Source organism: Mastigoproctus giganteus, chromosome 10 (genome assembly GCF_048544385.1).
Source record: "Mastigoproctus giganteus isolate SK-2022 chromosome 10, ASM4854438v1, whole genome shotgun sequence".
Lineage (NCBI taxonomy): Eukaryota > Metazoa > Arthropoda > Arachnida > Uropygi > Thelyphonidae > Mastigoproctus > Mastigoproctus giganteus.
In genome coordinates, this window is record NC_143584.1 from 62,829,773 (window position 1) to 63,118,130 (window position 288,358).

Below are 288,358 nucleotides of genomic sequence, written 5' to 3' on the forward strand. Positions count from 1 at the left end.
TCGTTTTAACATGATGTACTTACACGGATACAATAAAAAAAATAATAACTCAGAGAGTACCATTAAAACCGTAGATTGTAAAGGAACTTTACAATATAAACGAACGCCACTTGTACGGAATTGAACATACTTCTTTTTGTATTTTTATTTTTTTTTTTGAGAAATTACTCCCACAGTACTTTTTCTTTTTTCTGACTGAATTGAAATGAAAGCGTTTTGACATGATAGAACGAGGACATCACCGCTACTCTAAATGAAACATTTACATATTATGAAGAATTTAATTTCAACGATAATTCTTCCAAAGTTGAGCCGATGAGAATCAAAATGGTGTAAGTCATCAATTAAAAAAAAAACGTACATGTTCTTTAATCTTATTTCCTTTTATTATGCATGACAATTAAGTCGTTTGTTCCATGAGTACAGAGAGCAGAGTGGCTATCCCTGTAAGGTTTTCTTTACATTATGAAAACGATACTCCTTCTGATTGTTTGAGGAAATTATGTATGTTTAGGCATTAATGTACTTATTTTCAGAGGCAATTTTAAAACTTTTAAACTTTAATGAACCAACCAGTTTACATCATATTTAAATTACTAAGGAAACAAAAATTATTTAATTTTCTGTATAGAACAACATCAGTTCGTCAAAAGTTTGTTATCTGTAGAATGCAGTCTGAAGAGATTTTCTACAACACCCTCAGAAAAGAGTATCACTAGTCGGAAGAAAAACTCCTGAAAAATATGCCAGTCAACTTGTTAAAGATCAGTGGCGAAACTATAAACTGAGCTCTCTCACCAGATTGCTGAAGGGCCCACCACGTGATCTATAACCACCATACCAAACCAGTCGTTGGCACCCCCCCCCCCCGTTTCCTTGTGGCGGACCTGGCAGTATGGTGGGTTTACCACTGTTAAAGATGCAATGGATTCGGTATGGAAAAAAAAAAGGCTTTCTTTGGAAATTCTGTTAAAGGAGACCCATTAAAATTTTATAGATTATCAAATTTTGAATTTTAAAACAAAATTGAGTTAGCATTTGAATAAATTCAAATTATTCGGTTATTTTCAGTTGACTTTTAAAAAAAAGTTAATTTTAGTTAACTTTTAAAACAGTTAACTGAAATTCTTGTCCATTTTCGCAAACGAGAAATTACGTCCAACAGATTGTTCTGTTGGACGTAAAATCTTTAGACTTACATGAAGAACAATAGGTTAAAAGTCATTAGGCAAAATTTGGTTATGTTATATATTCCTTTACATCTTATTCAAACATATTTTTCACAATTAAAGTGTCAATATTTTCTAATTTGTCTGCTTATCTTCCTATTTCATATAAAAATTAAGATAGTGTTATGTTTTCTTAATTCATTTCCTGTTAACCTTAAATATGATAGCGGATTATGTCATTCAGAAAGCATTTTTTTTTTTCAAATTTTTAAGTTTTCGTAAACCTCTACGATATTTCAACTCTTTCAACTCATTATAATGATTATGATGATACTAAGCGATTTTATCCATGTTTCTTGATTTTTCGGTGATGTGAAAATCACTAAAATATTCGAAAGAGTATGTAAATTAACTTACACCACTCTGATTCTCTCCTGCTGAATTGCTACAAATCACAAAGTAATTCTGTATTTTTTAGGGTGTGTAATGTGCATTGAATTGACAACTCCAGCATCTAAATACGAAGGTATTTATTTACCTATACAGGTGAGCTGAGTACAGTGCTCTAGGAAACTCACTCCAGTGCACGGAAAATAATTTGGGAGACTCCGCAGATGAACTTTACTAACGGATACTGTAGATGGTGTGCGATTCAGTGGTTTCCTTGGAGAACTAATTTTTACGGAATTTGCTATTAATATCTATTCAAAAACACTAAACTTGAGCACTGACATTCTTGAAAGGAGGAAAGGAGAAAAGAGCTGCTTGGAAGTGACATTTTTCTCATTGATGGAAGGTAACCGATGCTTTGACAACTGTTCACATATTCAGAAGTATAAATTTCTCTATCAGCACAGAAGTCTGTGATGGAGTCCGAAGTGAAAAGTAATAACTTAAATATGATACATGATAACAGTTCCTAACTCGAACCACTCTCAGATCAAATGACTAAATTTACACACTAGCGTAAGGAACTTCTGTTTGGAAAATGTTTTCTGTCTAGAATTCTATGTGAAGATTTCCCCCCTCCCCATTTTTAATTTGTTAAGCTGGATATCCATCTCTGCCAGACTTGTACTTTTTTCTTTTAAAGTAGAAATTTGAAAGTTTGCACCACTGGAACGACCGAAGAAATATTTGAGCTGTCCGAAAATTGAGTCCAAATGATTTATAAAGTATCGACTCTAAACAGTTCTTCTGGTTTATTCGTTTATCTAAACGAATTTCTCTGTTTCCTTCATTTATTTTAGAAGTAATTTTTGTCTTCCTGTTTCGTCATTCTGCATTAATCAGGTACGACTCTGTTTCATATTTCGAACATTATTCTTACAGAAATTCAGGGAATGTTGACAAAAAACTGACTTCTTTCTTTTCTTACACTCTTTTTTTTCTGGAACCATTTTAACATAGAAAGCATCCGCGAACAGGACTTCTACCAGACCATTGTGAAAATCTGGGTGTAGGAACAAGGAATCAGAAAGAGATTATTACTTCGAAGTAAATCTCCTTATCTGTGTCGTTTTATTTTCGGAACACGGATGTTGCAGATGGTGTCGTCTTATCCTGCAGCATAACACATAGCTCTAGACTTGCGGAGCGATGGGATCACAGTCGTTGTCTAGCGAGCTTTTAGCGGTGGGAGGCTGCACTAATCGAGGATGGAAGTAAGGGTGGAACTTTAGACCTGAATAAAGACCAGCCAGGTGGAGGCGAGACGAGTAAAGGCTAGAGGAGCCAGGATGAACGGCGCCCGCAGAGGAGACTTCTGATAGCGGCGGTAAGGGCATAGTTGTCGTTCTAGAGCAGGAAGGAGATGGCTGAAGGTGACCAGACCCGTTTGTCAACCCTGAGGCTCCTGCAACTATAGCTGCGGCTGCTGTCAGTCCCGTCGGCATCGCTCCACTAGACGTCGTTGGCTGCGTTACCATAGACAGGGGTGGAAATGCTGCACGAGGAAGACCAAAGTACAGACTGGCTAGATTGTTTTGTTGGTGCGATCCCACAAGAGAAGAAATTTCGGCCATAGTTAGTGGAACAGAAGGAAATTTCCACGGCGATGCTGCTTGACTGGCCATAAACAGCAAATCGGAGCTCGATGGTATCCCTCCAAGTCCTGAAAATGAGAGAGTAAAAATTACTTCTTTATCTCTTTTTCACGCACACAACGTTGGCGTAACTAAACTACATTATCAAGAAAGAATGAGACAGCGCTAATACTATTGATTTCCTACAAGAAATTTATAGCCACGACTTCCTTGAGTGTGTTAACATAATATAAAAACTAAACTAACTGCCCTAATCTCTTTCTCTCATATGCGAATAATTTTTTAGACATGACCATGAGTTGCTGTGCTAGTGGCGACGTAGCAAGCCTACCAAAAATATTCGTTTAGTAGGCCTATCGAAAAATTCGTTTATTTTATTTAATTTCTTAGACATTTATTTTTCAAACAGAACATACAAATTCCTTATTAAGTTAACATAGGTTTAAAGTTATTATTAAGGCTTCAAGTTATTATATGATAAAAGTGGTGGCAAGAATGATGTACAACATACTATATTTAGATTATATAAATATAAACATTACACGATATAAAATTTTATATGAATAAATAAAAATACATATCTCGGTGGTAGTGGTGATGTATGTGTTAAGTGCCAAAGCAACTAAGGTTAAGAGGCGCCAGTATATTGGGTGTGTAAATTACATACATTCGGTGGTCGATTTGCCTGATTGATGGACAAAATACCTGAGCGCCCTGGATTAAAAACCATGGCTACTCGCTCTTGAGACTGACTAACCCAGCTACATTTTGAAAAAGACATTAAAAATTCTTCGCGTCATTAACGGAATTCGAATCCAGGCCTTTTCTACCTGGTGTTGGATGATTATATCAATTGTGCTACTGCGAAGGTCACATATTTCAGTATAAATAAAGAGCAAAAATAAATAGCATTTACATACATAGATTTTATATATATATATGCAAATATTTATACAACTATATATATATAAAATAAATATAAATAAATATACAAATATAATAAAGAATATATAAAACATGATATAATGTATAACATCGAAAACCACAATGCAGTCGCTTTCTGGAAAGCACTGGGATTTTCATAATCCATTAAAAAACAGAAAAACTAACTGTAATATTTTTATTACCGCATTTAATAAACTCCGTTTAAATTTGTAATTGTCACAAAATAAATATAGATTTCAAGATGGATAGAAGTAGGAACAATGTTATCAAAGAAAAAAATATGACAAATTGATGTTACAATTAGAGTTATACTTGGTAAGATACGACTCTGCCCCGAATTAAAAATTATTTAGAAAGAATAATAAAAAATAAAAATGAAATCTTAAAAGCAAGAAAAAGGAAGCAACAGTGACCTTCAGCACGACTCCCTGTTCAAGGAGCACACTCACCGAAGTATAGGTATAGAAGAAGTTTATAATTCAGAGTAATTTAATTATAGACTTCTTCTATAATTCTTTTTTAGACTTTATATATAATTTTTGTTCGACGCATATTAGAAGGAATCCATATCTGAGCGGCGTACTGCAATATGGAAATAAAAGATTTGTTATAGACATGCAATGTGAACGCAATGTCAGTGAATTCCTAACACTTCATTTTATTAAGCCTAATATTTTTGATGTTGCTTTTATTATCACGATAATATTTGGACCGTAAGTATGCGTTCGATAAACTTAATACAGTATCAAGATCTTTTACATTTTTACTTCTGTTACGTATTTTTTAAATTTTATTATCAATTTTGTAATCTCCTATATGAAATTTTTATGGAAAAATATTGCATAAAATTTAACATAATTTAACCGTAAGTAGTTTAATGTGGTTCAAATATATATTTTCTTACACAGAAATTCTCTTGGTAATACAATAACGATTTTGTGGTCAAATGAATTTTCATGTCTACCTACTGCCACAGGAGGTGTCCGTTCAAGAAGTGAGTTCTTAAGCCATCCCAGAACGATTTAGAACTGTTAACCATTTAAATCTTAAAAATCATTTATCTCATTACCCTTAAGATTAAATATTTATGTAAAAGGATACTGTCACAATCCATCTCTTGATCAAGGGCTTGGTGAACACTGGCAGCTAAAAAGGACTTTAACCGACCCGAAATCACAATAGATAATTCATACTGCCTGGTTCCGAGCAACTATATTGTTTGTTTGTTAATACATTCACTGGCTAAAAAATTAAAAACTTTAATCAATATCTAGTAGGGCCATCTTTAGCCGAACTATAGCTCGTACACATGGATTCCACTAGGTGTCTGAGGGAGTCTGGCTACCGATTTTTTTTATTATTTATCCATTAGGATATTTGTCAGCTGCTGTATTGTGGTCGGTAGAGAACTGCAAGGAGAACTGCCCTTTCCAGCATATACTATACATTTTCAACTGAATTCGGATCTGGAGAATTAGGCTGTTGGAAATATTGGGAAATCAGGCAATTGTAAGACCACGCTTAGAGTACTGTGTTCGAGTATGGATACCTATGGAGAACTAGGAGACTTAAATTCAAATTAAGAGGAGGAGAAGTTTAGACCGGATTGCAGAAAGTTTACTTTTAGACAGCGAGCTGTTATTTATTGGAATAAGTTGCCTCCATGGGTGGTGGAGGCTGACAGCTTAGAGAAATTTGGAGTTCATCTGGATAGATGAACTCTGAATACATGAAGATACATGAGGAGGAAGTCATATGGGTCGTTTATTAATTAAGTATTATTTATTTTTTTGCGTTGTTGTTATTATTATTATTATTTATTTTTTTTTTTTTTTTGCTGGCAAAGCAAAAGCTCAGCGCTTTCTTGCACTTGCATTATACAAATAATACCACTGTTAATACTAATCCGGTTGAAAAGGCTTGGAAAGCCAAAACGTTCTTCTGTTTATCAACTAGAATCGTCTCGCAGCCTTCTACTATAAGATTGAGATTACTCACCCGAGATACCAATTCAATTCGTAGATCGCTGTACTCCTCACAGTTGTACATAATATGTTCCCATGATTCCCTTTCTCCACAATGGCAACTAGGGGTAGCTACCCACTTACCGATGATGGGCCGTTTGGTGGTGGTGCTCACCGGGAATAAGTAACAATAATCCTCGCTACTGGGGAAGCGTTACTTATTCGATGTATAATGAGATAAGCAACTGTGTGAAGGTTGTTGTAGTAGGGTTTTAGTAGCATCGGCAACTAAGGCTATATTGCTCCGTGTATACTATCTGTAAATTGCATGTGTTCGATGGTCCATTTTCTGTTTGCTGGATGAAAAATCCGAGTTTCAGGAAGGAAAACCATGCTACCCACTTCTGAGACCGACTAACTGAGCCACATTGTGAAAAGGCCCATAAAATTTTCTCACGTCATCTATGAGACTCGAACTCAGGTCTTTTGCACCCGGTGTTGGGAGAACGGCGATTCTACCAACTTTGCTACCCACGAAGGCCGCTGGGAAGGAATTCATAATACGAGATGTTAGGTAATGACGCCACTCCATAACTTCGCTTGGTCTACTGTGTATGAAAATGATGTTAATGCAATAACTTATGTGTCAGTAAACTCTTCCTGCAATCTGAGCCTTTTGAGCCCTAAATCTACACGTAGTGAATCAGTAGCGTAAAGAATGAGAGAATTTAATGTGTATGTTTTTAGGCCTGAAGTATCCGAGTGGTAAAACATTAGCATTAGTAGAGGCATATGATGCAAGAAAGCAAGCTTATTCAGCATCAGTCAAAAAAAAAAAAAAAAAACACACCACTCCCATTTCACCCCTCCGTTCGTTCTAAATACCTGTACAGTTGAGCCTTAAATTTGTTTAGGCTATCAACTTCAACAACAAATGATGGAAGTCGGTTCCACCAACCAACCACCCGCTGGCCAAAGGCAAATTTCCGCACATCTATCCGACATCCGTCCCTCCTCAATTTGAATTTATGCCCTCTGAGCTGATTATTCTGAGCAAGAGGAAGAATCCCATTGGCATTGAGCATGCTCAAACCATTCAAAGCCTTATACACCTCTATCAGATCACCTCGCCGGTGCCTAGTCTCCAGACTCTGTAATTTGCAAAACTTAAGCCTTTCTTCGTAAGAGCAACCCTTTGTTCCATTCACTAATCTTGTTGCCCTTCTCTGTACCCGTTCCAGCAGCTCTGAAATGAGGCTTCCAGACCTGTATACAGTACTCAAGATGTGGCCTAACCATTGCCTTATACAAGGGAATAATCACCTCCTTATCCCTGCTAGAAAAATTCCTGTATATCATTGACAAGACACCATGAGCTACTCTTGCAGCTCGTCTGCACTGCTCAGAGAACTTCATATCTGCCTGCACAATTACCCCCAGGTCCTTTTCATTCTCCACCACTGTCAGTGTAGTACTGCAGAATTGATACGTTGCTCTGGGGTTACTATTTCCCATATGTAGTACTTTACATTTGTCAATGTTAAACTTCATTTGCCACATCTCAGCCCATCTGTTCAACCTTTCCAGATCCTGTTGCAGCAGCATAGCGTCAGTAGTGTCCTTTACAACCCTGCCAACCTTTGTATCATCTGCAAACTTGGACAATAAACTTGATATGCCATCATCAATATCATTCATAAACACCGAAAACAACAACGGACCCAACACTGAACCCTGAGGAACTCCACTAATAACATTAGTTCACGTTGAGCAGTGTCCATTGATTACCACTCTGTCTTCTGCCACTCAACCATCCCTTTATCCATAGCAGCAATTTGCCTCCAATGCCACACTGCTCCAATTTGTGCAGCAGTCTTCCATGTGCAACAGTATCAAAAGCCTTTCTGAGATCCAAATATATAATATCAAAGTTATTCCCTGCATCCAGTTCTTTTGTGACTACATCATAGTATCCAATCAAATTGGTCAGGCAAGACCTGCCCTTAACAAAACCATGCTGCGTCTGAGCTATAACTGAATTCTTGTCTAGATGATCCTGCAGTGCTTCTTTAACCAATGCCTCCATTAATTTTCCTGGAACAGAAGTTAAACTAACAGGTCTATAATTACTTGTGTCAGCCTTTGATCCTCCTTTGTGAATTGGGGTTACATCTGCACATCTCCAGTCTATGGGTACCTCCCCTGAGTCTAAAGAAGCTCTCATAATTATGGATAGGGGTTTGCTTACTTCCTTTGGTGCCTCCTTTAATATAACTGGATAGATCCCATCCACCCCAGGTGCCTTTTTTATGTTTATCCTCAACAATCTCTCCTCCACTTTCCGCTCAGTTATTACAAAATCATCTAGCTCACTGCCAATGTCTACTTTACCTGCGTCATTCTCCTTCATGAATAACTCCTCATGCGTGAATGTAGATGCAAAATACTCGTTTAGATTGTTAGCCACCTGAGCAGGATCCTCAACTGTAGAACCATCAATATCCAGTGGACCAATCTGATTCATCCCTTTCCTTCTTGAGTTTAAATAGTTAAAGAACTCTTTTCTGTTTTTCTTTGCATCCTTTACCAAAGATTTTTCGTAGTCTGCCTCTACCTGCCTAATCTCCTTTGTGACTTGGTTACAGACCAACTTATATAAATCATAGGCTTCCATGTCGCCCATTAATTTGTATGTATTCCATGCATTTTTCTTCTCTGCCACATGTCTCATTAGTTCATCTGACAACCATTTAGGCCTAAACGTTGAACAATATTTCTTAGTTGGTATGTAAAGCCTGTTAGCTTCCAAGATTAGTTCCTTGAATGCTTACCATTTTGAGTTTTCTGTTGGTAACATCATCAGTTTGTCCCACTGTATAGAATTTAAATACTGTCTCAGACCATCATAGTCGCCTTTACGAAAACAAAAACCCTTCCTTTACCTCTGATGGTAGTTACCTCCTTGAGTAAATCCCACTTCAACACACTGTGATCACTGCCACCTAGTAGTTCATTTATCTGCAGATTCTTAATGCATGAAGAATCACTACTGATAATCAGATCAAGAGTATTGCTCCCTCTTGTTGCCTCACAAACATGCTGATGTAGAAAACAATCATCCAATAAATCCACAAAAGCCTGGCTAGTGTGTGAGTGACCAACCCACAAATTCCAGTCAATATCTGGGAAATTAAAATCCCCCATTATAAACTCTCTGATTTACTGGCCCACTTCATTTCCCTGTACATTATCTTATTATACTCATCAGAGTCATTAGGCCTATAGCACACTCCTACTCTCAATTTTGATTTCCCTATGCTTATGTCACACCAAACTGACTCGACACTGCAATGTCCATCGATGTCGACTGGCTTCACTTCCTTGGATTTTATGTGTTTCTTAACTAATAGCATAACCCCTCCTCCCCTCCTGTCCTGTCTATCCTTTCTATACACATTGTATTCCCCAAATTCCAGTTCCGCATTCCTTATATCTGTGTGACACCACGTCTCTTATATCCCAACAATATCTGCCTTTGATGTTTTGAGCAAAACCTCAAATTCATCAAATTTATTTACCAAACTCCTAGCATTGGTGTACACGCAAGTATGCATGGACCTGTTTCTATTCTTAGCTACCCTAACACAACCCATGTGTTTACTTGTACCGCAATGACTCCCAGCAGTCTCTGAAATATCCTGCATCTTGTTTTTCAGGCTTCTGGTCATTTCAATAGAAGCAGTGCAAGAATCACTTCAACCTCTGCCAGTGGCTACTGTTAATCTGTTAGTCCTTGTATCCCCCCCCCAACTAGCAGTTTTCCGACCCACCTAACACTGCCTCGATAGCATCAGCAAAAATTCTTGCACCCTTTCTATTTAAGTGTATCCCATCCCTGTAGAAGCAGTCTCTCCTGTTAACAAGTACAGACCAGGCTGAAAAAAATTCTACCCCTTGAGCCTTGCACAGTCCCTCCAGGGCCGAATTGATCGACAAGGCTCTCATCATATACTCCCTCCTATCGTGTCTGGGCAGTATTGCAGACACTTTCAAATTCAACCCTAATTCACGGCTTTTTTTCAACAGTGACCTGTACTTGCTAAGTAATTCTGCCAGTCTCCTACTCTTAATATCATTAGTGCCAACGTGTACAACTATATCACCTTTTGTGCCCTTAAAAGATGATATCCGCTCTACAACATCATCAACCTTTGCCCCTGGCAGACATACCCTGGTCCTATTCCACCTATCCTTTTTTACAAAGCATGTTCCCCGTTTCCCTGACAATCGAGTCAACAACAACTACTAGTTCCTGTGGGACCAGCGCATTCTGCCTAGGGGGCTGCCTCTGTGTTGCATGATGACCAAGTGCAAGCTCTGGTGTTGTTGTGGGCAGCTGCGAGCTTGATGGGCCCCTCAATTTATTTCCTTCGAGGGCATCCACCCTGTCCTTCAAGCTCTCATAAAGGCCCATAACAACGCTGAGTTGTCTCCTGATTTCCTTGCACTCCTTACATCCTGCACACACAAGGACATCCCCCACGGCAGTATCATGTCCCGTACCCGACTGCTCCGCAAACATCAAGCAAATAGTGCATTTTAAAAGACTGTGATTCAGAGGGCAACTGCCCCCTTCAGTTCTCCCCTGAGCCACAGCACACCCATTAGCTTGAGCCTTTTACTTTGCTGCTCTGGTCTGAGTCATGATTCCGATTTAATTCAATAAAATTTCAATTTCAGAACAAAATTAAATCCTAAACTTGTATCCCAACACAGTTATAACGCTATATTTATTTTTTCGGTATCGAGTGTTTTCTACGAGTTCCCTTTATACAACTTCCGTATCACGTGTACCACTATAGTTATGTATTAATTATTTGTTACGGTTAAGTCGTTATATATATATATATATATATATATATATAGAGAGAGAGAGAGAGAGAGTGTTAAAAGTACAATTTAATTGACAATAAGGTTTATCAAGATTAATAGATTTACGGATTAATTGACAATATTATATTATGCACTATACTACACTAAGCTTATGCTATCGTGTAAAAATGGCGGGAATTCTCGAACGGTACTTCTACGGACTCGTAAGTATTGATTAGCTTCCAAATCTCGCTATCTCAATTTAGAATAAACTAAGGATCCTGACTAGGTCTATAATCTACTTATAGAAGATAATTTGATATAACAATTGGTTAATAAATCGACTAAATTTGGTTAAAAAAAAACCTCTCGTTCAACGGAGCTGCAATTTGTAACACGTGGATTTGATACCGTTACCGATACTATGTAATACCTTCAAAATCTGTCTAAGTTAAACTTTAAACTAAGTATCGTAACTAGGAATATAAAGCTACTTTAGAAAATAAGTTAATATGCCAATTTAAGCTAATAAATCAGGAAAAACGTCTGTTCCAAGAGCGTCAAAGAGCTTCGTCCGCACAGGCTAGCTTCGTTCCCGGAGTTGATACGTTACTCCAACTCTTCTACAGTAAATCTCTTCCTGCAATCTGAGCCGTTTGAGTCCTAAATCTACACGTAGTGAGTCAGTAGTGTAAAGGATGAGAAAATTTAATGTGATGTTTTTAAGCCTGAAGTATCCGAGTGGTAAAACGTGGGGGATGCAGTAGCGAAAAATAAAAGATTAACCGAAAAATCGGTTATCAGAAGCGAATCGTTTTTGATAACCGTTTTTGATCGAAGGTCAGTACGTGGTTTCTGTTAAATAAGACGAGTAAGTCCTTTAGTCAACTTTCAATAATAATGAAAAATCGAACTTATTTACACACATTGTATTTGCCGAATATTACAATAATTTCAATGGATTCTTTGAACAACAGTGCACGCTTATCATTTTTTCATTTTTCGTCCTGTCCTGAAGTTTAATGAGTGTCATACTCATACACACGACCGACAATACGGTGTGATACCCAGTACGTAAGGAAAATGAGATTTCAGAAAGAGCAGATGGTTAAAATGACAAACCATCGGTATCATGTGCCTCCACCTTCCCCCCCCCCCCCCCCCCCCCCCCCCCCACGTCCAAACACACACACAAGATATCGACAAAGCGTATGAATCTAACCCCCATTTTTCTATATTCATTGAAATTGGAATATCTTAAGGTAGAATTCTTCTTCCCATTATGTACGTGCGCACAATAAAATGTATAAGGAAGCAACGATGATATCATTGTTTGATAGCTAACTTTGTCAAGGGCTGCTCATTGTATAATGAAGAACTTACCTGATGTTGAAGAAAACCCATACTGATCGGTTGGTAACTCTCCAGGTCCTAGCGTTCGAAAGGGTGAGTAGCGAAATGCGTGTTCTCGAAGCAATGTTTCTACAGATTCTCTATAAGAAAGAAAGAAAGCATATTTTTTGATATTCATTATATGCATATTCTAAATAAAGTACTGTGAAAGATATTAATGGCTGAATGGATTTAGATGATATGATAAAGATGATATGATATGATTTAGATGATATGAATAAAATTGCAACAAGAAAATCTTACTTCAAAAACCATTAAAGTAATTTCGGATAGGAAGATGTACTTGTTTTTAGAAAGCAGGTAGATTTATAATTGTCAAAGTAAATAAAGGGACAGTTGTTAATCGGTACCAAAACGGTATGTGGTGATTCGAAGGCGTGTTTCAGAAGATATCAGTGCTCTTAACTGATGTGACAACATAGTTTCTGTTTTCATGATTATCTATTAGCGTCCAGTTGGTAGCAATTTCACCTTATCAACTGAAACATGCGAGATAACAGAACACAAATATACATAGAGTATATTTGTGTTCTGTTATCTCTCACAAATATACATAGAGACAAGAAATATCAAAATAATACAAAGGTAGCTTTTTTTGAATCAAATAACATGATTTGAAAGTAGAATAACAAACAAGTATTCGAGAGCTGAATACTTGAATCGTTTCATACAGACCAAGATAACCCTAACAGTTTTAGACAATACGTTTTACATGCATAGAGACAGAACAGCATGGGAATGACTGAAACAGTTGGTGGGTAATACAGATAATGTAGACTGCACATTAGTGGCTGTCTGTGAGCTAAATGCAAAGGATCAAAAATGTGATGGGGTCATCCATGTATCTATCTATGTCCATACATGAAGAAAGCCGCACGGTAGGCCTCCCAGGGAACCATTGTTACGTGGCCCTCTCGCAACCTCACATAATTAGTGTAACGAGTCACGCCTGCCTGTGGGGGCTTATTCAATTAATACAGCTGCAATCATAGCAGACTTCATTGACGAGCCGACTGATGCAGCAGAAGGCAATTCTAGCAAGAATCCGGTCTAAAAGCCGGTCTCAAGAGATGTTGCGTGCGAAAATAAAAGTAGAAGTACATTACCGTCATCTTTTCATAAGACGTTTGCGATTCAGTCACCTCCATTCAGGGCGCCTCCGTAGCCAGGTGGGAAGGAGCAGCAGTGTGCAGCACACGCTTCTTGATTAGACCGGGGTTCGAGCCCGTCACCACCAAATACGGAGGATGCGGAAAGGTCAGGGACTGACCACCGCATATCCCGGAGCAATATGGCCTTAGTTGCTAATGCTCCTAAAAACCAAACAACAACAACAACCTCCATTCAGAATCGATGTGTAACACTCACATTGGGAGGATATTGTTGTTATTTGGTTTTTAGGAGCATTAGCAACTAAGGCTATATTGCTCCGGGGATATGCGGTGGTCATTCCCTGACCTTTCCGCATCCTCCGTATTTGGTGGTCACGGGCTCGAACCCCGGTCTAATCAAGAAGCGTGTATTATCTACTGCTGCTCCTGCCCACGTGGCTACGGAGGCGATGTTAGGAGGCGACGGATCAATATCCCGTATATTGTATTAAAATACAAATGATATATTATTTATATCAAAACAGCATTAAAATACAAATGATATATTATGTATATATCATTTGTATTTTAATAAATTTATTTTAACCAGTTAGTCGGTCGTCGCAAGAAACTTTAATGATATAAAGCAACCCGACGCACAAGGCCTGTTTTCTAAAGTATACAGAATGTCTGTAAGTGTATTCCAAGGTTTTTCTGGCTGTGGGATACAAACTATGGAAAAAATTCTGAAATGGGGGGGGGACACTTCCTGAAACCTGAACACTTTTAACTCATCCTCACTTGTTGAACCCTCAGTAAATTTATCGTGAAATTGACGCCATTCAAACGGACCTTTTTCAAACGATTGGGAAGCAGCATCTGATAATTAAAACTGCCAGGACCCAGCTGAGAAATATTCCCAGCTTGGTCTTAGCAAGATGGGTTTGTTAAGGAGATTTTGTCTGACCAATTTGATTGGGTATCATTATGCAGTGACAAAGGAACTGGGTGCAAAAAATAATTTTGATATCTTATACTTGGATTTCCGGAAAAAAAAAAGCTTTTGATACTGTTGTACACACAAGACTGCTGTACCAAATTGGTGCAGTTTGGTATTAAGGACAAGTTGATGCTATGGATAAAGGGATGGTTGACTGGGAGAAAACAGAGAGTGGTATTCAATGGACACTACTGTTTTTGGACTAATGCTATTAATGAAGTTTCCCAGGGTTCGGTGTTAGACCCATTGTTTTCTGTATTTAACAAAGATATTGATGAAGGCATATCAAGCTCAATGTCCAATTTTGCAGAGATGCAAAGGTTGGCAAGGTGGTTAATGACAGTTATTGTTGTTAATTTTGGCGCAAGGGCTGCTCAGGCCATATAGCGCCGTTAATGACAGTAACGACGGTATGCTACTGAAACAGGATCTATAAAAGTTTGGCAGATGGGCTGAATAATGGCAACTGAAGGTTAACGTTGACAAACGCAAAATACTGTACATGGGTAGGAATAACCTGCCAACTGTGTGTTTAATTTTCCACTGTCCTGCCAACTCAGGTAACAGTAGAAAATGAAAAAGATCGGGGTATAATTGTGAAATCAGATATGAAGTTCTCTGACAGTGCAGACAGGCTGCCAGGATAGCTCATGGGATTTTGACAATGATATACAGGAATTTTGCTATCAGAGATAAGGAGTTGATTGTCCCATTGCATAAGGCAATGGTCAGGCCACATCTTGAGTACTCCATAGAGGTCTGAAGATCTCATTTTAGGAAGGATGTAAAGCTGCTTGGAACGAGTACAGAGAAGGGTAACGAGACTGGTAAGAGGGAAAAAAGAGTGTTCTTATCAAGAAAGACGTTGCAAATTGCAACGTCTGTAGACTAGGCACCTGCGAGGTGACCTGATTGACGTGTTTAAGGCTTTGAATGGATTGAGCAAGCTCAATGCTGATGGGTTCTTCCTTTTGCTCAAACCACACACACACACATGAGACAGGCTGCAAATTTTGAAATTGTCCAAGATGTGCGGAAGTTTGCCTTTAGCCAGAGGGTGGTTGATTGCTGAAACAAACTTCCATATGTTGTTGTGGAAGTTGACAGCTGAAATAATTCAAAGAAGAACTATACAAACTATTGGAGGGAGTGGATAGGTGAAATGAGAATTTTTAATAATTTTTTGGCTGACTGTGTGTAAGCTTGCTTTCTTGCATCTTTGCTACTACTAATTCTAATGCTAAAAAAGATATACCAGAATTTCTCTTTCCAGAAGGCGGAATAGAAATAACAAAGGAGATGGAGAGGAGAAATACTTTACTATGGAAGAATTAAAGTTTAGCATTAGATAAAACAAGAGCTCGGAAGGCACCTGGAAAGAATGTAATCTTGTCCAAAGAGATTTCGACTGCAGTATGGACGAGAAACGTTGGAGGTATATAATGCTTGTTTAAAAGAGGAAGTTTTTCTGGTGCATTGGAAAGAAGCTAACGTAAAGATATTTTAAAGTCCTGGCAAGATGTTGACAAATTCTTCATCATATAGACCCGTGATTTTGTTGTCAGTTTTAGCCAAAGTTTTTGAAAGACTTTTATACTAGATTCTAGAACATCTATGAAGAAAGAGGAAAGTGCAGCCCCAGGCAATTCGGCTGTCGAAGAGGCAGGTCTACTGCGAATGTGGTTCAGCAGATTGTACAGAATATGCGGAAGACTCTGGAGAATTATGCTCTGGGTATCTTTGTTGACTCTAAGGGGCATTTAATCGGTTATGGTGGCTAGAGTTTTTTTGGCTCGATTAAGATAAATAGGATGTTCAAAGCAGCTACAGATATCTTGACTAATTATTTTCATGAGAGATATGTAACAATAACTACTACTAATTATACTAAGGTTAGGAAAGAAGTGACTATAGAGGCCCAAGGCTCAATAATAGGTCCATATAGTTGGAATGTTGTTATGGACAAATTGCTGGAACATGAATTGCTGAAACGCTGTAGAACATGAATAGCAATTTATACAAAAATCACGTATGCCAATGACTTGTTGTTGTCGGTGTATGGACGATCGCGGAAGCAGCTAGAGGAAAGATCCCGTTTAGCCTTGTAGAAAGTGGAGCATTCTTGGAGAAAAGGCGCCTCGTAGCCAGGTGGGAAGGAGCAGCAATGCGTAGCACATGCTTCTTGATTAGACCGGGGTTCGAGCCCGTCACCACCAAATACGGAGGATGCAGAAAGGTCAGGGAATGGCCACCGCATATTCCCGGAGGAATATGGCCTTAGTTGCTAATGCTCCTAAAAAAACACATAATAACATAATAACTTGGAGAAAGTGGAGCATACATAAGACTGACACATCTCGGACATATGGTAATGCTAAAAGGGAAATTAAGTGGAAGCAGAATACCAACTGCAAGGATGTTTGGTAGTCCTGTTGTGCATTCCCTCTTAGTCAGATTGTTGATGAGTTGTCCTTTTGGCCCAAGTTAAAAATTTAAAAGAAAATATAAGAGTGGTATACTCAGAGGTTAAAAGGATTGTAAGATAGAATAGGGAATCAAAGGAAAGTCCCTAGACCTACTATATAAGTGCATATTTCTATCTATAAGCATGTGGGGCTTGGGGCCATAGGTTCAGCAACAGCCATGTTCAAAGGACTCTCTTATCTGCTCAGAAAATAGCCCTTCTTGCGGTGACGAGAGCCTGTAGAACTGTCTAAAATGGTGCATTACGAGTGGTGACTGGAAAAGAATCAGGGGATTTAGTTGTGTCTAGAAGACAATTAAAACATGTCACTAAGAATAACATTTGTCAAGAAATATTAGGCATGAGATCTTGTTCATATGTGGATAGACAATATAATAGAAGTAATTTATAAACAGAAAAGAAAAGATTACAGTCTGAGGCAAACGTTATAAGGCAAAGAACGGTTCTGCATTGGGCCATGTTACCTATGTTATTTTCTGGAATGTGCACAATTCAGGCGAATATTACTTGGCCAAGTTTACGACTATTTGTGACAATGTAGGTAAAACAGGACATGGTTTGGAGAAAAGATTGGTAGAATTGGGTGTGATGAATAATTCGCTTTGTCTTTGCAGACAAGTGGAAGATTCGGAGCACATTTTGCGTCATTGCTCCCAGTATGAAGGTTTCAGAAATAGATTTATACAAAATATTGACACTGACATATGACTATTGTAAGCTTTTTTCAGGATATAGGGAAGTACAGAGCCTTCTTGAACTTGCGAATGCTGTTTATTTGCGAAGGAAGGGATGGATGCTGTAGAGATGTAAAAGTGTATATAGAATGTGACTTGTTTGGAGTTTTCAAGTTTATACAATGAGTTCTATGATTTACTTAGAGTTTCATGTTGTTTAGAGCTTAATTATAAATATATAAAGGATGTCCCAGAAGGAAAGGTCAATATTCCAGAAGCTGAAAGGATAGGTCATTTTAAGCAAAAAAGTTCATATAAACAAGTGCCCTATCCCGAATGGTTTCCGAAATAGCCTTACTTTAATGTACATTTGTTTTGAAATTGGCGCGCAATATTTTACTTTCCTCTCATCAGACTGTTCCATTTGATTGTCAGTTGATTGCTGTGACTGTAGAAGTAAACCAGACCGAGTGAATCAGTGAGTAGCGTCAGTTGTCAGTTCTAATGGTAGAAGTGTTTGCTAAAAATACCTCACATTTTTATTAATGCTGAATATGCAGACATGCTGTATGTTTACGGCTTCTGCGATGGTAGTGCCCCTGCTGCTGTCGAAGAATACCGTCGGCGCTTTCCTACACGTCGAATTCGAGATCGTAGAGTGTTTTCCAAAGTTTTCAACACATTGTGTGAAAGTGGTATGCTTCCCAGTGCTCATGTTTCATATGGACGAGGACATCAAGAAAATGTGCAGGAATGAGAACACATTCTGAACATGGTTCAGCGTAGTCCTACAATTAGCTGTAGGACTGCAAGTGACACGGGAACAGTGACACGGGGACATAGGGAACAGTGACACGCGTCTTGAATTTTGTCGTTGGTTAAATGCCAATCGCGAAGTGCTTCTATCAGTACTATTTACTGATGAAGCCGCGTTTACCCGGAATGGAATCGACAATACACGTAACACTCGTCGTTATTTTAGAACATCATTCGATGTTATAAAATAACTGGACCTAAGTTCGTTTCTCAATCAATGTAAATAACGGGACCTATCAATAACCTGTTGATAGGTCCCGTTATTTTAGAACATCGAATGACACAATTACCTTAAATGTTTGCAAAATATATTAGATGAACAACTAGAGGACGTTCCATTGGCCACTCGGTGTGCTATGTATTTTCAGCAAGACGGGGCCCCTTCCCATTCTACCAGACGTGTGAAGCAACATCTGGACCGGATTTTTCCTAATTGGTGGTGGTGGTGGATTGGTCATGGTGGTGCCATTAACTGGCCACCAAGGTCTCCAGACCTAACCCTATTAGATTTTTGTTTATGGGGTTGGATGAAGAGTGAAGTGTACAGAAGAAAGGTGGATACAAGAGATAATCTAGTAGCTCGCATAATGGATGCTGTTGTCCATATAAAGGAATGTGAAGATACACTTAGACAAGCAACACGCCATGTTCTCATGAGAGTAGAAAAGTGCATTGAAGTTGAGGGTGACATTTTTGAAAATGTATTATAAACTGTTCTAAATTTGTCACTTGAAAAATAAAATATTCAAATGCCTATATCTCGGAAACCATTCGGGACAGGGCACATGTTTATATGAACTTTTTTGCTTAAAATGACCTATCCTTTCACCTCCTGGAATATTGACCTTTCCTCCTGGGACACCCTGTATATATATATATAAAGTTAAAAGTTTATTTTTACTTGAGTTTTAAATTTTGTATTATAGTTGTGAGATTGCAAAGAACCACAATGTATATATTGTATAAATGCTTTAATGATGTATATATTCCGAAGTTTGCAATTGTTAGATAGTAGAGATCCGACTCCTAGGGGCAGGGGGGGTAATATTTCCCTCTAGAACTCACTTGTCAAATGGAGGGATATGGCTAAGGATCAAAAAAGAATTAAAATTAAGTATTATTGATATTAAACGCAGATGAGCGTATGGCTCTGGAAGTGTGTAGGTTAGTATGTCATGAGAAAATGATGATACTCCATAACTTGTCTGCGCGGTAGCACAGTGGCATCACCTCCTTCCCACACCAGTCAATAACGCGGGGAACTTTAATGGGCCTTTTTCACTTTGTGGCTGAATTAGTCGATCTCAAGCATAGATAGCAAGGTCTTCCTCCAGAAACTGGTTTTTCGTCTAGCAAAACAGGCAAATCGACCCGACAAGATTCACAAACATAATACATTTGGGTAGTTGAATTAATATTCCAGGGGACTGTGATATTTTTATACTCCATACCTCCAATAAAAACTTCCACTTTTTAGGGACCCCTTCCTGGAAGGTTCAGAGGACGCCAGCGTTACCCAGCCTTATACTCTCTTTCCTGGCCCACCTCCTCGTGGTAAAGTGTAAAATGTTTTGATGTCTAGCGGCACCAGAGGTTCCCCCATCTTTGCGTTGTTTACATTGTGGGTGTGCCAGTTTGCTGGAAAAGCCGGCGCCTCCGTAGCTAGATGGGAAGGAGAAGCAGTGCGTAGCACACGCTTCTTGATTAGACCGGGGTTCGAGCCCGTCACCACCAAATACGCAGGATGCGGAAAGGTCAGGGAATGACCACCGCATATCCCGGAGCAATATGGCCTTAGTTGCTAATGCTTCTAAAAACCAAATAACAAACAAAACAGCTGGAAAGGCCAGAGATTTAAGTGTGTGGGTATTGAATTTGTGTTATGTCGTTTAGCTGCTGGACCCCTGCTAAGGCCCGACGTTGCTTCACTTATGCCCCGTGGAGGCAGACCAGGAACCCAGTAGACTAATTTTACTCTGGCAGGTCCTGCCGCCTAATTTACTGAGATTTCAGCGGATAGGACCTAAAAAAAAGTGTGTGTATATATATATATATATATATAAAATATGTAGATATATGTGTATCTTCAATCGTTGGATAATATCGCTTAGATGTGAAAAGGTCGAAAGTGGGCGTAGTTAATTTGGAGTTGTTTAAAGTTTTGGTATGGGGGATACTCTCACTTGCGTAAAGATAGAGGGGGAGAGACTGTACACTGGGGAGAGTAAGGTAGAAGTATTGGGATGATAGAGTAGGCGACCCCAGTAAATCAGCGAGGCATGCCCATGCCTCACCAGAAGGAAAGGAAGGGTGGAGCCCTCCCCACCAGGATTTAAAGAGAGTCGGGCTAGGTTGCCCGGCTCAGATCGCCACGTAGCGTCGGCAGTGGGCTGCGTGTCACACACGTCAACTCTGTCCGAGTTGTCGGTCCGGCATTTGTCCTGGAACAGGGGCAAGGATCCATTTATTCCAGCTACGTGAATGTCCTCAGGTTCTGCTTGTGATTGTAGGCAACTAGATCGTCTATCTCCTGGGGGAAAGAGACGTATAGACAATAGATGATACCGTTTTGCCAACCTGTTTTGCTTCTTTGAGTTTACTGCGTGTTAAAATGGTGCCTTAACGCACTACTCCTGGTAGTGGAGATGGGCAACGGGAAGATCTTGGTTTTCAAAGGGCCCACGGCTAAGAGGACAGATGAACAACAGACCAACACAAACAGCGCGCAGACCACACAAAATAACACACACTATCTGTCTTTGACAGAATTTGTTTCCAGCGGCACTTCGGACCCCTAACATTAAACACTAAACCAAACCCTTCATATGGATATTGGTTTTAGTATTCCTATTGTACTGGGTGGTTAGCTGGGCCATTTTTGCGCCACAAAAATCAAATCAAATCAAATAGCTGGGCCACTGCGCTGTGTCGCTGCTATGTGAGGTGACGAGACACACGATAATCACCACGGGCGTCGTCCGCAGTGGCTGTCCCATGTGTGACCTTTGACTGTTTGTTCGACTGCCGTTCAGCCAGTCCGTCGCCACCGTAATAATATTATTACTACGGTGGCGACGGCCAGTCACGGTAGACTCGTGATGTCACAGAAAGGGAGTACTGCATTTAACCATTGTCGCTGTTGTCGAGATATTGCACCTGCACATCTTTCCCCCAGAATCACTCTTCTTCCAAAGTCGGGAAAGATCTTGACGCCGACCCATTCTTCCTCGCAGATGTTCAAAAACTGATCGCCATATGTGCGAACTACAATCCTATATTAGCCGTTCCAGACCTTGAGCCTTCACCAGCGTCACAGATCAGTCCATTCCTACACAAAGGGGGTGTTGCTAATGCAACTCCAACTCAGTTTATAAACTGTATTATTTCTGGAGGTTATGTTATGTTTTGCCATATAACTTTATAATTCTGGCGGTTTTTTCATTATTTTTTATAAATTTATTTAATTTGTATCATGTACAGCCTGTTTAAAATAAAATTTATTTTTTGCTACTGAAGCATTACTTGCAATTTAAACTACATAAAAATATATACATTAGCTAAGTCTGAATGAGCAACAGCATCATTGGAGTCAAATTCTTTTCACATATCGAATGGAATACTATTCTAGTATGTCAAAAATTATAATTTTCCTATTTAAAATTGTTAAATTTTAAATAGGAAAATTATAACTTTTGTTAAAATTTTCCTATTTAACTCTTTTTTTTCTCAAATAAGGGAAGTGGTTGAAGATATCGAATATATGCCACTTCTCCCCCGCTTTGGATGGTTCATTCAGTTGGAATGTTAGCTGCGGAGTTCTCACTAAATTCCCTGTGTCACAAGCTGGTCAAGTCGCATGAGGAGCCAGTTGATTGAAGTTTTCACAAAATTACGGCTGAAGATGGAAAACGGAAGGTGCGAAATCCAATACAGCAATTTAAAAGCCCGGGGCCTTTTCAGAGGATACTTGTGGAGTAACTGATGCATCACATTTGGCTAATCCTGCTCACTAGTCAATAAATAATACCTTTTGCGTACAATTACTTCATATATTTTCCTAAATATTTATTAAACTAATATTTATTAAAATTAAAATAAAATGGGTATATTTGGAGATATTTATTTTTCATCGTTTGGACACCACTATAAATATACAAGCTCGCATTACATTCTGTTAACTTCAATGACGAAAGGACCACTTTCTTACTGACTTTCTTAACTGTAATTTCGTAACTGTAGACGACATTTCCAGAATAACAAATGAACATGGAGGAATGTCCGTTGTTGCTTATTCTGTTACGTCTTCTTCCTCTCATCAGGAAAGTCTTTAATGATCAAAGATTCAGCCAAGCAAAGCACTCATTATAGTTTCGGCGCATAAGAGTGATAAGAATCGTTAATATGTGCGTAAATTGTCAGCAACCATTATTCTGGCTATTGTTAAAATCCAGCTTTTGTCAGCGGTTTTATTATACGCAATCAGTGAGCCCTGCTTATCTCAGGACGCAGGCAATTTCTTATGCAAATACATCAGTATTAGGAGCTAAGAGTTTATCTGCTTAGAAATCCATTCAAGTCTAAGCAATTCCTCTGCTCCCAAAATTTATGTTTAAGATTGTATCTTGTTTGCCTTCAGCTAAAAAATAAGCTGTTTAGCTTGTATGTTTAACCAATGTACATAATATTCCCATACCTTGTCGTAATGAATTTCTTGTCGACGTTTCGAGCTAAACAAGGCCAATGGACCGTTTTTTTTTTTTATAAAGAAAGAAAGCTATCTTAGTTGAGTTAGGAGCCGGCTGAAGATTTTGTGAATTATGACAGTGCTTACCACAGTTGACCGCCGTTGTTTGTGAGGCAGGTAATACGAAAATCACTGGATTACTCGTATTTCTTTTTGTCAGTTTGAATTTAAATAATAATGTTTTTCAGATTTTATTAATTTTAATTTTTATAAATGAAATGGTACATTAGCTCAACTAATTTATACGCATTGGTAAATTATTGCACTCATAATTTGCCCATTCGATTTGCCCATTGTTCACTCAAGGTACCCGCACCCAAAGAAGAGAGACCAACTATTCACGAAACGATGCCGTCTGGGTTGTGGCGCTCTACTGAGAATAAGCAGCAATCGTCTTCTTCATTTGGGGAACGTTGTTTGTTCGAAAGAGCCATACTCGTTGTATAGGATTTCACAATATGGGATGGTATAGATGATGTCGTTTTGCAAACCTGTTTTGAGTTTACTGCGTGTTAAACTGATGCCTAAGGACACTACTCAATACGCAGTAATAAATTCTCGCAAAGAGATCATGCAACTTAAAGGCTGTGAGTTGCATGATCTTTTGAGAAATTATTCAATATTTAAAGATACTTGAATTCATAATTATTCATTTTTAATAATTATAAATGGTTATTACTGGATGAGGAGTAAGCAAATAGTTGCTGTTAAAAAAGATATTGTATGCTAAGAGAAGATATCATACTGCCAAGGCCGATGGTTTACACTACTTGTGTAAAATTTTTTTGTTACGGAAAATGCAGAGCATCACTGTCATCTAGCTGTTTATACCTTGCAATTATTTAATGCTACTTTTTAGTTATAAGAAGATTTAGTCGATGTTCACAATAAAGATGCTTTCTATAAGACTGCAGCTACATGCTAGAAATGTGCTCCATGAGTAACAAAATCAATTAACTGCTCAAATTTTCTTAATTTTTTCTTGTTAGTTTTTTAATATTATTTTTAAAGTTATTTATATAGAATTTGCACTTGTGATTTTTGAACATTCATAAATATATATATTTTACTCAGCTTGAGCGTTACCTGTTGCATTTCTTGTTGTCCAAAAAACATTCACGCTGTAAAAATTATTACCACTAACATTTAAGTATACGAAATCTTATTTCTCTAGACGTCAATTTGTTACAAAGCAATCATTTACTATTAATCGATGCCGTCAATATATGCAAGGTGCCAGTATATTGTTTACTATTTTCGATATTAATTTCTTACCGGATCACTTATATTTTAGTCTGTAGAATCAATATAAACAATAGCCAGAGAACAACCAACAACATTGAAGGGTGGGTCTAGAAATCAACAAAAAAAGCTGCCGAGCATATGAACACGTTTTTACTCGTGGAGTTACTGGAGCAGGGGCAAGCGGAGGATGAAAACTTCAAATGGTATTTGAAATTTCAAATACCATCATTGCATCTTGAAATTTCAAAATTTCAAGAAACACCATTCACGTCATTTGGCAATGCTTGGCTGCAGAATGATATCGCATATTGATATCATTGTTAACATAAGTAGAAGCAATATCCTAATGCACACATTTTGAAAATTAACGTGTACATATTTGTGTTTACAAAATTTATATAGGTCCTTACAATGAGGGCCGAAGCAGCCCTTAATTTTAATAAAAAAAGAACCTCTCAAGAATCACAAAATTCTTTGTGGGTAATTTCATATTACTGAAAATTCACACGATTTTTTTCCAAAATTCGTTCATTTTAGGCGGAAGTTTTCATCCCTATTCCTAATATATGGTTCAAAAAGAGAATTGGGTAAATAGGGATAGGTCAATCTGACTTCAGCGGTAGGAAAAGTCAGATAGGCAATTGTGAAGAATGTAATATGGGGGTCACCTAGATGAGAATCGTTTTCTAAGAGAAGTCAGCATGGCTTTGTAAAAGTAAAATATAGTTTAATTAAGCAAAGGGCTATTTTTGTATAAAAATAAGCAGCTGAACGTACCCCCACCCATTCTCTCCCCAACCTCTCTTCATTGCAATTAGACTTCCACTTTCCTTAATTGTTTAAATGTAAATTGTTATATATTCGAGATCTCATTTAAAAAGAAAATGCAATGAATAAATTAGAATCTTAATGAAGAACACCATTGATGTGCATTAAAGGAAAGTCAAAATATTATACGATTTAATTTTTGAACAACGCAATATGTTTCCTTAAAAAACAGAAATTTAAACGAGGTTCTGCAACACTGCTTCAGCTCGTTTCCTTACAAAAATATTGTCTGATAAAAAATATATTGACAATGAGTTGGATTCAGGAAATAACTTTAACATTGTTTATTTGGTTTTACTGAATCCCCCACTAGAGATTTCTATACACGCTGGAACAAATTGGAATCACAGGTAAGATTCTTACATAGATTACCGGATGGCTAACCGAGGAATGCTAAGGGTTGTAATTAATGGTTGCTGTTCAGAATGATCTAAGGTTAGAAGTGGGGTCCTTCCGAGGTAGGTGCTTGTACGTCTTCTATTTCTATATTCTGATTTTCTTAAATAACATTAACAAAGGAGACAGCGCAGGATATTAGAATTTTCAGAAGATGTGAAGAATAGTAGAGTTGTTAATAACAATCGTCAAGCTGACTCCTTCAGGAAAAGTCGGCTAGACTTTGAAGGGTCAAAAAAGCAACTACGCTGCTCGACAAAATTAACAGAACAAAATGATTTTCGTGAATAGTAGCCAAAGGTAAATATTTGATATAATAGTCATCCTGGCATGCAAATTCCGAGTATCCAATAGAAATCAATCTACCAGGTTACAGAGCCGCACATTATGCAAATTATTCGTGCCTATAAAAACACGGGTTGCGACCATTTCACTTCAATCCCATTTTTTGGCTTACTCAATGGATAATCGTGTCTCCAATACTTAGGATGGGAAATCATCGTCGTTTAAATGATTTTTTTGAGATGGCAGGCCGTTGGACGACTTGAAGCCGGACAGTCGCAGGCGGAGGTGGCACGTTGGCTTAAATATGTCACGCATTGTCGTCTCGACAATATGGAAGCAGTTTCAGGAGACGGGAACAATTACAAGCAGAGCTGGTCAAGGTCACCAGAGCACACAGCTATCGTGCTCTAACAGCAACACGGAATCCTACAATGTCCTGTCATCGCCAGGGTCGCCAGAGCTTCCTGAACGGAGACAAAATAAAAAAATAAATAAAAAAAAAAAAGGTAGAGTCGGGGAAGTACAGAGTGTACGCAAGAAAGGAGGGTATAGCTAGAAATATGGAAGATGTAGCCGAAGGCATCCTCCAGGTTATCAATGGAGCAATAAGCACCATCAGGTGAAAGGGGAACCCGGGAAGGAGGATAAATAAGACACAGCAAGAGAGCTGCGTGTAAGTTGCCACTGAGGAATCAGGTGGCCCGTACGCCAGTTGATCCTATCCAGGTTAAGATCGGTTGGCCAGTTAGGTAAGGATCAGATGTTTTGAGTGTTCCTATTTTGCGTTGGCAATAGGGTGCTCCGTCTTGTGAAGAGGGCTTGTGCAACTTGGTAAACTCATAGTAGTAGTTTTATTCTGTGATGAATAAGTGTTCATTTCCTTGAAGGTTATCTTGTATACGAGTAAACAGGATGCTGCGGAGGTCCTCATAGTGTTGACAGGTATATACTAAATGGTTCCAGTCTTCTATTTCACCACATGCACAGTAGGGTGGTCAATGATTCCCATGGATGTTAGTTTGTGGTTTATTGATCCGTGTGCGGTAATGAGGTAGGTGGTATAAAGACCAGGAGAGAACCAATTTGGAGACTTGGGAAATACGGCATTCACATAAGGTATAAATTTCTTGGTGATCGGGCCCTTGTCGGTACCAGTCCATCTGTCTTGCCAAGTCTGAAGTAGTAGGATGGCAATTTGTTTTTTTTCCTGCCTGATTTCATTCAGGTTATTGATGGAGTGTCCAAGGATAGTTGCTGGTATGCCCCTGGAAAGACAGTAGTGGAGGCCCCTTCGAGTAACCTCCAGATCAAGCGGAAGGACGCTCGCAAGAACCTGAAAGGCTGGGTTGCTAACTGTACAGCATGCCCTTGTAATAGTAAGAAGGATGGTGCGCTTGATGGTTCCCAGTTTACGTTTGTATGCGGTACCGTCCTTCCAACATCAGAGAAAGGGACACTTAGGGGTGAAGGTGGTGTTTTCGTGTGGGGCGGAATAATGGTCAATAGCCACACCCCACTTCCTGGTTTTCATAGGTACCGTAACTGTGCAGTGGTACCGAAAGCAGATCCTCGAACCCTGTGTGCGACTTTTTAGGGGTGCGGTTGGCCCAGATTTTCTTTTCATATACAACAACGTAACTGCACATAGAGTTAAATTGGAGGAGGAATATCTTGAGGAATATCCAAGTCACATGTTCATGATACCATGCCCAGCATGATCATCAGACTTAAATCCGATCTAACTTATATGGGACCCTTGGATGTTTAATTGCACGCTGACAGCTAACATCTTGGTCACTTGGTGGCTAAGTTCTGCGCTGGTGGAAGAATGAGAATCTTATAGACACCCTTATATCGATCGTGGTTCACCGGTGTCAGCTCGTTTCCTCGTTTGTTATTTTGAGCTTTAGCAACTAAGGCCATATTGCTCCGGGATATGCGGTGGTCATTCCCTGACCTTTCCGCATCCTCCGTATTTGGTGGGCACGGGCTCGAACCCGGGTCTAATCAAGAAGCCTGGTGTCAGCTAGTTTATCCATTGGAGGGGATCATATGTGGTACTGATATCATGTGACCATATTTTTTAGCATCTTGTATCGACTGTTGTAATGTGACCTTTTTGGTAATTTTTATACAACCCCTATAAATGCCCCTTATACCTGTCCGAAGTTTCGGGTTGTCTCCTCATTTAATTGATATTTTATGGTACACTACCATGCCAAATTTTTTCCCGCTTCATTGCAAGCTGCAAGCTTCAAGAGTCACACCTCGTTTTCTAGGTGTTTTGTTAATTTTGTCGAGCAGTGTATTTTAATGCTACAAATGTAAGGCTTACACTTGAAAAATAATAATTCCGAAATAATGATGCCACAAATTAAACGTAAGAAGAGTGCTGCTATGCAACAAGTGATACTTGAGAAGTGTGTTAACTGCAACCTGCAACCAAGCAATTAAAATTAACAAATTAACAGCTATGAAACCAGTGGCCATCTGGCAATTCTGGAAAAGTGTATCAGCCCTTCCAGTGCGTTGATAACAGTGGCCCAAACTAATGAACACGTCCCCTTTCAAAATCTGTTAAATGATGGTGCTCACCAAGGTTATTGCCTGTCAGACTGTACAGTGAGGCTACGTCTACCAATAAATGTCACTCCTCATTTGACAAGACTGGCTTTCCTGTTACAGTCAGCATTCATAGCAACCCTATGGCGTTGCTATGAATATCCAAAAATAATTCATAGCAACAGGCGTTAATACAAGAACAAGTTAGTGCAAAGCATCATTTTTGTTCATAGTAAATCACCGAAGTAGGTGAAAAGGCCCATAGTCTGAAGTTTTCAGCTCTAAATCCCTTTTTGAGTCTTTACTATCGCACACCGGCTGGCATCTCTCATATTGTGTAGTTATACTTCATAACTGGGTTATCACTGATGGTAATACCAGGGTACCCATCCGCCCACCGATGTTTCGGTGGGCGGATGGGTACCCTGGTATTACCATCAGTGACCAAGTTGCGAAACAATGCCGTCTGTGTGGTGGTATCCGCCAAGAATGAGTAATACACGTATTAGTCTTCTTCACTGGTGAAACGTTGCTTATTCGAGGTAGTGCCATATCACAGCAACTCGTTGTGAAAACGTTTACAATATAAGAGGTAACAAATACGATGCCATTTCACCTACTTCAGCAGTTTACTACGAACTAAAATGATGCTTTGCACTAACTTGTTCGTCTAGTAAATTTCCTCGTAGTGGCTTTCAGACCTAAGCCCTTTTTTCCACAGGTGTTAATATGTAAAATTAGGTGTTAATATGGTGCAGAATATGCATAGCCATTGAGAAACTTAAAAACGAAAGATATTAATCTCTCTCTCTCAAGAATCGTTCTTTTCTGGCGAAGGGAATTGGTCGCATGTCAAGTAGCAGTATCAGGGAACAAATTTGTGAAAGCCATAATTTCTATGAAAACGAAGAAAGTAAATCTGTACACAGTAGGCAAATAAAAACAAAATAAAATAATCAGTGATCAGCACTGTGGGGAACTGTTGTTACCTCTTTTATGAAGAAGAGATGGTTCTGATTCCCTGAGACGGGAGGAACTTTTTTCTTCTTCTTTTTTTTTTTTTTTTTTTTTTCCATAGCGTGTCCAAGCTAGTAAATACGGTACGAAGCTTGTGTTTTATTAGCTCCCGGAAACTAAGGCTAAGGCGGAAACATTGCGCAAAACAGCAAGCCCCTCAGTTTACAGACCTGATTTAATGAAAACTCATGCCTTTCAGCTGTTTTCGCGCTTAGTCGTAAACAACTGAACTCAAGGTGCATAACCTTTGAAAGAAAATAATCTGTTAAAAAGAGAAAAAAAAAAAAACCACAAATATATTGCTTTATTGCGAAAATACTGATAAAATGAATGTTGATGATGTGGCTAATGATGAAAAATAATTGAAATTGTTATTCATAGTAGGGAAATCTGTTCATTCCTAAAAGTGTCACTTTTTTGTTTTCTTTCTCTCTTTTTTTTTTTTTTTTTTTGAGATCAGTGTCATTAAGGTTTGCTCATTGTGTCTGTAAATTTTGTGTGAAGAAATGCGACTTTCGAAAAACAAGACAATGTTATATCAATTTTAGAATGTCACTAAGTACCGCTAAATTTAATCGAATTAACTTTACCTTTCGAGGTCTGTAAGTCGAGATGAATCCCGGAAGCCTTTTGCAAAAGGATTACTGTCAATCTTTAATTTGGTGATCTGAAAGTAATGCAACTTGCTTAAACATTGGCACTATTTTGCACAATCAATCACAAAATAAATAATTAAAAAAAAAAAAAAAGAAAACAGTTCAATAAATTTTGATACTGCAATATATTTTATGTTCTCCCAGATAACACCATCAATTCTGAATTTCAACAAAAGTTCATACGAGTGCCAGGAGATGGCGCTACGATGTTGTTCAAATTCGAAATTTATTTATTAATATTTTTCATTTGTAATAGGAGTCTTGATAACAGAAGCTTTATGGAATTCAACACTATAAATATTTTTGAGTCTCCCATGACAAAGTGCAGTGGTAGTCTCCTCTTATATATATATATAATTAATAATAAATAAATAAATCTATGTAATTATTTATTACATATATTTAAAAAATAAATAAATACATGAAATATGTTTATTTATATTTCATTTATATAATATCGGTGGAAAAACGCCATAAACAAACCTTAAAGGAAAAAACTACGATAGTAGTGTAAAGGGCATCATTTCAACTGTATCTCATATTGTGCTCATCCTTCGCAACTAACCTCGACTAAGTAACGCTTCTCTAATAGAGAAGACTATTGTTACTTATTCTCAATGGGCACCGTCACCCAGACGGCACTGTTTCAAGGCTTGTTTGTATATGTGTGGGATAATAGCTCTACTATCCACTTGTTCCTATTGGACTCAGAAAAGCAAAAAGTAGAGAGAAAGTTATAGTAGGAGTGGAAGAAGAAAAGAAACAGTGTAGAAGAATGAAGGGGACAGTACTCCTCAACTTACACCACTCAAAAACTCATAAATTCCTCGAATAGACAACGCTTCCCCAGTAGAGAAGACTGTTTTTACCTATTCTCGGAAACTCCGTGAATATCAGGATCCTACTGGTGACCGTTTTGAAATATGGTATGGGATAAAGTTCTCGGTTATCTTCATACTATTCCTATTAGACTTAGAAAAGAGATAAAGGTGTAGGAAAGTGATAGTAGAAGGAAGAAAGAGATAGTTGCTCCTTCAACTCACACTCAAAGCCCATATATTCCTTGAATAGGCAACGCTTCCCCAGTAGAGAAGACTGTTGTTACCTATTCGAGGAAACTTATTTTGAGTCTAGCTTGGAAACGGTCTGAGTTTAGTCTAGCTTGGAAACAAGCTTGTTGGCTTCTCTTCGGTGGGTGGGCAGGTACCCTGGTATTTCAAACATGCCAACCCAGTTGTGAAGATAATCCCACAATATGAGAAACGCCAAAAGGTGTGCGTGATAATATTTAAGTAAGACTAAATGCAACAAGGCATAATATACTACATAACTCTTAAAAATATTATACCATTTGGTCTTATTTAAATATTATATTTCATGTATCTGAGATAAAATAATTATATGTAATATCACTAACTTCGGTTGGCAGCATAAAAAGTTATTAGCAAAATGCATCTCAGTTTTAATAATAATAACAATTTTTTCTGTGTGGTGAATGGAGTATAAACTCCACCATTAGTTACAGCGGTTTTTTTTTTTTCTTTTTTTGCTGCAAGATATATATGAGAGATTAGCAAGCAATTCCAAAATTCAGATGTAACATGCAGTTATAGATATTATTATTCTTTTTTCCTGGAGGTAGATAAAGTTTTTTTTTTTTATTGTTATTTTTGCGCTACTACTACTTCTCATAACTGAGAGCATTAGCATTCGCTGTTCTTAATTTAATTTTCAGTGTACATTCAAGTTCCAAAACTTGTGACTTGATAAAACTTCGTATCTGTTATTTCTTCTGGTTTAGTTCTCCCTCCTCTTGAAGGAGGAGGGGGATGACTCGTGCACGTCGTGCATTTTATCTCATTGAAACAGCAAAATGTGTTTATTTGAATGTTCTATGTACTTATTCTTTTATCACTCTCCTTATTCCGATTTGAGTTTTTTTTTTTTTTTTTCTTTCAAACTCTCAACCCTCACCTGATCTTTAGTTTTGGTCTTCAAAAGCAGAAGATCGTCCCAGTAATAAACTATAAAGAATTAATTTGATGAATGTTAAATGCTGGTCAAGCCATCAAAGGCGGATATTGTTGGGATATCAGAGATGTGGTGTCACACAAATATAAGGACTGCAGAATTGGAATTTGGGGAGTACAATGTGTACAGAAAGGAAAGGATAGGCAGGATAGGAAGGGAGGACGGGTTATGCTGTTAGTTAAGAAACACATAAAATCTAAGGAAGTGCATCCAATTGATATAGATGGTGCAAAGTTGAGTCAGTTTGGTGTGATATAAGCACTGGGAAAACAAAAATGAGGATAGGAGTTTGTTATAGACCTAATGACTCTGATGTACAATGAACAATTATACAGAGAAATAGAGTGGGCCAGTAAATCAGAGTGTCTTATAATGGTGGATTTTAACTTCCCAGATATAGACTGGAACTTGTGGTTAGTCACTCGCACACTAGCAAGGCTTCTGTGGATTTCTTGGATGATTACTTTCTACCGCAGAATTTTAGAGAGGCAACAAGAGGGAATAATACTCTTGATCTGATTATTAGCAGTGATTATTCATGCATTAAGAATTTACAGATAAAGGAACCACTAGGGGGCAGTGGTTCCTTTATCTGTAAATTCTTAATGCATGAAGAGCCTAGTAGCTTCCAAGTAATCTTGGAAGCTATTAGGCTTTTTGTTCCAACTAAGAAATACTGTTCAAAGTTTAGGTCCAAATGGATGTCAGGTGAACCAATGAGACTTGTGGCAGAGAATAAAAAATGCATGAGATGCATATAAATTATCAGGCGACAGAGAAGCCTATGGTAGATATAAGCTAGTCTGTAATCAGGTCACAAATGAGGTTAGGCAAGCGAAGGCAGATTATGAGGAATCTTTGCAAAGGATTCAAAGAAAAACAGCAAAGACTTCTTTGCTTATATAAACTCTAAAAGAAAGGGGATGAGTCAGATTGGTTCCCTTGATATCGATGGTTTCACTGTAGATGATCTATCCAATTATATTAAAGGAGGCGGCAAAGGAAGTAAGCAAACCCTTAACCATAATTATGAGAGAATCCTTGGACTCAGGGGAAGTCACCATGGACTGGAGAAGTGCAAATATATCTCCAATTCACAAAGGGGATCAATGATATACAGGAATTTTGCGAGCAGGGATAAGGATGTGATTATCCCCTTGTATAAGGCAATGGTCAGGCCACACCTTGAGTACTGCGTACAGGTCTGGAAGCTTCATTTTAGGAAGGATGTAGAGTTGCTAGAACGAGTACAAAGAAGGGAAATAAGGCTGGTGTGGGGAACAAAGGGGCACATTACGAAGAGGCTTAAGTTCTGTAAATTGCAGCTTCTGGAGACTAGGCACCTGCGAGGCGATCTGATTGAGGTGCATAAAGGCCTCTCAATACTGATGGGATTCTTCTTCTTGCTCAGATTACAAACCTGAGGGGGCATAGATTCAAACTAAGGAAAGACAGTTGAAGAACAGATGTGCGGAAATTTGCCTCGAAATTTGGGTTGATTGCTGGAACAAACTTCCATCTGTTGTTGTGGAAGTTGATAGCTTAAATAAATTCAAGGCAGAACTAGACAAACATTTGGAACGAATGGATCAGTGAAGTGGGAATGTTTTCTTCTTTTTATTCTTTTTTTTTTTTTTGCTGGCGCTGTATAAGCTTTCTTTCTTGCATCGTGTGCCTTTACTAATGCTAAAGTTTTCATTTGATTTCTTCATCATATTCAGTCAACTTTTCATTGTCTTCAATATATTCAAAACGTTTGCAGAAATTTATTTACATAACAACGATTTATTCTTGGTTAAATTTTGTTGATCCAAAGGAACAAGAGCAATATTTGTTGTCTCTTTGTTTTTGTCGAAAAAGAAAAAAAAGTAAAAAAGCTATAGACCATAGTCAACTTCTTGATAGCCATGCAGTTAAAAAAAAAAAAAAAGGGGGGAATACAGAAAAATAACTAACTGACAAAAACAGACGGAGGTGGAATAAAAAGCGAATCATTAAAAAAAGAAAACATCAAGAAAATAGAGAGAGAAGCTGACTGTATTGGCTACACCTGCATCCAAATAATGTGAGAAATGTAATTTTAATGTCCACGAATTTATTAATGAAAAACAGGAGTTTCTCTTTAGATTTTTAATTTAGGTTTGGCATGAGCTATGTGCGGAGCTGCAGAAAGTGTAATTAACTCGAGAAAGAGTCTGGGGTGAACAGGAAAAAAAAAGTTTATGCTCATTGCAAGCACCTTATCTGTACTCTTATGTAAACAAAGTCGGAAAAACTCTTATTAACGAAGGGCGATAAATGAATTTTTTTTTGGAAAACTAAGTTAATTTTTATCTCATTAAAGAAACTTTACAAGTAAGCCGGGTAGGGGAGGAAGTTACTTTTACCGAGATTTATTTTCGTGTTTTGAAAGAAAAACACTTGATGGAGAAATGTTACTCAAAACTCAATAAATCTCAAGTAAAAGGGAAGCGTTTATTGATTAATTTGCGTTTAAATTAATACCCAGAAAAGATTTCAGGGAAGTAGTTGTGGCGATAAGCAAATACGTGTTATCATCTACACGCAACACTTTGAAGTCGCCGCCACGTGTCAAAGAACGAACCTTATTAATAACACCGGCAGTGGCTGAATGGAAATCCAAATTCCCAGCTAGGTCGTCTCTCCCAACACCCCATTGTCGCCTATCGCCAGGAAGTTTGTGTCAACATTGGCGATCAACCACGCAATCAGCAACCATAGTGAGGACAGGTACGTAACACCAGTCTCTATGACAACGGCTTTCTGCGTGCAGTGGTGTCGTGCTGGCAACAATTTGTCTTTTTTTTTTTTTTGCTGTTGTTTTTATCATAATCATGGTCACGTGAAAGCTCTACAAACTCCAAATTCGAGTCCATTCTGATTCCTTTTGTTATTAAGATTCGATCACCATTTATATCATATCTGCTCCTAAGCTGATGCAAAATTTACTGTAGCGCTAACAAGAGAGCGTCCGATAAAGAGTTAATAATTCTACAAAATCTTCGCATTACTAGTTTTTTTTCCCTAAGTTCACAATTATTAATATTGTAGCTAATTATAGAAATACGATAAAGCAATATTGAAAAAAAATAATTAATTAGCATTTTTTTTTTTATTTACTAGCAAGTGATTACTATTAATTTATTATTTACTATTAGTAAGCCACAGAAGTACCAGTACATATATTCTAAATGCAATTTTTTAAAGCGTTGCACTTACTAGCTGATTTTGGTATGCGGTGACTGCTGTGAAAACTGTTTCGGGAAAAATATACGTTCGGTAGAGTTCGGATTCCAGATCGTTAATTACAGGCTGACCTTGATGATGATGATGTAGCTGAAGCTTGACAAGATGAATCCTCGGTTGATATCTGTGCATTGAGTTCAGTACAATCTGTAAATATATCATATTGTTTTAGAAATCCTTTTAAGGATCTCTAAAAATACTTACAAAAATAATTAAAAATTAATACTTTGCAAATTTAAATTAGTGAGAACGATTTACGGGATTTATTATAATTATTTTTGTGCACTTGTATCCAGCTTCGTCAATTTAATACTGCAGTTGCACTGTTCCACTTATTATTCAACTCATAAACCATCTGCTTACTACTTCATATATTATTCAGAGGTTTCAAAGAGCCGAAAGATCATTATAATTGCCTTTTGTCCTTCCCTGAAGAATCAAGGGGTGGCAAATTATTTAAAGATTAACCCCCGGCGTCAAACCCTTGAGATTACAAATTGGCCACACTCATTTACAATATTTAATCGCAAAAAGTTTTACATCAAAATGCTTTAATAGTAAAGGGAAGCTCAAGTAACGAAATCTTGCTAGGTATAGCTCTGCCTTCTGTGGAGGGAGCGGGGTTTTTCCCTGTGGATTGTAATGGACATTTCGGAACGCACAACATGCAATATGCCATTTGAACACACATATACGCATGCAGCGCAATATGACTCTACTCTAGATGCAAATGATAATTGCTTCTTCTGCGTGGTTTATGTTACAGCCCTCGTACTGATAAAATTGATTGGGAAATACCTTAACTATCGTTGCAATAAGACCGATAATTGAGGCAGTATAAATTCATGGGCCAAAAATTCTCATAGCAATCAATCAATCCAACAAAAAAAAAAAAAAAAATATATATATATAATAATAATAAATAAATAACTGATGCTCTTTCAGAAAGAAACAACGTGCTTTGAGAGGGTTGATTGAACAACTTATCAGTAAAATGTTACTGTATATATATCCAGTTTAAATGTTTTGTTTGTCTACACCATTATTCGTAATTAGAAATTCTAAAAAATAATCCCTTCTATTCCTAGCAAACGGTGTGAAGTCAATTTTGCATAATAGATCAGAACAATGTTGACCGATTTAAACAGATCGTGTCTGTTTATGTAATTTCTGCCTTCCTACGTTAGAGAAACCAATTAGAGAAAAACACAAACACTTACGTGGCCTTGTTTGTCCATCTCGTTGTTGGTCAGTTTCACTTTCTCGAAAGACACAACCTGTTTCTTGAGTTGCTCTCCTGTGAACGGAGAGTCTGGGTGGAGGTACAAACGAGCTGGGGAAGGAGGATCAGCTTTGCCGGCTACTAGCCATGACGAACGATGATAAGCGTAGCGATACCGCTTGTTGTCCACCGGTACGATATCCATCAGAACGGCGTATTTAGTTTGGAGATCGGCTCCTGAAAATGATGCCCTCACCGTTGGAAACATCCGCCTGAAACAGAGAGACAAACTTAAATTTGTTTGACAAAAAAACAGTACATAAATGTGTATAACATCATTTACGTACTTTTTTCTTTATCCTAATGATTCTGTTTTGCTTGACATTTAACTCAGACTGAATTCTACCGTGTTTTCTTGTGATGTAGGATAATTTCAACTGACCCGATTCACCTGATCTATTCTCGCCAGTGTCTTTTCCGGTATAAACAAGCTGGTAGTGAAATTTTGAAGACAGAAACAGATTGAAATATACGTGCAGTCAGATATTTTTGAATCTGTCCTAATTTCTTCAGTCTTAAATAAAAGGAAGTAGCTCATCGTGCAAGATTGTTTCATTAGGCTTCGCTGCAAACAACGTCCATTTCAACTCGAATTAGGAAGGTACAGCGAAGAAACAAAATAATATACAATTTATAGAACTCATCTGTATGTTTCTTTCATAATCGAAGAGAGTATGTCAAGAAATCCTCTCACTCATGTTAGATAGGCCGCCGTAGCCTAGTGGTCAGGCGCGCGGGTGCATAAGTACACGTGCCTTGAGTGACCGGGGTTCAAGCCCGTGACTGCTGAATACGGTGCTGTTTCTTGTATTCTGTCTATGTTGTTAACTCCTCTGACTGTTTGGTCGTCCCGGAGTATAAACTGAAAATTTATTTATTTTTATATTATTTAAATCATGTTATACCAAATCAGAGCAGACCTTTGTGTAATTGGGGTACGGAAATGTCTTAGATAACCCAGCTGATGTTGCAGATGAAGTGAACAGGCATTTTGCATGATATTTACAGAAGAACGACCCTTCATGGTGAGATAAAACTGTACGAGTGAAGCTGGAAACATGAAATTAGCAATATTTATATTTCGGATTATTTATTTCAAAAATTTTCGGGCCTAAAGACGAGTATGAGTTTCGATGGAATGTACGCTGAAATTCTGAGAGATAGCGCTGAACCATTAATGTTAATTGTGAGAGGGTCGCTCGGCTTAAGAAAGATTCCCTTGGACTGAAAAAGTACCAGTGTATCGCTAATACGTAAAGATGGTCCTAAGGATGAAGTGGATAACTACCAACCGGCGGTCTAATTTCAGAGGTAGGGAAAATCATGTAGGTAATGATCAAAACTGCAATACAGAATCATTTAGATATAAATGGAATTTTGAAGGAAAAACAGTTTTGTAAAGGTAAAATCATGTTTAATTAACCTCGTAAGCTGTTTTGATAAAGTCACTCATGTAGAAAATGATTTCGATATTGTTTACTTGGATTTCAGAAAAGTACTGGACTCAGTCCCACATGAAGGTTACTGTAAGGCTATTGACAATTGTAGGACCACACTTGGATTATTGTGTTCAAGTACCGAGAGGGAAAAAAAAAAAAAAAAAAAAAACCATCGAGCTCTTTGAAAAGGCACGAAGACGGTCAATTCGCAAAGTGAGATCGGCAAAAGAGCGTCTATGTGTGCTACAGAGCTTGAAAATCTTAGGAGACGTGATTGAAATGTATAAAGCTCTGAGAGGCGAAAGTAAAAATGAATGAGGAGGAAATTTTCACTGTTATAAATGATTCCAGAACTAGAGGCTATAAATTCAAATTACAAGGGAAGAAGTTTAGATTGGATTGCAGTTTTCTTTTAGCCATTGAGTTATTAATTACTGGTATACGTTATCCATGGGTGATTGAGAATGACACCTTGGGGAAAATCAAAGGTCAGCACGTGAGGAGGTAGTTAATTTTTCTATTTGTTTATTTATTTATTATTTTTAAAATTAATTATTTATTTATTTAGTTTTTGGCTGGTGCAGCAAAAGCCTATGGCATCCTTTCACCATATGGATAATACCAATGTTCATGTATTGTATTTTTATTTATTTATTTATCGATCAAACTAAGTGCAGAAAACACTTGGACTTATTTCATTATTAGAAGTAATTTATATACAAACAAGCAGAAGTAAGTGATAAAGACTCTTTCCATTTACTTCAAATCATTAAAAATGGATGAAAATTGTTTCTAGTAATTCCAAACAGGTAAATTTGGTCCAGACACTGACGGAATTTGCTATTACAGTATTTAAATAGTGGTAATACTGAAGGACTCGAGATCGATTATAATATTCAGTTGAATATTAAATTTAATATTCAGCTGAATTCTGGTCTGCTAGTTCTTTCGGAAACGTCTGTTAAAAAAGGTAAAGTGCAGCCATTATCAACCCACTACAGGATGGAAGCCTCCTCAACAATTCATGCTGAGGGAAATGGACCATAATCTGCCACGCTGGTCCAGTGCGGGTTGGCAGATCGACCGTATTTACCAGCTTGAACCACGGTCTACTCAAAGAGCGTGTGCTACTGCACACCCGCCCCTGACCACTCGGCTACGGAGGCCTGCTAGTAAGGATCAAAAATTCTGATTATAATTTTTATCATATATATACTTTGATAGTATGATCCAGAGCTATAATGCTCAATACGTTCTACGTTGATATCAATATTTGTAAAAGAATAAGAGAAGTTTACCTCAATATGATACGTAGAATACTTCCATATGATACTCTCCAGAAATTAAAACTAAAACAATTAAACAATCGAAAATCTTACAGTAAGATTACAGTAAGAAATAATTAAAAAGCAATTGAATACAATTAAAAAACAATTTAATGCAATTAAAATTAAGAAAATTAATTTTAACGAAAACTTACTCCCTCAATTCGATATAGAGCACAACTGCCCACATTTTGTCTCTTATACGAAATGGCAATATGCGCATCTGTTTTTCTCTCAAAAGAGTAGGTTGGAATGGTTCGTAAACGCTCAACTAAAACTAATGCCATGTCACTGTATGGTCAATGTAAATTGCTCGTATTTGGTGTTAGTTTTATCTCTTTTGCGGGAGAAAACATCTGACTGGCTAACTAACTAAATCTAATCTTTTAAAAATCTTTAAGGAATTCTTGCTGTTACCGACTGGAAATAATCATTTCGGTCTGTAGACGGAAATCGAACCCAGACATTTCAAATGAGAGACAATTGACTTGGACACTGCCATGGACGGATTAATAAATGAAATGGACTAAGTTTACTACACTTTAGAGTCACTGGAAATTTCTGGATGTGGTTGAAAAGCCCCATCAAACTTTTCAAATGCCCGTTGACCACCGATTTGTAATTTTAGATTTTTTTTTTTATTGAACAGTTAAATTAAGCCACGTGAATTGACCATATTCATAAACGGACCTCAGAAAGATACAATGAAATCAGCCACTGCGTAGGTACCATACATTCCAGATTTTTAGGTTGTCATACGAGTTATAGGTACAAAACGAGTGACAAAGTTGGCTCTGTGTAGCCTTGTGACTTATTTAACAGAAATGTTTAGTGCTTCGCTGAAAGAATGTGCAAAATTCGTAATGTATTGTTGAGGTCATTTTGAATGGATTATTATTAGTGTCTATTTCGCCAATGATGTCTTTTTTCTTTATTAACAAAAACAACAAGCGGCCCTAGCCAGAAACTGGCAAATCCGCTATGTACATACATAGATATATATATACAATGATATATATATATGATACATATAATGATATATACATATAATCGTGTTAATTACAATGCTATAAGTGTAATGAACATGTAACATGTTCACACAGCCAATCACATCACGCAACTAATCAGAAGTATAAATTATGGCACAGGAACCACAAAACAGCAGTCTTTTTCTGTCCTAGGAAGAATGAAAACCGCACCCACTGGAGGTAGTGCTATACCAATGTGTGTTAGCTAATCCTGTATCCACAGCTGCCCCAAACTGGGGTACCAGCTTAAATAAAAAAAAAAAAAAAAGTAGATGGCAGGCGATATCAGTTTTAAGAAATATCGATAGACATTGCAGATGTTGGGTTGGTTCCTTTTGTTGATACGTTGATAAACTTGAGAAGAGTTGCTTTCTTTTGGTGAAAACAGCAGAGCAGAACTGTTGTAGAGCTGAGAACGATTGAGAATTTTCAGTCAGCGCCACTTCATTTCCTTCAGAGAAGTTGCTGACAGCAGCTTGTAGTGTAGATCTGTCATCGTGGTACAGGCTGCAGCGATACAGAATGTGCGTCGAGGTTTCCTCAGCACCACACAAGCAGAGATTGGTGTCAGACAAGCCAAATTGAAATAGTTTGGAGTTGATGGAGCCGTGCCCAGTAAGTATATACGTTGTTAGGCTGGAAGAAAACCATTGGCGAACGTTCTTGTTGAGAGGGAAGGTAACTGCAGGAACAAAAGAGCGGGTGACTTGACCAGTAGTACTGGAATCCCATCGTGATTGCCACACACTCATAAGTTCATTCCAGATTCTCCGTTTCTCGTGTTTGATGTTAGCAGTTAAGTTGCATGAGATGCCGAGAATCTCGCCGGGAACTCCTTACTTTAGACGATAGCATAGTCCTTTGAAGATTACATGCAGGTCTAGTGGTAAGACTCCAGCAAGGAACTGCAGAGCAGCAGAGGACACTGTCCTGCAGGCCCGGAGCATGGCAAGCAGCATAATCCGTTGAATGGAGATGAGCTTGGAACGGAGTTTAACATTGACTGCTCTATGAAACCAGACTCCCGAAGCATATGTTGTTATTGGTACGAATACTGCTGTATAATATAGTAAGAGAGTCTTCCAGTTTAGTCCCCAGTCCAATTTGTAAATTCGGATAATTGCTGCAGTGAACTTCTTAATCTTCGAGGCGAGGTGATTAATATGAGAGGAGAAGGTTAATCTGTCATCTAAAATTACACCAAGATGTTTTAATTCAGAAACAAAAGGGATAAGGGATTTGCTGTCAGTCTATCTTTATATTTGGAGGTTTTCTGTTATCTAACTTGCCCTTAAAAACCATCAGTTTTGTTTTTGTGGCAGATATTCGCAGTTTACGTATACTTGACCACTTGATTAGCTCAGAAAGAGTTATATTGGCTGATTGTTCTAGTTGAAGATGCGATCGACCTGGAATTAGAAGAACCAAATCATCGGCGTAGGCGAAGGCAGAGATATTGTCAGGTTTTTGCATGAGCCAGCTGTCCAAAACTACGTTCCAGAAGAGGGGTCCCAGAACTGATCCCTGGGGGCATCCTCTTGAGATGGTCCTTGAGAAAGACTGCTGTTTCGAGATTACTTGGATGAGTCTATTTTGGAGGTAGATTCTAATAACTTGGAACAGTTGCTCAGAGCACTTGGCTTTAGTAAGACGATTGAGAGCGCTCTCCCACCAGAGCACGAAGTAAAGCAGCCTGTACATAGAATGCATATTCTGGGGCATTGAACTGGTTCAAAGACCGGCGAGTGTCAACGTTAAAATCCTGGTGAATTGAAGACATAAATAAAGGCCATTCTATGGTTTTGATAGAAAATCTTCAAAGATCTTTTGGAGGAGGAGAAGGAGGGGGACCTGTAGTATTTGGAAGGAGAGATACCTTAAAAGTGATTGCTCGGTGGTCACTATTTGGGTAGTCAGTATGTATGGTCCAATCAGAGATCCTCGAGGACATGGCGGACGTTGAAATGGTTAAATCAATGTTTGATTCTTCGTGGACGTTTGAGAAGGTGTGCGGTTGGTTGGATAAGTTGTGCAGATTTAAATTGTAGGTGAATAAAACTTCCTCGAAAATCCTACCTCTGTTGTCCAAGACACTACTGAACCATAAGAAAGATTTTGAGTTTGAATCAGTTGTAACTATTAAATATGTGGGATTTAAAATAGCAAACACCTGTTCTAGATATCTTTGTGATAAATTAATATCTGCTGATGGTGGACAATATAGTGACAGTAAGTAGAACGAGAAAGTTTATGTAGAGACTAAAATACATGTGGAATTTTGATTACACAAGCCAGAGATAACAGCGATATCCAGCTTGTCGTTGAATACGATGATGGCAGATTTAGGATCTGTTGCAGAGGACAGGATGATTCTTGTAGTCATGGGATATCCCATAACTTTGGAAGATTGCCCATAAATGTGCTTAGAGACATAAGGTTCCTGAATGCATATAATATCTAATAAATTTTCTGTTGCAATGAGCCTAATCTCATCAGCAACGCATCTAGAGTGTTGTGCATTGATATGCATGGTTGTAAGTTGGAAGGGATAGTCTGGTTCGCTGCCTAGCAATGCCTCTGCATACTGCCCGTGTCTGGTTTCGAGATCGCTTGTACCGCTGGTTGTTCATTATGATTGCCAAACGATGGCATTACCAAGAGACCTGCGGGCCAGATATCTGTGTTTAGATATCTTTCTATATTGGGACTTTTGATCTTAATCCGGAAAGAGTAATAGGATGGATGCCTGGTGTGGACCTTTATTGGGGTATCGGGTCTTGCCTAGGCTACGCGTTCCTCTTTTGAGAGGTTTTTTTTTTTTTTTAATTTAAACTGATAACGTGACAAAAAAAACAATTAAATTCACTACGCTAACAATTAAACACAACATACACTATCCTCCAAAAAGTATCCGGACACACGTTTTCAGAGTTCATTATACCTTCCCGAATGAACAGGAGATATAGACCGGAGTCTTTTTGGACCTCAATATTAGGATGCATGAGCAACGCAAGTTAGTTATTTTCGTCATGGCAGATAGAACCGAGTTGACTGATTTCTACAGGGGTGCTATTTCGGATGTCACATTGCAAACTTGTAGATTCGTTCAATTGTCGGCAGCTTATACCCTTCAGTCGACTGTCGGTTATGTTATCTTGAAAGGAAAGCGTGGCTGTATTGCCGCCGTCTAGCAACACACAGGAAAGAGCATGGAAGCTCATTCCTCGTGACCAGAGGATGCTTATAAGGGTAGTGCGATAATCTTGTTAGACATTCCCGCAGAATATCACAAGAAGGTTAAGGGGGGGGGGGGTTGAGATATGTATGAGCACACTACGTACAGATCTCAACAACAAATTAAAAAAGTAAAAGTAATTTGGCGAATTTTATAAAATTTTCATATAATCTTGGCCCTAGGAAGATTAACTAAGGGTTCTAGGATTTAGTCTTTATATCTCACAACAATTACGGGTCCTTTTTAGAGGAGCCGTAACGTACACTGAGATTAAGTTAACACAAACAGAATTTAACTGTTATCGCTTTGGATTAAAAAAAAAAAATCATATCTTCGAAAACTTACAGACCACTTTCTCCGAAGTGGCTCCTTTTGCTGATCTTTGTAGGTTGGTTTTAAGGATGCCATTCATTAATAATCAAATGCAGCTGCATATTCAGGGATGCGTACGATATTAAAGTCAGTGTAATATGCAATACTTCGTTATCTTCTTTAAAAAAAAAAAAAAACATACTCATAAAAATTAATTTCAAATTATATTTTACCCAAAAATGTATTTTTCTCGTACAATTTCAATTTTTTTTTACATATATATAAAAGTTCTAAACTGTTCAGTGTAGTGGCAGTAACTGGAACAAAGAGTTAAACTCCACCAGTTAACATCGTATTGTTTACAGAATGCTGTAGTTATGCCAAATATAGATCTCATGTGGTTTGTATGTGCCACATTAACCGGGCGGGCAGCAGCAAATTGGTATCCATCCTCAGCACGAGGAGTGGGCCTGTATTAACTTAATTGGCCAAAAAGGGGCATATCCCGCTCCCACCGAAGGCAGCGCTAAATCGGTGGGTGCCAACAGATTTCTCTAGTTGCCCCTACTACAGAAAAAACAGGAAAAAAAAAATAATAAAGAAATAAATAAGTTACAGAAGGCTTCGAGAATTTCAGTATTACTAAGGATAATCCTATTTTTCTCGTACATAATGATATTTATTACTTAAAGCGGTCCCAGCCAACCAATGGCAACCCCGCTGTCAGTTACACATAATTTAGCAGTACTCTTATATACTCCCTGTCCTGTTCGCCGAAGTACAGGGAGGGAAAAAATCTGCCATGGCCAAAAAAGATTGATATGAACAAATTGAAAAATATTCAAATTACGTAAAAAATAAAATATACATATAATTAAATTTCAGACAAAGTCCAAACTTCATTGGAAAGATCTGCATCTGTTCACAGTCTGTTGGAAAGCCAGCAGCGCCAGGAGCAGCCGAGAAGAGAAATACCAGCTCCAGGAGCTGCTGAGAGCAGAAATTCCAGCACAAGGAGCTAGAGTTACAGTGGATAGCAGACTCAAGCCTCCACGATTTCACAGAATTCTAGGTAATTCGGCACACACCATACAGCATTACAAATCCTAGGCTTCCGGATGCGGAAGAATCTTCCGCCTAAGAAATATTGCAGTTGCAAAGGCTTGGAAAGCCAAGAAGTTCTCCTGTTTATCAACTAGAATTGTCTCGCAGCCTTCTGCCATAAGATTGAGATTACTAACCCGAGATACCAATTCAATTCGTAGATCGCAGTACTCCTCGCAGTTGTACATAATATGTTCCCATGATTTTCTTTCGCCACAATACAGAAAGTAAAATAATATACACTTGTGGACAAAATTCGAGAGACCGTAGCCGAACAGTCTGGATAAAAATAAAAAATTACACACACCGCAGTGTTCGAATCAACGTGATAAAACAAATAACTATAAAAATTTCTTTAAAGATAAGATAAATTCCAATCTTATTTTTTGTTGTTATTATTATTGTATTAATGCCCACTGATGATTTCATTTATCTTAACGTGTTCCCATTGGGAGAGAGAGAGAGAGAGAGAGAGAGAGAGAGAGAGAGCAGTCCGAAATTAATCTGTAAAAATCAAAAACATCGGTTTTTGGTGATAAGGTGACATTTTCGCCAATGTGCAAAGTAGGTACTGTTGTTGTAGTGTTTTTTAGCCGCATCAATGACTTAGGCCATAGTGAACCCTATATAATATGTCTGTAAGTTTCGCGTGGTCGACTTGCTTGTTTGTTTGTTTTGTTGGTTTTTAGGAGCATTAGCAACTAAGGCCATATTGCTCGGGGATATGCGGTGGTCATTCCTTGACCTTTCCGCATCCTCCGTATTTGGTGGTGACGGGCTCGAACCCCGGTCTAATCAAGAAGCGTGTGCTGCGCATTGCTGCTCCTTCCCACCTGGCTACGGAGGCGCCTGACTTGCTTGTTTATATACGAAAATTCCGTCTTTCCTGGAGATAAAAAATACAAACAAAAACGTGCTACTCTTGTCTGAGCCACGTTGTGAAAAAAGCCCTTAAAAATCCTCAAGTCATCGACGGGTTCGACCTCAGGTCATAATCGCCGGCCAGTGTGGAATGGACGGCGATTATAATTGTGCTACCCACGAGGGCAAAAATGCAGCTAAGTGTTCGTGAAATTACGGAACTGCACATCTTCGAAAAAAGAACTGCGACTGCTGTGAGGAATAGACACGAAATTGATTCCTGCGTGAGATTTTTATAATTGAAGAATTTATAATTATAAGCGATAAAAGTATCACTTTCTTCAGAGAATATTTCGCGAATAGGCTAGATACTGAGTCTTTTAACCTGTATCTCATTGAACATGTATGAACGAGATGCTCTGGGAGACGGATTTCGAGTCGTCATCCCCACCGTCCATCCATGAAGAACCTTATGCGTTAAAAAGCGCTTTCGTGGAGAGCTTCAGTACCACGGTGACTCTTGAACAACCTCATTAAGAGCATTGAAGTACGCATGAGGATATTTCATATTCCAGAAATGGCATGCGTCACCCATACATTCTCAAATGGTACTGTTTCTCATTTTGTATAGCGCAATTGTTATTCAGTCTGTAAATTTTTATTCGCCAGTACATGTGTTAACTGATTTATCCTTTTTATCAATTACAAATTCTTGTTTTTAAAGTGTTTGGAGCGTCAACTACTTTGGTCATAGTGCGCCAATTCATATGGCCTCGTTTCGTGTATTATGTCTGTACAACTATCTTTCTACGAACTGATCTGCATGCTGTGCGTGCTGGAAAACGATGCATCAAAGTGATTATTTACTTACTTAACTCCCAAAAGTGGAGGGAAAGTTAGTTATTAAACGCTCATTCTGTTAAAGGAGAAACTTCAGAAATCGTTACAAATGCCGTTAAATACTTTCTTGAGAAATACAGACTAGAGCAATGATGCGCAACACTTTCGAGAGAACGCTATAAAATTTATTCGCTGGCACAGTTGTAAATAAAATCTTTGTGAAAAGAGAAAAGTGGTGTGCAGCACCAAATTGTGAAAAAAAGCTAAAATACCTCTTGAGATTAGAAAGGAAAAGTAATTACTTATTTTTAATTAAATGGGTTTTAATTATTTAAAGATTCCACTGCGCTTAACCAAATAAACATTCGCGCATTCTCACTAAAAATAATGACAGAAAATTCGAAGTGGAATGGTGACGAATATTCCACTTAATTTCGGGATCTCAAAAGTGTGCCAGTTATTGTGGGTTACTGCACAAAACAAAAGAGCTTTTGATTGTTTTGATTGGATTATAGATCAAAGTTGTTGGCCTCAGCGATGATGAGGCCAACAACGATATTTTTTCGATAGTTGGTACGTACTAGCTAAAGTTAAAAAAAAAAAGTTTTGTATAACCACTGAACTATCCAACTTTGGAAGAATTCTTTTTATGGTACTTCTGGTGGATCTTGATGTCGAGTGGAGTAGTTTTGAGATGTACATAAATACTAGGATTTATCTGTATAATTTTCAGAATTGATCTGGTTTTGAATTTTGTTTCACGGTCGAATTTGTAACCCTGTAACATTTGAAAGTGGGGGGAGGGGAAGAAGCTACATGGTTTTTGCCTTCGGAAACTCGGGTTTGTCATTCTGCAAACAACCATATAATACACGCAGTTTACACATAATGCGCTGATACGTTAGCTGCCTCTGTGCTTAATATAAAACAAACCAACAAGACAAACCTACGGGCATCGTTTCAAATGCTGATTTAGACAAAAGATACAAGAGCTCATAAAAGTTCCTCTCAGCTAGTCCGAAGGAACTTCTATGGTTTTTTGCAATACTGTGGCCGAATTAGTCACGCTGAGGGAGGAGGTTGAATACCTATCCCCCCCCTAAAAATTTTCTTATCCTTCAAATCAAAAATCTGACCATAGAATACGCAATTTACAGACAATATATCTGACCACTTGTGGGCTTAGTTGGCTTGCTGCAAAGCCTTACTCGCAGCCATCCCAGGCAACCATTCTAAAAATCAGTAATAAATTATTTCATTTCTCTGGTGCTAACGATTTTTTTTTTCTTTTCTTTTTGTGGTAATAATTAAAAGAACCCCGACCATTATTGCTATGCTGAATATTTTCTGGAAAAACTGGAAATGTTCAACAGATTTTCACATAGTCTTGAGTCTTAACATAAGCGTTTTAACCGACGATTATGAAAACATACTTTAATAACTCCGTTGGATACCCAACAGGGCACCTTTGAAACATCAAGAAGTTATTAATATTTTTGCTGATTTAAAGGTTTTTCTCTCTCATCATTTCCAGTTGACGGTGCGTGCCGCAAGATCGTGATTGTCTGCAGCCTCTCCATGCGCAAATAGCTAGGAGCCAAATTAATTTCCTCTAATAAACGTGCTTCAGGCCTACACGACCCAACAGGAGGCAAGCCACACAGGGTTTCTCTCTCTCTCTCTCTCTCTCTCTCTCTGCCGTTAGTAATTCTGGAAGCTGCATCGAACAAAAGGTGTTTAGTTCGGGTCGTGTCACGCGATGTGTCAACTTCCCGCTTTTCCACAGGAAATGACCATGTTGTCACCTATGGTAAACGAGAGGGGGACCTCACGAAAAGGTGCGTAGTTAGAGGAAGAAAGAAGCTGCTTTCTTTGTTAGAATTTTTGTCCATTTTAATGAAAAATATATTACTTATGGAAGGCCACGATTTTTATTTACCGAAATGCGGAATCAGCAGCCTTTATATTAGGCCGTGGATCTCGTGAATGGATATGGGCATGAATACTTTGTATGAGAACAGTTAGATGCTTCGGATCTGAATTTGAGACGCTTCACTATTTAAGATATGTTTTTATTGCATAAATCTTATAGAAATAATGGTCTTTAGTTTTATAAGTTTCTACACTAGGAAGGATGGCGGTTTGTAGCGACGTGTAAAACATGCAAAGGTAGGGAAGGACAAATGGAAGTAGATTAACAGATAGTTTGAAAATTCACTGGTACAATGGAAAGGCCTGGATGCTAAGTTTCCAGATACTGGATAATTCTACCAACATTCTTTCCAGGAGATATTCTTGCTTCTCGAAAACAGCTATGCAAATTAATTTTTATAGTGTAGTGTTAATATATATATAGCTATATTGTATTAATCCCTTTTTTTTTTTTTTTTTTTGTTAGTTGTTGGCGCATCAGCTTCTGTGGCCGTAATGCACCTCCCAAGGTTTTTGCATTTTATTGTGATCCAAGCCCGCCCGAGGCGGGATTCGAACCCGCGACCTTTGGGTTGCCAGGCAGGCACTTCACCCACCTGGCTAGCCCGGTCTTGTTGTTGTGAAAAGACTCATTCTACTAATTACAGGGGAAAAAAAATATCAACCTGTGTTTCATAACTAACATACTAAACGCTTCTATTTATTTTAGGGGCCGTTTAATCTGAATGGAAAAGACCTCCTTCAGAGCCAAAAGATGCAAATTGGATATCTGAAACACCAAACCAGACAGATCTACAGATCAAAACTAAACTGGACACAATCTGAAGAACCATACTAAAACAGTGAAAAAAAATAATAACAAAGATAATGTAATATAACGCCTGATTCCTTGTATTACACTCGATTCAATATCAGCTGATTGGAAAATTATCATCTTTAAACTACTGAAAGCATAATAAGCCCTCCAAAGACGATTGGATGTTAATGATCAGGTGATATCGTGAAGTGCATAAATAAAACCAGCTCCTCAGAAGCACACTTTTTAGAGAAATTTCATCATCCTCTTGCCTCATTGAACACTTCATCAGTTTCGTACTTAAGTGTGACCTTAACAATCTATCAGAAGAAAAACTGTAGGTCGAATTGAGAGAACAATATATCATTCCAAGTTAAATGCCTGCCTGTCTATTGAAAAAAAGAGACAATAGCCAAGTGCCAACTTGGACCGTGATACTCACTTTTGACTCAAAAACTTTCCACAAGCTATAAATGCCAGATACTTAAACTTATACAACCTTCCACTTGCTGTTACAAGTGCCAGAAATACGGACATATTGAAATAGCATTTTTTAACACAAATGCCATTCTTCACTACGGCGCTTTTTTCACCTCATCAGTGAAGAGCTAAGTGTAACAGAAAGACATGAAGTTAAGCCTGTATTAAACAAGTGTACAAAATAGATACACTTGTTAAACACAGTCTTATGTCTTGTACTATACTATACTTATGTATTGTAATGTAATGTACTTATGTATCCATTGATATTTCAATATACTATTTATCTATTCACATTTCGAGATAACAGCACATAAGTGCTGTTATCTCGAAACGTGAATAGATAAATAGTATATTAGATAGATAGTAATGTGAGCTTGTTCTAATGGTAGCAATTTTTGGAACTCGAATACAAACCGCTAATGTATCGTTTATCAATAGCTATGTCGGTTTCAGGAATTGATAATTTTTTTCGGATTTATTTGATATTGTTAGGATTTATTAGTTGTATTAATTCGTGTGGTTTATAGTACTTTTCAGTAAGGATGGTTTCTGATTATTTTCTGTAGTATGGGGTTTTTATGTTTCATGGTGGAGTCCCGGCCCCCTTCATTCAATTATTCGACATTTTCGTTTTACCTAGAATCGAATGGTTGTGTCCACCAGGTTTAAAAAGGGGTTGTTTAACAGTCTTTACTTCGTCTTTCTGTTATGTCTAGCTCATCGCTGATGACGTGACAAAAGGTGTTGAAACGGCCATATGAAAAATGACATTTAAGTTCATAAGCTGGTCAATAATCCAGCCATAGTCCATTTTAACTGGGTTCATTTTTGTATTAGTGGATCTTGTACTTGGTATTTCAATATACTATTTGTGTTCATACAGGTGATATAAATCAGGTAGGTGGTATGTAGGGATTCTGCACGAGTGCAATTCAGTAGAAGAATTCAGTTAAATTAAATCAGAAAAAAGATTTAAGTGTTTCGGAACGATGCATGGTAGTCGGCGCCAGCCGTGTCATATCAGTATCTTGGAAATTGCAACCCAGCTGTGGTTTTTACTTACAATTGTGTCTCGAGTGTATCGAAATTGGTTCCAATAAGCAAATAATATAATTGGAAACAGCTCGTTGAACGTAGGCTGGCAAGAGCAGGGTAACAAAAAGGCTACAATCAAAAAAATCTTACAACAGTGGTAACCAAATGGACATTTCAGAACGCACAATTCGTTATGCTCTATTACGGATGGGGGTATTGAAACTAACGACTGAACCAACTCCACTGAATCTACTCCAACCAACTGAATCTACTCCAACAAAAAAAAAAAAAAAAGGTACGGAACGACAGTAGATAATTAAAAATATTTCCCTGGTATGACGAATCTAGGCTGTTACTGTTTTACGCTGATAAGAGAGTCATAATATGGCGAAAGCAGCTAGAGTTCTTGGACTTATCCTGCCGGGTGCCAACAACAATGCGGATGTAATGGTGTGAGAAGTGCTTTCGTGGTGCCCATTGGACCCCTTGATACAAGTGTAGCAAAATTTGGATGCCGCAGCTTATCTGAAAATTGTTTCTGACCACGCACATCCCTTCAGTGTATCCATTTACGAATGGGCATTTTCCAACAGAATAATGCATTATATCAAAGGTTCGAATTGCTGGTTCTAGGAACAGGAGTGAAATCAGCCTACTGCTGTTGCCCCACCACCGTCACCAGATCTCAGTCCATTTCAGCATTTGTAGGCTGAGGTAGAATGAGTTCTTCAGAGTAGAGATCTGCAACCATTCAACTTGCAGCGACTGTGGGAAGCAGTTGTCAACGTGGACCAGCATCCCTGTGGTACGAAGGTTCCCTGGAATCACGAAGAATCCAGGCTGTGTTGAGGGCTAAAGGGGTACCTACTCGCTGTTAGGTAAGCTCACTGTATTTATGTTCTAATACCTATCTAAGTAATTATCATACAAGGGAATGTTTTATTTGAGTGTTTTTGTATCTAAATTATCATATTTGTTACGTCCATGTCGTATGATCCGATGTGCAGTTTATCACTTTTAAAAACTACAATAAAAGAAACATTGCTTCTTCATCCTTAAGCGTTTTTTGGAAGATGCAGTTCTATCCATTATTACTGATTTATAACACAGCAGTGGCTATGCAGTTAAATCTGAAATGGCATCTACGCAAATTTTTGCAAGTCTGCTTATTGTGTTACCTACCAGTTTATAAATTTACATCTCGGAAGTTTTTATTTTGTCTAGCTGACTTAGTCCAGTTTCCTTTTATTTTTTTGATAGTATCATAAAGTGGATAGTAATAAAACTAATAGTAAGACGTTTGTAACAATTTGTAATGATAATACATCAGTAAAATGTTGAATTCTTGGGGAGGGGCGCAAATACTCTCTTGTGCTTCACCACCCCTTCCCCGGGTGTGGTGCTCGCGAGGTCACAATATTACATGGATAAATTTGGAGCATATTCCTCCCGAAACGGAACTTTACTATACTAGTAACGGTGCGAAAAAATAAGCTTCAAGAGCTCAAACTTCAGCAGCAAGCGTCTTCAGAAAATAAGTGTTTTCTTCTACTTCTTAAGTTCACCATTAGCATTAATTCTTAATAATTACATTCCCAAGAGAAGCGGAACTATGTAAAATATATGAGTAGAACCTGTAACGGAATTATTATTATAAATCTGTTCATTGAAATAAAATATCCACCCCTCGAAGAGTCTGTGTGTGTATCAGTGGGGCACCCAAAAATTTTGCTTTTTGGGAAGGGGGGATTTGTTCGTGCCTGCCACATTTTTAGCTTTTAGAAATGTAAACACTTGAACAGCATATTTATACAAATAAAATGTTCTTCGGGGTCTTTATCACACTTTCCCGTATGCACCTATGTCAACAACATTTTAACTTTGTTTTACAGCAAAATTTGTATCGAAAGCGAAATTATTAAAAGTTTAATTTATTGATTAGTCGCTGTTGAAATAAACTGATATTAGTAAATTATTCATTTTTGTTACAATAAAATGACTAAATCGATTATTGAAATTGAGTTGACTGATCAGGATAGTGAAATTCAATTGAATTGAAGAAGATATATAAATGGTATCTGAAAATTCGGATATTTATCCGAAGATCCTGTTCCTCCAATGCAATGTTTCATCTGTTGACATGAAAAATGCTAATTGAATCATTTCCTCGGCAAATATAATCAAAAATGTTTTAGATGCTGCTCCAAGGATTTGCGATATTTATTCATTTCGCAAAAGCAGGTAATGAATAACATCGAAATTTGAAAATAGTTTTGGAAATGACGAATATGGAAAGTGAGAGAGCCTACTACTAAACAGCGTTACTTTAATAAACAGCAGTTAGTTGGAGTTTTCAAATCTTTCGGAGGATCGCTGAAAAATTTTTGAAAGCTGGAATTTCAGTGTCTCGAACAATTTTGCAGGCTCTCACGATTTCTGTACTATGATAATAAAATTCTCTGTCAAAAGAGAAAGAAAGAATGATAAATTGTCCACAATCAGTTACATTTGGCTTTTCTGCAACTACAAATCTCCATTAGTCTTTAATTGAGGGAGGGGATGGATCTGGCAGTTGATCCAAGGAGTATGCGATGGTCCACGAGAAATATGTCTAGTACTGCTACTAAAGGTGTGCAGCTCGCTAAGCACACGTTGAATAATCTATGGAGTGAAGTCTTGCTTATATGAAACATTCCATTCACAGTGTGAAATTGAGGGAAGCTTGCCATATTTCTGGATTCGCATTTTTCCTTTCTTCTAATGTACTTCGGCACTGCACTGTTATGCAGCGACAGCAGTACCTTTTGAACGTGTATGGGAGGGATTAAAGCTTCCGCTCAAGGTGCAGTTCTATCCCATTTGCAATACTGCGTATTTTGTTTCAGCACTGAAGTAGCATGTTCAGAAAGAGTACATCGTGACATATCCCCCACTCTTAATGACCTCTCAATTAATCAGTTGCCTACAAATGATTCTGTGATGCAGAGTACGGCGAGAGTGGCTCCGGCCACTATGGCCGGGGTCATTCTCGCCGATTCACCGTAAGCGCCGAATGGAGCTAAATATATTCGAATAACTGAATTTATAATTTGTTTCAAAAAAGACAGTTGTTATCTGTGTCAATTATAATAAAAACCTTTTTTATTATTCATGAAATGATATTTTTATATAAAAATAAAATAAATAAATTCTGTTTATACTCCAGGACAACCACACGGTCAGAGGAGTTCAAAAGATGAAGAGAAATATATGAAACCGCGCGGATTAATATTATAATTAATTTTTTAAAAAAATAATTTATATTGTAATTTAATCATTTTTAGAAAACAAAGGCGCATTTCTGATATTTGGCTATTGATGTCGAAATTCCTGATTACTCTTCTGCTGGGACCAATTGTTCCATTATCAAGCAGTCATTTGATTCTTTTTCTAGTTTCTCCTGAGGCGTGTGTATGACAACGCCTTTATGCACTTTTCACTGTATATTATCCGTTGGCCAGTGTTTCAAAACATTTATTGGTTTCTGTTTACTCTGGAGGGGTGTTTTCTTGTTTCTTCTAATATTAAAACGCTCTCATTGCATTTCGAAAACATTGCAATGCCGCCCTTTGAAATTTACTACCTGAGGCTGTTGCTTCACTAACTCACCTCTGGCTGCTGCCCTGCAAAGAACCACTATGAAAAGTATACTAGAAACGGAAGTAACAAAAACATTTGATTTCCTCAAATTAAGAGTTACAACACAGTGGCGGTAGCACAGTGGTTAGTCTACCCAGCATTGGGTGGAATAAGCTCGCCTTCGGAATCCCCTCAGTGATGTGCGCAACTTTTATGTGTTTGTTTTTTTTTTTTTTTTTTTTTTTTTTTTTTTTTTTTTCACTCCATAGCAGAGTTAGTTGGTCTCATGCGAGGATAGGTTTTTTTTTTTTTTTTTAGCAACACAGACAAACCTACCATGAAGAACGCACGCAATTTATGGAGGTGGATAGATGAGGTTGCTCTTGGGTAATTCTATTTTATGGCAGTATTACAGAAAACTACCTCTATTAAATGATGTATTGGGACAAATTGATTAATAATCTCGCTCTCAAAATCATAAGTTAAGCGCAATATAACCAATATTGCGCTATAATCCTCAGAAAAATAAGTGGAATGTAAAGGAGGAATATAGCGAATTTGTGTTAGCATTGCAGATTCAAATTGAAATATATTTTTTTTTTCATTGGGCATAAGAGAAAACAGGACGCCAGGTAAATTTTGTACTCTTTGCTGTGCTTGAATTTTGACAGTAAGGTCGAATGATCAGTGCTAAAATTTGTATTTGATTGAGGAAACTAAATAGCTCATTTAGGTTCTCATTATTTTCAATAATATAGAGGAGTGATTATTTCCAATAATATAGACGAGTTCTTGCAGACTTGACATTGAAATGAAAGCACTTTTTCTGATATGATCATAATGCGTACAATCTAGGAGTATGTCTGACTGTGAATGTGAACTCACAGTCAGACATACTCCTAGGTGATGAACAGTGCGTGTATAGATGTGGGTCATCCCCCAATGAGCAGGTACATATGGATTGGGTGTGTATGCCCTATTAGTAATCTCGCTAGTACAACCTCTTCCTTTTTTTTTTGCCTGTAGCTAGAATTCCATAATTCTGGTTTCTTTGATTTAGAGCAATTTGTTTATTTGTGACTTCCAGGTCCTACGTTTTAAATAATCTATATAATGCACTTGGTATTTTGCTGGCGTTGTGCTGTTTGTTTGTTTGGCTGCCTGATCTGCTCTCTTATTACCTGTGATGCCAGAATGGCCTGGGATCCAGAAAAATTTCACTGAATGATTTTTACTTCGTAGATGATGATTTAAACGGAATAAGATTTGTTTTATGATGGGATGCAATATTGAAGACATTGTTCAATGCAGAGACGACACTCATGGAAATCGGTATATATTACACTGCTAGCATTGTGGAAAGTGTTAATATTCTCTAAGTCTAATTTTATTGCGTATAATTCTGCGGTATAACTGATACCTTCAACTGGTAGTGATATGGAAACTGTAAAAGAAGAAAAGACAGCTGCGGCACCAACGGCCGAGTCTTGTTTTCGAACAATCTGTGTACAAGGTGTTTCAAAAATGATGGTCAATAATTTAAAGGTGAAAAGTACAAATTAAAATAAGCAAAAAAGCCCCACTGGACATTGGGCAGCAAATGAACCGTTTTCGAGATAATGCACATTTTCTGTTAAGATCCGCCACTGACTATGGGAGCACTCTGGGAGGTAGTCTGTATTGCTGATACCTTGTACACGTTGGGTATGGTAGGGGCACAGTAATTAGAGATGTAAAATTCGCCACACACTGCTATGAATCAGTACACGCTTTTGCAGAGCAACCATCCTTGACGAAATTCCTGGAATAGCTTTAATAAAACTGGTTGGGAAGCCCAACAAACCGACCCAACATCCAAAGTCATACCGACCTATAGCACTTCTGGCTAATCTGGGAAAAAATATTAGAACGTTTAATTGTCCTACGAACAACACAATTGTTAATAGATAAAAACAAGATTTCTGATAAACAATATGGGTTCATTGCTGGCAGATCACGTGGGGATGCTCTTCCTGATTTTGTCTCTCATATACAGAATTCTAGTGCCAAGTATGAATTGGCAATATATGTGGATTTTGAGGGGCCTTTGACTCCCTCTGGTGGGAGGGAGTCTTTGACCACCTAAGGAAACTGGATTGCCCTTATCAATTATATTTATTATACAGGAACTATTTTTCGGACAGATACTTAATACACTAGTGAAGTCACAACATCATAATCTAAAAAGACAGGTTATGCGCGGGTTCCTTTAGGGATCCGTTTTAGGCCCGTTACTATGGAACATGATACTAAATGAATGGCTTGAAAGAGATTTTGATTGTTGTAGAACTATAACTTTCGCAGATGACCCCGCTCTCATCGTTCGCGGTAGATTAAGGGCAGACATTGAGCAATCTGCTAACCATCCTTAGTGATCTCTACCAGTGGTCTAATGATAACAAATTAATAATAAATCCTAGTAAAACAAAAATTATGATTTTTAAAACTCAACTAGACCACAGAAGACCACCACAAATTAAAATTAATCAAGTACAGCTACCATTAATAAAAGAAAATAAATATCTAGGAATTCTGCTAGAAAATAAGTTAAGCTTTCTCTCTCATTTGATACCTCTTGCACAGAAAATTAAATTCTCGGGAACGATAATTAGAATTTCAAGAGCAGACTGAAGTCTTTCTAGAAAAACTTTACTTTTGTATTACAAAGCAGTGTTCTTACCTATTGTCACATACGCAGCAGGAGCCTGGTTTTATAGAGCTAGAGTAGTAAGATTTGCAAACAAGTTACAGACGATACAAAGATCAATATTAGTTGTCGTCAATCGTGCTTGCAGGACAGTATCAACTGCAGCATTGCAAGTATGAGCTGGAACCATGCCACTGGATTTATGTTATTTTCCGAGGATTATGCTACAGAATTAAAATGGAGATACCAACTATATATCTTAATATACACCTCAATTTAGAGGCCAATCCAAAGATAGAGAAGAAAAAATGTTGGAACGAACTGATTAAACTATGGCAGACCAAATGGGATAATTCCTCAACAGAAGTTGTAACAAGAAGTTTTATTCCACAAGTAACATATTTACGAAATAAGTCGACAAGAACATGGTTTTCCATGGGAAGGGAAACTTCATATATTATAACAGGACATGGGTCCCTCAATGCAAAATTATTCCAACTCGGACTACATTATAGAGATTTACGTGCTTGTGGAGCTGTCGAAAACAGGAAGCATGTGCTTTATGACTGTCCATATTATGATGATTTACGATTACAAATGCAGGGCTGTCTCTAATTCCCATCCTGGGGAAGAAGAGAATCTTCTCTCCAACCAAGCAACTTTTCAGGAATTGCAAGAATTTGCTAAGAAAGTTTTTAAAAGAAGACGAAGGGTGGTTCGTTGAGACTCTGAGAGTAATAATTAGTACTGAAGTGGAGTCGGCAGAAGACTCTTCCCCCCCCCCTTTTTTTGTAATTTTTTATTTCTTTATTTATTATTTTTTATATTATTTTATTATTATTATTATTATTATTATTATTATTATTATTATTATTATATGTGTTGGAAATAAAGATGCTCCTGATGCACAGTGCGTCGTATGTAATAAAATATTACAAACAGTTCTTTGGCTCCTGCTAAACTTGTGTTTCGTCAATGTACTGTAAGATGAAAAGTGTTCCGTGAATAAAAAAGTTTGTGAAACGCTGCTCTACCTAAAGACTTTGGACAGGGGCTGTTCTAAACGCTCCTAGAGCAGTTCGGAGGGCACTGTGTTGAATGGTATTGAGTCTAATCAGCGCACTTTTCCGAGTCATAGACAACAGCACCATAATCTAGACGAGACCTGATAAGTGCACGATACAGATGTAGAAGAGAGTATCTACCGGCACCTCATTTCATAGCAGAAATGGATCTCAGCAAGTTAAGTTTTTTTCAGGCAAGACAGTTTGAAGATATGTTATGTGAGAAACAAAATTAAGTTTGGTGTCCAACATTAAACCTAAGAAACGAGGGTTCAGGTGATTCTTTAGCCGAGGTTCTGTATGCAGCTTGCGTTTTTTGTAAAAGTGAATTGCAACTGTTTTTTTGTTCAGACATATGATATCCATTTTGCATTGTCCATATTTCTAACTTATTTAGAGATAGTTGTAGCTGTGTTTAAATGGTATGAATGTGTGTTTTTTTTTTTTTTTTTTGAACTGCAAGATATAGTGAGATCATCGGCGTACATACATATACAGTTCTACAGTATTGGGAATGTTCTGAGTTAGGGTGTTCAGCCTAAGTGAAAAAAAGAGTATCACTAAGTATTGATCCTTGTGGGACCCCTTCTTCCTGAGTAAAGATACGAGAGAGCACTGTTTGGTAACGTACTTGAAAGGTTCTGTGTTGAAGAAAGTTTGGAATGAATTTTGTTAAATGTCCTTGTAATCCTGGGGAGTAAAGTTCTCTCAATATACCATACCTCCTGGTTGTATCAAAAGCTTTTTCAATATTCAAACTTACCATTACAAGACGTTCATTTTTTACATCCAAAGTGGATCTATTTTGTTGGAATCCAAACTGGTTGTTGTTTAACAGCTTGTCAGTTTCAAGAACCCAAGTAAGTCGTCTGTGTATCATCCTTTCTAGAGTCCTGCCTAGACAACTGTTGAGGGAGATTGGTTGGTATTGTGGGAGTGATTGATCTTTTCCTGGTTTGGGAAAGGCTAAAATAACGGAATGATGCCAAGTAGAGGGATGTGGATCTTCAAGAAAGATCCGGTTAAAGAATGTTATTAGTAAATTCAAATCTGCATTGTTTAGATGTTTTAGCATTACATAAAAGATTCCATCAGCTACAGCGCTATTATGTGATCTATTTATTGCTGTTTGAAGTTCAAGTGGACAAAAAGGTTGATTGTAGACAAGAGCTGAGTAGTTTGGAAATTTATCTTGTATCTTTCTGCTTTAATTTGTAAAAAAAGGAAGCAGCATAAGTTGTAATGGCAAACGTTTCGGAGAAAGTCTCTGCAAGTGCATTAGCTATTTCTTGTGGTGAATATATTTATTGTCCATTCTTGGTTAAGATTGGAACAGAAACCGGTAGATATTTACCATTTAGTTGTCGAATTTTAATTAGACTGCTAGTATCCTTTGTGGTAGAGGAGGCAAACTGTATCCATGAATCTTTTTTTGGCTTTTCTTCTGATTTGTCGTGCTTTTGCCTTAAGCCTTTTAAATTGAATAAGGTTGCTGGTGGTTGGAACCTTACGGAACAGATTCCAGGCTTTATTTCTTTCTCTTGTTTGAAAGCAGAAGACTGTCGTATTACTTCAGATACTGCTGCCAGTATTTGCTTAGTAATCTGCTCAGTTACATCGTCAATGGACGCTAGTCGTATCAATTGGCTATCAAAGGAGATAAAGGTAGAATACTTTTTCCAATCTGCTTTAGAGAATTTCCTTTTATCCCATGATCAGGGAACGGCGTCTGCATTGTTTGAATTCTGCATATAATTGGGAAATGATCACTGTTGTGCAGATCATTTAAAATTGTCCAATCTATAATGGGAAATAATTGCGGGAACAAATAGTTAAGTCAATTGATGACATAGATCCCGTGGAGAGATGAGTGTAGATGGTATGACCAGTGTTCGGCAATGTTAGGTTCAGTTGGTCTATGAATTTTTCTATCAAGTGACCTCTATTATCCATGTGATCAGATCCCCATAGTGGTGATGTGCATTTAAGTCATCAAGAAGACTTATTTGTTTTATAAGATCTTCTAAATTCTTTCAATCTGTAGATATTGTTAGGTGGAAGGTATAATGAGACTAGAGTCTCATTTTGTCGTACTGCAGCAGCTTCTAAGTGGGTCTGAAGTGGAATGTTTCTAGCTGGTATTTTACAATCTACTATAATTGCTACGCCTCCGTGTGCACGGCTTGAAGAATTTCTCTTTTCTATAGGCTGTATAATTTTTAATCGTATAAGTTACCTGAGGATTTAAGTTAGTCTCTTGTAAGCAAATGGCTATAAGGTTATATCGTGAAATCAAATCGTAGATATCATCAGTATTACTGCGTAAACCTCTTCAATTCATTATACAATGTGCTGCATTATTTGGTTTTAGAGAGGGAAGATGAGTCTGTCAGTTTCTTGTGAGAGGGAGAAGTTTGCTTTTGATGATCATATTTAGTCTTTTCCTTTCTAAGAAAGGAAGAGCTAGGGAGTCCGTAATCTGTACTCTCTTCTACATCATCGGTTCCAATAGGTGAACATCCGGTCTCCATGTCATCTTCTGCATGAAGATCAAGGACTGCTTCTTCTTGCGCATTTACATCTTCGTTGTCCATGTTCTTTGAATTTAATTGTGACGATTCAGTGGCGGGCTGCCTTTGCGGTTTCTTTTGTATTTTATCACTTGATGTAATTTTAGATGGAATTGAGATTGGGGTGTTATTTGTTTCATCAACTGACAAAGGTTTGTTAGTAGGCTGATTTGTCAACAGTACAGATCGTGCCCGTTCTGCAATGGATGTGTTAGGAAACGAAAAAAAAAAGTAACATGGAGGTATATTTGAAATACAGGAGTTTCTTGACTAGAGCAATTCCATATTTGACAAAAAAAATTCTATAACGAGTAGCGACGGTGAATTATAGTGCTGAAGCAAATAGCCCTTGGAGTTCTACTTTTCTGATCTTTTTATTCGCCATTTTCCAAACCTGGTCATTTCGTGCAAAAAGTTCCCACCCGCTTGAGACACGATTTCATAATTTTTTGAACTTCAGAGCCGTTGAGATCGCGGATCACTTTCGACAGACTCCTTTCCCTCTTTCAAATGGCACTGCAAGGTCAAGTCAGCTAAGCATGCGAAGCCTTACTCAAACAGTTACAGAGCTAAGCTATAGCAATTGTGACCCCAACCGTAAATAACGTATGGAATTAAAAAAAAAAAAAAATACCGAATTTAAAAATACCACTATAATTGTTATTACTTAAATCAATTAATTATTAAAAGCTAATTGCTAAAGGCACACAACAATCTTTGGGAATCCTCATTGCCAGTGCCTTTTTTTTTTTTTTTTTGGGCTCTAGTCAGATCACAGCTTTACAGTTGTTTGTTATTTGGTTTTTAGGAGCATTAGCAACTAAGGCCATATTGCTCCGAGGATATGCGGTGGTCATTCCCTGACCTTCCCACATCCTCCGTATTTGGTAGTCACGGGCTCGAACCCCGGTCTAATCAAGAAGCGTGTGCTATGCACTGCTGCTCCTGCCCACGGAGGCGCCCAGCTTTACAATGCACACGAAGAGAGAGAGAGAGAGAGAGAGAGAGAGAGAGAGAGAGAGCGCTTACTTTCATGGCACTAATAAAATTACCAGTGTACTTCGACCCTTCATTAATTTAAAGCTGCATAATTTTCCAAACAATCAATAGTATGAACAGTGTAAAATCGACTTTCAGGGGTTGATTGGTATCGAAGTTATCCATTCTGTTAACAGAATCCAAACAGTATTAATGATACGCTTGAACTCGTCTCAAATGTAGTGACATACTTGAGCCTTTGTTATAATATTCTAACTCTTATATATAAACATTTATTTATATACATATATATATTCAAAAATTTATTTTAAATCTTTGGATATCAAAATTAAAGGTACTAAATTTCGGAAAGAAAACCCAAGGTCGAGTATGTTGCTATAACACCAAGTACCAGTCATCTGCATAAAAACGATATTTAAGACAGAATGGGACTACTAATTTGTGAAGGATTCTCTCCATTCGGATTTGTGGAGGGAATTCAACTTTTCCAAACGGTTAAAGAACGGCTAACCCTCGACCAGTACGTTGATTATGACCGTATCCGCCCATTCCGTGTGGAAAAGGCCGGGGATAGAGGCCTGTACCGGAGAATTTTGGGGTTTTCACCTCGTGGTCCTATTATGGCTGTAATTATATATGATTTCTGTTGTATCTTCTCCTACCAGTCTGGCAGTGTTATAGGATTATAGCTTTATACGAAAGATTTAAGGAATTCTCCACATGAAAACATCCATCCGAGGAAATCTGGAAAGAGGTCTCGATGCAGAAGGATATTCATGGACGATACCTCGACAACTCCTCCACTGTTAAGGAAATTCAGCATCTAGGTTTTTTTTTTTTTTTTTTATTGGGAAACTGCATTTGGTATTTAAAAATAACTTTGCTCTATACATTATCATTGAACCTCTAAGAGTCGCCTTAGAAAATTTTACCTCGGCTGGTTAACGTCTCTTCAAAGAGAAACATGGGGGTTTCATATACCCAATACAGTTTGATCATTCACAACGATAATCTCAAAAGCACAGCCTTCTTTCCTATGGCAGTATCATACGCAGAACTGCTACATCGATTTAGACTGTCTACCTGAATTGCATGCAATAGTCGAGATATGTGTGATTTCCACTTTATATCCTTTAAAATTCAAAGAACACTGGAATGATTTATGAACTGTTCTCAAGAACACTCCTGTTGCTTTTCAGGTAGGCAACATTTCTTTTGCTTCTCGATATCCGAACTGGACAGCTTGAACATTTTCGACACTCCTTGACGACCTTTTTCCTACACATGTATTTATAGATACTGCTAACGGTTCCGTACTCTTGAAATTTATCACTCAAATGGGTTAGATGTGCCAGTGATGATTTTGTCCTACATAGACATTACCGTGCGTGTTAGGCTCCTCTAGCATTTTTACACTTCCAGCTCTTTTGCTCTGTTCAACTGTCATTTTCCGTTTAGATCAGATTTATTTGCTTGGAACACAGGAATCTTAAGTACATGTCTTAGGCATAAAACAATATTTTTATGCAAATTAATCATGGCATCTAATATGCACAGCAGTGGGAAGTATTGATACATAATTATGAAGCAGTGCCCATATCTACATGGGAAGGCAACTCGTATTAATTATATCGAAATATGAGAGAGCGTAATAACGTAGTGTGAACTGGCCATATACGCTCGAAAGTTTATTTCAGTTCCTCTAGTACTCTTTTATCAAATTATATCCTGTTTTGTTTGAACATCTATTTATTCTTAATAAGGTTAATTCATTTAAATTCTCTGTTTCTGAATATGTTAATTAAAACATTTAAGCACATTTGCGATACCTAGCGGTTACTTTCATAGAACGGTAAATTTTCCCTAAGTGTAGTGTAATGTCTTCACCGTTATAAAAATACGTTAACACAAAACCTGGCAGATAAACTTTTTTAAATGGCAAATATGATAATCCTGACGCCAGCTAACATCGTTATGTGGTGATGTCTTAATGTATATCAGCAATGTACTTTTCCATAAGGCTATAAAGTACCTAATAGCATTGTAGACAAGCACGTGTTACTTGTTGTCAGATTACTCGGTATGTCAGCCATGTTCAGTGGAAAGTGTAACCGGAAAACTTCAAATATAGCACAAGATAACATCGGCATGATGGCCGTTGAAGGAGATGGATGGAGCAGACCGTCATTAATTATATCGTCTGAGTTTCAGGGTGAATGCCCTGGCACATCACTGATTGGGGAACATCCAATCACTCACGTGTGCTTCTTACAGACACTAATGAGCACAAATAATGCATTATTGCAAGGGAAAATATTAAGTTTTGATGGCATGCGGTGTGTTGTTTAGCGGGAAAGCTCTTTACTAAAAGGTCGCATTGATTGGGAGAAAATGAATTGCACGTTTCAAAAGACGGCTGTTAACCGATCATTGTTTGGGAAGTAAGATAATCTATAACAGGAATATTTGCATATTGTCTCCTTTCATTCGCGAAATTTTAGTTTTTCTGGTATGAATAGTTCCAACGATATGTCTTAGTGCAGGCTACAATTTTGCGACCATCCTTGAGCGAACTAACTATTACTAGAATGGTGTAGGTCAGTGGTTTCCAAACTATTGAAATCCATGGACCCTTTCAAAAATCAAAAAAAAATTTCGGACATATATATGTTTCTGTGTGTGTGTGTGTGTGTTGAATAAATGTATGACCAACTCAACTTGATTCTTATTTTTACATAAATATATAATAGTAACTTTATTTATCATCAATTTGCTGTACATAGAACGAATAATTTGACCAGTTCCAGAGGGTCTACGAAACGGGCCCTCTGGAACTGGTCTACAGACTCCCAGGGGTTCCCGGACCCCAGTTTGGGAAACACTGGTATAGGTAATTAAGTGACTGTCATGATAACGAAGAGAAAAAATTGCTGCTCTAGAATATGCGAGAGTAAATCAAACAAGTTAGTTCATGTACGCCTGAAATGTACATGGGTACATTTCAGGCGCATTCGAAATTTTTTTTTTTACCTTTTTCTGTCATTAATAGAAATGAAAAGTAAATATAGTTATCTCCTTATTAATTAGTTACTAAGATGATAACTTTATAGAACACTTAATAAACTGTATAATTTTAAGTTCTCTAAACTTAGCCGTTAAGTTGAATAACGTTTATTACCCTCTTTCTGTATACTTTTTTGTTTGAAGTCTCTTTTCTCTAAAAATACATATGTATCTTCACAAGCGATACGGCATTCACGAGTCTTACAGTACAATACATTCGAAGGGTGTAGGGACAGTCTTAAGCTACCAATGCTGCATTAAAACCTACATTTGGTCTGTGAATTCCTCTTTTGCGTACAATTTCTGTATTAATGAAGAAAAGTCTTGAGAACTGCGGCCCTGCCACTGATGAATATATTCTTTGTAGAATGTATATATTAAACACCCTAAAGCGAGGGAGGGTACGCCTACGCGAGTAAGGTGGCCACCTCTAGCAGATTGTTGTTTTTAATAAAATTTTGTATTATTTTTGAATTATTTCAAACTGTATTGCATGTTAATTGGATTATTGGGTATTTCGTTAACTCTTGCATCCATTTATATCTCACCGAATTATCCTTGCTCCCAGACTGAACTTGACAATCTAATCACACAGCTACCACATTCTGATTTCAACAATCACCATTCACTGTGAGGATTTTCCACCATGGATAGAACAGGCCAATTAATCGAAACATTCCTGGATAACCATAATCTGACTCTGTTGAATTCTGGCTTCAACTGCCTACAGGTACTACATCAGCCATAGACTTATCCATCTATTCAGCATCTTTTTCCAAGCATGGAATGGTTAGTACAGAATGATCCATTCCACAGTGACCATTTTCCTATCATCAGTTCAATTCAAACACAGGTCATGTAATGTCCTAAAGGTTGTACTTCTTGGAATTTCCGCAAAGCAGACTGGAAAAACTATTCCACTTTGTGTCCTCCTCAACAATCAATATATTCAGCAAAATCACCTTGATGACGTAAATGATTACATTACGAGCCATATATTTTCTGCAGCAGAAATTTTCATCCTAAAATCCGACCAGCGCAAGATTGTACAGCAAAATCAGTGGTGGAATGCAAATTGTTCCAAGGCGAAAGTAGGGAAAAAAACGTGCTTGGAGCAAATTCCCAACTACCGGCAATCTAATTGTTTACAAAAAAAAAAAAAAAAACTCGGGACAAAAGCAAGACAAATTAGGAAAAAGGAAAACTCGAATCGTGGATTAACTTCGCCTCAACTATTAACAAAAATACTGACATTCGAATTATCTAGACAAAAATAAAATGGGAAATTTGTACCAGGGCAATCTCCAATAATACAATGGAATGGGAAGGACCTATTTTTCCCTACTGATATCGAAAATGCGTTAGCAGAGTCTTTTTATATTTCCGCCTCTTCCTCTTATGTGACCTCCTTTCAACGAATTAAAACTAAAGAACGTCAAAAATTGAATTTTTCAAATAGTCTCTCACTTCCATATAACCAGCCGTCTAGCTGAGCTCAAAATTCTTGAGCAAATCTCCAAATAGTGCAGCAGGACCAAACGGCATTCACTACAGTATGCTGAAACATTTGGCTCTAGGCGTATTATTACTCTTTTATAACCGTATCTTTTCAGAAAATGCATATCCTCTGTCATGGCGGCATTCCTATATTTGTGCTATACCAAAACTAGGCAAAGATCTCTGTCTAGTTCAGAATTACAAACCGATATCATTGACAAGCCGTTTTGGGCAAAATCTTTGAAAGGATGGTGTATAAGAGGCTCGTCTGGATTCTAGACTCCCAAAATCTTCTTTCTAATCACCAATATGGCTTTGTAAAAACAGGTCTACCCTAGATTTACTTGTAAAACTTGATCCAACATGAGAAATGCCTTCGTCATGAAACAGCTTCTAGTGATAGTCAACCTAGATATTCAGAGAAAGCATTCGATACCACTTGGAGTCATGGTATTATTAAAGATATGCATCAGTTGGAGCTTAGAGGCTAGCTTCCTCAAATAATTCAGAACTTTTTACGATTACATACCTTTTTTAAAGTCCGATATCGATACATGCTGTCAGAAGAGGGTATCCCGCAGGGTTCCATACTGAGTGCTACCCTATTTGAGATTTGGGTAAACAACATATTGGAAGATCTTCCAAAACCATTCAAATATACATGTATGTAGATTACCTCACCATATCCTGTCAGTCACAAAGTATGAATACTGTTGAAAGACAAGTTGCTCTCGCCAGACTAGAATCCTGCCATCTTGCTGAGCAAAAATTCACCACTACTCACTTCTGCAAATTACAGTCACTTCATTCTGATCCTGAGCTAAAGATCAATAACATTATAATCCATCCCCCTTGCTCACACTTTCCGTTTTCTTGGCCTCGTACTAGAGAGGAAACTGAACTTTGAAGCATATGTGGCCTATCTTCGAACCATCTGTTTGAAGAAGTTGAATATTCTCCGGTGTGTATCATCCATGTCATGAGCCGCTGATAGAAATACCCTGATCCATCCATCTTTATAGAGCTCTCATCAGGTCTCGCTTGGACTATGGCTCTCCATGTATGACTCTGCAAGGAAACGTACTTTAGGGTGGTTAAACACCATCCAGCACAGTGCTCTGAGAATTTCTCTAGGGCTTTCAGAACCTCCCCAGTTTAGAGCCTTTACATTGAAGCCATGAACCTCCATTACATCTCCTCAGGAAAGCATTACTTCTTCTGTATGCCACAAAAATCCGCAGTCTTCCTCCTTATCGTAGTTAGAGATACCTGTACAGTACCGAATGGGAGTCATTTTACAACAGTAAACCAAATGAAAACTTACCTACTCCATTTAGACTTGCAGAACTAGCTCAATCATGGAATATAGAAATCGGTAATATATTTCAAGACATGACACCATCGGATCCACCTTGGAAAAATATCTCTGCAATTTATGATGACTATTTTCAACAGTGGGGAAAGAACACCTTTTCTCCTTCCAATATTGCACAGTTACATGCAACTTACTCTCTTTCTAACTCAAAGGTATGTGAAATCCATACAGATGGATCAAAAACTGAGACCCAAGTAGGTTCTGCGGCGATCTTCCTTTCAATCCACCACTTCTGTCTCATTATCAGTAGAATGCAGTATCTTCACTGCTGAGCTTTATGCTATAATCTTAGCTCTGGATCACATTAGAGGACTTCTAATTTCGTCTGCTTTAATATACACTGACTCACTCAGTGCCGTCTCTGATATAAGTAATAATACCAACTCCTCTCACACTGTAATAAAAACAAATGCATTCTAAATTACTTTCTTGTAACGAGTTTAACAAAACTGTGACACTCTGCTGGATCCTAGGGCATTCTGGGATAACAGGAAATGAAAGAGCAGATCTTGCAGCCAAACAACCAGGTATTACTATTTCGCAGACTTTTCAAATTCCATATACCGATTACAAACGTATTATCCGTAAAGCATGTTACAATAGCTGGTCAATATGGAAAGGTTATCCAGGAAACAAATTATATCAAATAAAACCAGAACCAAAGCTTTTCCAGCTTCCGGGAAAGCAGACGAGAAGAAACAATTTCAGGAAGGGTAAGAATTGGGCATACTCGTATCACTTACCTGTATCTATTAACGAATGACAGATCTCCCCAGTGCACACCATATCATGTACAACTGGCTGTTCATCATTTATTAGTGGGATGTACCCACTTTCAAAATATCCGCTCAAACGCCTTTACATCATTTGCTATTGAATGCACAGTCATCACTAACGTTATTACAGATTCTTGGAGATGACCCTAATAAGAAAGAGCTGTTTACTTTCCTAAATCATATAGGAATATATCAAAAAATATAGTTAATACAATGAAGTTAATATTTCATATTCACCATTAGAAAGACACGATATGGCCCTAGCAGCCTATGTGCATTAAACTCCACCACAACAACAACAATGGTTTTAATCATAGTCTTCCCACAAATTAGTCGATCTCGGGCGAGAGCTGCATGGTTTTCTTCAGGAAACTCGGGTATATCGTCAGCAAAAAAGCAAACCGACCGAATGAAGCACGCAATCACAGACACAATATATTGATGTACATTTCATGGCCTTAGTTCGCGTTGGCACTTAACACACACCTCACCAATATAACCTGACGGTCTCTCGATAATTACATTACAGAACTCCCCGACTTACGTAGGGGTTGCGTTCCGCGGAACGCTACGTAAGTCAGATTTTACCCCCATGCTTGTGCAGCACTCGCAACTGTGCTCGCTGAATTGATTGAATCAAAAAGTAATCTTCGACGAACGTGTAAATTTTATTGTATTTATTCAATTTTTTATCTCATGCATAGGAAAAATTACAAAAGCGTGCAATTTAAAAAAAATTTCAAAATTATAAAAAAAAGAGAGGAGACAGGCATAACGTCAATAAGTTTTATCTTGCGAGAATTGTTGCCAGAATCGACGTCTTCAGCTGATAAGTACGCCGCTGCGGAGGTTGATGAGGGCCGTGGAGATTTAGAAGGGTTCGGCCGCTCAACCTTACGAAATAACATATTAACTTTACTTTTTTAACTTTTAAGAATCGTTCGCTGCCAGGATCCATCTTGTCAAACCTTACCATTGCCATCTTTCTGGTGATTAAGGGTCTCGGCTCCTCATTTTGTTCATCTTGAGCTTCCTCAGAATTTTCTTCTTTTACTATCGTTGCCTGCAAGTCAATAAGTTCTTTGTTAGATAATTCCTTCACCTCTTCCTCTATTAATTCCTCCACGTCTTTGGCAACAACCTCCAACTGAAGTAACTCTGCAACCTTTACAATCTTATCTATAACCTCCTCATATGATTCGTCTTTTTCAACCCCTTCGAAGCCTTTTACGTGGCGGGGCATATTTTCTTCCATGCCCCATTTAAACAACTTTTAGTAATTCCGCCCAGACCTTATTAATGTTTAAGATGGCATGGTAAATATTGTAAGATTTCCAAAAGTCTCTTAACGTAAAATTTTTCTTACCGTCTTGCAGTAGACAATACCTGAGCAAATGTTGTGCATAAATAGTATGCTTTTAATTCGAAATAACACCCTGATCTCGATCGTGCTTAGCGGTAGAAATATGACTCTCACTTCGAATTGAAATCATTTAGATGCGTAGGATGTCCATGAGCATTATTTAATAGAAGCAAAATCTTGAAAGGAACGTCGTGTCTTTACAATGTTCAAACTCGGGAATGAAGCAGCATTTAGACTAATCCTCAAAGAGAGATATTCTTTTCATGCTCTTTGTTTCGATCGGAAATGCACGTGTATGGTGATTTTATTTGATGCCCTTAAATGCACGAGGGTTTCCAGAATGTTACACAAGCAGAATTTTAATCTGTAATCGCCCGCTACTAGTTAGGTTCAAGCAAGAGCGTGGCCCTATCTTTTGACGCCTTGAAACGTGGCATTGTATTTTCCTCTTTGGCAATGTATGTTCGATCCGGCATTTTTTTTTCCAGTACAGAGCAGTCTCGTCAACGTTAAAAATTTGCTGTGTTGAATAGCACCCTTCATCAATATTTTTTTTTTTCGAACACATCACAACATTTCTCTGCAGCTGCAGAATCGACACTGGAGACTTCACCGCATACTTTAACGTTGTGTAAACCAGCGCGATGCTTGAACGTATTAAACCACCCGTTGCTTGGCACGAACTCGGGTTGGGTTCGCCATACTTATCTTTATAAATACTTCTTGCTTTTGCTTGAATGGCCATTGGACTCAGGGGCACTCGCTTCTGAATATGATTTTCCATCCATATTATTAACAGCTTTTCCATCTTCGATATGCACCTGAACGCTGTTTTGTGATCACCGTTGATCTTAAGTGCGTTGATCCTTTGACATGTTCTTTTATACGCACACTGTCCTTTAAAATAGTATTCACTGTTGAAGCAGCGAGACCTAATTCCGTGCAATAGATGACAAACTTTGTCCTGCTTCGTACTTCTTAGTCATTTTCATCTTCTTTTTTTTTTTTTGGTAGTTGTTGGCGCATCGGCTTCTGTGGCCATAATGCACCTCTCAAGGTTTATTTTGTAGTACTTTGATCCAAGCCTGAGGCGGGATTCGAATCCGCGACCTTTGGGTTGCCAGGCAGGCACTTTACCCACCTGGTTAGCCAGGTCGGCATTTTCATCTTCATTTCTAAATCAATTTTGTTTCGTTTCCTGGCACTACCACCACTTGCACTTTCCGTTGCTCCCTTTCCCTTCATCATTGTAATACGTAAATAAGAATGAAGAGAAGTTTCTGAAAATTTGTTTTTTTTTTATGATTGAAGATTTCAGTGAAGGGGAACACATACCACCATAATAGCGTAAAAACTCACACAATTGCAGTTCTCGGGATTATCGCAAATGCTGTAAGATCGAGTTTGCTACCCGTTTATAATTAGATGCACTAACAGAAAAGCCCAAAAAACCGCAAAGTGCAAATTGTTTGTGTTTTGGTCGTGACCTTCAGAAAAATAAATAAATACATACCGAATACCAAATAAATACCTTTTTTTAGAAAAATATCACAAAGGCGTTCAAAATTAATTCTTATAACAGAACGATGAAAGGGTAGTGCAATTCAACCAACACTGCTTCAGCCATAGACCACCACATTTGCACTCAGTCATTTCGGGGAGATCAACAATATCAAACTTACTGGAAACCCTATTTTGCGTGCAGAAAGCACTAAATGAGAAGAAACAAATTGATATTATTATTTTTGGATATCTCTGCAGCCTACGAAAACATCTCAATTCCAGCCCTCATTGGGATTTTAAAGAATCATTTTAATATAAGAGGAAATCTGTTAACTATAATAAGCAGCCTGCTAGAACAAAGAAAACTTATTGTTTCTTCGCGGCCGCCCTGAAGCCGTTTCTTGCACGGTATTGCAATTTTATAACATATGCTGACGATGTAAAATTCATCACTTCCAAAGACCATGAATCAGCAGAAGGTATTTGCCAGATGGCAAAATAGCACAATCCGAGAATTTGAGAGCTATCTGGATTGCATCGGGCTCCGTATTAATGCACAGAAGTCTGCCCAAATGACAATAACTCACAAACAGAATAAAAACGACATCTCGATCTCTGTGAACGGGATGAAAAAAGTGCACACCCACCTGGACCTGGGGCTTAAGTGGGATGACAAGACTCACCTTTGCTCAACACTTCGCCCATATGAAGACAAAAATATTCGCTGCTTTATGGGCTACCAGACAAGAACTGGTAGGAATTAGGGATCCTCAGCTAGCGACCAAGTACATTTTAATGCGTGTCCTGCCAATTGCAATGTATGCCTCACAAATCTGGTCCTCAGCTCCCGATTCACATTATAAGTCCGTCCTTGGGATCGAGTACTGGTTCTTGAGATGGCGTAACAGAGTTGCTGGCCACCCTTTTACTATCTCAAGGGCCATTCTCTACTCGAACCTTAACACCACACCCTGGATGCAGCGGACAATTAACAGGAACATACACACTCTCGCACAAATGCTCACAGGCAGAGTGGATGCTCCAGTCCTGGATAATATTCTGGTCAAACCGCGTGGCACTGCTAGACGTTGCAGAGAAGTAAATAATCCACTGCGTCCAGTCCTGAACAATCTTAGTAGCCTGCAAAGATTCTTCCCATCAAATGCAGCAAAAATATTTAACTCTCTGCACATAGAGGCCGAAAACTCTGTGAGGATGCAACATACCGGAAAGAGATCTTACAGACTTACTGAAATATGAAGCGGCTGCCAAGTGACAACTTCCAAAGAATTGAGTAAAAGTGAAACTTTCCACTTTAAGAATAATAATAATTTGGTAAGCTATTGACTGGAAAAATACCTTCCCTAACAGTTGTGTAAATATATATGGAATTATTGAATTCTAAATATATAATGTATGTACAGAATTATTAATGTGTAAATACTGTATTAAATATAAAATGTGTATATAATATTTGGGGACGAGACTACGGGTTCAATATCTTAACCCACTGCCCGTAGTATCTCGCACTCTGATATGTAATTTTCACCCTCCTGGCACTTTGCCGTCACGGGGTTGGGTTCCTTATGGTAATAAACTGATGATAATAATAATTTCCATTATAAAAATGATGACCTTTTAGAAAGATAAATAGCTTAGTAATAAGCGAAATTTTCAACTTCCAAGGACTTGGAACGAATTACAAAAGGCAAAACAAAACAATGTGTTATTGGATTCAACATTATGATATTTTCACGATACCTCCATTTATTCCTACGAGATGCAAAATGTTTCCACGATTTTTTTTTTCTAAGTTTGCACCGGCCGGAAAAACCTTACGTAAAGTCGAATTTCCGTAAGTTAAGTATTACGTAAGTCGGGGAGTTCCTGTATTCGGTTGGAATCCTGTCGAGATGGGAGAAACTTTTCGATTTTTTTTAAGTTGAAACTTCTTTAGGCGCGCTCTGGGTGGGGAACACCCGTTATAGTTGGTTTTTTGCCTTTTTTTTTTTAATGTTAATTTGTAGAAAATATTTTTCACGTATCATTAATTGATAAGACATGTATAGTATCTTATGTAAGATGGCTACCAAACCCCAGTTCAACTCCACCGTGGTACACTGTGACGTTGCAGAAAGGCCAGAAATGTGTGTAAATGCTATGTTTTTTTTCTGTGTACTTGTTAAGTTTTCTGGCCGCTTTGCTATCAGGAAGCAACAAGACCAGGGATGTGCATCCTGATACCCGTCTATCAGGATGCACATCCCTGAAAACCTCGAACCGCAGAAAACCTCGAGTGTCACCTACTGAATGTCCAAACCATTCAAAATATGAACAAATAAAATAAAACAGTAAAGAAATAAAAGGAATTAAAAGTTAAAGAAATTAAAAATTTAAAGTAAAAATAAATTTTTGAAGGAAAAAAATAATAAATAAACAAATAGTCAGAAAAATTAAAAATAAATAAATAAAATAAAAATTCAAAATAATCCTTAATTTGTAAGGTAATAAAGTGTATAACGGTAATAAAGTGCTTTTTATCTTTACATTTACAGCCTGTGGATAATGTTTCCCAAATTGTCGCTTATTAGAATCACCATTAATAGTTTGAAAATTCAATTCGTAAACGTGATCACAATGACCGGCGCTTATTACATATCGTATAATGAACGATATTTTGTTATGGAGTGTCCATCGTAAAGTGATTTGATCGTACAATGAACCAATCGTAAAGCGGGGTCCACTGTAGTGCGCGTTGTAATTAGCGCACGTGCTGATTGCGTCATGCTATTTCTTTCGTCATTCTCCACCTTATTTAATAAAATTTTTCAATGGAAAATAATTTATAATTCAACATGCTGAAAATTAATAGCGAGCGTTGCAAGGCGTATAGAGCACATATACGTACAACACAACCACCGAACCCATCTCCATTGAGCACAAAGTAGAGATATAAGCTATTTCGAAAAAGGAAGAAATTACAGTGTGCGATGAAGTTGAACAAAGAAGCCGGAGAAGATTCATCCACATATTCAGAGCCTTACATCTCCCCAGAAATGTCCGAAGTGAATTCGGAAGAAGGAGCCATGGAAGTTGATACTGCAAATGGAAATGATGAGTCCTCGAAGCCCAGTCGTAAACGAAAAGCGAAGAAGCCAAAACTGACTGCCAGAAGTACTCCATCAACACGTAGCGGGCGTAAGCAACAGGATTTTAAGAAACACAGAAGCGTCCACGCCCAGTTTAAACGTACATTCCTGGATAATGATTTTGGTTTAGTCTGTTTCGTGTGTGATCGGCTTTGGTGTAGAACGATGTGAAGATTTTAGCAGCTCGTGATCTTCAAACAGCATTTCCACATGAGATGTAAGTCAAATGTCAGCCTGTAACAGCTGTGTGGTTCTCTCAAGAACAAAGTGATTACAGCTCTATCGAAGTCAAATGGTTTTATATATCATCCGATGCCACAGCACATGCCGAAACTAGATTTGGTAACGGGACGTCTCATATTTCCGAGGTTCCCATTCATGCAAATTCGTCGCCTGCGGCATTTATACAGTCAATACGGGATCCTCTTCAAGTGATAAATGAATTTACCGACGCACAAACTTACTCCTCATAGCTTTAGCATATTTGGCTCAAAACGAAAACAACTTCTGCAACATTTTAATCGAATTATTGCAAACTGTATCATAATTTAATTGGACGACTATGTATGACCTTGCTAAAAATAAGCAGCGAATATAATATGAGGAAGATAATTTAATATCTGATAGCTACTATGAGTTTAATGATCACATTGATGATCATGGCACATAACAACAGGATATAACACGGGAAACTTGCGCCGCTGATCCCGAGGCAGTGGCTAGTTCATTCATAAAGGTTGGACGTCCCAGTTTGGTATTCAGTTGTTGCTCAAAACATTCCAGAAATTTTTACTTATACTAATACTGCTCGCCGTGTCTTAAGAAAACTATCTCATGATATTGTCCTCGGACTACGTCATTATTTTACTGTCTAAACTGTTTAAATATGGGTACTTTCGTTGTGATACGTGTAAGAACTTTCCTCCCTAGAATTTCTGCATTGTAAGTTGCAGAATTACAGACATCACAACATTTCAGACTCCAAGCACAAGAAAATTTGGCCTGGGCCAAATTATGATACGGCCCAACACATGTTTCCAACGCCGGATTTCATCGGCTGTACAATGCAGTGTGCATGAAGTTATTAATCGGCATACCCCACACCTAGATGCTCTCATGTGATGTGTGGACTGAGTAGCGGATTCATCATACCAGATTACTCTCTGCGACTGCTGGAAGGTACAGTTCTCCCTTTCCACACACACACACACACCACAGCAGACATTGGCATCAACTGTAAGGCAACAGCTTGGACTCGGCTAACAGCTAGTTTGTTAACAGGTATCCTCTTCCGATGGGCGAGTATAGTTTGCAATTTCCTGTTACAATAGGTTTTACCAGCCGTATACAGTGTGGAAATTATTGATAATCACCTGATAGGCAATCTGTTGATACTTAACTCTGTCTTTCACTGCTATGCAATGATTCCAATAACTATCGCGGAGTGAGCCACTATCTCTGTTATCTGGCTGATGATGCATGCACGATGTGACGTCCTGCTGTAATGCCTCTTCGAAGTAATGTAATATGGGTGTTTTCCTTGTCTGATACTATTTCTAACGGTGTTTTTTGTTTGAGTGTTGCCCATGCGGGTAGGATATAAGTCCAGTGTCCTTCTCACAACCGGGAGGAAAATGCTGGAGGTTTGAATTCCGTCAATTAGACGAGCAATGTTTATGGGCTTTTTTCACAACGTGCTGAGTTTAGTCAAACGAGGGATGTACAGCTTTTCCCCCGAAAACTGTTTTATTTATTATTATTATTATTTTTTTTTTTTTTTTCGTCGAGAAAAACAAGCAGATCAACCAAAGAATCCATTTAATTTACAGAGATCAGATATACTGGCGTGTTTTTATAAGCGATTCAAACCAGTGGTTCAAGTCACCAATGTACCTAAACCCAAACAGTAACAACCAGCTGGAGTGTTTTTATAAGCGATTCAAACCAGTGTTGCAATATACTTGCCTTGTGACTTCTGGAATGGGCCATTGTTTTCCGAATGAAATGTATCCTATTACATACTGGAATGAAATGTATCCTATTACATACTGGAATGTAATGTGTTTTGGAATAAGCCCGTATAATTATGACGAGCAACGAAGCACTCGTAACTAAATATCTGATCTGGAAACGAGTCATTGTTCTTTCTGTGGTATAATTCATAATGATTCAAACGTAAACCGTCAGTGCTGTTGATTCCTTCGGCTACTGAAAATCTTAAAGCCGAGAATCGTCATCTTGATAATTTTCCTGAATGAAAGTTTCATACGCTATATTCTGACAATAATAAGCCACGGTCTCTTCATCATTTATTTATTTATTCATTAGATGTTTCTAGACTCGCCTTCCCTTTACGCTGACACTCAAATTTTCCTTCGATTGAAATTGTTTCAAATAGTATGAGAGATTATACTATGAAATTTTGGTTTATTTTTTAAATTTTATACTTTAAATTAATAAAATTAATTTATTGGTTCCATTAATCGCTGCTTTCCATACTATATTAAAAACTATTAATCGCCGTTTTCTTGATATCTGCAATACATAAGTTTGTGCTGCCAAACTGTAGTCCACGATGAGGCGGATTTTCGTGGGATCAGTGCGAAGCGGGGACGTGAGGTAACGTACATTCATTCAACTCACCTTCAGCAAGTCCACCTCCTAAGCCTAGGCTTATATGTGGATTATGCTACTTCAGTGATATTATCTTAAGCTGTTCTTAAAAATATATTATAATAATAAAAAATACTATTTAAAATTCAACATCACAAATCTTAGGAGAATACTAATCCTCTTAGCCGCAGCCAAGAAGGATATAGTGTTAGCTATCGTCGTCTTACATATCCTAATTGGCTGTGTTACTATCCCCAGCCACGAAGAGGCGGGAACTACTATCTAGCCTTGCTCTCCGTTTAAAAACTAAACTCACAGACTTATTAAAATACCATAGGAGAGCCCTATCCATGAACATGATCCAAAAATCTTGTTGTTCAAGTTTACCTAGACTTATCTCCAATTCATGTCTTAGATCAACATATTGATCACAATGGAGCATAATATGGACACTAGTTTCTTGTAACCCACAAGAACATAAATCATTTTCCACAAGTCCCAACTCATGGAGCCTTTTTGCCATACGTACAGTTGAATTAATCCCGAAGACAACCCATGTCTCTTCTTGCATGCGCCCTTTAACTTTTCCAGTGATCTCGTATGATCATCTAATGAGCCGTTCCAAGGACGCATTATATGTCCACCCACGGTTTATATACTCTAGAATCCATTGTAACTATTATCACTCGTGTCATTATCCTATTAAACGAATTGTTGTTTGTTACTCATGTTCTATTGATGTATTGTCCTCTTAATTAAATTGTTATTTGTTGTTTATGACTTGATAAGAAGCACACTTTGAATCTCTTCCCGCATACACACTGTTAGTGGTGCCATTTATAAAAAAAAAAAAAGTAAATACGACCTGAAATTACCTTCAGTACTGCCACCTAGTGATCGATGTATATACGATAGACTTTAAGAATAACGGCACCTTCGGGGATTCAAGGTGACGTTATTTAGATTTTTTTTCAGCTATCTAGAAAGTTTTTTATTTTTAATATATTTGATGCAGGAATAATGAGCTAAATAAGAAATAGAAAAATTAAGAATGCAATTTTATTAACTGCACATAAAAAAAACATAAACATGTTGACGATCCAATGTTCTGCCATTAATACACTCTTACTTACGCCCCGTTCTATTTTCTTTATTATAGCAAGTTTAGTCTGCGCGTGTAGCACAGTGGTATCGTCACCGTCCTTCCCACACCCGGCTAGAAAAGGATCGGGTGCGGATGACGTGAGGAACTTTTATGGATTTTTTTTTTTTTTACTCCGTGGCCAAGTTAGTCAGTATCGGGCGTAGATAGCAAGGTTCTCCCCCCCCAGGAACTGGGGGTTTTTCGTCCAGCAAAACAGACAAATCGAGCAGAGAACACACACAATTTACAGACACAATACACATGGGTATATGGATTAACTTTCGGGTGACCCTAATTTTTGGATTATATCCAGTTTGTCACTAAGCTTTAATGTTGTTCTTCTCTGTATGAGGTGTATTAACTTTAAGAGCCACAGTGAGGGGTTTTTAATTCAAAATAAATGTAAAACAGCGGTGTAATCCATGGTATCAGTAGAGTACAGAATTCACTTTCAAAAAGGGCGAACGTAAACAAATACATGTACAGTAATCACGTGACTTGCGGTTTTCTTTTTTTTCGGCACTGAAAGACACCTTCACCGTATGTAAACATCCGATATCAATGTGCCGTTAGCTCGAACGTTCCGTTATTTGGAGCGCTTTTATTTCGACAGTCTACTGTACATAACCAATATGCAATTATTTCGCTCAGCTAATCTTTTCAGCAATGAGGGAAGGATAAAAAACATGTGGCCGTATGATTAATTTGGTTACACTTGTTTCAATAAAATAATTTAAAACAGTTTAAATAAAATATGATCTGAATTTGAAATACTTTTGTTAGAGATTCTTGTAATCCTCATTTATTGACTTGAGTGTTGCTTGCTGCACTTTTTTTTTTTCCCCACACCTCTCTATCTTTATTTGTAGTCAAATGATGAAGAAAATAAAAAAGGGTACGTACTTTCTGATATAATTTAACTTTAATTTTGCGAAGTATGTCGCAGAGTGTTTTAATGTGCTACAAAAATAAATAAATAAATAAAATTAAACAAAAATAAAAAAGTGGGGGCTGGAATAAAGTACGAAATAGAGATTAAAAAAGCTGGCACGGGTATAATGACCAAAGCAGAGCCGAATACATGAAGCAAGTGTTAGTCGTTTGCCGGCTTCTGTTGCTGTGAACACTTTATAAATGGAAATGATGACAAAGAATGAAGTGGCTGATAGCATCAGGCGTCGTTCCTTTTGCATGGCCGGCTAATGTCTGTCTGGATTATGATTGCCGGTATTGACACCTCCCCAGAGCTAATTACATTAAGGGGGCTCAGCAGGTTGCTGTATTTCCACATTAGGCTTAATAGCAAAAGAAGTTGAGTTGATAAGTACATGTGGTTTTTGTTGAAGAAACACGAATGGTTTTTGTTAAGATACGAGATAAATAGAGGTGAACAGCGGGGGAAGGAGTTCATCTTCAACATTTCCTGTACAGTTCTCCTCAGATGTTAGGGGCGAGGATAATGTGGCAGTCTATCACTGTTAGTTTGACTTTTATAGCTTCCCCCCCCCCTTCCGTACTTCCCATAGGCATTAGGGCTGCAGAAATCCATTCTGTTAAAAATGATTTAAGAATGGGAGTCAGATACCAAATAAAGCTGTCAGCAAGAGAGGCAAATGGCTTAGAAGATTTTCCCCTACTGCTGTCACTTATTTAATACTGTTATTTACAGCAAAGAGTGGCAAGATTCAATTTAAAAAGGCCATCTTGGTGGATGTTGAAAGGTAGGTTGAACCCCGTGGCTGCAGAAATAACAATGAAGTAAATTGCGCTTTTCACACCGTAAAGAGGAATAAAAACGGATGTGTTTAAAGTAATAGACATCTTAAAACTGCTGAAATCGTTTCAAATTTATCATTCAGATGCGCATAATTGCAGCATGAATTTTATCTCGAAGCGCGTACCATCCTGACATTTTGGAAAATTTGGAACTATTAATAACAGCAAACTAGCAGTTCGCCTTTCCCCTGAACGTATTTAAATTAGGTTGGAATAGAAATGTTCTTTAAATAATTAGTGTTGTTAAGCATGTTGGTAATGAAAATTGTCATTTGAGAATGAATCTTACTATTTCTGATATAATATTGATCACTGGCTAAAGATAAACAAGTCAGCGACATTTTCTTCCTTTTAGTCCCTGGCTAAGCGTGATGAACGATGACTTGGGAACGTAACTGGCTGTTTACGTGCAATTTTCTAAAATTTCCACTACCGAGATTTTTTTTAACAGATAGCCTGATTTGTGTATACTAAATTTATGTATATTATAAGACCAAATTGAAATTAATGCGTTCGACTTTGAATAGATTTAAGATGAAATAGATGGTAAGATATTTATCATGGATTTTCTACATAAGGAGGGAGTTCGGCCGAATTGTTTCAGATAAGAACCAAACAGGCTGAATCTGAGGGATTGCTATATCGCATCTATAAATGTAATGTGTTCTGTGGTCTGTTTCTCTGTTCAGCTGAAGGAAAAAATCGCTGCGCTTCCTCCTTCTTCAAAACCGTCCAGTTTGGTCATCGCTTGGAAAAGCCTTTTAGAGTCTCCTATCATTATCAATGGAACATATCACTGCGGTTTGACAAATGGAATCGAACTAAGACCTTTAAAAGTTGGAGTAAAGAGGGAAAAAACCTGCCATCACCAAAAAAGTTTGATATGAACAAATTGAAAAATAATCAAATTACATAAAAAATAAAATATACATAATTAAATTTCAGACAAAGTCCAAACTTTATTGGAAAGATCTGCATCTGTTCACAGTCTGTTGGAAAGCCAGCAGCGCCAGGAGCTGCCGAGAACAGAAGTGCCAGCGCAAGGAGCTGGAGTTGCAGTGGATATAGCAGACTCAAGCCTCCACGATTTCACCGAATTCTAGGTAATTCGGCACACACCATACCGCATTACAAATCCAAGGCTTCCAGATGGAGAAGAGTCTTCCGCCTAAGAAATATTGCAGTTGCAAAGGCTTGGAAAGCCAAAAAGTTCTCCTGTTTATCAACTAGAATTGTCTCGCAGCCTCCTGCCATAAGATTGAGATTACTAACCCGAGATACCAATTCAATTCATAGATCGCAGTACTCCTCACAGTTGTGCATAATATGTTCCCATGATTCTCTTTCGCCACAATGTCAACTAGAGCTTTCATTAGTTCCTAAATCATACAACTTTGCATTAATCGAACCATGACCAGTTAATAAGAATATAGCTTGTAAGTTTGGGGCAAACCGTTTGAATTTTATCGAGGCTACATTTCTTAAATCTGGGAAAAAATTGTAATCTGCCCTTTATCACAAACACTCCAACGCTCTTGCCAGACTTTTACCAAAGCATCCCAGATTCTTGTCCTTTCCTTCCTGGGATCTGCCAAAATGTCCACCTGTATATTGAGAAAAGAACAGGGAATGCCACGGCGGATGAAGTAAGCCAATGCATAATACCATAAATGCAGATCAATATTCCAGTCACAGTTTTCCAGTCACAATCTGCAAAGCTGGGGTCGACACAGTTCTGCATGCCATGCACTTCCTAAGGAGCATTACTCTTTGAATGGAACTGAGCTTTCTAGTAAATACTTTTCCACTTACACGTTCAAACCAAATTGGTGCACCATACGTTACCATGGGGATAAATACACATTCATATAGCAAGTTCAGCGACTTACCTTTTTATTCCCAGCCAACTGTAGTGATTCGAGTAATCATCCCAATAAATTTCCTCACCTTTTCTGATAGATAAGTAACATGTGAGTTGAAAGTCAAAGATCCGTCAGACATAATGCCTAGATATTTTAATTGCCCTGCCGATTTTAGGCTCGACCCATTCATTCTAACACCGGGGGTCTCTTCTACTCGAAAATTGATCCTTAAAGACCATTGTCCTTGTTTTCGTTCCTAATACAGTCAGTTTATGTAACCTACACCAGTTATTAAGTTCAAACAAAACCTGCTGTGACCTGGTTTCTAGTTGCATTCGTGTATTTCCTTCAATAAGCAACACAAGATCATAGGCATATGCCACCATCTCTGTATGCTCGAAGTCCCTACGCAACCAGTCCTCCAAAACTAGGTTCCACATTAGTGGTCAAAAAACCGATCTTTGTGGGCATCCCCTGGTCACCTCTCGTAAAATAGAATCAACCGACGACTTAACGATCACTGTACGGTGCGTGAAGTAGTCCTTTACCACGCTAATCTTAGTTGAACAGCCTGCAAGTCTCAACATCATAAGAACGCTGCTCCATTGAATGGAGTCAAAAGCTCCCTCAAAGTCAATAAAGATTCCAAGGACATACTTACTGTTCGAGCCTAATATATAGTTTCGCTATGCCCGAAGCGCATCTTCTGTTCCACGACCTGGAGTAAAACCATATTGTCTGCCAGACCAGCCTAAATTTTTTGTAGTATAGTCAGTAATCCTTCTCGCTAGCATCCTTTCAAACACCTTTCCTAATCCAAGGAGGAGGGCAATAGGTCGATAAGATCGTGGATCATTCTTTGGCCTAGATGGTTCCTTCAGTATCAGCTTTAATAGGGCATCGTTCCATGGTGATGGAAAGGCCCCATCACGCAGGCAGCTATTAAAAGCTTCAAGAAGGATCCTTGTTACCAGTCGATGAGCCAGTTTAATGACCTCTCCTTCAATGAAGTCCATCCCTAGGCATTTATTTTTTACAGATTTATTGTACTGCCTCACAGAGTTCAATCAGGCTAAAGAGATCCTCGTCGTGTACCCCAGAGTAAGCATGATTAAGCCTTTTCATCAACATCTGTCCCTCATCGTCTTGCTTAGAGATAGTATGTTATGATAGTATCTCCAATCAGATGATCCAAAATCGCAGACATAGTTTCTCTCCAACTCGTATTTTCCTGGTCAACACCTCCAGTAGAGTATGCTGTATCTCCAGTATATATTTTAGTCTTCTTGCCAGTACATAGCTTATATACAATTCCCCATGGGTTCTCATTGCTCACTGTTCTAACCAACGTTCTTCAGGCAGTTAATTTTGATATAGATATCATACACACGTATGCACTTCGTATCCTCTGATACTCTACTTTACCGGTAAGTACATTAACTTCCTCCTCCCCATTGTTACTCTTACTTCTTTGGTATCTTTTCCGCTCTTTATGAACCTGCTTCCGAAGTTGGCTTAACTCACCAGACCACCATTTAACTGGAATCCTATTGTAGTTCTTTTGCTTCATAGATGTGCTGGAAGCCTCAAAGAAAGCGCTGAAGTAACTCCACTGCATTCTCTCCAAACATCTGACTGAATGCCCAGATTCCCAAGTCGGACATGAATATATTCGTCAAACCTATTCCACTTTGCATTTTCGATAGCAAATCGTCGTAACTGTTCCTGAGACGGAGCTAGTTTTGTTATGTCCCTGACAGAAATTACAATGGCCCGATGATCAGAGCAGACCCAGTATGCTCTTAATCGCCAATCGTCCACGTTACCAGCTGCCCTTACGTTACAGATTGTCAAGTCAATATTTGATTCTCCATTAACAGTGAAGAAAGTAAGCACTATCTGAACTTGGTAGATTTTTGTATAAACAATCCACAACAGGCCAAGAATTCATCTAGTTGACGACCACGATGCTGATCTTGCGTTAGAATCCATCGCAAATATTACTGAATTACTACCCAAGCGATTTTGAATCAGTTCCATGTACCTGATGTAGAAATTAAATTTAGACGTTCATCATCCCGAAATCCAGTCGTATCTCTTTAGCTGTTTTTAACTCCACTAATTTCTCCAAGATTATTCAATTTGCCTGAACAGATTGCATCTAGAACAACCTTGTCATTTGAAGATCCTAAGCAATCGTTACTTCCCTTCACTATGTCTTAATTATTCCCTGCTGTGAGAGAGCAAAACTCATTCACCAATGTCCCATTGACATCAAAATCACGCTCTTTTCCACCCAACAATATTTTATTGTCCTTTGTTTCCATATCTTCAACTAAACCCATACATCTGTCCCCTAACTTATCATCCAAATGTCTTTCTCTAATCTTACCTTTGTCCTCTGCGCCTCCTGAACCCTTAGCCATTATCCTTTGGTGAGAATCCGCAAATGTAAACTTTGAGCAAAGTAAACGGTAGTACAGCTTATGCTACCTAAAGCTTATTGGATCCTCCTTTACAGTTTACATTTATGACTGATTTAAGAGATGGCGCAACAGTTCTTCTTTCACGACTAACGTAGATTATTGTTAACGGCTATCTGACTTAAAACCGTTGGGCCTGGAATACTATAAGTAATTTAAATACTAGCCACCTCTACAAATCTTTAAATCTACACATGTAATCTCGAGCTAGAGGTTTAATACCGTGACCTAAGATAAGACTGTCAGTAAGAAACAGTCCCAGCATTTTGAATCATATTAGTTCTCATTTCAAAACCCGTGTAAAGCATAGGAAGCCATTAAAAGGTAGTTACGCTCTGAGAACGTTCAACGACCTAAATTTGTATCTATATTCTATATACTGTATTTACCAATTCTTGACTAAAAATATTCAAGCCAGAAAGCCAAAAGTTTCCTCTACCAAATCCACATATTTCTTTAACCTAGACTTGCTAATATTACTGTTCATTTAAATAAAATATTAGAGCAGTTAAAAAAAAAAAAAAAAAAACCAGAAGTGTACAATATACAGCAGCGCCCAGTGTCAGAGGTGTTTACAACTACAACGATTTACAAAAAGTTTTTTCAGTATTTTGTGGCATCTTGCGGATTTCAATAGCGCTACGCTGTTATCTCCAGAATGCGTTGGTGGCCTTTTTCTGTGATGGGGGTTCTAAATTGATTTGTACTTCTGCGAAGTCGTTGTTTCCGCATGAAACAGAGACCACGTGAATATGAATAAGCAGAGAAGGGGGTTCTATGCCGCTTTTTCTCATCTACTTTGGAAACTCCTTCCAGATGAATTCTATCTAGGAGCGGAGGTGGCAATATGTCTGCAACTGTATTCAAGACACTGGAAGGCACATCCAAAGAGAGGCTACGGACTGATAACTCATTTATATGGTAATCTGGTGTCAATAGAAACGTTCTTTAGATTTGTAAACCTGTCGATTGGCTGAGTCTCCCGATTCACGGCGGTATCTTATTCTTACGACAGTGTGTGTGTGTAAGTAATTCATTCCCGTCTGTTTGCTCTAATAACTGAATTCCTCAGTGCAGTATATCTAAAGTGCAAACCGAACTAGCAGGAGCCAAGATCCTTGTATCCGCCGACTTAAACTGCCGCTCACCTTTGTGGCACAGTGAGACCCCAGAGCGTAGAGGCTCTAGAAATGGGCAACACATGGAGGAGTTCCTGGCCAATAGCAGCTTTGTTGTCATAAATCGCTCTAATAATCTACCAACATTCAGTTCAACTCTCTGGGAGGCCACACTGGATGCCACCATGGCAACTAGATCCCTAGCCGGTCACCTCAATGACTGGAAAGTGCAGGAGGATTGGACCTCCTCCGACCACAGGGCTATCACCTTTACTATGCATAGATCACTCCACCGTACTCAGACAAACTGTTACAAACAGAATAGATATGCTGTCAACAAAGCAGACTGGGGAAAATTCAAAGAAGCCATCACTAGAAATGCACAAAACTTGCCATCCAACCAGCTCCACAAACAAACTCCGGACCAACACCAACGCGCTGTCACCAATGCCATTGTAAATGCGGCTAATCAAGCAATCAGGAAAAGGACCCCTCGGCCAGGAGCCGTTCCGTGGTGGTCGCAAGAACTTGATATTTTAAGAAGAGAAATGAACCAGAAGAGACGCGCCTTCCAAAGAGCCAGACGGACCTGGCTGGCCCCTGAGGTGGAACCACTCAGGCAACAGTACAGGGAGGCCAGGAACACCTATACTGCGACGATCAGGCAGCGGAAAAAGCTGTCCTGGGAGCATCTGGTCTCTACTGTCGGCAACTCTGACCCCTGGAGTATCATCTATCGGATAGTCACAAATAAGCTGCCAAGGGGGGAGGTAACCCCTTCCACCATCACTCCCCAGGGTGCTATGACCAACAACTGGCACGATACTGTAAACAATATACTAGACGCCACTTTTAAATCCATTGAAGGAGACAACACTCCTGAACAGCAACTGCTATGCCAAGCCAACGATGCATACAAATCCCCCAGGACGGAGGAGCCCTTCACCCAAGCAGAACTACAAATTGCTATTAACAAGATAAGAAACAGGAAAACCCCAGGATTAGATATGCTCGAGCCGGAAATAGTAAGGAAAGTGGCTGAGTACACCCCGAATCTGCTCCTGGACCTTTACAACCACTGTCTCCACTCAGGCTGGTTCCCTACGGACTGGAAGGTGGCAAACATTAAATTGATCCTTAAAAACCCTTCAAAACCACAGCACAAGCCGGACTCCTATCGGCCAATAGCACTCCTGACTGTGCTCAGCAAAGTGTTGGAGCAGCTGCTCAGACATAGGATTGAATCACACTACCTCACAGCTAGCTTAACAGCAAACAAACAGTTTGGCTTTAAACCGGGAAACTCAACCCTCGACGCACTGGAATGTATCCTTAACATGGCGGAGAGCTGCCGACAAAAATACTTTCTCCTCATCTCTATTGACTTTGCAGGGGCGTTCGACGCCCTCTGGTGGCCGAGCGTCCTCGCAAGACTCAGGGCAGCCCAACTGCCATCAAATCTATTCAGCTGCATAAGAAGCTACCTAACAAACAGACGGATCCTGGTACAGGCCCCTTACTGCAAGGTAGATCGACAGATACACCGAGGATGCCCCCAGGGCTCAGTATTAGGCCCCCTCCTGTGGAACTATGTATTGGACGAGTTCCTCTCCCTCGACTTAGGGGGTGTACAGGCATTGGCCTATGCAGACGACCTATCCCTAGCCCTTACTGCAGATTCAAGAGCCCAATTAGAAACTCTCGCGAATGCAGCAGTAACCACACTGCAAGAATGGACGGAAAGGCATCGGCTCACCATTTCGGCCACCAAGACTAAATCCATCTTACTTAAGGGCTACCTAACCCCAACTAGACCGCCGCAAATAAGAATCAACAATAGGACAATTAAGCTAGTCACAGAACTAAAGTACCTGGGAGTTATCCTGGACCGTAATCGGTCTTTCACCCCACACCTAAAATATATACAGGCTAAGATGAAAAAATACGCTGGCATGCTTGCCAGAGTCACACGTTGCGAATGGGGCCTGAAAAGGCGCACACTTGCGATCCTTTATAAAGCAGCCATTATCCCGGCAATCGCATACGCCTCCGGCGTCTGGTTCCACAAAGCCTCAACAGCGGTAAACCGCAGACGACTGGATATCATACATAGACCCATCCTATTGACCCTCACCCGAGCATGCAAGACAGTCTCTACTCATGCACTACAAGTGATCACGGGCGCTCTCCCTCTTGATCTTGAGGTGATTCGCAATGGCATGCTTCAGCAACTCAGACGTGGCAAAGTCACAACCTTCCAGGACCACACTACGGACCCGGCTAATAACTGTGAAGTTGAGAAATACAGGCTGCAAACGTACTTGACATCGATATGGCAACAACGCTGGACGATTTCTGACAAAGGAGACATCACGCGAAGGTTCTTTCCGAACTTGCAAAAGGTGTACCCAAAATATCCGACATGGCTCTGCCCTGGTCTCCACGTCACCTACCTTCTCACAGGACATGGAGCTATCCGCCACAAGCTACACCTCTTTGGACTGACAGATAACCCAGCCTGCGCATGTGGTTCCCTCGAGACCTGGGACCACCTGCTACACGAGTGTGAACTGTACGAAGATCTGCGTGGACACCTCATCACACGAGTCCAGTTCAACCCCAAAAATCAGGAGCACTACCTACTGGAGGACGAGGGAACCTACAATGCCCTAACCAACTTTGCTCAGTGCCTCTTTGTAAGACGCCAGACTCTTCCTTTGCCGGAAAATCTAGGACAACTAGGATAAATACAACAACAATCACAACAAATGATGAACCAAGATAAAACTGGACTGTGCCTGAACTGCACTCTCCCAAATACTGACCGATGGAGGACACCGATTCCATTTGAGAACTGTTAACCAAATGCATTGACTACAATCGGACCTTCGGGAGTCCTCCCTGACTGTGACTGAAGCCTATCCTACTGAATATCCACTAGTGGATGGACCTGGATCCCACGAGTAACTACTTAATAAAAGACGAAGCATGATCTGCACAAATGTCATACAGACCTGGACTGAAAACCTGGACAGAGATATCTTCACTCCACTCCTGGGAATACCAAATGGGGCAGCCCTGACGCCTTGGCGCCCGACTGAAGCCACCCCACATGTATGCCCTGTGGGCAAATAGGCCAGCTCCCTTGCCTGGCCTACTTTCTACCCGTCCCTGGTGGGGGATGAGGGGACAGCCCTGCTGTCACCTCCCCTTCTCGCCACCCCTTCTTTTCCTTCTGGTGGGGCATGGGCATGCCCCACTGTAAACTGGAGTTGTCTTCCCTATCGGCTCCATACTTCTATCTATCTCCCCCCCAGTCTTCAGTCTCCCTCCCCACTCTACCTGCACGCTAGTGAACGCCCCACACAACCTAAATTCCACAAGTGAAAATCAATTTCGCCCACCATTTCTTTTGACCTCCTAGCACTTCCTCCTCAACGTGATCACATTTTTATTTATTTATTTTTATTTATTTTTATTTTATTTTATTTATTTATTTTATTTTATTTTATTTTTTTTTTTTTTTTATTTTATTTTTATTTTTATTTTATTTATTTTATTTTTATTTTTTATTTTATTTATTTTATTTTTATTTTTTTTTTAGGTCCTAGCCACTGAAATCTCAGGAAATTAGGTGGCAGGACCTGCCAGAGTGAACTATATTCAAGTGGATACCTGGTCTGCCTCCACGGGGCGAAAGTGGGGCAACGTCGGGCCTCAGTAGAGGTCTGGCGGCTAAATGACCAGATGAACAACGGTACAAGGCATCACACATATACAAAGTCCATACACTTTTAAATCTCTGGCTTTTCCAGTAAACTGGTTCACATACAATGTAACCTACGCGGAGATGGGGGAAACCCCTGGTGCCGCTTGACCCTAAACACACTTTACACTTTACACTTTACACTTTATCTAAAAACATACTGAATCAATTCTATAATTATTTTGTGCTAGACAGTGGTGTTTGTATCCTTCCTCTTTAGGTTACAACAATAAAGTAAACATTATTGTGGCGTACTTACCGTGAGTTGCCTTGGTATTGCATTACTCTAAATAAAAAGTGGATAAATATATATATATACACACACACACATACTCGTTTTTGAGCCCTGTCGGTCAATAAGTAGGCTCGACGAAGGTCTGGACAAACCCAGCTATGAAATTTACCACAATATGCCAGATGCGATGTGGTATAGCAGATAAAGAAAACTGAGACTTACAACGGAAGCGTTATGCTACAGTCCTAAATTTGAGTTTCATTTGTCTTCTATACCAGGAGTGGCCTACTTAATTTGTGATGTGATCTACTGTTTTCCTTCAAAATGTGCCGCGATCTACCATCTCAAAAATTACATTGCACAAGCTCACATATTGTATAAATTCATGCTTTAAATAAATAGCAATATTCTGTTCCTTTGGAGCAGTGCTTTATTATTTAGAGTAGTGCAATATCAAGGCAATTTGTAGTGAAATACCTCCACAATATGAGATAAATGTACTGTCTCAATCCTAGTTTACTCATTCTGTGCACAAAGTGAATCAAGCAGTACATGACAATAATTTTTTTACAGCTCTCATAAAACGAGGCTTTCACCCTAAATTTACTTAATTTTCTTTTAACCAATAGGCTAAAGTTAATTCTATTCACGTGTATTGAGTGTTTTCCTTCACTAAAATGTGTTTCTATAAGCATTTTACGTAGTGTCATTCCCATATCTTTTTTAGAACCTTTTTTTTTTTTGTAATTTTGCATCAATGAACCCATTACCACGACAAACAGATTTTACCGTGTAATACCGCGCTGAAACTTCCCTGATAAATCAAGGTGTTGAATAATCCTAATGTGTTTTGTTTGCGTTTATGGGAGGCACAGATTACATTTACTCAATGAAACTTATTTTAAATTTTATACTGCTCAAAGTGAGTATACCACTATAATGAGTTTGGTTTTAGTTGTATACTGACTCAAAGTCGGTATACCAATAGAATTAAACGGTATTTTTGCTACAAAAGTGAAGGTTTGATAGGAAATATGAATTCTCAAGCACGTAATGTGTTTCTCCTCCTCTTCCACCCAAGAAATGTTAATACCTTCTTTGCGCCTAATTACGAATGAGCATGGAGAGGCCTTGAGATTTCGTACATTTGGCTCTTTTTCTCTCGGTATTTAATTCATTTATTATATTTGAGATTGTTCAGATAATATCAGTTTTGATAATATGAACTGATATTAAGTTCAGTACGTGCAAAATAATGATTTATGGCACTCTACTGTTTCCGTTTGCTAAGAACATTTTGAATAAGAAGTCTTCAAATCAGGAGCTAAATAAGTACGCAAATATAAATTTGGTGACAACACTAAATTCATATTATGAGTTGATGCCATTTTTTCGCAAATATGTGACTTAAAAAGGTGCTTCAATTTGATCAGCTTAGAAAACTAACATCAAAGAACGCAATTTTTTTTTGTAATAAACTTATATTAACTTAATTACTTTGTTATAACAGGGTGATCCAAAAGACAGGAAACCCACTGTTTTATTTATTGACACGTACTATGATTCAAAGTACACTGAAAGGACAGAATTCATGGGATACCTGGTTCCTGGGCAACACGACGCTGTTACCCCTCTCGATAGTGGACGAAATCACCGATTGGCAGGTATATAGATTCACTGCATTCACGTAGACGGTAATTCGATGTCAGTCTGGATAAACGTCGTGAGTTAACCGACTTTGAAAGAGGATGATAGTGGGTGTCTGACGCATGGGTCACTGTATCGCGGAGGTAGTACAAAAATTGTAGTATCTCCGTTCGACAGTATTAAGAGTGTATCGGGAATGCGCCATTTCCGGAATAACACTTCACCGTGGACAGCGCTGTGGGCTGAGAAAGGTGGTGGATGAACGTGGTCGTCGACGTCTGTCTCGCATTGTTTTAGCCAACCGGAGAGCGACAGTGGCACAAATCACCGCCAATTTCAACTGGGCGTCGGCACTGGACCTTGGATGATTGGAGACGGGTCTCCTTGTCCGATGAGCCTCGTTTCCAGTTATTTAGAGCGGATGGGAGGGTGTGTACTAACGCAAACCGCACAAAGGTACTCGCCCATCATGTCAACGAGGAACTGTTCAGGCAGTTTGACGGTCGGTAATAGTCCAGAGCGTATTCAACTGGCACACGTTGGGACTTCTGGTACGTCTAGATGCATCTCTGAACGGTCCAGGTTAATTGTCCTTCCTTGCAGACCATCTGCATCCCTTCATGGTCATCATGCACCCACAAGGCAATGGATTCTTCCAGCAGGACAATGCGCCTCCCAACAGAGCCGTGATGAATAGAACACAGTTTGAAGAGCATTCCGCGGATTTTACCACCATGGAATGGCCTCCCCGTTCACCGGACATTAATCCTGTGGAGCATATTTGGGATGCTGTGGAAAGGTCCGTTCGAGCTTTGGATCCTCCACTCAGGAATGCGACGGAATTATGGACAGCGGTGCAGCAAGCATGGATGGAAGTATCTTGAATTAGTGGACTGAATGTCTCGCCGTGTGACTATCCTTATCCGGGAGAAAGGGGGGTCAACCCGTTACTAGGTAGATATCTCATGATTTCTGTCCACTCAGTCTATAAAACTGACGCAAGTTTTTTTTTTTTTTTTTTCACAGTTAGTGTGCCACGTGTTCTATAAAAAACCGAATCTGAGTTCTCAGGTTCGTTTTTACCTACCTACAATAGTTATATTTCCTTTACAATTAGAAATCTTGTTTTGTTTTGTTTTTCTTCTAGTAGTTTTCGAAATTTTACATGTGAAAATGGATGAATGTGAACTGGATGAAAATGCTTAAATCTCTTGAAATTTAATCTTTGTGAATACAATTTAAGACCAAGTACTTTAGAATTAACTAAAAAGTCAGAATTTACAATCGAGAATTGGAAATTCCGCTATTAATATTGCTAACCAAAATCCCCAAATTACTCAAAATTTGATGGGCGTTTTGGGGAGCCGAATTTCCGCCATTCTAAACAGATAAATGAAAAAAACAAAGCGCAAAATATCGAAAAGAATACATTGGATTGCCAAATTCCAGTTCTTAATATTGTATGAAAGTTAACTTTCTTGACCTGTAAAGCTCAACTTATGCACTCAATTTTAAAAAGCTCATTTCTCATATTTTAACTGAAGACACGCGGGAAGGTACAGAGTTTCCTCGGATTTTTTGTCATCTCGCAAATCGTATGACAATAAAAGTAGAAGAAACAAGGAACTTTCAGAATTTGCAACTTGAGGAGAATGCAGCAAATCTGTAACGACAAGGGTTAAAAAAAAGTTCTTTTTTTTTTTTTCAAATTTACAAGATTATATATAGCAGAATAAAAAGGAAAAAATTAAGAATTAATTGTGAAAAAAGATTTTATTTTTTTTTATAAGAGTTGAATGAAAGCTTAGTTGATAATTATTTTTTACCTTCTTCCGGGAAAAATAACATTTTCTTAGATTATTACATTTTCTACATCAGGAGTGTTATACTAGCAGCTTTCATGAGTTTGTTGTAGTGCCTACGTGTCTTTTTACAGCTTCATAGCGTTACAGTAAGGAGATAAAGTGAATGTTCAGTTGATTTGAAAGAACATTACGTGGTAATAATACTAAGTTTGTTATAAAAAAACAGTTCTCTACACGATAAATTTTAAATTAGACTTATTAGTAAGTCTAAATAAACTGTACAAATTTTTGACGCAGTTAGTACTTAGTACTGTATATGTGTTTATATGCAATAGGCCATTACGCGAAAACATTTAAGGTATTTCTTTCAATGGCCCCCAGTGGCGTATATCAGGGATGATCATCGGTGGACCACTGACCTCAACCGAACCGCCAACGGTTTTTATTTTTTTGTGGACAGCGAATGATCTGAACTTACGTCATTGATACATAAAATTAATATAAAGTTAAGGATTGCACATTTGTAAGTTCCCTTAATTATATGTATGTTGTTAAAAAAAAAAACAGGCTGTATATTATACTGAAACATTTTTTTGTACTACTTATGCCATAAAACTTGCGAAATACACGGAATTTTTTTTATAATACACTTTAATAATTAAGCGAACGACAATCAGAGTGAATGTACAGCGTCTACTGTTGTTCACTACTTAGCAAGCTGTACGTATTAATTACGTTGAGAGAACGTTTTGTAGACTTGCAACGGTTCTGAGCATGTCATATCATGCTCAGAACCGTTAAATTAAGCAAATTAAGCAAAAGTTATTTGATTTTTATCATTAATATATTTATTTGCGATCTAATTATAAATATTATCTATAAGCGTTTTTGGTAGTAAATAAAATGTTATTATAATATTTATTTGGCGTTTCATTGGTCTTATGCCAATAAGGGAGAAAAAATACCGCGAGTTGCATTTTTTTAATACAATCCCCCCCAAAAGTTATTTGATGACCATATTGACGCATAGTTTGTACTATGCGCATGTTAGTGACAGCGTTGCTGAGCCCCAGGAACATTTTCAAGTTTGACATTCTGTTCTACGTTATGTAAGAAAGTTTGAACGCTAACTGTTCCCACTTAATTACTAAAGCAATTTAGTATTTAAGTGCCAAATTACTTTTAGATTGAAAAATATTATAGTTATCGAAATAATTAAAAGAAGGAATTCGTAATCTCAGATAATAATTATAAATACGCTTGAATTGTTCTTCGAAGTGAAAAAATTACCAGTTTTCACGAAAGAACTGGATAAAACTAATTAAAATAAACCTATTATTTTAATAGTTTTAAAAATCCATTCTTTTTTAGTAAGAAAATAAAGCTACGCAGTCGAACCATGGATGAACAAGTGTAAGGATGAGATGAAATAAGTCATTTTAGTAAAATGAATGAACTGACAAAGCACACTGACTTAACTAGTCACCCCCCACCCCATTTCTGCATACATTCAAAGGTAACACAATAGTGAAGAAAGTTCTGATGTACATTTCCGGTTATTTAAAAATTTTGGCGAGATTTCGAATGCCCTTTCAAAAGTTGAAGGACAGGTCACTGCTAACGTATTCCGTTTGCTCGCGATCTTTTTTTGTGCCTTCATTATTGAACAATGCGTTTAGATTTCGTTCACGCGGGTAATTGGCTGCTGGGTCTGAGGGGGACTGTCACAAAATAATAACTAATGTAGATTATAATTAAACCACTTGTTTTATCAGCCATAACAAGTGAACGCTTTTATTCGATGTGGCATAATCCTTCCCAACGAGACATTGTAATTACCAAAATCATCTGCCCTGTTATTAGAGGAGAGAGAATTCGAAACCCAAAGTCCGGGGGTCGATGAATGAACCGTAATTATTTCGTCTAGCTAATTTAATTCACTGTTATTATACTATCAGACTGATATTTAGCGGTACTGCCTTAGTGAGCATGATGCAGCAGCATAAACCTTAAACATGGTCCGAAGGTGTCAAATAAGGATTTAATTGCTTAAGGTGAAATCTGCGGTTACCGGAGTGCTGATCAGATATGAATATATTTGATGGGTTCGTTGTTTCAACGAAGTGATATGAACTTGTCGGTTCACGAAAAAATAGCGCTCGCCCCGCTTTTTTAATATAATTAATTTGAAACAACCTAATCTACTGTTTGAGTTTCTACGATGAAATTTTTTTGCAAACGATCACCTGACTGCCTACCTGAGAGAGTGGCATTAATCGGAAGATGGAGTACTGCATTTCTTTATTCTGAAGTGGGAATTTTTAGGCCAAATGTTCTAAGAAGTTCCCGTCGTGTATTATTGTGGGTTAAAAAAATAACTTACCATTTCACCCATCCATTCGCTCCAAAAGTTTGTCCAGTTCTTCCTTGAATTTATTTAAGCTATCAACTTCCACAACAACAGAAGTTTGTTCCAGCAATCAACTACCCGCTGGCTAAAGGCAAAATTTCCGGGCATCTATTCTACAACTGTCTTTCCTCAATTTGAGTTTATGCCCCCTTGGTTTTGTAATCTGAGAGTACGAATAATGCCATCAGCACTGCAAGCACTTTCAGGAAATAAAGGCATCATCATACTTTGCGCAAACTACAAAGTCAAATTATTTGCCCAGCTAGAGCAGAACACTGGCCTTTGGAGGTTGCTACAAATCAATGGATTGATTTTGTAGAAAGGTTCTGGAGACCCAGGGAAATAGCTACTCTTCTCCTTTCCAACCTTGTGCTTGCTGACAAACTCTTCACAGTGGTTATTACAAAACAGCAAGGCCATCACTGCGATGGAAATTTTTCCTGCGAAGTCCATTATGAAATAATATGAATTCCACCGGTTCACCTCGTCCACTTATTGAACATAATCCCATATTTTTCACCTTCCTGGAGCACATTATGTACGACCACTTCCCATAAAACTCAAGCCTACAAGCATCGTAGGTAGCACATTAGTTGGTTGCCATTGCTGTCCTTAACCGTATGGAAAAGGACTGCGTCCGAATCCCGTTAAGGATGGAGGAATATTTATTGGCATTTTTCACAGTGGCCCAGTTAAACGTTTCGGAGGAGTGCCGCAGATCATAGAATACAAGCAATTTTCAGACGGAAGAAGCTGACACTTTATTGCAGTCTGCACTTTTATTTTTATGAAAATGCAAACACGAGAGGTATTAGAACCTTTAATATTGTGCGTGGATTGAACGTTGAGAAAATGAAAGAAGATACATGTTGATATTATACTTCAGTTCTGTAGATTTCAATTTTCAGGAAATACATGTGAAGGATTTTTTTAATGAAGTAGCAGAAAAATTGGTTCTATGAGCTTGGAGTTCGATAGTTGAAGAGGGGGAATTATAGAAGCCATTTCAGAAGAACAGTGCTCATGGAAGAATCTATAGAAAAGACATGCAGCAAAAACAGAACGTCTGTGAGACAGAAAGGAGAGGCTTCGTAAGCGATTGGTCATTAGTTAACCTAACTGTGCTCTTTTTGAATGGAGTCTAGAAGTCTAAGAGAGATTGTATAGATCTCAAATCCACAGAATAATATGGAATATTGTTCCCACATTTGTGTTGGTGCCTCCACCACATTTCTAGTTGTTTAGAAGAAACTACCACCAAGAGCGAAACAGAAAACTCAGTTTTTTAGATGCAGAGGAAGCAATATTTGTGATGTACTTATGCAAAGAGAGAGAGATGAGAAGTCAAGATAATCTCAAATATAGATGTGATCTTGCTAGAAACCCGAGTGTCGTCGAAGATAACTAATTACCTTCTTTTAGCATAAGCACAACAGCAAAAGAATCCTTTTTTGCGAGATATAAGACAGGACTGAGTTTTAGAAGGATTGAAATTAACTAAGTTATCATTGCGCCACGGATATTTGAGAAGTTGAAAGTGTTTGTGGGGGCAAGGTTTCTCAAGATGGAACGCAATGTGCTGTCATTAGCAAAACTATGAATAGTATTTCAAGTTAATGGAAGAAGGTCATTAACATACAAGAGGAAAAGATGGGAGAAAGAACTAAACCTTTGGGGAACACTAGCATTAGTGGAGAAGTTAGAAGACAGAACTGTCTACCAAACCCTGCAAGCAATTATAAAGAAAATTAGAGAGCCAATTACAAAAAAAAGTTCGAAATCTACAAGATGGAAGCTTATTTAGAAGTCCTTTATGCCAAACAAAATCAAAATAATTTGAAATGTATGTAAGTGCAACTATTTAAGTTTCACTAAATTTTTCCTTTTTAAATTGAATTTGTCCATAGATGGGTAACATAAGCCAGAATATCACCAGTGGATCGACACTGACGGAATCCATACTGGCGATCATTGATCAGATGGATTTCTAGAAAGTTTATCAGTTGGTAGTTATTGGATTTCTCTATAATTGTAGACAGAATAGAAGTAAGTGAATGGGCAATAATTGGGTGGGAGGGATTTGTCACCATTTTAGGAACTGGTATAATATGGGTAAATTTCCAAGCAGAAGGAAAAATATCAGTGAAAAAAAGTATAAAAAGGCGACACAGTAAAGAAACAAGCTCAGCAGCACAGGTTTCGAGAAACAGTGGAGAAATACTAGCAGAATCTGGAGCATTCTTTCCGTCAAGATTGTTCAAAATCTTTCTGACATTTTTGGACCGAAGACCAACCACAGCAGACATTGAATGGAGAGTACTGGGAATGGTAAGAGTGGTTTACCATCAATACAAGAATTAGAAGAAAGGTAGAATGCTAAGAAGTCAGCTTTATCTTTGGTAGAAGTGACAGTAGAACCATCTGGTTTTGGCAAAGGTGGGAATAGAGATGAGCAAAAGTTACGGCCAATAGCTTTGGCAAGACACCAGAACGCTCGAATACCATTTGGACAAAAAGCAAGTTTTTTTTACTCTTAGCCTGTTCAAAATCTTGTTGAAGTTGATTAATAATTGCTTTACAATTGTTGTGAGCTTTGTAAGCGGAAAATGAACCTGGATATTTGGAAATAAGCCAATTGCGTGTAACAATTTCATCTTGAACAGCCTTAGCACATTTATTGGAAAACCAAGGTTTAGTAAAATGAATACATTTAAAGATGGAGTGTGAAATTTCATCTCTGCAAGAATGACACTCACTGACAAGACCTGAGCAAATATTGACATCAGCAGATTTATAGCAGTAATCGAATAAAGGAAGGGAAGAATAGAAATCTCGCAGATTTCTATTGTCCGATATTTGCATTCTTTTAATGCCAAGCAGTACAGGGCTGAGAATGGACAGGAGAGAAAGTCTCTATTGGAGAAGAAACCATCACTAAGTTGTGTTCTGAGGACCACTCACTTTGCACTTGGAAGAGTTGTTTGTGAGAAAAAAAATCAATAATGTTGGCTGTGTGGTTAGGATTATCTCATATATTCCCATTGGTTAAAGAACAATCTGTGGAGGTTATTAGTAATTGCAAAAGCCTCAGCATTTCGACCAGCAGAGTCTGTGTGACTAGAAAACGGAAACCAACTGGAGTTGTGAACATTAAAATCATGAAGGAAATTACCTCACTGTCAGGAAAGTTGAACTGAAGAAAGTTAAATTTCAGAGAAAGTAAGTTAAAGAGTTCCAAGTGAATAGCGGCGCTGGGAGAACGATAAAGAAGATCAATTTGACAGAATGGGGTAGAGACATTAAGCAAGAGAAGATCGAAAAGATTCCAAATTACTAAGTCGCTGACATTTGTGAAATGAACGAGTAATTGTTTGGGGGAGGAGGTTTAGATCTTTTCTAAGACAAGTTCTTTTTTATCTTACTTTGGCTATTCATTGTGTTTTCAGAAATTGTTGTAGTAGGGTTTTAGGAGCATCAACAACTAAGGCCACATTGCTCATTATATGCTGTTTGTAAATTGCATTGCGTGTGTTCTGTGGTCGATTTTCCGTTTGGTGGATAAAAAATCGCGTTTCAGGGGAAAAAAAAAACCATGCTACCCTCGCCTGAAACAGACTAAATTGGCCACGGTGTGAAAGAGGCCAGTAAAAATTCCTCACGTTATCGGAGGGACTCGAACTCAAGTCTTTTCCACCCGGTGTAGGGAGGACGGTGATTCTACCAACAATACTATCACGAAGGCTGCATTCAGTAATAAGAAAAGGTTGGAAGGACATGTTGTGCGAAGTAATGAAGTTTTTGGATCTGGCGTACACACGGCGAAAATATACCGAGCTCCTTGAGATAACATCGCCTCGACAATGTTCCTCGGAATACAGACTAGTGAGACTTACTGCAGTCACTATCTGGCTTGCTTGCCAGTAAGCCAGATAGTGACTCGCTGCTTCTACTCTAGAAGAATAGAGGCAGCGAGATCATACACTAGCTGATCTGGATGTCTCTTGGAGAGTTACCAATAGGTTCACTCTGGTTGCCGAATCTTTGTACTGGAGACTAAACATGAGTTTCACCGTTTCAGGCCTCCAATAAGCAAAGTGGCGGTACTGCACTGGCTGATGAGAGTCGTCTACCACCTAGTATTGTCTGGTAACAAGGAGGGACGGTACTCTTCTGTGGTGTGCACGCCACACCTCGATCCTGCCTACGTTAGTACGCACTTCGGTGGTCCTGTCTAGTATACTAGGTACCGTGTTTCAGGACATGGGAGTTATACTCATGATTAGTAACAGTCCCACGATCGTTATTGTTCAAGCAGAGGATTTGGTTATAGTAGAGCGACCGAACTTGGCCGGAATTTGGTCCGCTTGACTCAAAACGTCACCTGAATATTAGTTCCATCAGCCTTTTTAGACTGCCAGGTAGCAAACCCAGCTTGTCACACCTTATATAATGCCTGTAACAACTCAAGTCGTGCCACAAAAGTCTCTGAAGAAACATTTGCTTCCTACTCCAACTCAGCAACTTCTACCTGATCTGCCTACTCAGATGCACTGTGCTTTACCAAAACAAGTCGATTGTCAGTAAGTGGCAAAGAAGCCACCTTCGAATGTATTAGTGTATCTGCACTATTTAAGCTCCTCCAGAATTCTTACGAAATTCATGACAACTTGCTTAGTTTTCATCTCGTCACTATTACGCAACCAGATAATTCAATACATGACCCAGCAACAAACCGACCATCAGGGCGCCCCTCGCCCTGATGGTCGGTGGAAGATGCCACGTGGAAGAATCTTTTCGAAGTCTGCTCTTTCCCGTTGCGATTACTCCTATTGTTAATGCCAGAGAAAATATATAACATTTTTCTCTGACCGCTTCGAGTTTTTCAGCCGATTAACATATCTGACAGACTGTAGTGATGTTATAGGAGCCATCAAAGATAATGCTACCTATCTCCAAGAGTTGAAGCAAAGAATTTAACAGAGCTAAATCTACAATCATGGTTTCCTTCAAGCAGCGATGACTTGAATAAAACTGCGACTAACAAAAGTGAAAACAGCACTATATATATATATATATTTTTTTTTTTTTTTTTTTATTAAATTTTTATTTATCTTTTCGCTACAGCGAAAATCGCAGAAATAATTCTATCCTTTGTCTTCCACGTGGCCACTAAATAACTTTTCATTGGACGAAATCGCGAAGATCTATTTATTATATTATATTTCTTTCAATTCCTAATATCTAATATACTCCTATAGGTTGATTATCAAATCTCATTTCAAGGCATTTTGTGTTTTACGTAATCTGATAAAATTTTTGATCGTATTTCTTGATGGTAGAGCAAAGTCTGATCCGATTATGGCAAAACTGCAGTTGAAGCGCTCTGTATGGTGCGTCTTTCAGTTTTAGTGTGAGTGTGCACTCACACGCACCCACATTTCACAAGTTAAAGTTTTGGTGGAGTTTCTTATCTTACGTTTTGGAATTTCGCTTCAAATTTTAAGGTTTCCCTAAAGTCTCCATCAGCTATACTGTTATTTATGAAATACGCCCCTTTATCGGAATTTTTAGACTGAAAATCAGCCCTTTGTTTCGTATAAAGAACAAAGGAAAGCTGACGTATTCGCTGAGCCATGAATATATTAACAAATACGGTAGCCACAGTCTCGATCTACTCCCTTGATGTCACGTGAGCACTTTTAAAATACTTTCTTCCAGGTGCAGTGTGGAGAAAGTCTTGCTGACTTTCTCCATAGAGCTTACATGACACTGATTGAGAGCTCGCCGTGTTGTTATTAATGCCCATTCCTATCCAATAAGCGTACTCAGGTTCGCCAGCCCTATATGTATATACAAGTCTACGGTAACTTCATCGATCACCCGGCGAAGTTGCGCGTTTCGAACTACCACGGGTGTGGCTAAAGGGACATTTTCTTTTTGGCTGAAAAAAACTTTTCATATTAAAGAAGTATGAATAAGCCTATATACCAACAGGTAACCGGAGAGGGGGACCTGGGGAAAAAAGAAGCCGAAAAATTATCTTTTTTGGGGGGGTATAAATTTGCCAAATCAGTTCAGTATGCTTATTTCATTTAGGAGTAGAAATACACGTTTCTCTTGATAAAACAGATCCTACCATGGAGCGAATATGAAGTGGTATCCTCTGATTATTGAAATTCAGATTTTAACAAAATTCTCATCAAGGAATCTGTTTATAACTACGGTTTAATTTATTAGGAATAACAGTATTACTATTTCATGGATCTTTCTTAGCTGAAGCAAAAAAGCTGGTATCACGATGACATTTTTTTTCTTCAACAATGACTGTATCAGGTGAAATGACATAACTTTACACAACACAACTGTTTTAAGCTTAGACGTATATAAATATTCGGACATTAATGGCGTTAAAATAACAAAAGAATAAATTTCTGCATACATACATAAATTTCATCCTCTATTCTTAAGATGGGCCTATTGTTTATAAAAGTGGAGGGAAATATACGGCTGTGGATACAACATTGCTTAGAGCAAACTTCACAGTATCTATATTGTTAACAAAGATGGTAAAGATGGTATTAAACTTCATGACCGTTGGCGAAGATTAAGAACGTGCTGTGAGCCTCGGTAATGCGTCCTTAACGGACGATGAAGAGGAACCTTCAACTCGACATCTGTATTAATTACACACACACACACACACCAGGGTTCTCGAAGCCAGGCTGAAACACTTAAAAGGTAGATTGCTTTCATCGAGTCGGTCGTTATGCAGCTCGACTCTAAGCTACTTTGCGGCAACCGACGCCACGGTGTCGTAAATCAAGATACGAGGAAGCAGCAAAGTGGCGAGAGGTCACATTAAATCTCATAGGGGCAACGGGTCGAGTTCGTCGTTTTCGCTGGTGTCCAAACACTCAGAAAGAAAGGGAGGTAGAAAGAAGAAGAAGACAGGAAGAAGAAGAAAGCACTAAGCTTTTGAAAGTTGGTCATCATCGTCATTCAGTCCACCTATTTCGGCTGTCCTGGCTGGTCGTTTCATATTCTTAGAAAAAGGTGATTTACAATTGACTGCAATTTGGTGCCTTGTGTATAGCTCTGCAATATCTAGTGTATTTTGAAGGCTGATGGGGAGGAGGGGTGAGGAATTGGGGTTTGTATATCCCAGTAGCTGGAACGAGAGTTTTATGGGTCGTGACATGGGGATGATCACTTGAGATACGTGACACTCGTCCAGTGTGATCACAGAGAAGTCCTGTGTTCCAAGGGGGTAGACAAAACATTGCGTCCCGCAGGGTTAAAGATTTATGGAACACGATGGTATGTAGGGAGAATGAAGTGCAAATGTGTTAAGAAGCAATTGGAAAGAGGAGAGATGGGGGTGGTAATAGTGGTTAGGGTTAATAAAGCCATATCAAATACCATATAGCTTCTTTAAGGCATGTTCAAAGTATTATTTCTTCATAACAGCCAGATTTTACACGGAAAAGTTGTCTGAAAATATGCCTAAGGGTTTTTAAGAATGAAAATTACCAAATGGCTAAAATTTATATTATGTAGAATATGGGAAATTAGGAAAGCGTTTTTCAAATGCATATTTATGGTGCTTCTATGGTATTACAAAACATTTTGTTTCAAGAAAATACCGATACACTTATAAATTTCTTAATTTTTTTTTTTTTTTTTTTTTTTGGTTTCTGCAATCTTTCATATTTAACGTACTTAACCATTTACAGATAGACAGAAGTCAATAATTTTGTTTCCCTCTGTTAACTGCCAGATATGAGTTAAAAAATACTTGAAAAAAACATTAAAAGATGTAATTAAAGATACCAATGCGGGGTGATTTGTCAATAAAGCCAAGAACATAATGACAGACTCTTACACCCCGTGAATAATTCAAAGTTAGTTTATGAGGGCCTGTGATCTAATTACTCTACATTTTATAAAAAGTTGACGTTTCAGGGCCGTTGATGGATTTGGGAGAATTATACTCAACCACCCCAGGTGGTAGGAATAAAAAAACACAGGGAAAGAGATTCCTATGGTGGAGCGTGCTTTTTGCAGCTCTGGCCTGTGGGTTACCATAATGGCCAGTGTAAGTATCACACACCATCCAGCTAGGAAAAGCTACAGCATGGTGTCAGCTTAGATAACCATTAGGGCCTGCATAGCCATCAGTCTGTCCAGTGAAGAGTCTAAGATAGAACATGCAATTAATAATAACTTTCATTCACTCAACATTCACACAATTTTACTTTTTATAGATTTTTTCTTACACTTTCTATTTTATTTTATATATTAGATTAGATATTGATCAGTGCGTTTCGACAGGTGTCTTTTACGTAGAAAAGATTTGACTTACTCCGTCATACCTCTACATATTACGTAGAAAAGCGTGCGTGGGGGTTAGCGAGCAGGGGGCGAAGCTCCATAGTTGTTATTAATAAAATAAAAACATTGTTGTGTTATTATCCATGAATTTTATTAATATCTGAAAATTAAAACGTTTTTAACGCCTGCCGATGACTCTTAAATGTAGAACACGTTAAATATGCTAGCGGCAGGACATTATGTACCTGGTACAGAATTTTTTTTTTCTTATATTTATTCTTTAAAAGGAAAAACGGATAAGGAAAGAATTTTGAAGAAAAATATTGGTTATTTCATGTTATGGTATTATTAATTACGACGAACATTTTAGCTTATACCTTTGATAATCAAGAGGTCTGTCCTCCTGGTTGTCATGTGTATAAACTAAAATAATCAAATGAAGGGAAAATGATGGAATTGGTTACAAATTAAACACTAATAAATAATAAGAAGAGCATTTATACGTAAGCCTTTCCCCCCTTCATTCGTTAAGATTTTTAAACATTTTATCACACCAGCCCCTCCCTCCCCATCCAGAGCGAGCATCTACACGTTTACTTTAAGCTAATTAGCTTTAGTTGATCTAGGTTCATTTCCTAATAGCAGGTTTGTAATGCAGATTTAAAAGAGTGGTTAGAACTTTACATAGTCAAAATGCAAATAGAAACCCATGCTTTATTTCGAACCACTATTGCACAGTGACACATTTTGATTTAGAAGGACGCTTTTCGAATCACTACGTCTACACCAATTCAAACACTGTTAATATCCTGGAAAGTAACGGTTCCAGAGATGTTCCCTTTTGAACATACTCTTAAATTCAGAAAGAACATTATCGTTCTTGGAACTGCAGAACTTTTTACATTTTTATTTTCAATGTTTCCATGATTAAAAATATCCAAAAGCAATATACCAAATCTATTGCAGCCTGATTATTTTGCCACTCTGTGGATAGTAGCGCCATTATAATTATTTTATTGGAGCATCATGTCGTTAGAAATCAATACATGTTGGTTCTACTAATTGTGCGTTTTTGCAACTGTACGACTTGCCATGTGGACTCTTAAGACCGCGCCATTAACAAAACAGAGTTCTTTGCCTTGAGAACGATAATTTTGATTCTTCTTTCTTAAGGGTTTATAGTATATTTCATTTTTAAAGTAGACTAGTGGAGTGGAATATCCATGAAGATCGTCTGTTTCTCTTTCACAATCGGTGGTAAGTGAGTTCCAACACTTCGATTCATATGGATGAGCCTAATAATTGAAGACAGCGTCTGTTTTCTTTCTTTCTTTCTTTTGGCTCGAATATGCTATTTTTTCTTTTTTTTTACGAACTTTACTTCAAACTGTTCATTACTAAGACACCGCTGTAGTAGGACTGCCTGAAGAAATTAATTTTAACTATTTTTGATCTTATAATCGTGTGCTGTTCATCTGAAGCAGGAAGTCAAACTACAGTACTTTGAAAATCTAAAATAAATAGAAACAGGGCGCTGATACTTAAGCACATGCATAATGAAAGTAAAATCTCAAGGCACACCTTGTCTCACAAAAGACGTTATAGGGCATCGTACTGGCTTACCATGGGCAACAACAGCTCTGAATACAGGCGTGGTTTTATAGCTTTACTCGAACGCTCATATACTGTGTCGCTATGGAGGAATGCCGGAACAGCGGTTCACAGCTCTTTTCAGTCTTGCCATTTATTTATATACCGGGAAAAAATAGCTCGAGAAGTTAGCTATATATGGTTGTTTGTGCAGTTCTAGGCAGTTCATGAAGTGATAAAGAAATATCAAAACCAATATTCTGTTATTGAAAAACTTTGATTCATAAGCTAAGTGGTTAAGTTAAAGTACAGTGTACAGCGTTCTGCACCACGTGTTCGATTCCATATATTTCAAACGTGCGTTTGAAATATATGAAAAGTCCTTGCAAAGCGCTGTACTGTAGTCGCTCTGAGTACACACACAAAAAATATTGCTATCGCTTGGATGGGCTAGAAAAATAACCGAACGGTGTCCAGTTCTGTATGATGGCAGGACAACTCTAGAGGTACTGCACATCAACATTTGAACGCTATTCCACCTCCTTGAGCATCATTTTAATATTAAGGTTAACATCATTAAATTCATTACTTCGTGAGGTGTGATGTCAGGTTTACCGTTATGCTGTTTGCTGCTACTGTTCCATGAGAACCCGAACTTCATAAGCTATGCTGGTGTTATTAAGTTACTGACATCCATTTGGGCGCCTGATGATCCCTAACACTGCTACAGGCCAGCTGATTAACCAGGAACTCAGCCAGTATTAAAATATAACGCCACTTATGACATGCAAAATGGAGGTAAATCTACAACTCATTTTAATCGAACTGAGATCTATCCGGGGGATCGGAATGCACCGGAACGTCGTTTCGGTTCGTCATTAGTAATGTCACGCACGTATTTAATTATTAAAAATAAGATATTTTATTAACAAGAGCGTTCCATTTCGTAACGTTTGCCACTTCGATCCCCGGATTACTGGATGGCATGCCGTTCTTTCTAGCTTAGCAGATAGAATGTACTCGCATTAACAATGTTATAATAATTTTTCGACGCATCATAGTCTTAGTTTCTTTTGTGCTTGCACCAAAGCAACTAACTAACTTAACCTACACCTACTCAGATATGAAAATAGTACGTAATGTAATATGTAAGTAGTTTTTTCTGTAAACTGAAAGTTACAAAAGGAAAATACTCATTGTTTAGACAATTTAGGAAAGAAGTTTAGCATCAGCGTAACAGATAATCCATCTGTTGCCTTGGTGCTAAAGAACTTGTTGGATGTTCAGGCAAGAACGTCTCCTTTTTCAATAATTTCTTGTTTCATGTTATAAATTCGTTCCAAATGGGCATACATAGACTATTACTCTATCACTTTTTATTGTTATTTATGTTTCTATTGTTACTTAAGTTAATTTTTAGTTATTTTATTATAAGAACTCCTGGTTACAATTATTCGGGCAGTGATAGTTAGTTTTCTTCCCTGACCTTTCATAAAAAATAATTCAAAAATAATGCCCGGTTGCACAGCAAATTAAATCCAATATGAAAATTGTATTAATATACAATAAAAGATTCTGTATCAGATACATGTGTCCTGCCGCTAGCAAATTTAACGTGTTTTACATTTAAGAGTCATTGGAGGACGTTAAAAATGTTTTTTAATTTTCAGATATTAATAAAATTCATGGATAATAATATAACAGTGTTTTTATTTTATTAATAATTAAATATCGGTTATTGAAAGTATTGGTCTGTGATTACTAAAGTAGGATATGTAAATTTTACATTGAAGAGATTTTAATTCAAGACTAAATACACCATCTATAGTAGTATAAAAATTCCATTCATTACGTGTAGTATTTATCGAAAGATCTGATGACATGTCCAAGTTAAGAATGTTTTCATAAATGTGCAGAAGAGTCTCAGAGTTTAACTGTAAAGAAAAAAATTTCATTCAATCTGAAAACATCAGTTGACTTGAAACCAGATGTTTTTTCGAATTAACGCATTTCCCAGTTTCCGAAAGTTTTTTTTTTTTTTTTTTTTTTGTTATCTTAAAACCTTAATACTTCTGTTTTTAAATTCCTTAGCTTTTCAACGATATGCTATACGTCCACATTATCCCGTTTATTACGTGAGAAATTCCTTGATCCACTTGAGTTCATATTTTCCACTATCCTGGAAAAATTTTCAGATTTTTCCAGGATAGTGGAAAAGATGTTTGAAAGTTTTTCGTCTAGTACAAAGCTAAGATGAAGATCCGTACAAAATTTCATTAAATTTGGTCCAGTAGGAAGATAAATTAAACTGGAATAAATTTTCGTAAAGCTTTTCGCATGATAGTTTTTCGTTACAAAATTTTCGGAATAACGCCAGTAAAAACTGTTTTTTAACGTCAAAAAAAAAAACAAAACATAACTGATATTGACTTAACGAGTACAGTTAGGTTAAAACTTGTGCGGTCTTCAAAGGGTTTTAAAAATTGCTCAATGCAGCTGATATAGGTCAATTATTTTCATAAAGAGTTTTTAACAAATATTACCTTTTCTTCCTTGTATCAAGGAGGATGCATTGTATAACATGCTTAGGAAGAGTTCCTTAAAGAAATATCCAGCAGGCGATTTTTGAATTCCTTTAAAGGTAAGATTACATTTTAAGTAAAAAAAAAAAAAAAAAAAAATGGATATAATCGTGTTCTTTAACGAATTTCTCCTTCAGCTTTAAAATATGTCTGATTGCATTCTTCTGTATGCGTTGGTATATTTTCGATGATACTTGAATGGCAAAATCCAAATATAAGTATAATAAAAGATGAATGCAACTGATTAAAGAAAAATAAATTTCTTCAAAATGTGAGTTTATTTTTAATGTGAGTTTATTTTTAATAAAATCTCCTTTTATAACTACATACATAAATCAGTTTAAGCTAAAATAACTTCAAGGTCTCAAGTAGAATATTGTCTTTAGATTTAAAAAAATATTGTTAGTTTTAATGCCTACACGCTGCTACTGACTTTTGCTGGTCGGAAAAAATTGTTGCTTCGATGTCGAATTACCGATAAAGCATTATCGATAAAGCGATAAGTCCAAAGGATTTGAACTACTTGTACCAAATAATCTCAATAAAGCTAAAATACCGAAAAACGTTCATAATCAGTGCTGTGAGAATATATATATTTTTTTTTTTAATTTTATTTCTCCATGGTACATGAAGGGGATGTGTAGGTGATTATCCCATTGTACAAGGCAATGGTTAGGCTGCACCTTGAGTTCTGCATACAGGTCTGGAAGCCTCATTTTAGAAAGGATGTGGTTCAGCCAGAACGGGCGCAGAGAATAGCAAGAAGATCGTTGAAGGAACAACAGGGTAGTCTTACCAAGAACAGCTTCGGATCTGAAAATTGCAATGCCTGGAGACTAGGCACCTACGAGGTTATCTGATTTAGGTGTTTAAGGCTTTGAACGGATTGAGCAAGCTTAATGCTGATGGGATTCTTCCTATTGCTCAGACTACGCACATGAGGGGGCATAAATTCAAATTGAGAAAGGATGGTTGTAAGATAGCCAGCTGGTGAGTGATTGTTGGAAACAAACATCTATCTGTTGTTGGAAGTGGGGAAACTGAAAAAATCAACGAAGAACTAGACAAATTATTGAAAGGGACGGGCAGGTGATATGGGAACTTTTTTTTTTTTTTTTGGCTAATGCTTTGTAAGCTTGCTGTCTTGTATAATTGGCAATACTACTACTAATAATAATAGGATGTCATGCTTAGTTATTTTGCCGTTCGTCACCAAGCGTTATAATGATTTTGAATGGTTTTAAATCATCACGAAAAACGTCGACATCCAATTTCTTGGTTATTTTTTCAGGGACCAAAAGGTTCTTTCGCAGGGAGAGTAGCAGCGCCCAACATTTGGGACACCGTGTGCTGGTGGATCCCCCAATCAGCTCTCCGCTCCACTCCCAAGCTTCTTGGCTCTTCCTTCGAGGCTACATTTTAAAGATCGGTTCCTCCCTTATCAGAAGCTCCATCTAGTTCAATTCCTGGATGCTGACTTGTTTAAAATCATAGATGATAAAAAGTATAGACGGCTGATCTACACGTGGTCTCCACAACTACCAACTGATTTCAGATAGTTACAGCTGGGCAAGAATCTCACAGAAAACCGGACTCATGGAAACGATCTTTTGTTATCGTAATTTGTATTATTTTAATTTGTATAATTTAATCTTTATACTTCCGGCGAGGTTATTTCTGCCACTTGTTAACCCCTGGCAATGGTGCCGGGAAGGGTATTGTAGAGTCGTGGTACCTGCGTGTACCGGTGAACTTTACAATAAAGGTCTTATTTATTTATGTTTTAAGTGTTACACTTTTCGCCATCAAAATAAATTCCATCACGGAACAATTTCCTTAAATAGCGCCTTCTGTGTTGATGATTTTTGCCTATTTTCTCCATCATGCAACATGAGGGTTATTGAAAGACAACTGTAACAAGCAATTAATCACTTTATCTTCTGGACACTGACTAATCCATTAAGGTTCTCACCGCAAAAGACCCTTTGCATATATTTGTTTCGTAAGCATAATCTTCATCCTGACCCCGAAGTGAGGCTTGGACAAAATGCTATTCTAGTAGTGCTAGACACAAAATTCTCGGCACACGAATTTGATAAAAAGTTGACCTTTCTCGAACATATCCCTCAACTCCGTACAAAGTGCAGTCTTATAGTCTTATATTCTCCATGCTCTCACCTCAAATCTTTGGATGTGGATCGATGCATCTTACTAGGCATCTACCGTGCGATCTAAAGTAGATTGCGGATCCTAAGTATACGCATCAGCCAGAAACAGTGTACTTGCGTACTAACGGCTGGACCCCATCCTTTATTAGGCCATCCGTATTGTTACTGGAGCATTTCGAACATCTCCTGTCTGAGTGGATACGTGGAAGCAAATAAACCACCGTTATCGCTTCGGCATAAATAGTTGTTTCTAAAGTATGCTTAAGAACTTAAATGCCAAACTATCCTACATGGACATCCATTTTTGAGTCACGATGGGACAATTTGTACAAAGGCCGTCAGATTGCCAATTGTCCTTACGATATATGCGTCCAAGCGCTACTACAAGAACTGCAAATCATGGTAGACAGAGTTGCCCAAACACCAAAGGAAACTCTTTCACAATGAATCCAGCATGCTACTTTTCCTTAAGAACTGTAAAGTTTGACACTCCAGCTATCTGCAGCTCTATTCAGCACACCGAGCTGAACTTTCTGACTTATTGTCAGTTTAAACGGACGGCTCGAAGCCAGAATCATGTGTAGGATCTGATACTGTCTTCCTAGGCACTATTATATCCCAGAAGATTCTCCTTGAATGCAGCATATACTGCAGAGCTGCACGATAAAGAGTTAGCTTTGGATAACATGAGAACTTGTCAATACCAATGGTTTGTTATATATTCCGATTCGTTGAGCGTATTAAAGGCTTTATTATCTTTAAGATGCAGTTCTCATCCAGTCCTGTCTCTTGTTCGGCAGAAGATGCGTTCTTCCCATAAACATAAATTGATATCCGCTTCTGCTGAATTCCAAACCACATTAGAATTACGGGAAATGGTTTGGCTGATACTGCAACTAAATCAGTAGTTCCCACTAATAATCATGGCCCATCACTCCCCTATACAGGCAATAATACACGACGAAATGCACTCCCAATGGCAGGATTCGTGGAATAGACAGACATGTAAATTACATCAAATAAAGTCTGTAATTGAACCATGGCAGTCTATTCTGCTCAGGAATCTTAAAGAGCGATTTGTTCTTGCTCGGCTCCGCATAGAGCACATTCCTTTTTGCTGAGGGCTGATGACCGTCCTATAACTCTCCTTTTATCACTGTTTTAGCTCTTAGACATACTTTAATTGAAATGTATAGATTTTAATTGATATATTTTTTACCACTTTTAAACAGCTGACTGAGACTTGTACACTCGAGCAGATTTTGTCTGACAATGACAAGTGTCAGCTGTTTTTAATTTTACAAGTTATTAATTTATATACAAATATATAAAACACCGCATTTATTTTAATCTGTATACCACCCTTTACCGTTATAGATAACCGTTTGATGCGGTAACCTCTTTCAAAGTTTACCAGAACTCACTTTTAACATTTTACAATCTTATCTTGGCGCATAGCCTTTGTGCGCCAATTAGGTTACCGTACACTTAACCTAATATTGGTAAATCACGATTGTTAACTTTATTGAAATATCCTTATAGATTAATATTTAAAAATTTTCTTTATCCTGAAGATGGAATTCCATAGTCAAACCGAAACACCCCCAACCTTCTCTTTTGATATGCCTGAAAAGTTCGTAAAAGAGAGGACTGAGGCTTTGTGCCTTTTCAAGAAAATTAAACTAAATTTATCACTTGGGTAATGTTTCTTAACGGGGAAGCTTATTTAAACTCCAATCTTTTAGTAATTACACTAGTATTTCACTGTATTGTTAATAGCAGTAACACACATTACGTCTTGACTGTGTCGGCAGAGGTACTTGAAATGCGCAATGATAATTGCGCATTTCAAGTACCTCTTTCAAGTGCCAGAAAAATTAAAAAATAAATTCCAAAGAACTGTCGTGAGCCAAACAAAGTCATCCCGGGGATTTCCTCTTAGACAACCCACTGTTGCTTGTGTAAGGTAATTGAATAATCTTTATTTGAATTTTGCAAAACATCGAGATGGCTGGGGCATTCAATTTGCCCTTGAGAAAAACCATTGCTTACTAAACAGCACTCAAGTCGGTAGCATTCAGATGGTTGATGCCAGAACACACTTTTTTCTTTGTAACGCCTGGAACAATACGAACAACGAATATTCATCAACTCATGTTCCTCTCCAGGACGGAATGAGTTCTTACTGTCGGTGACTGAAAAGACTTTTCAACTAGTGAATGAGTTAGTTTATTTCTCGGCGGAAGTGGAATTTATATTCTCCTGCTGCTTAAGTTTTCAGCCCTCAAATCATGTAAAGCATCAATAGAATTCGCACATTTTACAATCTAAATTAATAATCTTTATTTCCAGGAGTTTCATATATATATATATATAAGACATATAAAATTCACGTAATATTTAAAAATATGTACACAGAAACTAAAGAAAGGTTACCACATAAACAGACTCCTTGCGAATCACTCCTCATACTTCAGATTAAAGGTTTCGTGATTGTCAGATAGACAAGAGTCTATCTGACAATCATAAGTGCGATTCCCATTGATTATACGATTATAACAGATTGATACAAATACACAGAAATCATGAGCACAGAAACATATTAACATGATTTGATATAATAAATATCTGAGCATCACAATTAGGTAACGTGTCATATTTAGAACTGCAGCCGAAAGACAGACAGGTCTTAACAAAATTACCCCACATTACATTGAAAAGTCTTTCCACATATGCATTCCGCTGATCACACTTTTGGGTAGAGGGGAATTACGTGCTTCCTTAGGATTCTTTGCCTATACCGCTTATCATGGGGCAACTGGTTCAGGCCCGTGTCCAATAATAATACCATAGTCCGCATTTAGGAAGGCAGAAATCTCTGAAAAATGCAGTCTCCCGTCACTCGAACATAGCTATGGCATCTCTCTCAGCGCAGGATAGAATTAAAATCTCTAGCTGACCACGTTGGAGATGTTAGGGAGAGAGATCTTTCCCGCTAGCATTTTCGCAGAAAAAGTCAAACGGCTGCCTTCAATTATCACTGGCAATCGTTCCAAACTACATCTAGGGTCAAAAGCAATGGCCATATCTGTAGTTTGCTGTTGAGGGAAGGGGATTTAGAGAGTAATTTATAGCAGTCTTAAGGGCATTATTGTTAAAGACAAAACAAACCTAAGTATGGACAACACATACCTATTAAAAATTACTTAAAAGAGTTTACATTGATTCCAGACTTTATAGATTTTTTTTTTTTTTTTTTAATCTGTAGATTCAGAAGTCAACTTCGTTACATCATTTGGCCTTACTAATACTATTCTGTAAGAAAGCGCATAAAAAGCTTTTTTGTCATTGTATAACATAATACTGCACTACAGATGTAGAGTATGTTTAGTCTCAAACGGCACCAGGGGTTCCCCCCATCTCCGCATGCTATATATTGTGGGTGTGAAACAGAATACTGTCAATGCCAGAGGTTTAAAAGTATATTGATTTTGTGTAGTGTCGTGTACCCGTTGTTCATCTGGTCATTTAGCCGCTGGGCCCCTAATGGGACGCAACGTTGCCCCACTCCGCCCTGTGGAGGCAGACCAGGTACACCACTATTACTCTGGCAGGTCCTGCCACCTAATTTCCTGAGATTTCAGTAGCAAGGACCTAAAAAAAAAAAAAAAAAAACGCTATAGATAGGAGTCAGCCAAAACAAAGGGAGTACTAGTTGGTCGATTTGATGTTATTAAGTGTTTGGGTGTAGGGCTCAAGCAATTTGGAGTTGATTCGGACGCTAGTTGTAAGTTAGAGAATGGGAGGGAGACTGAAGACTGGGGAGAAAAGATAGAGATACGGAGTCCATGGAGAAGATAACTCCAGGTCAGTGGAGCAGGCTCATGCCCCACCAGAGTGAAAAAGAGGGGTGGCGAGGGGGGATGACACCAGGGGTAATCTCCCCCTCCCGCCGAGGAGTGGAGGCAAAGGACCGCGCAAGGGAGCGTGGCTAGGGAGGCCTAATGGCAGCAGCTGAGCTGTGCTGGTGGGTTCTGTCGCCCCTGGGATGAAGGAAGGAAGGAGGGTTTTTTTTTTTTCTCCTGAGAGGACTGTGATATCCAGGAAGTTTCTTACTTTGATCTTCAATGGGTGATATTTGGGTGCCTAACCTGTCTAGCAGTGAAGACAGACTGCACGAACTCGGTAAAGGCAGGGTAGCGCTGCTCGTCCATTATAATCAGGTGCTCACAACGCTGGGGATTTTCTTGGATTTTATTGGCAAACCTTAGCCGGAACTCGTCATAGTCATGGCAATCATACATTACGCGATCCCACGTTTCTTCAGCCCTGCAGTGACACAGTGGATCATCTTCAATACCTAGGGGTGTTAGCTTCGCTTTAAAGGTTCCGTGGCCTGTCAATAGAAATGTAGTATGGAGGCCTGGTGAGTACCAGGGAGGAGGCTTTGGATTGATGAGGTTCACAGAGGGAATGAACTTTTTGGTTATTAATCCTTTGTTGGTGGTGTCCCATGTCTCTTGCCAGGTCCTGTACATAATTTCAGAGATTCTCTTCCTTTCCTGTTTGGGGTTGTTATCAAGGTTAAGAGTGATGCCTGCTGTTTCGATGGGAATACTCTTCTTCAACCGTTGACACAATCCTCTTCGTAGTTACCTCTAGGTGTAGGGGTATACATCCAGCTAGAACCTGTAGAGCTGGGGTGCTTACTGTACGGCACCCTTGTTACGGCAAGGAGCATAGAACGCTGTATGGAGTCTAGTAAACTAGGGAGGCCCTAGCACACCATACTGAGGCTCCATAGCAAGCTATTGGGACAAATATGGCATTATAGATGAGGGCCAGAGCCCGGCGTTTAAGGCCCCTGTCTGCACCGGCTTATACGGATGATCATGACCGAGTATTTTTTTTTTATTTTCTGTGGCATATATTTCAAGTGAGGATGGAAATTAAGCTTCATATCTAAGACGATTCCTAAATACTTAATTTCTGGGTATAATCTTATGGAGGTGTTGCCAATTTTGATAACCGGGGGGTCTTCGTAGTTGGAGCGTTCCCTTGAGCACTACAGTCGTTTTTTACTGTGTTTCATTTATTGTACAGAGTATAGAAAATAAAGCGAGATGTATAAATTAAATAAACCATGCGTCGTGACGCTGGAAAAAAAATTTTTGGCACCCACCGTCCATTGTATCGTTTATGTGTACGGTATAATCGCTCCTGACCACTTTTAAGGAACGCATAGTGTTCATAAATTGGGAGATTACTACATTATTAATGGTGATAGCAGCAGCAGTGGTATTTAGGCTGCTTTCTTTCTCTCTCCTGTGTACAATTTACACTTTCTTACGCTGTATTAAATGTACAAGTTAGTGCAATTTCATCATTTCAATACATAGCCAACTACTTAAGTAGTTATAAATTGGCATCATTAAGTATATCTCATATTGGGAATACCTTCGCAACGAGTTGCCATTGCAACACCAGGTTACCTGCCCACCCAGTGATGAGGAGCCAATAAGCTCCGAAACAGTGCCCTGTGGGTGATGGTATACGCTGAGAATAAGTAACAATAGTCTTCTGCTATGGTGAAGCGTTACTTATTCGAGATAGTGTAATATCATGGCTTCTTTGTGTATCCTGAGGCTGTTGCCCTAAACTATACCGTAAGCCGTATTAAATGATAACTGAATAGAAGTGTAACGTAACGAAATGCAGCACAAAGCACGTAAATCGCTAATTTTAAGGCCAGCACCGCCCATTGTATTCTGTAAAAATATTTGTGTGAAGGGACGTTTCAGAAACACTGCTGATCGACCGACTTCGTCGTACAAAGTTGAGGTTCAGCATTTGCACCTTACAAAGTTACTTAGTAGCATGTTTTATTTTGTTGGGAGTCGTGTACTAGGTTGGCCTCGTCATTATTATCTCTGCACTCCTTGTTAACGCCTGCCACATTTCCTGTAGAATCAGCACTTTCCACTAACACTTATTGATCATGACATCGCACGGTTGCCCTGGTGACAGCTACTCTCGACTACCGAACGCAAGTTGGCGGCTACCATTTGTCAGCGGTTGTTTCAACGGCAGGCACCGAATGCTTCCCTGTGGCAGGTCCCACTTTGGGACATAGGCGCCTTTATTATTTGGTGTTCAGAGAAGCCTTCAAAACAAGATCACTTTTCTAGACTAGATTTATTACTGGGCTCGAGCTAATGTGAAGATTGGTCGTCGCAGAAAGCGAGGCTATCCGTCAAAAACGAGAACGCAATTGAATTAGCTTTCTCTCCCCTTCTTCGCGGTATGCGCTCTAAATGAAATTAAAGAGCCGCTTATCCCAAGCCACCCTTATTTGGGGGGCAACAGTTGCGGTTAGATTGACTTCATCTTCAACCCAAGAGACTGTAGATCGGAGCGAGAGAACCGGAGAGAGAGAAGTCCACAGAGAATTAAACCATTATATAAGGGGAAGTGGTGGGATAAATGTAGCACTCCAAACCCTGATTTTGATGTTAACAAATTCCGGGGAAGTGGAAAAAATAATAATAAAAAAACATTAAAGAATTAAAATAAATACAAAAAAATAAATCTCACCCAAAATATTCTACACTGCCTGACACAACTTCCACGCAGTTTCAAAAAGAGGTGTGTATTGCTGAATCACACTTGCGTAGTTTTAGAGAAGCCTTGTTTATCTTCCATAAATAAATACTCCAATAAATACATTTTAACTATTACCAGTTCGAAGTGGGCGGAACGCCGTTCAGCTAATAATTTTACTTTTAAAATTAAGTTTCGGTTAATGTCCCAAAAAATTCCAAATTGCTAAACTGAATAGCCGGAATAGCTAAAGAGTTATTCCCGACATTTGTAATTAATCATTGCGTCCGAATGTTAAAGCTAATGAAAAGTTGGTTGCGTATAATGTTTGTGTGCGCTGGATTTTAATCTTATTTTCGTTGCAAGTATTCTGGTTGTTAATATTTTTCAATTTAAGAACCAACTAGTACCGAATTTCCATTTAAATAAAATACGAAAAGTACTTCGAGGTGTACTTTTCTCAGCAAGGGGATTATCAGCAGATGCTCCCTTCACACAGTCAATTAATGTTTTCGTTATGAGAGAACCAGAAACTGAACATACAGGGGGAGTGGACAAAATAAATTGCCCATCTTTGATAAGTCATATCACAGGTGTTTCCGTTGGCCACTTGTGATAACAGTTACAGATACGGACTAATATGGTGTCGGCCACCCTTTGCTTTTAAAACAACTTGGATTCTAGGTGGAATAGATTTAAATAAATCTTGGACTGTGTTAATTAAGAAAATATTGGAGGATTCACAAAGGAACTTTTCAAGCTCCTTTAGTAATTAAGGTGCAGGAAATCTGCTTGTCGCTTTCCTCTCTAAATATGCTCACAGTAGCTCAATAACTGAGTGATTGTGCAGCCCAAGTTCATATTCCTCTCGTTATATGTAGTGGAGCATTATCATGGCATCGTTTGTGGGAAACAGTGTTTGCACCATGGGACGAACCTGGTCACACAGAATATCAAGATAATCAGTGGCATCTAAAGAATGCCAAGATATTTCAGTCCAAATCCTTGTTGATCTTATTCCATGTTTGATGATTGGCACATGACAGTCAGGTGATGCGCTTCTTTTGGCATTTACCAAACGTAAACTATCCTTGATGTTGGAAAAAGTATGAATTCGTCTGAAAATGTGATATGTTTGCAATCATCAAGTGTCCAGCTTTTGCTCTCCTTACACAACTGCATACTGCTTCTAATATTACCATCAGTAACGAATAGCTTGGCAATAGCGGTTCTATAATAAATTTAAGCTTTAAGAAGTTTTCGCCGAATTGTTTTGCTAGAAACTGGATTGATGAAGTCATTAAGTTCTGCAGTTATTTTTGAGGCAGTTATGTTTTTATGTTACAAATCCTATTCAGTGTCAGGCGGTCCCTTTCAGCCAGCTTTGATTTTTTTTCTGCCGCAATTCGTCCTATCAGGTTTGTTTTTTCTAGCTCGGTGAATGTAGACGTTACTTTCAATATAGTTGTTAAAGATACATTAAAGAAATCAGCTGTTTTAGTTACCGTTGCACCTGCTAAACGTGCAGTAACAATTTAACCACTTTAGAATTCAGACAGGTCGGTCATTTTACTACTACTTTTCAGGTGTTTCCATTATTTTGTCCACCCACTATATTATCTAGAAATTAAAGTTCGTGAGTCACAAAGGAATATTTTTAGAGGCTTAGTGAGCGTTATTTTAGTCTTTCAATGATTTTGCGTTATCTCTTATAGGGCGGACTGAATTCTCAGCCGTCATAAAAACAGAACTTGCTCTTGACAAACATAAAACGGCTATTGAACCAAGCTATCGGCACTTTACTTCCCACATACTTTAGACATCTTTGTTTACTTATACTGTTGCCACTGCAACTGCGCCCTCTAGAAGCAAACAAGTGATGACAACGAAGAAATGATTAGATTTAATAAAGAGTTTCAGTTGAGTAAAAAAGGCGCATTGTGATGGGTGAAACGCACACAGGCGTATCCTTGTGGTGTAATCTGGGTGTTATGTTCGTGTGTTGACAGCATCTCTGATCAAGAATTTGCGAGCACATTAATATCGTTGTTAATGGAATCTTCATGTTGTTTATGTCGTTAAATATACAGTTTTTCGCACATAAGCGGAGGCCATAAATTACAATATAATCAGAAACTGAGCTCAGATTTACGGTGTGAAATACCGAAGAACTTGAGAATAATGATAAAAATCAGCACTTGTTTATGAACGTAACAGCAGAACGAATAAATTTAAGCGGAGAAGCGCCAGTATCAAGTTGATTGGCGATTAGTATCTGATTGTCCACGGGGAATTTGTTGCGCAAAGCTTAAGATGGCACTAGAAATGTTCTAAACGTACGTATAGGAAAGATTTCTGATGACACGTAATAACGTGACCTTCGTTAATTAAGAGTAAATTCCTGTAATATTAGCAGCGCTATCCCAGCTTTTTAATAACTGGTTCGCTTCGATTATTTTGAATCAAATATTTAAAAAAGCATTAGTTTTATTAAAATATAATAGCAACGTTTTGCGGAAACAGTAAGAACCAGTTAGCTGATATCGCTTCATTTCAATTCAAGCCTATAATTGGCAGTCTAACAATTTTTGGGACCTGAAGGAGAAAGCCATTGAGGGACCTCTCCTTGTTTAATGCATTCGACTATGGGTATTACGAGATAGGTTCAAATAGATTAATGGATGCCTTCCCACTCCTGTTGTGAATAGCAGTCTTAGAATACGCAGTCACAAAATTCATAATTGGAGGCGACATGCTTTGTTTTGTTAGGAACATACTTTTATTAGTTATGATATTGTTTATTCGATTGTGCGCCTGACTACTCTTTAATCTTTATTGTATACAAACATGGTATATATACAATAGACCCTTCACAGCAACAATGCCAGGGGTTTTACATTGGTTGGTGGACAATAGCCTTGGGGGAACGGGGCCCACATCGAAGTTCGGGCTCATCCCCCAGAGCCAACAATAAAATGGAATCAGTGTCAGATTATTTACAGGACATTTTATGTTTTTGAGAGTATTTACCATGAAATAATAAAGATATTCATATTTACATTATGTTATATTAATATTTATATTCATAAAGATATTCTTGACTTTATTTACAACACATTCATAAAGACATCGTGCTTTGAACATTATTATGCTGCCCTTATTAATGTACACTTTGCCTGGCCAAGGTCAGGCTCTTAAGGATCTGTCTTCGGTACCTCCGATCCTTCACAAACCTACAGAGGTCGCCGTCAATTGAAACAATTGTGGGGAGCATCTCCCTGGGGAGAAAGCGGTCTCTAAGCGATAGTCTGTTATAGTGAGCTGTGAGCGTGGGAGCTGACCTCAGTCCGGGTAGAGGGATCCTCCAGCCACACAGTTCCCAGATGCTTGGCTCCGAGACCATTCCGGTTGTCATCTTGACAGTGAGAACAAGGCGTTTTTCAAATACAAGATCTGGAAGTCGGGCAAAATGAAGTGACGTCGCCATCGCAGTTGTCCTCTGCTGGGGTGGATGACGATGTTTTTGCGTGATCCAACGAAGGAGCCAGTATTCGGCGGAGTACACGCGCTTGATGTTAGTAGGGGCCGCGGACCCCCAAATTTCCGAGGCATACAGTACGACGGAGTATACTGAGGTGTATACGTATCGACGAGTCACATCCAGATCCCTAACGTGGAGCAGTTGTTGTTTTGTGGTCCAGCGCATTTGACAGAATTTTGCTGTGAGCTTGTCAATGTGGGGGGTTGAAGCTCAGTTTATAGTCGAAGACGACTCCCAAGTCTGTATGCATCTTGACCACTGGGAAGGGAATGCCGTCTAGAGAGGCTTGGATTTCAGTGGGTTGGCGCTTCAGAGAAAAGACAATTTGTGCTGATTTGGCAGGGTTAATGAGGAGGCCAAATTGATGGAGATAGGATCCTAAGTTATGTAATTTTTCACAGATCTTTTTATTGATGTTTGAGAGATGTTCGCCGGGGTTAATCTGAGTATATATCTTAATATCATCGGCATAGCAGAGTATGTCTTCTCTCTGTTGCACAAACGGAAGAATAACTGCGGTGAATAATGCTCCGGAGAGAACTCCGCCTTGGGGAACTCCTGCAGTGATCTTTCTCCGGATTGTGTGTTGATCCGCTTTAAGAAGAATGGTTCTCTCAGAGAGCAGGGCTGTGATAAACCATAACATGTCACCTTTTATGTAGAAGTAGTTTTCTAGGAGGTGAACAAGTGAGGGGATACTGATGGAGTCGAAAGCAGCTTCCAGGTCGATGTAAGTGACAGAAAGCTCTGCTTTAGCTTCTAGTGCACTGAGAATGGTGTTGGTTATCGATGTTAAATTGGTGACTGTGGATCTACCTGGAATGCCATAGTGAATCTGTGGGGGTTTGTGAGGCATGATTTGATTGGTGATGGTGGAAAGTAATGTCTTCTCCATGAGCTTCAAGAGGCTGGAAGAATGAGAGATTGGCCTGAACTGTTTAATGAGGGTTGCAGATTGGCATTTAGGGTGTGGCCTCACAGCATATCTGTTCCAGAGAGGGGGAAAGTAGTGCTGCGTTAATATACGGTTAAAAATTGATAGTAGCGGATCGATGATAAACGAGCTAAGACATTTAATCATGAATTGTGGCACAAGATCGGGGCCTGCAGTTGCAGTGGGTGGCAATCCATTTATAGCAGTTATAAGCTGCTTCCTGGTGATGCGAACGGTGGCGAGCATATCAGTAGGGACGTTGTTGATGGGTAAGTTGCCTAGATGCATCGGGGCCACAGTGTTTGAGAACCGTGCAACGTGGTCTATCCACAGTTCAAGGTCCAGTGTCTTAGGAATTCCTGTGTGCTGAGAGTCATAAAACGATTTGCCTTTTCGTAGGGTTGAATTTAAATGCTTTTTAATTGCAAATATTTTCTGACGGTTGAAAACTGCTCGGGCTCTGGAAAAGGCAATACGATCTTGTATAGCGCCTGATTGTTTCCATCTCTTATGCAGATTTTGTTTTTCTTGAAAGCTGTTGTTCAGTGCTGGTGTCCACCAAGCTCTCGAACGGGGAGTGATGCTGACAGTCTTTGTAGCACCATAACTTGCAATGGTTCGAATCCATCTAGTCATGAGGTCCACAGCTAGCTCGAGATCACAATTATTGAGAGCCTCCCAAGGTATCGAGGATGCAGCTTCGAGACATCGTGGTGGATCAATGAATTTGGGTGCTATGATGTCTTTTTTCTTTTTTGGGCCTTGGATATCAAAGTTAGGTGCGGCTAAGTGCAGGAGTAAGGCAATGGGTTCGTGATCGGATTGAAATAGGTTTTGAGGACTGTCTTCGAGGTCGCATGGTGCTGAGGAGAATATCAGATCTAAGAGATTAGATCCTCTCGTGGGGTGGCAATTAAGTAGGGCGATACCCAATGAATTCATACTTCTAATGAGTTTACTACTAAGATGTGTGAGAGTAGGTGGAAGATTGAAGTCTCCACAAATAATGCGCTTAGCAGAGGCATGAAGGTGATTTACCAGCCAGTGGATCACATCTTCAATGATGTCACTGTTTGGGCCTGGTGGAATGTATACTGTTGCTATGTCTATCAGGTTGGCAATGAGCTTGAGGGATACCATAGCAGCTTCAAATGCAAGGGATTTGGTTACCACAGAATGTGCCAATGAGAAGATAGTGGTATTATAGAATATTGCGACTCCCCCCCCCCCTCTACGATCCTCTCCAGAGGAACTGAGCATCTGGTACCCAGCCTGAGGAGCACAGGCCTGGGTTTTGTTCAACAGAAAGTGTCTTGTATGTTTATGCTGCATGTGGGAAACTACTAATACCAGTAAGGAACCTTTAATTTGTATATAGTAAATGGGTTTGGTTGTGAAGGATTTGCTGGGGCAACTAAGGCGTCAGCATATCGTGGCTATAAATTGTCTGTATCTCTAGTCAGTATGTTTTGCTTGATGAAAATCCTGCATATCCGGGAGAAAATCAGTGCATTCCCCTCCTGAGATCGACTATACATGTATCGACTACGGCGTGAATTCGAAATGAATATAAACAAAATATATCAGTTTCTAAACTTCTCATGGAACACGTAATGACGAGGGAATTAATCGTTTTAAAGCAAGCTGTCATAAGTTTGGAATTCCATACAGAAACTCAGAAGACGACTAGAAAGTTTGTGATGTTAAAGACTAGCGATATTGCTCGTGTCCCTAATTTTGTTCCCCTGCCAAATGAAGAAGAACACAACAACTCTGGTGTAACAAAACAGAACTGACGAGACAAGAAATCGTTTACAGAAAACCACTCCTTCTGAACAAAAATCTGGCAGCTCACAGCATCCGAACCAAAGCAAATGAGAACAGTAATGAGAAAAACGACAGATAGCAAAAGGAAGTATAATATGACAAAAAATGGTCAGCAGGTAGACCGGATTAAATTCATGATTTGCAAAATGTGGCTGCACGAAATTTGGATTAATGCTACAGAACTGTATGAAACTTGTGCGCTGTCCCAATGTTAAGATGGAAACAGAAAATGGTTCAGTATTACTCTGTATATATAGTTCAGTGCCATTCAGTAGTTATGCTGTTTTGTCAGTAGAGTTGGGATAAGGGAAATATCCTTATCCCAACTCTACTGACTTCTTAACCCGAGGATTAGGAAATATGGCTGAAATATATTTTGTTGTATATTATATATACAATATTTGTTGGCGTGAAAACAACTTATACTGTACGTTGGCATACAGATCAGATCTTCAATGTTATCGGGATCGTCAGCACGTTGTCAAAAACAAACAAGCCTCTGTTGTTGAGATTTTTTTCGCACAATACTTCTTGATGGGGGAGAGGGAAGAGAAGAGAAACTTTTTATATTTAGAATTTTAAATTGTGAATTAATGAAAACACTAACTCCTCCACACGATAAACAGACCAAGTGAGTTTATTGGTTCCAACGTTTAGTACAATTCCTTCGAATTCCAAATAGCCAGATAAACTTGCCCTAAACCGATGACATTTTGGAATCTTTTCGGGCTCTGTTATCAAGCCAGAACACACATTAAAATCTGTTCTACTCTGAACTATGGCAAAACTAATACTAAAACGCTGTTTGGAACTTATTTTACAGTAACCGTACTACACTTAATACAGTTATAGTATGGTACTGTATAATTAAACAATCATATAAATATGCAATTTATAGTCATTAAAATAGTGTATTATATTAAAATTAATAGCTTAAAATAGTCCTGAGTATTGTAATGCCATTGAATAATTATTTACTTTAAACTATTGGAGCTGAGATAGAAGAAAACTAGTTTATTCTTACTTTTGTGTATTGGTATCATTCTAGTACAGTCGAATTAATAAACAAATGTGAGTTTGTAATATTTCCTTCATATGGATAACTATTTTAAATATTTGTTTTGGAATTAATCTTATCATTAATTCCAAATTCCAGGATTATTATTGATTTTCTGCAGTTTCCCCTCTATAAAATCTCCTCACGGCGAAAAAAATGGAACCGAAATAGGCAGTAGTATCGTAGTGCAGCCGAAAACTCCAAGAATGATATCGGCTGAAGAAGAGGAAACGAATTGTTTGTGTATTTGTGGAGAGAAAACCATCTGCAAGAGGATGAGGCTCTCTAATTCAATTAGATTGCACTCCTCAGATTACAAGTTAAACCAATTTATAATCGTGTCTATCTCAAGATGCACACTTTCTTATCAACGCTAAGGTAGTTTCCACTAAGAGAAAGGTGTAGAAAGAAACTCTGAACATAGGAAGACTTAATTTGAGAATGGTACTAGTTTGATGCCCTATCTATCCTCGCCGCCAATATCGGCTTGGCAAGTTCCTTTTTAGCTGAAAGGATCAGACAAAAGCCAAAACATATTGTTATAGTTTAACGTTATTGTTGCATTATTAAGGCATTAACCACTCAGACAGAAACAAGTTAAGATATCCTTTGGCTAGCTTGTGTACAATTTCAGTTTCGTAAAAAATAGTCAGAAATGTAGGAAACGGTTAAAATTGGTTTTTTTAACGGTTATTTATTTAGCAATTCAGATACTAAGTGTCAAGGCTAACAATAGCCTTGGCATCGAGGAAGTATCTAGGATTGAACTAAGTTAATGGAATTTATATTTTTTAATACAGATCAATTAGTCGTTTTACTTGTGTTTTGTTATGTGATGTCAGTATTAAAAAAGTGGTTTCGTTTTTTTTTTTTTTCCCTCTACCATTGAAACTGTTTATGTTAAACAGTTTCAACGATGCTGTTTAACATAACAATCATATTGGCAACCAAATTTAAAGACCTCTTCTTCGAGGCTGTAGTTAGCGATCCCAGGCGGAGGAAGTAGAGTTAACCTCCCCCCCCCCCCCCATGAAGTTAATTCCTTCCTGGATTTTTCAGCATGCGTAACATTCAAATCGGCCACGAAAACACGCTTCTAGAGAGTAATAAATAAATATTGTCTGTTTATACTCCAGGACGACTACACGATCAGAGCAGTTCACAAGATAGAGAGAATATAAGAAACAGCACCTTATTTAATCAGGCTCGAATCACGGTCACTCAAAACACGTGTAATCGCCCTCGTACCTGACCACTCTACACAATATGGGTGATTCACCATAAAACCAACAATAACGACCTGAGACAGGGTTACTCGTGCGGGGTGCAAAAAAAAAAAAAAAAAAAAAAAAACAGGACGAAAGGCATCCTATGAAAGTTCTTCTCGTACCGACGAAAATCGAACTCAGATCTTTTCTACACAATGGGAAAGAACGGTAATCGTAGTCGATGTGCTTGTAGCAAGGACATACCGACATCACCTTTATATGTGTGAAATATTAGTCACCTGTATAATTTTTGAATTAATAATCTGTAAACCCTCTTTCAGCATGAATCACTTCATGAATTCTCCCTTAAATAGTCTACATCACTAGTAGGCCATTTTGAAAACATTTGAGCCCATATTCAGTCAGGTTTCGCGGATGATGTTGTATTTTCACATATCTTTCAATATAGTCACATGCGTTCTCTATAGGATTTAAATCTATTGACTTCGCTAGTCAATTTAAATGGGTTACAGTTTCCTAGTGCCATTTTAAAATAGAACAGGCTTTGTGAACCGTAAAGTTGTTATCCTGGAATACAGTAGTGTTGAAATAATGAGTACCTCTTAAATGTTCAGCAAAAGTACAACCTGATCATGAAGAATATTTGCATAGCAGCCTGATTCGTTGTTGGTTGGTATTCAAGCAGGGGATCCAGTTCAGATTAGTTAAAACATCCCCAAAGTAACACTGATCTATCACCATCTTGTACGACACCTTGCACATGGTCTGGATGAAGTTCTTCATTGCTTCTCCTGTGAACTTGATACCCGGCATCATTAGAGCATAGGCAAAATTGGATTCATTAGACCAATCACTAAAACTTCAGTTTTTATGCTTTTTCGCCGATATTAGTTTAGGATTTTTATATGTAGCTGTTATCTCTCCTTTTTCGAGGAAATCTGCTCCAGATATCCATGTTATTCAATTCTCTTCGTGGTACCTCTCAGAAGTCGGCTGACCATGTCCTTGGTTGAGGATAGGGCTGCTGGCAACTTCAGTGTTCTCATATTATTTTCTTCAAAGTATGTGTTCGCAATCATTGCTTTGGGCATGGTCCTCGCGTGTAGCACATGGTGATTATAATAATTGTGCTACCGCGAGGACTAATCACCGTCCTTCCACACTGTGTGGGAAAAGTCTGTGTTTGAAACCTATCAATGACCTTTTATGGAATTTTATGGGCTGAGATGGTTGGTCTCAGTCTAGGATTGCAAGTTTCTCCCCTGGTTTTTCATCCTCAGTGAAAGATGGAAAATCACAAGTTTTTTTTCATCCAGCGAACCTTCCCAACAGAACGCACAATTTTCTGATATAATACTCATGGGTGGTTTTTTATTGCTTTGTGACGTGGAGCGGTTTCGTATTGGACGGTGTAAGGTCCGCCCTTTATAAAATTGCCACAATGTAATGTACGCAGAATTGTCAAGAACATCAATATAGGACGCAGCATTCATGGTTAGATGTACTGTCCATATTTCCTATGGTATGGACCTAGTCCATACCACAGGAAAACACCCCCAGGGCCATGACCCCTCTCCTTCTCCCAACTTTACAGATGGGACAGTATCATCAGGTTGTTCCAACTGTGTTCAGTGTTTATTAAACAAGAATAACTTGTAGCGTTACTCGTTGCTCCCCAAGTTCAATTTCCACAGGTTTATCAATGACCACTGATGGTTCCAAACTACGATTCTGTAGGGTCTGATGGCCAGATATAGTAAGAACCTCATCGAGGCGCTGTACTCCTAACAATCAGTATTTTATGCCAACTTGGACATTTTTGAGCTCATTGTCACCGCTGGACTTCCGTTTCTTCATGACATTGCCAGTTCTAGATTTGTGAATGTTTAATTCTTGAGATGCTTAGACATTTTTTTTTCAACGTTGAATCAAATGGCCACTCTCTTCTGAAACTCTGTTAACTCTATATGGTCGTGATTTCATTAGCGTAAGGCACGCCTGATGGTATTAAATAAAGTACACGAAGAATATCTTGTGGGGATAGAGTTATAATTCAGGTTCTATATAAGACAACATGACTGCACTTAGAATACCAAATGGAGTCTACGTCTACAAAAAAAAAAAAAAAAAAAAAACAACTCATTTAGGGTCATGCTCCTGGTGAAATTAGTAAAAAGGGTTTTAAGTTTCGAAACAAGTTAATAAGATGAATAAATTTAATTTTTATGGAAAATTTCATGAAATCTTTAAGCATAATTTAAATGTCGTGTGAAGTTATTTTAGCTATTAAGTTGTTAATCATTTCAATAAGTTACCTCTATGGGTAATTGAGGCTGACAACTTAGAAAAATGCAGAAGCTTGCTGGGTGGAGGGAGGAGGGCAGCAAAGGTCCCTTTTTTTTATTTGTTTTTTCTCTTGCAGCAAACCCCCGACTACTTGCACTCCGTGACCAATATAATATTTTTCCGAAGAATATCTGTAGCACAGATTCACCGTAAAAGAAATATTGAAAAACTTACCAGTGCAGTATAATACTAATTAATTAATTATTGAAATGAATTAATCAAAACAGTATTAGTTGAACTAAATTATATATAATATTAATTAATTATTTATACTAATTGAATAAAATAATTTCATTAAGGAAAGGTACATTTCTTATACAAAGTATTTAGTCACAGGTATCAAAATCATAGTTAGGCCTCTAATTTTCATTATGCAAAGGCATGGCCTCTAAACTAAAGGCTATTTTGATGAGTGCGTAGAAAGGCCTCTTCAGGGTTTTGTTTGACTTCGAGGAGACTCTGCTCTAGGTCAGAAACAATGATTTATGGATCAAAAACGTACAGATGGCATTAATGGAAGCTGTAGGTCCTAAAGCCTCATTAAGCCATCAGTATCACTGCAGAAATTGATCTACTTCATAGAGATAATCTGTATTAAATCCTTTGACGGCTGCCGATATCCAGATATGGTTGTGCATTGCGCGAGCCAGTTCTATCCCTATAATCTGTAACCCAAGTGGTCAACCTGACTTTTAGAAAGATTTAAGTCTCAAAGGTTCTATATACAGTTCACTCATTTACAGCATAATTTATGAATTTTGGGAATTAACAATTCCTAGATTACTAATAAAGAGGAGTAATCACTGAATATCTTTAGCAGATACGAAAGATAGAAGCTGCTTATTTAAAAATTAAACGAGGAGAATAAAATTGAATTTTTAGATATCAGAATTTGCTGTGTATTGTTTCTATTCTTACCGATTTCTATTCACACTCTTCGCATTTGTCCGAAGAATGTCCATCAGTATAAGTTCAACGATAAAAGTTCACTGGCACTTTAAGATGTTGCAAAACTTTTCAACTGCAATTATTTTTTTTAGTTATTTTTATTTTTTGCCAATATTTCGGTGCGCAAATTTTTTGTGCATCAAACAATATGCGGATTAAAATACATGTTGGCAAATCATTGGCTACTTTGTTCCTCCAGTAGCACAGTATTCCACAACTATTTAAAAGAAAGAAGAGAATGATACAAGAGCAATCAACATAAATACTTTCCCCGTAGGCAATGGCTGGAAGATGCTATTACGTTAATTGTTTCCAGTATGATGGTTCCCTAACCACTCTGACACTGACAGTGACACTCAGTTATGAGTGTCACTGTTGCCATAACTTTCTAATAGTCTCTCTCTCTCTCTCTCTCTCTCTCTCTCTCTCTCTCTCTCTCTCTCTCTCTCTCTCTCTCATTTACTAATCAAACTATGTAAGATAATCATAGACAGTTTATTTTAACCGGTGCCACTATCAGTGTAGGAATCTCATCGTGGCATCCACCAGAACAATAAAACTTTTTTTTTGTTTTTGTTTTAGTAACTTCTCTTAATGAAATGGGGTCTCTGTTGCATATAGCAGGTACGCACTGCTTTTTTTTTTAATGAAAATCCCAAACACGAGAGGTATTAGAATCTATAGTACTTAGTATCATAGGCGCAATATAGCCGAAGTTGCTTTTGCGCCATTAAACCCCAAACAACAACAACAACAACAACAACTTAGTATCATGCATGGGCTGAAGGTTGAGAAAATGAAAGAAGATACTTGTTGGCATTAGACTTAAATTTCTGTAGATTATAATTACTAGGAAATACGTAGGAAGGGAGGTTGTTCCAGAAAACGGAGTTGAAGGAATAAACGAGGAAGAAGAAAATTCGTTCTCTGAGTTTGAAGTTAGACAGTAAGCGGGTGTTGACTGATTGCAGAACGTACTGTATAGAGAGCGGAATTATAGAAGCCAATTCAGAAGAACAGTGCCCATGGGAGTATCTATAGGAAATGCACGCATCAGAAACAGGACGTCTATAAGGCAGACAGTAGAGTGAGAGAGACTTTGTTAGATATATGGGTCATTAATTAACCCTACTTCCCTCTTTTGAATGGAATCTAGACCACTGGGAGAGGTTTTGGGGACACCACCCCAGTTGTGGGAACAATATTCCATGGTAGGACGGATTTGAGATTTGTACAGAATGAACAGTTGTTTGGAAGAAAACTAACGCCGAGAGCGAAAGAGAAAACCAAGTTTTTTAGATGCAGAGGAAGAAATATTTGTTACGTGCTTATGCCAAGAGAGATTAGAAGTCAGGGTAATCTCCAATAGAGATATATGATGTTATTTAAGAATTCTGAAGTCATTGAAGATAAGCATAGGCGCAGAAGAATCCTTTTTTGAGATATAAGACAGGACCCAGTTTTAAAGCATTTTAAATCAACTACTTTACCCCACTGAAGAATAGGCTGAAGATCAGCATTTAAAGACCTGGTAGTAAATATTCGAGAAGTTGAAACTGTTTGTCCAGGGGAAGGATTCTAAAATTGGAAGGTGGAATGCAATTTGCTATCATCAGCAAAACTATGGATTTACGGTCAATGGAAGAAGGTCATTAATATACAGGAGGAAAATAATGGGAAAACGAACTGAAACCTGGGAACACCAGCATTAGCGGAGAAGTTAGAAGACAGAGAGAGCCATCTACCATCATCTGCAGTGAGCGATCAGAGAGAAAACTGGATACCCAATTACAAAAAACAGTTGGCAAACCATAAGATGGAAGCTTATTTAGAAGACCTTTATGCAAAAGACGATTAAAATCCTTTGAAATGCCAAGAGCAACCACTTGAGTTTCATCAAACTTTTCTATTGAATTTGTCCATAGATGGGTAGCATAAGCCAGTATATCAGCAGTGGATCGACACTGCCGGTGACCTACTGCAAGAATATTTAGGAAAATTGGGTCGATGGACTAAGAAATGGCATTTGAAGTTTAGCATTGACAAATGCAAGGTACTATATATATGTGGCAGTAACCCCAGAGTAACTTATCAACTCTCAGGATAGTGGAGAATGAAAAATGAATGAAAATACTTAGACTCTCTCCAGTCACTATCTGGCAGCGAGATTATACACTCTGATCCGGAAGCCTCTTAGAAAAACACATAGGGGTCTATCTAGCGGCTGGATAGTCAGATATCAAATTCTCTGATCAGTGCAGATATGCTGCTAGGACAGCTCATCGGGTTTTGTCGGTGATATACAGAAACTTTGCTAGCAGGGATAAGGAGGTGATTATCCCTTTGTATGAGGGTATGGTTAGGCCGCGTCTTGAGTACTGTATACAGGTCTGTCTGGAGGCCTCACTTTAGGAAGAATGTCGATCTGCTGGAACGGGTGCAGAGAAGGGCAACCAGGCTGGTGAAGGGAATAAAAGAGTGCTCTTACTTAGAAAGATAAGAGAAGCCAGCATTTCGAGACTAGGCACCTGAGGGGAGATCTGATTGAGGTGTTTAAAGCCTTGAATGGGTGGAGTAAACTGAATATTGATGGCATTCTTCCACTTGCTGAGACTACACACATGAATGGACATAAATTTAGTTTGTAGGATAGATGTGCGGAAGTTTTCCTTCAGCCAGCGGGTGGTCGATTGTTGGAACAGGCTTCCATCTGTTGTTGTGGAAATGAATGGATTCAATAAAATAAAGGAAGAACTAGACAAATTCATGGATGGATGAATTGTGTAGGTTTTTTTTTTTTTACGGATGCTTTATTGAATCATTTTGCCATTACTACTACTGCTGCTACTATTCATGATGTATTCGGTAGTGAGAAAAGGTGGGGAGGACATACAAGAAGTAAAGAAATTTTTGGATATGGTGTACATGGCAAGAATAAACCCAGCTCGTTACGTAACGTGGCCTTGACAATGTCCCCCCCCCCCAAGCATACACACTACTTAGACTCTCTCCAGTCACTATCTGGCAGCGAGATTATACACTCTGATCCGGAAGCCTCTTAGAAAAACACATAGGGGTCTATCTAGCGGCTGGACCGGCCTGTGAATATCGTTTTAGAGCTGTACCCTCTACATGTACGAAAGATTGGATCTCGCTATGATGTTCATCATAACATCAAAAGACATCGATCATATTGCATGATGGAAGAGATGTGTGGGTGGAGTTGCCAGAGCTTTGCTCAGAAGACTAAATATTGGCTCCCCCCACTTCAAGCCGCCAATTAGCAAAGTGGTAGTATTGCTCCGGTTGATGAGAGTCAACCAGTGAAATACCACCTAGTATTGTCTGGTAACGTAGAGGGGTGCATTTCTCTACGTGGTGGTGTTGGCACCACACTTCGATCCCTCCTTACGTTGGTTTGCGCCTGGGTGGTTACCTCCAGTATACTGGGTGCCGTATTTCAGGACTTGCACATTAGGTTATACCTAGGGTTGCTAACAGTTCCACCATCATGAAAGCGCAAGCAAAGGATTTGGCTGCCACAGGACGACCGAAATTCGGTCAATTGGCTTGAGTGTATAGCCCCATCAGTGGTTTTAGACGCCCAGGTAACAAGTCCAACTTGACATAGTTGAGAGAATGTTTGTGATAGCCTCAAATGTCAATAAATTTGGAGAGAGAGAGAGAGTGTACCCTGTATTATTACAATGAGGCTTCCCACCGTCAGCAGACCAGGGATTCTTTGAAATACTATAGATTGAATAAAGATTTTAAAAAAAAAATGAATTTCCTGGATAGCAAGATAAAATGTGTCGATATTAAGAGGTAGAATTAATAATTTTACATATGGTTAAATAAAGCTGACTGTATTAAGCTGAATAGCTAGATTGTGTACTCATACAGAACCTTTAGTTAACAAAAAGAGGCTGATTTTTTGTTGTAATAAAAAAAAAAAATCTGTTTATATTTCAGCTCGACCGTGAATTAGGTGGTTCGACAGACATTTCACGAATATTATCTTGAACCTTGTTTTGCCGTCACGTCGATTCGACCATGGTCAACCAAAACGTGTATACTACTGCACTTACGTATGACTACATGCTACCGCAGGCCGCAAAATTTAGGAAAAAGTTCTGATTAAGAAGAAAGAACCAAAGATTAGAATGGAACTAATTTACAGGAGTGCGGGTTCTCATCGGGGCAGCATATTATTAATCCTCAAACTCAAGGGCCGTTGATAGGCGTTTTTCGCACCTACTCACGTGAAAATGACTCCCTTTTTTTTTTTTTTTTTTGAAAGGAAACAGGTAGCTTGTAGCGAATCGTTCAAATATCACTTTATTCATATAATGTGACTGCAATGTGATGCTTACAGTAGACAGTTTGCATGTGATGCTTACAGTAGACAAACTTCAAAACACTGCCAAATATTAAAAGGCAAAACGTTTCCATAAGAATATAGAAACTGGCCGGTGTAATTTTTTATTGGTGATTTTAAGAATATCCGGAAACAAAACCATAAATGGATCTTCTATCAATCTTCTGGCGATGTGGCAATTGCTGTTCCTCCCACCTAAGTGGAAGGATTTTTATGTATAACTGCTTTGGTGACCGTCATCTGTTCACAAAACTACTAGAAATTATTTTTATGATTTTATTTTGTATAAATTTTTGATCTGTTAATGTAAGCTTTTCTTCTCTTAACTTTTGATGTTTTGACTATTTATAGTTTCTTATTCGCCGTCATCGCGGCAGTGTCGATCGTACCTATGTTGCCTACCCCTTCGCGACCTGCCTGCCCAACGCGATCCCAAAGTTTGGTAGCAAACTCTGAATCCCCTGGTATGATTCAGAGTCCTACTACCAAACAGATTCGTTGAATTCATAAGACTTCGAGAAGGATCACTTTTATGGACAATTATAAATAATGAAAGATAATTTCTTTATAACAACTTTTTTTTTCTTTTAACTTTTATTTTAGTAAGGATAAATCTGCTTTTAGTACAAATAAATTCTGGGCATCAGTAGGAGCTCCTAAACTTGTAGGGCTCCTTGGGATTATCCTGTCTAGGGACAACGACTTGATTCGTTAAAAAGTTTGTATCTAAGACTCACAAAAACCTGAACTTATTTATACTTTTTAACTATCTTAATTGTATTGCTTTTGAACAAAATTAAATACTATTTCATTTTAAGCACATAATTTAAAACAAAAATTTTGAAACATTTAAAATTCTATACCATTTTTAAACTAGAATATAGTAGTAGTACTAAAGTGGCTAAATGATGCAACGAAAAGGTCTTTTTAATAAAAGACTATATAAATAAAATGAAATGAAATATCTGGATAATTTTGAACTGCTTAAAAACTGTTAAGCAACCCAAAATATATTTTTAATTCTTTGTTTATGGCGACGACTTATTGTTGAATTAAGTAAATATTTAATTCGTTTAAAAAAAATAAATAAGTCCACAAAGCTGTTCGAAAATTTTATGAAAGGAAACCAAATTATTAAACAGAATTAACAGTATTTATTAAATTAAGTTATCAGGTAAATACAGTTCATGTGCCCATTAATGTAAATCATACGCAATGGCAAAATTTTAAAATATATTAAAATCTGAAAATTTTAATATATTTTGCGAGTTCAAAAGTTTAACATGGGTTTGATAACCTTCGAGTGAAATTAATTAGAGATAAAATAATTAGACAGTTATTTGATTTGATCTTTAAACACAGAAATATTCTCTACCTAATATGGCATACCAGCTATACGGTGTTCAATATAACCCAACTTTCATTGAGGATTTACGTATTCTTCTCATTAAGTACTAATCATTCTTTAGAGTTCTTTACACCTGAACTTGTAGTCTTCTATCTAGAGCTGTACTGTCTATTTATATCTAAAACAGTTTCATCTCTTTATTGTACTACTTAGGATGATTTGAAAATGGGTGTGGGAATCTGGACCTATAAAAAGGTAGAACTGTTTATCCATTAGCGGCACAACCATCTCCTTAGATAACAGTATCCACGTAACGGGGGGACATTGCTGCGACTGTATTGGTCAGCAACCTTTGTACACATCCCTAAATGCATATCGACCATCTTTCTACACACTCCAGTGCGTTTTTCAATAACACATTACCCCTAGACGACGGACGACGTGTCCATTAACAGTAGAGGAAGGGAGCTTTGTCATAAATTTTAATGAGATCCTAACTCAGTGCTACCATCTCTCTCTCTCTCTCACACGACACGTTCCACGTCTTTGATAGAAGTACTAAGTGAAGGAATTTCCGCCATTCTTTCATAGTTAAATTGTTTGTATTGTTTAAAAAAATAAGTTAAAAGAATTTTAAAAATAAAATTATTCTCAATTTTGATACTAAAAAGTTTAAATAAAACTTTTAGCGCAAAAATGAAAAACATTAAATTTTGCTTTTTAGTGAATTAGAAAATTTTATTGTATTTTATCTCTACTTTTTACTTAACTAAAAAAAGGAAAAATCCTTGATAACCTAGTTAACATCAAAAAATATGTTATGATTAAAAAGTAATATAACAAATTATAATATATATATTAAGTTACCATAAGTATTGAACAAGATTTTAATAAGGGGAAGAGCATATGTTGCCTCTAACATAGCACATAACCTTCAGAGTACACTTTCTACCAAATTATAACGAGTGTCAACAGAAATATTTCCTTATTTCTCCAGCAGAACAGCCTTTAATTGATTGGGTGAGTAATGTTTGCCTCAGTTGGCAAGTCCTCAACTTCTTTCCAATTTCTTACATAATCCGATTCCAGCTCAATGGTGCTTTTGGGTAGGAATCGGGGACGTGAGCGAAATGGTCCATCAATGTTACGTATTCGTCCCACATCAGGCACCCGCGCAACGAGCTTTGTGAAGGCGATGGAAGGGGGGGGGTGCATTATTCTGTTGAAAATCGTAAGGTCCTGTGTCATTAAACTGTGTCCATGTTGACGAACGGTGTTATTGAAGATATCGCAATGTCTCTCTTGCTGTAAGGTGCTACGACACAAATTTCGATTTGCAAAATTGACGACTGAATAATTATGATTCAAATTTATTTGAAATGGTTTCAGTTTTTGAATGTTCTTTAAGAACGTAGTGTAGTAAAACAATACGGTATTTATTCCGTTTTTAATTTCTATAGTAACTGCTAACAATTATAATGATGACGAAGCAGCGATTAGGAAATTAAAAATACACAAAAAAAATTCTGCGACGTAATCTAAGAGTGCAAAAGAAGAAGAAAAAAAAACTGATAATAAATTCTGAAACGGTTCGGAGCTATGACTATTTGAATTTAAAAAAAAATGGTTATTGGGCTAATAAAAGATAAATAGGAATAATTAGACAAGTACTTGGTAAAAATGCTTTTTCATAATAAGTACAGTCTGCTTAAGTAAAACGGCATTAAACTTTCTCTTCAATTACAAAGACAAAACCGTCGATCAACTCGTTTAACCTGTTATTGATTTGTAAAATGAATACTGTATATGGACATGACATTGTACAGTTGTTACGTTCAAGTTTTTATTAATTGGTAGGTCTCCAAATCATATTTTATTTTCCATCTGAATGAGGTATGATATTTATATTTCAGAAGGCGTTTGTGATAATTAAAAAGTTGAAAGAACATTCGAAATCACCATTAAGCATTGTACCAAAATAAATGATTGGAAATTGCCTGAAAATGTGAGGGAGGAAAACGGTATTAAGAATTTTTTTGCAGATTGTATAAGAAAATTTCTTGAACTAAAATTAAGGAAAAATATTTGATATTCCCAGTTTTTGTTTTAAGCACCAAGGCCAATTCTATAATGCGTGTTTTGTATTATGTCGGTTCTTTAAAGATTGGTTGCGGTCCTTTATTTGCATAAATGAAAACAGAAATCTCTCTACTATGTTCTCCATTTGAGATTGAAAACTTTAGTATCGAGCGGAAAACTCTAGATCAAACCTCATATATGTATGCACTGTATTATGTAATTTATTTAATTCGATTTCATTAAAGTCAAAGAATGGCATCTGGATGCATACACTTAACATGCAGTTTTTCTTACTCACCTTCCAGTCTTCGTAATAATCATCTCAGTGCCCAGACCGTGAAATTTGTCCCATAAGTCTTTTGTCTCCAAATGGGCTTCTATGCGAAGCAATTCGTCACAGTTGCACTTTCCAGTCATTTGAGCCTTGCTCGATTTCGTTTTGCCCTTTCCACCATCACTGTCTCCATTATTTGAGTCTTTCTCTGCATTGCCTTCCGCTAAATCAGCTCCACAACTAGAAGTCTTGCTTTCTCTTTCTTCGTTTTCTGAGTGGGTGTCTGTTAGGAGTTGCACTTCAGATGTAGTGTCCGTGTCGAGGATCTGGATGGGGCTTGGTGTTCTTTCTTGAAGGATGTTATCTGAAAATATATTGAAGTAAACTATCAACTGAATTAAAATAAAAATATAAAAATAAATGCAGAGAAGGTGCATCATAGCCATAATATTAATATAAATAAATGTAAAGAATAATTGTGCAAAAATTGCGTATACGATAGCTTTTTTCACATTTATTATTCTGGATAGTGGCAAACGAACTAACTCTTTTTTCTTTGAATAAATCTTTCATCTCTTCTTTTCTTTTATTATTATTATTTTCTTTTTTATACGAATGCATTTTAAGATTTTCCGAGCTAAAATAAATTCAGTTTGAAAATAAAATATACATTTTTTTCTTCATTTTATGCGAATGCAAGTAATATTTAACTAACTCTTCACTTCTGTAGTTAGAATCTACACTAGTAAGGTCAAACATCTCGAACTAATTCATCTTACCTTTTATGAGCTTACCCTTACATTTTATAACATTTTGTTAATATTTTGAAATACAAAATTTCACTACAAATGAGCAACTTTATCCGCCAAAAGCTGGAGCTTAGGATCTCGTGCTATAACAGCCCTCAAAAACGTTCAAAATTCAGGTTTTACATAGTGTTACACACACACACACATCATATATTGGAAAAATGACTCTTGGGGTTCTTTGGAAACTTTGTCCGTCCCTCAGGCTGAATTGTTGACTTCGAGGTCAGACGCTGAGATTCTAGGTATTTCTCGCATCCGTCTGCAGAACCAGAGAGAGGCGCCAGGATTCCCGGAAATCAGTTTATTGGTCAAATCATAGACAGAGCCTCTTAAGCTTGATATTCAGTATAGTTTAGTCTGATCATATCTAAATCGGAACCTGCTCTGTCCATGTTTCAGGTCATGCTGCTATTTCAGTAACGGACCGCTTCAAGTATTTGATTATGTAAATGGAAATTCGGAAGGCACACAACGTCAACTATACTTTTTTTTGGATCATGTGATACTTCTGTCTTGTTTTAATACCATTCGTTGGTCGTTCACGTATTAGAAGGTACTGTGTACCTTGGTCTGGAGTTTTTTTTATTTCGGTCCGTCGTCATGAAACAAGGCTGTCACTATATTTTAACAGTAGCAGCATTTTAAAAGTCAGACCCTGCCATTATGAAGTGTACAAACAATAAGTATTACCGCAGAATGGAAAAAAAAGTTTCGTGGGCGCTGGGCGAACATTGCGAGGCCTTTGAATGGTCTGAAGGCCGATTTTTTATTTTTTTTTAAACAATTTTTCGTCAGTAAACGTATTAACCATATATTAATCGGATAACTCAGGTAATATATGGACACCCTCGCGATATTCAGCCATTTCCGTTAAAATGTGTAATTTCTGTATTAGATGACGCACGAACCAACGATTCATCTAACTTACTCCAGTATGAAAATAGAGATATAATGAAATATAAATAATTTAGTTGCGTTTCATATATAAAAATAATTATTATCATTTTAGACAGACTTCCAGTTTATCTGCGCTGGTCGGTCAAAGTGAATCCTATTCGCTGTTGAAACTAACCGTTGATATTTACACTATTTCCTAAGAACAAAGTATCGCAGTTGAATCGTAACTTATTTTCTGTTTATACTCTGGGATGGTCACACAATGTCAGAAGAGTTTACACCGCAGAGAATTGTGTATTAGTTTACTAGTATAGTAGTGACAAATGATGCAAGCAAGCTTATAAGACAGCATCACTTGTTCAACCCCTCTAATAATTTATCTAGTTCTAAATTTAAACTATCCACTTCAACAACACCAGATGGATGTTTGTTCCAACAATCGACTACCATCTGGCTGAAAGCAAATTTCTGCACGTCTGTCCTGCAATCATCTTTGCACATTTAAAATGTATGCCCCCTCATGTGTATTGCGTGAACAAGAGGAAGGAAGCCATCAGGGTTTAGCTCACTCAATCCATTCAAATTGTTAAACACAAACACAGCCCACTCAAAGCTTTAAATACAAGAGGAGCATTACCATATTTATCAGTCACGTCGGCTCAAACTATCATATAAAACGCATGTAAAATAAATATAATTTAATGCAGCCGAGTGGTACTCCAGAGTACCACTCGGCTACATTATATTATATTTATTTTCCAATTGGATGAAAATGAAAGCGCAGCTGCTAATTTTTAGTCTATTGTTTAACAGGAACGAAATATTCACAATTGCATTTAATTCTTGCTGTTTACTCTCGTTTTTTTCATAGTTATTCAGTAAAAATATCACAAACAAAATGAACTTTATTTTCGGCTGTAGCTGAATCTTCATGACACTAACCATTGCAGGTTAAATATCGCTTCCACTTTAAAGGCGCTTCGCGTCTTCATCAGTAGATCTGTTTTCTTGAAATGTAGCTTATCTTAAATGTTATGGTCGCCGTTTAAAGATTAATTCACATCAAATGAAGAAATGCGCATAGCATGTCTTCATTTGTCATGTGCATGTCTTCAAATGAAGACATGCGCATGACAAATATCATGGATGGGCTGTAACATTGTTTGCGTTTTGGAAATCAACTTAAAAAATAGAGAACTAAAACTTTTAGATTTTTTCTAGCTTTGTATAGAGACGGAACACGCGAACGGATAAAGGTCACCTGGTCCGCTTTATCCGTCATATGGCGGGTCCACACTGGCCGATATTTTTGGGCTTGTTTTCGTCCTTTTACCGTTTCCACAACATATTGCAAATTATACTCATACTGAGCTTGAAGCTCAGTATGAGTATAATTCACGTGTGAAACTCAGTATGAGTTTCACACGTGAATTATCGGTACTCGGATTCGGCTCTTTTTCTACTTCACTCAGAGAACTGACCTTCTTCTCATAGAGAAGGATGTTCAAAATATGTTACAAGATTTGCCTGTGGGGAACAGCGTTATAAAGGAACGATATTAACAGGCTCCACGTTACTTTATATAGTAGTGACAAATGATGCAAGAAAGCAAGCTTATATAGCATCAGCCAAAAAAAAAAAAAAAAAAATGGTCCGTGTGCTGAGCACGCACGGTAGATGGTTTTATGTGAAGGATCCTTCGCGTTTCGTTTAGGTATTTTGATCTGTATATATTGATTACGAAATAAAAGAGCTTTGATTCAGAAATTTCCATAATTTCAGCTGGAAGACAAGATACTGTACAATGGATTTATGATAGCTAAAGTAAAGATAGTATATTTGTGATTGCAAATTACTTGAACAGCGGCCTTCCTAAGGACAATATGCGCATTCTTATGTAAATAGGAGTCGGCGTGAAGAAAAGGAGTTGATCATTTAAGGTCATCTGCTCCGAAATATGAGAAATGTTCCATTGTACATAATTAATAGTCACTTCGGCGGGTACATCGCTGTTAGATGGAGCGGCATTGCTGGTTGAGGCCACTGCTAAATCCAACGCTTGATTTTTTTTTTTTTTTTTTTTTGTTTGTTTTTTACGCAATCTTGACAGTCATTTTCGTTCTCGCGCACTGATTGGTATCATCGTCTTTATTTTCTTAGGTCTTGTCGCTTTCTTTCTTGTTCGATACTCTCGAGAACGCTCTGAGTTTTGACTTCAGCATGGTTGAACACTCAAATTTTATTTTCGAAAATAATTTGTTTTATTGTGTTTTTCTAATGCAGTTCAACGAAATTCAAACGAATGACGTTTGATTGTAAATCGCACACTACCGCTGCGTCGAGTCCTCGACGCAGACTAAAGGTGGGTGCGTAGGAAACACCTCTGGGGGAGGGGGATCCCGGATGGCGTAATCACTTCAGTGAAGCATGTGGCCAATCAGATTTACTCGGTTGAAATATTTGTAGCTGCTTGCAAGGATATTTCACGTTAAAAAAAAAAAAAAAAAACAGTTCACCCGTACCCTCCAAGAATTTGTCTAGTTCTCTCTTGAATATATTCAACCCATCTACTTCCATAACAACAGATGGAAGCCTGTTCTAACAATCAACGACCCGCTGGCTGAAGGCAAACTTCCACACATCTATCCTGCAGTCATCGTTCCTCAACTTGAATTTATGCCCCCTCATGTGTGCAGTCTCAGCAGGTGGAAGAATACCATTAGCTTAATCAATCCATTCAAGACTTTTTAAACACAATCAGATCTACCAGCAGGTGCTTAGTCTCGAGACGCTGCAATTTGCAGAACTAGGTGAGAGCACCCTTTTGTGTCCTTCATCAATCTGGTTGACCTTCTCTACATCTGTTCCAGCAGTTCTACATCCCTCCTAAACTGAGGATTCTAGACCTGTATGCACTGCTCAAAATGCGGCCTAACCATAGCCTTATACAAAGGGGTAATCACCTCCTTATCCCTGCTAGCAAAGTAGGGATAAGGAGGTGATTACCGTATATCATTGACAAAACCCCATGAACTGCCCTAGCAGCATGTTTGCACTGTTCAGAGAACTTCATATCTGAATGCACTTAATCCCCAGGTCTTTTTCATTTTCCATTACCCTGAGCACCACACAATTAAGTTGCTCTGGCATTACTGCTACCCATGTGCACTACCTTGCATTTGTCAATATTAAACTCTAACTGCCATTTCTCAGCACATCGACCTAGATTTCCTAGATCTTATTACAGTAGCTCACCCTGATGACTATTGCTAACCGTTCTGCTATCATCTGCAAACTTAGAAATTAAGCCTGATATACCTACGTCAATATCATTGATAAATATTGAAAATAAACAATGGACCCTGGGGAACACTGGACCCTGGGGAACAACACTGAACCCTGGGGAACTCTACTAGGAACATTAGTCAACGAAGAGCAGTGCCCATTGATAACTGCTCTCTGTCTTCTTCCACTTAACTATCCCCTTATCCATAGCAGTAACTTGCCCTTAATGCCACAATGCTCCAGTTTATAAAGCAGTATTTTATGTGCAACAGTATCAATAGCCTTCCTGAAATCCAAGTATATGATATCAAAATTATTTTTTCCATCCAGTTCCGTGGTCACTGCATTATAGTAACCCATCAGATTGGCTAGACAAAGTCACCCTTGACATATCCATGATGTGATTGCAGTATAGTTGCATGCTTGTCAAAATTGTCATGCATTACTTCTTTAACCAGTGATTCCATTATTTTCCTTGGAACAGACGTTAAGCTAATAGGTCTGTAATTTCTCATGTCGCCTTTTGAAACACTCTTTATGAACTGGGGATATATTCGCACATCTCCAGTTCATAGGGACTTCTCCTAAATCCAAGGATGGTCTCATAATTATGGCTAAGGGTTTGCTTACCTCCTTTGATGTCTCCCTTAATATAATTGGATAGATTCCATCCGCCCCAGATTCCTTTTTAATGTCCGTCCTCAACAATTTCTCCCCGACTTTCCTTCCAGTTGTCACAGAGTCATTTTAGCTCCTCGTTAGAGAGTTTGAACTTCTGGCATCTCCTTCCCTAAAGAATTCCTCATGTGTGAATATAGATGCAAAATACCTGTTCAATTTATCAGCACCCTGTGCAAGGGCAAGGTTATCAACAGTTAACCCACTGACACAAGTGGCCCAATGTGATTCAACCCCTTCCTTCTACTGCTAATATAAACTTAGAAGTCTTTGCTGTTTCTCTTTCCGTTCTTTGCGAGAGATTTCTCATAATCTGCTTTAGCTTGCCTAACCTTTTTTGTCACTTGATTACGGACTAATTTATATCTACCATAGGTTTCTGTATCACCTGATAATTTATATGCATCCTATGCACTTTTCTTCTCTGCCACGTGTCTGAATAGTTCATCTCACATCCATTTAGGTCTAAGCCTTGAACAGTATTTCTTTGTTTATGTGAATATTTTTGGATACACCAAGATAAAAATGAACAAGTTGTTACACGAAACCTCAAAACTTATAAAATAGCTAACCATATTTAGCTTAATTGATACTTGTAAAAAAAGAGACTACTTTATCCTTTTGCGTTTTTTTCGGGGCCTGCAGAGTTTAAACTTCAAAGATAAACGCAGCAGAACGAACTCAGACTTTTTTGGCTGTTTTGTCCAGGAATTGTCACTTGTGATCACTGGCTACCTGATGGACCATAAGTTGTGAAACTGGCTGCCATAACAGTGTTTCGTATTTTAAACAAATGACAGAATAACCTTTTGGTTTTTGAAATGCCATTTGTTTGAAAGCAATGCAATACCAAGCCAACTCGTCAAAAGGCGGAATTCCTACTGCTGAGAGACACAGGATTATAGCCTTTTCCTGTGCAGTTTAAAAACTGTGTAGGCTGAAATGAATACATAATAAAAAAAACTAGATAGTCCTCTGCTTTTGCAGAAAAAGTCCCGAACGCAATGTCACGAGTTGTATTAATGATACATGCAATGCCAGATGGTATTGCATATAAGGTAAGTATTATGATTTCTCAAAACGTAATTAGAGATAGTGATAACATTTTTATACTCGTACGCGACATGACAGCTGAAAATTTCCTTATTTTTAGTAATGGAAATACTACGAATACATTAATATTCAATGTTCATAAGATAAAATAAATATCGGTTATTTATTGCTGCGTTAATATCATATTCGATGTTGTTATCTGATGTAAAATCCGGCCGTTATACTATATAAGTGGTATATATACTGGATTAAATCTAGACCCTGATTATCCTTCTGACATGTTCCCGGTCAGAAATATAATCATGACTCAAATCATTGTATGCAATGTACAACTGATGAATTTCTGGAGATTTTTTCACCTTGGTATTTATTGCAAAAGAAACTAGTATTCATTATGCATTAGATTTAGTATGCCTCTTTTCAATTCTTAATGATCTCTCCCACGTGGTCCCTCCAACCGTTTTCTATAACTTAGTTCATTCTTACTGATTCACCTTTTAAAAAAAAAATCGCATTTGAGTGTTATTGCCTAGGCATAATATTCCATCCACTGAAATTTTAAACATTCTTTTTGTCATTCTGATTAATTGCTCTGGGATCCCCTCATATTATTTTCTAGAATGATGAGTAATAGTAATGATATCTTTGTTTCTAAAACTGTCTTTGAAAAGAGGTTGGGGGGACTTCAGCAGAAGATCATTCAGTTTTAATTAATTCCAGTCATGTGTAATAATTTATTTTTCTTCACCTGTGTATCTTGGGTTGTCTTTTTTTCAGTGAACGCTGCGTGTAATTAAATCATCTCCTTGATCTTCACTTCAGCGTTTCAAGTATTTTAATAAAACACAGCGTATTTTATTAAAATACGCTGTGTTTTATTAAAAGCACTAATTAATAACTAGTGCTTCCATCTGTTTATGTAATATGTTAGTGACACGTAGACTGATAATATTGCACAGCCAACCTATACTATCCTTTAGTATAATTATATAATATGAAAATTAATTTAGAATTACATACCGTTACATGCTGTATCTGGTTGTGATTACGCGTTCATTTTACGAGTAACTGGAGATTTTCTGTATTTTGTATGTTAGGTTTTTGATATATATACATATAAAATACTTACGCTAACTAATGGCAACATTAATAGCATAATTAAAATAATAAATTCATTCACTGTCTTAGAAATCCACCTTGGGAATTGAGGCAAAGCCTCTTTTTAGTCTCAAATTTGTTTGTTATTTCAGCAGCAAAGCGCGCACTCTTCTCTACTATAAAGTAATCCAACATCACAGGTGCCTTCAAACTGGTTTACTTGTTGAGTAGTGGCGGTATCAAAAGAGCCTAATCCGAAATCGTCTGCGGATTTCCGGTCAACATCCTCTGGGTGAAGACGGCTCGAAAATTGCATCTATAATATAGTGGGTTAATAATTTTTGCCCATAGGCTAAGCACACCCATCAAGCCATGGGAAACAGATTTACAGTATCTATCACAGAAAATACTTCACTCCTGCAATTGCCAGTGAAGATCTTCAAACGATATTTCTTGACCTAAAACCTGCATTTGACTCGGTCCAGATCACACCGCAACTCGTCTTACTCAAGAGTTTCTATGGGTTATCAGGCACCTTATTTGAGCTCCTCAAAAATCGTTTATCTCTAGATAAAAGTAGTACAGTATTCTAAAGACTACCTTCACTTTACAAGTAATAACGTATTATATGTAAAATGATGGATGTTGAAGAGCCACAAGGCGTTTCTCTGACCGCTGCTCTCTGATGCATATTCATTCCATGAAGTTCCAGCGTTCATATCATTGGTGATATTGTGCGCTACATCCTATGTAAGGGAGGGCCATGCGGGTGATTCGCTAGCTAGATAGACCTCATTAGAAATTCTGAACAGTTATTTAAACACTTTCAGTGATTATGCCAATTCTTCGGTCTCTCTCTATTCCGAGAAATCAAATTATCTCGTCTTCACCCAGACTCGTATGGCTTCTGCCAATAATTCGTCATCCCTATTTCCAGCCTTAGCAGAAAAAGTACTGACTCCCACAAACAGTGTAAAATTCTTAAGAGTAATCCTCGATGTGAACTTGAAGTTCAAACATATCCAATCTCAATGCTCCAAAGCCTTAAGAGCGTTTTGAAATATAAAAACAGATTTGTGCAAAATTCATAATAAAGGAATTATCAGGAAATACATCGCATACTTATTTCAGTAGTACACTCTCCTATGCCGTGGAAGTTTGGTCTGCTACTCCTACCAGCATACACAAGAAACTGTGGGGTCTGGAATTCTGGGTGTGCTGAAGTGGGCCAAGGGGGTGGTCTCACCAGACCTAGTCTATATCCAAGACTGAAGTTTGCTCCAACCTTGAGTATACGCCCAGAGGACACATGTGCTGAAAATATAGGCATTCCTTCATCTGTGCTCGTCCAAACAAGATCACATAAACATTTGGAACACGGTGTGACGGAGGTAGCCGGGAAGATTCCTCCGCAGCACTTCCTCCTTGTGTTCTAAGTATCTATTGAAACCAAGTTACTTAGTTTCGATAGATACTACCGAAATTTGACTTGCTATCCTGGAACAAGATTGAAATAAGGCTCCATTATTTCTACTCGCAATTTCTCTTTTCTTCTTCTTTTTCTAAACCATTTTTTGGAAAGAAAAAGGAAAAAGAGAAACGAGGTAGAAATTCAAGGTTTCCTGTATAATGATAATAAGTAATAGCAGTAACATTAATGAAATTACAGGAATTAATTTCATTAATGTTACAGTTACTTAAATATAAACACTTAAATGTTACAGTTCAACTATAAACAAATAAATTTATAATTTTATGAAAATACACAGTGATCGAAATTTCGGATAACCCATAATGGTTTCTGTAACATTTTTTTTTTTTCTCTGTCGCATGGTAATGCGCACATTTACAAAAGTTGTTCAAAGTGAACCTTCCTTCTGCGCAGTACAAATTTGCTATTTTCAGCCCTAGTCTGTTTCAAATACACACCTCAATATTTGGTTGAAATTTCTCTGGTGTGGGCGGATTTTTTTTATCTATTTTCTCCTTATTGCTTATAATTACAGTATAAGCAATAAAGATCATTAAAATAAAAAAAATAATAAAATAAAATAAATAAATAACGAAAATTCACTAAGTTAACAAATTCCCGTTACGGCCAAACAAACCCGGCGTGCGATAGTGTTGGGGAACAGTAAAACGAGCGAAATTAAATTAAGATTATTAGTAATACGAAACTACTGGTGGAAGAATATTTACAATGGTCAATTTACGTCATTTCAATATGTCCAAACCAGTGCAAAATGAGCAGAATTCTGTACTAGACGAGATCTCTAGACCAGCTTTGCATATTAGTGAAGGATTGGTGCATTGATCAGAAACCGTAGGGAAAGTACGTGGACTAGAACGGAATCTGTTGCACATGATGGCGATGTGTGACTACATAAGTACCATCAGATTTGGAATGAATCCACTCAGGCGACTTCGCACAACTCTTGATCTTGTTCCTGTGAGCCCGATCATCAATGAAGAACCTGAAATAAAAATCGATCATTTTTCGTCCAATGGCAGTCGGAAAAAATGGTCGATCGCGGTGCGCAGAAATAAAAATATAATTTTATGGAGAACACTAATACAAGAAATCTCCTTAATTACTTGTCAGATTTAATTTTTTTTAAGTTTATAAATTTTATATACTTGTATAATGTGTTTTTAAAATTACATAATATGTCATTGGTTTTTTTTTAGAGGTTACCTCAGAATCGTTTTTTGAGAGACTTGTGAGGCTACACCATTATATTTCACGTCTATTTTTTACTTAAAAAAAACAAAAAAAAAAAAAAGCGGACGAAATTCATCTTATAGATCTATTGTAAACTTATAGACATGCTTAGCGCATTTGTTAGCTCATCGTTGGCAAAAATAAAATATATATAATTCTACAAGCAGTGTTATATTTAAGACAGAGATACACTTTAATAAAATGGCGATAGGTCGATCTCGAGATCTTATTTTTAAGTAGCTAATATGGTGAATAAGGTTGCCGGCTCCGGGTTTACACTCTGGATGTTGCACTGCGCCCAACATCTAGACCAGTGGTTCTCAAACTTTTTAATGTGAAGACACCCTAAATCCATTATGAAAAATGCCCAGGACCGGGTGCAATGGGCGCTGGCAGAATATATTGTCAGGTGGTGCTGTTTCAAATACAGTGTACGCAACGGACATATCTGGATTCTGTCGTCCACAGAATCCAGATATGTCCAAACGAGTAACAGACGGTGACATATCGCGCCGACTAACCTGCCATGGAAGACACTGAATAATGAACGTATGAATAATCGGTTAATGGTTAATTAGAGTTACATAACTACTATTTGTCCAAATTCCTTATTGGCATACCATCCATCAGGGAAAAACAGGCCGCCTACGTAAGATAGGTTTACGCAGAAAATTAATGCTATGTAATAAAAAATAACAAAATAATGCGCTATCAAGGTACACCCTTCTTTGTCTTTCCTGGATTTTCATACAAACGCAACTGGTAGTGTTCAATCTTTTTTATACTGTATTACTATTCCTTATTTTATCTTAATTTCTCCTTTTTTATTAGTTTCAAAACTTTCCATGCTCAAAAATTAATTAATTAATTTTTGAACATGGAAAATTAATTTTATGGAATGTTTTGGATATTTTTTGTTTTGTGAAGCTGCCCGGGATCAAAAACATATCGATTTATCAATTTTGCAGTCTGATTTATGATTTCAGAATAATTACGGACAGTAGGAGTTAACTGTGTGAACTAAAAACTGTATCAGAATTACAAGTTAAGAGCGAAAGCGTAAATTCACTGCAGAACTCCATAGTAGCAGCTTTTACTACAATGAATTAATACCTATACCATAAATAAAATAAAATAAAATAAAATGCATATTCAGGGTGTTTCATAAGTGATGGTCAATAATTTAAAGGTGAACTGTACAGACTACAATATGCAAAAAAAGCCTAATTGTTTTCGAGATATCGCACATTTCTAGTTGGAATCCACCACTGACAAGGTGAACTGTACAGAGTTGGGATCCACCGCTGACTTGTTTGTTTAGGTTAGGTTGGGTTATGCTCATTCTCTCCCTTTCCCCTTTCTCAATGCTCTGAGACGTAGCAGACATACTAGTACTTGTCAAAGGACAGTCAACATGAAAAGAGGTTACAGCAACAAAGAGTAGGCGGACATGCACTTCATGTATGGTAAAGCCAACGGCAGTGCACTCGAGGCTGCACGTTCGTACCAAGAAGCATTTCCCTGCCGAAGGCAGCCCAACAGGAGCACATTCATCAGGGTACATCAACACCTTAGAGAACATGGGCGCTTCGCACATCGAGTATGAGCAGGTAGGCCCAGAAGCATAACACCTGATGTTGAGGAAAGGGTGTTAGAAAGAACATCCTGTAACATGTAACATCTGTAAAAAATCCTGTGGTGTTGAATCCAAAAATTAAAAATGTATTATTATCTTATGTTTAATAAAACCACCCTTAGCAAAGGAAGGATTCACAGCTTTTTGCTAAACTAGTGCTCCCATAGTCAGTGGCGGATCTTAACAGAAAATATGCATTATATCTCGAAAACGGTTCATTTGCGGCCCGATGTTCACTGGGACTTTTTTGCTTATTTTAGTTTGTACCTTTAAATTATTGACCATCATTTTTGAAACACCCTGTATAGTTATCAAGATTGACATGTTTCTTTTTTTAAGGAGATGTTATCTTATTTGACAATAATAGGCCACAATCCCCTCATTATTTATTTATATTTTTAAAATTACCTTTGTATTATACTGACAATTCATACTTACGCGCGATTCAGAAGCATAGCTACCATGGTGCTGGAGTTAGCAAAACATAGGACCATGAATGGCCTATGGGTCTGTCCCGCTAAAATTTTTGATGTGAAACTTCTCCAGGCAGTTTTCAAATAGGCGTAATTGCGTTTGTGGATCGACAAAAAACGCAACGAAAATGCGACCGTTACCATAAGTAAACGCATTACAACCTAACCATCGTACTAGGCTAAATTCCCCGGTTTTTGCGCGATCATAGAAGTTAAGCAGCGTGAGGCCCGGTTAGTAATTGTGAGGGTGACCACCTCAGAATACCCGTTGTAGTTCATTTTTGTCTTCCTTTTTTCCTTTTGTTAACATGTGGAAAATATTCTTCCAATTTTCACGGAACATTTAATTTTTTAATTGGTAAGGTAATAAAGTGTAAATCTGTGCTTTATATCTTTACTTTCATAGCCTGTGGATAACATTCCTCCTATTTTCGCTTATTAGAATTGCCATTAATAGAATTAAAATTCAATTCGTAAACGTGATCACAATGACTGGCGCTTGCTACATCGTATAGTGAATGGTGTTTTGTTATGGAGTGTCCATCGTAAAGTGATTTGATCGTACAAAGAACCAATCGTAAAGCGGAGGTCCATTGTAGTAAGTGTTGTAAGGCGTATAGCACACGTAATACATGCAATGCGTTCGTGGATTGAGAAAAATCGCCAAGGAAATGCGACACGAAATGATTCACCCCTCACTACCACCATTGTACCACACCGTACTAGGCACGAGCGACACATGACACAGTCAGTACCCCTACTGACTGCGTGATGCTATTTCTTTCGTCATTCTCCGCCGTGTTTAAAAATACGGTGGAGAATGACGTAATAAAATAAGATGTCTTAAAAAATTTCGACGGAAAAAAATTATAATTCAACATGCCGAAGACGAATAGTGAGCGTTATAAGGCGAATAGAGCACGTATACGTGCAATGCAATCACCGAAACCACCTTCACCGAGTACAAAGGAGAGAGAGATCTCAGCTAATTCAATAGTGGAAGAAATTACCGCGTGTGATAGAGTCTGATAAAGAAGCCGGAGAAAGGTCCATCCACATCTACCGAGCCTTACATCTCCCCAAAAATGTTAGAAGTGAATTTGGAAGGTATCACGGAAGTTGATACTGCAAATGAAATCGATGAAGAGTCCTCGAAGCCCAGTCGTAAACGAAAAGCGAAGAAGCCAAAACCGACTTCCAGAAGTACTGTACTCCATCAAATCGTTCAACACGTAATACACAGCCAGAGCAGCAACAGGATTTTAAGAAACATCGAAACATCCACGCACAGTTTAACGTATATTCCTGGATAATGATTTCGGTTCAGTCTGTTCCGTATGTGATCGGTTTTGGTTCAAGAATGCGGTGAACATTGTAGCAGCTGGAGATGACATTCTTCTTCAAACAGCATTTCCAAATGAGGATGTAAGTCAAATGTCGGCCTGTAACAGCTGTCGTGGCTCTCTCAAGAACAAAGTAATTCCGGATCTATCGAAGTCAAATGATTTTAAATATCATCCGATGCCACAGCACTTGCCGAAACTAGATTTGGTAACGGAACGTCTGATATCTCTGAGGCTCCCATTGATGAAGATTCGTCGCCTGCGGCATTCATATGGTCAATATGGGATCTTCGGTCAAGTGATAAATGTTCGCCTAAAAAAAGTTTCACTTAACTTCCGGTATGCGTGCTCGGCACACAATTTTTTTTTTATAAATATTAGAAAAAGGAAACTATATCAAATAATAATATTGTTATAATTATATAGCTGAAAAGAGGCACCATGTGTTATTTTTTGCGTTTCCAGTAACAATGGCTAGTGTTTTAAACATAATTTAGTAAATTAAAACTAATTAAGGACTACAGAAGTAATTCTGTAGTCCTTAATTAGTCCGAAATCATTTAATCTTATTTTCTGTAGTGAAAATAAGATTAAATGATTTCGCTATGTCAGCCATTGAACACAAAAAAGCATCCAAAATGGACCTTAAAAAACTAAACAGTGATTTTGCAAACATGAAGGCAAGGAAGATGAATTTTTAAATAAGAACCAAATTTATAAATTAACCTGATTACTGTATAACGTTATAGATTATTTTATTACTTATTTTGATGTATGAATTTTTTAACACAGATTTTATAAGTTCAGCTTTGTTGAATGTTACTTAAAACGCACATTATAGATAATATTTTTACAAGTAAGGTATTGGCATTTCGTGTTAAAAAAAAAAAAAAAATGGATAAGGAGGAGGGGGGAGGATCCTTCAGTGGTCTTTGCATTGGGGTCAAAAAATTCCAGCTGCCATGCCATGTTGTTGCAGATAGCATCACATGTTAAACTATGATAATTTATTTCTCTACATGTTTTTTTTTTTTAATTTTAGAACTAATGCCACTTTAATAACATATTTGAAATTAATAAAATAGATAAAATTAATTTATTAAGGCTTTCTATTATATCTGCAATACATCAAGTGGTGCCGATCATCCTTTGCAATACAAGCGGCCATTTTAAACTTTGTTCTATTTCAAACAATTTTCTTAGTTTGCCACCTTTTGCAGTAGAGTCCTTACAGATTTGTTTTTTCCCAGATAAAGTCATCTTAATGACTCTTTATTGTTCGGCCGTTATTTTTGCGTACTGATCTCATCACTAATGCGTTAAGGACAACCTCTGATGACCGGTATTAAAGACTAGGAACCAGTGACAGAGACGATTTGTTTTAACCAAATTAATGAACAGTAATTCCATTTTTTCAATTAGGCGTATCATATGCAAGGTAGTTGTCATTTGTACATTGACAGAAATGCTGGACGAGGTGTTTTTACTTGTATTTTGTCTTCCTTGTTCTATAGAAGTCAGTGCACATTTAAGTTGCAGATCTCAAAAACACACTGCACACAAGGAAGCTTTTGAGATACTGTATTCTTAAAAATCTTGGAGTTTAAGTATTCTTGGGATTTAAGACCTCAGCCAACTCCTAAAATGTAAGACATTAACATTAGGCTATGTTTTGATTTAAAACAGATGCGGTTTAAAGAAAAGTAGGTTAGGGTCTACTGGCATGGTATCTTTCAACAAAAATCCAACTTAATCCAGGAATTAAAACTAGACAGAATAATCCAGCCCTATAAATGTGGCCTGGAAAGATTCAGGAAATTCTAAGGGGAAAAAATGCTGTTTCGCTCGAAATCTCTATTTCCCCTGTTATAGTAGAATTAAAATAAGACTTCCGTCCGCTATAAAGTTTTGGTTAGGAAAAATCCTTTATCCAGGCAATTAAGGGATGCCGACCAATGGAGGTTTGTCTGTACAAGCACAAGAAGAAATATGTAAGACAGCTGCCAAGGTCCGGGAGTGAGGAGATAGATATTTCTGATTTATGTTTCGGCATCGTTTCTGTTTTTGATAGAACTAATGCCACTTTAATAACAAGTCCGCCATTATATATTCATTACATTTTCCATTTTTCCGATTTTTCAGACAAACAGACAAACCTCCAGAAAAGAAAATAACTCAGGAAGACGTAATTACGCTGTGCGTGTTCTCTGATACATCGAATCTCGTTTTGTTCAGGTTAAGAAAAGTTTGTAGTGGTGGAAGAAAAGGATGAAAAGAAATACGAACATGTAGAAAAATGCATTTCAAATAGCGTTCGAAAATCTTTGTTATGTATTCCGTTCCAAGGTCTCAGTGATTTCGGAGAAACTATTGGGAAAATAATGACATTCAACAACTTTGGGGTACGTGAATGGCCAATGAGCTGATCTCAGATGGTAAAAGCAGTGCTGCCTCTAATTTTAGTAATCAGAAATCTGCGAGAGTGATGCTTGCGCTACTTAAATTATATGTATATGTTAGCCATCCAAAATAATGAGTCTTTATGAAGTGGATTCTAGATTAGGAACATCGCAAATTAGGGACATCCTATCGTTTATTGCATTGTTTATAGTTCCGCGGGATCATTATTCTTTTGAAAATCGATTACGATTTAAAGTTATGATTAGTCAGGAGCCTCCAGGATTTTATGATTTAGTCCTTAGCTTTTTGTTGCGTGGCAGGTTCAAATACGTGGTCTGTATACTATTTCTGCAGGTAGTCGAAAATCCGTCTTGCACGTATTGAAAAAAATCTCGATAAACTGCAACCCTCTGCACATAAGAATTATGGAGTTCTAATAATAAACATATCGAGCATTTATAAACAAAAAAGAAACTTTAGTTTTCCTTTTTATGAGGATAATTTCATCGCTGTTATATACAATTTTATCGCAATGAAATACCTTGATGGTAAAGCCATTTATGGTAACCACGTAGAAAGCGCATAAATTACGAAATATAATTGCATTAAAATAAAACATTTAAAAAGTTTACACAAAAATATATAGGAGCAACAACAAACTCAAAATATTATAATGTGCTTATATTATGTGTGATCTCCCTGAAACTATATTTATTTGGAATGAGTTCTGGGTTAAAGCTATGGCAAAATGTTGAGGTACAGATATATTCACATTTCGCAGAAATGAGGTAAAATTGAAGTAAATAAAGGCTGTAACTACATTTGTAAGGACAGAATACATAAGAGTAGTAAGAATATTACAGTAAACATTAATGTAAAATAGCGTAGTAAGCATCGCAAATCAATCTCGCTATTCTCGTGGATTGCTGATGTAAATAAATTTGTCCTTGAATGGTCTAAAACTTTTCTTCCATCTTTCAATTATGTTTTGACTTTAAAAAAAAAAAAACTCTAGGTTTCACTGAAGTGTGTTTCCGACTACGAAATAAAAGATATAACAGTTCACGTTTCTTCCAAGATAGGCGTCAAAAAACGGAGGGAGAAAAATAGTGTTAAGCAACGTCGTGCAATTCATCATCATCGTGAACTTGGTCCGGCTTAGGTCTTTTAAGACCTGTTCCGTTGTAGCTCTTGGTAGTAGTCTTGATCTCTCCATTGTTGTCTTGGTCGACCAACATCTCTCTTGCCTGTAGATTTGTAGTTAAAGGCTAATTTTGGGATCCGATCTGGGTTCATTCTTTCTATGTCGCTGATCCATTTTTCCTGATACCGTTTTATGTCATTTACTATGTTATCTACTTTTAATTTCTCGCGGATATCTAAATTTCTTTGATAGTCTAGTCTTGTAAAGCTTAATAATGGTCTTAAAAATCTCATTTGTGCTGCTTCTAGTTTGTGTGCATCTTTCTTATTTATGACCCAAGTCTCACAGCTGTAGAAGAGGGCTGGTTTTGAAGTGATGCTGTGCAGTCGTAATTTTGTTTCAGTTGTCATTTGTTTTCCAAAGTGGCGTTTAATCGTCCCATTCATTTTATTATATTTTTGTAGCTTAGTGTGGATGTCTTTCCTTTCATTTGATATTAAATTTCCCAAAGAGGTGAAGTCAGATATTTTTTCTATTATTTTATCATCAATAACAATTTTGACTCTTTATATGTTTTTCCACATAATCCCATTGATTTTGTTTTTGATGTGGAGATTTTCATCTCGTACTTTTTATCTATTTTATTAAGTTCATTTGTTGCTATCTGTAGTTCATCTTCGGATTTTGCAATTATAACCTGATCATCAGCATATAATATAGTTTGGATTTTATTCCCGTTGTTAATTGTTTGTTTTCATTCTTTAAGAATTTTATTGATGTAGATATTAAATAAATTGATCTATTGCACAAATTAGTAAAGTGAGAAAAGTTTTAAGCAGAAATGAAAACTGGAGAAATTGCATAAAAAAAAAAAATATGAAATCTCCACTGGGATTCAAGCCCCTGACTTGTGATCATACTTCAGTGATCACTTTTTCAGTGCCTTAACCAAGAAATACGAATAGTTTTAAAACAATAGCTAAGTTATGAACTTATGTATAGCATTAGTCAAGAATACAAAAAGGCTAAAATTAAAAAAAATATATTAATGGTGCACAACTGTGAAGCAAAACTCAAGAACGCAAAATTCCCCTTTATAATAATCAAAACATTCGTATGGCTCGTTATTAGATGAGATATAAATTATTCCGAAGTGCATGTTGACCGAATCAAATAACCAAAGGGAAATGTACAGACATTATGATTAATATTAAAAAGGTGTGGTAGCAAAAAGTTCTAAGAAGCTCATGGGAGAAGCGAAGAAGGGGAAGAGGAGAATAAGGAAGCAATTTCTTTTTACTCGATGCGAAGCGAAGCGAAGAGGATGGTGTAATACGTCAATACGAAGTGGCCAAATTCATTTGCGGCGGAACAGGACATACGCCGAATGTAATATTAAGCAGTAGATGTAGCCTGTTAGAACCATTAAGGAAAAACTGAATATTACAGAGCTGAAATATTCCGACATATTAAGGCAAACTTGTTAAGAGAAAAAAAAGCGTAAAAAATTTGCATTAATAATGACAGATGGTATCATTGAAACAAGGAATGAACATGAAATAGATGGAAATGGCAAAATTACCTCGGTTGGAAACTAAAGGCAACATAACTCTTTCGAGATCTTCATGGGTGAAATATTTAGGAAAATATTAGAGGTCCCCTAAAGATACTTTGTCTTAAGAAGACATTAATGCCTACTAATTGTTATGCTACAGTGATCAATTTCACTCATCGAGGTACGTAGAAGTTTGTTAAAATTTCATATGGTTGTTAAATTTATTTAAAAATTAGAAATTGTCTTTAGTTATTTTTTTATAAAAACTCTAAATAGACCAGGCTTTTGTAAACGATTACTGTGGTTCCCAGATCTGTATCTGCGAAATCCCTAAAGTCCATTATGTCATCCGTTTGGCTCATAATTGCTTTTAGTTTCTGTTATGACGTACGGCCTCCAATAACAACATTATGATCACGAATTGGTTCTAGAGAAAGAAGTTGTACATAATAAAGAAGCCTCTGAATGTATTTATTTTTTCGTAAAAATAGGAAATATTGGCAAATTTTATTCGTGCCATTGATCTGTTTGTCACTAGAATGTAACTTGTCAGCAGCTAGATAGAAACTGAGAGCTGGAGGATAGAAATCTTTGAGAACTATTTTTTTTTAAATAAAACGAGAAATTCTGCATTCAAGAATCCGATTAATTGTACAGAAGCGTGTATCTAATATAACGTAATATTCGGCGAATGAAAATAGGAAAAAATGTTGAACATTTAGACCTAGAACAATTGAGTAAGCACCAGAATTGAGAGCCGACCGGGCTAGCCGGGTGGGTAAAGTGCCTGCCTAGCAACCCAAAAGTCGCGGGTTCGAATCCCGCCTCGGGCTTGGATCAAATTACTGCAAAAAACCTTGGGAGGTGTGCATTATGGCCACAGAAGCCGATGCGCCAACAACTACTAAAAAAAAAAAAAACAGAATTGCGTATTCAGAACATAGTGATCTGTATTCAGGACATAGTCATCTATCTGTATTCATAACTTGTAGCTAATCCATCTTCATTTGCGAGAGCATTGTTCGAAAATAAAAGGCCAATTTCCATATTAATTTAATTAAGTTCTCAAAATGAATTAACAGATGTAGCTCATTGTTATTTAAATGTGGTATTTATTCATATTTTAGGTAACATACAGGTTCAAACCTTATGATATCAATTATATTAAACACACGATTTTTACTGTAATCCTATTTTATTTGTATTTAATTAAAATATAATTACATAATAATTTGTATTTAATTAGAAAAAAAATGTAACATCGTATGCCACATTTTTTCTAATTATAATGCTTGACGTTCGACATGTAATGTTCTGGACAACTTACTCTACATTATATAATAAAGATTATTTATGGCGCAGCAGTATAAGTTTGTTAATTCATAGATATACAGATTGACGCTTTGGAATTTTTCTCGATAGATAATATACGAGTAGAGCTACTCTAAATCACACGTCCGCTGACACATGAGAAATGTGCAAAGTAGCAGCTCTTCTGGCCTTCTCTTAAATCTCGCTGTTTTAGATTCTGTTTTCATTATACGAAAACGGGGCTATGTAATGCCTGTCATATGAGTGTCTTTGAGGGATGTACGAGGGGGGTTGGAGCAAGTAGAAAAAGAAGAGAAACAATTACAGTCAGTTTGTAAGATGGGGAGGTGTGCAGTGTAGCAGGGACAGTATAACAATAACAATAAATCAGGAGGACGGGAAACAGTCAACTGAATACAGTAGACGACTACGGGTTGTCTTCATACAAATTTGTGGGAATTGGTGTCAGAGGTTAAGCCCTTTTACAGGTATCTATCAAATTTATGTGACACTTGTAACTGTCCGCTAGGTGTCCCTAATACAGGGGGTAACGGTAAACATAGGAATGTTAAATCATGTTTGTCACGTCACTGAACATTATTCACATTCTCTCCACTTTCTAATACAGTATAGTTAAATCCCTGCCTCCTGCCAACGTCGATGTTCTTTAGGAAGTTGATACAAATATGTTTACGAAGTTGATACAAATATGTAAGCTTTTGTAAGTGTTAGACGAGTGGTCCTCAAATTTATTCCCACACCAAAGAAAGGACTCGCAGCCCCATGGGAATCAAGATGATCACTCATTTAGAGAAAGCAGGTGATAAACATGCCCTCTTGGCCAACGTTCAGCTATATAGCTTGGATGATACTAAGTTGTATGGAATAGCACCTACGTGTCTTGCGCTGTTTGGAAACAGATCGGCCATACTGCAAATAGCATTGCAGTAAACTTTACCTACAGCCCTAATTAAAAAGGGTTGGGACATTAGTGCAAGTTTGCACATACCATCGAGGTAATTTGTATGCTGATGCGATCCAGCAAATTATGTAGCAGGTACTTAATCATGCAGGTGTTGAAAACTTCTTTAGATCGTGACACCATGATTGTTATAATAAATAAAAATACACATATTTTTGAAAGAATGGTTTATTCATTAGACTATATTGCAGTTACAGAAATGATTGGTCTGTGATAACTAAAATAAGATACATAATTTTTTGATTCAATAGATTTGAGTTCAAGACTGAATACACCATCAGTAGTGGTTTCATTGCGTGTAGTATATTGATAATTTGTAAATTGTATATTGAAATCCCCAGCAAGTGATTTCAATGTACAATTGAATTCCATACTACATCCATATTCGTTTGACAGTTTAATTTCTTCGTACTCGATACATGCTAATATACCAATCACACCATTTACTATTCCTTCTACAACGTCTACATTTGTGGTAATCATATATGGTTTTTCCTTTAACAACGAACGTATATATGACAGATCCGCTGTTTTCATCACTGCCATTTAATTTCTCATACTCAAATATTCTTCAGAATTATATCCCAGGGAAAAAAAACGATTCGATAATTTTTAGTTCAGAAGTTCATGCTTCTCCATTCTTCTATTATCGCAATGCCGAGATTATACTGTCAACTTTTACAGGTTCGTGAAACTCTGAGTACCATAATTAGGGACCAACCAACGAATTCTTTAAATGTTTATATATATAGCTGTCGCACGCACAGAAGGTAATTAGCATAAATATCCAATATAATAAATGTTCATACCTCCGAGTGTTCATGTATTCCTGTTATCTGCTTTAGACATTAATCGATAACAATTCTGCACTTATCGTACTAATTTCATCAATTATAATTTTTCCTACATGTCGAAAGGCAGTTCTGTATTGGTGGAGGGGTTTTTATTAGCAAATGTCCGTTTATTCGACTCACTGAACCGTTTACTATTGTTTTCATATATACAGTTACAGTCGGACCTCTCTTTAACGAACTTCCATATAGCGAAATTTTCTATTTAACGATTTTTTTTCTTTTTTTGATTTCCCCTTGGTTGAAAATAGTTTTCGTACAACAAAGAAAATTTCCAATATAACGAACTGATTTCGAGAGACCTGGGTACGCATTGTTCGCAACTCTGGCCTTTAGGTATTAGAGTTGATTCTGTAGGAAGCAGGAATTAAGAACTAAAAGGATTAAGAATTAATCGCTTTAGCTTTTAAGAGTAAAAGGTTTAATAAGATTATACTAAGAGTAAGAATTTTAGTAAGAGTTTAATTCTTAAGAGCTAAAACATCTATAATTTAGTGGTGCCCGTAAAACCTATACAACTGCCTTTACTGTTCCGAGAATTCGCGCTGGTTAACTGATATCTGTGTGTCCACAATCATTGGCAAAGATCAAGGCATATTCCCGACATTGGCTCTGGTCAACCTGTTTTCTACTGTAAGCACCTTATCAGAGAATTAGGAGAGAGTGATTTTCCCTTATCCCCGAAATTCATCTGTTGTTTCGCTGAAATGAGTCATCCACTCTCTCACTAAATTTCACCTGTTTATGTGGTAGGTACAAGTGGTCCCTAAATCAGTTTTGTTTCAGTTGCTGTGTAAATAACCTTACAATGTCTAAGAGGAAATCCTTGAGTGTAGTGGAAAAAGTGAAAGTACTTAATAGTGTAGATCGAGGCGTAAAGAAAAGAAAGAACTCGCTTTAAAATTTGGTATCCTTGCCAGTAGTGTGTCAACCATTCGGAAAAACCATGTTTCGATTCTAAAACTGTTTGAGGAAACGGGATCCACAGTAAGAGTGAGAAATTATATGCCTGTATGAAGATGTAAATGAAGCCGTTTTTAAGTGGGCGAAATTGATTCGAGACCAAAACATGCCGATATCAGGGCCATTAATAAAAGAAAAGGCTATGGAGTACGCATCTTTTCTGGGGCATAAAACATTTCAAGGCAGTTCTGGTTGGTTGGACAAATTTAAAGAGCGTCATGGCTTACCCGAAAAAGTTATTTCTGGTGAAAGTGGGATTGTAATCGAAGAAGGCTGTACCCATGGAAAAGAAACAGTTTTTGAAAAAAATTATGGGGAGGACTACGAGCCCAAAGACACATTCAACGTTGATGAAACAGGTCTATTTTTTAAATGTTTGCCGAAGAAGACACTGACTTTTAAAAGTGATAAATGTTCAGATGGTAAAAATAGTAAAGAGAGAATTACAGTCCTGGTTGGTACAAATATGGCTGTTAATGAAAAACTGAAGCTTTTGGTAATAAGAAAAAGTAAACAACCTCTATATTTCAAAGGAGTAAAGTCGTTAGAGTTGGGCTACAACTAGAACGAAAAAGCTTGGATGACAAGTAAAATTTTTGAACGGTAGATTTTAAATTTCGATAGAAAGATGACGAAAGAAAGCAGAAAAATCGCGTTGATTGTCAACAACTGCCCTGCCCACCTTCACTCGGTAATTTCGAAACTTACAAGTGTGAAGCTTGTTTTCTTCCCTCCGAATGCGTCGTCTGAACTGCAGCCAATGGACCAAGGGGTTATCAAGAATTTGAAAATGCGCTATCTGAATGTACTGTATTTTAAACAGAAAAACATTTTTCCATAACGATGGAACTCACGCTAAATCTGTTTCTTACATTATTCACTTTTTATACTATTACAACACATACCGCATATTGTATCCCCCATTTCGTTACTGTATCGCAGATGTTTCAACTGAATTCATTTTACCATCCCTGTAACTTGAATGTTACGTTATTCCACTTTTTTTTTTCATAACGCAAAAATTCAATAAACCCACTAAAGACGTTTTCAACTTCAAAAATTGCGAGTTTTTGAAAATCAGCTGAATTGATTAAAGACAACAGAGTAAACAGCTAAAATTATATGATACCCTGAAATACACACTGAAACGCAAGTTAAATATTTTAAGTGGACCTAGACGGCTTGTATCGGAGGTTGCATCCAGCTGAATTGCGGTTTTTCTGTAACAAATCTGTTGTAGTCGGATATCCGAAGTCCATCTACCATTGAGAGATGGAGGCTTGTTGCCTGGGGAACAGAAACCTATTTCAAGAAAGGAACAACCCAGTAACTATGTTGTTGATTCACAATTCACATTTACTGCTTAATAGTTAACCATTGACTAACTGAGCCGTTATTAGTATCTAAGTTACTATAAGTCTAAGCTATTATAATCTATTATAAATAGTAGTAGTAGTAGTGGCATGTGATGCAAGAAAGCAAATGTATGAGCTTATGCAGCATCAGCCAAAAAAAAAAAAAAAAAAAATCACACCATTCCCTCCAAATGCCTGTCCAGGTCCTCCTTAAATTTATTCACAACCTATCAACTTCCACAACGACAGATGGAAGTTTGTTCCAGCAATTAACCACCCGCTGGCTAAAGGCAAATTTCCGCACATCTAATCTACATCTGTCTTTTTTAATTTGAATTTATGCCCCCTTAGGTTGGTAATCTGAACAAGTGGAAGGATCCCATCAGAATTCAGCGTGCTGAACCCATTCAAGGCCTTATAGACCTCAATCAGATCACCGCGCAGGTGCCTAGTCTCCAGCCACTGCAATTTGCAGAACTTAAGCCTCTCTTGATAAGAGGATCCCTTCATTCCCCTCACCAATCTTGTTGCCCTTCTCTGTACACGCTCAAGTAAATCTACATCCTTCCTAAAATGAGGCCTCCAGACCTGTACGCAGTACTCAAGGCGTGGCCTGACCATTGCCTTATACAGAGGGATAATCACCTCCTTTTCCCTGCTAGCAAAATTCCTATATATCATTGACAAAACCCCATGACCTGCCCTGTCAGCCTGTCTGTCTGCATTGCTCAGAAAACTTCATATCTGCCTGCACAATTACTCCCAGGTCTTTTTCATTTTCTACCACCTTAAGTGTAGTACCACACAGTTGGTACGTTTCTCTGGGGTTACTTCTACCCATATGCAGTACTTTGCATTTGTCAAGGTTAAACTTCAGTTGCCACTTCTTAGCCCATCTGCCCAAATTATCCAGATCCTGTTGCAGTAGCACACTGCCATTACTGTCATTAACAACCCTGCCAACCTTTGTATCATCTGCAAACTTCGACACTAAGCCTGATATACCTTCATCAATATCATTGATAAATATACAAAACAAAAGTGGACCCAACACCGAACCATTTGACAATATGTAAGTTGTTATAAATATCTAAGCCGTTACTATTCCATTGTGCAATACATTGATTCTGTAGGACCATTTGGTTAAGTTTAGTAAAGTGCATGAGTTATAAACTCCTTTCCTTGGGACGGACATTTCACTAAAAATGAAATATGGTGATGATGAAGATGTGATTTATCTCTCCTTGACAGGACGATGCGTAAATTTAATAACAATACCATCTGTGTGTGGCCTACAGTACAGCGATGGATAGATTTTGATCTCTAATTAAGACCCTAAGAATACATGAGAACGTATTATTCATAAGTACAGTAGCACCGGAAACAGGATATTATCGTATAACCAGCGGCAGAGTAGAGAAGATTTATGTGTAAAAGTTAAGACGGTTCATTGCTTTGCATTTCGTGCTATCTTCAGTTCGTTCTCTCTAGTGGCTCTACATTTTACTGCCATATTTCCGGGAAATAAAACTTGCTTTCCCTTGGCAGAGAAGAACATAAATTTGCATTAGTTTTCAAAAATGATGCTGGAAATCAGTGACTCAACCAACGTTGATTTTCAAATACAATACAACTGCTGATGGTGTTACCCAGCAATGGTTTCTCCTGTTCGGTGAGGCAAAGAGCCACAAGGAAGGGCTCTAAGATGATTTTGATATGTTTTGGGCGAACGCTTGTTCATGAGTGATGCTCTCAGTACTAAATTTAGTTTATGAAATACACGAAATATATAAATACAACGAATGTCGATAGCCATCCTAGGCTGAAAATCTGCAAGGAATTTTCAAATTTTTGCTCATCGACACAGACTCATACAATACTAATGTCTTCTTGAAACCAACGAGTTTTACAATGCAGTCAATAACTGAACTGTAATTACGTTTGTTAATAAACAAGGTGTTGGAAAACAATGAGTACATCACAGTTACACAATTATTCTCAAAAAAGTGGAAAACATTGATTGTTATTACGCCATGTTGTTTTGTTCGCTAATAATACATCAGTTTTGCAAACATTGCATCGAGACAGTACAGTGTCTCATTTGTCGTAACAGTCATGTACAAAATTGCATGGGTGCCTTTTGCTTTTTACAGCGGGTGAGTGTAAATGCACTTCAACTCAAAACTGAATGTATTTTTTACTTTGCTCATATAATATTATGTCAAATTGCATGTTACTTATGTGATATTAATGTCCATATCAACGTATCGTGTCACAGTCACAAAAAAGGTTCAAAAGGAACTACGGATTGTTTGTGAAATTTACTCATTTCGCCATGTTTACCAAAACACGACGAAGAGTTCCGGGAGTCACGTTAGATATGCACGTTCAGTGTTCTGTTGCAGTTTTGGCGTGTAGAGGTCGTTTCGCAAAGACACCCTGTTTCAAAAATTACGAATGAGTCAGGTGAGGAAAAGTCCGAGGTTGGAGGTGGCTGCAAATGATTCACATAACATCGTCATTGACGCATTACCAGTATGGGCTGCTGTTCCATCTTCTTGGAATGAACAGTCTCGTTCAGTCTCTGCAAGCAATAAAATAAACCGCGACAAGTTCTTGTTAGCGCTGCAGCGAGTTTTCTTGAACAAAAGTAAACATGGTATGACTATGGAGAAACGGCTCATTACACAAGAATTCCAATTTCTGCAACCAAGACAGGACAGTTGTGGGCTATCCGAGTGCCCTTCTCTACTATGACATGGTAACTGTTTGGACACTGCCAGCAGATGGGGTGGCATGCATTTATATATATTATAATCTGTTATATATTATCAAAACCGTATTGGATATATGTTTTTTCATGATATTGAAAAATCTCGATTTTAAAATAAAAATCATATATCATTTGAAAAGTCTCAACCAGAAATCGAGTTTACGATAAGGACGAATTTAATGAGTAAATTAAAATTGTAAATACTAAATTAGTCGCGTTTCCGCAAATGGTTGACTAACATCAGTCAATACGTGTTGTATACTAAACATGTAATCATGGTGTTAACTTTTATAATGCGTATTCTCAAGAATATTTTCGGAAAATACAGTCAGTTTTTCAAAAAAAATTATCATGACAAGGCACACATAATTACCAATGCTGTTTAAGCATTGGTAATGCATCTCCATAGACATATATTCACTAAACCAAAACAGAACCATTTCTGAATCTGATTAAAGTGATGATTTGCAGGACAAAACGGAACACGCAGAATGTCAAGTAGTAGATTCCTAAAAGAAATACCATAGTAAAAACTAGAGAGAAAGAATGGCCGCTTTAATAATGCAGTTAGTAAAAGTGACGCACACACACACACCCCATTTATAGCTGGCATTTTACTACTCTCCATTGCCATAATGAACGTTGTTGCGTGTTTACAAACTGTATTTGAATGGTTGTTATTCCTAGTTGGTCAACGTACTAGATTGCAGATTTCTTTTATAGTAAGTATATCTACTATATAATAACACGCACACTTTCAAGCGCGCACACATTTTTGTTTGACAAGTTTACCATTGACGTTTTGTCTTGCGCTATGCACAGTCCATGTTATTTCAAATTTCTTAAATATTCTTTTGGCTTTCTTGAATTATGCAATTTATTGATATTAAACACTGCGTGTGCGTGCTGCTCGCTGTTTCATTCTGCAAATCATGTATAGGAATATTTAAAGTGTTAACAAAAACTAAAACAAAAGTTGAGAAATATTAAAAGAAAAATCAACGCATTTTTTATATTTTGCAAAGCCAATAAGATTTATTAAAAGAGCGATCAACGCATTCTCGATATTTTGTTGCAAGATTTTGTGATCGAATATAAGAACGTCGATCTTCCTTGTGCAATATATTGAACTATATTTGGCTAGATAAGCTGACTACTAGACAGTTGTTACCCATTCTGTGAAGATGTTGTGCTTGATAGAATCTTTTTGAATCTAAATTAGCTTTGATTGAGGAATAGAATTTTACACCAGATAAAGTATGTTTTATGTTGCTGCTACAGCTGATTAGCCAGGAATGAAGGGAATCGAGTATTCCACAGTACATTAACTTTTTGGCAAGTACTTCATGTGAGATTGTCGAGTGCATTTGCGAGAGTCATTACAACAACATCTACCTTGTTCGCCTTTGCCTGCGGTGTTCGTTATAAACTGCCAAAAGGCTACTAGTTTTGAAATGAGATTTGCCTCCAGTAAAGCTGTAGTGAACAGATGAGGTGAGAGGGACTGAAGAAACCAGCTATTCTGCACCATTATGTCAAAAACCCTACAAGAATTAATGAGACTTTTTTTTTTTTTTGGTTTTATTTAGAATTACGTGAATTACCTTAAAGTACTCTGGACATATATTCCAATTTGAACTTAAGAGATTAAATAGATTAGAAAACAAGCTGCCAAATTGACATAACGCATTTTTCTTACAAATAAAAAAAAAATAAATAAAAAAAGTGGAATTTTATCGAGTCCAGCGAGTATCGAAGTTATCAATTACAAATATGTTATTCAAGTTGTGAACTAGCTACTCAATGTCCATTAGAGAGAGAGAACGTAAGTTTCTCTAAGAGATGATTGCCAGTGGAAACTGAAGATTAAAACTGATTGCGAGACTTACTTCATGATCTGACAGTATGATTTAAAACAGAAGTCCTGGACGCGTTTTAATATTCATGAGGACAACTGCGCACGTATTTCCTTATGAATATTTTTATGTCTTTATTATTGCCTGTATTTATTTATTTAAATTTTGTAATAATGTACACCAAACGATTGTTATAACGTCAACTCAAAAGAATGCGGAATCATAGGTCTTATATAGCAAGATATTTAAACAATATGCTTTGTATTGCTAATAATTTTGAATTCCTTCCTCGTTGTGTTTCCAACAATAAACAATAACTCATCAAAACCAGTTTCTTCGACAAACGATGCAGTTGAGCAATAGACCGCCAGTGAGTATTGTTGGCAAAATAGATAAAGCATATTCCTTCAGATCATGGTAAATGTACTTGTCGCATGCTAAATGGCCTTTAATTCTAAGAATTGCGCACTTTTAAGGAAATAATTCTGTGTCTTTATGCAAACCATGTATGTTAGAAACAAAAAGACAACCATGTAAAGGTAAGTCAATGAGACTAAAGTCGTGGACCGCAAATTACGCAGAGCAGTTTTCTTCTGAATTAAGTTCGCATTTCTGTTAAAATAAATTAAATATGATCAATTACTATGTATTTACGTGCAGGAATAGTCACAATAACAGAACTCATTTATTTATTTATACATAAACTTATTTTACAGAGTCATCAAAGGTATTCAAAATAAACCGAAATCACACAAAAATTGCATTTTTTTGTTGTTATGCGTACACAGTGCAATTACGTTGTTATCAAGAATTTGCCCATATATTTTTGTTTCTAGTTTAGTGTTTTCCTTTTTCCGATTAAGTACGTTTTTAGGTTCTTAAGTGAAAATATATTCGTATTGTTTCTCATGCAGTTGTATTTTCACAGAAACGCTCACTATTACAATTGTACCACTTACAGGGGTTGGTTGTAACCAAATGGAAACGATGTGAAGATTAGCATACAATAGGGATTTTGCTAATAGCGCTCTTATTCCCAAAAGATTGTCCTCGTGGGTTGCACAGTTGGTAGAATCGCCGTCCCCCCCCCCCACCGGGTGGAAAAGACGGGAGTTTCAACGTGGCTGACTTAGTCGGTCTCAGACGAGGATAGCATGGTTTTTTCTCCCGGAAACTCGGGTTTTTTGTCCAGCAAACCTCAGAACGACCTCAGAACACACGCAATTTACAGACAGTATACACAGAGCAATATGAACTTAGTCGCCGATGCTCCTAAAAACCAACCGTAAATTTATTCTTGTGATTTCACAAGAATAAATTTACTCATATTAAGCATAAATTTACTCATAAATTCATTTACTCATAAAAAAGTCAGCATAAATTTACTCATATATCGCAATGAGGCTGTATGGAATCTGATGATCTGCCTACTTTTTTTTTTTTAAGAAAAGTTTTCCTTATTTAGTCAACATGCTAACATAATTACAAATGACGAAAAAGTCAGATATAACTGTTGGTCCAGGGGACCCCTGGAACCTTACTTTTAGGAGCTTTAAAAATATGTTCCCCAGAACAATTAAATATGGCATTTCTTAGATTCCATTTAAATCTCAGGAAAAGACGTGGAAAAGGTCTCTTAAGACGCCATCGAAATATGTTTTAGAAATATCTGCCCTTCCAAAGATGCCAAAGAAAGCGTCAGCGTCTATTTTTACTCGAATGAAGCTAATATTAAGCAAGGGAAAGAAAAGAAAAGAAAAACGATTCATACAGTAGATTCTCATAAATATGTTGAATAAGAAGAGAATTATTTTGCAACACAATGAAGGAAGGGTTGATTGGGAAAAGTTTATTACCTGCGTGAAATGGCAGCATAAAACGATCCCACGAATGGAAAATGCACTTTTTGAAGAGGGGTGCAATTACATCAGAAATAAAAAGTAATGCATATTATATTGTAAATGAATTGCTAATTTTACCATCATTTTTAATATTGACTCATTTGTGTATAATTTAAATAAATGTTTTCTAAAAAGGATAAAAAAATGCATTTATTCCCTAGCGATGGGAACGGATACCCTTATGATACGCTTTCATTTTATATTAATTATTTCTTATTAAGCTTATAGATTAATAAAAGAATGCAATTCTCTGGACCGAGCTATATATTTCGTTATTTAAATTGATAAAAATTGTTACTTTTTAAATATATTCTGTTTTTTAAGATGCCGGGCAGTTGTACAAGAATTACTATACGTGTTAAATTTGCTTAAACAGTTGCTTGTGAATCGTTATTTATGGATTATTGCTGATATGAGGCCTCAATTATTTTAAGTCCCACAAAGTTCTCCTTTAGACTCTTATCTGTTTATACTATATCTAAACGATTTCTCATCTATGCTCAAGTCAGCATAACTTTACTCATATATCGCGATGAGGCTCAACTCTGAATGGTAATTGTTCAGATGATTTTAAACCTTACAAAATTTAGTTCTCCTCTCACAGCTCAGAATCTCTACCTCGAGTTGATTTTCTCTCTCTCTCTCGTCAAGCAAGAAATATGCTTCTAAATCATTCAAAGTTTTCTTTAAAATTAAGATGCTGAAGTCAGACAGGGTACAGCAGTGCATAGTAGTCCTCCCGGGTATCAAGGTTGATATAATCACCGTCCTCCCCACACCGGGCGGAAAATACCTGAGTTCGAATCCGGTTTTATGGGCCTTTTTTACGATTTGGCTAAGTTAGTCGCTCTCAGGCGAGGTATGCGTGGTTTTATTTCCGGAAACTCAGATTTTTTGTCCAGCAAAACAGTCAAATCGACCACAGAAGACATGCAGTTTACAGGTACATTATATATGGTACAATATGGTCTAAATCGCCGATACGTCTAAAACCCTACAAGCAAGCAACAACTATGCATTCGGGTTCACAGTATTTCTAGCATGATAAACACGATGATGTTCTTGTATTCGCTCTCTGTTATTATTTCCTGTGATCCTATGTGTCCGTCCCTGAGTATAAGCGGAAAATATATTCCTTCACAAAAATCTTAAATGCTTCGACGTATCCAATATATCTTTACCAGAGTCACTTGTAATGTGTTAGAATAATCCCCATTTTAAATAATCCCTCACAGAGCTATTACTGGAATAACACGTCATATGAAAATCACAAAAATGGAACCAATTTAAATTGATAACTATTGAAAGGGGAATAAAACCAACGTGTTTAATGAAGTAATAACATAATAGACCTCTATCGGGTGTACATCAATAATAATAAAAGGCCAAGAAAACCTTATTGTTGGCAAAAACCACGCTATAACCTGCAGCATAACATAACCGCAAATGAAGCAGAATCCTTCCGATCCATAGTCACAAACACGATGTTTTACTGCTCGGCCATCACTTCGGCTGCTTTAGAAACAAAGCAGACGATACATGAGTTTGACTACGCAGTCATTATCAAAATATTTATGAGCCAAAGAGTTCGTAAAGAATAGCTCAAAAATAAATTTGGAGAAAGCGAAGAGAGTTTTGAAAGAGAAAAACCGTATGTATTGGTAAGCTTAGATCCATAGATGCGAGATTTGGAATCTCGCATCTATGGAACGGTGCTGTTTCTTGTATTCTATCTATCTTGTGAACTCCTCTGACCGTTTGGTCGTCCCGGAGTATAAACAGAAAATTTATTTTTATTTATTCAGTGCTTAAAATAAAATTTAATTTTTAATAGTGTGTTAAATTTTTCTGTTCCTAAATATGGGACAGGGATCGGTACAGAAAAAAAAAAATAATAATAAATAAATAAATAAAACGTGGATCTATCTACAAAAGTTGATCCAAGGCCCTATAAGTGGTCAGAGCAGACCAACTTTGACCACTTATAGGCCTTTCCTGTTCTCTCCATGGTAGCTTAGTCGACACGATACATCGCTGTCTGCCATTTGTTTAGAGAGGTCTGGATTTGAAGACTGGACCAATTACACAAGTCTTCTCCAATCAATCTCTTTCAATGGAAGGAGTATGGTTCTTTCGTCACTAATACGGAATTTTTCAGCCTTTACAACATGCAAATCAGAACGTGAATACACACATCTATAGACAAATATATATTCTGTATATGAACGACAAGTCACGGTTCAATTGAATAATAATTATTTAAGTTAAAATTTCATTTCATAAATAGAAATTCACCAAAATATACAAAAAAGCAGAATCCTTTTATTATAAATATTTTGGGAGTTTGCGTTTGACTCGTTTGATATTTTATATTTTGATTTTGGGAATAATTTTATTTTGAAAATTTTCGCTCTTAGATTGCGCGTGGTTCGCAAGAGACACAGGGTGGTATCCAGAGATATAAAAGAACTGCGTTGGTGTTTTCCTGAACTTCTTTCAAACAGCATTTAAAAGAAAGAACAATGATATTTCGTGTTTTAGTTAACAACAAAGAAAAAAAAATTGGGTTATTAATAAGAATTTATTAATAAAAGATTGCGTGTACATTACAATGCAAAGCTGCCCTCTTTTGCTCTTTGAATCTTTCCATACCTTTTTTAGTACTTTCTTATGAAATTATACATTCTAGAGAGCCACATCTGTGACAAAAATGTAAAGGTGAGGAATACCATTAGATCCCAATTTTCCCATTTTGTTTACAGATTTATTGGTTTGCAGCAATTCAATCAAAACGAAAGCATAGTTTTTCTCAGAATGAGAAATAGTGCATACCTCCGCTTTTGATTAATTACCGCTGGAGTTGTTTTCTTTTTAACCTTTATCTACAGTATATCCTCTGCTTTTTTAAAATTTTTTAGGACTGCAGCACTGTAATAGGAGAGGGGCACGTATATTCATGTTATAACAGAAGTTTTGACGTTGAGTGTAAGCGATGTGATGTAAATCGCGAATCAGTTACGTATAAATAATGGATAACGTGCCGAGAAGATCGCTATAATAAAGTGTATTGACAAGAAAAAGAGATTGTGGAAAAATAACAATAAACTGATCTCCCACGCACTCTTTGCCGTGAAAAAAAAAAAAAAAAAAAATATATATATATATATATATATATTATGTTATCCCCTTCAATTATGTTATAATATAATTGATATTATGTAATATGTTATAACAGATCATGAGTGAAAGTGCCTGTAGGTTTGTCACAGACGTTCTCTCAGATAAGACAAGCTAAGGTTTACTCCCTGAGGATCTAAAACGCTGATGAAACTGATATTCAGGCAACACTTGTGAGACAAGTGAACCGAATTTCGGTGAAGTTCTATCGTTCTGCGACAACCAGATCCTCTGCCTTCCATTCTACGATCGTGGAACTATTAATAATCCTGGATGTAATCTCCGTGTGTATGTCAAATACTGCACCTAACATATTGAATATAACTACCCAGAGGTGATTGGGGGGAGTGTAGGTGTGATGCCTACACCACAGAAGTGCCGCCTCTATGTTACCAGGCAACACTAAGTGATAGACGACACTCATCAACCGGTGCAATACCACCACTTTGCTAATTGGAGACCCGAAGTGGTGAAACCCATACTCTAGAACAAAAATCCGGCAAACTCTCCCAATTCTTCCATCATGCAGAATGATTCATGTCTTTTGAGATTATGATGGGCATCATGGCGATCGAATTTTACTTGCATTCGAGCGACATTTCTAAATCGGCGTTCGCAGGCCAACCGCTAGATAGTCCACTGGAAGGAACCTATTGATAACTCTCTAGGAGGCATCCAGATCAGCTAGTGTATAATCTTGCTACCTCTGTTCTCACAGACAGTGATTTATGGCAGTCCGATTAGTGTAGTGCAAGGAGGAACATTGTCGAGGACACGTTATGTCAAGGCGCTGGGTATATATTCTTGCTCTGTGTGTACGCCATATCCAAAAATTTTATTACTTCATACAACATGTCACCCCTCTATTTTTTACTTTACTAAGTAGCATCATGCATAGCCAAACTAATCGAACAAACTGTGAAAATATCGAAACCTCCAAAATACTTCCTAACGCACCTCGCTTATTTTTTCTCGAAGAATCACAGTTATCAGTTGCCTCAACAACTGCCAATATTAGTTTTCCTAATAATTCGCTGTACGAATTATTCGAATTTGACACAATTATTCACTTTACGAATAATTAGGACAAAGTCTATCGAAATTCGTCTGCTGCTTCTTTCGTTCGGCCATCTTCACTAATCGCTTGGAATTCTTTGAATTCATTTCTTTGAAATTAGACTTTCTCCAGTCCAACTTTCCTCACGGTGAGGTAATTTTTCTTGGCTATGTTAATGTTCATAACTCCATCTGGTCAAGTGCTGAGGCTTTGTACAGATTGTTCATTTACCTACCAGAATATCAGACAATCCTAACCACACACCAAACGCTCTTCCATTCACGGTCAAGGTTAGTGGTCCTCAAGGCACTTCAGTTCAGAACTTGTGATGGTTTCTTCTCCAGTGGAGCCTTTCTCTAGTGACCGTTCTAAGTCTCGTGCTGTTTGGCATTATAGAAATCTCTCAAATCATCCGAAATAGGATGATCTGAGAGATTTCTATTCTTCTTTTCCTTGATCAGATTACTGTTTCAAATCGTCTGATGCCAATGTTTGCTCAGATCGTGTAATTGAAATTATTCTTGTAGGGATGAATACTACGTTCTACTTTAGTGTTTTTAGTCTGCTTAAAATTTCGACCTTTATTTAAATGTTGTTTTCTAATAAATGTGCTAAGGCTGTTCAAGATAAGAATGTTACATGTCGCCATTGGCTTACATCCAAATCTCCAGGTTCATTTTCTCCCTACACAAAGGCTCGGAATAGTTGTAAAGCAGTTATTAATCCGTCCAAACTAGATTTTTAACAGGCTAAGAGTAGAAAAATTGCTTCTTGCTCAAACAACAGTCAAGCATTCTGGTCTCTTACCAAAAATATTGGCCACAACTTTTGCCCATCTATATTCCGACCTCTGTCAAAACCACATGGTTCTATTTCCACTTCGGCCAAAGATAAAGCTGACCTGCTAGCATCCTATTTATTACAACTCGTGTATTAATGATCTTGGTAAACCACCTCCCACCATTTCCAGTACGTTCCATTTAATGCCTCTTGTGGTTTTTGTAAAAAGGATGTGAGAAGGATTTTGAACAATCTTGATGCTAAGAAAGCTCGAAGTCCTGATGGTATATCTCCTCTTGTTCTCTAAACCCGTGCTCCTGTTCTGTGTCGCCTTTTTTCACTTCTTATTCCAAAGCTGTTTTCCTTTCTGTCTGTAAATTTGCTCATATCCAGCTAGTTCCTAAAAAGGGTGATAAATCCCTCCCATCCAATTATCGTCCCATTGCACTCACTTCTGTTCTTTCTAGAGTAATAGAGAAATCAATTAACCTCCAACTCAAACTGTCTAGAAACCTTCCATCTGATCACCGATCACCAGTATGGATTTCGTCATGTTGATCCAATGGTGATATTCTGACTTATATTATCCATCTATGGGCAAATTCAATGGAAACGTTTGGTGAAACTAAAGCAGTTGCTCCTGACATTTCGAAGGCTTTTAATCGTGTTTAGCATAAACATCTTCTAAATAAGTTTCCATCTTATGGTTTGTCAACTGTTTTTTGTAAATGGCTATCCAGTTTCCTCTCTGATCCCTCGATGCAGGTGATGGTAGATGGCTCCCTGAAGTCTAGCTTCTCCAATAATGCTGGTTCAGCTCTTTTCCTTTTGTGTATACCTTCTTTCATTGAACGGAAAACCTATTCATAGTTTAGCACATTGCATTTCCACCTCCCAGTCTTAGAAATCTTGACTTGCGGAAATAGCTTCTACTTTTCAAATATCCACTACCAGTTCCTTAAATGGTGATCTCCAAGTAACTCTCCAGTTGGCAAAGACACCTTAGTTGATTTCAATCCTTCTAAAACTCAGTCTTGTGTTATATCTCGCAATGGCGCATAATGGCCTTTAGCTGCCGTTGCGCCCTAAAACCTCTAACAACAACAACAACAACAACAACAATATCTCGCAAAGAGGATTCTTCTGCTCTTATGCTTATCTTCGATGACACTCTGATTTCTAGGCAAGATCATATATCTCTATTGAGGATTACCCTGACTTCTAATCTCTCTTAGCATAAACACATTAAAAATATTTCTCTCTGCATGTTAAAAAAAAAGGGGGTTTTTTTTTTCTTTAGTTCTTGGCGTTACTTTTCTTCCAAACAGTTGTTCACTCTGTACAAATCGCAAACCCACCCTACCATGGAATTTTGTTCCCACATCTGGAGTGGTGCCTCCAAAATCTCTCTCAGGCTTCTAGATTCCATTCAAAAGAAGGCAGTTAGGTTAATTAATGATCCATCTATAACAAAGTCTCTCCACTCTGTCTTACACACTTTATTTTTTGCTGCATGCCTTTTCTATGGTGCTTCCATGGACACTGTTCATCGGAATTGGCTTCTGTAATTCCTGCTCTTTGCCCTCATCTGTAGCACAGTTGGTAGGATCGCCGTTCCTTACGCCGGGTGGAAAAGATTCGTCATCGACTCGACCGGGTGGTTTGAGTCCTGTCGATGACGGGAAGAATTTTTATTGGCCATTTTCAGAACGTGGCTGAGTTAAGTCCCGAGTTTCCGGGAGTTTTTCCTCCCTTTTTATGAGGAACTCATAAAAATTCCTCCCATTGAGGCAGATTTTGAATCCAAGCCTTCTCTACACAGCTCGGAAGACGCGAGGGTGTAGTCATGCTATTAGCTATTATATACACTAACCTTCACAATCTTTCGATCCTCTTCAACCTGAATATTGAGAATACACACGTGCTCGTATAATTAAAAGGCAATAGTCACTAAAGCATTGCAAGGAAAATGATATTTTTCCATACATTACTCTTTTTCTTGCTCTAAATTAGCCTCTAACACGTTAATAATTTTTGGCATAAGTTCATATTCTTCTACTGATTGCATGTACTGATAATTTTCTGCATAAACTACTGATTATGGACACATTTTTGCTGCATGCCTTTTCTGTGGTGCTGTACAAAAGGGGAAGCCTCCTGTACACAATGAGCTAATTTCATTTTAAAAACTATAACAAATCACTATATTAAATTACGAATCACAGATTAACTTGATCTATTTCCCCTCGTCCTGCTCTAATTAGTACTCTTTTCTGCCACTTTCTTCCATAGGTTAGGCCACAAATTAAGTTGTGGTACAAGCAGGTGTTTAAGGGTTAAAGCGTTGGTTTCACGCGTTCCTGTATGCTTATAACAACGTTAAAAATACTCCTGATTACGATAGTGCGTTCCAATCACGATGAAAAAACGTCGACCGAAATCTACTATGCTGGAACATGTACTTGAACCGATGTCAGAGCAACCAAAGCTTAAACCAACTTTAGCGTGTGAAAAACTCCATTAAGTGGATTAGTTCCTGTGTCCCACCACTCTTTGTTTTCTCTACTTTTCTACACCAAGGGGAGTTTATGAGATAGATGCGTGATGGTGCAGGTTCGCCAATGAGATATATATGTTTTCAATATGTTTTTTACTCGCAAGACAAAGATCTATTTCACATTCTGCGAAGATAAATAGAGATTTAGATGTGTGGCGGGGGGGGGAAGTGTTAATGATTCTGGTAATAATGGCATGGGCTCACTTAACTTTTTGCAAGAATTTGATAAGCGCAAATCGAAAAATATGAAGCAAAAATGGCAACGTGAAACTTTGCATTATAGAAATAAGATATAATAGAATAGCATAGTTAATTTCAATAAGATGTATGCAATTAACCCCATCACGACATTGTTGTGCCAAAAATATTTATCCAATATATACACACACACAAATATGTAAATAATTATAGTAAAGTAATAAATAAACACCTAAACTGGTATTCAGATATTGTATCTTTAGAAGTATGTGTCCTTATAGAGTAACTGTGACATTGTATACTCCTAATATAACAGTTAGAGCCGGAGCTGTGTGTTGTAACAGTCCGGAATCTAGGACAGAGCTGGACAAGCATTCTGAGTCCTGGTGGTGTCCTAAACATAGTCGACCAGTGTCACAGGTACAGGCGTTATTTGGCATGTCGGGGACATGTCTGGGGCAGTCACGGATGTCACTAGGCAAGAAAAACCGCAATTAGCAGAGAAATAGAGTTGTTATTAACAATCTAGATTTTAAACCACGAAATGGTTTCAGATCCAGACTTCAAGTCGGTTTAACATGTCTTTTTCAATAATCATTTTTTATTGAATATAAAAAGTCGAAGGCTTCAACCTTTTTTTATAAAACTAAGCCCTAACCCATTCAGAATTATTCCATAAAATTATTTTACTAACTTTTCTGTTTGGTCGGAATTTTTGTGATATTTTAATTTAGGAAACGTACAAATTGGTAATTGGTAAGTTTACTTTTCTGCTTGTTAGATGACCAAGTTATTCGCTGAGCCAGAAAATGATATCCAAAAGGAGCGCAGTCTCAGAAAAAAAGAATTTTTTAAAAAAAGTGAATGTTTTTTAAAAAAAATAATTTGGTAATTTAAATTTTGGAAACTCTCGTGAAAAATTCAAATAATTTAAACATAGGAATAGTCATTATATCAAGACAGAAGAGAGGGAAAAAAATCCATATTCAAGAAATAACATTTTATACGATGACTGCGAAAGGACACCTAGAGAAGCTATTTAAAATTGCGTCACAATCCAGTGCTTAGAAAAACGAGGACGGGAGGGACATGAAGAACGACAGAGAGAGAGAGAGAGAGAGAGAGAGAGAGAGAGAGAGAGAGAGACTAAATTGAAAAAAGGAACAAGGAAATTGCTTAACCATAATAAGTTGCGGGAGACGATGAAGGTCAGAAGACTTGAACTGCTAAACAAAGTCAAGTATAGGAAGCAAGCAAAAAGGAATTTTTTACAAATAAAAATACTGACATTAATTGTAGCTCAATGGCTGCTAGTCACTGTGTCTTACTGATTTTATATGTTTTTAATATCGTATTAGTACGACGTATTGCGCTTGTTAATTTGACTATCAGACTTAAGGCTATTGTCGTTGGGTTTCAGGCCATATTGCAACGCATATAATATATCTGTAAAATTTTGTGTATTCTGTGGTCGATTTTCTGTTTGCTGGACGAAAAACTGAGTTCCCGGAAGCAAAAACCATGCTGCTCTCGCCTGAAATCGATTAACTTAGCCACATTGTGAAAAAGAACCATAAAAATTCTTTATGTGATTGACGAGATTCGAACTCAGATCTTTTCCACCCGATCTGGGGGGGGACGGTGATTATAACAACTGTGCTACCAGGTTGCATCAGACACAAATAGATACTAATTATTTCTATGTATTCATATTTTACTCCGTATTTACTCCATTACTGAGTCTGATCGAAAACTTCAGATAGAATTGAAGTGTCTTCCAACACTATGATCAGGAGTTGGTGTAAACTCCTTGCCTCATCGATTACTTTGGTCATAGTGCTCCAATTCATGTAATGCTAGATGTGATTTTCATCGTGTATTTTGCCTATACAATCTTGTGTTTACGAGTCGATTTGCGTGTTCTGCAGGATTGGTTTGTTGTTGGGTTTTAGGAGCATCGGCGACTAAGGCCAGGTTGCTCCGTGTATATTGTCTGTAAATTGCGTGTGGTCTGAGATCGATTTTCTGTTTTGCTGGACGAAAAACCCGAGTTTCCGGGAGAAAAACCATGCTATCCTCGCCTGAGACCGACTAACTCAGGCACGTTGTGAAAAAACCCCTAAAAATTCCTCCCATCATCAACGGAATTCAAACTCAGGTTTTTTCCATCCCGTGTGGGGAGAATGGCAATCCTATCAACTGTGCTACCCTCGAGGACGTTTTGCAGGATGAAAAGTGTGAATAACAGAGGGAAGAAAACTCTACCCCTCCTTCGCTTGAGATCAGCTAATTGCAATCGAACAGGTACAGTTAACTGAAGAGGACTGAGAGACTGATCTTCAATTTATGAGTCTATCAGTTGAAGATCAGTCTATTCAGTTAATAGTAAGATTCAATTGATCAGTCTATCAACAGAAGAGGCCTTTAAGAATCCTAAATTCTCGAACTGATACTTCTCCAAATGAGGAAGGAACTGATGAACCACCATGAGTATTCTCTCACTGAGAACAATCTGCCCACCAGGGCATATAATTAATTGGCACAGTATATTTGTGCCTCGTGGTCTAAGATGGCCCTTAATCTAAGGGACTAGGAAGAAGGTTATAAGGAATTTTATATCGAAAAATAAATATTAAAAATAAAAATTAATAATAAAGCAAAATAAATAAACAAAGTCAAAAATGATTGCTGATTTTCGGGAATTACATCTCATTTGGGTATTTCTTATTTAGAATGTTTTGGTTATTTTTATTAATTGTTATTAATTTATTTTTTGGCGGAGATTTGAAATTTTAAACTTTTAAAATTTAAAACAGTAAAGCATTAATAATTCTCTATACATTACGTTAAAGTAAATTTGCATAAAGTTAAACATAATTATAATCTGTGATATGGACACCCTACTAAAAAAAATGCTTTAAATCGTTTTCAGTTAAAAAAGGAGGTAACAACTTAGATCATAATAAAGATTATGAAATAGGGAGTAGCCGTAATGTGACATGTATTTATTATGGATAATATTAAAGCCTTTTAATTTATCACAGCTGGGACAAACCAGCATTTGTTGAAAGCGGAGTAAAAATTGCACTTTTTTTTCAGTCTGGCTTTATACGCGCACACAGTAAAACCTCGATTGTCCATTAAACTCGAAAGAAATATGTATAGCAGCAGTGGTTGCTAGTACTGTATCCTATTAAAAAGTGCTGCAGTATGAAATAGAAAAAAACAAAGCATTAAATGTTGTAATACTGCGCCTTGTGAGGGAAGTAGAAAAGCTTTAAATTATAAGAGTAGCAGAACTTTCTGCTACTCAGAACTTATATGTAGACTGCGCAGTTCGTAAAATCAACACAGCTTTAGTTGAAAATTATTTTATTTTTATTTATTATATTTTTTTGTCCAGTCGCTGTACATAATATTCTCATATTACTGAATATTCTCATTTGCAAAGCAGTGTTAAAACATTAAAAAAAAATTAAAGTAAAAGCATTCCTTATAATTGAAAAATGCTTTTCATTTAAGAATTCATTTATTATAGGCCCTTCTTTCGATATTTTTATTGTTTATAAAAGAATTAAAAGTTAAAAAAGTTAGATTATAAGAAAATTAAGAAGAACAAATGCCGAGAAGATTAATAACCTAGAAAGGAAGGGTAACTAAGAGCAAAATGGCAAATAAATCGGAAGATAAGTTTTAGGCATTAACTTAAAACATTAACTGAAAGTTTACATTTTAACGTGGTACAACAAAAATAATAAAATAAATCTGAAATGCTCAGCTCTTTATACACGAGTTTACCCTGCATACTCTACAAGTATCAAAATGGTACTGCAAATATCTCGTGAATGCTACTTATCTTTTCGGTGAACTGTTTGGTATCAGGGGTCGCATTTGGGTGAAAGACAAAAGACAAGGCCCATTCGATCGGAATTACAACCATAATAGTTCTTTTTATTTTAAAATTTACGACCCGGTCAATAAAACAATAAAAATCATACGATTATTGTTGAAACAGAACTGGTCATAATGCTTGATAACTTTCCTTAACGTGTGTCCTCTAAGTTCCCATTGGAAGGAAAATGAATAAACGCATCACCTGGGGTTAATTCTGAAAACTAATTACTTCTTTTATTTTTTGGGAATAAATGTCACCATAAATTTCCTACATCTGCTCCCGCCGGGTGAATCAGTTTGGCAGATCTGGTTGGGTAACTCTATATGAGCTGTATCACTGGGAACACACCTGCTTCAGATAGTAGATGAATCCAGGTGAGTATGTGCATTTATTTTCTTTATGATTCTCAACTATGTCGTGTTCGGATTTTTGTGTTTTTTTTCAATGCCAAGGAATTGAATGGATGTCTAGCTTCAGCACATTGTTTGCCATGCACAAATAGATGACTGTCGTAATTAACTAATGATTTACCAGGCTGACGTGTTTAGTGAAGCAGAAATGTAAACAAAGAGATGTAGATATTTTGTTGTTGTTGCTAAATCAACACGTAAGTAGATTGGCTAGTGTTATGAATCTACATGATCAATACCTCCGACTGTTCCGTTGACCTGTATTCACAGACAGATCGAAAGAGAATCCGATGAGCGGCTGACCTTAACGCATAAAGAATGCAAAAAAGTAAAAACACTCTACTGTTCGGGAAACACCTCAAGGCATTTTTATCTTTATGAAGGGTCCGTCCATAAAAGCTATCCATAAATATAGCTCTGGGTAACGAATGACTTGTTATTTTGGGTCTTTCTCGTTTTTTTAATGACCTACTGAAGTGGTCTTGACCGTAGCAACTTGTATAGATCACATGTTTTTATTTTATTTTATTTTATAAATGATTTCCTCTAAACTGTAAACTCCTTATAATTTTAGATTTAATATTATTTCCTCAACAATTTAGCCTGCGGTGGTTAAATTATTACGAGAGAAAAGATTCCGTGAAAATTGAAATGTCTGCTAAGATAACGTGTTGAGAAACACGTCATCTATTGAGAATTATTAGATGTCCAATCATTAAACATACTTGCTATTATTGTTCTCTACGTTTTTTTTTTTTTTTCTTCAATTATATGGATTTTAGTTTTGAATGAAATAAGAATTATAGGGGATGAAGTCCGTAAAGGAAATTCATTTCAAGGACATTTCTTACATCATTGCATGACGTTTAGGAGCCTTCGAAGGAAATAAATAAATATAATCTTTATCAGAAATCCGTTCACGGCACTGGAATGCCAGGGGCTTACAATCCGAGTGGGGTATATTAAGTATAAAATAACAATTAATAGGATAATACACAATGGTACAATACGTTAATATGATATTAATGACAAATAAACATTATAAGATAAGACTAATTGCAGACAGTCATTACTTTGACTATGGTGGAGAGGTCTCTAAGGAATGGAGAATGCTCTGTCTACACGTTTTCTCTCTCACAAATTTGAGCATGTCGCCACCTATTTTGTTGAATGTGTCGAGTATTTGGTTGGAAAGCATCCGTCATCCAAGGCAAGTCTACTGGTGTGATTGACAAGCATCGGAGTGGATCTGGGCCGTGGTTGTATCTTCCAAGAGTATAAAGTCCCAGTGGTAGGTTGGGAGATAGAACCTATTTTCATTTTCGCTGTGAATATGATCCTCCTTTCATTAACAAAGTGTGACATTCTTCTAATTGGCAAGGCAGCTGCCAGTTCAGTGGAGTGATCACAGGATTTTGATGGACTTTTGCATTGGTCCACTTTAGTAGCCAGTACTCTCCGGAATAATTCTCTTCATGGTGGTGAGAACTGCTGAGGCCCAAATTTCAGAACGTCATGTTTGAAAATAAGAAATATCACAAGGAAGTTCCAACTATCCTCTGTTCTTTGGATCTTCAACACAGAGACCAATAGAACAGCAGGTCTTGTTTCTAGTGTAATCCCTTTCTATAATTTAAAAAAAATTTATATTCAAATTCGATCTTTGATTTTATTTTCCGGTTTGGTTCTATTTATGTTTTTTGAGAGTAGTATTAAGGTAGCCGACCGGGCTAGCCTGGTGGGTAAAGTGCCTGCCTGGCAACCCAAAGGTCGCGGGTTCGAATGCCGCCTCGGACTTGGATAAAAAAAAAACTGCAAAAAAAAAAAAAAACCTTGTGAGGCGCATCATGGCCACAGAAGCCGATGCGTCAACAACTAACAAAAAAAAAAGTATTAGGGTATTAAGATAATAAGATTACGATAATATGATTACGATAATAAGATTACAATAAGATAAGAGTTTCACAATAATAGTAATGCACATAATAAGCCTAATTATTGTCATTGTTTTAGTCACTCTTGAATTAGCAATCCGCCACTTGATTCCTTAATTTTATCATTAAAGGATGTCTCATTCCCATCATCTTTCGATTTTCCATTTTTAATGGAGGGACATGAGAACAGAAGCTTAGCATTTTCAATTCCAAAGTACAGCTTCTCTATACTTTAGTTCGACGAATGTTATATCAGTTTTCGTCAACTGTAAATCATATAATTTGATAAAAGCTGTTTTTGAGTTAGTAGAATAGTGATAAGAAGTCTCAATTGTAATATTATTATTACTCAACAAGTTTATGCTGTTTATGGCCTCGAGCTTGTAAAGATAACAGCCTAAATTTTAATTTTTTTTTAATTTGTAAATTTTAAAAAGTAATAATAACAAACCATGGCAATAAATCAGCCATCTGACTCAATAATGAGCGAATATAGAAGTGAACTGAAAGAGTTACAGACGTGATACTACCAAAATATTAGATAATCATACCCCAGTTTCCTTGGTACAAACGAGATAGACCCACATTAGAGAGCTACGTGGTATGGGCTTGTGTCAACCCTGATACTTTAAATTTTGTCAGCATAGCCAAAAATCGAAATACAACATCCACTGGAAAAGCATGTGATATAAGACAGTAGAGGAACACGATGCAAGAAAGCAAGCTTATCAGCATCAGCCAAAAAAAAAAAAAAAAGGAAAAAACCTTCCAGCTTCACTGATCCATTTGTGATTCGTTCCAAATGTTAGTTCTGCCTTGAATCCATTTAAGCCATCAACTTTCATAACAACAGATAGAAGTATATTCCAGCAATTAACTACTCGCTGGCTAAGTTCAAATTTCCGCACATCTGTTCTACAATTGTCTTTCCTCAGTTTGTATCTATGCCCCCTTAGGTTTATAATCTGAGCGAGATGAAGAATCCCATCAGCATTGACCCTGCTCAATCCATTCAAGGTCTTATACACATCAATCAGATCGCTTCGCAGCTGCCTAGTCTCCAGAAGCTGCAATTTACAGAACTTAAGCCTTTCTTCGTAAGTGTTGGCATTTGTTCCCCTCGCCACCCTTGTTGCCCTTCTCTATACTCGTTCTAGCAACTCTACACTCTTTCTAAAATGAGGCCTCTAGACCTGTATGCAGTACTCAAGGTGTGACCTGACCATTGCCTTTTACAAGGAGATAATCAACTCCTTATCCCTGCTCGCAAAATTCCTGTCAGTCATTGACAAAACCCATAACCTACTCTGGCAGCCTGTCCGTACTGCTCAAAAACCTTCATATCTGACTGCTCAATTTTACCCCCAGGTCTCTTTCTCCACTACCCTAAGTGTAACACCACCCAGTTGGTACAATTCTTTGGGATTACCGCTATCCATATGCAGTACTTTGCATTTGTCAATGTTAAACTTCAGTTGCCACTTCTCAGCCCATCTGCCCAGCTATTCTGGATCCTGTTGCAGTAGCATACTGTAATTAACAACCCTTCCGACCTTTGTTTCATCTGCAAACTTGGATATTAAGTGTGATATACCTTCATCGATATCATTGATAAATATACAAGACAACAATGGGCCCAACACCGAACCCTGAGGGACACCGCTAATATCATTAGTCCACGAAGAGCAGTATCTGTTGATTACAACTCTGTCTTCTCCCACTCAACCATCCTTTTATCCATTGTAGCAAACTTGCCCTTAATGCCATACTGCTCTAATATGTACAGTCTTCCATGTGCAACAGTATCAAAAGCTTTCCTGAAATACAGGTATATGATATCAAAATTATTTTTTGCATCCAGTTCCTTTGTGATCTCATTGTAGTATCCAATCAAATGGTCAGACAAGACTTCCCCTTAACAAACCCATGCTGTGTCTGAATTATTACTGCTGCCTTGTCTAGATGATCCTGCAATGTTTCTTTAACCAGTGATTCCATTATTTTTCCAGGAACAGAAGTCAAACTAACAGGTCTGTAATTACTCGTACAACCCTTAGATCTCCTTTGTGAATTGGGGAAACATTTGCACATCTCCATTTTATGGGGACCTCTTCTGAGTCCAAAGAAGCTCTCATAATTATGGATAAGGATTTGCTTACATCCTTTTTTGCCTCCTTTAATATAACTGGATAGATCACATCCACCCCAGGTGCCTTTCTTATGTTCAACTTCAACAATTTCTCCTCCACTTTGTTCTGTTATTACAAAATCATTTAACTCCCTGTTGGAATTTGATAAACATGGCCTTCTCCTCCTTGAACAAATCCTCATGTGTGCCTGTAGATGCAAAATACTTATTTAGTTTGGCAGCTATCTGAGAATGGTCATCTACAGTCAAACCATTGATATCAGGTGGACCAATCTGATTCCCTACCTTCTAGACCTTACGTAAGTAAAGAAATCTTTGCTGTTTTTCTTTGCATCCTTTGCCAAAGGTTTCTCATAATCTGCCTTAGCTTGCCTAACCTCCTTTGTGACTTGATTACAGACTACCTTATATCTAACATAGGCTTCTGTGTCGGCTGCTAATTTATGTGCATCCCATGCATTTTTTTTTCTCTGTCACAGGTCTCATTTGTTCACCAGACGTCCATTTGGGCCTAAATCTAGAACAGTATTTCTTAGTTGGAACAAAAAACCTAGTAGCTTCCAATATTACTTCCTTGAATGCTTCCCATTTAGAATTTGCTGTTGATAACATCATCAGTTTATCCCACTATATAGAACTTAAAAAATCCCTGAGACCACTGCAGTCACATTTACGAAAGCAAAACTCTTCCTTTTACTCCTGATGGTAGTTACATCTTTAAGTAAATCCCATATCAGTACACTGTGATCACTGCCACCTAGTGCTCCTTTATCTGCAGATTCTTAATGCATGTATAATCACTGCTGATAATCAGATTAAGAGCATTACTCCATCTTGTTGCCTCTCTAACATGCTGCTGCTGCTGTAGAAAGCAATCCTCTAATAAATCCACAAAAGCCTTGCTAGTGTGCAAGTGACCAATTCACAAGTTCCACTGAGTTGGCCACTATATCTGGGAAGTTAAAATCCCCCATTATAAGACACTCTGATTTACTAGCCCACTCTATTTCTCTGTATAATTGTTCATTGTACTTATGAGAATACAATGAACAATTTGGTCCCTGAGGTTGTCGCAGACATTCTCTCAGATATGCCAGACAAGCTGTACCTGAGAGTCTAAAACGCTGATGGAGCTGATATTCGGGTGACACTCAATTCAAGTGGACCCAATTTCGGCGAAGTCCGGACGGCCTATGAGAGACTAATCCTCTGCTTGCACCTTCACGACGGTGGGACTGTTAGTAATCTTTAGTATAACCCCCGTGCGCAAGCACACTGTGGGTGACCACCCAGGTGTGAACCAACGTAAGCAGGGGTCGAGGTGTGGTGCTCACATCGTATGGAGGAATGTCGTCCCTATGTGTTACCAGGCAATACTAGGTGGCAGACGACTCTCATCAACCGGTACAATATCAGCACTTTGATTATTGGAGGCTTGAAGTGGTGGAATCCATGTTTAGTCTCCACAGCTAAGTTCCGGTCAACCCTTCCCCATCTCTTCCATCATGCGGTATGACTGATAACTTTTGAGGTACTGATGGACATCATGGCGAGATCCAATCTTCCTTACATTTCAAGGTTACAGCTCTAAAACGGTGTCCGTAGGCCGGCCGCTAGTTAGTACACCGGACCGAACCTATTGGTAACTTTCTAGGAGGCTTCCGGATCACCTAGTATATCTTGCTACTTTTACTCTGCCAGATAGGAACTGGAGGGAGTGCGAGTAGTGTGTGTGCGGAGAGCATTGTCGAGGGGCCACGTTATATCAAGGATCTGGGTATATTCTTACCACGTGTACGCCATATCCAAAAATTTCATTACCTCATGCAGCATGTCGCCACACTTTTTCTTACTATTGAATACACCATGAATTGTCAAACTAACAGAGTAAGCTTATCTGCGAAAAGATCTAGATCTCCCAAACACTTCCTAGTTCATTTCACAAATATATGTGGTCTCAGTTCTAAACTCAACGATGCCCATTTCCACTTGCAGTATGCCAAATCCCGTGTACTTCTTTTTCTGACAGAACCTCAGTTACCGGTTGATTCAACTACCGCTCATCTCAGTTGTCCAAATTATTCACTGTATGATTCCTTTCGCCTCAAAGGTGGTACTTGTGCATATGTCCGTTTTGATATTCCCTGTCAGAGACTTGGCAATTTGGAATCTCCTCTCTTTGATCTTCTCTGGCTTAAAATCTCTCTACCTCATTGTGTCAAATTCATCTGTTGTCTCTACCGTTCTCCCAACTCCACTAATCACTTGGAGCTCTTTGACTTCCTCTCTTTACAACTTGACTTTCTCCAGTCCAACTTTCCTAACAGTGAGATAATTTTCCTTGGTGATTTTAATGTTCACAACTCCAGCTGGCTTACGTTTTCTAGTCACACCGATCCAGCTGGTCGAGATGCTGAGGTTTTTGTATTTACTAATGACCTCGCACAGATTTTTCATTTACGTATCAGAATACCGGACAATCCTAACCATACAGCTAACACGCTTGATCTTTTTCTCACAAACAACCCTTCTAAGTACACGATCGAAATGAGTGGTCCTATAGGCACCTCAGATCACAACTTGGTGATTGTCTCTTCACCAATAGAGCGTTTATCTCATGGCTATTCCCAACCTTGTATTAATTGGCATTACAAGAATGCAAAATGGGATGACCAGCGAGGTTTATTTTCTTCTTTTCCTTGGTCAGATTACTGTTTCAAAACTTCTGTCAACGTTTGCTCCGATCGTGTCAGTGAAATTATTCTTGAAGGAACAGAATCCTTTATTCCACACTCCAATTTAAAATCTCATCGTTTATCTAAACCTTTGTTTTCCAATAAATGTGCTAAGGCTGTTCAAGAGAAGAATGTTGAATATCGTAATTGGCTTGTTTCCAATTCTTCAGTTTCATTTTCTGCCTACACTAAAGCTCGCAACAATTGTCTAACAGTTAATAATCAATCCAAACTAGATTTTGAACATGCGAAGAGTAGAAAACTTGATTCTTGCCCTAATGGTAGCCGAGCATTCTGATCTCTTGCCCAAACTATTGGCCGCAACTTTTGCCCATCTCTGTCAAAACCATCAAACACCTCCCACTATTCCCAACACATTCAATTTAATTCCTCCTGTGGTCTTCAGTCAATAGGATGTCAGAAGGATTTTGACGAAACTTGATGCCCAGAAAGCTCCAGGTCCTGATGATATTTCTCCACTTGTTCTCAAAACCTGTGCTGCTGAACTTACGCCTGTTCTTTGCCGCCTTTTTTCACTTTCTTGTTCCAAAGATGTTTTTCCTTCTGCTTGGAAATTTGCTCATATCCAGCCAGTTCCTAAAAAGGGTGACAAATCCCTCCCATCCAATTATCGTCCCATTGCACTTACCTCTACTCTTTCTAAAGTAATGGAGAAATCAATTACCCACCAACTCTTAAACTACGTAGAAACCTTCCGTCTGATCAACGATCGCCAGTATGGATTCCGTCAGTGTCGATCCACTGGTGATATTCTGGCTTATTGTTATTTATGGACAAATTCAATGAAAAAGTTCGGTGAAACACAAGCAGTTGCACTTGACGTCTCAAAGGCTTTCGATCGTGTTTAGCATAAAGGTCTTCTAAACCAGCTTCCATTTTATGGTTTGCCACTGTTCTTTGTAATTGGGTATCCAGTTTTCTCTCTGATCTCTCACTGAGGGTGATGTTAGATGGCTCTCTGTCTTCTAAGTTCTCCACTAATGCTGGTGTCACCCAAGGTCTTTTCCCCCATTCTTTTCCTCCTGTATGTTAATGACCTTCTTCCATTGACCAGAAATCCTATCCATAGTTTTGCTGATGATAGCACAATGCATTTCACTTTCCACCTTGAGAAACCTTGCCCTGCTCAATTAGCTTCAACTTCTTGAATATCCGCTGCCAATTCCTTAAATGCCGATCGCCAGGTAATTCTCCAGTTGGGCAAAGACAATTTAGTTGATTTCAATCCTTCTGAAACTCAGTCTTGTGTTATAACTCGCGAAAAGGATTCTTCTGCTCCTATTCTTATCTTTGGTGACACTCCGATTTCTAAGCAAGATGATATATCTTTTGGGGATTACCCTGACTTCTAATCTCTCTTGGCATAAGCACATTACAAATATTGCTTCCTCTGCATCTAAAAAACTTGGTTTTCTCTTTCGCTCTCGACGTTACTTTTCTTCCAAACAGTTGTTCACTCTGTAAAAATCGCAAATCCGCCCTACCATGGAATATTGTTCCCACATCTGGGGGGGTGCTCCCAAAACCTCTCTCAGGCTTTCTAGATTCTATTCAGAAGAGGGCAATTAGGTTAATTAATGACTCCTCTCTAACAGAGTCTCTCCACTCTCTCGCTCTACTGTTTGCCTTATAGACATACTGTTTCTGCTGCATGCCTCTTCTACAGATACTTCCATGGGCACTGTTCTTCTGAATTGGCTTCTATAATTCCCGCTCTCTCTTTCAAAACAGTCCGAACACGTGCCGCCACCAGCCAACATCCATTTACTGTCCAACTTCAAACTCACGGAACCAACTTTTCAACTTCCTCGTTTATTCATTCAACTGCCGTTTTCTGGAACAACCTTCCTTCATACGTATTTCCTGAAAATTACAGTCTATAGAAGTTCAAGTCTAATGTCAACAAATATCCTCGTCTTCTCAACCTCCAACCCAAGCACGGTACTAAGTACTGTAGGTTCTAAAACCTCTCGTGTTTGGTGTTTTCATAAAAAAAAAAAAAAAGTCATTAAGGCGTATAACGAATTTCTACTCTCATTTTATTATTGATGTACGATTGACTTATAATTGATGTACGAGAAGCCGGGAGCTGCAAAAGCAACAACTGTGGAAATCACGATTGTCTTATCCGGATTTTGGAAGGGGGGGTAGAGAGAGAGAGAGAGAGAGAGAGAGAGAGAGAGAGAGAGATTTACGCAGCATTGCTTAATAGTTGTCTTTGACTTTGAGATGATTTTATCAACCGGCTACATAAACTTATGAAAAGGTTTATGTAGCCGGTTGATAAAACTGTCTGTCTTCATTTCAGTCTATAAATAAATGTCTGAATGAGGAAATTTTCCTAACTTTGGAAATGGCATTTTTAAAATTTATCCTCAAACCTGGTGATTCTGCTTCTGAAAAGACCCATCGGTCTATTTGTTGTTATCAAATTTGGGTAAAAATTCCTAAGCTACTTATTACTGCCCGTCTGCACTGTCTTTTTAATGAATGGACTTTAAAGTCCTCTGACGAGTTGATTTTCCTTCAGGACGTGGAACTGAGGAATCCTTAGTTGCACTTCTTTCTAAGAGTAACAGCTAAAGTTTTAAATATGAAGTTTGCCATTTTTGTTGGTTTTTCTGGGTTCTTTAACTTCCTTTTGTAGGGCATCTTTTTCATCCATTTCAGGATTGATCAGTGCTCCACACTGCTCTACAACTTAACCTGCAACTATTTTCTCCACAGTTTTGTCCAAGTAATTTCTGGTAATCGGCAACTAAGTTGATTTGTATATAGTGTTTGTATTTAGTGCTCGGTCCAATTAGTATTTATTAGTATGCATGTATTTAGTTGATTTGAATCTAGTGTATGTATTTACTCACAATATTTAGTGCTCGGTCCAATTAGTCTGGGCCTCTGTTCTTGATGAGTGGCTTCTCCATTCCTGGTCCCATATACTTTCTATTATTTCTTCATTTGTTTGTTCTTGTTCGCACCGGTATTGTACTGGTGGCTTTACTATTTTTTTTTTTTTAATTGGTCCCAAACTCGCGTTTTGAGCATTCCCACTCGAGGCAGCTGCAATTCGCATTTGCCTTCCTCCATGTGGCGTTGACAGCTACCAGGACCCACCTTTCTAGTGCTGGTTGCTTCCTGATAGCTAAGTGACCAGAAACAACTGAACAACACACACATCCACACACCAAAAAACATAGCACTACATACTGTTGTGGCCCTTCTACAGAGTTCTAAATCATCGCATTCTTCGCTGGTAACACTGCTTATATCAGCGTTCTCCCACACTGGGTGGAAAAGGTCCGGGCTCGATTCCCTTGAATGATGCGAAAAACTTTCATGAGCTTTGAGTTAGTCGGTCTCAGGAGAGGATAGCGAGGATCTATACCTAGAAATTCGGGCTTTTCATCCGGCTAAGCAGGCAAACCGACCAGCGAACATATCCACAATTTACAGACGATTAAGACGAACACATTCACAATTTACAGACGACTCAACATGGCATGGCGTGTTACCTTGCTGATACAAGTATGGGTCTGCGTGGTAGCACAGTGGTATCGTCACCGTCCTCCCCACACCGGGTGGAAAAGGCCCGGGGTCGAATCCCGTCGATGACGCGAGGAACTTTAGTGGGCTTTTTTCACTCCGTGGCTGAGTTAGTCGGTCTCAGGCGTAGATAGCAAGGTTTTTTTCCCTCAGAAACTGGGGTTTTTTCGTCCAGCAAAACAGGCAAATCGACCAGAGAACACACGCAATTTACAGACACGAATACGAATTAATGTAATCATTTACGGGTAACCCTAATATAGTAATTTTTTTGATAGAAGTATGGGCCTTTCCCGAAGTATTACTATAATATTGGAAGTGCATAATTGTCTAGGTTGTCGTGGTATTGCACAACATTCATGGTTTGTCGATAACGACTAATGGGCCCAAGCCAAACCATGAAAGGAGCCCCATATCATGACATTTCATTGTTGGGAGGATACAATCAGGAAGGAACTGTTCCCCTGGCATTCGGCACACCCAAGAACGGCCATCAGACTGGTAGAGTACGAACCTCGACTCGTCTGTCCATAGGACTGTTTTCAACTGCTCTACAGTCCAGGATTCGCTCTCCTAACACCATGTTAATCGGCGTCTAACATTTGTTGAGGTGATCAATTCTTTTGAACTGTTTAGGTAATAAATTCTTTTATTTCAATTCTTCCTAATTCTTACCTAAACAGTTCAATTCTTTTGAACTGTTTAGGTAAGCCACACAGTAAAGAGTGTTGCACCAGGTATTTGAACTCATTCAACAGCACTCTTTTCCAGTCCTCCCCTGTCTAACCAACATTTTGTTGCCACCACAGCATTTGGCCTCGACGCTGAGGAGAGGGTGTCTCTGGGTCATCTGCAGAGAAACTCCATACGTCTGAGTATGCGGCACGTCATTTGGGATATTGTTATTGCTTTTCTGAATTGTATTTCAATGTCAACTGCCGTACAGTGACCTGCCGTTGAGCCCTGCAACGCGCTGCACCTTTCGTTTACCACGAACATCCACCTTGCATAATCCTTTACAGTTCTGTCAACGGTGGTTTTGACTCATTCGAAACCATTTTTGCGCACCTTAACTACAGTGCGCCGTAAGCGACCGAAAAAACATGCCATTTTCGATAAGGAAATGTATGACACGTGAGCTCCCGTAATCATACAATTTTGAAACTCCATGATGTCTCCACTACGCCCCATGCCTGCTTAGTTTGACTTGCACGATCAAATGTAAATTACTACTGCTCTAGCGTAGGAAGCTGTTCGGCTTTTTATGCTGCGGTATAGTTTTATTAGTTTACTGTAATCGTTTAATTAACTGTATCTGAACCTTATCAAACTTTACCCATCCTCAGAGTGTGGAAGAAATGCGCTAGGTTCTTTCCCACCTCATTTTCTGATGTGCTATCATAGCTTCTTGCGTGTTCAAAGAATTTTAGGTGCGTTTAGGAGGGTTATTTTTAATGAACAACATTTCAGAATCGCCTAATAGTCGCTTTGTCCATCTATATGCTTGTCTGCGTGACTTTGATCAGAGACAGGCATGCAGCTTCCTTCTGACTAACTAAACAGAATTTGCTGAAACTCGGTGTCTTTAATAAAATGTATCGATCGAATTAAAGTTGATGCCGTCACTGCATAAATTATGAGTATAATGTAATATGTAGGTAACGCTGCAAATGGCGAGTTACTGCGCGTTTCTCGTTTTCTAGTAGGCCAATAGACATGCGAAACGAATCTGTCGGTTTACTCTTTTTAAGTGCATGAGAATTAGCTGATAGAATCGAATACCAGAAAGTTGCGAAATTTGTCGCAACTTCCTTCTGTTCACTTCCATTTGGAAGTTCATAAGACGTACTTTAGGATACATAAGAAATCACCCTAATAACTTCTATAGCTGCTACACTTAAATGGAAAGTGTTTGGGGTGGGCATGGATAGAGACTAATTGTGACTACTCTTTAGAAGTCTCAGTAATTCTAGATGAAAATAAAGGGATATTACTTTTTATTTATATCACATTTTTACTTAAGTATACTTCAAGTGATTGTTTAAGCCCTCAGTTACTATACGTAATTGTATGTGGTGTAGCCTCGGGAGTAATTCATGCTGTAATGTTTATGTCACGATTTGCACAATGGCAGAAATCACAGATATAAGATATTCTGCACCGATTTTATAAACTTGTAATTCTCATTGGAGCACATCAACTGAACGTCATGATTTGAGGTTGAGTTAAAGAGTAAGCTTATTTTTCTGTGCGCATTTTCATGCAGATGATAAAGTATTTGCATTAAACATGCTGTGTGGGATTATAATGAGATCTAATGTGGCTTTCAACCTTTGCGGGCCACGGGCTGCTATCTCTTTCTAAACTTTTTTGTGCAGTGTACCAAGTACCACTAACTATTGAAAATTTGAATTGGAGGTATCACATTTAAGACAGATTTTCTTTTTAATCAAGGACTTCGTGCCGTCAGGAATACCTGCACCACCGGTGAGAAACATTAGGTTAAACGAGATTGAGAATGAAAGCATGCGCTATGTTGTTTAACTGGTAATATCTAAGTGGTTTCTAATATTTTGTCACATATTAAATAACATGTAACAAAATATTGCTAACATGTATAATATAATTTCATTTGCTGAATGGCGTGTGGCCCTACAAAGCATTGATTATATGTTTTCTTTTTATCTGCGTTTACTCTGCGTTTTAGTGAAATAAATTTTAGTATTTAAAATGGATGAAAAAAATCCAGTATGTTTAGCACTAGTTGCCCGTGTAATTTTAATTTATAATGTTCCAATATTTAACTCTGTTAATTAAAAGAAGAAGAAAAACTTTTTATATTCATTACAACCTCAAGGTGGCTAGAGTAGTTTATACCTTACTCTAGCTGTATTTGGCTGTGGTATATTCGTATCAGCGCCATAGTTGACAATGGGCAAGGTTGAGTGAGCTCCTGTTTCCTCCCTGAAGTAACGTTCGCGTTCCCAAAAGCCCCAAACTGGTTTTCCCCTGGCCTGTACATAACGTACCTCCTCACAGGCCACGGGTCGATACAAGAAAAATTAACGTCTCTGGGCATCACAGATGATCCGCGCTGCCACTGTGGCACTGACGAATCTTGGCACCATATAATGTATGACTATCCTGACTATGAAGACTTGAGATCTATACTGATCACAAAGATTATTAATTTGCCAAAGGACCAGAAACAGTACTAATTCATACTCATGACAATTATAAATACTTCACCACTTTTGCACAGGATGTCTTCAACAGACGAAAAACATTAAGGGGCCTTTTAAACCACCAAGACCAATAACTTGAGACAGATTTTGGGCACCCCTCTCCAGTAACATCGACCGCCAACCTCATCGAAGCTCAATTGAACTGAAATTCACTTCTTCATCCAACTTCCATCGGGCTGATATCTGCAACTGAATCGGCAGGCAAGATCAACCGGGACCTGATCCCACAAAAGACTCCAAACCCAGACGTTGGAGACACCAGCAGCTTCTCTGCCACAAGCCACATTGGCAATCAAACCGAGCACTCTAGCCTGGTTTTCTTTTACTCTCCTCCCTGGCCGGGGGGAGGAGACAGATTCCTGTCTCATCTCCCTGCCTCCCCTTTCTTCCGGCCTTTTATATTCTAGCGTTACCCATTTTTTTTTTTTTTTTTTTTTTTTTTTTTCACATAGGCACTTGCCACTGAAATCTTCGGAAACTAGGTGGCAGGGCCTGCCAAAGTACAGAAAATCTACTGGGTACCTGACCTGCCTCCCCGGGGCCAAGTGCGGTAACGGTGGGTCCCAACAAGGGCCCAACGGCTAAATGATCAGAAGAACAACGGTACACAACACTACACATCCGTCCACTCCCCACACACTTTTTAAATCTCTGGCCTTCACAGAGTACACAACGCGGAGATGGGGGAAACCCCTGGTGCCCTCAGACAACTAACACACTTTGCAGCTGAGCTCCTGTTTCCAAGCATCCGATTTTCAAACTTTCGATCTTACGAATAAAAACTTTTGATACCAGACTTTTGATTTAAGAAATTGATCATACGAGCTTTTCCGCGACTTGATAAAGCATAACCTTTTGAAAGTAAATTTGGTAAAAATGAAATACTTTCAGAATTTAGGTAGTGTGTTTAACACATTTAATATATGCTTTACTGCAGCCGAACCATTAAATGCATATTTTTGGTGAAACGTTCTGTTTTAGCAGACATGATGAAAGTACAAATTATCAACTCCTGTTAGATATACGAGTAAGTGATTCCTGTTTGGAATAGTTTAGTTAATTTATTACTGGGACGTAGCTGTTCTTTGCGAAGTCTTCCATATTTTCCATCGATAAATCAGATGCGTCAGATGCAATGAGTTTCCAATAGGTTATTCATACTGAAATTTGACTTGTAGAAAGGGATATAACCAATTGTAAGATATGAGCCTAATATCTTTATATTAGGTTCATATCTTACATAACTATTATATCTTATATAACATAAACATTATATGGAGGAGAGACCGGGGTCATACGAAAAGCGGAAGTCAGGAAACTGGAAGCCTTCGAGATGTGGCCGCTCAGAAGAAGGCTCAAAATTCCATGGACAGATCGGGTCACCAATGAGCGGATCCTTAAGAGGGCAAGGACCACAAGAACACTACTAACTACAATTGCAAGAAAGAAGACTGCCTACCTCGGGAATATTATAAGAGGCCCTCAATATGACCTGCAGAGACTAATCCTGCAAGGAAAGATTAAGGGCCAAAGAGCAAAAGGAAGACGAAGAAAAAAGTGGCTTGACAACATCAAAAATGGACAAGGAGCCTTTCGACACAAGACCAATTTCACAAAGCAAGGGATAATAATAAATTTGAACGTCGAACCAACGTTCAAATTGAACACGGAACCTGAAGAAGAAGAAGAAAAAGATATGAGCTAGAAAAATGTTACTTCTGCGTTCATTTATTTCTGTTTAAATTATATTACTGTAAACGTTCTCTTTGCACTACTTTGAAACTCTTATGCCAAATTGGAGTGTTGAGTGATTTTGTATACTCAAACTTTATTAGATAATAAGTATGGCTCCTGAAATGTAATCAAACCTACTGTGTGTGTATTCCCAGATAGCATACGTTTTTGAGGGCGAACCCGCTTATCTTTTGGAAACATCTCGTTACACTGCACATCGGTAGTAAAATCGCAGCCGATTTATGAACGTTTACTTTAAGAATTACGTTTTCAGGAACTCATGGTATTCATAAATTGGGACTTTAATGTACTGGCTCGATCTCGCAACATGCGTATTAGTGGCTGCATACAGGTTACCTATAAACCACAGCTCGCCCTGAATTTGCTATCTTATCAGTAATAATTGCGCTACATAGGGTAAGGGTAATTGCAGTGTTAAATCACATTTTATCCACACTCTGCACAGTATCTTTATCCGGACCCTTGGATATTTAATATACGTTACAACTTACTAAAACGCTGAATTTGGAAGAGACCCAGTTATGCTTAAACTTATAGGAAGGTTAATAGTGAATTATTTGTCGACAAGCACCATCGAGTTCCATCTCAATAATAAATTTGATAAATACATCTGTTAACGTAATGTTGCTTTGTTTGCCCATTTTTTGCACCCTTCCCATTTTCATTTGAAGTTTATATTAACGTAATATGTTAATTCCTAATGTGTTAATTCCTATATGTTAATATTCTTATAAGACTAAGTAACAATATTTTGTTTTTAACCATACAGGAATTTTTCTCGCTGTCATCATGCTAGTCCCACAAATAAGTTTAATTTCATTCATTCATAAACGTAGTAAGATTATATATATCTTTTTGAAATTAAATAATCATATCGTCTTTTGTATATCATTAACAAGTTGGTTAACTAAGTTGGTATGACTGCGATACTTGTCAGGAACTTGAGATTTTTATTTCTGAAATTAATCGAATTTTTTCTTTTTCTGTGATTAATAGAGGCGAAAAGTAAATAAGTAACTCTCCTGTTACCAATTAATTACTAATTAATTATCTAATATCATATAAAACTTCTCACTGCGCTGCACATAACTCGCAACATAATATACGCTCAACCTTTTGTAATACTTTAATTATTTTCTCCAGGATAGGAGGAAATAACTAAAATTATTTCCATTTCCACACGCATTTCACGGCAACACGTACGTTAAACTGTAGTATGCAGTCAACATTTTTGTAATGTACTTTACTCATTTCCTCCTGGATTTTAACAAGAGTTGAAAGATAATATATATTTCTGCTGTGATTAAATAATAAAAAAAAATAATTATAATTCATGATTTGTGTTGAGTAAACTGATAACAAAAGAACAAGTTCCGTTTCATATACGCGAACTTTCTGCGCATCCACAATGTTTCAGTAAATGGATAGCTTATGTTGATACGCATAGAAAAAAAAAAAATAAATAAAAATAATTGCTGAATAATAATAATTGGTCCGATTTTAATGAAATTTGTAATGGCTCGATAAATTTTCTAAAAAGTTAAATTGAAAATTTTATGAAATCCGCCTACTGGGAATTGAAATTACTACATATGGATAGAAAGGACTGACATCATCAAGACCATACTCTCTTTATGCGTATATGCTAATGAGCCGATGATGCTTTAATAGAAAAGATAATAGGGACGTGATTTCTGGTATTCACGTCCTGGACGTTTTAATAGGGACGCATTTCTGGTATGCATTTGTAGGTCATTCTAATTATGAATTCACTGTCACTCACTTCAGTAACGTGTTGGTCCCCCTCCCCCACTTTGAACTCCTTGAAAGGGGTAAAATGGGGCCACCCCGTTCTCCTGAGTAGCCTTTCTACCAACGAACGGTGGACTGTAGCGGGTATAGGTCTCCATTCCTCCTCCAGAACAGTAAACAGTATCACAGAGCTCACTCCATCGTCCGAGGATGTAGTTGGTTTAGTCATCTCATCTGATGTTCCCTCGATACATCACATTAGGCGTTCGACAGCTGATTCAAGTCGACACTTTAGCAATGGCCATTATACCTTTTGTACATTCATGATCCATGAACCAATTCGCAACAGTCACGGTCGGCAGAGCATATGGCAATTATCACTGTTGAAGCAATGAGTCTTTAACAAAGAATTGGAACAATTCGTAGGGAAAATGGAACTGTTCCAAAAGCAGGTAGGTGTTCGTGGTTCCTCGCACGATCTCCAAAGGCAACAAAATCATTTTTGGCACAATGTATTGCACAGCAGACGTTCTGGAATTGGGCGTAATTATTCCACTTACGTCGTAATTGTTCCACTTCTCTATGGAACAATTACAGTGTTCATTGCATCATGCAAGGCGAGACCGCTGACTGCTATTGCTGTTGGTATTGCTTATGCATCCCTATTCTCCCATGGAAATCAAGGCTATATGGCTTCGTATATAGTGTGCTCATACAGACATCAAGCCTTGTTGACACCTTAAACTACTGATTGATGTTTTGTAGGGACATCAGATGAGATTGTCCTACTACCCGTCCTAGTACTGTACACTCTGGTCGCATGGAGTGAGCTTCTGTGATCTCTCTCTGCGTACGGCGGAGTCGATTTATGGCAGCCTTGATATAGGCTGTCAGAAATTGCATAAATGGACAAGCTAGAAATGTAACATCCAACAATAAACGCCCTTCTCAAATTCAGTCAGCTCAGTTCAACGTCCCACGAAAAGAACAACTGGCTTGCCTACCTTATACACCGGTCTGTGTCACTTGTTAATCCGGAGGGTCCAATAGACTATGAAAATAGTTATTTTAGAATTTTTGGAGGGTAGTGTGTATAACAGTAGACAGCAGTCTAATTGCCCACATCTGGGTGGCTTAATTGGAAAGTATGGATTCGCTGAAGGTTATATTGCTGGCATATTTTGTTATGTCTGTTTTCGTGCCGAAATTCCTGTTATTATACATAAGTTACAAAGCAAGAAATACCATATATAAGTGCGTGCGTGTATATATATATATATATAATATATATATATATATATATATATATATATTTGCAGTCAGAAAACTGTTTTGCCAAATTTCACCTAAAATTTTGAATTTGATGTTATAATTGGACTAAGTACAAAATAAAGAGCCAACATCTGATTTAAATGTGGAGGTTGTTTGTTTCAGCGTTCCATGACTTGGCAAGTTCTTTCGGGTCCACTGGGAATGACAAATGCTTTACCGTACAGAATTTTATCAAATATGGACACGAATGACCCTTCAGTTGACACAACAAAACTCAGAATACGCATTTTGTGCGGCCGAAGGATGTAATTTACGTACTACAGTGGTGCTCGAGCTGCGTAAACTGAAGGAAGACTGCAGCGAAATTCATTTCAAGGACAAGTTCTTGGTGTTTATTCACAAGCATATTTGTAAAATTGCGTGAAAGTATGTTTCCAGAAACGACTTATGTGAGATGGTATTACTGTATGGATATGCGTCCGAAATGCTAGAGTACCAGCACGCTTATTTTCGGAGAGACATCCTCAGAGGCTGCAAATATCACATACCACAATTATGCGTGCTGTGAATCGCTTTGTGCTAACTAGAAGCGTGATGCACACACACAAAAAAAAAAAAAAAAAAAAGGATGCAAATGTGCACAGCAATTGGAACACTTTCACGAAGAAGAAATAAAATAGCCCGTTGTGTCCTTCTTCTTGTCACATCCAACCAGCAGGGTCCCGAATGCTTCTTTCACATGGGATCAAGCGCACGCAAATTTGAAAGATCCTTCGAAATTTCAAACTGTGTCTCTGTCAATTTTTGCAATGAACGTGTTGATACAAAACGATTGGAGATTTGCAATTTTCTGTTAACCAAAGCGAAAGAAAATCCCATTTTTCACAGCAATATCCTGTGGACTGACGAGACTACCTTCACTCGTGATGTCTTGAACAACATGCACAATTCCTGCAATTGGAAATGCCACTTCATCTGCAGATATCACTTCTTTAAGATAATTATTGGGGTTGAATAAACTCAGAATATAAATTTGACTACATAATCCTATCCGTCAAAACTTATACTTTGTAGAAAAACTCGCCATCAGATGGATGGTCCATCAATGTGTGATATGGCATATGGGGAGATTAAGTTTTCGGCCCAGTTTTTCTTGATGGCACTTTGACTGGGGCGAAACATTACGAATTACTTTTCATTAATGTATTTGATTAGTTAAAAAATTCCATAAACATCGAATTCCGACAACATCTTTGGGCACAGCAGAATGGCGCCCCAAACGCAAAAAAATTGTAGCAGTGCAAAAGTGGGTACGACGTGTACTTAAAGGCCATTGTATAGAATATGGCAGTGATGCGTCTCGGCCACCACGTTCTTCCGATCTCACTCACCCCTTTAGATTTGTTCTTTATGGGTTTCGTTAGATAAATAAAAAATAAAAATCTGTACCAAGTACATAATGTGTCCTGCCGCTAGCATATTTAACGTGCTTTACATTTTAAGAGTCATCAGCAGGCGTTAAAAACGTTTTAATTTTCAGATGTTAATAAAATTCATGGCTAATAATACTGCATAACAATGTTTTTATTTTATTAATAATAATTACATATCGGTTACTGAAAGTATTGGTCTGTGATGACTAAAGTAGGATATATAATTTTTACATTGAAGAGTTCACGACTAAATACACCATCTCTAGTTGTCCCATTACGTGTAGTATTTATCGAAAGATTTGATGACATGTCCAAGTTGAAGAATGTTTTCATAAATGTGCAGAACTCTTTTCCAGCCTCAGAGTTTAATTGCAAAGAAAAAAAAAATACATTCAATCTGACACCAGGTGACTTGAAACCAGATGCGTTTTCGAATTAACGCATTTTGCAGTTTCCAAAAGTTTTTTGTATCTTAAAACCTTAATATTTCTGTTTCTAAATTCCTTAGCTTTGCAAAGGTTTTGTTATACGTACTGAAATATTTCGATGCTTAATTTTGCGATTTTAAAAAAGAAAGAAGATAAATTTAAAAGGATAAATTAAGAAAAGGACAACTGGAATGGATATTCATTCGCGTTTCGTTTATCTTATTTATTTATTTCCTGACAATGAACGTACTATTGCGCATTTATTCTTTTTTCCCGTAAACTCCTGTTTCAGGAAATTTCTGCTTTATCATTTATCATTATTTTTTAAATAATTGTTTTGAATGTTATTTAATTTATCATTTATCGAAAAGCGAACACCACGTACAACCGTTATGTTCGTTTGTTATTTGCTTCAAAAAAAAAAAATCGGTTACCGTTCGCTTTAGAAGTACGCCGATGTTGTTTTTTAGACTAAAACGAGGACGGGAAACAACTTTCCCATTGAGAGAAAAAAAAGCAGCAGTTGAATAGACAACATTTTAAATTAGAAATCGTAAAATGTAAACAGTAATACTTAGTCCAATTTTAACATCAAATTCAAATATTTCAGTCCAAATATGACATAAAAGTTCTGGATGAGAATTAGCCTAAACCTAAAAATAAGGGAGATAGATTCTGGTGCGTTTTAATTGAAACACCCTGTATATATGATCCCTTCTAAAAGTTTGGAATCACAGCATATAACAAAAGTTTTCGTTAATTTTATTTTTATTTATTTATTTATTATTATTTTTTATTTTTTTGAAATCAGCAATGACAATATAAGATTTAATATAAAAAACACACTAAAAGTATTTTAAGATTTTTTATTAAGCATTAAAAAATTTACAGCAAAAAATATTAATGATTAATACTAATACGTAACTATACTGATTTTTCATCAAAATATCCTCCACGAGATTTTATCACTACTTTACACAGACGTGGAATTCTGACGATTAATTTTATAATAGTGTCTTGACTAACATTATTCCGAGCGATCTGCAAGGTTGCCCTTACATTTTGTGAAGATGGGCACAATTCACAAACTTAGAGGGCTCTTGCAGATCGGGGACAAAATGTAATGGTCTAGCGACCTCTAAGTCTGTGAATTGTGAATGTCAGGCGATTGGGGTGGCCACATCATGATTTGCTAGAAAATCCCTGTACAGCTTCGAGCTGTACTTCGGTCATTGTCTTGTTGTCATATAAAATTTCTTCAACAAAGTGGAAGTATAGAGGAATGTTTTCAAGATGTTTTTATAGCTTCTTTTCTTAAAATTCCTTCAATTCTGACGATGTCACCTATTCCCTGAAAAACAGAAACCACCCCGATCATGATGGAACCCCCATCGTGCTTGACTGTAGGCAGTAAACAATGGGGATCCATTTTTTTCCCTCCAGTTGATCGTCTCACATAAGCGGTATGCTTGGGTCCAGAAATTTAAAATTTGGATTCATCCGACCATAGTAAGTTTTTCCACTCTTCAGTTATTCAATGTTGATGGATCTTATCACAGGCCAACCGTTTCTTTCGATTTTTCGGTTTTAATACGGGTTTTAGGACCGCTACACGACCATGAATTCCTGCTTGTTTAAAACGAAGTTATATAGTGGATAAACACTTGAGTTTCTCTGTTCCTATTGAACTAAGCTTGGATTTCGGGTGCAGTAAGTCGCCAACTGGGTTTAGAAATCAGTGATATGGTCTGGTGCTTCCGTTGTTACATGCGGTTGTCCTAATCGTGGTTTGTCCTTTAAACTGCCAGTCTCCTTGAATCGTCGAATAGTTTGTACTCCTTTAAATGAAACACGTAGTTTTTTGCCAGTACTTTTCATGGAATAAATTTCTTTGTACAGTTATACACGCCCTTCTTTTTTCAACACTCAGTTCCTTATTTCTTGCCATGTTTATCACGAAACACTCAAAAATTGCACACCAGTCATTCTTTCTGAATAACAGGTGTTCGATTTTATAAGTTATAGCTCTTACTGCTCAATTTATATTACTCCAAGACACTCTAGAATCATCTACAGTCTTCTATAATATTGAAACAATACTACCACGTTCTAGCATATTCTAGAATCATCTACAACGTTCAGTAATATTCTATCACATTCAGGAGTCTTCTAAACATTTCTGGAATATTCTCGAATGTTCTAGAAATTTCTTAAATATTCTTTAATTTTTTTGATTTTTATACATAATAGAAAATGTTTTAAAAATTAGTAAAAAATTGGTCCTATTTTAATAAAAACTTTTAAAATTAAGAAAAATGAAACGTGATTCCAAACTTTAAGGTGGGGGTGTATAAATGCATAATTAGTGGTAAGGAACTGTTCTTGTAGCTCACAAGATCCTATATAGCAGGGGTGGCCAACGAGTCGATCGCGGATTTAATTTCGGTCGATCACGACGAATTTTAAAAAATATACAGTCATCCCTCGATTTGTGCACCTCAGAACACAAGCAATTTACAGACAGTATACAAGGAGCAATACGGCCTTAGTGGCTGCTCCTAAAACCCTACTACAGGGGTCGACAACCTGCGGCTCTTTGAGCATGTAACTGCGGCTCTTTAACTTTTGAAGCCCACATGAAGCACAATTTGAAGTGAAGTTAGAGGACTTAAAAATCAAGGACATGTGGAGTGCAAGACTAAAATGTTTTAAAACTGAAATTGAGGATTTAGAGGGGCAAAAAGGCTGCCCTTGCACTTCTACAGAAATGGGCGGCGATAGATGAGTTGAAAAAGCAAGACCAAATTGTGTTCGATGCGTGGAGTAGCTTACCGGACAGTATATAAATTTGAAAATATTTTCATTTGGACTTCTCTCAGTTTTTCGTTCGACGAATTTCTGTGGGCAAATATTTTCGAACATGAACTATATTAAAAATAATTCAAGGAACCGTCTGAATAATGCGAGTCTCTCAGCATGCTTAAAGATCAAAATTAGGGCATACTCACCTGATGTTGAGACACTCGCTCAAGAAGTTCAGCAGTAAAAGTCACATTAATTCGTACCTAATTGGTTGTTTGTTACGTTTTTGCAGTATTGATAAATAATATTTCAAAAAATATATATTTTTAATAAAACACCTTCCCACTCTATTCCATTTCTTAATTCACTCCTCCTCCCAGCTTGAGATGAGTTCCGGCTCTTCGGATTCTCTCTCTTTTTTTAATTATATCAAAAATGGCTCTTCACTCAAAAAAGGTTGCCAACCTCTGCCCTACTACAACAACATATAACATTTAGCCGATCTGATTACGCGAGTTGCCTGTCTTTGGTCCCTTTCGAGCAGCTCAATGTCTTTTTTTCAGATGAGGTCTCGGTACTTGGACACAGTATTCCAAATGCAGTCTTACAATTTCCTGGAGAGAAAACCATGCTACCCTTGCATGAGACCAACTGACTCAGCCACCTTGTGAAAAGGTCCATAAAAATTCCTTTCGTCATTGACAGGACTCGAATTCAGGTCTTTCCACCCGGTGTGGGGAGGACGGCGATCTTACCAACTGCGCTACCCACGCGACCAGATCGTCAAAAAGGCGTCCGTACGAAGAAAGACTGATTATGTGGGCTACAGAGCTTAGCAACTAAGCACCTCAGAGATGACCTGATTGAAGTTTATAAGGCTCTGAGAGGAGTTAGTAAAATAAATGAAGGTGGGGTTTTCACTGTTATAAAGAATTCCATAACTAGAAACCATAATTACAAATTACAGGGGAAAAGATTTAGATTAGATTGTAGGAAGTTTTCTTTTAGCCAGCTAGTTTTTGATTACTGGAACAAGTTGCCTCTTCAAATAGTTGAAGCTGACAATTTGAATGAGTTCAGAGATCAACTGGATACTTACCTGTGCGAGAAGGGAAGCACATAATTTGTATTTTCTCATCTACTTTTTTTTGGGACAGTGCAGCAAAAGCCTGTGGCTTCTTTGCATTATATCGCGAATTCTATTACTATTGCCCTGTGTGGCCATTCCGGAGTATAAATAGAAAATTAATTTTTATTTAAATTTTTTACACTTAGCTTAGTCCCCGATAATATTAATTTTAAGTCGTCTCTTTTTAATTAATACAGTTAGTAAAAACACATTTGTTGAAGTTTAATTTGTTAGTTTGTTTCAAATTAATTAATTGATAATTCTTCATTTTCATTCTCCTAACTAATATGCAGTTGGGGAATGAAGGAGGTAGAATTCTCCATTATGGTAATATGGGTGAAACTACAGCCATTTACTGACATTTTTTTTTCCAAAACCGAGACGCACCGCGTCGAAGCGTCTATCTTATCTAGTTTTTATCAAAGAAAGAACACAATTTCTTTCTTTTCTTTTCGGCTGGTAAAGATGAAAGAAGTGAAGTCGCTTTACAGAAGGAGAATGACCCTTCAGTTAAGTTCAACTGTTATTTTGTAGACGCCATCGGGGTATTCCCCCTTCCCTTTCAACAGACTCTTGAGGCTATTATTTGAAGAAGCAGTAAAAGGAGTACCACGAGCTGTATGGAAGTATACATAAAATGGGAGCACCAGCACCACGCCTGCAACGTGACAGAACTCTATCTAAAGCCTGCAGTGAGCACGTTAACATGCAAATAGTGTGGGATCTAGCAGTCTAACAGCTTGCTTGCTCTTGTACTAGACTGGATACGTGCTCGTAGATCACCCTGCTGCACGTAAAACTCTCCAAACAGCCAATAGGAGAAAGAATGGTAATGTAAGTGGACGATCGAATTTGTCATGCTCAACACCGTCTACAAATCATTTTATGCGTGTGGAGAGGTTTAGTAGTTTATTTACCCCGGTGTCAGAATCACGTGACGGTCCTAGGCAAGATGAAATAAAGATGAAGGAACGTTATGTTATTGTGACTTCACCTCATACTCACTCTTGTATTTGCTGGATGGAAATATGCGATTTTCTACATTATTTATCTTCGCGGTGCTTTTGTTATTTATATTCGCATAATATAATGCTGTTAACAGCATCCTTTACAGTACTACTTTATAGGGCGCTTACAGGTATCGGATATAGAACGTTCCATTATTAAATAACTTCTTTCTTTTAGATTCTTTTATTACATTCTTCCTTTTATTTATATAAAATCCAGCAATGTTTTATAGCGCATGTGACATCTCGTATCTCAGAAACTTCGAAAATGTTCTTTCAGTTTTTTTTTTATACTATTTGTTTGTTATACCTTAGTTTTCCTATTGAAATCGTAAGTAACCAGTCCGGCACGAAGTACTAAATTATAGATGCCATTCATAACGCAGTTATTCTCTTGTAATGGATTAAGGAATGGACACAATCAGAAATTTTTCGATTGGTAAATATCAATAGTAAGCAGAGTACAAAACTTCCATTATTTTTATATGCGGTGTTATATTTAAATAATGTTCAGATTACAATTTATCTAACAGTAATTAAAACTTTTAGCATTTTAAATTCGAATCTATAATTACTTCGCAGATATAACGTATAAAACATTAAATAAAAAATAACAGTGTAATTTATAATGGTATATTATATCTCCTTTATATGAAATAAGAATGTTAAAATAGTCTCGGTATTCTTAGCCACTGCACTTCTTGATTATTGATGTATTTCTAGAGGAAGAAATTTGGAAAAGAAAACTGAAAATATCCGAGATTTAAATTTAGTAGGAAACCGATAAAACCTGGAAAATTTCTCGAATATAAGCCATGAGAGCAATGAAATCAATTGCAATTCTCACCGTGAGTTCCCGACTCTGACTAATTGAAATCTTCTGGCCTTGGATCCACTGATTTCTGAACAGATTATTTTTTTTCGTTCAATAACCGAATAGCAATGTATCGTTTATATTAACGGTGTAGTAATATAATTAATAATTTACTAAAGCAGAGTATTAAAAGTAATATACATGTATCTGTTTAATTTTTACAACGAAGAGGGACTTCCATATCGAATGCTCACATTACTCCATGCCAGTACTTGAACTGGAACATATCAACAACCAAAACTCTTGCCAATATTTGACAACTAAAACAAGATCGAAATATTTTTTGTCAAAAGTTTTATCTAAAATATGCGAACATTATACATCCGTTCTCATCGGTTCTGACAGTCGGATGCTATGATTAATTATAGATGTGCTCGAACATGTAATCATAATGACCATCTTAACATTTTAGAAAACTGTTTTTGGAACTTTAACAACTGCAACGCTTTGAGCTTAATTTAAAAAGGCAGGGCTTGTCAACTGGAACGGTGTTCCGGGGCAATCTGAGTAAGAGAACACCACGTCACGTAAATTTTCAGGATTTTTTATATTTTTATTCTTCAGACATCACGAATTCTCATATTTCCATATTTTTTTTTTTTTTTTTTTTTTTTTTTTTTTAAGAAAAGTTTCCCGCCACAATTGACAAGGCCAGGGACAAGATTACGTTACAAATTAAAGTCTCTCTTTTTCTTTATCTTTCTCCTACTATTCCGAACTATACGAAAATCATTGAAACAGATGATGTATTATTTGTTTAAAATAACATGTGTTTTGGTTTATGAATTCGCATTATCGATGTATAATTTCTTTATTTCTTTATCTCATTATCAAAATTTAAAAAAAATAATAAAATGGATAAATTTTTTTTTTAAAAAATTCAGATTTTAAAATTAGAATTCGAAACCCTACAAGTTCTTGCAAAGATAATCTAAAAAAAAAAAAAAAAAAAAAATGCAAGATACACAAATATGTAGATAAACAAATCAAGCTCTAATCCTGTTCTCATTTCTTTATTTCAAATTCAAGCAAAATATCATTGTCTGAAAATCTCGTTTAAGATTTTTAATTGATACGAATACGCTGATTGAACGGCCAATGATTAAATCTTCTGTGCTCATTGGAGGAAAATGCATATCAGATTTGAGCTCTCTATGATCTTTCTCGGGAATTAAGAAAAATGCCACGTGTCGTCTGGTGCCGAACCTTAACTTGTAATAATTACAATTATCCATTTATTTTATTAAAGATAATTCATTAACTATAATTGTAAATTATAATTAATTTATAATGAAGAATTATAAATTATAATATAAAAATAAAGCCTTTGCTTCGGCTGTTTTTCTTATCGTGGACACTCTTCATTTATCCAGAGCCACTGAGCAACAGAACAATCTCTCTCTCTCTCTCTCTCTCTCTATATATATATATATATATATATATATATATATATATATTCTTTATTTATTTATACTGAATATTAGAATTACTGCAATACCTCTTCAGTACTTGCCAGAAAGCTTGTGTTTTAAAACAGTATAATCTTTGAGAATTGATTTTCACACAGAAATATTATTATTTTTTTTTGTATGTCACTATTTAAATGGGAATGACTCTCCAATTAGTGCTTTTTTTTTTTTTTTTTTCAATTTGCTTCCATGTAGACCTGGAACTCCTTATCAAAAAACATGCAAACAATCCCCAATTGTCCTAGTGGCATTTCTAAATACATACCATATATGAAAATGGTTTATATAACGACATAGCCCCTTGTCTTATGCGGTGTATAAACAGAATATTTTTATACGGTCTTTCTGGAAACATATTTTTTCAAGTGTCATCTGTCTCTTCCGTTTCATATCAGCAAAAAGCATACATAAACGCTCATCCACCATTCCTCTATACTGTTTCTGTGTTACTTCAGTGACTATAAAATTTATTCACTCACAAAGTTCGTTTTTGTCAACTTGCACATTTTTAGCTGCACACTTCAATCGCAGATCATAATTAAACTTGTAAGATTCAATATTGCTGTTTCTGTAACGATGTTGCTGTTACAATATGATCTTATAATCTAAAACTTTATTTCAGCATTTAATAAAATCCCACTCTTTGGCATCTTATACATTATCTGACATACAATTACGTGCCAAAAAAAAAAAAAAAGAATACTTTTGTATTCTTTTCAGCTGTAATTTCAGCTGTAATGTCACAGTTTTTTAAACACGTCCCTGCACCCGGCCATAAATAGTAACAGTATCTGAAATTCCTTCTCCATAAGCGAGGTGCAATGTGCAGATTACCTAAGGTTTTCTATACGTTAAGGTTTACCACGATTAATCTCACCACACTTTCGAAATAACACCCAAAAATCAGTCGTCGAAGTTCAGAGAACAAATAATAACATGACAGTAGCGGATTTGGCAATTTAGGACCCCTAAGCAAAATAGTCTTCTGTGGCATATACGGTATACAATACCATAAATACATTGTATTTTATGGCATAGGCCCATGTACACCAACTTGAATCAAACATAGAGAAATTGTATTGTTAAAATAATTACTTAATTTGAAATAAGCAAATGAATTTCTTAACGTTAAGAGCATTCTGAGGCCATAAGCGGCCGCTTACTGTGATTATCGCTTAAATTTGCCACGAAATATCGAATATTGAAGTAAATACTAAATGTTCGTATTGAGGGTAAGTTAGTGCTGGAATGAGTTTTGTGGAAATAACTTAAAAACCAAATTTATAGAAAACCGCTTTCGAATTGTTTTTAAAAAACAAAAAATTTAGACTTAGCTCAAAGGACAGCTTTATGTTTTATATAATGCAGCGAGGCCTCGGAAAGAAGGTTACCGAGGGTCTACGAACGTTTTGAACCTCAAACTGCACATTTTCTCTGGTGTATTTTGAATAAACTTGAAATTTTATTGAGGTTCAAAATTTAAGTAATTTGGTATTGCAAGGTTCGATTTTTATTTAGTTATGTCAGTTTGTGAAGACGCAAATAAGTGCATTTGCGTCCTCACCAGTTAATATAACCCCAGCGAATCTTTATGACAAGATTCGCTGGATCTCAATTTATCAGATAACTAACGCAATTTTCATTGCATCTTGATCTTAGATGTGTGAACACTGGTAATTTATACTTTGCAATTGTTTTTCATGAAATTCCATAGTTTTGTGCCACTTTCACATTGAGGGAAAAGAATTGAAATTCCGATACAGAAACTGAATTTCCGGCTGTGTATATCCGCAGTATCCACGTAGAAAAGGGCAAATAACATTCATGTTATTTCATGTTAGTTCATGTTATTCATGTTGCCTCTGATTTCAAGAATTTTTGTCGTAAACAAAGGGCACTTTCCAAAAAACTGTGGGGCTAAAAATAAATAAAATTAAATAAAATCACAACCGTGTGAGATTTGTTCAGTAATCTGAGAAAGCTGAGAATTACTGAGAAACAGAATACCCATCCCCTTCTTTTCATCACTGGATTAATGTGATGTAATATATTTAGAGGTTAATAGAACCTCATCCGTCAGATTGGACTTTTGGCAGAGCCATTGTTTGAGAAAGTCCTGTTATTAGTACTTTGTGTAATACTGTATTTTCGTCGAAGGTGTAGAAAGATGGCAGTTGCAATGATTTTCATTAGATCTCAGACCTTCCGCTTTATAGAAAATCATAAATTGTAGCTGTATTTCTTCATGCAATTGATCTCATTAACAGTACAGATGAATGAATATAACGAAGAACACAGATGCCTAATTTTTCCTAAAAGATAACTCAACCGCTTTGTAGGTATGTGCGCTTGTAAACACACACACACACACACACACACACATTTTGCATTCGCTTAAACGTAAGTAACAAGGTGAAGAGAAATACTGTCAGAAATAAGTTATTTTTGGAATTTAAAAACAGTTTTATTTTTCACCTATAAAAGTATTGTGAAAAGTAACGTCTGGTGATATAGACATTGAACAGAATTACCAACGAGAAAATCAATATGAGGCTCCTCCACCCAATCTTTCTGCGAATATCGTAACAATTTTAAGCAAGCATACAAAAATCAAAAGAGCGGATTGAAATCGAACAAATTTTGCTTAATGTATCGTTTCGTAAAAACTTAACTGTTCAACAGAAAGCTACGATTCTTCTGCTGTACTGGGAAAAAACAAAACCGAGTCCAGTAATAATGTATCTCACAATTTCGTCTTATGGAAAGCCATCACTCATCTCGTTGCCGAACTTGTCCTGTCCAGCGTAGTCGGCATCGCTCTACCATTCGTTTAGAAGTCTGGATTTGATTCCCATCGAAACCCACGGAAATTCTTTCTTCAATCGTGGTTGAAGTTAGCCGATCTCAGGCGGAAGGTATAGCGTTTTGCAGTCAGATATTTTGGTTTATATATATATACACTGTGCTGCCACTTTATTAGGTACACCCCTGTTGTGCACACAAATGATTTGTCCCACAACGTTGCAAGTCACATGACCACAGTTGTGGATATAAATGCAGCAGAACAACTTTTCTAGTATCAGTTAAGCGTACAAACTGTAGCACCAATGGGGTAAAAGAGTGATCTAACGGACTTCGAACGTGGCATGGAAGTAGGTGCAAGACGTGCTGGACAAAGCATGTCTGAAACGGCAGTTCTCCTGAACTTTTCACACACCACAGTTTCAAGGGTGTATCGAGAATGGTGCAACGAACAGAAAACATCCTCTCAACGGCACTCCTGTGGAAGACAATCGCTTGCTGATGAGAGAGGTCAGAGGAGGATGGCTAGAATTGTGCAAGCAAACAGACGGGCCACAATATCGCACATTACGCCGAAATACAACCTTGATGCGCAGAAGAAAATATCGCAATGAAACCACTAGTCGCACTTTGTCACGAATGGGCTACAACAGCCGAAGGCCACATCGCCTACCTTTGTTATCAATGAAGAACAAGAGAGCACGCCTCCTGTGGGCACAGCAACACCAGCTCTGGACTATCGAGGATTGGAAAACAGTTGCTTGGTCTGACGAGTCGACGTTCCTGGTGCATCATGTTGGTGGAAGGCTTAGAATTTGACGATAACAACATGAATCCATGGACCTGTCATGTCTGACGACTACTGTGCAAGGTGATGGGGGCAGTGTTATGGTGTGGGGAATGTTTTCTTGGCACGTGTTGGATCCATTCATACCCATAGATTCGCGTCTGAATGCCACATCGTACCTAAATATCGTTGCTGACCAGGTGCATCCGTTCATGTTGACAGTTTATCCTCAGTCAGATGGTTACTTCCAGCAGAATAATGTGCCGGTGCACAAATCTCGAATCACTATGGAATGGCAATGACTTTTCTTTGTTGCAGTGGCCCGCTCAGTCTGCGGATCTCAATCCTATTGAACATCTTTGGGATGAGCTGGAAAGGGCTGTTCGCTGCAGGCCTACACCTCCGTCGAATATCAAGGAACTGCGTGACACACTCATGTCTGCATGGTACTCCATTCCTGCACAACGTTTTCAGCATCTTGTTCAATCCATGCCTTGACGAATTCAGGCTATTTTGAAGGCTAAAGGAGGCTCAACACGCCACTAGGTAGGTGTACCTAATAAAGTGGCAGCACAGCGTGTGTGTGTATGTATATATATAAGATAAATGAACCAATTTATTCAGTGCAGATACAATATATGATAAAAGGTAGAAGCAAAGAAAGTACAGTGCACCCCGGTAGCGAAAGGCTGTGTGAACGAAGTAGGGGGGGGGGGTAAAGAATTCAGCAAGGGTAATAATTGAAAGAATATGTACCAAGTTATATCTATTTTGGTCAGAAACCGCTTTTCCACAGGACCTAATACTATACAGATACATCGATGATCTCATTGTGATCAACTGCCCGAACTTCATCATGGAGTATGGACACTTGTACCCAGCAGAACTTATATTGGAAAAAACAAACGTCTCGGATACAGCAGCCCATTTCTTGGATCTGGATATCAATGTAACGAATGATATAGCCACTATAAACTTGTACAACAAACGTGAAGCTTTCAATTTCAACATAGTCAGCCTTACACAATGGAATTCTAACATATCCAAAAGAATTCATGCCAACGTTATTCTAGCTCAATGCATTCGTATAGCTACTATTTGCAGCAATACAGAAACCACAATCCATAACATAAGGATATTATGTAATAAACTTTTGAACAACCTCTTTCCAAAAGCTTATTTACGCCATCACATCCGCAAAGCCCTCAACATATTGAGGTATAATAAAATAAAGGATATCGATATCACCAGTGTTATTGACATATAATTATCCCTAATTAACATCAAGTATGTATATAGTGTATATACAATACACGAGGCCTCTGTGGTGTCTTACAGTCTGAAAAACTTGTACCCACCAATTGGCCTACTTCCGTGTATTTATCTTGTAAATATAATTTAATAATTTAATATTCATCTTATTATTATTATGTTCTAACATATCTTTATGTATTTATTTAACACAACTGACTTTAAATACATGATGCACGCACTCCCAGACATTCGTTCAGGGTCCTATCTAAAGGAACGGGCTAGCAACCCCGAACTACCCGAGCACCTCTACAAATCTCTACCTCAATCATCTTTCCACTTTACTAGCTTCTACCTTTTTATGCCCTGTGCGCCATTAGTTTATCGACCGCAACACCAGGGCTCTATTTTTCTATCTTTACCCATACTTTTTTCGCCTTAAACAAAGTTTAGCTTCCCTCAACAGCTACTTTGTCAGTTATCATATTTCTTACCTATCCTGGGCAGTTTGGACATCATGTATTTAACCCACCGTAACCCTCCGCCCACTTATTTACGTACACCAAAAATTCGTATACGCTAGGCGCCGCTAGCGTACCCGCACATAAATACTAGCGTATCACACCGACACACACTTTTCGGTCAGTCCTGCCAACAGCGGTAAGTCAGTCTTTCATATACTACTTAACTGTCGTCGTGCTTTCCCTTTGTTCTCAACTTTCATATGGTTGTACTTACTTCTGTAAGGTCATCCATGTTCTGTATGCATTTCCTTAATTTTAACTTTTTACCTATCATAATTACTTTTTACCTATCATAATTAATTTTAACTTTTTACCTATCAAAATTATTTTACCACGTGTTCCCTTACACGTGCTTTGGCATACAGAACATGTCGGAAACAGAAGTAAGAGCATTGCTATATATTTTTTCATAATTTTGGTGGATGACCTCTGACGAAGACACAAAAATTATGAAAGACTTGGCAATGTATTTCCTCCTTGGTCGTTTGTTCAAATTTTCACTTGGTACATATTCTTTCAATTATTTTTCACTTGGTACATATTCTTTCAATTATTACCCTTGCTGAATTCTTTACCCCCCCCTACTTCGTTCACACAGCCTTTCGCTACCGGGGTGCACTGTACTTTCTTTGCTTCTGCCTTTTATCATATATTGTATCTGCACTGAATAAATTGGTTCATTTATCTTATAGACATTATGGCTGTAGGGTACTTTTTGCGATAGCAGTGTCCCTGAGCCATAACTTATTCTATTATAACTCTGTCTTATCTCTTTCTGCTTTCCTACATCTTTTCTATTACTTTATTATTATTATTATGTATATATATATATATACACACACACACACACACACACACTATTATATACACACTGCCACTTTATTAGGGGCGCCCCCGTAGCCAGGTGGAAAGGAGCAGCAGTGCGTAGCACACGCTTCTTGATTAGACCGGGGTTCGAGCCCGTCACCACCGAATACGGAGGATGCGGAAAGGTCAGGGAATGACCACCGCATATTCCTGGAGCAATATGGCCTTAGTTGCTAATGCTCCGAAAAACCAAATAACAACAACAACAACTTTATTAGGTATATATATCTGATAAAGTGGCAGCACAGCGTGTGTGTGTGTATATATATATATATATATATATATATATATATATACACACACACTTGTAGAAAAGCAGTATTATTTCGGTTTGTTAGGGTCTCCCAGCAGAATACTGTTTATGCCACCTGCTACCTGTTTGGAAATGTTCGGATTCGTTTCCACTGCAAACGTGAGGAATTTAAGATATTTGCAGATGAAGATAAAGATATTGTCCCCGTTTGGGAATTTTCACCTTTGCTCCTCCTAACAAAGAGAAAAACTAGCTTTATAATATACGTAACTTGTAACTTACAGACAGTTTATATCCCAGCTATCTTGGGGTTGATTCAAAACAAACTTAACTTTCTCTTTGTCATAAAATTTATATTTTTTGCTGTCGTCCTCTCTCAGTAAAATATTCCATTTACGCTTTGCGAATTAATTCATTATTCTATTATTCCTGTCCATATTTTTATTTCTCTACCGATTTCTCATATTTATTTTGAGCCTTACTTTACTCTCTCTCTCTCTCTCTCTCTCTCTATATATATATATATATATATATATATATATAATGCGTCATATTTATATTTATATTGTAATTGGCGTGATCTGCTACGCAACGTTGAAAAAATGGTAACAAGACGATCGTACCTTTCGTTGATGTGTGAATGTGTGACGTAATTCTAGCGATTCGTTCCCGGAAATACCCCGCAGCGAAAACTTTTTATTAAAGTTTTCAATTGTGCAAGTCTTATTTCGAATGTGATGAGTTCAGCCAGTTTAAATTTAGGAGACTTCCGATGGGAGTATCCGTTAGAAATCTATGGCACCATATACAATACTGTAGTTTACATATTTTCAGTCCTACTTCCCCTGCCTCGCTATTACTAGCAATCGTACTTCATGCGATGTTTGGATTCATCCTTTATCAGGGGATCTATTTTGTATTTCACTTATTTGATGAAAGGAGGAAGTAGGCTGTTTGTCCATATTTTTTTCTCTTTTTGTTTCTGGATAGACCTATAGTTCTATCTGCAGTTCCTCCATGTGGTTATTTGTTGAAAGAAACTTCCGATATTCATCCTACTAATGGACAAACCGACCGTAGAATGCATTACAGACACCATATACTGATGCCTCATAGCCTTTACTCTCTTGGTGCTTATTCTAAAATAACCTGCCCCTTAGGGAAGATTCTGGCGAGTCCAGCCACCCTTTTGCACTTTACCCCTCACGTGTACGTGAGTGAGTGAACTGCTTTCGTTCGTTCGCAACATATTAGAAGCTAAATCAAGTAAATTATATAATTTTAGCGTTCTCAATCATTTTGTACCTAATTATTTTGTTATTATAGTTCCAAAGTTTTCTTCTTTATCCATCCGGCGCATTTAAATGATCAAGTGGAAACAATTTATAACGTTTAATGGAGACGAACAGAATAGCCAAGTTCATAGTCCATTCGTAGTCAGTGTTAAATCAGATGAGAATTAATGTCTGCCCACGAATTACTGTGAGTAGTGAAAGGTCGGGTAGGTAATTATGTTTCTTGCTTTGTTAGCACTCGGCAATGGTGTCATATTCTCTAATGTGAATCGTACTTTTCACGTATCTTATTTCACCCCTTATACATTGTGCACAGTCAGTTGCAAATATTTCTTCTCTCCAAACGTTTTTATTCACTGTTAGAACTTTCACGCTTTATATAAAGACGGTCTCGGGTGTCTGACGCGATTTGTAGTTAATATATACGTTAATATATGGCCAAAACATTAGAAACATTCTCCCATAGCGTGGGTGCTATGGCAGATGCAAAAAGATGCACCATATGCAAAACTATTTTTCATACAGCTATACATGTTGCAGCTACAGGTAGCTTGATAAATTCCAAGATGGGAGGGATGAAAGGTAAATCGGGTTCTAGAGGGGATGGAGTGAAAGGTTAACCACTGGCGCAAGTATTTTGAATACCATCGCAATTTCCCCAGTGTCAAAAGCGATTTGAAAGAGATTACCATCATGCAACAACAAGATTACCACCTGATTACCATCATGCAACAAACGCAAAGCGCAAACTTCCAACAAAACTTGCAGCACAGGGACTACTCACAACGGTTGCATAATGCTTCTAGTATCTCGTATGAGTAGGGCGGACATTCTTGAACAACGTTGTCAGTGGTGTGTAATTTTTTATTGTGTGTACATTTTCTGTTTGTGCTTGTATATCATAAAGATATATACTTCTTTATGTACACTGCTATGTCACAAAGTAACACAAAACATGCATCGTGCGTAATTCTATGCGTAACTGACATTTACTGTATAAGCCTAAATGCTTATTATTTGCCTTATTACTTTTGGTTTCTGCATTTGTATCGATTGCTCGCTTTATTTATGGAATATAAATACTTTTCTGTAGCTAATGTAGCTAAAGATTGTTGCATAAAACATTTATTTCTCGCGAACCGTAACTGTTTAGCAAAGAGAAATTCGATACTACTGACCAGTGTGCCTAACAATATGAATCAAATGTTTCATTTTAACAACATTTACACACCCTCTCGTTCCCTTGTTAGAAACAGGAATTCTGCATTACTACGCAACAGGCATTCAAGCGTACTGCAACTGCATTTTGAACTACAGTACAGACATATATTCCATTACTGGCCAAAAACTGTGCGGAGAGAAATGTGATCTGAGTTTCGCTTCATCCTCAAACCTCTCATCACAGTGATAAATTGATGAAAAAGAGAACGGTGCAAAGCTGCAGACTGAATCCAAAATTCGCTGTGATTTGAAGAATCCTTCACATTTATTTATTTATATGGCTCCAGTTCACTATACACAATTTAAACAGTATAGTGGTCTTTATCTCGGTTTTCAGATTGACTCCTATCAAGAGAAGCAAAACTTATTGTTTCAGCGGCATTTTAATCAAACTTTAACCCCGCGATCATATGACTCCACCCTGTGCGAGAGATATTACATTAACCGTATAGCGCAGTTCCCGTGCAATTTACAGGTAAAGAAAGGTAAGATATCTCATATATCTATGCAAGCACGACTTCTAATCCACCCACTGTCAGCAGAGATCCCCTGATTATATCATACGCACGTTCTAAATATAGACATAGCAGTTATTACAAAGATTGATTAAAAAAACAACAGCAATTTATATTTGATATTTTATGTCATTTCAGCAAATTAAGCAACTAGTAACAATGCTGTATACTCAATTTCAAAATTCTCTGCATGTGGCCCAAGTATTTTTTCATTAAAAAAAAAAAAGCAGCCTTTTCCTTTCAAGACTGCACCAAGATCGAGCAGCGCTCAGTAATTCTTTTTTTTAAATGCCGAAGGAACAAAACCTTTGGAAATCGATAGAAGCGTGAAGAGTGTATTGCCGAAAGCAAAGTTTACAGATGGATACAAATGTTTAAAATTGGGCAAACAAGTGCAAAAGATTTGCAGCATATCGATAACCGTAGCAAACCTCCATTACCGACAATAATATTTCCAGTATAAAGTTCTTTTCTTTCTGTTTTTTTAAGAAAATATAAAAATCGCTGTCAACAAAATTGCTGATATATCGAATACCAAAGTCCTAAGTGCACAATTTCTAACGACTACTTGAAGAAAGTTTGTTCTCAATGGGCTCTAAAATTTTTGGCTAATGAACAGCAAAGGGAAAAAAAACGCTTTAATAATTGCGAAAGTCTATCGGAGCGCTTTACGCCAAAGGATGGTGAATTTCTACATCATAGACTCACTGCGAGTGAAAGCTGGGTTCATCATTATTACCCGGATACAAAGAAATAATTGGTGGAATGGACACACACACACACACACAGGAAACCATCTCAGCCCAATGGATCTCAGCGCTCTGAAGGTACTCATGATTTGGAAGGGGGTGAAAGAATGATTGAGAATGATTGGGTATATATTGAAGAAAAGGGAGAGAATGATATTATATATATATAAAGACACGGGATGGTGAGTAAAGGTTTTATTGCAACGTGACTACCACACTCCAGGTTTGTCATAAACTACCGATTGCACCACAAAAACCTGCAGAAAGGTTCCAATATTTCAGTTATTTTCGGAAGCCTCACTGTATTAAAACATGAAGTAATGAATGATTGCTATCATATAACTTTTAAGTACCACTGCGGTTGACTAAGGGACTAAATAAATTGCATCAGCTATCAATTTATCTGATAAGATTAGCGCTATCATATACACGAGTGTAAGTGAGTAGCCATATTGATAATGACATTTACTGATATGGGTACGTAATACATATTTTACTAATACGTGTGGTGCCCAAGTACTTAAACGTTTCTAGTCGTTTCGTTATCGAAAATATCACAAGGTGACATAAGCTGGAGTTTATAGGAAACTATATCTTTAAAGAATTTAAGAAATAATATTCTAATTAGTGTGTTATTTCTTAATTTATGTATGACTACAGAAATTTATGATAAAGTTGGATACATCCTCGTGAGACCGGACTTTTGGGACACGCAGCGATTTAAAATAAAAGAACGCGTAAAAATTTTCACCAAAATTAAATTCATATTACTCTTTAAGAAGATGCACATCAAAAGATGTTTTAATAAATTTCTCTGGCATTGTATGGCCGTCCCTGAGTGCATTTCTTATTTATTTTAAACCGACATCGAAAATTTACCAAATCGAAATTTACCACACACACCCACCGCAGACCTGTATGCAAAACATTTACGCCATTTCAACAGAATTAGATCTAGTCTGAATTGACTATGTATTCTTGAAGAGTAGCTGTAATGGGATCATGATCTCTCTGCCTGGCTTTGAATGATGGGTTATGTGTGTGCGATCAGTGTTTATTTTATAACCTAGTTCGCCACTTCCATTTAGTTAATGCATTTATATTTCTCCACGATATCTCTCCAGCTCTATGCGGTGATGGTTAGTTCGAACCAAAATAAGACTGGTTTGCATCTAGAAAATTGTTGTAATCTGCATAATAAACGCTCGTCGCCTTCTCACTCGCATTCCGTCCCTGAAAATACAACATATTTGCCGATTGCATACAGATCAGATATGGATTATGCCATTTAAAAGAAAAATGTATTGCACGCAAATCGAAACGGTTGTTAAAAATAGTTACTTCATAACTGAAGTCTCCACAGTTTGACTTCAGACAATTAGAAGAGGAGACCGATGCACGAATAAGCGCGTGACAACTGAGAACAAGGTGTTTTTAAAGAAAATAATTCTTATTGTAATTATCTCAATTTAGGAGGAAATGTTTTAATTAGGAAGGAATTAGCGCGAGTGCGGATAACGGGAAATTATTAGAAAGATGGCGAATAGCGGGATTATGGATGCATCGATATTTAAGGTGAGGAGCGTTTCTAATAATATTGAAGGCATTTTAACAACTCTTTGTAACGGTAAGGCGTGGATTTTAAAGAATTGTGAGGAGTTTAGTATTGCCACGACTGTGTCTGATTCCTAATGAGCGACAGCGGAACGATATCGCGGAAGCCAAGAGCGAGCGCGGAGAAGGATGCCACCATAGACGCTACCGCAGTGTTCGCATTACTACCTCGTTATGGACGGGAATATCGGCAGCGTCCTTTTATTTCGATGGGCGGATCTTCGTATCGTTTACAAAATTAGAAAAAAAACATTTAACATATTTTCTTATTTGCTTTAATTTTTTAAAAATTTATGAACAGTTTATAAACTAGTTCTTGTTATAGTGAATTATTTTATAACCTACGATTCTCACTTTATTTACCAGCCGTTGAGACTTTCACGTATTACTGATTTTGATTATCTCAAATTGAACAGCCCGTGTTCTTTCTCTCTATCACATACTTATTATTTATCCTTGAAAATGTCGGAATTTGCTCTTGAACCAAGGCAGTGTGAGAAACTACAGCCATTTCGTAACTTAGTTGATAGTCTGATCTTTCACTACCTACTCGAGAGTTGTCTGACGGATTATTTTAAATTGGTGAAACCATCGTTCCACTCATCGGCCTATTTCAATATTATTAATGTGCAGGGAGTTCAATGTCTTGATCTTTAGTTCATATTATGCAATGACCCAATCACATGAATGTTATAAAAAAAAAAAACGGTAATATCACTCTTAGGAGTAAGTTATGAACATGTGGACCAGAAAACCATGAAGTTTTTATGGTTTGGCATTCCATGATGCACTAGACTCAAGCGAAACTGTAAATAGACAGATGAGAATGGTATTTCGAATATACAAAGCTAAATAAATGTTTGATTAATGTTATCTAATGATAGAATTTTAGTATTAGACAAAACATATGAAATATCCTAACAAAACAGAAACAAGCTTAGGGTTCCAAGAACAAAGTTAGCACTTATGAGAATAAAAGGTTAAGTTATCAGTTCGATCAGTTGAAAATGTAATAACTCCTTAAAATCCATTTGAGATTTCATAATTTTTGTATAGGGTAAAAGGAAATTTCTTCCTATATTACACAATTAAATGATAAATGCTTGACCCACATTGTGCTTAAGCATAGTTTTTTTTATTGCATTCAGTATAGCTACAGATTCCACTTAAATAGAAAACATTGCCCATCTAATGACGAAATTTCCAATTCCTTTTGGAATTCCTTGTCAATGGGGTTCTAAGAGAAGTTTGCTTGAATCTTATTCGCAGCTAAATGTGTGCGGAATTATTTCCTCCATCAAAAAAAAAAAAAAAAAGCAATGAATTAAGAAATTAAAATAGCAGATATCCATTTTTATATCCTGATAATATTATTTCCCAGTATTCTTTCATTTATTCTTACGTGCTCTTTGTGATGATCTTCTGATGATCATCTGATGCACTTTGTGGTTATACTGTGGCCACAAAGAAAATATTTCAAAGAAGTGATTACTCCTTTGAAATATTTTCTTTTGCTTACAAAATTCAAGAAGTTCTCAGTTTCTCTTAAGGTATATTCATAAGGCAAAAAAAATTTATATAGCACACATACGGCGTCTAACATCTTACCGAAATGTGCGCCGTGAGATTTATACTGGTCGAAATCAACGAAAGTATGATGGAATTTATTTTTTCCCTTTTTGACGCAAGCGTTTTGATTGCTGCAATTAATCTATGCAGATTTTGGCGGAATCATTTCTGAATTTTGATGTGTCAAAATTCGCACAAGAACAAACAAAAAAGTCTACTTCTTTGGTTACTATTCAAAGAATCCTTTTGAGTCATTAAATTCTCATTTTACAGTTGTTGCTAGCGAATAGGCCTATTTCATTGAATGCAGGACAAAGCAAACAATTGTATATAGGAGAACGCAAGAAATATAAGTTTATTTTCTATATGTAATTCGACAATAACAACAGCACCAAACGTTTGATCTCGATTCGAAGACTAGAGGAATTCATAAAGACCTCCTCGGTTAGGGGCTGTAGCTAGCCAATTTTCAGAGGAGGGAGTATGGTTTCAGTGATTTATTACTAGTTTCTCATCCTGAGCAATATACAGATGGTCAGTAAATGCGCACAATAAAAACGATATAAACTGAATATCATATAGATTAGTGTGACGTGGCCAGAGTAGTTGATGCACCAAAAACAGCCAACGAACCATCCACAATGGTGGTAATTAGTTGTACTTTTCTGTAAAGTTATTTAGCGAATTTACGAAACTCAATACACAGTTAAAATTATTATTAAAACTCGTGCACTGCTGCTGTTATTTAATAAAATAAATAAATTTTCTGTTTATACTCCGGGACGACCAAACGGTCAGAAGAGTTCCAAGATAGCCAGAATACTTGAAACAGCACCGTATTCGGCAGTCACGGGCTAGAACCCCGGTCACTCAAGGCACGTGTACTTATGCACCCGCGCGCCTGACCACTAGGCTACGGCGGCCTTTATGACTGGAATTTTTAATTTTAATTTTCCAGAATGCCTTTCAGGAAACTCAGTATGTACTTTGATTTCTTAAATACATGTTACTGTTTCCAACTGGTAATTGCATGTTTCTAGTATATACTGGTGACCTTGTGTTCTACGTTTTTTACCTCGTGTTGGCATCTCTCTTCAAAATTTTAGCCTTGGTGAAAATTATCAACCACAGTCCCTTTTTGCTTAAACGAAGGTATGTGAATGAACAGAGACAAATTTAGTTACCTTGCATCCTTCCTGGCTTAGAGGATTTACGAAACTGAATATAGTAAACATATTGATAAGTTTAGTGAATTGTGATGTGCATAATCGGTTGCTTATTTAAAATAAACAGGAAAATGGATACACGCGGGTGTATTTAAGTATATTTGTTGAATTATGCATCGAATTGTAGGATGTGGGAGCGTTAAAATTTTGGCTTGTGTTTTTAAGCAATGAAAACCATTTTGTGACCAAACCGTAACATTATTCCATAAAAATATTATGTTGCCACTAAGGGAGAATTACAATGCCATGTTTACTTCATTTTCTGAGAAAGAACGAACAAAGAGGACAGCACGAAAGATGCAAAATATAATTAAGAAGAGAGTGAATGAGGCATTTGTTTCTGGACGTCTCTTTTATGACCTGTTCTGCATTTGGCGTTTTATTCATCGGCTGAGGCGTGCGATAAAGAGAAGCGTGAAAAAGAATATTCTCTAATCTTAAGCAGTAACAGAAGGCGCATACATGCATGGCCGTCACACACCCTCCTTAACAGTAAACGCGTGTACTTTACAACCATAACAACTCTGAAAAAAACACTCACCTATAGGCGGTGATATAGACTCACTCACCAGTGGAGTCTCTCTGTCGGACACCGAGTCATTGCTACTTTCGTCACTCGCCATGTCATTGCTGCGACTTCCGCCGTGGGAACTTGACATGAGTGCATCGATAGAGAAGTCTTTCGCCCGAGACGAGAGCTGCGCTGGCGGCAGAGACTGGCCGCGGTGCAGGGCATCGGCCCGCGGCAGGTCTCCGGGATCCATAGCTTGCCGAAGCAAAACAGGGACCACCATAGAGCCTAGGTCCGATTTGTAACACAACGACTAGGAGTCAACAATTGAGACTGTTCTCCTCCTCTTGGATCACTAACTGAACTGATGTAACCGTCAATCTACATTAAATTTCTGCTGAGTTTCCAACAGGTTGTTGGATTTATAGGACTCAATCGGTAATTATTTGTTCATATCTTTTACAACTTGCAGAAGAATCCTTAGTTCCCAAACAGTCTAGTTTTTCTAGCAAAAAGTCAGGCATTCATATCCAAATAGTACGGCATGTTAATGAGCCAACTGGTTTTTTCTTAAGGTTCTCCATTTTCTTACGGTTTAGCCTTCTTACTGATGGACTTGCTGTTAATTAGTCCTACTTCTTCAAAGGGCTCTTTATGAAGTGAGGTAGGGTCCATCATCAACGCCTTGGGCCGCTCCATCAAGCTGACGGAAAGTCTCCTCCTCACAGCGCCACCCCATGCTTGTGTCCAGTCGTCAAAACTAATTCTTTCCCCCACCGCAAGAGTTGCAATGACGAAAAGACAGCGGTACCCAGCACGTGCCACCCCTCCAATCGACAGCCGACTCGCTATTGGCAACAATCGACAGATAAACACAAATCCAATACAAGTGGGTCTCCCGGTAAACATCACGCGCCCATCAGCAAGTGGCGCCACCTACATCGATCACCGCTGCAGGCTCAGGTAATGAACGCAAAGGTGAGTCTGAATCTACAATGTTAACCATCCTTCGGTACTGTACGGTGATGGATGGCAGCGCCACCTAGTAAATCTTAACGCGCATGCCTGAGTCTCACGCTCTGTATGAAGTGTGGCAATGAGTGATTGGTGTTGTTATTGAACGGGCGGTCTCCAGGTGCTTGCTCGAGCATTTCTTGTCGCTAGCTGAAGTATGGTTCGTGCAGTGTTGTAAAGGGCGGGCGTTTGCTTGTACGTGGTTGTGATTGGCTAAATCCACGCTCTACACACAAAAGCAGTGTGTGGTAGAAACACGAGGAATTCGTGCACACCAGACACAAGAAGTTACGGGATGTTCTGAAATACTTGATGTATTTGATAACGCATTTTGCTTTAGTTCATTATGTAAAATAAAATTGCAAATTAAATCTGGGACTTCTCTTACACGTGCTCTGGGATTGGGTTATTGAACTGTAACAGAGAGTATTTTACAGCATTTAACATTACATCAGTTCCGATTTTAGTGAATTCATAGTTCCCTTCATTTTTTTTTAAACCTGAATAGTTTGCATAAATGCCCAACGTCTTTAAAAATTATCATCTGCAGCTCCATTATATCCAGACAAAATACTAGAAAAATAATAAATAATATATGCATACATTATATATTTATTTATTATTAAAACATTCTAACCTTGCAACCTAGTATTCTACCCCCCCCCCCCCCCACCCTCCAGACAGTTTCATGTTAGTCTTTCAGCTGATCTGCAATTGAAATATGGAACTGTGTGGTATGTTGGATGACAATCCATTAAGCTGGACATAATTACCGGAATATGATTCGTGTTCTGTTAATAAGCAGTGAGTGAAATGTTTCTATTATATGTTACTTGAAGAAGCATGTGTTGTGTTTTGTCGAATTAAGAGTTAATTCATTATGTTGATCCTAGTTCTTAAAATATAATTTTGGCATACAACCAAGAATGCTGAGTGTTTCTTCTTTCTGGACAGCAGTCTGTTGGCAGCGATTGAATTGAATTGTACAGTGAAAACCCTTCCCAAGGCACTAACCTAAAAAGTATGAAGATAACATTTAAGTTACTCTTTCTGTCGTTGAATTTAAATGTTTAAACATTTCTGTGGGCATAAAAGAAGATTGATTTTGGCATTTGAAACTAGAAAACTGGAGGGATCACAGAGGAACGCATCTCAGCCTGGCATCAGCTGACTGAGTGGCTTTACAGAATATTACTGGTTTGTTTGGACGCAGTAACTGGATATTTCCTGCTCCTATTGACTATAGGAGCAGACACTATTTTTTTAAACCACAAGACTAAATTTAAAAAATGTTATCAGTAGGTGCAACATAGCTTCCTCACCTACAAGGTAGCCTGTGAGAAACAGTGAAAAAGATTCGTTTCCTAAACGTAAAATATAAAATACAAAACTAGGGATTTTACTAGAAGTAAAATTCCTTATCAGTATATCGTATGGTCAGTGATAATAATGGATAATGCTAAATACAATAGAAGGATACAAGCGGGCGGGAATTTCTATAGGCATTCGAGAAATCTGATCTGGAACATGAAATACCACTGAAGTGTAAGAAGGCTATATATCAGGTCTATTGCGTACCAATTCTAAATTTTCTGTTTATTCTCCGGCACAACAACTAAGTCAGTAGAGCTTACAATAAATCGCCAATACAAATATTTATCGTATTTAGTAGTCACGGACTTGAACCCCGGTCCACACAAGGAACGCGTACTATGCACTCTTTCTCCTGACCACCTGTCAGGCCAAATTCTAGAGTATGCATCTGAAACTTGGACTACGAGGAAAAAGGATGAAAGCAGAATTCAGGGGGCAGAAATGAGATCTGTGAGGAGTATAGCCGGAAAGACAAGACGAGACCAAATCAGGAATGATGTGATTAGGGATAGAATTCAGGTTGAAAAACTCCAGAATAGGATTGAAAGGGCCCGTTTGAAATGGTTTGGACATGTCAGGAGGATGAACGAGAGGCGTTTACCAAGAAGAATGTTTGATTTACAAGACCAAGAGGAAGACCAAGAATGAGATGGCAAGATATGATGCATTAAGGGATGTCATTAAGAGAGGAAGAAACTGGAGTGAAATGAACGCCGGAGAGAAAGAAGTAAACGGACAGGGCATGGTGGCGAGGCTTCATACGTCGACCCGTGGAATAGCGGAACGATGACAAATGATGATGTGCTGCTCTTGTATTCTCTCTATTGAACTCCTGTGTAAAAACAGAAAATTTATTTATTGCATAATGTTATTTATAAATTCCTATATATGTATTCATATATATTTATGAATTCTATTCATATTATATATTTATGAAACAAAAAAATCGATTAGTTTCTTTTGTTGTGTTTTATTTAAAATAAAAATCAATTCTTAAGTTGAGAGAAACAATCATTCCGCATACAAGTGTATATGGAAAGATATGATTTGTATATATTTATTTAATAAATAAAGGAATATCAAACTCTTCCACAACTCGCATTAATCACTTCTTTTTGATTGAGAATTAGGACAAAAAAGTGGAGGCAGCTACTTTTTCTTTATTTTTTTGCTAGATATCCGTTGTTTTTTAGAGTAGATATCGAGGAAATGGGATGCACCGAATGGCATAGGATTTGTTAGGTTTTTCAGTTTACTTTATTTCTTACAAGTGCTGCGCCGATTATTGAAATATCAACGATACCGTTCTTTGTACGAAACTTGTAAATGTGGACATTAAAATATGAGCTTTACGTAGACTGGGCAAATCGTTACATGCAGGGACTCGAGAAGATCTTGAAGAGTGGTCTGTCAGTGAATTATCAATATCGCTTTTTTTATGCGGAAAGCGAGACCAGTTCTGCTGCAACTGCGATGCATTTTAGCTTAGTTAAGGATAAATGATATGGACGTAGTAATTATGTCTTGTGGTTCGGAAACCGCGATGTCAGCAGGAATCAGACTATGGTTTAATGGCTAATTTCAGTTCCTCGCCACCTTAAAAAAAAAAATCATACAGAGAAATATCAAAAAAGAAATGTCAGGCATCCATTTTTGGAGACACACACAGAGTTATGGGTTTTCCGTTATGGCGGAGGTGGAAATTGAACAAACTGTCAGTTGTCAACAGACAGGTGCGCGCGTTGGTGCCAACTGAGCAGTGAACGTACGAGGGCGGAAAGAAAAGTAATGTCTCTCAATTCATAACTACAGCTCTAATTGGCGCAGAAAGTTTTAACTAGGGTCTCTATGTAGCTGATAGCTTCTGGTTAGTGCACGCGTGTATTAGCATTTTCGGTGTGGTTGTTCGTGAACATGTTACACTGTTTTAAATGGAAGCATATTTGAATACGGGATTCAAACTTCGCGAAAGTTTGTCGACAATTTTTGTTCTGGTGTCGAGTTACGTTGAGATATTAGCCAAGCTCAACACACACACACACGCACACTAAACGAGCAATAACTTGAAATACACATTTGAAATACACATGTTGCTTAAACGTTGGGAACAATTTTGCTGTTTTGAAGTTAGCAAAATTCTTAGGAGATTTCAAAGTTCATCGGGATGAAGTTGTACTGCATCCTCCCTATAGCTCAGATTTTGCCCCACTATCGCTGAGGCAACAGATATGACTCTGATGAAGAAGTCAAAGAAGTCCTTCATTGACGGTCATCCTGAAACTTCCTTCTGGTCAGACCATCAGCCAATTTCTATCCTCGGTCAGCTATCGAATCCAGATTTCAATGTCCTAAACCAGAAATTAACTGGTGGTCTCCTTACCAAAGTTTTTGAACATCAGCAAATGTATAGAAACCAGAAACTAAGTAAGGTGGTTACCTCATCAGAATTTATGACCATCAAAAAATGCATAGAAGCTGCCGTCAGCATCACGTGGAAAGTGTTGGAGCAATGTGGCGTGCATTTTTCCATCTGTTTAATAATGACAAATTGACTGAATTAGTTTGCTTAGTATATTGTGTTCAAAGGTGAATGTTCAAGAGTAACATTCACCTCACGTTCTCAGCCCCAAAGCTGAATAGAAGTTTCTGGCTCAAGTAAGAACTGCATAAACAATGGAGGCAATCTGGCTCTTTTCAAGGCTTAGTGGCTTATTCTAGAGCTTGCGCTATATTCAAGAGGCAAAAAGTCGTGGCCTTTTAATGACCACGACTTTTGTTGATTCTGGGCGGGTCATGTTTATTTTAGGCACAGAACATCAACAGTTTGTGAAAGTATCTGTTCAATGGTTTCTAGGTCTTGTGCAGTTATGCAAGTTTTGATAAACAATTCTGAGCGCCTTGGAGCAGACCCGTGACCAACAAATACGGAGGATGTGGAAAGGTCAGGGAATGACTCCCCGGAGCAATATGGCCTTAGTTGCTAATGCTCCTAAAAACCAAATAACAACAACCTTGGAGCAGGGACTTTATATATATATATATATATATATATTTTTTTTTTAAATTTATTATTATTATATTATTTTTTTAAATTTATTATTATTATATTATTTTTTTAAATTTATTATTTAATATTATTTTTTATTTTATTTGTTTTTTCTTGCTTTGAGATCCTTTAAGCCAAATCGACAACTGAATGAACTCCTAAATGGATTGACGCCATTTCCAGATTATCTTGCCTACCTGCAAAGGAAGAGAGGGGGGCTGTCACTTCCTGAAAATGACTTTTCAACAAATTCCCTTTCATTAGTATCCAACTCTAGTAAACAACTAATTGCTGCTGTAATTATCAGGCTACTGGTACAAAAGGAGTGGATAAAGAGCCACATTTCAATGTCAAGTGCCGCAGACAATTTGTTTTGGACTCACTTCTCCATATTTTTAACGCTCTCTCTCTCTCTCTCTCTCTCTCTCTCTCTCTCTCTCTCTCTCTCTCTCTCTCTCAAGGTTATTCTTTTCCCCATTGTGGAATATGTATTCAGTGAAACCGTTACCAAAAACATTGCAGCCAAAACTCATGAACCATTTCAGACCCATCTCTACTGTATCCAGTCTTCTTAGGCCTACTGTAGATGGTATTACTTCCACTTCTGAGAAATCAAATTCTCCCATACACGCTTGCACAAATTCATAAATTTATCAGAACTGACCAGTAGTTTCAAACCTTCTGGCAGTGATCGATTCTAGTTTGACAGATTTTAATATCAAAGCAGAAATGGTAATCACATACTGACCTGCAGGCAGCCTTTGACAGTTTTAGCGTTGCAATACTCATCAGTCTTCTTAAATGCCCCCACAACATTAAAGGAAAAATAATGCAGAGAGAAATTACTCATTTCCTTCCTGTCTAAGAAGATCATTGAACTCGTTATAGGCACACACGCCACATTTGTGCAGAGTGCCACGAGGCGGAGGGATCCTCTCAGGCGTCCTCCTCACTGCCATCACCGTGTCCATAGTTAATAAGAGGGACGATGTCATCGTTGATGCCGATAATCTGAAAATCCATACTAAGATTACTCCAAAAGGCAACCCTGAGACCTGAAACCGCATAGCCAAGAAAAGAAGGAGAATCGAAAAAGAAATGATTGATGTCCGAACAAGTGGAGGCCGGTTAGGAAGTGCAAGCGTACAGATGCTCTACTACCCCAAAGAATATTTCACTACATTGTGGGCTGTGTTTTACTGAAATATGTCGAAACGAGAGTTAATTTTGCATAGGTGCGCTCCAGGCAGTTTTCAGATGGGAGTAACCTGCTTTCGTAGATTGACAGAAAACGCAATGAAAATGCGAAGTACCGTAAGTAAACGCATTACAAGCAGTCTGAAAAGCCAACTATCGTACTAGTTTTCGGTTCCGGCCCGGTTCTCGTACGGTCACCTTAGTTAAGCATCGTTAGTTCGTTAGTAATCGGGAGGGTGACCACCTTGGAATACTCCGTGTAGTTGCATTTCTTTTCTTTTTTTAACCTGTGGAAAATATTCTTCCGATTTTCGCGTATCATATTTAATTTCGTTAATTGGTAAGGTAATAAAATGTAAACCTGTGCTTTGTCTTTACTTTTATAAACCTCCTAAATATTCCTCCTATTTTCGCTTATTAGAATCGCCGTTAATAGAATTAAAATTCAAATCGTAAACGTGATCACAATGACCGGCGCTTGCTACATATCATATAGTGAACGGTATTTTGTTATGGACTGTCCATGGTAAAGTGATTTGATCGTACAATGAACCCATCATAAAGCGGGGATCCACTGTAGTGAGCACTGAAAAGCATACAGAGCAGGTACATGCAATTCGTCCGTGAATTGACAAAAAAACCAAGAAAATGCGACACGAAATGATTCATCCACCACACACCGTTGTATCACTCTGTACCAGGTACGAGCAATGTATGACCCAATCAGTACCCCTACTAATTGCGTTATGCTATTTCTTTTGTCATTTTCCACCGTATTTAATAAAAAATTTCGACGGAAAAAAATTTATAATTCAACATAAATAAAATAAATTTTCTGTTTATACTCCGGGACAACCAAACGGTCAGAGGAGTTTACAAGGTACACAGAATACAAGAAACAGCACGGTATTCAGCAATCACGGGCTTGAATCCCGGTCACTCAAGGCACGTGTACTTATGTACCTGCGCGCCTGACCACTAGGCTACGGCGGCCTGTCGAAGACTAATAGCGAGGCGTTGTAAGGCATATAGAGCACGTATACTTGCGAAGCGACCACCGAAAACACCTGCATTGAGTGCAATGGAAAGATCTGCACTATTTCTACAGTGGAAAGAATTACAGCGAGTGATGGAGTTGAACAAAAAACCGGAGAAGGTCCATCCACACTTTTATATTTGGATGGACCTTACATCTACATAGAAATGGCAGAAGTGAATTTGGAAGGAGTCATGGAAGTTGATACTGCAAATGAAAAGGATGAAGAGTTCTCGAAGTCCAGTCGTCAACGAAAAGCGAAGAAGCCAAAACCGACTGCCAGAAGTACTCCATCAAATCGTTCACCATGTAATACACAGCCGGAGCAGCAACGGGATTTTAAGAAACACAGAAGCATCCACGGTCAGTTTAAACGTACATTCCTGGATAATGATTTCGGATCAGTCTTGTTCCGTGTGTGATCGGATTTGGTTCAAGAACAATGTGAAGATTGTAGCAGCTGGAAACGACATTCTTCTTTAAACAGCATTTCCAAATGAGGATGTAAGTGAAATGTCGGCCTGTAACAGCTGTGACTCTCTCAAAAACAAAGTGATTCCGGCTCTATCGAAGTAAAATGGTTTTAAATATCATCTGATGCCACAGCACATGTCGAAACTAGATTTGGTAACGGAACGTCTCATATCTCCGATTCAACAGTTAATACGGCATCTTCGGTCAAGTGATAAATGTTCGCCTAAAGAAGCTTCACTTAACTTCCGCTATGAGTGCTCGGCACAATTTTTTTTTTTTTTTTTTTATCGTGTGAAGAATAATAATCCCTCAATAAATAGACTATGGCACCTAGCATCTTTTACCTCAAGGTAGAGCAGAGAAAAATTAATCTCGATAAATCAGCACATCGATAATCAAAATTTGACTGAAACTGGCTGAACATTTCTTGATTCTTCATCTTTATGCCAAAAGAATACGCATTATTTAGGTATCGGACCCGAAAGTACAAATATAGAAGGACTGGTCATTTTATTAGGACTATAAGCTAAACAGCGTGTTGGATTGCTGTTGGCCCAGCTGACTGCTCCGACACGACGTGGCACAGAGTCAATAAAATGTTTAAAAGTAACACGAGGAATATTGGACTATTTGTGTGTGTGGGTGGGTAACTTTTCCTCAATTCCTGAAGTGACGTGAGCAAAAAGACTATGTTGACAAACACGCCTTTCTAGTTCATCCTATAGATGATCAGTGGGATCATCTATAGGATGATTCCACTGATCAGTAATTGGACTGACCAGGGCAGCTACTTAAAATCTTCCTCGTGTTTCTCAAACCATTCTTTCACACATTTGGCACAGTGGATGGTTGCATTGTCATCTTGAAAGTACCCATGTTCATAGAGGTAAATATATAACGTTGCTGGGTGTTACTATGAACACTAGATATGTTCTACTGTTCATGGTGCTTTCCGGGATCGGAGTGGGAACGAGGTAGGTTTTCGTGCATATGGTTATGCACAAAATCATGCCTCGTTCCGTTACGCCTCCTCCTGCAGACTGTACTGTCTGTACATGATGGTTCCAGCGCCTCGTATGGTTTCTTCCATATATGCGCTCTTTCATCGGTGGTGAGAAGCGTAAATCGGGACTCATCAGACATGTCTTGACCCCAATTTTTTCGATTGGGGTTCGAGATCATTTGCTTCGGTCTTCTCCTAATTCCGTAGTGCATTCTTTGGAGCGTTCTTTGCAGGGTGCCGCTAATGGTGTCCTGTGATTAAATGCAGAGGTTAAATTTTCCGTCGTTTGGCAATGATTTCACTTGATAATCTGTTCCAGATGTTAGCATCTCACGCCGTCACCTTACATTTCCGGATATAGTTGCATATGTTCACAGATGCGTTCCGGATTTTTCCCCATTTTAATAAATGATACCAGCATTTTAATAAATGATACCAGACTTAAATGATACCAGCATTTGAATACACAACTGCAGTCATCATCCTTGCTTTAGCACTTGCTGAACGAGCACCGATAATCATACCTATTTGGAAGTCCGTGATTATGATTGGTAGGGAAATCATTGCTAATCTAATGATTCAAGTCATTGAACAGTGCCATAGCCACCTAACTGTCTTTGTTCCTAACCTAACCGTTTTGCCGATTTCGACAGTATATACCACCTCTCGAGTTCCAACAACAACCAAATGACCAGTTCCAACTACGTACATCATCCCCAGCTTCAAAATATACGAACAAATACACTCGAATTGTAAGAAATTTGATTCTACAGTAGCACATGTTGTTCAAGTAGGAAATCATAGAGCATCAGCATTGTTGAAGTGTAACTATATTTAAATATTAGCCTCTTTTTTTTTAAGATGTGAAAATCCACTGAATTGGGGAAAAGAAAACAAAAACCTTTATTCCAAAGAATTAAGAATTATTCCAAAGAGGATTTTGTATATTCGTAACTTCAGTTCCAACTGAAAGAGATAGACGATCCTCGAGACAGTAGTATACCTATTGTTTACGTGATAGCCGACACACACGCCAATTTTTTATTTTTATTTTTTCAATTATTTCATGTGTCCGTTCACTACCTAGACTACTCCATTTACATAACATTGCTAGTCATTTCCCCGGAGGTTGCGTATTCATTCTTTTGCCCATTGCTGGTCTGTGAGATATGTATATGTCCGTTTCCTGTGAACTGATTTGTGCATTAATCGGTTTACACGACTTTATACCGCTGTACTGCAACACGTCTCACACCATTTAATGTCATTAACTAGGCAGTGTTATAGTGCAAAAGAGAAGATCAATTCTGCAAATTATATTTGAAGTTCAAGAAATTCTCAATTGTGAAAAAACAATTATACAAAATTTTAGCTACAGTGATCGACTCTCACCTCAGGCACTGCTAGGCCTACGCGTACCAAACGTAAGGGCACAAAGTTCTCAGTCGCCATATCTTTGTAATATCTCTGTCATCGAAGAGACTTTGAAATCTCTAGAGTTATGCTTCGAGCAGAGTTGTCTTTCTCTATGGGCCGGTGTTCGCAGCCTCCGATTGCACAGAGGTCCCAAAAGTAGATACTGTAGCCAACTAATCTAGCGATCGTCCGAAAAGTAGGTGTTTTGAGAGGTCCCATAGCCAGAAAATATGCATTTCATTGTAATAATTTCAAAAATCATAAAATTAATTATGCCTGTTTGGACTCCTTCGGTGTGTCCTCCTGGATGAAATCGTTCAAATATTTTATAGACATCCTGTTTCCACATAGGGTTTCCTAATATATATATATATATATATATATATATATATATATATATAAGTTTTAATGTATATTATTATTACTATTGTTATTATTATTAGAAATAATAATAAATTTACTATAAATTTTAAAAAAAATCTCAACACTGTACAGTAGAGAGCTCTTTACAAAGGAGTCCTTCTCCCAAAATGTTTCGAGTTCTGGAAGCCTCTAATTGGCCAAAAATGGCTTGGGCTTCGCTTCAAGGAAACGTCCTTTTTTGTTTTAGAAACCTTTCTATTATTCAGCCTTTAGGGTTAGAGCAATGGTTTACAATCACTGCCTTCTCATTCTGCGTGGCAAAGAGCTGGGTCCGAATCACATTTCGATTGGAACCTTTATCGGCTTTTCTTTCAAAGGTGGTTATAAATTTTTTGGTTATAAATAAATAAATTTTCTGTTTATACTCTGGGACGACCATACGGTCAGAGGAGATCACAAGATAGAGAGATTGCAAGAAACATCACCGTAGTTAGCAGTCCAGGACTTGAACCCGAGTAACTGAAGACACGTGTATTTATGCACCCTCGCGCCTGACCACTTCCTTTGCTATAATCAAAGTAATCTTGTAGAATTCAAAGTAATTTATGAGCTCGAGAAGAGCTCATCATCAGTTATTTTATTAGGATTCCTAAAACTAATAAGATTTAATTGGATGTTTTTGCATCTCTGTAAGTATGCTTTAATTGAATTCATCGCATTCTTTGTAACTCATTAAACTGATTGTTTAATTAAGAGAATGAATTACCCGATATAGAAATATATAAGAGTATAATGTATAGAATTTTACTGTACTTACTGGCAAATTTCTATTCGGCGGTTCAGACTTCAGTAAGAATAATGCAGCCGAGTATTTAGGGCATAAATATAGTAGCACACTTGTTTGAATTTTGTGGTTCGAGCCTACGTCAGTACTAAATATAGTAATGAGTATATACTCATTGCTATATTTATTTTGCAGAAGTGATTAGCAGTAAACTCCTCCGACTTATAATCTGTCAGAAATGTTTTTAAGATATGCGTGAGAGCAGTTAATATACAATTAAATGAGTTGGAACTGGATTGGGGTATATGAAACTGGATAGTCATTCTGGTAGATTGTTGCTTATCCTGGGCAAGATCTCGGACAGTTGTTCAATGTTCTGCTGTCCAATGGACAGCAGAACACACTGTCTTACATGTTCTGGTGTACCTTGGACAAACAGAGCGTGAGGACTGAATAATTCGCCAGTAAGCTGCTGCTGACAAATCTTCCTCTCTGAGAAGGATTAGGGATGATCGTAAATCACCTTTAGGACGTTCAGTATCAAGAAGCATCAACAATAGACTATTGGAAGAGAGGGAATTGCATTCACCATGCGTATTGCGTCAACTCGCCTCTCATCACATCATGTAAAGCGACTTCGGTGTGGAGGCAGTCGACTAGAATGAAGATTGGACAGATAGTCATTAGTGAGTGATAAGCCGAGTTTCTTTTTTTTTGAGAAGCTATAAGAAATGGATCAGTGTGTAATGACACCCTGGTGACGAAGTGTGTTAATATTTACTGATCCTTTTCTGAATTGATAAGAACACAATAAAGAGAAATTTCGCAGAACAGGCTTGATATTTACAAATTGGCTAGTTCAGTTAACACTTAGAAGCCTTCACTGAACTCAATCAGAACACGGCAGATAAAACACCTGACGTTTTCTACTCTTCCGCATACAACTCATATATATTAAATAGTTTATCCGAATGATGGTGCACAGAAAAGATAGTCTAATGAATCGCAGTTAGGTTTGTAACTGTAGACATGTAAAGGTTTCCTTCAATGTAAATTTCTATATTTCGTGTTGGAGCAGTATCTGTCGATGGCGATTTGTAATGATATTAAGATTGCACATGAATGCATTTGACTTCCTTCTTCCAGGAAGAAGTCAAATGCATTCATGTGCAAGCTTCTTCCAGGAATAAAGGAGATTATTGGCATTCCTGCTTGTATTCAACAAGCGCAGAACATTAGGGATCATAGCATGTATTACCATCCCTTATAAACTGTTCACCACGGTTTTTTTAAAGTAATCTCACAGATCGGCATTATCAAACCAATACGTAGATCAGGGCTGTGTCAAGATTTTCAGTGGTCCTGGATGTAAACAAGAATATGTCTCAGCCTATCCCCTAAACTATGGAAAACTGTCGGTATTCATATTTTCATAAGATGGGAAGCGTAGGACCTGCACCGTTATCTGCATCGGCTAACCGGAGAGAGAAAGAGAAATTGTTGGTGAAAGGTGAGACTGTTGCGCTCGGAACCTTGCTGGTTCTCTACGCTCCTGTTCCCTACCCTCTCCGACAGGCATGAAATGGTCTGTGATCGTTTTGTCACCTCTGAGGGCTAGCATCCCTGGACGGGTCTGTTTCCACGTTAACACAGCCCTGACTGAAACCTGCCCTTTTGCCATTTCTCCAACAGTCATATTAACTCTTTATTTCAAAGGCCAATGCTCGTTCACCCTCGCGCTAATGAGATCACACATTACCTCTATCTTTATTTACTTGTATCTGAAAGCTCAGCTCAATCAGTCTACACGTTTAGGATGCGTCAATTTTTCTGATAGTGTATACAGCGTATAATGGAATTGCAGTTTTAGGACTTTCTTAAGCGATGCGTAAAATTGATCTTTTATTGATGTGAAAACATCTTTGGCTGCACCTACTAAATTTCGGACTGAAGTAAAACCAATTTAATATACACTTAAGTTAGTTATAAACCAGTTATACAAATATATTAACAAAAATACACTTACGTTATAACTAACTTAAGTGTATATTAAACTATGGACCCCAGTACTCCAGGCCCATTCGTTATTACTAAAACCAAGTTGTCACGAAAATTTGAAACGGAATTGACGGAAATTACGTCACTTCCTAAATGACGCTAACTCAGTCATTAACGTTGATTTGGTAGAGTAAGTAGCGGGCGTGAGCATAAAACGTTATATCGTTCATAACTTCGGTTCTAACAGTTCGATTTTAAAACGGTTCTGATTTTTATCAAAGATATATCTAAATATATAAAAAAAAAAAAAAAAAATTAAAACGTTCACATTAATAGTGATTAAATTTTTGACAAATAAAAAAAACTATAAATTAAAGCTGGTTGGTTATTTTAAATTTGTGCCGAAGCTAGTAAAGTCATGAGTCGTCAATATAGCTTGTCCCTAAATTGCTTGTATTCTATTCTTGGTTTGTCTGCTTGTTGCTGAACGAATAATTTGAATTTCTGGGTGGAAGTTCGCATTGGTCATCAATGAAATAGGATTCAACTTTTACCCGAACTAACTCGGCCATGAATAAAGCCCATAAAAGTTCCTCCCATCGATCCGGGGTTATCCACGCATCTTTAGACGGTGGTGAAAGATGGCGATTATAACTTATGTTGCTAGCCGTGAGGATTCCCTTTAATAAAGAAACTATAGATAAAGCAGGAAGACTTGTTATAGCTGAGTGCTTCGAAGGGAGTACTTCTTCTGAAGGAAGAATAAGAAAACAACTAAGTCATGTCAACACGAAATTAAGAAGGCGTCAGATGAAACAGTCTAAGAAATTGGGGGGAAATTTTAATTGAGAGAAAATCTTAACAAATTCCATATTTAAGAAATTTTCCATTGCGAGACAATCGACGCCTTTATTTAAGTCTTTCTTATGGCTCTCTTCTCTTTTCTTCGTCTTTCAACACTGCTCAGCAGACACCTGGCCTTGCGCTCAAAGATGCGTCTTAATTTTGGGAGGTTTCCGTAACATTCTGGCTTAAAACCGAACATTAGAAAGAAGTGAATAACAGAGATTATTACCTCAAATTACTTAATCTAAGGGTAGGAGGGTTGTTTTGTAAAGACCTAACATCTATTGATAGTGCTGATGACTTCATAAGTTCGAGGGAGGGGGTGAAGATAATAAGAGGTCCTTGAAGGTCTGGGTGTCCGTCTATAATTTGCTTATCTGACTCCCTCCTGTCTGAGAATCTTCTAAAGCCCAAAAACTGTCCTCGTCTATTCATTGCTCTACTTCGCCACACCTTGACCTTGCTAAGATAAATTGCTTTCCTTTGGGCATTTTGTAGGCGGAAAAAGAACGAGATAAAAAAATTAGAACCGAAATTATATTACACGGCACGGAAACACTAAACTTTTATGAATGCTTTCTGAATACCAGACAGTGCGTAGTGTTGTAAAAATGCTATTTAAAATAGCGATGCAACAGGGTCCACTTTAGTTCTGAACACTTTTCTCATCCCATCAGAGTCCATTTTTTTTGGGATTTTCCACAAACAATGAAATGTGTTAAGAAAGATGAATGTTCTTGACAGCCACTTCGCAAAAGTGCTGGAGTTAAATAACTCCACTACTTCTGCCATTGCAGAAGTGGCTCATTTTAGCCACTTCTGCAATGCCATTTCTCAAATTTCTGTTATGTGTAGGAATTCTCTTTCAGATGGTTATGTACACAGTAATCCAGTATAATTACATTTGACAAAATTGAGAGCCATGAGGCGTCATTTAATCGAAAGAAGACCTGACCATCAAACTGTTTTAGCAATATCGTCTAAGAACTCTCGTATGATAGTTTTCTTCAGGGTGTGGACGCTTGGATTTTTTAAAAGCGAAGTTTAGAGATAAGTAAATGCATTTTTTTTTTTACCAAAATAATGTATTATTACATTGTTTATATTAAAGGGAAAAATTACGCCAAAGAAATTTTCTTTTCGCTGGATAAAAAGGATGCATCCAAAATGTCTTTTACAAAACGGCAGATGTATTTTCCACGACTAGAAAACGTCAAAATTTTAAGGGAAGTTTAAATATTTGGGTATATGGACGCCATATAATGTGTAAGCGTTAAAGTGCGTTCCAGAGCAACAGGACAATTATTAAAGCAGCAATACTCAGCTAAAAGAAGGAACGGTCCACAAAATACAAAATAAACATGCGTATGTTTCATATTGTTTCCTGCAATCTTTAACTTCCTCGAACAGATATGTTCTACCTTGCGTTTTATTTTATTTTTTCTTTTCCTCTGCTTGTATTTTGAAAATTACTGTTTCAGTTTGAGCATTTTGTCGGGGACAGGGCGTCCCCCACCTTGGTTAAACATCCTAATAAATGCACATCACACCTCCAGAGTTGGGAAAGCATCTTGGAATCCTAACTCTTGGCACTGCTTACGGCTACGAGCAGAAATTCACCGCATATATCCAAGAAGGGTGAAAGGTCAAGTCGGCACTAGTCTTCATCTCCGTCAGGTGCAGACAAGGAAACACTATAAACAGCCGTCATTAAATGGGCCGCTAAAGCAGAAGACGTGCGCGAGACAGAGGACATCACACATAAACTTTAAGGGGCGCCTAACACCTGAAGATGGCAAAGCGGCTGTTGCTGCATGCCTTCGAAGATCAGGTCGGTTTACGGCCGAGGAGGCGATACATAAACCTCTAATTTTACTGCGCGCTGCCTTCTGTAACAATATGTCCTGTGGAAAGAGGATTAGCCGCATAGGTAACGAGGCTGGTAGGGGTGCATCACCTGCACGTGCTTGTAGAGGTTTGTGAGCGTTAATATTTTGTAGGAAGATGTTGCCGCGATCCGGTATACAGTATTAAGGATTACCTTTGCCTGTAGGATGTTCTTTTAGGATCTTATATTCCCGAAATGCTCAAGTATTCAACGTCAGCTTTCGCCATCTGTCTTCGTCGCCTTAAAACATTTATTGAGAGCTCTGGGGGGGGGGAAGAGTGAGGGACCTCTCCATTGTTCTGAAGGAGTAGTTATGTCAACAATAACGAAAGACAGCAGTCTTGTCTAATTAGTCAAGACAATGTACAACTTAAGTCACGTGTCACGCATACTTTCCAGAGAGTGTCTACCTTCATGAAACAGCATTATTTTTTTGTCACTCGCTGTCTCAATGTTTTTTTTTTTTTTTTGTTTTTAATTGCGACGAAAACTATTATCATTTTTTATCGTGAATTAATATTCAAAATAAAATTAAAATAGTGAAACAAACCTGTTAGGGGATGGGGCGCGAGAAAATATAAACAGGAAATTGAAGTTGTTGCGTTACCGACCGCATTCTTTTTTTAATGGCTTCTCGTTGGAAAAATATTTGCGCGTATCAGTTTGTTGAACCCATTTCCGATTTTTCAGACCAGTTCATAGAAACACACCAGCAGTGCGAACAAGTCTGAAGGCTCGAGTAAATGCACGTAAGGTTGGCTTCCTTGAGTATTTAAATTATTTTGGGTCTCTGGAGGATTACTGGAATAACTTTCTTGTAGATGTCACTTAGCTCCGATAGTGTGAGACCTTTAACATCCTCCTTGAAAACTCGCACCGAGAGAGTAGATTCTGCCAAGAAGAAAGCAGTTAACAACTAGTTGAGAAGTTAATGTCTTTTAGCTGCACTGAGGCACGACGGTCCTGCTACCATCCGTATCTGTCTAATCCCTTATGGACGTTACTAATTCCATCATCGTTGACGCTAAATCCACCCACTTTTCAATCGCTTGGTCATAAAAGTTTGATAACCCTAATTATCTTACATATCCTCCAGCGAGCAGAATTCCCAGTGCCTTTTAATTCTTCGAAGTGATTTTAAATCCCTTCCCTTCTTCAGATTAGAAAAGCTGAAGTCGCACTCTGTTCCTTTCACACTGTACACTTTCACGCGTTTGCGAATACGAATAAATTTTGAGGATATAACCTCTCTCTGTGAAAATCCAGACTACCTTGATGAAAAAGACTAGTCTCTGCCAGGGTCGAGTAATTCTGCAAAAGTTTCTGGAAAAGAAGGCTTCTGGAAAAGGATTCTAACCAAAAGAAAACTGTACACGTAGAGAGTAAAACTTTGTTTTAGAATACACCAATTTTACATAATGTAATTGTAATAAATAAGTTTATAAGAGATCAGAATAAAATTCTCGAACTACTGAACTCGTAGGCCCACGACAAGACGAGCTGGCTTTATTACCCCAGCAAATATGAAACATAGAAATAAATCAACAGAAAGAAATATCTACTTGTGTACCCTTTCTTGAACTGATAATTGTGCGCAACGCAGTGTGTATAAAGGTTATCAGCAACGGATCTTGAAACGGTTCTCAGGAGCCCCGACTTCATTTCCTACTGTGCAATGCTCGTCTCAGTTTACACTGACTGGTGTTCGAAAGACAGATGAGAGCGGTCGGTACCGGGAAATGTTTGCGAACACTGCTAAATGGTCCATGCGCGTCAGGCAGCACGTTCATAATATAGCCATCCCCGCTTAACGATGGGGTTGCGTTTCATGAAAATTCGTTAAGCGAGAGAATATTTTCTATTGTTTTCTATGGGAAATATTCGATTTGGTTCCAAGTACAATTAATTTGATAACATAATAATAATGGAGTGGCTAAGAGTAATTAGCAATGGATAATATATTGCATCGCGATTATTACTTTTTAATAGCACCACGAACTTCTGCCTGTCAATCACTAGTATAGAATGATTAAGGAACTGGCAAAAGTTGCGGAACGTGATGCTGTTAACATGTGGATCCCCCCCTCTCTCTCTACTGGAAGGCTGAAAGCAGCAAAAAAAAAAAAAAAAAAAAACCGGGGGAGGATACATTTTTTATCTTTTTACTTCCACTGCATTGCTAGTTCGATATACAATCATAAATAATAAAGATACAACTTTTATTCTTAATTAATAAAAATTTAATACTGTAACCGAGAATCATCGTGCATGTGCAGGTATGCACGTGGTGTTTTAAAATCCGTATGACACTATGAGAACACAAACTCCTTTGTAACTTCTTTCTTGTGAACTATTCTAACTATATGCCTGTAGCTGTCTCGAAATATAAGCTTGAAGAAAAAATGTATATATATTTTTAACAATTAGGTCTATGAATGGAAAAGTAATAGTATGTAAAGTAATCGGGATGGAATAATAATAATAAAATGTGGAAAGACACGAGGTCATGATATCCAGAATACAAGACGAGTGGAAGAAGGCCCTAACAGAATTCGAAGGAATGGACCCCCACAGAGACCCACGTGATACCGAAACAGAGGCCCAATAGAACTCTGTGGAAAGTCACAGACCACCTCAATCGGCAAATAATACCACATTATCTCAATAGCAATGGTGCAACACTGAAGACCATCCACACATCCGTATACTGTGCTGCCATAGCAGCCACTAGGATTAATGGAAGAGAAACGAGAGACCAGCAGCAGCAGAAGAACCGAAAACAGAAGGAACCGCCAGCTTGGGAAAGAAGACTTCAGCAGAAGATAGAAGAATTAAGAGTCAAGATAGGCCAATTGGACCAGTACCAGCGAGGTAATAGGAGTAAGAAATAGGTTGGAAAAGTAAAGAGCATCCTCAAGAAAGACAGCATCCACATCAACATGAGACCAAAAAACAGAGAACAGGAGAATATTTGGACACACTGAAGCAGAACCTCCTCGCACTCAGCAAGAGACTACGCCGATACAAATAGAGCTCCCAGAGGGAAATAAACAACCGAATCTTCGATGAGGACCAAATTGCCTTCTACAGGAATCTCTGAGAAGAAGGAAACTGACCATCCGAGCAGAAGACGATCGAGGAGTTCCGAGGAAACATATGGAGCAAGGAAGTAAGACATAACAGCCAAGCCCCCCCTGGATAGAATTAGAACGGAAGAAAACCAAGGACTTACAAGAGATGAGGGAGTGGGAGATTCGAAAGGAAGAAGTAAAACAGTCAATCTGGAACTCCTACAACTGGCAAATCCCAGGAATAGATAATGTCCACAACTACTAGTACAAGAAGCTCACTTGCACACACAAGCACCTAGCAGAGCAGTTCACACGATTGATAAGGCACCCAGAAACAATCCCGAAGTTTCTCACTCAAAGAATCACATACCTAAAGCCTAAAGACGAAGTTACAAGAAACCCGGCGAAATACAGAGCAATCACCTGCCTCCCAACAATGTGCAAGTTCCTGACCAGCTGCATAACCAAGAAGATATCACACCACTCGAGAGCAAAAACATAATGGCCGAACAGTAGAAAGGATGCAAACAGATCAGCAAAGAATGCAAGGAGCAATTAATCACAGATGCCGCGGTTATAGAGCAAGCCTACAAGAAGCGTCGCAACCCGTACACGGCCTACATCGATTACGGCAAGGTCTTCGACTGCGTGCCTCATTGCTGGCTAATAGAGACGCTGAGGGTCTACAAAGTCAATCCGATAGTGACAAACTTCCTAGGAGCAACGATGGCGAAATGGGGTACCACCATTAAGGTCAATAACATCACTTAACCCTCTATACACTATGCGCAACAGCAGCAAGTATGGATATAACCTCAAAGAAGGAAGAAAGAGCCTGTACACCCTCACCCACCTGATGTGCATGGATGACATCACGCTTTACGCGGAAACCGAGAAGCAACTCTAGCAACTACTCCGGATCACCGAAGAATTCAGAAATGATATCAGGAAGGAATTTGGTCTAGACAAATTCAAGACCCACGGACTGCACCATGGAAAATTAGTTGACCGAAAATACCAGCTGCAGAAGCCATGACAGAGGGGAAGACCTACAAATACCTGGGGATGATGCAGGCTCAGCAGTTAGAGCACAAAGAAATCAAGGTCTGTCTGACTAAAAAAATACTATCACAGGCTCAGAAGCCTGCTGAAAGAAAAGCTGAATGGGGGGAACACAGTTAAAGCCATAAACACCTATGCAGCCCCAGTGCTAACATACTCCTTCGGGGTCGTAGATTGGACTGACACCGAGCTGGAGAATATAATGAGAAAGACAAGAACAATAATGGCCAAGAGCCGCCAACACCATCCCAAGTCAACCGTAGAGAGACTGACAATAGCTCGGAAGGAGGGAGGAAGGGGCCTGAGAGACCTCATCAAGCAACAGAAAACAACCATAGGTAACCTGAAGGATTACTTCCAGAAACGCACAGCAGCACTCTAACAGGCCATAAGGAAGATAGACAAGCGGTATACCCCACTCAACTTAAGTGAGGAGTCCCCTCCCGCACAGACTGCACGAACGAAGCTAGAAAGATGGACAAATAAGACACTCCATGGTAGGCACTACCATGATCTCCATGAAGATCACATAGACTGCTTCCAATGCATGGCTCTCGAGCGGGACGCTCTTCCCCGAAACTGAAGGATTCATGCTCGCCATCCAAAACCAGGTAATCAACGACAGACACTATAGAAAATACATCGCCAAGGAGCCCGGGGTGTCAGATGACACATGTCAACGATATCACTTGGCCTCAGAAACGATCTAACACGTCACTGCAGGATGCAAGGATCACTCAGACTGAGTACACTCGTAAACACGACCAGGTAGCCAGGATAATGCATCATAAGCTAGCGAGGAAATACCAGTTGATCAAAGAAAGTGTACTGTACTAGAAGTACAAACTCCAGGCAGTTACTAGAGACCTCAACCCACAAGCCGTATTGGGACCGCGCCATAATAACAAATAAATAAATAAATAAATTTTTCTGTTTATACTCCGGGACGACCAAACGGTCAGAGGAGTTCACAAGATAGACAGATTACAAGAAACAGCACCGTATTCAGCAGTCACGGGTTTGAACCCCAGTCACTCAAGGCACGTGTACTTATGCACCCGCGCGCCTGACCACTAGGCTACGGATATTCGCCTATAAGACAATCCTGCACAACAGACCGGATTTAACCCTTGTGGACAAGAAGGAAAAGGCTACCTATCTATAGCGGTACCCAACACTGGCAACCAGGGCCGGCCCGAACAAAAGCGGGGCCCGGTGCAAAGTCGACTTGCGGGCCTTGATACAAATTCGTACAACAAAATAATTTATTGCATTTTGATATTTATTACATTGCACAAATTGGTTTAGTAAAGATTACATGAAAATGATAAATAATTAAATTATTTTAATAAACTTAACATTTAAATCACAAAAAATCTTTAATAAATCAAATAAGAAAAATAATTGCTTCATATACTTATAAAACACAATTTGGTATGCTACTTAATCGAATAAGGTCACAATATGTGATTTTTGTTTCATTTTCTTACATGTTTTATAGCAAATTCGTTGCTATAAAACCTAAGCATATCAACGAATAATAATTTGATAACTAATATCAACGATACTAATAATTAATATCAACGTTGATAATAATTTAGTTTTTTGGCTATTTCGGATTCGATAGATAAAATGGCTAAGGAGGTAAATCGTTCTTGACTAATCAAGTAATTTTTTATTATTTTCAATATTGAGAAAGATCTTTCTGCAGATGCGACGGTAATTGGTAAGGTTAATATAATTTTCAGAACAGTAACAAAATTTGGATACAATTCAAATAAATTACTTTTCAGTAAATATTGTAATATTTGTAGTATTGTGATCCTGGAAGGCAAAACTCGACGACAAATTTTGATTTCATTAAATAAATCAATGCAATCAATATCGTCTTGCAAGGTAGCATTTAAGTCTTTGCAACATTTAAGAAGATCGTTTTCAGTCAGTTTTTGAATATTATCCGAATTATATAAAAACCATATGATTGTCTCATGTTCGTGATAAATTTTGAATCTTTTCTTAAAAGAAATAATCGCACTATCGATTATGACTAGTAATATTGAATCCTGAAATATTCTTCGCCTGATGAAATAGGCTGATCGGTTCCTTCATAACAAAATTGCTTCGTTTTTCGTCCAGTTCTTTGATTCTTAAATTCAGATGTCACTTGTAATTCTTCAGCTATTTCCTTTGCAATTATTAAAGAAGATTTGAATCCCGATTCACGATACTGTTCAAAAAAATTTAAAAGGCCTTTTAAATGTGAATTTGCAGTACCGATATCTATATTTGAATTTTTAAATATCTTGCTCACAATATTGACTTCATTCAGTATGTCATACCAAATGACCAAACTTAATAAAAATTCAAATGAAGTAAGTTTATTTTCGATTGATTGGATTTCGTTTTCATGTCACTGGTATGTTCCTAAAGGTATTTCAAAGCTAGAGAAAATTGTGGTACTTGGAATCTCACACATTTCACACTTTCGAGTCGACATTCCCACCTCGTTGCTGACAGTGGTTTTGGAGTAAGATGTTTGACACGCTCTTTTAATATATCCCAGCGTATCACAGAACTTGCAAAAATGCTTTGTAAAGTCCCAGAAAATGAATTTGCAAGAGAAGATAATTTTGAAATGTCTCCAAGAACTAAATTCAAATTATGACTTCCGCAGGGCATATACTGTGCTTTGGAATTCTTTTGCAGAATTAAGTGCTTTGGTCAAACCAGTATTATTAACTTAAAATTTTCTCATAAGAAAATTTAAGTCGACCTTTTGAATAATTTCGAATTCACTCGATCTCTCGAAGATAGAAAGCGAAAAAGGGCCGAGAAAACCTAGTCGGTGGTATATATAGCCTTTAGAGTACGATAACTATGCAAACGCTGGGAACATATAATCGTACGTCTGAGCGACTTGTAAGGAGAGATATTTGAAAGAAAATATATTTTTCCGTGTTCTTTGGAGAATTCTTGGCGGGCTTTCAGATAATGTTAATAACATGATTATTGACATTTTATTTCCTATGTATATTAAAATTATAGCGATGTCGCTAGATTTTGCGACAGTATTAAAACAAAAAAAAAAAAAAAATGAAACCATTTTTATTTTTCAAAATCAGTCAGTGGCGCGTCCCGCGCCACTGACTGATTTTCAGAAACGCGGGGCCTTGTGCGCTCGCACCGTTCGCACCGCCCTCGGGCTGGCTCTGCTGGCAACCTCCACAAAACCCATGAGGAAAAAATCAGGAAGTAGACGAACCTAAGACAGGAGATCAAAGAGATGGGTCATATGCAACAAGTGGCGACCATCCCGATCATCATAACCACTTGTATGGTGCCAAAGACCCTAAATAACAGACTAGCAATAATAAGTCTCCCAGCGAACATCTACAAGGAACTCCGAGAAAATCACAATCCTGAACCTGTAGGATAGTCAGAGAGTTCCTTGGCCAACAGTAAACAACCATCCTGTATACTTGGTAGCAATACCCGTCACGAGGTGGAACCCCCAAACAGGGAGAAATAATATGAGAGCAATAATAATAACTAGGAGGCATTGTCCCCTGCTCGCTTTGCTCGCCAACCCCCACGCACGCTTTTCTACTTAAAATTTAGAGATATGACGGAGTAAGTCAAATCTTTTCTATGTAAAAGGCACACCTGTTGAAACGCACTGAGCGATATCTAATCAGGAAATGGCCTATGTAATTATGTAACCGTGCATTTGTAGTTACGTCATTTCCCCCGCCAACTTGTACCACGTGACCCGCATCCCTCTTCTCCCATTGGCTACCCCACCCCACACCACGCGGCATTCTCAAGGTCTAATAAATATCACTGTAATTATTTACCTGCGTTTACATAGGTCACTTAGGTAAAAGCCTTTTGCTTCGGGTTTCATAATACATGAGGAATATCGTTGCATCCCAAAGAGCGGACTCAAATATTTAACAAAAATATTTACAAACTATATTTAAATATATACTAAACTATTTACATATATACAAACATATTGGGTCCCTTTCTCAGACGTAATTACCCCTCCCTCTTCTCCCATTGGCTCCAATAAATAGGAGGAAAACTTCTTTAATGTATTGAGAGATAATACTGTAATAATTATAACGAGGCATAAGTAAGCTTTATTAAATTATATGTCATTTTGTTTTTAATAATGAACTGTGTAAAATTTCATTTTCTCACACGTATTTAAGTTTCGGTTTTTTTTTGTTTTTTTTTTGTTTTTTTTTTTTTGCGTTGTGACTTGTCACACAACAGACTAGTTATAATGGCGTGAAACAAAAGCTTTGTATAACCAGACACAGTTGTACAGTAATTTGGAAGTGCAGTTCGCGTTACGATGCCAAGTTTACTGATTAAGCGGTAGCACTAAAAGACAGACATATTATTCTCTTTTGCATGAATTCTTAAAAGACAAATGCGATCACGGATACGAGTGTTAGACCGCTTTCTTAATATTTCTGGATTGTAAAATGATGTGATTTTATTTTTCAGCTTAATATCACTCTTTATTGCTTGAAAGAGCGGACGACCATCAAGATTCTCTAATTGGAAGGTATCGTAAATGTCGCTTTTTTACTTTAATCGCAGTATCTAATTTTTTCGCACTAAGACACACATGTAGGAAAGAAAGCGAAAAAGTAATGCAGAAAAAAGATTAAAGATTCTATAATCTAAATATAGATTATAGAATAATAGTTTTAGCTTCGACCTAGCCGAGTGGTCAGGTGATAGAGTACATTAGCATATAAGTTTGTTTGGACACAGTTTAATTTCGCAGGACTACGAAAAACCGTTAATTGTACTCATTATCGAAATTATTAATTGTGTAAACTCCTTTAACCTACTGCCATGCCTGAGTATAAACAGAATTCTTTTTCTTTTTAATTGTCCATGACGTTGTGTGAATTACTGAACAGAAGGGGGTCACTCAGAAGTCAAATCACGACTCCTTCGAAATGCAGAGTGTATACAGATTATACGTGTGCTTGTTTCGTTATCTTTAAACTACGCTATTCAATACAGAACCTACTTAACTATCCATTATACCGCAAAAACCAAACGTAGAGAACGCCCAGAAGCGTTTTCTAACTTAAAACGTACAGACCAATGTACAAACCAGAGGCCAATAGGACAGCGCAAAGAAAACTTTTCAAAGATGCTGCAGGTGATATTAGCAGACAAAATGGTGACATCCCGGAAAGCCTCGTTGATAAGGGAGGTCTGAGGCAAGCTCTCTGTCTCTCTCGCCAAGGAAAGATAACACACAAAACATTTTAGTCTTTGTAATGGCCATTACGCTGGAACACAATGCTAAGGAATTAAGAGTCTGTTTACTGTCATCACCCCCTGTGCGTTGTTTATTCTTCTTTAAGAGTAACTTACCTATCTTCATGAGACAGCGATTTCGTTAGAAACCACAACAGACTGGGTTTCCGGAACCTGTGTTCCATCGGCTGTGGAACAGCTTCTGCTGATTGGAACACGTCTAGACGAAGACATCCTTGGTGGAGCCGCATTGATAACACTTCGCCGCCAGAGTGAGATACTTGGTACTTGTATTGCTTGTTGGATAACGCGCCCCTCCCGCACTCCTACGTGTGGTCTAGGGCTCCGTTATTACCAGAGCATTACATGTGAGCTCCTAGAACAGAAATCAGGATTTGGCAACTAATTTTGCGTATGTACAGAAGGCATGCTTTACTACAATTAATGGAACAAACAAACTACAATTTCATTATTTTCCGGGGGAATCAAAGTGAAATGATTGTTTAGATGTTGTTTTGTATTGTATTTTTATTATTTTTATTTTTTTCTGACGTTCCACTGTAAAATTCTGGCGAGACATTCTGTATATGTAGACCTCGTCTCTTCACCCACCCCAACTGTGTTTTCCTTTATATTTTCTGAATGTTTATTCATATTGCCCTTTCCTTCTTTGTTTCTAACAAGAACTACACTCTGGAATGCTAACAAACACAAAAAAGAAAGAAAGATAAACACGCGGTTAATCTCAGTAATGTTATTTCCGTATCTGGTGAATTGGATTATTTATTTTTATTATTTTCCATTTCAATGATTAACTATTTAGATAATTGAAATCAAAGCAGCGATTAATCAGTTGATTTAACGTTAATTAAAAATTTGGTTACTGAACTAAATTTTAAGCAGAAAGCAGCTTAATCAATTTTTGCTCTTACTATCAGTTTATAATAACTTATTTAAATAAAAAAATAGCTTACGTTTAAATAAGGTTCTGTCTCTAAGAAGTTTTTGACGATTAGTTGACATTGAATGTGCATTTCATTACCGTATTGATTATGTGACAGATCCATTGCTGAAATAGCCATATTCATGTGTATATACGACACCAATGCCAGGGGAGTGACAATAGCCGTTGGGGAGCCACATGAAATTCGGCACGTTAAGGAGCTATCACCAGAAACGTTCTGGGGGGGGGAGTCAAGAAATGGGGGAAGGAGAAAGAGGGGCGATTCCCCATTCAGGCAGCTACTAGTTTTTACTGTAGCCAAGCCATTTTGCCTCATCATAATTGAATTTAAACGACGGCGAGGTATTGGGGGAAATAGTCCAGGTAGTTGCTTAGCCACCACAACAATGGCAGTTAAAAGGGAGCGCTTCCCTTTGTACATTCCGACGTAACGGATGTCGACCAGCTGTATAGCGAGGATTACGGTTGAAACTTAGATGAAACTGAGGCGTTCTTTGATGTTCGGGTCATCTTGTGCGTATTAGTGTCGGCGCTTTAAAATATCAAGAAGAATGGCATAAACTGATATTAATTAAGAGTATACAATTGGTGTCCACAGAGATTAACTATGGCTGTAAACATGCCAGGTGTAAATCAGATCTATTAATCAAGTGGCCTACTGTGCAAGCCAACTATATGAATTCACGATATAACTCAAAAACTAGTTTATTTTGAGAAACAGTTGCACGAAATTAAGCAGTACTTTAAGGGATTTTTGTGAATCCCTTGTGATTGGATGTTAAATGATGAAAGAAATCCACGAAGAAAACTGTTCATTTAGGAACAAGTTATGTTTTTTTTTGAAGATTTTTGGCACATTGACCACTGTGGTCAGAGTAAGCCACTTTCTTTGGTATGATACCTTTGGTTTATTGTGCATTATATGTTTAGACTGGAGTTCAAGAGTCTTTTTTACACGCTGTATGGGTCGCAAACGCTCAGAATAACTCATGGGAAAAAGTGTAATCCCTCTGTTGAAGAGGCTTTTTAAAATTACGGTAGTTTCGATCGGATTATTTTAATTCCGATTTCTGAGAACGAATAAGGCGAGTCACTATGCTATCGGGGGAGGAACAACGTTGAGGAAACACATCTATTACTTCGTTAATTCCGGCTGATTAAACTTTACTGAAAGAAATGAACAAATGAACAATAATAAGAAAATATTAATTCATTCTTGGACATGTGTGACAAATATTAGATCGTTGCTTTTTTTGTTTAAACAAAAAATAATTTCACAGAACTAGATTATGACTTTATGACTACTTAGTATAATACAGTTGCTATTACAGAAGTGAAACAGATCGAAATGAAATTAGGATGAAGGAATAGAGCATGCTACTAATTTTGTATATGTTTCAGTTCTTGATGAAAAAAATAAAGGAATCCATTGCCACATAAAGGGATAAGAACCTAAGAGAAAATAGACTAAGATCCTATAATGATTAGGAGGCTAGGGGATATAATTATGGAGATATCCGCGAGCCTAAATACATAATTTAATTAAAATCCATCCTGGAAGTCGAGTTGTTACAAATGGATGGACGGATTGAGGTGGTGAAAACAAAATGCGTATTATGCATAATGCTAGAGCGCCTAAATAAAGCGTGGTATTTTAAAATTTTAGCGTACAAATATAAAATTAGGTTATATGAAATCCACAGGACTTACTGTACAGTGCAATGCTCACCTAAGAAGTAAGAAAATTATAAATTCATAAAAGGGATATTCAGCTCTTCCACAGAGATGAAATTTACCAAAGGTGAAATTATTAACTTTAAATGTATTAAAAGGGAATGTGAACAAAAAGCGTTGAATTACGACAAATTCTAATGCAGTCTTTTTCTACAAGTGGATGTCCGTGCAGTGAAAGAAGTGGACAGCACTGTCACCTGCTGAACTCTTGTATTCTACGGTTGGTTTCTGTTTTATTGAATGAAAGTTCCAGAAGCTGAAATGTAGAGAACTCCAGTCTTTATCTTGATATGTAAGAATATCCTTGTAAAGGCTGTGAGGCTTCATTATATTTTGTCTATAACTACTCACATTCTTCGGGAGTCAAACTCTGGCCTTTTCCAGGCGGTGTGAAGGGACGGCGATTATAAACATTCTGCTACCTACTCGCGAGCGCAATACCGTTTTGTGCTCCCAACTAATCATCTTACTGTTCTCTGCAACTTCAACAAATCTACGTCCTTCCAAAAATCAGGTTTACAAACTTATTTGAATGTTCAATATGTGCCTAACCCTGCTGGAAGAGTTTCTCTATATCATTGTTAGAACACTATGCGCTGTTTTAGCAGACTGCACTGCTCAGAAATTTCATGATGGACTGTATTGTTACCCCAGGCCTAGTCAGTACGATACATTGCATTTTTCACTTATTTAGAGAAGTCTAGAATCGATTCCTGTAGAATATAGATGAATAGAGAAATTTCTCACGTCCTCTTCATTCGAGGCTGTAATTAGCTGATCTCAGACAGAGGGTAGGATTTCCCCCTTGATATATACTGAATTTTTCATCCTGCACAACATCTACTCACAAATCTGCTTGTGAGTAGGCATTTGAACAGTCATAATACTCACACTGTTATGAGTGTACGGTTGTACGCGGTTAATGCCAATAATATAATGTATACTTACTCCTAGGTATTTTTTATTTTACAATCTTGAGCTGATTCTACCTAAATGGCATGCTGTTCTAAGGTTATTGCTACTTAAATGGTTATCGCTATCTTGCATTATCTCAACTAATCTGCCTAGTTTAAAAAGATGTTCTTGCTTGAAGTATTTAGATGTTCCCTGTTTTCTGTTATTAATCACTGCCTACGTTTGTATCATCAGGAAATTTATACATCAAACTTGAAATAATATCATTAATGAAAAAAAAAAAAAACAATAAGCGGTCCAACACCGAACCCTGTCGTGCTCAACTAATAACATTAATTCATGAAGGATAGTGTCCATTTATAAGCACTCGTTGTCTCTTAGAACTTAACCATCCTTTTATCCATAATAGTACCTTTATCCTAATGTCACAGTGGTCCAATTTATACAATTTCTCATGTGGAACGGTGTCAAAGGGCTTTACTGAAATCTAATTGTAAGATGTCAAAATTATTCTTTGCAGCCAGTCCCTTTGTGATAACCTCATGGTAGGTAATAAGATCGGTCATGCATGATTTCCCCTTGACAAACCATGCTGTAATTTCATATAGCGCCATTCATGTCGAGATGACCTTATATCACTTCTTCAATTATTGACTCCATTATTTTCCGTGGCGTAGAAGTCCAGCTTTCGTGTCTGTATTTACTCACTTCACCCTTTGAACCAGCTTTGTAAATAGGAGAAACATTCACACATCTCCATTCTGCGCATACTTCCCCGAATCCAAGAATGCTCTCACTATTATAGCCAAAGATTTCCTTTAATATAATTGGATAAATTACATTAGTTCAAGATACAAGTTTATCTTCCATCTTCATTTCAGTTGTCGTAAGGTCATTTGACTCCAAATCAGTATTAGAATAAGTTTCTGACATCCTCCTCTCGAAAACCTTCAGTGTATAAAATTAGATGCAAAATATTTATTGTTTGTCAGCAACCTGTAACGGATAATCAGTAGTTGTATTATTATATCAGGTGAACCAACGTAGTTCATTCCTTTCCAAATCCAGTTCATTCCAATAAAGTTTTAACATATGCAAAGAATTCTTTGCTACTTTTATTAGAGTTCTAAGCCAGAAACTTCCCTTAATCTGCTTTAGTATGCCTTGAGTAACTTGATTAGAGACTGATTTGTACTTACAATAAATTCTGTGCGTTTTATAATCATGCCATTCAATTTTCTTCTCTGCCACTGGTTTCATTATTTCGGTTGATTTATTTTTATTCCAAGCATTCAACAATATCTCTTGGTACAAAAATTCATTTTGTTATTTATTTATTTAATCATTTCAATGGATAATCTCACGAACCTACAGCTAAAACGGTCAACATACTTATTTTTGTATTTCTGACAAAATGAAAAATCAGAAATCTTATAACATTCGGTTATTCTAATTATGCTTTAAAGTACATTAATTGACAGTCATTGTCATCTCGTTATATAGTTTTTTTTTCTCTCCGTTAATACTATTATTCGCGTTTCTTTGATCTACGAGTTACAATCATTCATAGTTTTTATTTATCAGTTTACAGTTTCTCTTTTCAAATTAAATTATTTACAGATTCTCCTTATTTGTTATAATCGTATATTTTCATTTTTTCTATTATACAGTTTACATCGGTGCTGGTGCAGCGTTAAGAAAAGCTAAATTGATAGTAAATTATAGACTATAAAATGTGGTATATACACTCCCGCCTAAAAGTTTAGAATCGCAGCGTATACAAGAGTTTTCGTTATTTTTTCGGAAATTAGCTATGACAACGTAAGGTTTAATATAAAAAAAAAAAAAAAAACACTATATAAAGTATTTTAAGATTTTTTATTAAGCATTAAATTTGTACAGCAAACAATATTGAAATGCTTAATACTCGTTATCATCAATTGTACTCGTTATCATCATAATCTCCACGAGATTTTATCACTACCTTACACGACGTGAAATCCTTGATTAATTTTATAAGTGTCTAATATATCCCATAAAATCCCATTTATGGGATCCCCTAGATCCCATAAAAGCTCTATTGGGTTTAGTCAGGCGACTGAGAGTGGCCACACCATAATTTGCAATACCCTCTTGTTGTGTTTCCAGAAAGTCCCTGCACAGCTTAGAGCTGTGCTTCGGGTCATTGTTTTGTTGTAATATAAAATTTCTTCAACAAAGTCGAAGACCAGAGGATATGGCATTATGTTCGAAAATGTTTACATAGTCTTCTTTTTTAAAAATCCTTCTAGTTTGACGATGCCACCCACTCCAGAAAAACAGAAACAATCCCAGATCATGACGGAACCGCTGCTGTGCTTGACTGTAGGCACTAAACAACGTGGCACCATTTTATCTTCAGTTCATCTTCCCACATAAACTGTACGCTTGGATCTAAAACTTTAAAATTCGGATTCCGTCCATCGTACGTTTTTACCGCTCTTTATTATCCAAAATTATCCAATGTTGATGGCTCTTAGCCCAAGCCAACCGTTTCTATCGATTTTCTGGTTTTAATAAGGGGTTTAGGACTTGCTACACGACCATGAAGTCCTGCTTTGTTTTATAGGAAGTTTTATAGTGGTTGTAGACAAGGGAGTTTGAGAGAGAGAGACTTTTTATTACAACTGTATATGCAAAATGATTGCAATAATCCCATCACGGACTCGAGTTTCAGGTGCAGTAAGTCGTCTGTTGCGTTTAGCATTCAGTGTCTTATCATGTGTTTCGTCGTCCTGATCGTGGTTTGTCCTTTAAACTGCCAGTCTCTATGAATCGTTGAATGGTAAATTTTAACTCCTTTCAATGGAATACCTTTGGACTCATTGTTGGACTCATTGGAGGTCCCCACGGGCTGGAGATGTTACAAATGTATCCCCAATTCACATGGGGATCAAAGGACAACACGAGTAATTACAGACCTGTTACTTTAACTTCTGTTCCGGGAAAAATAATGGAGTCACTGGTAAAATAAAGTAATGCAGGATCATCTGGACAAGTCCATAATATATTTCAAACAAAGCATGAGTTTGTTAAGGTGAAACCTTGTCTGACCAATTTGAATAGATACTACAATGTGGTAACAAAGGAACTTTTTGCAAAAAATAATTTTGATAGCATACGCTTGGGTTTCAGGAAACCTTTTGATACTCCCGCACATAAAAGACTGCTGTATGAATTGTATCAATGTGGCATTAAGGGCAAGTTGCTGTTGTGGATGGTTGAGTGGGAGAAGACAGAGAGTGGTTATCAATGGACACTGCTCTTCGTGGACTATATTATTAATGGAGTCCCCCAGGGTTCGGTATTAGGCCCATTGTTGTTTTCTATATTTATAAATGATATTGTTGAAGGCATATCAGACTTAATGTCCAAGTTTTTAAATGATGATGCAAAGTTTGACAGGGTGGTGAATGACAATATGCTGCAGCAACTGATCAAGAAAAGTTAGGAAGATGAGCTGAGAAATGGCAATTGAAGTTTAACATTGACAAATGCAAAATGCTGCATATGGGAAACGATGACCCCAGAGTAACATTCCAACGGTGTGGTACTATACTCAAGGTAATGGAAAATGAAAAAGAACTGGGGGATAATTGTGCAGTCGGATATGAAGTTCTCTGAACAATGCAGACAGGCTGCCAGGAAAGCTCATAGGGTTTTGTCAATAATATACAGGAATTTTGTCAGCAAGGATAAGGAGGTGTTTGTCCCATTATATAAGGCAATGGTTAGGCCACATCTTGAGTACTGCATGCAGGTCTGGGGGCCTGTATATTTTAATAAGGATGAGAGCTGCTGGAACGAGTAGAGAGAAGGGCCACAAAATTGGTGAGGGGAACAAAGGGTGCTCTACTCTTACCAAGAAAGGCTTCAGTATTGCAAATTGCAACCTCTGGAGACTAGACACCTGCGGGGTGATGTGACTGAGGTGTTTAAGGCTTTGAATGGATTGAGCAAGCTCAATGCTGATAGGATTCTTTCTCTTGCTCCCTCTACATGCATGATGGGATACAAATTGAAATTGAGAAGGACGATTGCAGCCGAACAGATGTGTGGAATTTTGCTTTTAGCTAGGTGGTTGATTTCTGGAACAAACTTCTATGTGTTGTTGTGGAAATTGATAGTTTAATAAATTTAAGGAAGAATTAGACAAACTATTGGAGGGAATGAACAGATGAAATGGGAAGGGATTATTTATTTTTTTTTTTTGCGGTAATAAATAAATAATTACATTTTCTGTTTATACTCTGGGATGATCACATATGGTCAGAGTTAATCATTTGGGTTAGAATCCCCGTCAATCCTAACGCATGTACTACTGTGCCTTGGTATTTTACCACTCGGCTTGTCGCCATGATGTCATACCTCCCGAAGCTTGAAAAATGGTTCTATAGATGGTGAATGGGTTACCTATAACCTATTCAGCCACCTGATGATCCAATGATATACAGGAATTTTATTTCACAATGCTCTGCTCTACTCTACTCCAATAAATTTATTTTTCTGACAAGCTGATGAAGATGACCAAATTTCACTTTCACAGAGAATTATAGGAGTAAAACATTATTTCAACTATTTGGCGAGTAGATCATGATTGAGTATACATATAATTTCCTTTCTATTTTAATAACCTCGCGTGTAGCACAGCGATTAAATTCACCATCTTCCCACACCGGGTGGAAAAGGCTTGAGTTCGAATCCCTTCAATGACGCGAGCTACTTTTATGGGATTTTTTTTTTCACAACTTGGCTGAGTTAGTCGGTCTCATGTGAGAATTGTGTGATTTTCCTTCCAAAAACTTGGATTTATAGTCCAGCGAACCGTAGAATACAAGCAATTACAGACACAATAATTTGACGCCTCATATCTTTAGTGGCTTTGGCGCTTAACACACAACCTCCACTTATTTTGGTGTCATTTCTAATTCTCCCTTATTATAGTCAGTTGCGCTGATTTGCTTTGGTTTAATCTCAAATCAGCAGACTCGAGATAGACTTCTAACTCTTATTTTTGTTTGCGCTCCTCTAGAAACTGGTCCAGATATTTGGAGATTACAAAATATTTAGTCATCTGCATAGTTGAGGAAGTTATGATAGCTCTATATGAAATTGAAATGGCTACAGTAGCATAGTAAATAGTGTGCCTGAAAGAACACCGTCCTATGGAACACCCCTCCACAGATTCCTAGTCGTCTGACATTCTCTATGTGTAAAATGGTTATTATCGGAAATAATAACCATGTGCAATGGTTACCGTTCTGTCATAATTGTTTTCCGAGGTCAGAAGAGACTCCTGTGCACAGATTAGATTTTCATTAGATTAGATTTCACAGATTAGATTAGATTTTAAAATAATTCTTAAGAATTAAAACACAGAGTCGGTAAATGGACGATAACCCATGCTGACTTCATATCTAGAAAGATTGTCTAGTTTTGTGCGGCATTCCAGTGGATTCTGCATCCTCAATAGTGTGTCTAACGCTAACAATTTGATAACCGCTGAACTCTGCTTTATTACAGTATGAAAGTGCGCTGATCTGTGAATTAATCAATGTGTTCCTCTTGCGGCTCTATTAACTTTTAAAAGTCAGCATCTACTGGTAGTAAGTCTGAGGTCATTGGTGTCCTGGGGTGAATTTTCTTGGGTATAGTGACAAGTTATCTTTTTCAAATTGATGATATGGTGCTTCGGGACAATATACCCAGGAAGATGTTCAGCAGATCATAAGAAATATGAATTGAGGTTAGTCGCATCTATGATTACTTCCCTGAGCATTTGCATTTCTTAACATCATTTGGTTCCACTGAAAAGGGAAAAAAAACTGTCTATAATCATTGTAATCATCTTCGAAAATACAACCCATTTCCTTGTCAGTTATTTCTTTGAATAAATCCCCCACCAATAGTGCCGCATTGCGATTCCTTTACTTGAAGGGTCGCAATACATGATAAATCAATGCTAATCTTTCTCTTGAAGCCTTTTTAACATGTTAGTATAGGAAACAGAAATATGCTGGTATTAAGTGAGCTTCCAACTCAGTTTTAATCAGTTTTAACTTTACAATCAGTATTGGGAAGTTAAAATTTCTTGCGATAAGACATTCTGATTTGCTGGCCCTTTTTTTTTTTTTTTTTTTTGTCTTTAGGGGCATTCTCATATGCATAAAGCGCCAACCGTCTTCTCCATATCTGTCCGCCCATGTGATAACTCTAATCCTAGTGGACGAATTTTGATGAAATATTATACTCAAATCTTCTCGAAAAATTTATCAAGCCATCTCAAATTTCATTAGGGAGAGTAGAAATTAAGTCGGCTCTATATATGAATGAAAGTATGTTTCTGCTGCTTAGACTCGATAAGGAAAAAGCTGATGGACACCAAATTTTTAGCGCAGAAGTTTTAGGATGAATTCCGACTCAGTAGCCCCAGTTTTTTCTCCTTCTTCACAAAAATATAAATTAATTTTAGATGTTCGGTCATCTCTCGAAGGTGAAAAGCAATCGAATAGATAAATAAATACTTAAGTGATCGTTATTGATACCAGAAAAAACTTAATAGTATAGTATGCAATCCTGTCCCGACAAGAACTTAACAATAAAAGAAACTATAAAAATGAGTTTAATATGAAAGAAAATAAATATTAAAAAAATAATAAACAAAAAAAGTAACCATGAAAAAATGACAGAATTAATAATAAAATAACGAAACTTTATTTCACTAAATGAAGACTGATCCTATTCACGATATGTGTCCACTGAACCGACTGTAAAAGCGTTGCAGAGGTGTTGTTGTGAGGATCTCTGGATGTAAAAGCTTGTGACGGTAATTTTTACAACCAGACATTTTTTATTCTTTTCAAACTTGGTCACAGTCCAGTACTTGGATAGCATTTAAGTTGAAAGAATCCCTTCAAGTCAACTCGATTATTTGAGGTCGATACCATGGTCGACACAAATTAGAAAAGTTGTATAACTGACACTAAATTTTTGGCGTATATAAATATTTTTGGTCTGCCTGGGGGACCAAAAATATATATACACCAAACATTTAGATTAAATCCTGGTTTGAGATTAAATCCATTTCCATAGCCCCTCCTCAGTTTCCTCTCCTACAGAAAATTTTTCGATAAATTTGAGAGAGCAGTTCCGATCCATTTCAGAATTTTAGGACTTATTTAGAATATATTTAGGGACCTTTGTACCAATTTTGTATGGATAGGTCAAACCACATCCCCTGCCTACACATTGACCCATATTCCCAAAATTGCTGCTGCAGAAATTTCACCTCACAACTACCCATCATGATGTTTTAGTAAGTACTTGTTGAGTACAGTATAGAACATTTGAGTATATACAGTTGAGTACAATAAAATTGCAGATATCATAATTCAAGGTCCTAGTACAAATACAGTTAATGTGCGTAAGCCTGTGGACTTGAATTACTCAACCAAGGGAACTCTTTAGTGAAGGGAAGCACACGTAAAGTGGGTTCTGGGAATAGTGTCTCATCCTTAAATGTGGTTAAAGTGGAGAACAATTCGAATTCTCTAAGCAGTGGTGACATCAAGGAAATTTTCTTTGATCAAGTTGCTTCAGCTTTGAGTAAGTTAAAGGTTAAAAAGTGTATGGAAATAAGGCGATAATGGAACTTGGTACCCATTCAACTATTTGAATCAGATATGCATTTGAAAAGCATAGGACTTTTTGTCAGTAGGGCTTAGAAACTGCCACTTCTTGAAAAGGACATACCAGAAGAGAACTTATTAATTAAACGAATTATATGAGAGGAATTAGTTTGGCTATGGTATCGAAGAGGATGAGTTTCATATGGAAGTGCAAGGTATATTTTTCAAGGGCCAGTAGAAAGGGCAACTGCGGGAACTGGTACTAAACGTTACTTTTAAAATACGAGCCGTGCTGGAGTGTTCTCAACATATTTTCCTGGGATGGCGAAGTTACAAATTTAAGAGACATTACTTAACCACTTCGCTATGGATATACGGCAGTACATTTTCACCTGAAGGAAATTGCTTATTTGTTTCCACTGCGTTAGGATTGGGCATTCATACCAGGAATGCTCTGAGAAGAGTGGGAAGCCAGCCTTCGTTAATTTCTCACCTTTGAATCGTTCGTAGTCGGATTCAGTACGTAGCATACAGTGCCCTTCGTGTCAGAACGCTCTGGACTCAGTAAGAAAGAGAACTGAAGGATTTTTTTTTTTTTAAGTCCGTCACAGCCTACTCAGATAGTGAGCTTATAAGGAACGCTAGATGTGTAGATATCTGGCATTGCTTCACTACCATTGGTGAAGGTAACTGGATGGTGGCAGTTTCTACTGCCATCTGGGTTAAGTGGCCGGTCACTCAACCCAAACAACACAACCCAACATCACACTACGTGTAATACACATACACCATTACACTGATTGTGTAATGGTGTATATGTATTACACTGATTGTCTTTATCAGTAAAGTATTTTCACATAACACACAGCGGAGTTGTCATAGTTTGGTTGGGGCCACTAACACAATAAATAAAAAATATATATTCAGCATTTGCTGGATATATTTATTTATTAAAAGAATAGATTATAGGAGGGAGTTACAGCCTGTTTCTGATATTTCAATAATGTCAGCGTTTGATTACGATACTTCATATTCATCAATTTTTTTTTACAATGCAACCAACGTAATGTTGGTTGCATTGTAAAAACAACGCAACGTAGTTTTTACAACGGGGTACCATGTACAGAAATCTCACATCGGAAGACGTGTTACCAGAAATTTAGGGACAGGGATGAGAAGCAACTGCTAAAGCCGCCATTAATGAATATCCAAAGTCTTTTTATAAAATATCGCTGAACGATGAATGGAATGTTTATTCCGATGTTGTGAGATTTCAGTTCAGTGGACGACGTAATATGTTACAGAAGCGTGTGGGGTAAGTCTATGCCTATTTTATTTTTATTACATACTTTTATTAAATATAAAACGTTTACTGTATGTTAAACATATGGACGCCGTTTATTGTGATCGCCTCGGGATTTAATTGATAGCAGTAACCAAAGGAAACAAGAATGTAACTGTTTAGTGTTGTTTATTGGTAGCCGTACAGATACAGCACTTTCTTTCACAGAGTAACGACGCCGACACCATACGAACTGTGCGACGCAACAGCATTAACTATGCACGGAGTTCAATATCAAATCGGGGTGTTACGTAATCACTTCTACTGCACGTACGTAAATCAAGCTAAGACAAATATGCGATACCATAAACCGAAAAGCTGATTATAATAAACGTTGTTTTTCTATGTTCGGGACTTTGTAAAAGTGATAACATTATCTGTGATCCCAATAAGCATTTCATTTACGTATTTTGAAACCAGAATAAGCGAGGCAAGGAAGTAGGCAAAACTGGAAGGGAAGAACTGCTGTAATAGGTGTGAGCATGTAATAAATATTCCCGAATAGCGAGTTAAATATCTATCACTGGTACTCGTCAAGAATCCTAATACTGAGAATAACAAATTCCTGTTGTGATTCGGATTATTTAGATAAATAAAATGCTCCTTTTTAAAATGCTTTTATCATATATGAATATGCATATTACGCCAGTTCAGAGAACTCCAGGAGAAAATGTCTATCGGACTCGCCTCTCTAACAAGCAGATATCGCAAGGAATAGTTAAGGTTGACAATTTAAAACTGTCTCAAATGATGTGACTGAATTAGCTTTACTTGCTCTCCAATTTTAACCAATTGTTTGGTTTTATCGTCCATAGAACATATCATGATGTACATATATCTAAATTTATTTATTCACTATTTATTGTTTACTTTATTATTATTATTTATTCTTTGCTTGACCTTTCGATATACACTGATGTTCAAAGAAAGTGCATCACTCCTTAAAATTGTAATTGTCGTCCGAATAACGTAAGTATATGGCAATATTTCTAACAGATTGCATCAGATAAGATTTACACGCGTATGTGATGACGAAATATTGCATCAACTGTTACTTTCAGCTATATAAGCACACTCTGCAAGAGTTGCAGTCATTCCTTGCTTGTGTCAGGATGGCGAGTTATGTGCGGTTGACGCCACGAACAAAGAGTGCTATTGTTGCTTTAAGTGCGGAAGGATGTTCTTCCTGTCATATTGCTTATAGAGTGTCTTGTGATCAGTCGACAGTGAGCAGATTTCTTTCCAAACTCAAGAATACTGGTTCTACTGATAGGAAAAAAGGAACCGAACGCGAACGAGTCTCTATGCCAAAACAGGACCGCGTTTGAAGCGCTTATGCCTTAAAACCCGTAAAGGTTCTTCGTCTGAGCTGAAAAGAGAATGGGAAGAACATACAGGAGGGGTAGCAAGTGCAGTAAGAGTCAGAAGACGTCTCTTCAAAAATGGACTTGTAGCCCGTCGTCCTAAGAAGAAGCCCCTCCTCACACAAAAAATGAAAAAGGCTCAATTAATTTGGTGGAAGGAGCATGTCAAATGGACCCCCGAGCAGTGGAAGTCAGTTATTTTCTCGGTTGAGAAGAAATTGCATGGCTCTGATGGGAGACGTGGTAAAGAGTACCATCCAGACTGTATGGTGTCTATAGTGAAATTCCATATCAGCCAAATGATGTGGGGGTGCATTTCGTATCGCGTAGTAGGTCACCTGCAGTTTATAAAAGGTTCCGTAAATGCCAATGGATACCTGACTATATTGGAAGGCAAATTGCTGCCAACCATTAGAGACCATTTCAACCTGCCAAGTAACTGCATCTTTCAGGACGACTCTGCTCCTTGTCATCGGGCGTAAAGTGTAAATAGGCAATTCTGTAGTTACTTTAGCTTCATTTTTGCATTAGAGGTTCGACAGTACTGTGTTTTACAGGTGAAAAAATGGTTGAAAGAACTGTCCATTACAACTGTTAGCTGGCCAGAAAACAGCCCGGACCTGAATCCTATAGAGAACTGATGGCATCGTGTGGAATCTGCAGTTGCCAGAAAGAAACCAAAGACACTTCGCGAACTTCAGGAAGCCATAATTCGTGTTTGTAACCACGAACTATCCTTTGATTATTTTCAGAAATTGATCTTGTCAATGCCTCCACGGTGTGCTGCTGTCATCAGGGCAAGAGGCGGTTCAACTAAATATTAGTTTGCACCTGGTGAACTTTTCATTTTTTTTTTTCCATTTAAAATGATAAACGGAAGCAAATTGAGGGCTTCTGATAACGTTTCAGCCATAATTGTCGTGTTTACCAAAACTGTTGTATAAATGTTGCAAATACTCATTTTGGAATATTTTGAGAACTCCTGTCAAATATTACTTAGCTTTTCTTTAACTATTAATAAATATCTTTTGTTTATATTTTTATTTGCGATGCTAGTCATTAATGTAACATACAATCGCGAAAAACGGTTAGAAATGTGAAATCCCTAGGTGATGCACTTTCTTTGAACACCAGTGTATATCGTTGGCCTTAAAGCCGTGAAGGGGTAATTAAATGTATATTAGCATGCAAACAATAAAGATTCTCTTTTTAATAGAAATGAGCTTATTTTAAAACATAAAAATTACGCAAAAATGAGTGAGGGAGTAAGAAACAGTCTTATTGAAGCTTTCACAAAAATTAATTCGTTCTTTCCTTTATCTAATATACTCAGGCGGCAGACTGGAAGAGCGAGATTAAATATTAAATGCAGGACAAAAATGTGAACGAAAGAAGCAAATTTGTTTCGAATTATGTCCGATCGCGTTACGCAATATGCCATAATAATAATAATAAAAAAGTAACGCGGAGAGCAGCGCCGTCTACATCGATTCCTTTTATAAAAGAGTGTGTGGACGGGATATCTGGGATGGCATTTTTCATCAGACTTGTGTTCTCAGCTAAAAGATGAACTTCAAAGAAGAAATATTTGTATACTAATTGCTTCGTTATTTATACGTCGCAAAAACAGGTCACGTTTATCTTACTTTGCAGACCACGTGTGTGGTCTTAAAGTGTCTCACTTTAGAAGACTTACTATTTTCTAAGAAAGGAGGTTGGAGAGGGAGGGAGAAAAAGGTTAGGAGCAAATGGAAGTAAGTGTCTTCTAAGACACCGCGCGCCTCCCGTTTCCGTGCCGCTTTGCCGTCAGGCTCCGACCTGCAAATTTGACATTCATAACGTGTATCGGCGTCGAAACGTGCTTCTTCTGTCTCCCCTATCGCAGATGAGAGAGGGATAGAGTGCTGGAATTCAACCACTAGCGTGAAACTGGTTCGCGCACGCACGAACACATATACACACACACATACGGAACAGATGTTGAGCGCGTACTAATTAAAAACACCACTGTCTCACCTGCACACACACGCGACAGGAGTTTCGCGAAGAGAGTTCTTGCTTGAAGGAGGAGGGTAATTATTATCAAGTTTGCAGAGTTTCCTGTGTTTTCCCTTAATAAAAACGTGTGGTGTAATATTCATTTTTTTTATATAAAAAGAAAACATTAACGCTCAGCACGCATTTCTTTGAGTAAATTGTATTGCTGGTAGCGGAAGTGATGTGTTGGTGAGCTGCGGTTAATAAAGCAAGGAACCCGTAGAGGAGGAGGAGGAGTTGAGTGGGGGGATTCAATAGGCTATAACAGGTTAGCGATAGGCGAGCTTAGAAAATAATAGGTTGTAATACAGATAAAACATGTGATTGTGGCTTCACTTACTTCCTTGGGGATTACGCTGGATTAGGATGTCTTCGGCTTCTAATTGACGGGACCATCGTGACTAACATAAGAAGATCATGTCGGCCATTTGGTGGCTATTTTGCAATCTGGCCACGTTCGAAGGTGCTTTGCTTTCAATCTCTTTCTGAAACGAAAAAGGAGGTTAAAGGGTTTTTTATATGGTCTAACTGTAGGCTCTGCACTGTAATAGGGGTGAATCCAAGAGAGGAAAAGAGAACCTTGAATATCTTTATCAGTCAGTCCTTAGTGATAAGATTGCGAATGAATCAACTGGCAATGACTGTTAATCACTTAAATGGCGATTATAGGTGGAGCCTGAAAACGGGTCTCAGAGTTCTGACAAAGAGAAAAAAAAAGAGGGGTGGGGAAGCAGGAATTCGAAATCTATCCTTGCTTGGAAAGAAGAGAAAATGCTCTTCTAGCATCTCGACTAATAATGCGAATTATTCCATTTCAGTAAGTTCGCAGTTACACTTTACTGAAACAACTTTTTTGTGAACAGGTATATAAGTTTGTTCTCAAAGACAACTGGTTCTGCTAAAACTCGTATAATTGGTGCTGTAATTTCTAATTACATTTGTGCTTATCTTAGTGATTCTCAAAACAATGGCGATAGACAAGCATGTATTGTATCGAAATGAATAGTACGTATTCAATTCCGTGTGGTTCACCAAAGCCACTTCATACTGTTAAGCTGTTCTCGGATACTGTACTCTTTGGTTAATTAAAACAAACGGATTGAAAACGTTAAGCAACAAAGTTCATTTCATCAATAATAAAAAATTAATTAAAATCAATCGGTAAATAAAAAATATTGTTCGCGTGAAAAAAATATGTCGAATGCAATATATGGAGTCAGTTTATATAGAGGTTCAAAGCACACAAGTATGCAAACGCAAAGCATTTCAAACAGGGAAAACAGACGATCTTATAAGAACACACCCCGGGATTGCGACCTACAGAACTGCCGCTTTAATCTGATTCTCACATTTGAATCGAGTCTCAGCCTATAACCTGATACTCGACGGACTTAGTCTGTGCAGCTCGAGGATGTCGCCATAGAATTGAACAGATATGAAGATGGCATTGGCAGTCAGTTATCACAAATAGAGTTTGCCATTACCTAGACTCCACATCTTCGTGAGGTGGGAATTTAAGGAGGTATCGAGAGGCAATCCACGAATGAAGGAGATACTCCACATTAGCATCAGTCTCCAGCTGATATTTTGCGTTTGTGCACACATACTTAATAAATTATTGAGTATGTATTCATATTTAATTATATGAATTTTATGTACAAAATCGTATCTCTTTCCCAATTCAGGATTTCATTTATGATTCCCTTCAGATATCGTCTATTAACAGTTTTATATTTAATGAAATGCCCCTGCAAGGCAGCGGCTTAGTCCCACCGTCTATCCCCGGACCAATCTTAGAGCTCCGTTTATGTATAAAATCCTTCACTCAAAAATTGATTCTCAACATTTGTTCTGGTTAACAGTTGTGCTTCCCAAGAAGTAGCTCACGTAGACCTTTGGCATCTGTTTACTACTCACAGTGTACCATTAATCAGTCATCATGGCATTTACATATTCATGCTTAAAAAATAGTTTCAAAAACATGCAGTGGAAGTTTTTGTGTCATTTCTTTATATCAAGTATTCAAGTGAATTGTCTGTGTTTTATCCTCCCTCGTCTTTGTAGTTCTGGGGTAGAAAAATTAACTATAGACCTGCATGTTCGTTATTACTATCAGTCTGATTGTCTTTTGATATTACACATTTTGTTGGGGCAGTTTATTATTAAATTTTTTTGGAATTAATTTTAATGTTCTAACATAAATGCCAACTGAAAATCAGTGAAGTAATCGCTTCCGTGGATTTATGATCATTATCTAATATTGATGTTTCGCAGAGAAATAATTCTGCGTGTAATTCTTCAGATAGTAGTTGACCTTGACCTCCTGGAAAGAAACTGCCCCTTGACTGTTTGGGGTTCCACAAAGTGGGTTTATGGAAACTCAAAGATACCTCCGAACTCCCGTGGCGTCTGCTGAACTGCATCTTTGGAAGACATGGGAGTGTTACCTTCATCCGTCCCGTAAAGCGAACTTCGTTTGTGATTTTTAATGTGTGCAAGTTGTTCATAGACTGCTAAGCCTTACACAGTCTATTTACAGCTGCTTTCCTGTTGGAACCCCCAGCGCGTTTGACTAAAGAAAGGTAATCCAGAACAGTGCTACATTGACGCCTACTCGACTCTAGACAGATGACAATATGCAAGAGTCGGTATATCGTAGCTAGCAATCTTCATGCTTCCTGATTTGTATACGTTTCAATGGCCTACAGTGACCTGTCTCGCTTGGAGCTTAGTGTGTGTGTGTGTGTGTGCGCGCGCCTTTCTATGGACTTGCACGCGACAGGGATCTTTGTCCACTCCTCCAACCTCTCAGGTACTAAGACGTTCCGTCCCCCCTCTTTCGAAGAGGATGGGCTTTCTTCCAGTTCACTGAGCCTCGAGAGGGTATGAAGAAAAGGGTCGTTGATAGTGAAAACTACAACTATGCCGTATTATCTATAGAGTACGCGCGACCAAGAGGAGGGGATTTTAATCCTAACGAGGGCTGTCAGTACGGAATCTGACAAGCGCGAGATGATACTGACAGAGAATATAGGTGGTGCTAGTCCAAGGTAGCTGTCAGCAGTAACGGTGTGGTCGGATGAAATTTATTATTATTATTATTATTTATTTATTTTAATTTTGGAAGCTTAAATTCTTTCGCTCGTGTTGCTATTATTTGATCGTGTATTATGGTAATGCTACGAGCAGACACAATAAATGGCAAATATAAATACAATAATAATAAATGTGAATTTTTCGTTGGGCATTTCGGCTACATAAACTGTATTTAAGTATTTGTTGATCGTTCTCTCCACAAATGAGAATGGCTTAATTCAATCGCAAGCTTCAGTGGAGCCGAGGTAAATAATAATTTTTACAAAGTGGATAAAATAAATAAACAACAACAAAAAAGCAATACTCGATAAACTTTGAAAATAAGTAAATATTTTCGAATTAGATTGCTGAAACAGTTTCTTTTTATACTTCAGTGCAATCAGGCAGAAAGAGGAGTGTTAACAACTTCATTGTTATGACAGCTACACATAGCATTCAGCGTGATTGTCCAGTTTTCTTGGTAGGAGCACTCTAACGATCAATGGGTACATATGCGAACACGTACACCAATCAAAGGGCCGACAACGGACCTTTCAGTAATCACAGACATTTGCTTCAGTCTATTCGACGACAATGCTAACGATCTTATTCTGATTGTCTTCAAGAAACAGAGTGACGTTGCCGTGGAGATGATCATGTCGGAATACATTACTGCACTTGATTTTTGATAGGTGTGTACACACTAATCAAAAAGCTATTTATTTGTAATGAGATGTTGATACAACTCCCACAGTGCCCGATTTAGCAGTTATTGTCAGCTTATCAGTAAGAAATATTGTCAGCTTATCAGTGAGAAAAGCCTGGTGGTGGAAAAATAAAGGAAAAAAAAAAAAAAACTTTAGTACAGCTCCCCCCCCCCCCCCCATATCACAAATAATTTTATACTTCCCTCCTCGTGCGTGGTGCTGTTCTAGGGCCACTCGTGGTGGTAATATCATAGGTTAAGCTATCGCTGCCTATTAAAAGGACTTTGTCCATTTTTAAAGTGAAGTTTTGTGCAAAGAAACTCACTGGAAAATGGATGTCTCTATTAAATTTATATATTTCACTAAAGCCGAAAAATAATGTATTAAAATAGGAGCGTTTGTTTGGATCATATTAAAAACAATGCACATAGCCAACTAGCAAGTTAGGCTATGCTGGGGTGGAATTGTTTAGAATATGCGCCGAGGCGACTAAGACCATGAGGCATTGAGGTGTCAGTGTATGACGTCTGTAAACTGTTTTATATGATCAGTTTGCTCGTTTTTCGGGATGAAAAGCCCAAATATAGAACGTTCATAGAACCAAACTTTGCTCGCTGCTGCAAAGTTTGATTCTGTGAATATTTTATTCTAGCAAAGGAGAAATACTTCATTAATGGGAAATGTACAGATAAAAAATAAAATTAAAATTCTTTCCTCTATTTGATTTCATATATTTCAACTATGGTAAATAGGAAAGCCGTCATTTATCGCCCCGTATTATTTAGAGCATTTTATTTATGCTTATTGCGACACTAACGATTCACTGCAAGTATTGCTTATGAACAATTACAGTTCCTTGAATTTTATGCGATTGTTTTGAACAAAATATATACCGTATTGGTAAGCTGTTCGACAAATTACACAGCTCGCATGTTTGTACCTTTTCTTTTTTTATTATTAAGCATTTATAGGTTAGTTGGTTTATTCTCTTCCCCCATTTTACATTATAAGCTGGAAAGAACGGGTTGTGGTAGATTATTACCTGAACCGCAAACCTTTTGTGGCTTGGAGATTATCAATTCAATAAAAAATTAGATACGGTATTTGTTTTAATAAGATACAAAAGAAATATATATTTTTCACCATATAAAAATGCGTCATGGTTTTAACATTCAAATGTTACAATATTTGGACTGTTTCTGTTGTTGATTACTTTTCAATAATTTTTAAACGAATATTTTGGTATTTGTTACGATTTTTTCCCTCTCTGTTCTGTAATCTGTACCAACTGATTAATCCATTCTCTCTGGCCTTTAGTCAGGGAGTAGTTCGATAGGTTAGACAGTGTTAGGCGGAGGGATAATATGATAATCTCACCGTGAAACGCCTGTTTTACTGTGAGATTATCATATTATGTGAAAAACACAAGTCACAAACATATAAAAAACTGTTTATTTGTTTATATTGCAGTACACAATAAAATTCCAGCAACACTCGGTGGGAGGGAAACTTTACTCTCCGACCATAATGCGCAACACTTTTTTTTTAACACGCTGGATGAGGGTGGGAAGTCGTAGGCGGTTTCTCCCAGTTTGTCGTGCAGGTAGATGAGATTGCGTGAAACCGAGTGTTGATACGATCGCATGGCGGGAAAGAAAAGACCGTGCCCAGCAGTAACTAGCGGCCGACTTCCTATGTTTTATCTTTTTCTCTGAACATTGGCAGCTCGGACTGTGACAAATCATTGTCTACGCAGCCCATATTTCATCTATTGCGTGTTCGGTCCACTGTTGTCTTCTTGTTAATCCTGGCAATCGAGGAAGATTTATGTTTCCGTAAGCCGAGGGCAGCTGGCAAAAGGAGAGGGAAATGATTATCCCCAGGTGAGACGAAGTATGGCCGATTTTTATCGAAGGAATGACACCCCTAGTCTTACTGATGATGGGACAAGTCACTCTATTGTATGTCACTTGCTACCAGGAGGGTCTGTAGCAGCTCGTGAGAGTCTGCACGGTAGAGGGGACAAAATGGTAAACCTCCGTCACTTCGTGCAAGTGAGCCGGAAACAATTGACAAAGCTATCATGTCTCTTAATCTCCAGCTTGCGCTAGAATGGAGTTACGATTCATTTTGCAGTTTTTCATACTTTCCCATCTTTGGAACAGTCCTGGTCCGTTACCATCCCATACTGCTAACCCCTCGTATGACTCTGTAAGGGGTCTGACGGTCGATGATGTCCGGCCGAGCAGTGACACGGCGGAGACATATTTTACTGGTCCGTGGAACATGTTTAGAACATCCCGCTGAGAGTCTCGCGGAAAGAGTAGGTCTTCGAGCAGGAGGGGGGGCGGTCGTGACACATTCGCAGGCAATCCCAGGCAGCGAGAGGCTGCGGTAGGGCTTCAGCGGGCTAACAAAGAGTGACAGGCAGAAGCAATGCACCGTGGCACGTGACCCACGACCCCGATCCGTCACGGCCTCCGACAGATCGACATGACGATAAACCAACTCCGCCTCGACCCACTAACGTCTCGGTAGGGACGCTTCCCCAAGGGTCACGTATTTTGTTGCAGATTCGAAGCTTAAGCTGACCTGTCTGTAGTGGTTTGTTGCGCGCTGAGTGAGGGGTGCTTAATTTGGTTTGAGCAGTTCTCTTTAATACCGTAACAAGACTCTGTTTAACTTCTGTCATTGTGACATGCTCGACACATCTTCGTGTTTCATTCTTCCCCCTCCCGATCGTCTCTCTTTCCTCGCACTGTATAATGTCACTTTAAGGCCATCTTTATGTAAGATAACAATTGAAGTAATGGCAACTCGTCACATTCCAACCTTGATGGGGTCCCATTGGCTTAACGCCTATTTAATGGCACAGTCTCCGAAACAGGCAGCGTTGGATCTCGTGCACACCTTATCTCTAGTTCAAGCATTAACCGTGTTTCTGTATACTGTACGACCATATCATTATGACAGAGTAACAGGGTAGTGCGTGGTTCCCGTATCTTGAAGAGGGTTCGTCTGTTTCTCCCCACCTCCTTCCTCTCTCTTTCTCTTGCACTGCGAAGAGATCTCCTCGGTTGGCTGTTGATAACATAATTGTTTTTTTTTTATGACAATTTGACTTTAAAATCACGTTTTTCTGTATCGAGTAAATTAACGCATTGGTCTTTTACTGCATATCTTACATTTTTTGTAAGATGAGAATTCAATAAGGGTTGAAATACGTATTTTATATAAGTTACAATTTACTTCTACAATTCAGATAAAAAAAATACACTTCAATCAAGGTATGATAAGAAAGTTTTTACTTTAAAGTCTTTAGGTATACAGAGGTGTTTCTTAATTCCATCTGCATACATTTTTCCTAATGCATTACTTATTTCTTGTGTTTTATGTTTCGTTTTCTTTAGGGCGCCTTAAATTTTAACTTCGGTGTTTAATTTCACTCATTAGCCCAGTATCTGATCAACTAACATTATATTCAAAAATTTCTGAACATTTCGTATTTCTTTTTCAACTTGATTACCAGTCACAAGCACTTCAGTACGTTGTTCATCTTGAAGTAATGCATTTTAAGGTATTAAGCGAGTAAACTCTTATACAGTTAAACTTCTCGGTTACGCCGCCTTCATTTTTGTCCGAGGTTGATGAAGCTAATGGAAAAAATACAGCGCAGTGGTGCATGATCCAGATAACAAAGAACAAATTTATGATCTCTCATTTTGAAATACTGGGTTTTCTTTTGTGGACAGGGCAAACATTTTCCCTTCAGATTTGAAAATGATTAAATTTAAATTGCGGTGATTCTCGTCTTATGCTAATTAATGCCAATTTTGATGGTTTGGAAAATAGCTTCATTATTAATAAACTTATTATCTACGAAGTGAATTTTACCAATGTTTTTCTCTATTGGGAATATTAGTTTTATTTTTTTTGGAAAAAAAGAAACAGTTTCTAAAGAAAAATCGCAACGATAGTTATATTTTTATGTATCGCTGTGTACGAGTATATGCCTCTTGTGTATTGCTTCAGCAGTTTATTAATATTTTGATTAACTCCCTGCAATTTACTGTTTTTCTTTGTTATTTTGAGCTTGTTTTCTTGCGTTGTTGACATCGTATGCAATACAAGTATACGTATAATGGTTAGAGCGGCGATTTCTAACTAAACTAAATTATGCGCCATCGATAACCCTACCATTAAGATTATACCTTCTTGCCATTAAGATCATGGACATCTTAATGTCGGGTAGGTGCCGTAATGAGTCCCCACCCATCATTTACTCCCCACACACGTTTTCTGTTTATGTGTCTGACTGTTTAAGGATAATGTGTAAGCAACCGAGAATTTATTTCTTTCGGCTAAAATTATGGCTTTCCCGCATCCAGAGAATTGCCCATCAGAGGGTACACACCGGATGAGGGACGTGTAAAAATACAACACTTTTTTAGTTACCATGTAGCGCCACCCGGTGACGGTTGTGATAACAATAAAGGCAGCTTAATGAAGACTTGCTCACAGCAGACGTTGTACAGCAGTTAAAAAAAAAAATATACGGTAAAAAAAAAAAAAAAAAAAGAAAGAAAAACTTATAATGACCACATTAGGAGCAACGCAACGAGTGGATGAATCGGTGGCGGTCGGTAAAGGGGTAGAGGAGGCACTAATAGAGATATCAGCCGTACGGGAACATACATCTGGCCATTAGATTTTATGGCCCTCAGTCCGTCGCTGTTGTTGCCGGAACAAGCTGAGGATCACATCCGACAAGCAGTAAGAGGAGGAAGAAGAAATTTGACGTGGTAGAAATGAGTCCCAATGCCTTATACCGGACGTGGTGTGGCATAATGGAGGTAATCTCCCAATAAACGACCATCCTGCATCTCCTGATGTAGTCATTTATCTGATCTGCTTGGTCCCGTACCAGTTCGTAAGACACGCAAAAAGGGGAGGCAAAACCTTGACGTGACAGCAATGGGAAAACCAAAGACGTGCTTCCGGATAAGATTTTACTCCTTACATACACCTCGCAATGGATTAAGAAGGTTTGCCGTCATCCGCTACACTTTGCAGTCACGCTGGTCTCCAAGGGAAAACTAGGCTATTGAAGTCGTTCCGGGTGGCCGGATAACCTTTAGTAGTGATGAGCCGTAAGTGAGGAACACGGTCCGCTCTTTCGATGATATGCACGCAAATCAATCGAGACATACGATTTCTTTGTATGCATCTCTGATATCTTTTCTTTAAAGAGGGCGAACGACTTTGTTACTGCTACTTCCCTGGAGTGAGACCACAGGGAAACAATAATGGATTGCCGGCTGTTTTTTCCGGAGGGCATGGAATTTTGGAGAATTATTTAAATATACGTATGTGGGATTATCATATATGGTCTCATATATTTATATAGTTAGCATTTCACTAAGTTTTATATTCTTGATCAAAATCTAATTTAAACATTATAATAGTTTTTTTATTTATTATTTTTCATAACGCTATAGATTAGTAAGATGAAAATGTATTAGCGTGACGCTTACGTGAAGTTTACTTCAGTAATAACGTTGTATTCGGAATAATAGCCGATACTTTCTATATGCATTAATGACTAAATAATATTTAAAGTTTAACTTCGCCGTGCATACCTCAATAAAATATTCATTCAATATTTTGTAAAATATCTTACGTACTTCCTTCGTGATTTTAATAAAAATTGAAAAATGCGGCAGATATTTCACGGATCTTCTGTGATTTAATAAATTAAACAAATAATAATAATAAATTTTCTGTTTATACTCCGGGACGACCAAACGGTCAGAGTAGTTCACAAGATAGACAGAATACAAGAAACCGCACCGTATTCAGCAGTCACGGGCTTGAACCCCCGTCACTCAAGGCACGTGTACTTATGCACCCGCGCGCCTGACCATTAGGCTACGGTAAGTACCTTAGTGACACGCACCTCAGATCGTAGTATGTTGCTAACACTTTCGTAATGTACTCTACTTATTTCCTCCTGGATTATAATAACAGTCGAAATATAACGCGTGCGTCACGTTTCTGTGATTAATATAATAAGCAAATAGTAATAATTCATGATCGAACTCCTCAAAAAGCAACGACTTTTATGTGAAAACCGAGAATATTTCATTTTTGCGGATCCGCCTTGTTTTCGTTCATTCTTGTAATCGGTCCATAACAGCAAACATAACAACAAGATTCCTACTTCCCTAAAAAAAAAAAAAAGAAAGTTATTACGTGTAACATATTTTTGGCTCATATAAGCATGTGTCCAATTCTGAAGAACGGGTACGGAACCCCAGCTTGTTTTTTTTTTAATTAAAACTGACTGTTGTATTTTGAATGGTCTGATTCAAATCTTGCCAATAGCTGGAGATTCTTAAAGGCCTTCTCCATCGTAACTGTTGTCCGACAGAATCATACATTAAAAATAAATAAATAAATCTATAGTTCAGTTATTTGCCTAAGTTATTATTATTGTTATTTCTGCTTCACTTCTGGGGATTTACAGAGCTTTCTATCTTCACGGAGGAGTTGAATTTACGTTCAGGAGTCGCTCCACATAAGACACAACACGTGTCCAGTAGTGGGCATGAGCCCGCTACTTACTCTGCCTAATCAATGTTATCTAAATATCCTTCTAAGGCAAGTATTTTTCGCGTAAAACTATCTACCACGTGTGCCGCGCGTGTTCGGCACACGTGGTGGATTATGTGAAAGAGCGAGAGTGCCTTTGGAGATTTTTTTTTTTTGACAGTTTTAATCAGTGATTTCAGGTACCGAATCGATCCTTCACATGTTCAGGTGAATGGAGCAGCCTGAATATCGTCGTCGATATAATTGAAACTGCTTTCTAGTCATAAGTATACACTGTACGTATCCGTGCTGTTGGGTATTACAGAGAGATTGAGAATTTTGTGACGACTAAATGGTAGAGGGACAATTAGCTGATCCTTCTTGAGTCTTGCAGTGAAAACATTCTTGAGAGTTCGTTCATATGGCAAATCACCATAGAAACTGCTATGGTGTTTATCTCGATATTGATTCGCATCCCAGAAATAGCAAAATTGACAAAGAAACACTGTTTGAGAATCAGGTTTTTCTAAGTGTGTTTTATATTTGAAAAACTTTCTGACAACAACATCAGTAAATGCCTGATTTAGTACGATTTGTGCATCCCACGAAGAAATGAATGAAAAACGAGTTCTCCCTCCCTCCTTCCATAAATGAAGGAGGACCTATATTTCTGTCTGTTCCGATCCAGTTTTCCCATGTTTCACGCTGATTAAGAAATATTATAATATTAAATTCGGAATCTTTGAGGGGTACATACAGAATGCCGATTATCACGGTCGTATATGAAGAATGAATTATAACAACGCTTCATCATTTTGTCTCTCTATTATTATTGCACGTGAACGAATATTACACATAATATTCGTCTGCTTGCACTTCTGTGATTAATCAACAAACAAACAATCAATAAACAAGTATACAACAATTTAGGTTATAATTGATTTTCAAAAATTCCAAACCACTGCAAATCTGTATGTAGCAAAATGGACGGGGGAAGGAGCTGTTTCCTGCGCGTTCAGATTATGGAGGTCCTGCATAACTGAAGTTCAGCGAAACTGTAATAATAACACCAATTAATTCATTTCTTTGCTTTGGCTTTATTAAAGTTCCTCTATTAAGTTTTTGAAGTCTTCCTCTTCTCAATCTTGGTGAAAACGCCATTCAGCTGATGTAGATTTTATTTCTGTGAGTTTTGATTAATCACAGAGGTGCAGCAGACGAATATAATGCGTAATATTCGTTCGCATGCAATAATAATAGAGAGACAAAATGATGAAGCGTTGTTATAACTCATTCTTCATATACAACCGTGACAATCGGCATTCTGTACGTACCTCTTAAAGATCCCAAAGCGAAAGTAAACCCTAGCATTACTTGGTAACAACTAATTCTTAACATATTTTCATTTCCCTACCCACCCCCTCCCCTCACTATTCACAACCAAGGTGGTCTTAACTTCTCTTCCTTATCCGGGATGAGGATAATTGCCTTTGTCAGACAACAGTGACTTATGTAGATCAGGAAGCTGGAGGTGGTCGAACGACACGTTTTCTGACATGTTTCCACATTTCAAAGAGGTGGTAATTAGAGTGAAGTTAAAGGCGTACTTGTACCTTAATAACAGGGGTCCGCTACATACAAAACTGTTCTCCATAAATTAGTTACCTCGTAATTATCAAAATATGTTATGCAGTCCGTGAAGTCACAGAACTGGGGTAATAACAGCGGTTAATTCATATATCTGGTTATATTTCGTTAAAGCTGCTCTAACAAATCCTCGCTGTCCACAGCATTAGAGAATTGCTTCGAATGAATTTGTTATATGGATCAGAATATTTACAAATACAATACGTTGGCAGTTTGCCAAATAAATGCGTCCAGTACATGAGAAAACGCGATTTGTTTTTTCTTGATTGTTTTTTTCAATCTCAATCAATAATTCGATCGGTGGTTTATGAATTTGAGCTTTACTGCGAAAAAAAAAAAAAAACTGAAATTGATAATTCTCTTCCCTTCCTATTGTAATTCATGATCTTTAATCGTATTAAAATAATTTGTGTGTGTGTGTGTGTGAGACAGAGAGTATTGTAGTCCATATTTAAGCGCATTTTCGGCAAGAAAGGAATGCAAGTGAGAGATGAAACAATTCATTTTTCTTCATGCGATTAAATTAATGCTAAATTCCAGCGAATTCTTACCAAAGCATAATTCACTGCAGTGAGTATTAACTGACAACGCATCGAAAAGGAAAAAGAAAGAAAAATAAAAAAAAAACTAAACAAAGTTCTTTCCGCACTGTTGGATGTTTGCAGTCACGTGGTTTACTTGCACACTACTTGAAACTAGATAAGTTTCACAAGCCTAGCGGAAGTGAACTTTACTCTTTGTTCGACCATAAAATTAGCTGTCCTTGTGTCACAACTGTTTTCCTTTCGTACAATCACTGCATGTAGGCGGACAGATTTCCTTTGGAAGGCTCGCCAGCTTCATTCTACTCTTACAATTGATGGCGGAAAATTTCTTCCTCCTCAGCGTCTCCGAAACAATGATAGCCTGGCTTTAAGGATGCTGCATCTGGAGTCGCTAGGATCTTGTCCACAAGGGGCGGAGGCGGGGAACGTATAACGTGGCTAAAATGGTATCTAAGCCAAGCAAGCTCGTGATCAGGGTGGCACATAAATGTCACACAGCCGTGTCGTAGCGAATCTCCAGCAACTGTGCACGCACCGTGCCGACAGAATAGATGAGGTCAATTTAAGCAAATCCTATAAAGAATTTCCTTTGTAGCATTTCAATTTTCCGCTTTCCGAGTCCTCGCACTCACGGAGCAGAGCGCGGTCTAAGGATATAGCTACGCCCGGAGAGTTGATGGAGGACGGGAGCCATATGGCCTCTCTCTCGCTGCTGTCCTTTCGCCTGTCCCCGAGAGGTGCTTACGGAGCCTTATAGTATCGTATTGAGACAACTCATGCATGTTATTGGCTCCACTTTGAAGGAATTCGCCGCTGGATATTCTCGGAGATCGTTCAATCACCAACAAACCAGCCTACCCTCTTCCTCTTCTTGGTCAAGAGAGAGAGAGAGAGAGAGAGGTAATTATGTCGGAGTGACGTTTAGGGCGAGAAATGCAAAACACCGTGGCTTTGATTGTCGAGAGACGACTGGTCTTTTATTACACAAGCTTCTGGAGGGATCACAGAATTCCATCACCTGCCTTATAGCGAAATAAAGTTGAGGAGAAGTATATTTGTTCTAGTTAATAGACTTCTTTTGTTTTCCAGCTCCACAACTTGGAGATAGTGGGCTATCACACCTCAGTGTTTCAGCTAAAACGGTTTTGACTTTCTTCTTTCTTAAAGGTATAAAAAGTAAGAAATACACTTTAGTGAAGAGAAAGATGAAGTCAAGGAAAGAAGGAGTTTTGTTACGGCTCACTATTCAGTGTACTGGAGCGAGGAGACAGACAAAGAGGCTCGCTGATGGCACCACTTCGACATAGATGCAGTTTAAAAAACTTTTTTGTTGAAAGGGAGAGAGAGTGTGTAAGGCTTGACAATATCTCGGGGAAAGATCAACATTGTCTACGTGCATTTATCTGCTTATTTGATGACTTTTTAAAGAACACCGAACGGTAACCGCAGAACATAAAAACAAAAGGGCTCAAATATTCAAACTGTTTGAGCAGTTTCTCGTAATTTTTTTTTTATAAATGTATCTATGAAACTTTTCGCTGAAGGAGACTTTTCGACCGTTGCAATACGGATCATATTCCATTTGAAGGAGATAATTTCGAATGGTGAAAACACATAGTAGGAGGCTAGAAAATCCAGCGTATTACATTTTTAATGTGGCACCGAGGAACAGCTCGTAGAGATTGTATATTTCCATTTCTTCTCGCAATATAAAACACCTTTTTAAAATATTTTAATTTCATGTACTTCACGTACGCAATAGCATGTCAGTACCTTTAGACGGTGGCGTTAGCCTGTCACGCAAAAAATACGTGACACCCCCTGTTAAGCTAAAGCCGAGAAATGAAGGTGTGTGTGGCCCAGACGGCTTCTTTTGATCAAGGGCTATTGGCGTTGTAATTGAAACATGAGGTCCACAAGTTTCTTCATTATTACATTGGGAGGGAGGGAGGTAGGTGGAGATGCTCGAAGCTTTCCGACGTTGTGTTGGCAATTAGAGAACTGGGAGGGGGGGGGATCTTCCTAGAAATAACATCGTAGCCACCCACTACACTAAGTTAATGTTTAGTGAATAACTTTAAAAACTCACCGGAAAATTATATCGCCTGTGCGGTTCGCTTTATTAATGATTGCACACCTTAGTTAAGTGTAATTATTTTCATAAAGAGAGCCATTTTAATGCAGGCTTATTGCGAAAGATAACTGTATTTTTCTGTTTATATTCCGGTACGGCCATTTTAGAACCAGAGGAGTCTTTAAAGATAGAGAGAATACAAGAACATTGCCATATTTAGCAGTAATGTGAATTAGAACCACCGTCAAACGCTTGTACTACTGTACTCTCTCGTTTGACCACTTGGCTACAAACGTTATTTTAAAGAAAGCATGAATGTTACTAACGAAATGCAGTAAGATTTGGTTTATTTTTAGATTTTTGTTTAAATTAAGAAAAGAAAAACATAATTCAGTTTTTATCCTTAATATTTATTCGTTCTGATCTATGTGGAGGAATGAGGAGAGGTGACTAAGGCCAATCACAAAGCAATTTGAAGTTTTACATGGATCAGGGAAATCGAGAGCTAGCACGGTCCCCACAAAAGATTAATAAAATAAAAAAATTTTCATTATTTTATGTTTGCAGCATTTTTTGCCGATTATTAAAATTAATTTAATTATTTAAAAAAATCTAACATTTAAAGTCTTAACGGGGTACCCTAAAAAAATTGCGGGCCCGAATACTACTGTAGATTCCTAATTCCCCCAACCTCTCGTCGGACTTGACATAGATTAATTATTACCCCCCTCAGATTTCTTTCTTGACCTACAGCAGGCAGGAGATGTCTCAGTAATGCACTATAAACAGAAGAATTGTGTTTCAGTTGCGAATTGTATTCGCTAAAAGTTAACATTTCGTTCAACAAAGAAGTAAAATTTGACATTTTTATCGCTGTACTTTTGGCAAAGGTTCTGTTATGTTGTCATTATGTTAAAATACCCTTTGAATTATTTCTCTTTTAATACTCATCAGTTTAAATTAGTTTTACTTTTAAACGTTTCAAATTGTTACGTTTTTGTAATATGTTACAGTTTCGTCCAGCAAGGTTTATATTGTATATAGACTTATTTATTGAATTTTATCTTAAAAAAAATATCAAGAAATATAAGAAGAAATTAAAAAAGGACAAAAAAAAAAAAAAACCCGTTGTTCTTGTTTAACTAGAGAATGAGGGCAAAGAGGGAAGTGGGAGTCAGGGCTGAGGTTCGGGGTTGCCAAAAGAGGAATATTTATAAAACTTTTAACCCAAAAATTTTATTTATAAAATTTTTAACCCAGATTTTTTCCACAGTTCCTAGTTGTATATTCTTTGCAGTATTCCTGTAATAAACGAAATTATATTTTGCATCAATTAAGTCGGTATTTTTATCACTTTCATGAGCACGGAATAATTCATTGCCGGTTTTAGGATTTCACCACTATTTCATTTATAAATAGTCTCATTAGAGAAATAAATGCAAAGAAAAAAAATTACAATCGACCCCAGGCACCGTACCCAGAAAATTTAACACATTTATGTGCATTTTCTCCTTAGTTTCATCACAATATTTATACTTCCGGGTTCAATGAATACTAAAAGTTCGATGAGAATAAACGGCAGTGTCTTTGCTTTTTGATCCGGGAAGACCACATCATTAGAACATCTTTCTATGAATATTTTTTAACAAAATAAAGTTAGTGATTATGTTAATCACATAAAGGAGTGTTATCAGCAGTCCATTACTATCCACACTGTGAGGGGCGCACAGGAATGAAAAGGAACGATTCATTTTCCTCAATCCGCAAAAAAAAAAAAAAAACAGAAGCTGAGTTAGCCATGTGTTCGAATGTTCTAACATGAAACATTATTTAAATAACGTGCTAAAATTAAGAATTAAGTAAATTAGGTAATTGATATAATTTGACATAAGAATTAGCAGAGAAACTACGAACAGTATTTCAGTAAATCTTTTAATTTTACGCACAAATAGGGGGAAAAGGTGGTATCGGTTTATTGTCGATTTTCGAGACCATTTGTAACCCCACATAATTGGAAATTTAAACAGTTACTCCAAATTTGAGATACTGTTGAATCTTCAGAGTCTGACTCCTTAAACTCCTTGTGCATAGCTTTTTACATGGACCTTTTATACGATACTTTTTCTTTTTTTAAAATACAGTACACACCATATTTCTCACAGAGGCGCGAAACAGACGCAGTCAAACTCTTCTAGCAGCTTTTAATTTATGCGCAACATTCAAATGCGCATGCTTTCTGTTTTCGACAGATTTCTCAGGGGTCATGATGATACGCAGTAAGTGAGGCTACAACGAAGAAACAGAGCACAGACGAGCACTTATCGATATAATAGCGAGCGTATAGATAAACAAATTGAGACACTTGCTGGCGACTGCCGTGACTCATGAGTTCCCAGTTTCCCTATCTCACGAGCACACTCGAGATTACACTCTGGTGCCAGTCAAAATTTTTGTCTGTTAAATCAGAATTCCGTAAAATCGAGGATTTACCATACTCAGTAATGTATTGTAGATCAAAATGTCAAAGGTTTTACATCACATTATACAGTAGGGGGGGGGGGGGGAATGCAGCATCTAAAGAAATCTGAAAATTATTCAGAAATACCACATCGATTTTGTGGAGCGAGTTCAGATTAAATTTATTCGATTTCTATTTTCTTTTCTCGATACCAGAAGTCGTTAGCTACAATGCAGCATTCATAAGAGGGCCATTTCAAAAGTAAGGTTGTTAATGTTTTTGGTGAATAACCATACCTTCCCATAACGTAGAGCGAAAGGGCACGTGTGTAATGTTTCTTTTGTTGTTGTTACAGGAGGTTGACAGATGCATAAACCAAAATATCTTAATTTCATGGGCCATTTTTTGAGACATATTAAGGGATTTGACGTTTGATCCATCCTATAAAAAACACAGATAAGTGAAGATTTGCGTGTAATTATCCGATTGATGCATGCAGTGGGGATCCGGACTTCGGAAATACTGAAACAATCTTCAGATACATCATTTGGCAAAAAAACAAAAAAAAACTAGTACTCGGTGAGTACCACAGAATTAATGCTGTTCGTTCTGGCGATTATCATGTCTGATCGTTGAATGCAGCCTCTACCCCTGATATTTCGAAGATCATCGCTTTCAGAAAGAGGTGATCTTCGATTCTCAAATATTTCTTGAACTCCTTGAAAGACTTCAATTGCACATATTAGCTTCTGAAATTCAGTTTTGGATTTGTTTCTCGATAAGTATTTTCACGGAGATCTCATTAGCAGGGTATTAAAAATACAGGTAAAAAAATATAAAAAAAAAAAACACGAAATTGGTTCTATATTGCTTTTTTTGCGTCAAAGGAATGATTTTCATATTAACATAATGAAAATCACTCTTTGACGAGTGATTTTCATTGTGTTAATTTTAGTTTCAACTTTCGCTGATTGAGTTTAGTATTAGTTCGCTTTGAATACTTCTAAAATGACAACGGTGCTTTATATTATTTACAACATATGTTGGTTGCAATTATTAGCTTCTGTTTCTTATAGTAGAATTAGCACGAGCGACCGATGCAGGAGCACGAACATTTTCTGCATCAGGCAAAACATAAATAAAATAGCAGTTTCTCATTATTAACTATTTATTATTGAAGTACTGAGTGCCCTAATTTCAGTGATTTGTGAGAAATAAAATAGTTGCGTATCTATTAGATTTACCACGACCGTCTCTTTTAGCATACACTCTTAACAGTGTTTTATATCCAAGTCACTCATTCTCCTCCCCCTCCTCCTCCCCTTCGTATTTCTAATTCTTACTTCTCCGCAATAATTGCATAATGTCAGATAATCGGCCCTTCCATTTTAGGTCTGTCTCCAGACATACTGTCTGCTAAATGTTGGCCACCCGCATTTCGCTTACTGACTGAAGAGCCGCAAATCTGACCCTACAGTGGCCACGTTCTCCTTGTCACCACTGACATGTCGGTGAAGTGAGGATGATGAAAGAAATTCTCTCTGGGTAACTACAGTGACCACTTTTTCTTACCTCACCTTCTACGTTGTGCTACGAAGCAACTTAAGACTACAAGAAGAAAACAGTTTTTTTTTTTGTTGTTTTTCTGCGCATATACGTATATGTATGTATGTGTGTGTGTGTGGCCAGAGGCAGGTGCACTTGCGAGAACGCCCTGCCAGCTTTGATTAACAAGGCTTATCGCGCTTCAATCTGGAGAAGTAGCAAGCGACCAACGGTGATGGTCGTCAAGTCCCATCTGTCCGTCGGCAGAGCGAAGTAAAGCCCTTGTAGAAGCAAGACCTTGTACCGTTCACTGAAGTTTCCACGGTATTAGCGCTTGCCGAGTCGGGAAATATGTGTACTGTAAATCCCCCGACATTTCTTCAGGTGTTGGAGGATATTCTCAGTAGTGGAGGAATTTAGTGACAATGTAACCACTTGCTGCCTTTCTCTTGCTTCGAGTCAACACGGGGATGAGCATCTCCGAAGTGCACATCAGATACGTGTTCTCCAATTTCTTTGACAAACTAGGTGTCAAGGAGACGCAAAAAAGAAAAAAAAAATTAATTTGGGTACTAAAACGAATCAAAGCGAACGTCCTACCTCCTTCCGATAAGCGTGCACAGTTGAAAAAAGTGACACATTCTTTTCTAAGTAGGCGAACGGTGATACAAAATTTGTTTCTTCTTATTACTGGAATAGCATTTGTTTTGGAGCTAGTTTAAAGCGTATCTTTTTGGTTGTTGTTCATTGTTTTAACTATTAGGATATGATTTGGATGGTGACAATTTTTCTGTCCCTCTTAGTTTACTCTTACATTACATCGAAGTTTTGTTTTGTTTTGTATGCAAGAATATACGATATTTAAGAAAGTGATTTTAAAACTAAAATTAAATAAACTATTATTGTTAATAAATACTGACACTGTTAATAATCGAAAGCAGTTAAAATAGTACAATAATTGTACAATGAGGGAGAGACACACGACTTATATGGAGATAATTTAATCGACAATCAGCTTCAAGTCTTCAGTGGTTATCTGTTTTTTCATGTCTCTACACGGGAAGATACACGACAAACCTCAGCATCGATATCATCACCCATAAAACATAAGCATCTAAAATATAAATTTCCGGTTTCCTGTGAAATACAGTGTACATTCCACAAGGCTTTAATATAAAGGCATGTGCTGTTCAAGTTATAGCTCATCAAAGACTATTCGCATCCTCTTCCATAACTTGTTTCATTTAATTCACTTTCATATTACCGTGCTAGCTCAGCTAGGAAAACGTTTTAGCCAACTGAGTTCATCGTAAATGCAAAATAAATTTACTGAAAAAATGCCTAATGTATAGAGTTCTTTATTGTATAAGAACATGTGTTGAGACACTTGAAGAAATAATCATCTGGTTAAAAAAAGGAATTTAATATCGAGCATGATCCCATGAACTTTAAAGACATCAGTACCCCTCTCTGGGAACATTTTATACAAGATTTTAGTATGTGGGAGACTGAAATCTTGCTCCACTCATCCCCTAAGGCTGCTGCAGTTCTCTGCTAGAACTATGAAGTCTTGTTCTGGTTCTCAATTGTTCGAAAATATCCCAAAGTTTGTTGGATTCAGATTTCAGGTGGAAATTATTTTCATTATTCTCCCCAAACCACTGTTTTACTGACCGTACTTTGTGATACTGGGCGTTGTAATGCCGATACAAATACACCCCTCAATATCACAATAGATAGCTTACACTCCGTGTTCGGCTTCATTAGTGAAAACCAGTGGACCATTTCCAAGCCATGTGAGATAGGTTCATCACACTACTACCACCGAAATTCATTGTTAGTGCAATACGACTACAACTGGATAAAACTATTCTTTCGTCACATCCAGGTGCTTCCATTTGAAGCCTGAACCGTGTAATGTGATTCGTCATTCCACATAAAATTCAGTAGTCTCACACTGCAGGAACAGGCGCAATTTGGCCATAGTAGCCCTTGCGGGCGCGCGGACACACACACACCAACGATACCACATTCTTCAACTACTATGTCTAATACTTTTATTCTTTGCATTAGTATGTGAATTCGGGATTACTGTGAAGTATTTTTTTAATGATTGTTGTTCCTACACTTAACCCAGTTCTGTTAACTCTCTCAAATCAACTCATTAAGGATGCCTCCCTGATTTTTCTCTCACCATCTATTTGAACTGCAGAGAGAGTCGTATTCTCTTTGCGCAGCGCCAATTTCAGAATTAACAGTAGTCAAAATATTCGTAGGGTTTTATTGCCAATTCCTGCAGAAGAGTGCAGAACTATGGCATATATGAACAATGTGTTCGTGACGGACGAAGATTGTATGCATAATTATTTATTTTATTTTCATAACGAATACAGTACATTGGTCAAAACATTTAGGGGGATCATTGCACAATCTAAGGGACAATCCGTCTTATCGAAATCCGTTTTATCTGCAATAGCATACACTCACGGACTGACAGTTTAAATAAGTTCAACAAATTCAAAACGAAAACATGTAAATTCAGATGTGTGGCCATTTCGCTAAATGCGCAACCATGTCTCAGCTCCATCTGATTCTTGAACTGATAAAGATAACACAAAAACTATTTATTCGGGTCACCCGGAAAGTTATTTCATCTACCCAAATGCATTGTGTCTGTAAATTGCGCGTGTTCTCTGGTCGATTTGCCTGCTTTGCTGAAAGAAAAACCCAGGGTTCCAGGGAAAAACCTTGTTATCGATGCCTGAGACCGACTAACTTAGACACGGAGTGAAAAAAGCCCATAAAAGTTCCGCGCGTCATCGACTGGATCCGAGGTTCGGATCCAGTCGATGTCTTGGATATATAGGCACAATATGGCCTAAGTTGCTGATGTGCCTACAACCCTATAACAACCAGTTCTTTCCTATACAGTACTTTTGTTGTAGGCGAAAAGTTTTTTTTTCCTGATGAGCGTTGGTCAACAGCATGTTGGAAGATGAGGGTGTCGCCCTTACGGATTGCTATCCAGGTTGCTTCTTGTTCTTAATCTCATTCAGAAACTCTTTGCAACTCTATCAATGCAAATACTCTACCAATGCAAATACGTCAGCAGAGCGAAGTAAAGCCCTTGTAGAAGCAAGACCTTGTACCGTTCACTGACCTGGGAATGTATATACCCTGGGTATATACATTCCCAGGACGGCGACCTCTACAAGTTCGCAGTCAATAAAAAATATAGGCAGAAATTACTCCATCGACTTCCTTCTCAGAACCACGTCATAGGATATTAGAACCTACTCTCGATCTCTCCATAGATCCGTCACTCCAGTGTTACAATCTTTCTTGCGCCTGCTCAGATGACTGTTCTGCACTATTAAAGGACTTCTGCCTAGAAAATTATTTTACTTGCCAACACTCTGTGGTATATATATTTTCATATGTAGATATATTTAGATATTATATATGTAGATATATATATATTTTTTTCATATGAAGATAGTATTCGGACTAATGAGGGATGGCGCCGTGTACTTTTTACAGATGAATCTAGATTCATCTCCAGTAGGATTCTCGTAGTATTAGTATTAGTAACGGCCATATGGTGCAAGAAAGCCTATGGCTTATGCTGCACCAGCCAAAAAAAAAAAAAAAAAAAAAAAAAAAAAAATCCGAACAAAACAATGATAAAAACAAAAATTAAATAAATAAATAAATAATAATAATTAATAAATAAATAAAAATAATAAAATGAAATTAAAAATTAAATAAAAAGGAAATTAATCCTATCATCCTATGCGTTTCCCTTACCCGAAAGTACTATCCAGATGACCTTTGAATTTCCCCAAACTGTCGGCCTCTACCACCCATGAAGGCAACTTATTCCAGTAATTTATAACTCGCTGGCTAAAATAAAACTTCCTGCAGTCCAATCTAAACATTTCCCCGCGTAACTTGAATTTATATCCCCTAGTTCTAGCATCATTTATAATCTTGAAAATTTTTTCCTCATTCATTTTACTGATGCCTCTCAGAGCCTTAAACACCTCAATCAAATCTCCTCTAAGGTGTCTAGTTTCCAAACTCTGCAACCCACATATTCGAAGTCTTTCTTCATAAGGACGCCCTTTTGCCGATTTCACCAGGCGAGTTACCCGTCTTTGCACCCTTTCAAGAAGCTCGATGTCTTTCTTTAGGTGCGGTCTCCATACTTGAACACAGTATTCCAAGTGTGGTCTAACATAAGCCTTATATAATGGGATTATCACGTCCCTATCTCTACTTGCAAAAGTTCGATAGATCATCGATAGGACACCATGGGCCTTCCTTGCAACCTGTTTACAATGCTCAGAGAATTTCATGTCTGACCGTATCGTAACACCCAAGTCCCTTTCCTCCAGTACTGGGTTTAGTTGAACTCCACCAAGTGAATAAGTTATTTTGGGATTACTGTTTCCCAGGTGTAATACCTTACACTTTGTTGGATTAAAGCACAGCTGCCATTTTTCTGACCATTCTTGAAGCCTATCTAGGTCTCTCTGAAGAAGCTCAGCTTGACAGTGATCATTAACTACTCTACCAATTTTAACATCATCTGCAAATTTAGACATCACGCCCTCTATCCCTTCATCAATGTCGTTTATGAAAATTAAAAACAACAGTGGTCCTAATACTGATCCTTGGGGAACCCCACTTCTTACATCAACCCAATCTGAGGAATAGCCATTTATCACAACCCTCTGCCTCCTGCCCTGAAGCCATCCTTCTATCCATCTAAGGATTTTCCCAGTGATTCCAACCTGTTCCAGCTTATAAAGCAACCGCTCATGTGGGACTGAGTCAAAAGCTTTGCTGAAATCTAAATAAACAATGTCGAAATTATTCCCTAAATCCAGCTCGTGAGTGACCCTTTCGAAATAGCGAACCAGATTTGTTAAACATGATTTTCCCTTTACAAAACCATGCTGAGTATCCTTGAGAATTTCAATTCGATCCAAATGATCCTGAATTCCA

At 37.7% G+C, this 288,358-nt stretch overlaps 1 protein-coding gene across 1 annotated transcript; it reads right to left on the minus strand.

The window, feature by feature from the left end:
- Window positions 1-2,724: 2,724 nt before the first annotated feature.
- Window positions 2,725-222,985, minus strand: LOC150079055 (T-box transcription factor TBX20-like). Its single transcript, XM_090382454.1, has 7 exons — window positions 222,853-222,985; window positions 136,956-137,295; window positions 36,726-36,999; window positions 35,479-35,652; window positions 30,142-30,218; window positions 12,379-12,488; window positions 2,725-3,282 (listed from the first exon to the last, which is right to left on the minus strand). Exons 1-7 carry the CDS (start codon window positions 222,968-222,970, stop codon window positions 2,753-2,755), a joined length of 1,623 nt encoding a protein of 540 aa, XP_090238580.1. The 5' UTR covers window positions 222,971-222,985; the 3' UTR covers window positions 2,725-2,752.
- Between the last annotated feature and the right edge of the window lie 65,373 nt (window positions 222,986-288,358).

Excerpts from the sequence above, each read along its gene's own strand:
- LOC150079055 (XM_090382454.1), bottom strand. The coding sequence starts at position 222,970 with ATGTCAAGTTCCCACGGCGGAAGTCGCAGCAATGACATGGCGAGTGAC. Across the intron at positions 37,000-136,955 it reads ATTATTACGAAGACTGGAAG|GCGGATGTTTCCAACGGTGA; the intron begins GTGAGTAAGAAA and ends TCTCTGTTTCAG. Across the intron at positions 3,283-12,378 it reads TGGGTTTTCTTCAACATCAG|GACTTGGAGGGATACCATCG; the intron begins GTAAGTTCTTCA and ends TCTCATTTTCAG.